Below are 288358 nucleotides of genomic sequence, written 5' to 3'. Positions count from 1 at the left end.
TAGGAAGTCAGTGTTCTTGAGGAAATTCAAGTGGCCAGTGTAGACAGCTGGCAAGTTTTTCCGGAAAAGAGGCTGATTTTCTGGAAAAACTGGCCAGTCTAGACACAGTTCTGGACTTTAGTAAAGCATCTGATACACCTACCCAGCCCTGGTTACTGTGAGCCAGCCAAGAGAGCCACAGAATTACAGACTAGGGACACAGTGACTCTTGCACTGAAGTCTGCCCCTGCCCTGAGTTGAAGACAGGGGCATTTTGTTTAAGCTGATTCCACTGTACTGCAACAGAAGGTTGCAGGACTCACTCTGCAAATCATCTGCCTGAGAAGGTGCCAGGGATGGAGCTGGGAGTATGTATGAATTGGGAGTGTTGAGAGGTGGATGATTGCATGTTATTAGCTAATTCTTTCCTTCCCTAGCTCCTATGTTCCCATTCTCACTAAAGTCATCTTTTGTTCTGCAGTTACTTTGGGTGTGTCATCCCTTTGTTGATGTTTGTATTATTGTATTTTGTTGTCCCTTGAGCACTAGCCTTTATGCTTCTCACGGGTTAGTTGCATCCTCAAGGCTCAGTGAGGAATAACCTTGGATGGAGGCTGCAGCTTCCAGAGCAGAACCCAAGGCCCAATCTAGGTGAAGAGAGGGGAGAAACTGCTTCTAATATTGGTGATAATAAGCACTAGGAGAGAGAAGGAGGCAGTGTAAGCCACACCAGATCGAGTGGCAATGTATATACTTATTTTCCTCCCTCTTAATTGATATACAATCTTAATTACAGAGGTTATTAATGGTGACCGCTACAACATAAGCAGACCCAGGTGCATATAAGAATGATATTGCTGAGGAACACATCCTTCTGTTTCATGGCTCACGGGTCAATAGTTGCCGTGCTTTAGGCCACAGAGAAAGAAATGATTGCTTTTCCCCTTTGCTCCATCACAATTCATTTTCTGATTCTTCCAGATTATAATTAGAGCCAACGATTATATCTGCCGTTCTCATTCTGTCTTGTGCTGGAACAGAATTAAAAGGAATCTGTACTAAGCGAATGCTGTTGGCTCACAAAGCTATTTGTAATTCTTTCTGCATCCATCCAGAATGTCTTAATGAGAGAGGGAATTCAAATTGACATGCAAAAAGCTAATTTCCAAAGACTTTAAGAAAGATGGTTGTTTAGTACTAGCACCCAACTAATTCCTGGGAACTCTAGATTCTCTTCTCAGATTTTCTGCAAAGGCCTGTGTGACTTTGGGAAGACAACTTACTCTTTTTTTGAGACTCACTGATAGTAATCTCCTTTGACGGGGGACTGAGGCTTGACTGATGTCTCTAAAGTTCTTTCAGATTCTGAAGTGTTAGATAAATATAAGTATTGGTTTACAGATGCTGACTTTTCTTTAGTGTGATGACACCAACAAAATAAACTTCTCTGAAGTGCCACTGAACAATGTATAAACCTGCTGATCTGAGGAAGTAGGGTTTGCCCATGAAAGCTCATGATGCATATTTATATTTTTGTTAATCTCTGAAGTGGTACAGGACTGCTTGTTGCTTGGAAATCAGAACAGACTACAATCTCCTAATACTAAATGTCCACCTGGAGGCTGCCTGAAAGCTTCCTATCTTGTCTGTCCAAGTGCTGGCTCATTCCAAAGGCTGTGCATATGAGAATTCAGTCTCCACAAATATTTGAAAATGATTATGTGTCTGAACTGATTTATTATTGCACACACATTTCTGTTACTTCTTACAGTCTAAGTAGGTGTGAACTGGTAACTAGCAGTTGTATATTACAGTTCTAAAACGGTTAGGCAGTTAGGATCTTAAGAAAAAGAAAAGGGAGAGGAAAGAGAAGAAATAGTGGGGATGGAAAAATACACATGAGCAGGCCCACCAATGTAGGGAGAGGGGAGAAAGGGGGCAGTTGCCCCAGGGCCTGGTGATTCAAAGGGGACCAAACTCCTGGCCGTCGCCGCTGCTACTGCAGCAGCAGCAGTGACCGGAGCCCTGTGCCCTTTAAATTGTCACTGGCTAAGGGGGGGAAAAAGGCCACATTTTATATGCCAAATGGGAATGAGCAGTTGGTGAAAGTAGGGCTGGGGGAGGCAAGCCCCCAACCCCACCTCAGCCCTGTCGCTTCTGCTGAGGCCCCACCCCACACAAGAGCCAAGCCACCTTCCTGTCCCCTCACCACCACTGAGAGGCTAGGCTGCACGCTGTGTGCCCCCCTGAGATGGAGAGTGTGGGTAGGCATGCATGTCCTAGCCTGCCCATCCCAGAGCACAGGGAGGCGGGAGGACGCATGGCCCGAGTATTTTACGTGGCTGGAGTTGTATACCTTAACCCAACCTTTCAGGTCTAGTGTAGACCTGTCCTAGTTTTGCCCCCCGTCAGTCTTGTGCTGAGCATAGTTTGGCCAGACCAGATAGTCTGAATTATGCATACATCATTGCTGTAGCTTTTAATACAGTAAGTTGATTTTTAAAAAATCTAGTAATAATCTAGTGGCCACAGCTAACATGTGATGCTTATCCTTTGAAAGGCATTAGCCAAGCATATGAGTCACCATTAGAGTGAAATTAAATGTCCTATTCCTGTGTTGACCACTTAAATCACTCTTGTTCTATTATATTTAATAGAAACTAACCCCTCACTATTGTTGTCTGGATTTCTCACTGATATGTCCCCTGCATGCTTGTAAAGACTCTCCTGAAATCACAGTGTGACTTGCTGAATGTATTGACTCTGAAGAATGGTCATATTCCTTTCCTGGACTGGGCAGGAGATTAATCTCCATCTAGTGTTATCACAATGGAGTTGTGAAAGAGCCACAGATTACATGGAAAAGAAAAATGTCCCTTTTCATTCCTTGACAGCCACAGCAGTTCTGGTTGTTTGGAATGGCTAACATGGGAGATTTCCTCTTTTGTGTAATTTTTCTACCTTTTTATAGTCAACTCCCATGTTGCATACTTACTGGACAAATAAACATTGTCAACAATGTTTGAAAATGTAAACACTAGCCAAACTAGTTACTATACTGTCTCAACTACTTGAGCAACAGTAACATTTATAAATGTTGATAATGAGCTGGTATGTAATGGAGGACATATGTGGTTATCTATTTTATTCTGGAGGTAAGAGAATGTCTATTTTTACCTTCAATTTTCCTAATCAAAGTAGTGCTTCACTTATGTAGATTCTGATCTCTTTGTCACAGCTAAGTTCATGTCTATTATGTTGCTACAAAGCTTTCCTTGAGCCCTAATAAAACCTAACTTATTAAAAGACCTCAGTTAGTGATTTATGTGATCAGTGAAAACAAAGGATAGTTAAAGGTCTAATCACATGGCTTGAGCCAGTCACTCTGTTCATGTTTTCTGCCACTACACCTTCAGCCTAACATGTCTGTTAGGCTTGTTTTGGTCCTCTGCTGGACAGAGTTCAACATTCATGCCAACCCATGGCCTTGTCACATATATATCTTTTTTACTGGTGGTTATGTTTGCACTACAAAGCCATTTCTCGAGCCTTGTTATGTTCCATAACCCAAAATTTAAAAGATATGCTTTCCTGAATAATTCATGCATGGAATCTAGACTCCTTTGAAAATCTCCTATAAGGCTGTATTCTTGATTTATGTATTTGTGTGTGTTTACCTATTTAATAACTATAAAACTTTAAAGTGTTATGGACCAGCAGGTTTTAAATTCTATTTCTTTTGTAGGAGATTTCCTATCTGGCAGGATAAATAGCACATTCTAAACTTGTTTTACAAAGTTTAAATTAGAGGTCTTCCTACCTGAAATATAACAATCTATAAAATTTCAAATGCACCCACTCTATTTCTATTTCCAAACTAGCCAATTAGTCCGTCATAAGACGGGATTTTCAGGTTTCTCCTCCACATTGGTCTTCTCTCCTGTGTCTCTGGTCTCTTGCTCTCTCTCTCTCTCTCCCCTCCTCCTACTGCCTCCCCCCCTTTCTCTCTCAGCTCTCCTCCACCTCCTGCCTCTCTCTCTCTCTCTGTCTCTTTCTCTTCTCCTCCCCACCCTGCCTCTCCCTCGGGGGACCACGGAGCCCAAATGACCTTTTGGTTCCGCTCTCCCCGTGCAGCATGAGGAGCGTGGAGCCCAAATGGTCACTTGCACCACTTGCTCCCACGCAGTGGCCTGGCTGAGCGGCGCAGAAGTCAGCCCAGCGGCACAGCAGGAAGCGAAGGGGGTGGGGCGGCGACATTCACGGCCAGGGGACAGGGCCTGGAGCCACTGTCACACCGCACATCAACTCCCTGCCCCCCTTTGCCTCCCGCCGTGGCACTCGGCTGACTTTTGCGCTGCTCAGCCGGGCCGCCATGGGGGAGCAAGCGGAGCAAGCAGCCATTTGGGCTCCCCCATGGCGACCCGGCTGAGTGGTGCAGAAGTCAGCTGAGTGCCATGGTGGGAGGCGAAAGGGGGCAGGGCGGTGACGTACACGGCCAGGCCCTGCCCCCTGGCCATGTACATCACCGCCCCGCCCCTCTTCTCCTCCTGCCGTGGAGCTCGGCTGACTTCTGCGCCACTCAGCCAGGCTTTTGCAGGGGAGCAAGCAGAGCAAGCGGCCGTTTGGGCTCCCCCACGGTGGCCTGGCTGGGCAGTGCAGAAGTCAGCCAAGTGCCATGGCAGGAGGCGAAGGAAGATGTGAAGGGAGAGGGGTGGTGACATACACGGCCAGGCCCTGTCTCCTGGCCGTGTACGTCACAGCCCCGCCCCCTTCCGCTCCCGCCATGGCGTTCGGCTGACTTCTGCACCACTCAGACGGGGGAGCAAGCAGCACAAATGGGAGTGCTGCATAGGGACTGTGGCACCCAAACGGCCACTTGCACTGCTTGCTCCCCTGCGGTGGCCCGGCTGAGCGCTGCAGAAGTCAGCCAAGCGCCATGGCAGGAGGCGAAGAACGTGACTCGGGCAACAGCGCTGCCCAGAGGGAACAGCCAGGGAGGTAACAGCACTGCCCAGAGGGAACAGCCAGCATTTCAGGCAACAGCGCCACCTAGAGAGAACAGCCATCATTTCAGGCAACAGCGCCACCTAGAGTGAACAGCCAGCATTTCAGGCAACAGCGCCACCTAGAGAGAACAGCCAGCATTTCAGGCAACAGTGCCCCCCAGAGGGAACAGCCAGCATTTCGGTGTTACAGACTCTCAGACACTGGGCTACTATATATATGATATCCAAACCAAAAGCTTTTAGGGGTGCTTGTCAAATGTGATTACCAATGGTTAATTTAAGGTTCTTGTTCAAAGGGAGATGTCCTTAACTTCAGTGTATTTTGGTAATGAATACTTGCTCATCTATAATAATTTCACCTTTACTTCTCTGTGAATCTTTTGAAATTTTGAGTAGCCTTCCATTGATTTGTTTATCTATCCCTTGAAATGCATGGATAGATTCATAACAGGACTTTGGCATCTACCTGTCATTTTAGGCACCTAAATCCCAGAATCAAGCCAAACTCTGATTCACAAAATTTGCACTCAGCTGCCCCTAAATCCTGTAGGTGCTTAAACTCATTCAGTACCTAATATTTTGTAGCAGAAATTCCCCGTGTGCCTATGTTTCTGTTTTTGAATGGGTTTACTGCCATCCAATGCCAGGATGCCTCAGCCCAAAAGAGGGGCAAAGAAGGGTATGGGCAAAGATTGGTGTTTCTCTGCATAAAATGCCTGCAGGGCCCAGTCTAATAAACAAGCTCCAATCCCGCTTATGGGGTTGCATTCCTATAGATGGGACCCAACCCATATGTACGCAAAACAGCTGGCTGGGTGAGGAAGGACCCAGCCACTCTGGGAATTACCTCAGTCCTGCCTTTAAGCACCATTTCCTGGTGGTGTCTCATCTGTTATTAGCTGCCCTTTCAATCTCCACTATACCAGGATTCATGTCCCTCCCAGATTATGGTGCCCCTTTCTGGGTATTGCCCTCCAGGGCATGCCCACATCCAGGGTCCTCACCTCCCAGGGAATCCAGTTCACCTCTAAGCCCATCACTCACCTCAGTGATCTACTGCCGTTCTTCATCTAGCTCCTTCCCACAGGGACAAACAGTCTGAACTGACCACTCATCAGTAAGGGAGGTGGACTTGCTACCTATTGCTGCCCCTCTGCAGCCCTAATACTGCCTCTAGGTCCTATTTCAGGCCCTCAACGTTGGAGTTGGTCAGGCCAGACCCCTTCTGGCTCCCCTGACCTTCCCCAGAACTGCTCTTTCTCAGATGCCTTGCCCTAGCAGGCAGCTTGGTCCTTCTCTCTCCAAAGCTGTAGAAAGATGGGGCTCCCTCAGGCAAGCAACCCTTTTATACAGCTCCATTGTGCCCTGATTGGCTGCCTCACACCCTCTCCCAACTGACTCCTGGGACAGCCCTGTTCAGGGCTGTTTTTAACCCATCACGCTCCAGTGCATCCCATCACAACCTCCCAGCCCAGCCACTAGGGTAATAACCTGAGGTAGAAGCGTCCTCCCACTTCAAGAAGTCCCTTTGTATCAGAGAGAGAGAGAGAGAGAGAGAGAGAGGATTTGAACAAGGATCAGATGTGAAAGTGGGCAATGTACTGGTGAGACGTGGCTGCCAGTACTGGTCCGTACATGGCTGATGTTAAAGCACTGCCACAACTGCACTTTAATGTCACTGCCCTGGGGCCTGGTGATTTGAAGGTGTCAGGGCTCCCAGCTGCCACTACTGCTCCACTGGCTTTTTAAAAAATTATTTAACCACAGCAGAACAGCTTCAACAGGAGAGAGTGAGGAGGGCATATATCAGGCAATCCTACCACTCTTTGGGTAGGTCATTCATCTGAGAGGGAGCAGCGTCTTGTTCAATTTCTTTCTCCCCCTTGAGTGGGGAGAGGGGACTGAAACTGAGGGGCTTCCACATCATTGTTGGAATAGGAGGCCAGGGGGCCATATGTTTCCCGGGGCCCCCCTTTCATGGCAAGGCCGGAAGCTGGAGTACAGCTGGGGAGCCCAGGCACTATGGGGCACTGCACTGCCGAACCCTCCGCTTGACATGGGTTGGGTGGACTGAGAGTCATCCTGACCTGTGAACCCGCCCAGCTCAGGGCAGGTAGAGGGTCTGTAGCTCCTCACAGCTGCCCACATGGCTCTTACCATGGCCAGGCTGTAGCTTCAAGGCCCTGTCCCCTAGCTGGAGCTGAGCTGGGGTAAGAGCCATGCAGGTAGCTGTGGGGAACTATGAACTCTGTGCAGGGGGCCAAAGGAATGGGGACACAGTCAGGGGGCTGCCCTCCATCCCCACTGCCACTGCTGGCCTTCTCTAGTTTCTGACTTGATCAGGCAAGGCCTCAGGTAGAAGGGGCAAAGGTGGGGCCACAGAAGGGGCAGATGCTACTTCTGGGAAGGCTTTGTCATGGCTGAGTACCCTCATCACTGAACTATAGATTGTGAGGGTACACAGCCATGACAATGCCTTCCCAGAAGTAGCACCTGCCCCTTATGTGGCCTCCTCAGCCTTCTCATAAAAATGGTGTCCGTTCCTCCCTCCAAAAGAGAGTTTACAACTGAGAATCCCAAGCAGAGGGAGGCACCTCCCTGTATCTTGGAATTAGGCACCTAACTCCCTGAGGGGGTGAAATTAGGACCCCTCCCTCACCTTGGTACTTCTTATTGGCTAGCTTAGGTAGAGGACTATACAGGATCCTGGCTTTTGTGAGTCCAATTCTTAGATACATATCTTCCTTTCATTATTACATAGGTACCCTGAGCACCTAAGTCAGGTTTTGTAAATTCTGGTGATTTTCTAGGTGCCTAAGTTTCTTTGTGAACCTAGCCCTCAATTTCAGGCCCTAACAAGTGTATGTCTCAACCCTATCATCTAATATATGACTTTACAAAGTGTCTGGCCCTACAAATAAAACATGTGTTCACCTTTTCCCAAGGCACTACACCAGTGTATAAAGTTCAGGACAGTAATGTTTGCAGTACCAGGGTCATAGTTTGGTACAAAGAGCTACCTGTTTATATGTGTATGTCAAAGTAATTGGTTTGGCAAGATACCGTACACAGTGAAGCACAGCCCCATATTGGATGGTGTGATATGAGCCCTTATGGCTAAAATCTCTACTTGGGGTACAGAAGACCAGTTTGGAATCTATTTAATGTCCATAGGGTATCGCTATTAAATAACCTCCGAATGTTGTGGGAAAAGCCTCCATAGACTCTAACTATATTAATTCATAAGATGAATTCATTACATTGATTTTTCCTGTTTATGCATGAATGCTATTCTTGGCAGAGTTTGCTAACAAAATATTTTAGTAATGCAGATGCATTTTTTAACAGCCATAATGTTCAAAGCAACCATCTGGTGGTAGTGGCTATGCCTCCATGAACAAAATCGATCATTATGTAATTATTCTCATATAAGAACATAAGAACGTCCATACTGAATCATAACAAAGGTCCATCTAGCATAGTATCCTGTCTGCTGACAGTGGCCAATACCAGACACCCCAGAGGGAGGGAACACAACAAGTAATCCTCACGTGATCCCTCTACTGTCACCCAGTTAACTATCCAACCAGAGCCTTTGAGAATACACTTACACCTTTGAAATTAAAATCAATCCCACATCTTAAGCAGAGAATAAGGTGTACAAGACCAAACGTGCAGAATATGAAAATCAATCATTATTCAAAATGCCATTTACAAACAAAAGCAGCAGAAATCACTCATAATCACTATACTCCAAACACAGCATCTTATTGACTAAGTATTTGCAAAGTCAATTGGATTTCTGCCAGTATTTAATTTTCTTTTGCAAGGTGAAGGCAATTTGCTTTTTGGTTTTTTTTTAAGTAAACATATGTTGGTGAGGAAAAAATCCAGTACAGTTAGGCTTAAACAGACTATTTTTTGCCTTCATTATGTACATTTCAAGATAGTGCTATTATCTGTGAATTACATATAATGCAAAAATAGACGAAGTAAGAAGGAAAAAAAGGCCAAAATGTACCTTTCCTGGGGACAGGGTGACTCCTTTTAAATTTCTTGGTTTCTGTTTTGTTTGGCTGTTCCTCTCTCCCCCCATTTCTTCTCCCCTTTCTTATAATCATTTATCTTTTATTCCCTTTTCTGTAACTTTGTGCAGACTCAATTTACCAATTGCCTCATCTGTGTACTTATCTATAGATAGTTATTCCACTCTAAACCCCTAATTAAAACACTCTCATGAATAAATCACAATAACTAACCTAAATCAACACACTCCAGTTCCCAGCATATCTTTTTCTTGCTCTCGCTTCTTCATACAGCTTTTCTTATAACAGTTGTTGTTCTTCTTACTCCTCTGTTCATGGGGCCTTGATTTTAATTTGTTAGCTAGTTATTGGCTGATCTTCTTTATTTAGATTAATAATACCTCACCATTACTTACTGAAGAAATAACTCCCTCTTGACTCTGTATTTCCTGTTATCTGCATGGATGGAGAATTTTACAGCTGAGACAGAGAAATCAGTTTTCTAATTTACACAACTATCTCAGCGAAAGACTGGTGTGCTGTCAGCATAAACACATACAACAAGCTGAAGTTCCCATATGTTTTCTCTAACAGTATTTACTATGTATTTGACTAATACAATTCTTTACACTTTCTTTAATTCATATATCTGTACTCATGAATTATGCATCCAACTAGTGTTTGATAAACATATTCATATTACTGCCACCCCATTCCTATTTTCCTTCCTTCTGCACATCTCTCTCTTTCATCACCTTCTTGTTGCAATCTAAGGCTATATCTACACAGCAACATTATTTCAAAATAACTAGCATGATTTCAAAATAATATAGTCCGCGTTTACACAGTCGCCAGTTATTTAGACATAATGTCAAAATCCTGTCAAGCTGGAGGACTTCTTACTCTGACTCATATAACTCTCATTTTATGAAGGGTAAGGGAAGCCAGAGGAAGAGTGCTCTATTCCAAATAAGTGCTGCGTAGACAGCACCAAAACTTGAAATAATCTATGCAATTGATGTAGCTCAATTTGCGTAGCTTATTTCAAGGCAAGCCGTGCTATGTAGATGTGCCCTAAGATTGCAAGCTCTCTGGGGGCAGAGGTCTGGCATTTACTATGTCTATACAGCACCTAGTACAATGGGGTCCTGAATAGTTTTGGCCTGTAGATAGGGATATCATTGGTTAGCGAATTAACTGGTTAACCGGTGGCCTGGTTGGACTGGAGCAACCTTGCATCTGATGCAGGTGCTTTAGCACAGCTGGGCCCACCATGCTACAGCGTGGGCTGGGAATGTTTCAGCCCAGCTGAGCCTGCCGCGCTGCACAGTGGGCAAGGTGCTCCAGCCCATTTAAGCGGTTAATCCAATAAATATAACATTTAACTGGTTAACTTATTAAACAGGATTTTACATTCCTACCTCTCAGTGCTATTAGACACTACAACCTCCATACTCCACTTGTCCCTCATTTGGGAACACCCCTGGTACGGACCCTGGCAGGCAGAGACAGAAGTAACTCTGCACCCTGCCGCTCCCCCTCCCTCCCAGCTGGGGGAATGGCAGTGCGTGACACGCTGTACCGGAGACTTTAAACTGCCACTCCAACAGTGGCATGGGGTGGTGCCTGGAAGTGGCGGGAGGACACGGAGTGCCAGGTAACCACCATCCCCCATCTCCCGTGCTCCCTCCCTGGCCCAGTAAAAACTTTAATCCAGCAAATTCTGTTTCCCAGTGTTGTCAGATTAAAGAGATTCAAGTGTATTAAGAATTAAACATTAAATATTAGAAAAAGATTGACTGTGGCTGCAAGTGAAGTCTTCTTTTCCTGTAAAACAACAACAGCAGCAGCAACAGCAAATGTAAGCTGCACCCAAATAGATCTTCCTTGACTTTGATCTAGGAGGAAAGCCTTTAGGGATGAGAAGCTAGCTAAATCCATCCTTCTAGTTAATCTTCAGCTTCTCTGCTCATGGAGCCAATTTTGAAGGTTTTAAGTTTGATGGTAAAGAGCAAATTTGAGACAGCCAGCTCAGATCAGCAGGTGACAAATGCATGGAAATGCAAAAGGTTATTTACTGGGGTATGGTTCTATTGACCATGTCTGTATTTCTGAAGGAAAATGGCGTCTGTGAGAAACAATAGAATGAAACACAGGATTACTAGGATCCAGAGCATGAATAAATATTTTAGCTATGGGCCAAAACGTCCACGCCTTAAAGTCAGGCTCCTAAATCCATATTTGAAAACACCAATTAAATCACTTGATGATTGCCTGTTCTGTTCACTCCCTCTGGAGCATCTGGCATTGGCCACTGTCAGCAGACAGGGTACAGGGCTAGATGGATCTTCGGTCTGACCCAGTATGGCCATTCTTATGTTCTTTGTTCTTCTGTATAATATTATCAGAATAAAAATATACTGTATAAGGTAATATGCACCCTCTTCTCTAGAAGTAATTTTTTTTACTTATTATATTTGATTTTTCCCTATTAAGTTATCCATTTCATTCTGTCAATTGAAGCTTCCATTTGCTGCCATTTCATTCATTCCTCCTTCAATCCTTCCCTAATATCTGCTTTTCTTTTTCAATGCTATCTTTACTCCTCCATGTTTTACACTCTCCTTTACTTTCAGAGCCACTTTACTTATTGCCTAAGTTTTTAATTCTTCTTTTTACATTTCATTCCCCCAGATTTCTACCACTTTAACTATGTGGGAGCAGGATTTGGCCTACTGTCACTTCATTTTAAATAATTCTTAACATAAGTAAATAACAGGCTATTGTTTTACTTGTTCATTTTAATTGCTGATTCAAAGTGTTTTTTCTCTGGGGATAGAACTACTGGTACAACATAGCACCAAATCTTGCCATCTGTGTAGGGCTCTGATGCCCTTGAGAAACAAAGCTGTAAGGAGGTACTGTATACTCACTAGAGCATGAATACCTTAGGCTGTGACAGTAAGTGGGACATGAAGAAATGCAGTTACAAATGGAGACATGTTTTCTTTTCATTGACCATAATAGAGACATTTGTGATAAAAACCATGAACATGTATGTCCAATAAAATAAAAAAGCCTGTTGATGCCTAACACATGGCAGACAATGGGACAAATTCACCCCAGCAGTGAACATCCTTCAGTCAAAGGAGTTATTTTAACAAAGGCTTTGAGCTATTAAAGTACGGGCATCTTTACATTAAGTAAGGATTACTCTTGCAATGCTTCTCAATGTCCATGCACTTTTGCCTTATCAGTCATGTTCATATCAGTCTTGTAAGCTGCTGCTGCTCAGGGTGCATTTTGACTACCTTTACTGCTTTGCTATTTTTAGGACTTGAACCATGGGTTTTATCACAAATTATTGCTTCTTCTGCAACACATGCAAATAGACATGGTGATGAAAGAGCAGCCTCATAGAGTTAGAACTCAAAGGGTCAAATTCCTACGTCAGTTACAGAGGCACAGCCCCCATGACTTCAGAGGGATTGCATGTGTTGATCTGAAGTCCATTCTTTCCCCACTAGGAAACACAGGTTACATCTACACTGCAATTGAATCACTGAATCACTGCCATCTGATTCTGGCTCACAGGGCTATGGATTTATTTAATGGTGGTATAGATACTGGGGTTCACACTTCAGCCTGAACTCTGGGGCCCTCCCTCCTCTCAGGGACATAAAGCCTGAGCCTGAACATCAACCCTGTAATTAAACCACTTTATAATCCTGAGTCATCTGGCGTGGGCCAACTGCTGGTTTTTAATTGCAATATTGACATATCCACAGCCTCTCTCCCACTTCCCTACACCACACTCTGGCATTTGCAGGGTTGAATCAGCTACAATTGAATTGTTCTTATTCCCTGAATGGAACAGAAATATCATATTCTGGCCTTACTGACCATGGTATTAAGGTGCCTGAAGAGCTAGTTTGGTAGTCGCACAGGCTTCTGCAAATCCTGAAAGGGAGTAATTAGCCCTCAAAGCAGCCATGTGGTCAGAGCCATTCCACACTTGCTTAATGCTGGCTTGTTCCAATAAGGCTGTGGTCCTTATTCAGTCTAGCTCCTTCATCACTGGGGCAGGCCTTTTTGGGTTGCTAGATCTATTGATCTCCCCGTACCTTGCAACAGGAATACCCTGTTCTCCTCCAAAGCCATAAGCAGATTTCCATATCGCTGCATAAATGACTTAAATTCTATAATACAACAGCCTCCTGCCATCTGGCAGACAGTTCCCCAGACTAGTTACTCTTCCTGTCTCATGTATAGATGGCAATCAAATCTTCTCACATGCCTTTTTCTGGATTATCTTTTAATACTTATTGTTTGAATCCCTTTAGATACAGGAAATATCACTCTCAGAGGGGCAGTCATGTTAGTTTGTAATTGAAAAAACTTAAAATACAATTAATAGTCCTGCAGCACCTTAGAGATCAACAAAAAATGTAAGATGGTATCATGAGCTTTTGTGCCTACAAAAGCTCATGATACCATCTTAAATTTTTTTGTTGGTCTCTAAGGTGCTGCAGAACTATTTGTTATTTTTAAGGAAATATAACTGTACATTGTGGGCCTCTGCCTGTGCCACTCCCATTGATTTCAGTGTGCCACGCATTCATACAGCCAAAAGCAGAATTTTGCAGTATATTTCTGACCACTGAAAACTACAGGGTTGTACTGTATAAAGCATGCAGTGTGCTATCCTCCTAAACAACTGTGGGCCTGACCTTTTACAGGGGACTCTAAGCCAAACTTTTTTTTTCAGCTGTAATTAATTGTGGACCTTCTATGTAGCCATTCAGCTACCCAATTTAACAACATTATCTTGGACATCTATAGGATAAGATTTGTGGTCACAGTTAATCAGAAGCCCCAAAATATGCAAGTATGCACGGAAAAAGGTTAGCCCTACAAACATGGCCTTGATATGGAATTATGCTAATATGAAAACTGAGTTATGATGTATTTTGTTCATCACAAAGGCTGCTGTGTTACGATAGTGCCAGGCTATAGTAGGATGGGCTGTCACCAATCAAAGAGGAAAAGAGCAGCGGGCCTGATCAAAAACAAAACAAAACACTTTGTAGTATGTCAGGATTTAATAAAAGAACAGAGGAAAATGGTTCCTTACACCCACATGAGTCACATTCCCCATGTTAGAACACAAATACTCAGCCAGATTCCCTCTCTGTGGGTAAATCCTGGTCTGATTGACATTAATGGCAAAACCTCCATTGCCTTCAGTAGGACCAGCATTTCTCCCTAGCTGTTTCATTTAACACCCTGATTTTCTAGTTTCAGACATTTTAAATTAGTATTTGCCATCACTGCCACTAACATTCATTCTCTTCATTGTATTTCATGCCGTTGCCATACAGACTATAATCGTGATATACAAAAGCAATACCTTACTTGAGAACAAAAAGTGGGAGCATGCTAATAAAATCTGTGGCTGACACAATGTTGGGAGGCATTGCCAATCCGGAAGAGGACTGGAATATCATAGAAGAAGATTTGGAGGAGCTTGAAAACTGTAGTAATAGAAATGCGATGAAATGTAATAGTGTAAACTCACACTTAAGGCAGGTCTATACTACAAGGACATAAAAGGAGATTATATATTTTCCATGTTAAACATCAGCCTCTAGAATAGATTTCTAGTGTTCCATTTCTTTTCTCTGCCACAGAAAGCAATGAATAACAAATGATGTTATAGTCACTTTCATAGCCATGGAATTATAAAAAGACATATTCCTCGGTTTTATGGTTCATGGACAGTGCTTTTGATATTTTATAGATGGCAGTATATTCAGAGACAGGAAAATGGCAGATGGTTACCTTACTGCTCATTGCAGATGCAGATTTCTCTTTAGACTGTACAAATAGGCTCCTTCAGTTCAGAAATCCATGTCACCAGCGAAAGGATTGGAGACAGTGACTCGATAGGTGTGCAACTGTTACACAACATGTGTATGCTGTCTAATATATGTGTTCACATTGTATATTTATTTGAAATTTAATCAAATAGTTTGAAAAATTGCTTCTGAAATGTAAACAAATCCCATATGATTGTCCCATAGCAAAGAGTTGTGAAATTACCTTTATTGCTCAGGCATGACACTTAGTGGGGTTATTACTGAGTTCACACCACAGATGGTAAGTCTTGTTATATAGAACAAATGGGGATTGTCTTCATTACAGTCAATTAATTGGCCATCCTCAGGTAATACCAGTTAGGGAAAGACATATTCCACATAACAAATATTGACTCAGGAAAATGACTGACAGACTTTCTAGGTGTTTTCCTTTCCTCTAAAAACTGACTGGTCTCATTGGAATAGGTTCTTTTTCCTCCTTCTCTCTTTGTAACAGGTTATGACTCACCAGCGTGTTGCCTCCTGCTGGTCTGTCTGTGAATTAGCTCTTCCAGCTCTGTTGGCCAGTATCTCACCATTCGTTACCTGTCTTCATCTGCCTTTTGTCAGGCCCCATGTGCCTCCCAGCCCATGGTGTGCCTTTTTTCATGGCACTGTGCCACAGCAGTGCCACTGCACTCTGGGCCCTCCCCACCCAGGAAACCCCAACCTCCTATGTCCACCTTGCCTCAGTGTCCCACTGCCAGGCACCCCTGCCTCAGGGGCAAACTACAATCTGAATTAGCCAGTCATCATTGGCAAGGGGGTGTGGACCTGCTTCCTTCTCCTGCCCTGGTTCCCTCCCTGCTGACCTAGTACCCCTCAAACCTCTGTATTAGGCTTCAGTCTGGGAGTTGGGTCAGGCTAGAGCTCCCCAGCTCTGCCTGCCTTTCCCCAGCACTGCTCTGTCTCAGGTACTGTGGCTTCCCTGGCAGCCAGGTCCCTCCTGCTCCATAGCTGGAGCAAGAGTGTGTGTCTGATCTTAGCAGCCTCTATTTATACTCCCACAGCTGGGCCCTAATTGACTGCTACCTGCCTTAGCTGATTGCTTCACGGTGCTAGCCAGGAGGGCCGACAGAATTGCTGGGTGCCTGGACATTGGGAGGAGGGAGGGCTGCCTCAGGGAGAAGAAGCGGGGCTGGGGCAGGCAGCCCCCAGCACCACACAGACCACATGGCACCCCCTGTCCCCAGCCAGCCCTCAGAGCTGACGGGTGGCTTGGGGCTTTGAAGTGTGCTGCATGGCGTTTTGATGGTGATTCTAAGGGCAGGGGGATTGGGAGGCCCTGCCCTCTCCCAGGACTGGGTTTTACCCTTATCTCACTTGGAGCAGGGTAGCTGCCACTCTTCAAAGAGAAAATGTCTTCCGTTTTTCCACTCTTTGAGTGACTAGTAATGCCCCTTGATCAGTGCTTGGACAATAACCACGTAGGGTAAACATCTCTTGATGCTGTTGACTGTGGATTCTACAGAATGTCTGAGTGCAGAATAAGCCAAAGAGATCAGAATTAGAGGTCTGCAGTCAGCTCAAAGATGTGATTTCTTCCTCATCCCCCCGTTTGTAATAGGAATGCCCATTCCCTTTTGTCTTCTCTTATTTATTAAAATAGTCTCCTTAAATATGAGCCTGGCCCTTGACTATAGCTGAAAAGATGTTTGGACATATGTAATGATTGGGAGAGTATATAAGCCTAAGTGACAGCATTGCTGTGGTTAGTGTGTGGAAATGCAGAAGGCCATATTCTGCTCTGTTACATGGTTGCAAGTTTCATTGTTTACAGTGGAAGCAGATGCTTCTCATTGACTTTGGTCTTGGATGGTCCCAGTATCTGAAAAGGAACAAACAACAGGAGATAGGAAGACAGCAACACACATTGTAGGCCTAGTTCTTCTCTCTGTTACATGAGTTCCAGACCTACTGACCTCCACAGGAATTAGATCTGTGTGACTGAGCAGAAATGAGCCCTCGGTCATTAATTGCTTTTAGAGAAAGCAGGGGGAATAACAGCTAATGGGCTGTCAACCTCCGCACACACTGCATGATAAAACTTGTTCTCGTACCCCTCTGATCTCTGCTGTCCCTTTCATCACTGGAAAAGTCTACCATAATCAGACCTTGCCCTTTCAAGCACAGCCTCATTTTCATGTTCATTTCTTTTGGAATGAATGTGTAGCTAATGACGTGTGCGCCTGGCCAGGTGCATGCTACCATCTCCATTCCTTGTTACTGTTGAATGCTGGAGTGCAGCCCAGGCAGAATTAACCTACAACATTACAAATTATGCATATTGCAGCTAAGAGTATAATTACACTACTGTTATGCACCCCATTTCTGTAAAATGTCATTATTTTACTGTTAAAGACATCCCCTTTGCAGCAGCTATAAATGTACTTACAATCGGTGGCAGGCTAATTATATATCAATTATGATATTTATTAAATAACTTATTAATTGGTTATAAATACTATGTCAAATGAAACAAATGGCTTAAATATATTTGAAATTATATTTTAGATTCTGGTGTAATTACAGCTAATGCAACTGTAATCTATATGGAAAGCTTAATGAGAAATTTATCATATAATTATGCTTTTACAAAAGGTGTATGTTTGGTAAAAATCATTTCAGTCTCCCTTTTCCCTTAACTTTTAAACTTGACTTCTTGATATAATAATAATTTTAAATATAGAGGACAAGTCAGTGCTGCTTAAAGCTTTTTTTAAATATACTGTCAGAAGCAGCATAGGCAAAATACTGTGTTGATTTCTTTAGAATCAATGCACTTTACCTACTTTTGTGATCTAGGGGATTTGGTATGGTCCACACACTAAGGAGGAAGGAATAAGTTTTTTCATAAACTAGTCCTAAATATAGTCCCCAGTTACATCCTTGCAAACGACCTGGACCTGGTTAACTACACAGGTAAGAAGAGCCCCAATTGCTAAAGTATTTGGCAAATGTGCTGCATTAGAGTTCCGAGGTTACTTCGGCCAGCTCATTTTATCAAAGTAATTGTGGCAATTACCTTCTTTACTACTAGCTAGTCTAAACAATGGAGTTTCCATTGTGGTGGAATGAGGATATATTTCTCCTCCGCTTTGTTGATTTCAGTATTGTTATTCCTCCATAGATTTAGATTTCCTAAATATGGATACACACTTAAGGGAACAGTATTTTCAGAAAATAGCACTATTAAGGATAACACCTGCTGATAATGCTATTGTTATTCCCTGACTGCACAATATTACATGGATGAGCAGAGATAATCCCCAGACAAACCCTAATCCCTAAAGCCATGTATACACTACAGATAAGATTGAAGCAGCAGCGGTCGATCTTCCGGGGTTCGAATTATGGGTTTAGTGAAGACACACTAATTCAAACTGAGAGGACTCTCCCATCAATGCCAGTAGTCCTGCTTCTATGAGGAGTAAGGGTAGTTAAAGGGAGAGTGTTCTCCCGTTGACTTCCTGCAGTGTGGACAGCACTGAAATTTGAGTTAAGATACTTTGACTTAAGCTACGCAATTAATGGAGCTGAAGTTACATATCTTAATTCGAACTTATCCCCTAATGTAGACCAGGGATAAAAGACATATGCTTATTCCTGTTTACAGAATTCAAATGGTGAAAGGCACATTTTGCCAATCCCTAGAATTTCAAAGTGCCAGTCCTTGGATCAACCTAGTAACCTTTCTCTGCACCTGTTCCAGTTTGAATTCATTTTTCTTAAACATGGGAGACCAGCATACTATTCCATATCAAGACACACCAGACCTATACTTCCTTATCTCTATTGGGGAATACCTCACTTGATGCATTTTAGGATTGAATTAATCATTTTCATGGCCATATCACATTAGTAGCTCATACTCATCCTAGGATCAACCAACACACCCAAGTCTCGATCCTCCTTTGTTGTTTCCAAATGATTCATCCCCAATTTATAGTAAAATTTCTTATCCTTATTCACTAAGGCTGTGTCTAGACTGCACCCCTTTTGCGGAAAAGGGTTGCAGATTAGACACAGCGCAATTGCAAATAAAGCGGGGATTTAAATCTTTCCCGCTTCATTTGCATGAACATAGCTGCCGCTTTTTTCCGGCTCGGGGCTTTGCCGGCAAAAAGCGCCAGTCTAGACGGGGATCTTTCAGAAAATAAAGCCTTTTCCGAAAGGTCCCTTATTCCTGATTTTAAGAGGAATAAGGGATTTTTCGGAAAAGGCTTTATTTTCCGAAAGATCCCCGTCTAGACTGGCGCTTTTTGCTGGCAAAGCCCCGAGCTGGAAAAAAGCGGCAGCCGTGTTCATGCAAATGAAGCGGGGGAGATTTAAATCCCCGCTTCATTTGCAATTGCGCTGTGTCTAATCTGCATCCCTTTTCCGCAAAAGGGGTGCAGTCTAGACACAGCCTAAGGGTACATCTACACAACAACATTATTTCAAAATAACTTAGTTCACACCTACACATCAGGCAGTTATGTCGAAATACTGTCAAGCTGGAGGACGACTTACCCCAACTCCTGTAACCTTCATTGTACAAGGAATAAGGGAAGTTGAAGGAAGAGAGTTCTATTTTGAAATAAGTGCTGTGTAGATGCTCCCAATTTTGAAATAAGCTACGCAATTGATGTAGTTCAATTTGAGTAGCTTTTTTCGAGTTAAGTCCTGCTGTGTAGATGAACCCAATGTGTTTGACTTTGAATGATTAAATTCCAACTCATTTTTATTACTACAATTTTCAAGGACCTCCAGATTTTGTTGTGTGATATTCCAGTTGTCCTCCGAATTGGCAATACCACCCAACTTCATGTCATTTTAGTGGTACTATAGACCACTCCAGCAGGGATATGATTAAAAGAAGGCCAGAACAAACTAGGCCAATCAGGGAGAGGAGCTGTCAGCCAATCAGGGCCAGGCTATGCCCTATAAAAGGCTGCAGAGCTGAAGAGTGATCACTCTCACCCTGACCAGCAAGGGAGAAGGAGCTGAGGCCTAGAGGGGAGGGAATCAGAGGCACCTTAGACAGAGCAACTCTGGGCAGGCTCAGGGGAGCTGGAGAGAATCTCCAGCCTGATACCTGCCAGGCTGTAGGTTTTGGTACAAGGGCTGAGAATGTGCAAGACTCTTGAGGAAATGGCCCAGGGAAACAAGGAGGGCAAGAGATGGCTCCACTAGAGGGTCCCTGGGTTGGGAAGCAAAGTAGTGGGCAGGCCTGGATCACTCTCTATCCCCCTTGCAATTCACCTAGCCACCATGGAATGTGTCTTTACAGACTGCAGCATGCCCCTGGGGCCAAAGGGTAGACTTTTGGGGCTGCAGTTCACTGCTTAGGAGGGTGTATGGACTGAGGACTGCTGATTCCCCTGTAAGGTGGAGTGAATGGATAGGTGGGCACTGCTGGAAGGCAGTGTCTTGCATCAGACTCTGTGGACAAAGGGAATTAATAGGTCTAGAGTCAGAGGATGGAGACAAGGAAAGCAGAGCGATGATGGGCAAGACACCAACCAGGAGGCAGTGCACTCCATGGACTGAGCTAATTCCCAATGTGACCAGCAGGAGGCGCCACAGCAATGAGTTGACCTCGCCAGTCATCCACATTCCTAGAGCTGTGTGCCTGGCTCGTTCCTGCTCTGGAACATCAGGACACCCACCTGCGGCCTGCCACCCCCCTGCACACAACTGAGGTCAAACTAATAGGCCTGTAGTTTCCTGGATCACATTTTCCCCTCTTTCTAAAAATAGGTACTATATTAGCAATTCTCCAGTTATAGGGTACAACTCCTGAGTTTACAGATTCATTACAAGTGATTCATCACTTCTCTGATGTCCCCCTTTAATAGGGGAGGAAGGTTCTAGCTAAAGCTGGGCAGATTTTTTCAGGCAAATAATTTATTTGCCCAAAATTACAGTGTCTGTGAACTCAAAACTGATAGCAAAATTGACCTAATTAATTTCAGCTGGAAAACTAGTTTTTCCTCTAGTAACTTCAGAAAACACAGATGGTCTGTCCCTTGTAAAACTTTAGCCCACTGGTTGGGTATTGTCCTGGGATATAAGAGACTCAGATGTGAAGCCCTATTCTGGAGTAGACGCCTGGGCTCCAGTCTTTCCCCTCATAGTTAATTACTTTGAACAACCAGCTAAAGGCTCTTCTGGGGTAGGTTGCTCTCACTCTTTTCTGTTGAAGATGTCCCATTTTGTACACATACTTACATTTTCATTGGGGCAGAGAAAGAGAATGATCCTCTACCTGCTGACAGAGGCAATACCCTGGGAATGGGAGATATTGTTTGAGATGATGAGCAGACTAGCATGGGGTATGTCTACACTACCCCGCTAGTTCGAACTAGCGGGGTAATGTATGCATACCGCACTTGCTAATGAAGCCCGGGATTTGAATTTCCCGGGCTTCATTAGCATAAGCGGGGAGCCGCCATTTTTAAATGCCCGCTGCTTCGAACCCCGTGCAGCGCGGCTACACGGGGCTCGAACTAGGTAGTTCGGACTAGATTCCTATTCCGAACTACCGTTACTCCTCGTGAAATGAGGTGTACCGGTAGTTCGGAATAGGCACCCTAGTCCGAACTACCTAGTTCGAGCCCCGTGTAGCCGCGCTGCACGGGGTTCGAAGCAGCGGGGATTTAAAAATGGCGGCTCCCCGCTTATGCTAATGAAGCCCGGGAAATTCAAATCCCGGGCTTCATTAGCAAGTGCGGTATGCATACATTACCCCGCTAGTTCGAACTAGCGGGGTAGTGTAGACATACCCTTATAGACCAGTGGTTATGGGACTGCCCTGGTGAGGGGAGAGCCTCATTTGATTCTCTGGCACACTGAACAGGTAGCTATTTACACACGATGGAACAGCTTCAACAGGCAAGCCCAAGAGCAATTCACCTCAGAATAGCCTGCTGCTTAATGATTAGGATGCTTCCTTTGGGGAGAGGGGCAAGAGCTGAGTTCAAGTCTCTTCTACAAAGCAGAGACTGAGACATTAGTCTCCCACATGCCAAGTAACCAGGCTGATGGTAAAATATGGACACCTGGCCTGGAATATAATATTTCATAGGACCCTGTGGGGAACCATGCCCAGCGGGCCCTCAAGTTCGCCCCCTCTTTGCCGGCCGCGTCCCCTTCCTACGAAGTCTTAGCCGCCACGCGCTGGTGCCACACACTATTGCCTTCTGTCTGCTGGGGAAGGGGGTCCGTGCCCACCCTCACTCCGAACCCCGGCCCAGGGCCCTAAGGTCAGGACGCAAATCCTCACCTAACGGGGTGGGTGGAAGACCCTAAACTCCCCTGCTCTCGGGCTGGGTCCGGTGGGGCTTCCCGAACTCGGGTAGCTCCCGCCCTCCCGCTGCTGTGGAGCCGCGGCGCTTTCGCAGAGGGGCGGGGCTGCCCCGCCACACACCTTCCCCCTTAAGTCTCGCGTCATACTCGCCGTAACCGTCCCTGGGGTTTCCGCTACGCGTGAGAGCCAGTCCGCATTGTCATTGTTGACTCCCGGGCGGTGTACGACTTGGAACTGGTATGGTTGCAAGCTGAGGTACCATCGTAAAATCCACGGGTTCATGTCCTTCATGTGCTGTATCCATTGTAACGGGGCGTGGTCCGTCACCACAGTAAATTTATCACCTAAAAGAAAGTATCGTAACGAATCAATCGCCCATTTCAGGGCCAAAGCCTCCTTTTCGATCGTCGCGTACCCTCTTTCCCAGGGAAAGAGCTTGCGACTCAAGTACAGAATAGGGTGTTCCTCGCCTCCCTCCTCTTGCATCAGTACGGCCCCCAGTCCCGCTTCGGAGGCGTCGGTCTGTAGAGTAAAAGGTTTATTAAAGTCTGGCTGCGCCAGCACCGGGGCGTGTACCAACCGGTCTTTCAATTCGCAGAAGGCGGCATCACATGCTGGTGTCCGTCTTACCTTCTCGGGTTGCCCTTTCCGCGTGAGATCTGTGAGGGGGGCAGCTAACGATGAGAAGTTAGCGATAAACCGCCTGTAATAGCCCGCTAAACCGAGGAACCTTTCTTTTTGTGGTCGGGATAGGGTGCTCTCGTACGACCTGTACTTTATCTACCAAGGGCCTGAGCTTCCCCCTCCCCACTGTATATCCCAGGTATGAAACCTCCGCCCTCCCAAACTGGCACTTTTTTGGGTTAGCTGTTAACCCCGCCTGTCTCAGGGCGTCTAATATGGTGGCTATATGTTCTAAGTGTTTTTCCCAAGACTCGCTAAATATTATGATGTCGTCAATATATGCTGCCGCGTAGTTCTGATGGTCCCTTAGGATTTGGTTCATCAGTCTTTGAAATGTGGCCCGTGGCTCCATGCAGCCCGAACGGCATATTCCTAAACTGATACAACCCAAAGGGGGTGGCGAAGGCTGTTTTTGCCTGAGCTTCTGGCGATAATGGGATTTGCCAATATTCCTTGGTTAAGTCAAGAGTCGACAGATACGTGGCCCTTCCGAGGTGGCCCAATAGCTCGTCTATGCGCGGCATGGGGTAAGCGTCAAAGCGGGAGATCTCATTCACTTTGCGGAAGTCTATACAGAACCTCGTAGACCCATCCGACTTGGGTACCAAGACGATAGGGCTCCGCCATTCGCTGTAAGACTCTTGTATTACACCCCACTCCAGCATAGATTGGAGCTCCTCCTTTACCGTACCCCATAATTTCCGGGGGAGGGGGCACATGTTATCTCTTACCACTCTGCCCGGCTCCGTCATTATCTCATGTTGTATTAGCATAGTCTGACCGGGCCAACTTGTCAACACCGACCTGAATCGCTCAAGAAGGTGGCACAACTGTTCTTGTTTCTGGTGCGGGAGCTCACCTCCGATCCGTATCCCTTCCACTCTCACCTCGGGCTCCCCCCATGGCCCTAATTCAATGTCTACCGTCCGGGGGTCGATCAAGAGGGCCTCCCGCGTGTTCCACTTCTTTAACAGGTTCACGTGGTAGATTTGGGTCTCGCGTCGGTTCCCGCTTACCCGCACCTCGTAGTCAACGGGGCCCACCTTCCTTACTACCCGAAAGGGTCCTTGCCAGTGGGCCAACAGTTTAGAGTCCCCGCTGGGGAGTAATAGGAGGACCGGATCTCCCAGTTCGAACTCCCTCACCTGCGCCTTTTTATCATAATAAGTCTTCTGCCCTTCCTGTGCCTTTGCTAGGTTCCCCTAAGTCCATCCTGCCAATTCATGCAGGATTTTCTTTAGTTTATGTATGTATTGAGCGGCTCCCAGGGCAGGAGAGACTGTTGCTTCCCACGCCTCTCTTACGAGGTCCAAAATCCCTCGTGGTCGTCTCCCATACAATAACTCAAAGGGAGAATATCCCAATGACGCCTGTGGTACCTCTCGTACGGCAAACATCAGGGAGCAGCTTATCCCATTCCCGAGGGTCGTCCTGGGTGAACTTCCGCAACATCCCCTTCAGAGTGCGGTTGAAACGCTCCACTAGTCCGTCCGTTTGAGGGTGGTAGACTGACGTCCAAAGCTTTTTAATCTGCAAAACCCTACACAAATCTGTCATGACCTTGGAGGTTAGATTCGTCCCTTGGTCCGTTAATAATTCTTTGGGCAGCCCGACCCACGAGAACAGTTTTACCAGTGCCTCGGCTATCATGGGGGCCGTGGCCTTTTTCAAGGGAACAGTCTCCGGGCAACATGTGGCGTAGTCCACGATGACCAAAATATAGCTATGGCCGCGCCCCGATTTCTCGAGAGGTCCCACTAGGTCTAGTGCTACCCGTTCAAATGGGGTCCCAATTACGGGGAGAGGGATCAATGGGGCTGGTGGGACCCGGTTCGTGGACGTCTTCTGGCACCTTGGGCAGGACGTGCAGAAGTTTTTAATTTCCTGATACACCCCGGGCCAATAGAATCTTTGTAGCACCTTCTGTTGGGTCTTCCCGGTTCCCAAGTGCCCAGCCCATGGGTGCTCATGGGCTAACTCGAGGACCTTCCACTGGTAAGGCCGAGGGACTAGCAGCTGCCATCTTTCCTCCCCGGGGAGGTCCCCCTGTGCCACCCGGTATAAGCGGTCGTCCCTTACCTCGAACCGGGGTCCTTCAGGTCGGTTCGGCTGATTCTCTCCTCGAGGTTCGCTGGTTGTTTGGACCTGGTCCCAGGCTGCCCGTAGGGTGGGGTCCTCCCGTTGCTGCATGAGGAAATCTCCTTCCTCCACCTCCAGGCAGGCAAACATCGGTGATTCTGCCACCGTGGTTTCGGTGGCTGGAATTCCCCCCCGCCCTCTTCTCCTTGTGCTACCAATGTCTCTTGTTCGAATTCCTCCCCCTTCCTAGTGGTGCCTGCCCCCCCCCCCCCCACTGACCTAGGAGCCTCTTTAGCCCGGGCCGGTCTCATCCCAACAGGAGGGGGTACACTAGCTTGGGGCCTACCGCCACCGTGCATTCACCTTCCAGTTCCCCGTTCCCTATCTGCACCCGCGTTATGGGGTAATAATGCACGTCCCCATGGACACATCGCAGTGCTACTGGGGTGCCCCTTGCCCGTGCCGGATATATCACGTCGTTCCGGACGATAGTCTGCCCACATCCCGAGTCTAATATGGCCTCCACCAGTTTCCCATTAACCCGTAGCTCCGTCATTACCTGCGCCGGGCTCGCCGCCCTTCTGTCCGTACCGCCCCCTCGCCTCTGTCCAAAGGTGCAGTCCATCAGGGTACAGTCTCTCTTGTAGTGCCCCTCTTGGCCGCACTGATAACACACTACCTTTGGGGCTCCTTCTGCCGGGGTGTTACCTGCCCCAGTTTCGGTCGCCCGGTCCACCCGGGCTTTGCTGAGCGGTCGGCTCCACCGGGGTGCCAGCCTCCTCTCTGGGAGAGGTCCTAAAGGGGCTCTCCGCCCCTCTCCACCACGTGGGGGTCCCGTGGGTTTTGGCGCGGTCGTCTCACCCCTCCTGGGGTCCCTCTGTGAACCAGTTGTCCCCTTCCCTTCGGCCCCTTCTGCGGCTAAATAGTGCTCCATGAGAGTTACGGCTTCGTTGAGGGTCTCCGGTAGATGCCGTCGTACCCATAACTGCCCTTCCGTGGGGAGGATCCGGACGTACTGCTCCAAGACGACCAAGTCGGCCACCTGGACCCCCGTCTTCATCTCTGGTTCCAGCCATCTCATTCCCACCTCCTTTACCCGTTGGGCCACGGCTCGCGGTCGTTCTTGCGGGTCGTACCGGGCCTCGCAGAATCGTCGGCAATGGGTCTCCGGGATGACCCACAACTGGTCGAGAACCGCCTCTTTGACCTTAAAATAGCATAGTGCGTCGCGGGCCAACATCCCCCGGTATGCTAGCTGGGCAGGCCCCGACAAATAGGGTGCGAGAAGGGTCGCCCAATGCTCCTGGGGCCATCTTGCCGCAGTGGCCACCCTCTCAAAGGTCACGAGGAATGTCTCCGGGTCATCCTTCGGCCCCAGCTTAGTGAGCCGTATGGGTAACTGTGTCCCGGTCCCTTCGCCCCCTCCGGGGATCCCGGCCCCCCCAGTTATCCCTGCTGGGGTGCCTCTTGCCATCTGGTCCTGTTGCTCCTGGAATTGGGTGAGGAGCTGTTGCAACGCCTGCATCTGCTGTTGCTGTTGCACCTTTTGAGTCTCCGTCCACCACTCCAAAATCTTATTTGCCTCCATCGTCCCCTGGCAAGCAACAACCCGTTAACTTCTCTTATCTCTGCTCCGACCCCTATCTCGGGGTCTACCCTGCCCACATTCTCCACCACGTGTGGGGAACCATGCCCGGTGGACCCTCAAGTTCGCCCCCTCTTTGCCGGCCGCGTCCCCTTCCTATAAAGTCTTAGCCGCCACATGCTGGCGCCACACACTATTGCTTTCCGTCTGCTGGGGAAGGGGGTCCGGGCCCGCCCTCACTCCGAACCCCAGCCCGGCCTAAGGTCAGGACGCAAGTCTTCACCTAACGGGGTGGGTGGAAGACCCTAAACTCCCCCGCTCTCGAGGTGGGTCCGGTGGGGCTTCCTGAACTCGGGTAGCTCCCGCCCTCCCGCTGCTGTGGAGCAGCGGCACTTTCGCGGAGGGGCGGGGCTGCCCCACCACAGACCCACAACAAACATTTTTGATTTGCTAACAAATGCCAAACATTTGTTACTTAGGCTGCTGGGTGGGAAGGATTCTTACCTGGGTTCATCAAAGCAGCTGTATAAACAGGAAAGAGGAGCTAAGATTTTGTCTAATTTTTGGGTTTGCTGGCTAAATCAAAAACACAATTATTGACCCTGTTCAAGTCCCAGCTAGTTCCTGGCTAGATGGGAAAAACATAAGACCATAAGAACAGACCAACGATCCATCTAGCCCAGTATCAGACAGAGGGAACACAACAAGTAATCCTCACGCGCTCCCTCCTTTGTCACCCATTTCCAGACAAAAATAAGCATCTTATGGTGAAACAGGAAGCTGTGGTAAGGAGAAGACTGTGAACCATTGCTGTAGCATTTGAGATACCCTTATCAACCCCAATGAATTCGTGCTCACAGTACTGGTTTTCCTTTGGGATGAGGCAGGGGAACATGTGGGCCTCAGTAACTGCCATCAATGTAAACAGTAATTACATGCTATTTGTGCCCGGTGAAAAGAGTCTGATTTTTGCATACATCTAGAACTGTCTTTGAGGATCCCTGCATTACAGTGATTTTTGCTGACATAATGTCCATTGTCAGTATGCAAGATTTGTGTATTCAATTCCTATGCACAAATGTTCTCTTGAGAGTGCTCAGTAAAAATAAAACTTGTTGAGCTGCTTTATCCTGACCTAGTTTTCAGCTTTATGATCAGTACAGATGATGAATGACTTTCTAAATGTCAGCAGCTGAGATGCTGCAGCTGCAATAAGCTGTTAAAAAGCTACAACTTTTCTTCTCTAAAGATTTCATATTCATTACACTCCTTACACTTGGGTCTCAGTCCTTCGTGATGAGGCAGGACAGAACTTCCTTAGCTCTCAAAGTTTGGGGCCGTTTGAGGAACTGACAATTCAGCTTAGTCACCAGGTATACATACCTCCAGCTATGTCAGATAAGGAAAAGATTAATCCCTTTGAAAGGTAACCAGGCAGAGGGCCTTTCCCACCATCGAGAAACTACTTAGGCTTCTGGCTGGAAAGGATTCCCACCTGGGTTCATCAAAGCAGCTGTATAAACAGGAAAGAGGAGCGAATTGATCCTCTCTCCCCCATGTCCAAGTAGAGAAGCCAAGAGTCATGAAGATCCTTCAGAACTGAGGGTATGTCTAAACTACATCCCTCTGTTGAAAGAGGGATGTAAATTAGGCAAATTGAAAGTGCAAATGAAGTGGGGATTTAAATATCCCGTGTTTCATTTGCATAATTGCATCACAGTGGTCTTTCGAAAAAGGGTATTTCGAAAGTGAAAGCACCGTCTAGACGCGGTTCTTTCGAAAAAAAAAAAAATAACCAGTGTTTCTCAAAGTGGTCTGCAGATGCACTCTGAGAAAACTGTGGCCAGGCCGCGCAGTATGTTTATTTACCAGCTCCGCAGCCACAGAGCTTCTCGCTCCCATTAGCTGCAGTTCACCATTTGCAGCCAACGGGAGCCTCAGGAAGCAGCAGCCTGGGTCACACAGTTTCCCACAATTCCCCTTGGCTTTAAATGCTGAACTGCAGCCAATCAGAGTTGTAAGACTCTGTGACTGCAGAGTCAGTAAGTAAACAAACTGGAGCAGCCTGGTAGCAGCTTTCTCAGAGTGCATCCATGGACCACTCTGAGAACCACTGGTGTAATTATTCATTGGGTTGGCTGAGCGCTTTGTTTGTTTGTTTTCCCTGTTTAAAAAATCCATATACTCATTTCTGGCTCTCCATTGTCTCATAACTCAAGTATTTATGGCAAACAAAGGCTGCCAGAGGATATGGATCTATTGCAAGAAGTGTGGGTGAGGTTCTGTAGCCTGTAGTGTGCAGGAGGTCATATTAGATTATCATGATGGTCCTTTCTGGCCTTCAAGTCTGTGAGGGTATGTTCACACTAGCCCCCTAGATCGATCTAGGGAGGCTAATGAGGGCGACCGGAATTGCAAATCAAGCCCAGGATTTAAATATCCCGCGCTTGATTTGCATGTTCCCGGCCGGTTGTCATTTTAGAAATTGACTAGCCCGAAGTAACTGCTTGCATCTACACATGGCAGTGAAACGGGATTCCAATTTAAAGCCCCTAATTCGAATTAGGTGGTAAACCTCATTGCAGGAGAAGTCTGAGTAAGGAAAGTGAAGGAAAATATCTTCATTTGACTGTGTTTTCACAAGAGAATGTTTTTATTACTCAAGGCCTCTGTTTTTTCAGTGCCAGTTCTACACTGATTAGATGAACCTTTGTGTTTTCAAGGAGCTACTTAAAGGAAAACAAAGGCAACCTGTCATTTTCCATCTGTTCAGATCATCTTAGCTAACCTCTGATGGCCCTTTAAACTTAAAAAAAAAAAGAGCAATCTGGGCTCTACTCAAGCTTGAAACGTGTAAATATGTTTTCATTTGAAACCCATTTGTGGCTTAATTCAGAATTCATGGCAGACAAACTCCAGATAAATGAAAGTGAGAAAATGCCACACCTTGTTTTGCTCATTTTCACCTGCTCAGCAAGAAGTGAACTGAACAGTGTTTGTTACTTGACCGTGCTTTAGGCAGGCCAGAGCTATTTCTGTTGTATATCTTTAAACTACTTTGGAACAGTCAACAGAATAATCATCTTGTTTGACACATGTAATCTATGATTTTTTTATTACCCATTAGAGTAGTCCATAGTGATAATATCTTATTTGCATTATAATAGTGCCTTGAAGTTCCAAGTGAGGGTACGTCTACACTACAGCGCTAGTTCGAACTAACTTAGTTCGAATTAGTTAATTCGAACTAAGCTAGTTCGAACTAACGCATCTAGAACTAAAAACTAGTTCGAACTAGCGTTTTGCTAATTCGAACTAGTAAGTCCACATTGAGTGGACTCTGAACAGGGCTTAAGGATGGCCGGAAGCAGTGCCGGCAGGGCATAAAAGGAGGACTTAGAGCGTGGAGATGCTGTCTCAGGCTAGCCGAGGGCTGCGCTTAAAGGGTCCCGACCCCCACCCCGGACACACAGTTCTAAGGGGTGCCCCTCTTGCAAAGAAGTTCTGGCTTGGAGTGCCCTGAGTGCCCACACTGGGCACATCACACCACTCGGCCATCAGCCCGGCTGCACTTGCCGCAGGCTGCCATCTGGGGAGAGGGGGCAATTGGGGGGCTGCAGGAAAGCTTCCACCCCCAGAAGCCCGCAGAGCCAGCCCAGTCCTCCCCATCAGGGGCACGTACCCCATTCCTCCCTCACCTCCTTCCACTTACCCTTCCCTAGCCCCCCTTCTTATTGATGTACAAAATAAAGATAACGTTTCTTCCAACATTGACTCTGTCTTTATTGAACAAAACTGGGGGAGACTGGGAAAAGGAGGTGGGAGAGGGGAAGAGAAAGGCTGGGAGAGGGGAGGGCAACTAACATGATCAGGGGTTGGGAACAGGTCCCAGATGAAGAAAGGCTACAGAGACTGGGACTGTTCAGCTTAGAAAAGAGGAGACGGAGGGGGGACAGGATAGAGGTCTCTAAAAGCAGGGGTTGGGTGGAGAGGGTGCATTCCGAAAAGTTCTTCCTGAGTTCCCATAAAGAAGGACTAGAGGACACCAAAGGAAAGGAATGGGTATCAGGCTTGAAACTAGTAAGAGAAAGTTGTTGTTGTTGTTGACAAAGCAAATAGTTAACCTGTGGAACTCCTTGCTGCAGGAGGCTGTGAAGGCTAAAACTAGAACAGAGTTTAAAGGGAAGTGAGATAAAGTGATGGAGGTTGGGTCTATGGAGTCCTATTAGCCAGAGGGTAGGAGTGGAGTCCCTGCCCAAAGTTTGTGGAAGACTGGAGAGGGATGGCACGAGACAAATGGCTTGGTCACTGTCTTCGGTCCATCCCCTCCAGGGTCCCTAGGGTTGGCCGCTGTTGGCAGACAGGCTACTGGGCTAGATGGACCTTTGGTCTGACCCAGGACGGCCATTGTAAGCTCAGGGCTCAGTGTCGGGGGTCTCAGTGGACCCCCTTGATTTTCATGCACACCTGGTCCTGGGTGGCCAGGCTGGCAGCTCTCCTGCCCTAGACGGCCACTTTCCTGTGCCTAGTGCGGAGATCGTGGACAAGGTCCACGATGTCCGCACTAGCCCAGGAAGGTGCCCGCCTCTTGCAGTCCAGGGGAAGCTCCCGGGAGCCGCCAGCCTGGTCCCGGCAAGAGGGGGTGGGCTGGGGGGCATCGGGTGGGTGGCTCTGTGCCGTGCCAGGTGCAGGGTCTGCTGGCTGGGTGCTGGCAGGCTTGCACCTGGCACGGGCACCGTAGCCAGCCCGTGCCCCTTTAAGGGGTCCGGGGCCGGGAGGGGGGCATAGAGTTTCCCTGGTGTTGGCCAGAGTGGCCACCAGGGAAACCTGGGGAGGGCTAGCCTCCCACTAGTTCGAACTAAAGGGCTACACAGCCCTTAGTTCGAACTAGCTAGTTCGAACTAGGCTTTAGTCCTCGTAAAATGAGGTTTACCTAGTTCGAACTAAGCGCTCCGCTAGTTCGATTCAAATTCGAACTAGCGGAGCGCTAGTGTAGCGCCTATTAAAGTTAGTTCGAACTAACGTCCGTTAGTTCGAACTAACTTTGTAGTGTAGACATACCCTGATATAGGAGACCTATGGTGCTAGATATTGTAAACGTAGCCAAGATACAGTTCCTGCTCCAAAGAGCTTACTATAGATATAAACAAGAGAAACATGGAGTTGCAGTAGCCACTTTTCGCAGATGGGGAAGTGAGACAGAAATAAAATATCTTGCCCAAGGTCAAATAGGAGATCTGGGTTCTGACCACAAACTAAGTCCCAGTCTGATGTCTGACTGAATGCAAAATTTTCCTTTGTCTCTAAATCACTGCTGGAATATAGCTCTCTCACACAAGAAAAGAAATGCAACATATAAAACTACATAGACACTCCATATTAAAATGAACATGATCTTAACCAATTTTTTTAAAATTATGTCATGGTTTCCTTTTCCTACCCCAAGCCTTTTTACAGTTGTGCATTAGCATTTTTTATATTCATGTGCCAATGGGAAAGTATTTCTCAGGCACCTATTCGATGATTTTAAAGATCATTGTTACTTTAAACTGTAAGAAGACGACAAGACAGAGTTGCTAAAGCAAAATTCAAAAAGATCTAGAAGTTGGGAAAGTATGAACGTGTTGGGTTGTTTAAGGACAAGGATTGCAAAGACCTTATTGACTGTGCAAAATGGATTCCATCCACTTTTTATGGGCAATTCTTTCCCAGAATGACTTCATGAAGGTTACATTCAGCCACGGGCTTTGTTCCCAGAATGTAGCAGGAAAGATAAGAAAATCTCAAAGATCTTTTAAGATGCAGGAATAGTGTTTGTATATAGATATTTTTAGCAGAATGTCTCTGAAGTCCTAAGAAATACCCTTATTTGATTACAGTGCTCAACTGCTAATGCTGTTTAAATATGCTGCAGGTGTCTAAGGCCCTGTTGTAGACATAAAAGGAGCATACCACAAAATATGTCCGCCAATGGATGAGGAATAATTGGATAGATTAAACTTGCAGCTATCTCCCTACTGATTTTTTTAAGGCTCCTACAGGCTAAAAAAGTCATACTTGGAATGCAGTTCTCTGTTTCTCACTTCAAGTACAGGCAGTCCCCGAGTTACGCGGATCCGACTTATGTCGGATCCGCAGTTATGAACAGGGCCCTCCCTCTCCCTGGTCTCCAGCAGACCAGGGAGAGGAAGCAAAGCGGCGAAACACGCAGGCAGCGGACAGCCCAGATGCGTCTGGTCTGTCAGCTGACCGCGTGCTCCCCGGCTTTGCTCTGCTTTGCTCCCCGTCCCCCTGGTCTGCAGACCAGGGGGACGGGGAGCAAAGCAGAGCAAAGCCACGGAGCCTGAGGGCAGCAGGACAGCCACGGCGCGTCTGGGCTGTCCCGCTGCCCCCGTGCTCCGCGGCTTTGCTCCGGACGCCTGTGGTACAGCAGCTGGGGCGCTGCCGGTTGGTCCCGTAGCGCCACTCTGGGCGCTACTGGACCAACCCGGCAGCACCCCAGCTGCTCTGCCCCAGGCATCCTGATTCAGCCACTGCCGGTCAGTTTCAGCAGCGGCTGAATCAGAACGCCTGGGGCAGAGCAGCTTGGGTGCTGCTGGGTTGGTCCAGTAGCGCCGAGGAGCGGCGGCGCTACTGGACCAACCCAGAAGCACCCCAGCTGCTCTGCCCCAGGCGTCCCCAAGTCAGCCACTGCTGAAACTGACCAGTGGCTGACTACAGGAAGCCCCTGCCCCGGGTTTCCTGGAATCAGCCGCTGATCAGTTTCAGCAGCAGCTGACTTGGGGGTGCCTGGGGTTCTTAAGTTGAATCTGTATGTAAGTCAGAACTGGCGTCCAGATTCAGCCGCTGTTGAAACTGATCAGTTTCAGCAGCGGCTGAATCTGGACGCCAGTTCCGACTTACATACAGATTCAACTTAAGAACAAACCTACAGTCCCTATCTTGTACTTAACCCGGGGACTGCCTGTAATTCATTTATATCTTCCCCTCACAACCCACTCTTCTATGTCCTAAGTACAATCCAGTCAGCATGTGGCTGTCCGAGACAGAACATCCGAGACAGGAAAATTCCATATAAGGGAATGTAAATTAATAATCTTCCCCTGCTCGCTCCACCCATTGCAGTAACAGATCAGCTAATGGGCTGACTGGTGCTCAGGCCTGCTACTCCACCCACTGCAGCAAAAACCAACCTATGGGGTGATAAGTTCACAGGCAATAAAACAGGCAGGCAGCCCCTCTCTCACTGGGGATTCGCATTGAGTGAACGCCTGGCCTGATCACCCAGACGCCTTGCACCCCCCGCTCTTGAGTCTTACTGAGCGTACTCCGAGTTGGTCGACCCGAGTGGAGACAGTTTATGAGCGTGTGACCGGTACTTGTGTTCCTGCTGTCTCCAGAACTGGTATAACACCCCCCACCACCACCATCATCCCTATCCTAATTGATTTTTTAGTTGTCCTTATTGCTTGCCAAGTGACAGTGGCTAAAAAGTTACTAAGTTAGTTTATAAATAGTTGTGGTTTAGGTTTTTTACTGTTTCCTTGTATAAAGTTGTGTAAATACTCAGCCCTATGGATAATACCAGTGTTAATTCAACTGTTCCCAACCCCTGGGCAGTTATTGGAAATTATTGTGATTTAGAAAAGCCTCAGGGAATTGTTTTGTGTTGTCTGGCAATCTGTTTAATTTTTGTTCTGATGATTGTCTGGCGCCATCAAAATAAAATCAGTTTGTACTTTTTGAAACCCCCAGTTGTGGTCTCATCCTTTCTGGCATCCCTTCGAACCTCGTGTATTACGGGGACTGACAGTGGCTACATTTTCTAAGTCAGCCAATCAATTCTGACAATATGAGTTGTACCCTCAAACACTCTTAATTTATCTCATGTGAGGACCTCTAGGTCAAGATAAGGGAATGTACAAAATCCTAGTTTGGGCCAATGTAGAACCCAGTAGATGTGTCATCTTTTATATGGGCCACTTGTCATGATGGTAAATTTACTATTAGCTGATATTTGTTAAAGTCTCTCATATTGTCAGTTAATGACTGTACAAACAATGTCTCACCTTAAAAGATTTGTGAACCAGCTGTGAAGTTGGTAGGCCAGGTACTTGCTCATACCAAGGACTCCATGTCTCCACTGAATAATAACAAATATGTAGTGGGAATCCGTCTCACTCACCCCTTTGTTAGTATTGTTAAAACAGACATCTGGATTTTAAGAATGTGTTTATTGTTTAGACTTTATTGAATGCTTTTGGATTGCCACATGCGTCGCTCACTTCCAGCATCTGTATCCCATATTGTAAGGTAATATTTAAGTATTTGCATTGTGACAGAGAATATTTTCTTGCCTCTATATAAATCCATGCTACACTCACATCTTGAATACTGCATACAGATGTGGTTTCATCTCAAAAAAGATATATTGGCATTGGAAAAGGTTCAGGAAAGGAATACAAAAATGATTAGGGGTTTTGAATGGGTTCCATATGAAGAGAGATTAAAAAGACTGGGACTTTTCAGCTTAGAAAAGAGGACACTAAAGGGGAATATAATAAAGGTCTATAAAATGATGACTAGTGTGGAAAAAGGATTTTCAAATCCTAGTAAGGAAAATAGAAAGGACCATAAATTTTGTCAAATTCTGTGTAAAAATATAATAAGAAAAGCCAAAAAGGATTTTGAAGAACAGCTAGCCAAAAACTCAAAAAATTATAGCAAAACGTTTTTTAAGTACAGCAGGAGCAGGAAACTAGCTTAACAACCAGTGGGGTCCTTGGATGACTGAGATACTAAAGGAGCACTCAAAGATGATGAAGTCATAGCGGAGAAGCTAAATCAATTTTTTGCTTCAGTCTTCACGGCTGAGGATATTGGGGAGATTGCTAAACCTGAGCCATTCTTTTTAGGTGATAAATCTGAGGAATTGAGGTGTCATTATAGGAGGATTTGGAAGAAATTGATTAACTCAACAGTAAGAAGTCACGGAGACCAGATGGCAATCACCCAAGAGTTCTTAAAGAACTCAAAAGAACTAGCGGAGCGCTTAGTTTGAACTAAGTAAACTTCATTGTACGAGGACTAAGCCTAGTTCAAACTTACTAGTTCGAATTAAGTGGTGGGTAGCCCCTTAATTCGAACTAGTGGGAGGCTAGCCGTCCCCAGCTTTCCCTGGTGGCCACTCTGGCCAACACCAGGGAAACTCTATTGCCCCCCTCCCGGCCCCGGAGCCCTTAAAGGGGCACGGGCTGGCTACGATGCCCGTGCCAGGTGCAAGCCTGCCAGCACCCAGCCAGCAGACCCTGCACCTGGCACGGCTCGAGCCAACCACCCGATGTCCCCCAGCCTTCCCCCTCTTCCCGGGACCAGGCTGATGGCTCCCGGGAGCTTGCCCAGGATCGCAAGAGGCGGGCACCCGCCTGGTCCAGTGCAGACATCGTGGACCTCGTCCACGACCTCCGCACTAGGCACAGGAAAGCGGCCGTCTAGGGCAGGAGAGCTGCCAGCCTGGCCACCCAGGAGCAGGTTTGCATGAAAATCAAGGTGGTCCACTGAGACCCCCGACCCTGGCCCTGAGCTTACAATGGCCGTACTGGGTCAGACCAAAGGTCCATCTAGCCCAGTAGCCTGTCTGCCGACAGGAAATGGATTATAGGGAAATAAATACACGGGTCAGGAAAGGGTTAGGAAAGCATGATTGTCCAGGAGAAAAGATGTCAGAGACAAATGAATGACGGCATCATGTACAACAAGCGCTATAGTCCAGTTTGATCTCTGACTACTTCATTCAACTGTACAAAATGTGTTGATCAAGGTTTGCTCTGCAGATTTCCTTTTAGTCTGCTGCAATTATACACGTCTCTTATCTTATTACTATTTGCTTCCATGGTAGTCCTGACACACACAGTAGCTATTGGTCAAGGATAATATTACCTTGATGACAAAGAATATATAATTGCTCAATACTACAGCATGGCTGTGTCAAATTATGTTTAAATCTAGATTTTAATCAATCATTGCAGTTGATTATGACTGTGCTGCTTGTAGTTACACGAACAAGCATAATTTTCTAATCTTATGGGGACCATATTTCCCTATGCTGAATATGGGACACTTGGTAAAATTACTTGTATTCAAGTGAGTTCAACGGCAATCAGTCAGAACTATGCAATACAAATGTTCAAACTAACTTCCAGTTGACTGAATCCCTGCTAAAAAGAAACACTGCATAGCTGGAGTCTATTTATTTGTCTCCTTATCTTTAAGGTTTGCACAGGGCGAAGTGACACACACACACGCATTCCCATACATCTCTCTCATACAGGGATGGGGGTGACTGACCAAAATGACGCAACCCTCCATACCCAGTACGCTCTATTTTCCATGCCTGGCCTGGTCCCCAGGGGCAGACCCATCTCTCCTGGTACCTGGTGTCACATTTTCTCAAGGCTACATGTGGGGGTATGCAGGGTCACAGGCCCCCACCCCCACATTTCCACCAGAGTTCACGCCAGAACATGGCTGGCAGCAGCCTTTCAGCACTGTGTGGTAGGGAAGGGATGGAAGTTGCTTCCAGCAGAATGGGAGCAGAGGTGGAGATAGAGATGACCTGGCCAATGTTTTCCTAGATGTCATCTCTTTTTTCCCATCCCTTGCTCCTCTATGGCTAGAAGCAGCTTATCCATTCCTGCCCACACAGCGTGGAAAGACACCAACATCTCCAAGCTGCTGGTGGTCACAGATATAATTCAGCAACCTCCTGTTCCTTGGCTAATGTATGAGCAGGAAGGGGTCAAGCCCCAAGGGTACACTGTGCACCTGATTGCAGGGCATTCAGCCAATCTGTCCAGAGAGGTGGCTCAGCAAGAGAGGGTGCCTAGGGCAGTGGTTCCCAATTCTCAGGCTATAGCACACTGCCAGGCCACGCCCACGCCTTGATGGACTCAGCAGGACTCTGGAGTAAGGCCTGGTCTGCCCAGAAACCCCACCTTCTCTTCTCCCAGGATTGTCTCTTCTCCCTGCACCCAGTGCTGTGTTGGTTTCTCTGCATGATGGTGCCTTGATGCAGGGGACGCTGCCTGAGTCCAGGTGCAGGAGGGCCCCCATGGGCAGAGGTGGCAGCACGGCGGGTTGCTCACTAGGACCCAGCAGCACCAGGCAGGGTCTCTGGGACCCAAGGCTGGGCTCGGCCCCCACAGCAGGAAATGACTCGCAGCCGTTGCTTGACTCTGGGGCCAGGTTCCAAGCCAGATCCCTGAGTCCCGGCAGGGGCTGCTGCTGGGCTCCCAGAGCCTGGCTGCAGCCAGAAAAGGGAATCTCCAGCAGGGCCAGTCCCGCAGCTCCCCAGGAGTCTCTCCCAAGGCACTCCCCCCAGCCTGGCTAGCGCCTGCCCCACCCAACCACTGCCCCACGGCAGCCAGCGCTTGGGGGGCAGCTAAGAGAGAACCCCCCTCAGGGTCAGGTTGCAGACAGGCTGGAAATAGCTTTTTCCCTGCCACTTCAAAGCTTAGCTGAGGGCAGAGGGACTCCGCCCTTGCCTCCACTCTATGTAGGGGTCTCTGGGTGGGAGGTGCTGGAGATAGGAGTCTGCGAGAATTGGAGGGGTGCTGTGGTTCTCATCCTGCAGTCCAGGTAATGTTAAATAAGTTCAAAACCACTGGGCTTGAAAGATAAGGAAACAAAAAATGCCATACTCTGTCAGACCCAAGGTTCATGTAGCCCAGTATCCTGTGTTGTGACAGCAGCCAATGCCAGGTACCCCAGAGGGAATGAACAGAACAGGTAATCATCAAGTGATCCATCCCCTGTCACCCATTCCCAGCTTCTGGCAAATGGCTCAGTGTCCTTTTTAAACAACCTTAAGAACTGAGAGCCATTTCTGAAAGTCAATTTAAATTCCTGTAAGCATCTGAGCAACCAAGGGAAACACACATTGATGGATGGATAATAAAAATGAGTACAGGCTTAAAACAAAGGACAATGGCAAAAGGGGAAGAAAGGAGGAAAAATGGATGCTACAGTAGTTGTTGTAGCCCTGGTAATATTTTGTCATTTTCATCTGGTTCAATTAGCTCTTTTTTCCCAAGTAATGAAAATACTACTTAAGGGGATATTTACATCTTTTCCAACAATGAGACAGCAGTGATGAGTGGTAGATAAATAGTTAGAATCAGCATTAAACTGCTTTATATACTTACATGCTCGGGGGTGATTAGGGTGACCAGATGTCCTGATATCACGGGCTTTGTTTTATATAGGGCGGGCCCTCACCACCACCACCAAAATAAGTGTCCTGATTTTTCACACGTGCCACCTGGTCACCCTAATGCTGATAAACAATATCTAATAGACATCTGAACAAGGGACCTGGCTATGCATAACCACTGTGTTGGGACGTGCAGGATAGTAGTTGTGCTCTCCTATAAAGTTGTGAAGTGGCAAGCATATTAACATTTGAGAAACTGACTGTGGCCCATAGCAGATTACTCACTGCCAATAATAATAAATTGTATATCTAGCACATATGTTGCACCTTTTCATCCATGGATCTAAAAATACTTTACAAAGGAGGTTCAGTATCATTGCAATAATTATCCAAGCAAATTCCACACAATCATCGTGTAAATTAAATATTATTGTCATGCAGGAATGGGCTCCCCCCTAAATGTCAGTAGCCAATAACTGCATTCAAAGGCATGACTGCAAAAAGGATTAGAGTGGGAACTAGGGATGAATAAAATAGGCCTGGTCAAAAGAAGGGGAAGGCCTGTGTGTTTATTAGCTCAATTCTATGGAGAATATGAAGCACAAAAAGCGGTGGTTAACAGAGAATGCTAAAAGTTAGAGATGGCATAGACTTATGAGACTATCTAGAGTAGACCATTCAGTCTGATTTTGGAATAGTCAAGTGTTTTGTTACTAGGTAACTATTCTACAAGGTCAGATCTTTGTTAGCAGCACATTTTCCCTGTTATTCAATCTACATCTTCCTTAGTATAACTTCACCCCATTGCTTCTAGCTGTATCTTCTTGGCCCATTTTAGGCAGCAGCTATCCTTCCTTTTCGTGCCTAAACCTTCAGAAATGTAAGGGCACAGTCTAGCAAAGTGCTGAGTGCCTTTTATTTCACTTTGCACAATGGAATCTAAAGTGATCTGGGGAATAAAGAACATTTCACTTTCTTCTTACTAAAGAGGGCAGATATTCCAAGGGCAAAATCCTACTTGTTTGCAGTCCAGTGGGCTTCAGGCCAATTCCTGTCCTATTGATTTCCCCTCCCCTATTCCCCTGTTGCAATATTGCATGTGCCTGACCCGCGTGGGTGCAAACCCTGAGGATTTGTTTATGTGACATTCCCTAGGGCGAAACCTGAACTGCTGTGTGCCCTTAGCTCTCCAGTCTGGGATCACTTTTACACTGCTTTGCTAATGAATAGCAAATCCCACCAGGCCCTGTTCATTCCCAGCCACCAGGGTGCAAAGTCAATCCAGGCTGAGTACATGAATGCTATGCCCAGCCATTCATGAATAGATAAACAATGACACCTATATATCCCACAGTCTCTCAGCCTTGCCCCCCTCCCTAGAAATGTACATCTTGTTCCATTTCGCAGCCCTCAGACCATACGAGCTCATAAATGAGCCCATCATTCCAACAAAGGGTAATGAATATGCACCAACCTTGTGCATATTCATTACCCTTATAATTTTTGGTGCCCTATGCAGCACAAGTACCTGCACCCTCCATTCCTTGCAAGCTGCTCTGCCAGGGAAACTGCATTCAGAGATGGTGGGGCAGAAGTTGTGGGGACATGGAGGCTGGTGCGTGAGCAGGCAGATTGAGCAGTACAGCTGGCCGGAACTGCGGGGCTGGGACATGGAGCAGGCAGAATGGGAAGTGGTACAGCTGGCCAGAGCTGCGGGCTATGAGGCAGAGCAGTGGGTAGGGCCTGAGGGATTGGGCTGGTACTAGGCCAGCAGTAGCCCTGGGCATATGCAACATAGGGCACTAATAAATTTGGGGAACTGGTGCCCCAATTTTAGTGGTGCCCTACACAGCTGCATAGGCCTAAGGATAGCCTGGGCTTTGGCCTCTGATGCCTTCTGAACTGTTTATTAGAGTATCATATGTATTTGTAGATATAATGGGCTAGATCCTTGGGTTCAGCCAAACTGCACTTGGTGCAATACCCAAGGAAGGGACAAAGTTTGTGTAATGCCATTTTGACACTCCCGCAACCCTGGGTACATCTGGGGCCTGGTTTAACCTCAGAGGGTATGTCTACACTGCCACTCTAGTTCAAACTAGGGTGGCTAATGTAGGCATTCGAGTTGCAAATGAAGCCCGGGATTTAAATATCCCAGGCTTCATTTGCATCTTGCCGGGTGCCACCATTTTTAAATCCCCCTTAGTGCAGATTCCGTGCCTGCAGCTACACGCAGCATGGAGTAGGTAGTTCAAATTAGGCTCTCTAATTCGAACTACCGTTACTCCTCGTGGAACTGTCTCCTTCTGGGTTGTCTCCTCTCAGATTGTGCTATTCATTCCCTTCATCTAGGTCATTTAATCTCTGTGACAATACTTTGGACTCTTTCTACTCTATCAATACCCATTTAAGATCAGCACTCTAGCATTGTCCTTGCTAGTCCTTACCATGACTAACTGCCTGCCTTGTTTCACATATAACACCTGGGCTTTTTGTGCTGACATCTGTGAGCAGGAAAGTGTACAGATGGTAGAAAAACCACAGATGCAGAGACAAAGTAGTAAGGAAGAGCAAATATAGGCAAGTTACACAGAAAATAAACATCAATAATATCACTCTAATACAAATGAGTAATATTATAGTTTCTCACCAGATCCCTTAGCTACAGGGGGAGTCCAGCATCCAAAGATAGCTCCTGCCTAGAGACAGTCCCTTGGTTTCTGGACAGATTTCCCTCCAAATCCCTTCCATTTTAAAGGGTATTGGATTTTTTTTGGGGGGGGGGGGAGAGGGGTTTCTCCCCTTCAGTCACTAAAGATATTCAAAGTGGGTAAATTCCAAATTGTCGCTGTGTCTTTCCATTAATTCTAGTGGTTCATCATTGTCTTTTCCTGGGTCGGAAAAGGAAGCATTATTTTAGTCTGGTTTTGTGGAAACACCTGGCTTAAGAGGTGCCTCTTGCTCACCATCCTGCCATGAGGTAGAGCTGAAGTTTATGAGCACAGTTTTATATGCACATAAGTTCATAACCATAGTCTGTATGCATGCCCCATACTGATTAATAAGTTTAAACATTACAGGCTTTAATAAAAAAATCCATTACAGGCTTTAATAAAAAAATCTCACTTGGTTCAATTGCCCCCCCCCCAGAAGGGACGGAGCCTTGGGCAGAAGGGGTAGGGCTGTGGCAAGAAGGAAAGGAAAGGAAAGGAAAGGAAAGGAAAGGAAAGGAAAGGAAAGGAAAGGAAAGGAAAGAAAGAAAGAAAGAAAGAAAGAAAGAAAGAAAGAAAGAAAGAAAGAAAGAAAGAAAGAAAGAAAGAAAGAAAGAAAGAAAGAAAGAAAGAAAGAAAGAAAGAAAGAAAGAAAGAAAGAAAGAAAGAAAGAAAGAAAGAACAGTGTGTGGTTATGGGACTATGAGACCGGGAAAGTTTGTGTGGCAGTGTGTGTGTGACAGTGACTATGTGTGGCACAGACTGGGTGTGTGTGACAGTGACATAGAGCATGTGTGTGTTGGCTGCTGCTGGGTAAGTTTCTGAGAAAAGCCATGCACTGTCTCTTTAAGACAGGGAAAGCAGCCCTGCTCTGTCTCCTTGTTTCCCACTTTGCAGAGATGGGGTATTGGGGTGGGAGAGAGGAAGTGTATGTGTGTGTCAGAGAGAAAAAGAGAGAGAGCACTGACATTTTAGACAAAGTGCTCCTCTTAGTCACCATTCATGCTTCAGATTTGGAGCAGCTCTGCTGTGTGTCTCCCTCTCCCCAACCCCTGCTCTGTAGAGGTGGGGTACGGGGGCAGAGGGACATCTGAACTTTAGCACTTCCCTTCTCTATGCACAGCTATCAGGAGAATCCTGGGAGCAGATCAGCTGCAGGATGGAGCAAGGTTGATGGAGCAAGGTTGATGGGAGGGGCAGCAGAACACATGCTGCCTGCTGTAAGTGCAGGTTGCACCTCTATAAACCAGAACTCTCTGGTCTGGCAACATTCATGGTTTGGCATGACCAAGGGTGTTCCAGGATCAGATAGTTCCAGTGTGCTTCAAAGGATGGGGGAGCCGGGAGCCCGGTGTGATGAGGGACTAAGGGGGCTCAATATAGACTTGTACTTGCCTTCCATATGAGTGGAGTATGTGCATCTTCCTAGTATTTTGACTTTTCTGGAGCTCAATGTCCTAGGAATAGCTAGGGAATGGGATCAAACAAGCCAAAGAAAGTCAAATCAGGGAATTCAGTGTTGAGAAACTCAAGCAGAGAGGACATGAGCAGGCACCAATTTGTTTGTTTTTTTTCAGATTCATTCCAAATTTGCTTAATTTTGTACTCATGAAGTTGACAATGTATTGACTAATTTGACTTTAAGATCAAGACATAATCAACAAGTGTTTTCATTCTTGTTTCCAGTAGACATTTCCTCTGACTTATGAATGTTTTGCCTGAGCCATAATAAATAGCTGATGGAGACCTGGGGACATCATAATGACTCAAGATGCCCCTCCCCCCCTTAGTGGAACTCATTAGATTAGGCTCAGAGACAAGCCCCATTTTCTACTTTTTTGTAAAAAAATTCCCACGAAGAGAATTCAATTAAAGATCTGGCCCAACTAATGAAGGAAAAAAAGATGTTCTGTAATATCTACCCTATGACTGTCAATTGATAAGGACAGGTAAAACTCAGTAATCGGTCTGTGTTCATTCTGGTCTAGCTGGTTGAAGGAGAAGGGGGATGATTTACTGGCAGGCTATATTTTTAGAGTGTATGACTCAAGACAAAGGCAGTCTTATTATTTTCCTTTGATGGTTTGCATTCCAAAGGTAGCAAATATGAAAACATTATTCATTGTGACTGAAAGATCAGTCAGAGTGACTTTAATAAGAGTGATAATATTCATGTGGTTTCCTGTTCCAAGAGTCTATGGCTAACTTTTTTAGAGTCAAAGAGAAAGCTGTCTTGGAGAAATGACAGGTACACATGGATGTGCATGGCTGCAGATCAATGCATATATTTAAACAGAAAAAATGGAAGGATTGTCGGCATTTGTTTCATCACAAGTAATTTAAGTATGCCAAATAGCTGAGGGAGGGCAGCAAAGTTACAAATTAACATTGCTTCTGGCATCTTCTTTCTGAAGCAGCTTGTACCTGTCCGTGAGGGAGGATACTGGTCCAGATAGAGGATTGGTGTGGGCCATTCTGCTAATTTCTGTGTTCCTGTAAGGAAACTTGCAACTTTGACATTTTAGCTTCACTAAAGTCAGAAATCCCCAGGAGAATTATTGAATTCCTAAAATATTGATAAAGTCAAGGTGGTAAATCTGATAAACTATGGCCGTTTGCTGACCTAGCACCATATCATTCAACTAGTGCTGCAGCCACAGTTCGCTTTACTAACCTAGGGGAAAATCCTGAAATCCTTATTCATTTCCTACTTGGTACTACACTCAGCCAATGTGCTAACCCTGTAATCCCAATTTTCCCTCCTACGCTAGAAGGGTAACTATTTCCAACTCAGCTTCCAAAACTTTCTGTTTCCATACCTGTTAGCCCCCTCATTCCACTGACACCACCCACACATACACAAACTGATGAGGTTGTGTGTCGGTACAAAATTCTGCAGAACTTCAAATGTTAACAAAATTAAAACTGAATTAGTAGAAATATTTAATTACTTAAAACCCACCATTTGAAAATGTATTTGATACTCCCTACTGCAGAATCACAGGATTTGGCAACAGAATTTAGGTCAAGCTTGACACAAAATACATATGAGATCCTTCATTTTAAAATGTGAAATTAGCACAAGGCAGGCTCTTCATGAAAACCCAGTATGGGCTAACACCAGTATCATTCAAGTAATTGGTATCTAAGTACCTTCTTGGCTTGCTGTGCATGTGTAGATAGCCAGCTTCCTCTTTTTAGACTACTTTTGTCTGCTGCTTCAAATCCTGACTGCAACTGTTTAAAATGTTGCCTCCAATTCTTGAAATATCTTCTTTCTTTACTTCAAAAGGCCCACTTTTAAAAATCTGACATGCATAGCTCTGACTTACAAATATTCCTTTTTGCATAGCCAAGTTCTCCATACCCATCGTCTGATGTCAAAAGTGAGATACAGGAACTACTTACGTGTAAATAAAAACCAGAGCAAGCTAGCTACTGGTGGGAGATAATCTGTGAAATATTCACCCTTAACATTGTTACATCATACACTTCTTGTCTTCTCGGGTCTAAAATATTTCTACAAACCTCTCCGGTGACTATAATCCTCCTCCTCCTCCAATCACACTGTGCTGTCCACCAGCAAAGCTGCCTGTGCATCTTCAGGACAGGAATTCTAGCCGATGGGTTAACCAAGCCTGTGACATAACTCTGTATTGCACTATTTCCTGAGGGACACCTGGGAGTCTGCGTTGCCTGTTCAACATTCAAGACAAGAAGGAGAAAAAAGCTGCTTCCACCTTAGTCAATTAATCAATGTCAGCCCTGGAAACCCATTTTCCTTTTCTTCTTTCCTAAATGTTAAAATATCACCCAGTCTCACACCCTGAAATACATTAAATTGACGACTTGCCCAGTCCTGCAAGATGCTGAGGACTCTCAACATCTGTTCAAGCAATTGGAACTGTGGGTGTACAGCACCTCTCAGTGTATATTTGAGGGCCTGGATTTGAATAGATTACACTGACTAGATTACACTGTTTTTCCTCTTTGGGTCACTGATTTGAATACTACCCAGGTAGAACATCTGATGTCGGTGCTGATTCCTAACATTCACACATCAGAAAATGCAATGCCAGTGGTGGCACTCTGAGCAAACAAACAGAAAGAGGAACAGTGATAGGGAGTAAATTACCTCCTGTTTCTGAGAGTGGGGGGACAAAGTGGGTAATTGCCCCAGGGCCTGGTGATTCAAATGAGTGGCAGCAGCAGCAGCAGCAGCAGCAGCCAGAGCCCCAGACTCCTTAAATCTATGCTGGAGTCCCATGTAGCATGCTCTGGGCTAGGGATGTTAAATTACATTTAATCAACTAATCAACTAGTCGATGGAATTTCCATTGACTAGTCGATTCGTTGATAAGGGGGAAAACTACAGAGCTGCAGTGGGACTGCCAGGCCCTTAATACATTTAAAAGGCTGAAGCGCAGTGGGCAGAGGGGGACCAGGAGCAAGCCGGGACAGCTGATTCCCAACTTGCGCCTGGTCCCCCCTGCTGCGCTTCTGCTTTTTGATTGTATTAAGAGCCACCAGGCAGGGGAGGCAGAAGCACACTGGTGGGGGGTCGGGTGCGAGCCAGGAATCAGCTGTTCCTCCTGCAGCGCTTCAGCCTTTTAAATGTATTAAGAGTCTGACTGCTCTTAATACATTTAAAAAGCAGAAGTATGGCGACTGGAACTGGGTGCAAGCCGGCCCATCAGCTGATTCACGGCCCATGCCCAGCCCCCAACTGATTGATTGATTGATTTTAATATGGCTCAGCAGATCCAAAAAATGGTCCCCACCCCTGATTTACATGGTGCCTGTCAATTAGTACTTTATATGTATCAGTGTGATAATTCCCTACTATGTATAATTATGTCTTAGTGACTGAGGGATGGATGGCAAGAAAAAGCAGTAATTTCAGTAAATGGGTGTCTCTATTCTGGTGGAATGACCTTTGGAGGGAAAACAATTCTTAAACAGCTGAGTTGTGTTTTGCTAGTGGGCATTTAAGAGCAGTGGATACATGATTTTTTTTCTGCTAGGTGTTTCAAAGTAGTCAGATGATTTACTGTCTAAGAGCCATCTGAATTGTCCCCTTCTGTGCACTATACCGTTATGGGCACTCCTCATATAGCATTAATGTATAGACTTTTTTGACATTGACACAATCCATTTTGTGAAGAGCATAGTCTGCAGGCTGACACCTTTTTGGTGGGCAAGGAGGGGACAGGAACAACTTGTCTGTGCATGTCCACTAGCTTGTGCGTTATTGTGATGTCCTGTCATGTGTTGGCCTTGAAACAGAATGCCTGCAGTCAGAGTACTCTCATATTAAATAGATACCTCAAGGATTCTTCATGATCTTTCTGGACCCCAGCTGCAATTCATCCTCTCTACTGGCAGCCAGCCATTCCTATAAACTGCATGTCTTCCTTTCCTCTGCTGTGTGTTTTGTCCTATACTCTGTATCCACAGATGTCAAGTGTAAATGGCACGCGGTGTTAATGCTTTAATGCTGGCACAGACTTTACTTCCGGAAGGAGATATGCCCCTAGCTGTGTCTTGCAGGCTATGCATCTAAATTTATCATTACATGATTATTCAAATAGGACTAAAGCCTGTGATCTGGCATGATGCCATCGAAACAGATCAGTCAACAGACCATCTAGGAGTATCAAGTGTGACAGTTAAAGGACTGGAATCCCAGCCCGGAATGTTTGCACTCTTGTGACTGTGAACGTTATGTGCTCTTGGCTAGAGGATTATTCATAACTCTCCTTATAGTGTCACTATGTACGTGCTATTTTTTATAAATATAGAAATGAATTCTAGTATCATCAGATCACTAGTAAGGCTGTTACTATACCTTTCCCCATGAAATGTTATTTGTCATATATATGGGGTTAATTTGATACCCTAATGACCACTAAAAGAACAAAAATGATCTGTAAAATGCTAGAATTATTTTGGTCCATATCTGAAAGAAAAAAGGGAAAATAATTTCCATTTACTTTGTTGGTGCTGTACCTTGGTAATGGCAGAACTGATTCTTTTATATTTTGGGCCAAAAATGTAATTTTTGGGAATGTTTTAATTGAAAATGTTATCTGTTTTTATTTTGAAATTTTTCATTTATAATGCTCTTCAAAATAAGATATTTTCCTATGACTTTCTTAAAAAAGTGTATTTAAAAAAATCTTACCCTGTGGTCATCTTAATTATAGCAGTGATTTTTTAAAAATGCAGACATAATGTTTGCAGGTGAAAATGCAATATTTGACCTATAAGCTACAATATTTTAAAATAAGAATCTATTATCAGCTCTAATACTGGGATCTCAAACTGTATTTTTATGAATAAAACTGTTTCAGTGTAAATCTGTACTAATTATAATTTGTAATGATTGATTGCACATTATCTGAATTAGTAAATAGCTCTGATCAAACATGTTTGTTTGCTAAAGTATTAAATCATACAAAAATAAGTACTTGATCACAATTTAAATTGTGTAGCTAATCATATGTCATATAGTGTAGGCACATCCTTTGGAACTTTGCAGACATTTTAATAGTGTTTAAGTCTCAATTGGCTAATTAATTGTCTTCTAATACATACTTTTTTTGGCTGTATGATTAGTGTATTATTCCCTCCAGAGGAATTTTTGCTACAAGAAAATCCAATAAGATAAATACATTTTGCTCCATTCACATCGGGCAACTTTCCATTCTCTTTTTACAGGTGTCTGGATCTCTACTGTCAGTCGCTTATGTCTGAAGAGTTCAAGAATATAATGCTATTGTTTTATCAGATGTTCACAGGTAGGGGAACCATATTTCCCTATAGAATCATAGAATTAAAAAATACTAGAACTGGAAGGGACCTTGAGAAGTCCTCAAATCCAGTCCCCTGCCCTCACGGCTAGCCCAAGCACCGTCTGTAGACCATCCCTGATAGACGTCTATCTAACCTGCTCTTAAATATCTCCAGAGATGGGGATTCCACAACCTCCCTAGGCAATTTATTCCAGTGTTTAACTGCAGCAGCAGTCAAAAAAGTAAACGATGTTAGGAATCATTAAAAAAGGGATAGAGGATAAGAAAGAGAAGATCTTATTGCCTCTATATAAAACCATGGTACGCCCACATCTTGAATACTGCGTATGGATGTGATCGCCTCATCTCAAAAAAGATATATTGGCATTGGAAAAGGTTCAGAAAAAGGCAACAAAAATGATTAGGAGTTTGGAACAGATCCCATAAGAAGCGATTAAAATGACTGGGACTTTTCATCTTAGAAAAGAGGAGGCACATCTACACTGCAGGGCAGAAGTCAAATTAAGATATGTAACTTCAGCTATGCCAATTGTGTAATTGAAATAGCTTAATTCGGCTTTTGGCACTGTCTATACAGCTGGAAGTCAAAGGAAGAACATTCTTCCTTCGACTTCCCTTACTCTTCATGAAATGAAGGTTACAGGAGTAGGAGTAAGAAGTCCTCCATCTCGACATTATTCTGAAATAACGCTACTATGTAGACATAGCCTAAGGGGGGATATGATAGAGGTCTATAAAATCATGATTAGTGTGGAAAAAGTGAACAAGGAAAAGTTATTTCCTTGCTCCCATAACATAAGAATAGGGGTCACCAAATGAAATTAATAGGTAGCAGGTTTAAAAAAACAAAAGCAAGTTTTTCTTCACACAGCACATGGTTGCCCTGTGGAACTCCTTGCCAGAGGAGGTTGTGAAGACCAGGACTTTAACAGGGTTCAAGAAAGAACTAGATAAATTCATGGAGGTTAGGTCCATCAATGGTTATTAGCTAGGTTGGATAGGAATGGTATCCCTAGCCTCAGTCAGAGGCTGGGAATGGGTGATAGGAGAGGGATTGCCTGATGATACCCTGTTCTGTTCACTCCCTCTGGGACATCTGGCATTGGCAACTGTTGGGAGACAGCATACTGGGCTAGATGGACCTTTGGTCTGACCCCGTATTGCCGTTCTTATGTTCTTATGCTGGTAATGGTGCAGACCAAATGTCGACTCTTAAATGCCTCTCTTTTTAAAAACAGCCGATAAACAGACAACAATAAAAACAGTGCTACTGACAAAAGGTCAGACGTGCTCATTCCCTTTTATAGCACGGAGGCCTCCAAAGCAGGAGAAAATACCCTTATATAAAAGGAGGAAGGGGAATGAAGCCTAAATACTCAGGTTCTCCATCTTCCCACAAACACAATATGATGAGTGTTCCATGAGTATTCAATGGAGAGAGGGTGTCCCAGAAAGGAAGTGCAAATGGGAAGCAGCTCTTCTTGGAACATGCTTCCCTGACATAGAGGCTTAAAATCTATGGCAATTTGCCATAGAGGAGACGGTTTATTTATATAGTAGCCAAAAATATATGGGGTGTTTCCTAATCTGACCAGCATTGCTGCCCACAGAGGCAGTTGGAATGTGCAGCTGCGGTGAAAGAGCTGGTCCCTTAGGAACTGCCCTGACAAAGGGGAGGGAAATCTGAAAGAGTGTCCCTCCGTATCGATGTCTACAGGACTAGAATTAGACTTCTGTGTAGATTCTTGGGCTCTGTGGAGCTAGGGAGCTATATGCCTTCAATTGCTGCCAGGGTGAGGAGAGGCTGCAAACTTCTTGCCATTGGGGGGAGTGTGAATCAACAGTTCTGAAAGAGTCAACCCCTATGTCCTGAGTACCTATTTGCTTCCTGAGGATTTTTTCTGTACCAGGGAAGCATTTAGATAATTGTCCTTTACGGGTTGTTTATAGCGGCACTTATTTTATAAAATAGTATCCTGTCATTTATAGCATGAACTCTGTGGCCTGAGTGCTATGTAATCACTGTCACTGGGTTTTCATTGCTTCCTTTTCAGTCCCAAGATGTTTGCTTTGTCAGGAGATACTCACTGGGGGGTCATAAATGTTTCTGAGGTTGTAAAAGCTAGTGTGTGGCATGGGGTCAGAGATAGGTGAACAAAACCATTTTCCTTTCAGGTCTAGCTCGTTCACAAATGTATCTGTGAACAATGTTGCAGTCTAAGGCAGGCGTGAGGAAACTTTTTTGGGTTGGGAGTCACTGACCCACAGAAAAAGCAGTCAGAGAAGTACAAAGTAAAAAAAGCTACCCTCACTGACGTGGCTCCCCAACTGAGAAGCAGAAAGAGAGACACCCACTCACTCATATGACTCATGGTGCCCATGTTCCTCTCATGCTCCAGGCCTCTGGGGGGAAGAGGCAGGGCTGAGGCTCAGGACTTCCCCCTTAAGGTCGGATTAACTCTTCTGGGGACCCAGGGCTAGTATATTTTGTAGGGATCACCTAGGCTCTGGAGTGGGGCAAAAATGAGGGTTTAAGTGTGTGGGAGGGAGCTGCTGGGGAGTAAGGTAGTGGTGTGAGGTCTGGGCCAGAAGTAGGGTGCAGAAGCAGGCTGAGAGTGAGGCTGTAGAGTCCTGGCGGGAGGTAGGGTGTAGGAGCAGGCTGGATGGGGTGAGAGGTACGGGAACAACTGAGGATTCAGGAGAGGGCAGGGAATTGGAGCACTTCTCTGGGAGGCACAGGTGTCTTCACACAGCCCTGCACTGGCAGACACTGCCCCCACCACTCCCATTGACTGAGATTTCTGGTGAATGGGAGAGATAAGGGTGGATCCTGAAGGCCCCTTCAGTGGCTTCTCTGCCCTGCCATTCCCACAGCCAGGGGAGCAGGAACTTCATGTTGAGACACTTCCTCCCCACTGCTAGGCAGAGTCGGCCACACAGGGGCTTTAGCTCCAGCTCCCCACTGCTTCCCCCTGCTGTGTGTGGGTGGGGAAGGGCAAGCCTTGTAGGCCTGACCAGCCTTGTGGGAGCTAGAGCTGGCTTGCGGTTCATAGGTTCCCAGTCCCTAGTCTATAGAGTGGAAGTGCCATGGATATCAACTATGCTTCTTTGCCAGCAAAATGGCCATAGTGTCATGCTATTTGGTTTGCAATGGTTCACAGCTATGAGTGCCTGCCTCAGGGCAAGCTTTCAGAACACAAGGGTAGACACCTCTGTAAATTTGCCTCATTGAGTTACATCTGAGGATACCAGATTCAGGACAAACTGCTGAGAAATAGGGTAGCCTCTCACCAACTGATCATTATTTTACCATTAGATTATACCAAGCGAGTAATAAAAGTGAATTGCTGTATCACAAGAAATCAGAGAATGCAATCTCCTTATGCATTCCAGTCCTTGTTTCACCACCCAGACACTGGAATCTATGATGAGTAGTTACTGAAAACCAGTTCTGTGTCTCATAGGATCCTCTAATATCAACAGATCAGCCACATAACCAAGTCACTGTATAACTCGCACCTTACTCAATTAATTCTGCGAGTCCTCATTTTTCCCCACTCATGCTTATTTAAAGAAATAGGTTTTGCCCACGATTGTTAGTCTCTAAGGATGTTTCTAGACTACAGGGTGTTTTTTTTTAAGTGGCCTTTTTTCGAAAAAAACTGTACCTGCGTCTAGACGACTGCCACGTTCTGTCGACAGTAAATCGAAATAACACAGTGGTTTTGTCGATGGCGGTAAACCTCATTCTACGAGGAATAAGAAAGTCATCTTTCGAAAAAAGGTGCTATTGCATGAAAACAGGGCTTCTTTGAAAGAGAACGTCTAGACTCTCTTTCGAAAAAGCGAGCAGCTTTTTTGAAAAATCTTCTTGTTGTCTAGATGCTATTTTTCAAAAGAGGCTTCTTCGAAAGATACTTTTGAAAAAGCCTCTTTCAAAAGAGGCTTGCAGTCTAGACATAGCCTAAGGTGCCACAGGACTGGATGTTGTTTTTAATCTTACTCAATAATCATGCTGCTGCTGAACCTTTAGTAACTAAAATCTAAAAGTTTATTAATAAAAGAAAAGAGTTAATAATGATTAATAGATCATGTACAAACAATTGCAAAATCCTTACCCCGTGGTCATAGCAATGATGGAATCAACTGCAGGCTTTTAAAATGTATCTGATAACTTCCAAAAGAAAGGAAGATCCTCAGTCCATAGACCAATATGCTCCTTTTTGTTGTAAGTCCACAGTCCAGAGAATCATGGCAGGAAGGAGGTAAAATGGAGATTTCTCAGGGTTTTTTATATCCTTTGCCAAGTGCCTGGAAATTTCCTGGCTCAAACAAAGCTCACAGCCCAGGGTCTGGAAAGCTACTGGCTCAAAAGGGAATGCAGGATCACATGAGCATGACACATGTTCTTAGATGTTTTGAAGATTCACAGAGCAGCCATTACCCATATTCTTGTTGAGGCATCTACAGAAAGTGTTACTTGGAGAGTTGATTCTTCTTAGTGTCGCATCAAGCTTTAACAGTCCATTAACAATGGGCTGGCAAGATAGGCATGTGGGTGTTACCCAAGGAACAACCACATTTTTGATACAGATACATAGCCAATATTAATAACTTCAGATACAGTGACGGTATATGGATTTAATCAGGACAATCATATTTAACAGGCTGTAACTTTCTCATAGACACCTTACATGACACACTCCATATAAGATTTATTGCAAATGTAGAAAAGTGGTATACAGGCAGTCCCCGGGTTACGTACAAGATAGGGACTGTAGGTTTGTTCTTACGTTGAATCTGTATGTAAGTCGGAACTGGCGTCCAGATTCAGCCGCTGCTGAAACTGATCAGTTTCAACAGCGGCTGAATCTGGACGCCAGTTCTGACTTACATACAGATTCAACTTAAGAACCCCAGGCATCCCCAAGTCAGCTGCTGCTGAAACTGATCAGCGGCTGATACCAGGAAGCCCGGGGCAGGGGCTTCCTGTAGTCAGCCGCTGGTCAGTTTCAGCAGTGGCTGACTTGGGAACGCCTAGGGCAGAGCAGCTGGGGTGCTTCTGGGTTGGTCCAGTAGCACCGCCGCTCCTCGGCGCTACTGGACCAACCCAGCAGCACCCAAGTTGCTCTGCCCCAGGCGTCCTGATTCAGCCGCTGCTGAAACTGACCAGCAGTGACTGAATCAGGACGCCTGGGGCAGAGCAGCTGGGGTGCTGCCGGGTTGGTCCAGTAGTGCCCAGAGCGGCGCTACGGGACCAACCGGCAGTGCCCCAGCTGCTGTACCACAGGCGTCCGGAGCAAAGCGGCGGAGCACGGGGGCAGCGGGACAGCCCAGATGCGCCGTGGCTGTCCTGCTGCCCTCGGGCTCCGCGGATTTGCTCCCCGTCCCCCTGGTCTGCAGACCAGGGAGATGGGGAGCAAAGCAGAGCAAAGCCAAGGAGCACGCGGGCAGCGGACAGCCCAGACGCGTCTGGGCTGTCCGCTGCCCGCGTGCTCCGCCGCTTTGCTTCCTCTCCCTGGTCTGCTGGAGACCAGGGAGATGGCCCCATTCGTAACTGCGGATCCGACATAAGTCGGATCCACGTAACTTGGGGACTGCCTGTATTCTATAATTAGTTTTCACCAAGCCACTAACAAATGTGAACTCCTGGATCACTATACTAATGTTATCTAGGGATGTTAACGGCTAGCTGACTAACGTTTAACCGATAAGCGATTGCGTATCAGTTAACAGTTCCGGTTAACTGCAACACCTCTCTCCCCCAACGTGCTTGGCATTTAAAACTCAGACAAGCAGGCTGACTCAATACCAACCTGCAGATCTGAGATTTCAATGAAGAGCACGCAGGGGAATCACCTGTTGCTCTGCACTGCTACCTCTATTACAGAGACAGCAGCGTGGGGCATCTGGTGGAAGCCAGTCCATATGGGAAGCCTGCCTGCTGCCCTGCAGTGCTGACCCTGTCTGCAGGGAGCCCGAGCTGTAACCTGTAGCATTTCCAGCACTTCCAAGCCTTGCAGAGTGATAATGACTGGCTGAAATTCAAGCAATCTGTATATCAAGTGGACAAAACACTCTGTTACAGAGAGACATATTTGTCCAGATCCAAGCAATGCTTTCTTTTTCCATCAAAACTCTTACTGGTGATAGAGACGCAACCCTTTAATTGAGTGAACACAGCCGGCATTAGCTTGTTTGACTGACACATGGAATAGAACTGCTTGCAGATTCCAAAGTTGCAGCAAAGGAACATTTCCTTCCCCCTGCACTTCAACAGTATAACGACTTCAAAACATTCTTGTGTCACTGTTAGTCTGTGACTTCTGCCACCTGTGCTTTTGCCAGCTCCCCACCTGCTCTATCTTTTAACTATGGTGACTGATAAGAGCAAAGCCAGGAACAGGCTATTTAGGGACCACTATAGTGAGGCCATGGGGAATTAATTACCAGGCCATGGGGAATTAATTTTCCCTCTAATTTCTGGAAATTGTGAAGGCTCCATTTGTCCTATATTTGGGGTTAATCCTTTGGGGATGAATTGCCCTGATAGGAAAGCTGCCCCTCCTACCCAAACTGAAGTAGGTAATGACCAGCCCATGAAAAAGGAGTGATTTTCTTCCTTAGTTCCATCTCAAGCACTAGATCCAGAATGTGACCTATTTGCTATGAAGTGAGCCAAAACTGAAATGACTGAGATATAAATGTTCTTTGCATGGTCCTGAAAAAGAGATTGAATGAGCAAAGCTATATGCTTTTAATCTAAATTGTGTCCTTCATTTCAGGAATTTGCTGTGCAGAAAAATATTGGTGCTCTACTTCACTGAGAAGAAGTGAGGGGAAATCTGAAGAGAAAAAATTGCTGGTTCCTCTCCCCATGCTATATGAATAAATGATACTTGATTCTGCTCAAAGGACCCTCATTCCAAGCAGAGATGGCATGGAGAAACAGGGCACAGCAGGACAACAAAGGGCAATGCAAAGGGACAGAGTGAGCTGCTGAGCTGCTCTAGCTCCTGCCATTCACATGGTGAGGGGTGTGTGACCCCTCTTGCCGTTGAGCTAACCCCCTGTAATACGCTGGGCTACATTGCTCATGGGAGGGGACAAGGGGATGGAGTGGGGGCAGAGCAGGGGCAGGGCTTGGAGAAGGGTGGAGTAGGGGCGGGACCTGCAATGAGGGGGGTGCCTGGGCCCCATGCCTGGGTCCCTGAGGTGTGTTGCCCTAGGCCCTGCACTCCCCTTGGGATTTCCCTGCTGACACTAAAGTAGCCTGGGGACTAAGAGCAGACGTATAAGAAGAGGGCCATTTAGGACAAGAGTTACCTTTGTGACTGATAGTGTTGTGCTGTCAGCTTATACGCAGCTAAATTTGTTCTGATGACTAATGTGCCCAGACTATTCCTAACTCTTAACATTGCTCATTCCTCTCTCTTTCATTAAATATACTCATGAATGCAGAATAAGAGGTGCTAAAACACAGTGATTAAGGCATATATTTTCAATCCTACTTGGTGTTCTCATAGCACTATTTTCACTTATGTAAAAACCTGTGTGGAGAAAGGTCTATAAATAATATTGATATCCTTCTACTTTAAGACCAGAAAGAACCATTAGATCATCTAGTTCTGCATCACTGTGCACCCCGGTTTTGAGCCCAATAACTTGTGTTTGGCTAAAGCTTATCTCCCAGAATGGCATTCACACATGAGCTGATGAAATCAAGAGAGACTCCACCATTTTCCTTGCTATATTGTTCACTGGTTTATCACCCTTACTATTAATAATGTGTGCCTTATTTCTAATTTGAATTCATCTGGCTTCACCTTCCAGCCATTGGTTCTTATGCCTTTCTCTGCTACATTAAAGATCCCTTAAATGCCTGGGATTTTCTCCCCATTAAGGTCCTTAGACACTGTAACAAGTGATGTCTCAAACTTCTTTTTGATAAATTGAACAGTTTTAAGTCTCCCACTGTGAGGCATTTACTCTCATCTTCGGATTATTTTTGTGGGTTTTATGCATCCTCTCTAAAATGTAAATGTCATTCACACAGTATACCAGCTTAAGTTGCACCATTGCCATTCACAAAGGTATAATTACTTCCTATTTCCATTCACTTGCTCACCCATGCCCCTGGATAACTGCCCCCTTGCAGCCATGCCCCATCAGCAGGCCTGCTCATTACCCATTCCTGTATTTAAAAATTAATATCAGTGATAAAATGCCTTAATTACTATCTGATGGAGACAAACAGTTTTGCACCACTGGGCTTTCCTGCTCAAAGGCATATGATTGTGAAAACTCCTCATTGTCCTTTTAGGCTCTTACTGAAAGCAGTCGGAGGAGGGGGATAGGGAGGAAGAGGCTTTTACTGTCAATGGGATTCCAGCTGGTTTGTGTACAAAGACTTTCCAGGACACCAGAAAAGCCTCATTCACAGGTTGAATATAATATTCTAACTTAAACCAATTGTTTGGTTGTCATTCCACCCTGCTGAGGTATAAGATAATGGTGTGCTTGTCTGTGAGGAAAGATGCCTACATCCTGTCAGCAATAAGCAGGCCAACGATACCCCAACCCAAGCTCAGCAATGTACTTTACCTTTTTCTTGAGTAGTCTTGCTCTTTATTGAGCCAACCAATGGGAATACTTTGGCATAATTTCCTGGCAATAATCATAGTGATGTTGTTTTGCAAAAACTTGAATGAATTTAGGTTCACCTCTGGTTTGGCTATTTTCTCCAACTGTTCTAATTTGTTAGGCACTGTGTATTTTGAATAAGCATGCGGAATTCTCAGACAGCAGATTTATTTTTTCCTTATTCAAAATTATATAAAACTTTTTTTAAAATAGTTTTTTCACTAGCTCCTTTGTCACCCATCAGGTCAATTGTATTGCATTCTGCTTTACATGAGGTGATTTTTTTTTAATGAAAAACCAGCATTTCATAATTATTATTTATTTGTAATACTGTAGCACCTACAGAATCCAACCAAGATCAGAGCACTATTGGGCTAAGTGATGTAACAACATATAGTAAGAGAGAGTCCCTGGTCCAAAGAATTTACAATATAAGTAGACAGAAAAGTGGGGTGAGAAACAAAATAAAGTGACTTTCCCAAGGCCATGAGGCTAGTAGCTGGGAATACAACTTAAATCACCTAGCTCCCAGATCACTGCCCTATCCATTAGACCAGTTATATTTAGTTAGATCTGCCCATGGGCCAGTTGAGAAATGTATGACAAGCAGCAGATCATTTGTGCAGAAGACAAATTTTTTAAAAATCTTCAGCTGCCAACAAATAAAGATCTTGATTGCAACATAAAGATTAGTTTTTCCATCTTTTAACAAAGTTTATACATCATCATTAATATCCATGATGCTTAATTTGTAAGGAAAGAGGTGCTGGGACTCAGCTTCAGCAAGCTCAAGTGCAAATTAAGCACTGTCTGTGTGGCCAGAGAATGGTAGCTACTGGCCAGGTGTCTGGCTCTGAAGGTTGCACTGCTGCTCACAACAGTACTGGTGTAAACGTGCCAATACCTCATACCATGCCACTCTTATTTCTGTTCTGCTGCTCACAGTGGTGCTGCCTTGAGAGCTGGACATCCAGTCAGTAGCAGCCATGCTTTGGCCACCCCGCCAGTGCTTAATTTGTGCTTGAGTTTCCTAGAGCTTTCCAGGGCTGACCACCAGTACCTCTTTCATTACAAATGAAACATGGGCTAGAAAGCCACACAAGTCTTCGTGGGCCACCATTGGCCCATGGAATGCCCATTGAGTATCTCTGCAGGAGACCCTCTGCCTTTAATGCTTCATTTCACTTGCAAAGTGAGCAAATGATATCACTGGAGTCAAACCCTCAGTTCTTATTCAGATGCCTCATGGAAGGTAGCTAACCATTTGTTTTCCCCATTTTCTATTTCATAGGCAACTCTGCTTTTATTTAAGGCCAAGAAAAGGAGAGTAAATGCAGTGTTCTTTGCTGTTGTAATTGACTGAGGCCAAGCACAATGGTTTTCCAGTTGGTAGATTCCTGTAAAACTGGGTTTGATTACAAATTAGTTGCAAACAAACAACTAAGTAAAAATTACAGAACTACGCAGAATACCAAGAATAAAAGCTAAAACCAAAGTGGGTTGTATGCATTACAATCGTACCGAAATGCAGATCCTGGGCTGCATGGGGGCCATATTGACACAACCTTAATGTTGTGTGAGTGAAGGAAGCTCTTCTGGTTCAGAGACTCCTCTATCAATGCTCCTCCCTGTAGATGGTGGAAGGGAAGAATAACTTGGGCATTCCTTTGTCTTCCTGGCCCACAATAGCACCTTGGCCCTTGGAGGCTGTTGACCTTTGGCACAATTTATGCTGGGGCAACTGAATCAGCTCACAGCTGTTCCAGGGTCATGTAAGTGCAAAGATGTGTTTTAAGTCACCTTTGCACCATTCACATCTTGAATTGCCATCTTGCCATCTTGAAGATCTGGACTAGGATGTACCAAAATAGTGAAATAAAGCTGTACAAAATACGCAGATGATTATAAGAAAAACAGTTAAGCCAAAAAGCAAAGCAAATCAGACTCTATATAATCTGTGAAGTAAAGAGTGTTAATTTTTACATTTTACAATTTTACATTTTACATTTTACAATTACATTTTTAAGCAAAAAATGAATGACCATATGGAAGGTAAATTATCAACCAAATTATGAGTAGTTGCCTTGTGTTTGTGAGGAACCAGCTGTTATTTTGCCAAGTCAGCAAGGAATTTTTCACTGATTAGACACCCTGTTATTTTTCTTCAAGACAAAAGTGGAGAACAGGCAGCATCATATGATATTATATGGCCCAGATTCACCAGTCTGCCAAGTTCACTTTGTGCCACATAAATTTAAACTGACCACTCCCTGTGTTAGGTGAATCTCTATATGCATAAAGCTGGTGGAGATAACACAACTGCCTCTTACTCCAGCTGTACCTCCCTTGACATAAGGCAGGGGTGGGCAATAATTTGTTGGGGGGAGACCACACCAAGAATTTGGTAAGTGGTCAAGGGCCATACTCTTCTATGACATTAATGAAGAAGGTGCAGGGGTCTGAAATGGAGGTTGGGTGCAGAAGGGAGCTTGGGGTAAGGAACTGGAAATACAGAAGGGGGTGTAGATCTGGGAGGGAGTTTGAGTGAAGGAGGCAATTGAGACCTGGAGTAGGGACTGGGGTATAGGAGGGAGTGCAGGGGTTAGGGTTGTGACCTAGAACAGGAGAGGATTGTGACCTGGGGCAGGGGATTGAGATGCAGTGTCTCGGAAGGGGCATGGGTACAGGAGGGGGGCAGAGGGTTTGGGCTATGTAGGATAGGTGGGCAGAAGGGAGGGAGCAGAGGGTTGGGGATGGAGTGGATGGGGGGTCTGGGGCAGCCAGGGCTTCCATGCCCTGGCAGGCTGCTCATAGCAGCCTTCTGTGGAGCAATGTGCATTGGTGAACTGTTGTGAGTCCAAGGGGAATGAAGGGAAGGGTACTTCACATGCTGCCTGCTCTTCAGACAAGCAACTCCCATTGGCTGGACACTGGAACTGGCTTATCACTTCATCTTATTAACTACATGCACTCCCCCCTTGCTGCCTCTGTATTTGCTTCCCTTCCCCATCCCCATGCTGCTGCCTCTGATAAAGAGGCAGCAATGTGGAGGGTGAGGAGGGCAGGCTGAAGCCGATATGCATGGGGAGCCAGCTGTGCCCTGCACTGATGAAACACTTGATACGAGTGCTACTATTGAGAACTTGCACTGCTGAATCAAAGTCAAAGGCATGTGCAATGTAATAACGACAGTGGCTGTATGCCGATGTAAGTTAGGATGACATAATTTTGTAGTGCAGACATAGCCAAAGTTAGGTACGGCTCAGTGTGAGTAGGAATGGCAGGATTTGGTCTTACGTATTTCAAAATAAATTTGTGAGTGATTCCATTGGCACTCTCTGGCTGCATTGCTGTCCTGGTAAAATAAAGGGCATGTTAAAAACCATTTTTCCTCTCTCTCTCTCCCACAGATAACAGACAAAAGACCTATTGCTAATGATCATGTCTTATCTGCTGAAAAGCTTGAGCAATCCAGTGGAGCAACTGAATTATATTTGATGATGCAGCCAACTCAAATTATGGAGAAATGACTTTTTCATTATAAAATTCTGGAATAATGTTTCAAATCAAACTTGGTTCCCTAAAATCTTTCAAAGAAAAGACTCCTTAGTTCATCACAGAACATAATACGGTTACTCCTGAAATATCTTCTGTTAAATGAGCAGCTGTTTTTGGCTAGCCTCATTTAAATGAGAGAATTCCTGTCAGCTGCAAAACTCATTCACTGGATAGTGAAACTTGCAGTTCTTATTATGCCAGCTATAAATATTTTTAATTAAAAACTGTTTTCTGTCTCTTGAATTGGTATAATAGCAATGATGCTTCATGAGAGTTATCAAAGTTCTATTGGGATTGTCCCTCAAACAGAGCTGGAATTATTTATTCTGTCATAATTTTGCTATCGTAGAAATCTACACAATATGCTTGCATCGTTGTGAAAAAGATATGGATTATAAGCACATATTGCAGATGTGTTTTGGGCAAATGTTCACAGGCAATATCCTGAATGTTTAAAAATTATAGGGCAAAGTCAGATTATTTTGGTCTGATTTTGAAATCCAGAAAAACAGATTATAATATTTAAATGTCTCTGGTGCATTACATTCCACCACTGTCAATATTATTTTTTTTAAGAAACAAGGTTGTTTGGGATCTACAATATATTGTGCTTTGCTACTGTAGAAAGAAGAGAAAGAATATGGGAAATAACATACTCTGCTTGTTAAACTGTACCACATTGTGCTATTCTTCCCCATGCTGAGTAGTAACTTATTCCATTTTAAGATACTCCCTAATAGGGGCTGCTCATTAAGTTAATGTATCACTTGACATGAATAAGGGTGACTGAATCTGGCCTAGAAGAGTGCTGACCTGCAAGAAATTAAATGAAACAGGACCGTGCAGACCTGACACCAAAGGAAAGATATTGGAGGTCAGTGAAAAAAAGACTGTGGTATAAAAGAGTAGCCAAAATGAAGTACAACTGAGCAACTGAGAACAGCACTTCAGCTACTTATCATAGTAACTAAGTAAATGCATTGATTTTTCCAAATCAGCAGGCCCAATTTTCCAATGGAGTTATGCAGTACAAAATTGGAGAAACATAATGGTGAATTAAGTCCAATGTTTAAAAACAACATAATGATATCCAGAGCATTTTTTATTTTTAAATTCCTCTGTGGCTTGTCCACTATCCACCAGTATAAAAGTGTGAAGTTGCTAATATGAAAAGCCCCTATAAAACCTACCATAAAACATATTATATTACCTTCCAAAATACGATGCAGTAGCAGACAGCTGGAGCAAATATTGTATAGCTGTCTCTGTTGGGCCTTTGAGACTGGATTATTATTCACTGTTTATGTGGGATTTCTAAAAGACAGGTGTGATCATGTGTTCTAATCCCAGCTTTGACATTCATTCTGTAAAGGGCCTTAAATCATAATATCAATCTGGGAAACTTCACAAACTCAGGGTATGTCTAGACGGCAGAGTTTTTATGGGATACTGGAGGTATCGCTGAAAAGCTCTGCCGCATCCAAAGAATGCTTCTGCTTTTCCGAAAAAAAAGATTGGAAAAGCAGAGCATTTTTCGGCATCCCTGTAAACCTTGTTCTACAAGGAAGAAGGGATGTTCTGAAAGAGGCTTTTTTTCCTGACATTTGGTCCAGTGTAGATGGGCCAATTGTCGGAAAAGCCTCTTTCAGAAGAAAAGCGGGAAAAGATATGCAAATTGCAGTTTGCAATTTGAGTATCTTTTTCTATAGAACTTTGTAGTCTAGATACAGCCTTTGTGCAAGCATCCTGAACCCTCCATTCTCTGCTTTCCCACCTGCTCAGCATTCTGCTTCCTTCTTAGTCTCTGACTCATTTCTTCTACACTCAGCTCCTAATTTCACCATTCTATATCTCTCCTCTCTAACTTTAGGGTATGTCTACACTTGGACCTGGACATGTGATTGTGTGACATACCAACACATAGGGGGGAAAAATGGTGGGTGGTCAGCACCCACTGACAGACCCACAAATCTGCTCCTCTCCCACATTCCCAGCCCTCCTGCCCGCTGGCAGGCCCCACGAGTTCGTTCCTCCCCTTCCTACCCAGTGCTTCTCAGGTGTCACAATCAGATGTTCAGCAGAGTAAAGGAGGCACCGGAGGGCACAAGGGCGGGGAAAGGGAGGGGGGTCAGAAAGAGGTGGGGGAAGTGGCCAGAACAGGGTGGAAAGGGATGGGGTGGAGGCAGGGCTTCAGGCAAAGTGGGAATTGAGCACCAACATGCTGCCGGTCCTGGATCTTCCCACCGAAATGTCCTGTACTGTCCAACCCCCTCTGGATAGTACAATTATAGGATGTTCATTATATCTTTAAGGGAATAATATGACATCGTATTACCTTACATGGTTACTTGGATACTTCATACAAAATACACTGGTTTAGATAAAACAGTAAAACAAGTTTATTAGCTACACAGAGATTTTAAGTGAGTATAAGTAACGAGGCATATAAGTCAGAAATGGCTGCTGATATCTCCTTAAGAAATTAACTTAGTTGCAAAGCAAACTCTCTCAGCACGTGTCCCGCCTGGTTACTGATCAAACTCTTCAGGTCAGGAGCTCTTCCCAAGTCCAACAGCTATTTCCAGAGCCTGCACTGGGCATGCGTGAGCTTGCCTGGGGTATTTGCCCCTCCTTTCTCTAGTTTCACTCACCCCTTTAAGAAGCATTTAGAGCTGGCAGCAAAGCAACAAGCAGTTTAGCAAAGAAAGGAAACTCCATGCTGTCTCTTTGCTAAGATTTAGACTTTTGTCCCAGCTCCCTTCCTTGCCAAAGAAAGGCCACACAGCAAACAATGGTTCATCAGCCTTGTTAATACCTGGCCGAGGTGACGGTTTGCGCTGTGTTTGAGGCACTGGTTTAGATACTCCCCAAACTTACCTGGAAAACACATTTCAGTCATGATTTCAGTTTATGTTCACAACTTTACACTTAATGCTGCTGTGCCTTTTGCCATGATATTACTGATCAACAATCTATGAGTTTTTAAATGATATTTCACAAGGCATATCTTGTACAAACATTATTGCAGTGTGTAGGGCATGAGTGTATTCTGCCACAGATGCCCAGCCCAAGGAGACATTGCTAGCTCTCATCAAGCTAGCACACTAAAAATAAGAGTACAACTGTGGCAGCATAAGCAGCGGGATGGAATAGCCACCTTGAATACATACCCATCCTAGAACTTTTAGGTCTGAGCCCTAAAGAGATTGTGATCTAAACCGGCTCTTTTGAAATCTTCCTTGTCTGTTAACAATGACACAATAGCAAATATAATTGGGAATAATGTGTGATTCTATAATAGAACAAATCTTCCCATGTGAAAGCCTAACAGTATTCCCCTCTCATGTATCTATCCTGTGCAGTACTGTGTGTTCTTAGCATTGCCGTATTCCATAAGAAGTGCCATTGAAATGCAGAGCTGTTGAAATGCCTGACAGCATCTTGCTGGAGCAATATGGTGTGCTCCTTGCTTGACTGAGTTTGCAGTGAGTATTATTATCTTCACCTACTGACATCTTGACAGATCACTGGATTCTAGCAACAAAAGTAGAAATTTGGAGAAGTCAGTCGTCCGTATTGCAGCAAAATAAGAGAGAAACGGGAAAGGAAATAGATTACTTTAATATCTGCGTATGACCATTGAGGATATGTTTCTAGAATGGTAGAGAGATAGAAAGGAGGTTTCTTTGTAAGTGGATGACTGCTGGCAGGCAGAGTTCCTGTCTAATTGTTTTAATACATTTTGGGGTACTCAGGCTCAGGTTCTCAAAGGTATTTGTCGAGTGGCAACCCACTCTTGGCGGTCCCTCAACCCTACTTTGTTTTGATTGAGTGACTCACCCATCACAGGTCACTATATAGGATGGCTCCACAGCCGCAGTTCATACCTGCAACCCCTTACTCAGGGTATTATGGCCCAGTGGCCCAAGTCTATCTGTAAGTCCCTGCTCTTCAGGGTAATATGGCACAGCAACCTAGTCCTTATGCAAGTCCCCGCTCTTCAGAGTATTACAGACCAGTGGCCCAAGTCTATATGCTAGTCCCTGTTTTCAGGGTAATACAGCCCTACGGCCCAAGTTTATATACATGTGGAAAAACTCCTCCACACAGGATATGTATGGAGTGGGTAGGGGGACCCAGGCCCTCCTACTCCACCAGGTCCCAGCCCAGGGCCCTGCTGGCAGTGGCATGGTCCACTGTCTTCTCAGTGGGGAATCCTGCAGCAACACGCTGAGCGCTCCAGGGAGCGATTCCCTGCCCTGGCTACTTCCTACTGTCACCCGGCAGATGTTTTCCCCGTAGTCTCAATCTAGGTCTGTGGCTCCTCAGGTAGCACCTCTCGGCCTGGCTACTGCTTTGTAATCTGGCTGCGCTGTTTCCTCCTCTGTCTTTAGAGCATTCTCAGCACCTCCTTCCCCTTCAGCAGTCAGCCCAGACTGAGCGGCTCAAGAGGCTTTTATGGTCAATTTCCAATTGGAGCACACCTAGCAGGGTTGTGGGGGTGAGGATTTCTTAGCCAGCTGGGCCAAGGCAACTCCATTAGCTTCAGTGTGGGGTTGATATACCCCATCACAGTATTTAAGATCCAAATCCCATTGAAATTAATGGGAGTTAAGCATCTAAATATATTTGAGAACCTGGGCCTTAGAAACCTTGTATAGGTGTTTTACTGGTTGAATTAAAACAAATAAACTGTCAAGTATTATATGAATTTTCAGACTGAGAGATTGTTTCCAGTTTGCATGTATTCCATGTACCACTTCTTTATAATCAGAAGAATATTAATGGTTCTAAATGGAATGTGGACAACCTTTACTTTTATAAGTGATCATTTAGGAGCCAACATATTTAAAGTGGCTATTATTTGCTAATGCTGTTGATTTCTCCTCCATTATAAATTAGATGAACTAAGCAAGCTGTAGCCAAGATAAAATTGCAGTTTTTTTCTTCAGGTATATGAATCAAAAGGTATTATTTTTTACTTAATTATGTCGTAATGATCCAGGTGCAGAACTCTTACTGGGGATTAATGACCATAAAGGTGCAGTCAATGGCTTATCCTTGAGCCTTCAATACAAGTAATGTAGTAATCCCCAGATAGTGTCTTGTACCACAATTATAATCTGCTGTTAAAAGCTAAAAATTGATTAAAACACAGGCATATGGATTCTTTTTACAGTGATAAGATTGAATGGGAATTATGTGGCATTGCTAAAGGATGAATGCCAGGAACATTAGTTCATCTGATTGCTTGAATTATCTCAAAAATCCCAAATTGTTCTTTTAGATCTGAAAATGTTATATGGGGAAGTTTCAAGTAGTTGTAGAGTTCTCTCTTCAGATTAGGAAATAATTACTGAACCGCAGAGTAAATGAGAAGAATAGCAATGGTCTTCTCTCTCTCATCATATACCCTGAATTATACCTAAAGAAGGCTGCACTATATAAAAAAAGAAAATATATATACAGGGCAGGTTAGGTCCTAGTCCATCATGTAGTTTTGAGAAAATATATGCATTCATATATGTGGATCCTTTTGCAGATTTCAGCTCTATATTACAAGTTGAACCTCTCTAGTCCAGCACCCTCAAGACCTGACTGGTGCCGAACCAGAGAATTTGCCAAAGCACAAGAAGTAAATATTGTCTAGCAGCATTTCCAACACTTCCACTGTTTACTGGCTTTTAGAAGCCATTTAGGGGTAAATTAGAGCTAAATAACAGGTCAGAATACTGATAGCCACGACTGGTGCCTGTAAACATACTTTATGGGGCCATAGGAAACTTGATCACACCCATGGCTAACTAAAATCATGCTGGACCACAGATGTTGCTGGACTAGAGAGGTTCAACCCGTACTAAAATAAATAACATACAAAGGGACTATTATATTAAGGATATAATATACTCGATGGGTGCGTCTAGACTGGCAAGATTTTGCACAAAAGCAGCCACTTTTGCGCAAAAATTTGCCAGCAGTCTACACTGGCCGCTTGAATTTGTGCAAGAGCACTGACTTTGTAATGTACAAAATCAGTGCTTCTTGTGAAAATACTTTCACGCTCCTGCTCAGGGATAAGCCCTCTTGCGCAAGAATACTTGCACAAGAGGGCCAGTGTAGACTGGTACCTTAATTTTTTGCGCAAGAAAGCCCGATGGCTAAATGGCCATTGGAGCTTTCTTGCTCAAAAGCACGTCTATACTGGGCACGGATGCTTTTGCGCAAAAGCACTTTTTGCGCAAAGCATCCGTGCCAATCTAGACGCTCTTTTGCGGAAATACTTTTAACGGAAAAACTTTTCCGTTAAAAGTATTTCTGCAAAATCATGCCAGTCTAGATGCAGCTGATAATTCTGACAATAACAATAGTATAAATATTCAAAAATGTATTGCATGATATTAAATGTAGCTACATCTGTAAGAAAAAATATGCATAATAGAATATCTCTCCTTGCTTTCAAATGCTTAGGTTGTAATAAATTGTAACAGACAAATATATTGTTGTCACTTAAGCTTCCCTGGCTTTTGAAATGAAAGTATTTTTTCTATTGTTTTTGGAATTTCCAAGGATTGTTTCATGCTTGTGTCTTCCTTTGCATAGTTTAATTATGATATAATTTTAAAAAATAATGGAATGGAGGATTACCAGATGATCCCATTAACATGGCCAGCTTCATAGCTTTGTTTGACAGAATTTGTAGCCTGGTTTTTATTTTGTTTGTTTATAATTTCAGTTGATGATAAACATTTTTCTGATTTTATGGATTTTAAATTTTCACAGTAGTAGGAAATTTTAGGGGAGCAGAGAATGTCCAGACAATAATTTCTCATTGCCAGCAGAAGTTGAGATTCAAAAAATTAAAGATTTATAACCATTACAACACAAATTGTCAGAGAAGCGTCACAATAGCAGGTCAAAATATACAAAGTAAAGACTCTAATACATTCTCAAGTAGCATTTTTTTTAAATTTTCTGTTCTGTAAATTTTAATTATTATTGATATAAATGTATTTCCACTGGTTTATGTGTGTATGGTAAAATCCATACATTTACCCATTACAAGCTAATCCATTTAAGCCTATTCATAACTAGAACAAGAATACGAAAAGCCCTGTAACATCCAACAAACTTGAAACACTCACCACATAGCCAAGTTAACCAGGCATGCATACATAACACAGCTTATTTTCACTGCCAATTCTGGCAGTGTTTAAAAAACCATAGGACAGTGTCAACACACAATGAGACCTCAGACGCTAAATCCTCAACTGTGCTGAGCTCATCCTCAGTGCAGCTGGTGATAAAGATGACTCGAAGAACCCTTTCCTGCTCCCCTGATGCTGAAGGGCACTCCTTAGCATGTTAAATTGTGCCAGTTGAGGCTTGACCACAGTGCTTTGTACTCAACTCCTTGGGGCATTTTGAGCAGGTGGTGCGGAGTTGCTTCCCTCATATTACTCCATCCAAGGAATCCCCATAATTGGATAATTTTTGTCTGCCCCTGTAGGGCAACATTCCAGTTGCCATACAAAGCAGCCAGAACAAGAGCCAGGCATGCATATCCCGGTTCCCTGGTTTCACAGGCAATGCCCAACCCATTTAATAATAGTTCCTTCCCCACCCCACACTGGGCCAAGTCATTCAATCTCTCTGGGCCTTAGTCACATTTCAGATGAAGTAACTAACTGTAACTTTTTCATTTGTAGATCCTGGAATGTTACAAAGGTGAATTAATTAATTAATAGCAGGGTGAGCGTCCCTGCAGATATCCTCTGGTATATGACAAAAAAGGGAAGTGGTTTCCTGCTAACTGGAAGATCTTCAGATACTGTGTTGGGAGGCTGGTGTAGGGAAATCCCTGCTTCCCTCAAGCAATCTAGCTGGAGATGAAGTAAGAGCAGGGGCGCTGGAACAATTTGTACAGTGGGGATGCTCACAGCCATTGAACCAAACTGTAAACCCTGTATATAATAGAAACCACTTCAAGCCAGGGAATGCTGTAGCACCTCCCACACTCTTAGTTCCAGGACTTATGGGTAAGAGCAGAGGTAGGCAAGAGGTGGCTAGTGGGCCAGTTCCGGTCCATCAAGCTGCTGGATCTGGTCTGCAGAGCAGGGGCAGCCGCTTTAAAAAGCAGGCTGCTAATTGCTCTGCAAGCTGGACACAGAGGAGAAAGCTTTGTGCACTGTCCCCACCCCCTAGCAAAATCCCCAAGCTCCCTTTGGCCAGTTTCTGGCCTATGGAGGCTAGAAAATTTTGCTGAAGGCAGGAGCAGCAAATGAAGCCCCCCCCCCCCCACCTATGCCAGAGCAGAGCCACATGGAGCAGCCCACAGGCAGGGAGTCTGCAGAGCAGTTGGCTGGGAGTCACCTAGGTAAGCACCTCCCAGCCAGATCCTGCCTCTGGCACCCCACGCCCTTTCTCTCCCCAACTACCTACCCCAGACCACCACCCAAACCCTCTGTATCCCCTCTCCCCACCTCAGCCAGGTCACAGCGCCCTCTCAGACCTTGCACTCCCTCCATACCCCTCCCTCAGGCCAGAATCCTTTCCCGCACACATACCCCTCCCTGACACTGTACCCCATTCCCCTGTCCCACATCACCACCCAAACCCTCTGCACCTCCTTTCTCCCTGGTCACAACTCCCACCCAGATCCTTCACTCCCCTCCTGAATCCCTCCCCCAGGCCAGAATCCTCTCCTGTATCCATAACCCCTCCTGGACCCTGCACCCCAAGTCCCAGTTTGTAACTTGCTCCTTCACCCAAACTCCCTCTCAGACCCTATATTCCCTCCACCCTGGTCCTCTATCCCAAGTTCCCTTCTACACCCCACCCACTGTCCCAGACCCCATGCCCTCCTTCACAGAAGTGTGGTCCTTGACCACTTATCAAAATCTTAGAGTGGACCCCCATTAAAAATTATTGCCCACCCCTGTGTAAGAGGCCTCCCTAAATCCCACCTTCCCAATCTATTAAGAACATAATTATGCTAAATTTCCAATCACTTGTAGCAGACCTGTCAGAACTGGATAAAACTATGTCAAGTAACAGTAATGAAATATTACAATCTAAGCTGTGTTAACATGCAACACGAGGGTATGGCTACACTACAAAGTTAATTCGAACTAACGGACGTTAGTTTGAATGAACTTTGATAGGTGCTACACTAGCGCTCCGCTAGTTTGAACTTAATTCGAACTAGCGGAGCACTCAGTTGGAACTAGGCAAACCTCATTCCACGAGAACTAAGCCAAGTTCGAACTTACTAGTTCGAATTAAGGGGTGTGTAGCCCCTTAATTCGAACTAGTGGGAGGCTAGTCCTCCCCAGATTTCCCTGGTGGCCACTCTGGCCAACACCAGGGAAACTCTATTGCCACCCTCCCGGCCCCGGATCCCTTAAAGGGGCACGGGCTAGCTACGGTGCCTGTGCCAGGTGCAAGCCAGCCCTCCCCCTCTTCCCAGGACCAGGCTGGCGGCTCCCAGGAGCTTGCCCGGGACCGCAAGAGGCGGGCACCCGCCTGGTCTAGTGCGGACATCGTGGACCTCGTCCACGACCTCCGCACTAGGCACAGGAAAGTGGCCGTCTAGGGCAGGACAGCTGCCAGCCTGGCCACCCAGGAGCAGGTGTGCATGAAAATCAAGGTGGTCAACTGAGACCCCCGACCCTGAGCCCTGAGCTTACAATGGCCGTACTGGGTTAGACCAAAGGTCCATCTAGCCCAGTAGCCTGTCTGCCGACAGCAGCCAACCCTAGGGACCCTGGAGGGGATGGACCGAAGACAGTGACCAAGCCCTTTGTCTCGTGCCATCCCTCTCCAGCCTTCCACAAACTTTGGGCAGGGACACCACTCCTACCCCCTGGCTAATACCACACCATGGACACAACCTCCATGACTTGATCTCATTTCTCTTTAAACTCTGTTCTAGTTCTAGCCTTCACAGCCTCCTACAGCAAGGAGTTCCACAGGTTGACTATTTGCTTTGTGAAGAACAACTTTCTGTTACTAGTTTGAAGCCTGCTACCCATTCCTTTCCTTTGGTGTCCTCTAGTCCTTCTATTATGGGAACTAATAAAGAACTTTCCTTTATGCACCCTCTCCACTCCACTCATGCTTTTATAGACCTCTATCCTATCCCCCCTCAGTCTCCTCTTTTCTAAACTGAAAAGTCCCATTCTCTTTATCCTCTCTTCATATGGGACCTGTTCCAAACCTCTGATCATTTTAGTTGCCCTCCCCTCTCCCACCCTCTCTCTTCCCCTCTCCCACCTCCTTTTCCCAGTCTCCCCAAGTTTTGTTGAATAAAGAGAGATTCTATTTTTGACCACACGTTTTCTTTATTTTGTACATCAGGAAGGGGGGCTAAGGAAGGGTAAGTGGAAGGAGGTGAGGGAGGAATGGGGTACAAGCCCCCTATGGGGAGGAAGCTCTCCTGCAGCCCCCCAATGACCCCCTCTCCCCAGATGGCAGCCTGCGGCAAGTGCAGCCGGTCTGATGGCCGAGTGCTGTGATGTGCCCAGTGTGGGCACTCAGGGCACTCCAAGCCAGGACTGCTTTGCAAGAGGGGCACCCCTGAGAACTGTCTGTCCGGGGTGGGGGTCGATTCCCTTTAAGCACAGCCCTTGGCTAGCCTGAGGCAGCAGCTCCACGCTCTAAGTCCTCATCTGATGCCCTGCTGGCACTGCTTCCGGCCATCCTTAACCCCGGTTCAGGGTCCACTTAATGTGGACATGCTAGTTCGAATTAGCAAAACGCTAATTCGAACTAGTTTTTTAGTCTGGATGCGTTAGTTCAAATTAGCACTGTAGTGTAGACATACCCCAAGTTACTACTGAAGTCTGATCGGGCAATGTCTGATCCTCACATGGGAGAGCTAAAAAGCTTTTCCACCTCACTCGAGGCAGTCAAGGAAGAACAGGGAGTGCTCCCCAGAGGTACAAGTACCCCAAAAAGATTGCGGAGGAGGTGAGAACTTGATTGCCATATGCTCAACCTCACCTTATACACACTGCAAAAGATCTGGGCAGGCCTGCTGACAGAGAGAGGGGGAGAGGAAAGGGCAAAACTGCTCCGGGGCTCAGCAATTCAAAGAGGCCTGGGGCTCCTGGCTGTCTCTGCTGGAGCCCCATGCTACATGCTGCTGAGCCCCAAGAGATGCACTCTACATGACACCGAGCGAGAGAAGCGTGCTATGAGCAGCACCCCTTACACCCGAGGCCCCACTCCTTCCGGGAGTGTACAGCCGCCCTCTCCCCTCCCCACACACACTTTGTCCCAGGGCCTGGCAAATCTCTTGGGCTGCGTCTAGATTGGAAGGATTTTCTGGAAATGCTTTTAACAGAAAAGTTTTCCGTTAAAAGCATTTTCGGAACAGAGCATCTAGATTGGCATGGACGCTTTTTCACAAAAGCACTTTTTGTGGAAAAGTGTCCGTGCCAATCTAGACACGCTTTTCCGCAAAAAAGCCCCGATTGCCATTTTCACGATCGGGGCTTTTTTGCGCAAAACAAATCTGAGCTGTCTACACTGGCCCTTTTGCGCAAAAGCTTTGCGCAAAAGGGACTTTTGCCTGAACGGGAGCAGCATAGTATTTTCACAAGAAGCACTGATTTCTTACAGTAGGAAGTCAGTGCTTTTGTGGAAATTCAAGTGGCCAGTGTAGACAGCTGGCAAGTTTTTCCGGAAAAGCGGCTGATTTTCCGGAAAAACGGGCCACTCTAGACACAGCCTTGGTGTGCCTGGATCTGGCCATGGATGCAGTGTTGAGGAAAGTAAGCTGTACCCTATGCAACTCTAGTAGGGGAGCAGACTGTTATATCCAGGAGCTCAGTGAGGAAAAATACATCCTTGTATTCATTCTGGAGCCCTTCAGCTTCCTAGATAGGGTTGCCATGTGTCTGGTATTTTCGGCTTCTGTACCGTAAAAAAAAAGAAAATACCAGACATGTATTTTTCTCAGACGGAAAGCCACTTGGGACATTCTTCTGCTACTATGTCTGGTTGGGGCGGGAGAAGCTAGGGTATTTGAAGGTGTGGTGACATATTTTTGTGAGCATCGTTTTGTTTCATTTTGCTCATCAACTTTGGTTCCCCCCCTTTTTTTTTTTGCTCAACCAATTTTTTTCCTGCTCTATTCGCTATCTGGCAATCCCTATTCCTAGATGCTTTGCAGTTTTCACAATCTAGCCCCAAATGAGTGGGGTACAGTACGTACAACATCTCTATATAAATGCACGTGCCCTGTCACCCAAAAACTCTCAGCCTTATGAAACTGTTCAATATTGGTTGTGTGCAGGAGCAACTGCTGTTTATGTGGGGCATCAACAAAGGGAACTGAGTGATTACTGCCACCTAATGGTAACAAGGAAATATAAATAACCTTTGATAAACCCCATGTATTCAACTACAAGATAAACCCTTTCTGGTGCCCCCTAACTTTCCACTTTCTCCCTCATCAAGCATCAGCCTAACATGATCTGACAGTTGACAGACATATTTAGGTCCCCTTCAATCAGCTCCATGCCACACTTGGGTTCAACAGTAGAGAAAATGTTGCACAGCAAGGTATGATAACGTTCTGTGGGCCCAGGGCACAGCTATGCTGCCTATGCAGCACTTCCATTCTGTAACAATGCAATTGCTAGGCTGAATTTACAGCTGTATAGTGTCTTGGGTTAGATTTACAAAAGGGACTTAGAGTGACCATACTTCCCTATGTTGAATACAGGACAACTGGTAAAATTCCCCGTATTCAAGTGAGTTCAATGACAATCAATCAGATCTATGCAGTACAAATGTTCAAATTAATATCAAGTTGACTGAACCCATTAAAAAGAAGTACTGGGGTCTTTTTATTTACCTTATTTTTAAGGTTTGCATGGGGAATGGGGACTCACACACATTTCAATGCACCTCTTTCATAGGGAGATGGGTGGTGTCTGGTGAACTTGACCCAACCCTCTCTGCCCAGTGCTCTCCACCCTCCCTTCCTTGCTGGGACCTACCCAGGATGGACCTGCCTCTTCTGGTACCTGGTGCCACATCTTCTCAAAGCAATATGTGAGGGCACACAGGGTCACAGGTCCCCCTCCCCAGATTTCTTTGGGGCAAGCAGCAGCCTTTTGACACCGTGAAGGAGGGAAGGGATGGGAGATGCTTCTGGATGAAGAGAGGTGTGGGTTGGGTAGGAATGATTGGGCCTGTGTTTTTCCAGAGGTCTTTTCTTAGTTTCTGCACACACACCCCACAACACACACACTCTCTCTTGTAGCTGGAAGTAGCTTGTCCCTTCCTGCCCACAAGCTGCTGCAAGCTACCAACATAACCCAGCTGCCTCCTGTCTTCTGTTTACAATGCAGGCAGGAAGGGGTTAAGCCCTAAGGATGCATTGTGCACCAGGGCCCAGGAAACCTGACTGCAGGGCCTTCAGCAAAATGAACCAGAGAGGTATCTCATCAGGAGAGGGTGCATAGGGCACAGATCTGTGTGCACTCCTGGGGCGGGGAGGGGAGACAGGATCTAGGGTGGGGGCAGTGTATGAAGAGCATGCTAAGCATCCCTGTCTGGGGACCCGGAGGGTTTGGTGCAAACAGGCTGGAAATAGCTTCCTCCCTGACACTGCAGAGCTTAGATGAGGGAGGAGAAGTTTCCCTATGCCATCACTGTGTGGGGCCTTGGCACATGCAGGACTTAGATCCTCCTGGCCAGTGCCCTGGGCTAGAAGGTCTTGAGCTTTCCCTGGATGCCAGCTCAGCCAGAGGCAGTGGGGGGGACAAAGGAACCTGCCAGCCAGGCTGTTAGTGAGCTGAATGATCTGACCAGGGACTCTTTCTCTGCATAGTGCCCAGAGTTGGAATCACCCGGGGAGAGGATAGAGCAGAGAAGCTGGTGGGAGGGTGAATGGGCACAGCAGGGAGAGGACAGCGAGAGGGGAAGCACGTAAAGAACTGATGGGTGGGCAGCAGAGGTGACAGGTAACCGACCACCACCTGTCCACACTCATGGGCCACTGCAGCAAGCATCCATTGCTGGCTAGAAACTGGGTGCAGGATGAGGCTAGCCAAGAGCTGGCATACAGCAGGGACTGCACTGATGGACCAGCAGGGGAATCAGCTGCCCCCCTCCCACAGCCCACTGCAGCTTTGCCCAACCACCAGCCTTGCACACTCACCCCTATCATCAGTCACTGGACCGCTTCCCTCTTACTGCTGATGGATGTGTGGCTGGTGAGCAAGGATCCAGCCAGAAGTAGGACACACCAATTCTGATGGGGGGACAGAAAATATGAGACAATTTGTTTAAAAAAAGTAGGGACACCTGCAGGAGGGCTTAAACACAGGATTGTCCCTTTATAAATGGGTCATCTGGTCATCCTAGTCTTAGTCATCATACACATTAACTGGAGGTGGGCAAAACAAACAAGGCTAGGTCTGAAGTGGGGTGAGGAACAGCTAGCTACACTCAAGTCAGTCGATGGCTTCTGAGTCAGAAAAGTATAGTTTGAGAAGAACTCGAGACATCATCAAGAAAAGAACCACCATCCAGCATGTGTGCGGCATCCTTCACAGACACACAGTGGGCAGTCCTAGATGCCCTAGGTAAAGCCATCTTCAGGCCAGAAGTCTCAGAAGGGTAGCTGTGTTAGTCTGGGTGGACTCTGACTTCATTAGCTACAGTAACACAAGTAACTTATTCCTTATATATACTCCTGCTTCTGTGACTTCCACTCCAATTCATCTGATGAAGTAGATTTTACCTACGAATGTTTATGACCTAATAAATATATTAATCTCTAGGGGTATGTCTACACTACCCCGCTAGTTCGAACTAGCGGGGTAATGTAGGCATACCGCACTTGCAAATGAAGCCCGGGATTTGAATTTCCCGGGCTTCATTTGCATAAGCCGGGCGCCGCCATTTTTAAATCCCGGCTAGTTCGAACCCCGTGCCGCGCGGCTACACGCGGCACGGAGTAGCTAGTTCGGATTAGGCTTCCTAATCCGAACTAGCTGTATTCCTCATTCCACGAGGAGTACAGCTAGTTCGAATTAGAAGCCTAATCCGAACTAGCTACTCCGTGCCGCGTGTAGCCACGCGGCACGGGGTTCAAACTAGCCGGGATTTAAAAATGGCGGCGCCCGGCTTATGCAAATGAAGCCTGGGAAATTCAAATCCCGGGCTTCATTTGCAAGTGCGGTATGCCTACATTACCCCGCTAGTTTGAACTAGCGGGGTAGTGTAGACATACCCTAAGGTGCCACAGAACTCCTCATTGTTCAGGCCAAAAGGCACTCTTGAGAACGGCACACTAGTACACATGCTGGATCCATGCTGCTTTATCTTCTTGTGCCAACTATTCCTTTTCTACCCTGTGTGGGCCCATATTACACTGGACCACTGGGTACTCCATATGGTAGAAAGGGGATACGCCCTCCAATTCTTGGCCCTCTCACCTTTCCAACCTCCTTCTCCCTCCCTCTTCATGGACTTCTCTCATGAGCAACTTCTTATACAGGAAGTGCACTCCTATCACAGTGGGGCAGTGAAAGAGATTCCTCAGTATGTGGAGGACAAGGGCTTCTATTCCCAGTATTTCCTAATACCGAAAGTCAATGGCAGTCTCAGGCCAACCTTAAACATGTGAGAATTCAAGAAGTTCATGAAGAAACTGAAGTTTCACATGGTCTCTTTGACTTCATCATCCCTTCATTTCAAGAGAAATGCAAAGTGCTCCACTTAGGAAGGAACAATCAGTTTCACACATACAGAATGGGAAGCGACTGTCTGGGAAGGAGTACGGCAGAAAGGGATCTAGGGGTCATAGTGGACCACAAGCTGAATATGAGTCAGCAGTTTGATGCTGTTGCAATGAAAGCAAACATGATTCTGGGATGCATTAACAGGTGTATTGTGAGCAAGACACGAGAAGTCATTCTTCTGCTCTACTCTGTGCTGGTTAGGCCTCAGTTGGAGTATTGTGTCCAGTTCTGGGAACCGCATAAGATGTTGGAGAAATTGGAGAGGGTCCAGAGAAGAGCAACAAGAATGATTAAAGGTCTAGAGAACATGACCTATGAAGGAAGACTGAAGGAATTGGGTTTGTTTAGTTTAGAAAAGAGAAGATTGAGGGGGGACATGATAGCAGTTTTCAGGTATCTAAAAGGGTGTCATAAGGAGGAGGGAGAAAACTTGTTCATCGTGGCCTCTGAGGATAGAACAAGAAGCAATGGGCTTAAACTGCAGCAAGGGAGGTTTAGGTTGGTGTGACGGGGCGCTCCCACCCCGCACTCAGGGCGCTCGGGGGGATGCCGGGCGGACACACCGGGGGGCGGGGAGCCTGGACAGGCCCAGCACGTCGGGTTGCGCGGACGCACCAGGACCCGGCGCGGGGTGCACCGGGAGGCAAAGGGCGCCGACAGACAAGGCCCAGGAGGGAGGGGCCAGAGAGGCGCGGGCTGATGAGGTCATGGGGGAAGGGAGGCTGAGGGGCGTCGCGGAGGAAGTGACGGACAGGGGGAGCGGAGCCGGCGGGGGATTTAAACCTGGGGCCGGCATTGTGAAGGGGGAGGAGGTGAACGGAGCAGCAGGAAGGAAGGAGAAGGGAGAGGTGAGACGGGATAACGCGGGAGAAGCGGGCCAGGAGGCCTGGTGGAGTAGGAAGTGGCCCAGGGCAGGGTCGTGGAGCCCGTGAGCGGGTGTGTTTTGGGGCATTTCCCCCATCCGCTAGGGAGGGACCTTGGGTCCCTGCCTTTAGGGCCCTGGGCCGGGGTTCGGAGAGGAGGCGGGCCCGAACCCCCCTACTCCGCTGACCGACGGATCCAGCTCGGGTGAATGCACAAGCGAGCGCAATAGAGGGCCATCGGCCGTGTTGTTGCCTCACTGTTGTTGACTCTCTGTGACAGACTAGTTTACAGTTGGATATTAGGAAAAAGTTCCTAACTGTCAGGGTAGTCAAACTTTGGAATAAATTGCCCAGGAAGGTTGTGGAATCTCCATCTGTGGAGATATTTAAGAGTAGGTTAGATAAATGTCTATCAGGGATGGTCTAGACAGTATTTGGTCCTGCCATGAGGGCAGGGGATTGGACTCGATGACCTCTCGAGGTCCCTTCCAGTCCTAGTATTCTATGATTCATTGGATCCAGGGGACTGGTATGCAGTCCTCAACTTGAAGGATGCTTACTTTCACATTGCAATCACACCATCCCACAGATGGTATCTCAGATTTGTAGTGAACCACAATCACTGTCAGTTCACAGTCCTCCTGTTCAGCCTCTCAGCAGTGCCTCGAGTATTTAACAAGTCACATCAGCCATGACTGCGTTCCTGCGCAGGCAGGAACAGATGTTCTTGAACCTCGATGACTTGCTCAAGAAGGGCTGCTCCAGAGATGGAGTGGAGGTTCATAACAACAACTTTCAATGAACTGGGCTTTCTCCCATTCAGAGGATAGAGTTTGTAAGTATATCATTGGACACCATGCAGGTCAGGGCATACCTCCTTGTGGACATTATTTAAAGTCTCAGGCAGTTCTCTACCATCATATCAAGGAATTGCCTGATGCTTGTGGGACACGTGGCCACTTGTACATATGTGGTACAACATGCTGCCAGACTCAGACTCCAGGCACTTCAGTCATGGCTGGCCTCGCTATATCCACCGGTTTGGGACAATTTGGACTGGGTTGTCATTCTTCTGTGTCCAGTCCTCAACTCCCTCCTGTGTTCACTCAACCCACAGGTGGTGTATGTAGGAGATTCCTTCAATAGACCGCAGCCGTCCCTCTCATTGGTGACAGATGCTTCAGTGTGGGATGGGGTGCACATGTGGAAGACTTGAGGATGCAAGGTCTCTGGTCTCAGGCAGAGCTCACACTCCAAATCAACATCAGCGAGCTGAGAGCAGTCCACCTGGAATGTCAGAATTTCCAAGCTCATCAATTATGACAGACAAAACCACAGCAACATTTTATTTGAACAAATCTGTATGTTTCATCAGTCTATAAGTGTTTCCTGGCTCTTTGTTGTTTGTTAATTAATGGTTCTTATCTGCCCCCTTTGACTATCTAATCTTGACTATCTATTTGTTTTCCCTATTGCTTTCCAGCTCAGCTTTCCCTTGATATATTTTTTATCCACTGCGGGTATGTCTACACTACCCCGCTAGTTCGAACTAGCGGGGTAATGTATGCATACCGAACTTGCTAATGAAGCCCGGGATTTGAATTTCCCGGGCTTCATTAGCATAAAGCCGGCGCCGCCATTTTTAAAAACCGGCTAGTGCGAACCCCGTGCCGCGCGGCTACACGCGGCACGGGCTAGATAGTTCGAACTACGTAGCCATTCCGAACTATCTGTACTCGGAGGAAAGTACAGATAGTTCGGAATGGCTACGTAGTTCGAACTATCTAGCCCGTTCCGCGTGTAGCCGCGCAGCACGGGGTTCGCACTAGCCGGCTTTTAAAAATGGCGGCGCCGGCTTTATGCTAATGAAGCCCGGGAAATTCAAATCCCGGGCTTCATTAGCAAGTTCGGTATGCATACATTACCCCGCTAGTTCGAACTAGCGGGGTAGTGTAGACATACCCTGCCTTTTCTTGTCCCCCCGCTCCCTCCCAATTTTCCCTTCTTCCACCTCCCCTATTTATTTTGGTTCTAGACAACCAACACTCTGGTCATCTGAAGAAATGGGCTGTACTCACGAAAGCTCAGGATACCATCTACAGTTATAAAGTGCTACCAGACTATTTGTTGTTTTTTCAGTATTCCAGAATAGTTTATTTCGAAATAAGTGTGCAATGTAGACATACCCTGAGAGTGGGAAGGGTCTCAGGACACATCAGAATCTCCAATTGCCTAGCTCAGGCTGCTTTCTGCTTAGCATGTTGGCTTTTGTGGATCACATTTTAAGGTACCTTTCTTTCCCCATTCATTATATGGGAAGCCTAAATGCCTAACTCTGGCTTTGTGGATCATAATATCAATCCTGTGATTTTCTAAACACCTAAACGTTAGGCACTATAACACTCAGCATTGCAACATCTAAGTGTAAGGAGACTGTTAGCCCCTTACTAAAACTCCGTGGGAGTTTTTGGTTCGCTAGCTCCCAGTATCAAAGAAACCACCATGGTCGGGGACCTCCTGGACTACGACAGGGGGGACTGGGTGGATCCCCGAGCGCTCGCTCAGCGCATGGGGCTCTCCACCCTTCGAACCCCCCTGCGCCTACTCCAGGAGGTGAAGGCGGCTTTGTCGCAGCCCGCTCGCGATCTCCTACAGAGAGCCCTGCGAGAGGGAACGCTCCGCCCCTCCCCTCCTGCAAAGCCTCCGTCCCTCTTTATTGGGCCCCTATCCCGCGGGCCCCCCCGGCCTCCCCACCCTTGGACCCCCAGCCGGCTGCAAAATCTGCAGCCGGTCTGTTTCCGGACCGCGCCCAGGGAACAGCTGTACACGCTCGTGCTCCACGCTTTGCATTTCCCCACCCTCGTGTCCCGCCCCGATACAAAGTGGCGGGACTACCTCAGACCTATAGAGGGTGGGGAACCCCGATGGGCCAGCGTTTATTCGACCTTAATTCCGCGGCCCGTCGGGGACATCAGTTGGCGGCTCCTCCACGGAGCCGTGAGCACGGGCGTGTACTTGGCGCGGTTCACCCCTATCCCAGACACCTGCCCCTTTTGCGGCGTGAGGGAGAACCTGGCGCACGCCTACCTTGAATGCGCCAGGTTGCAGCCCCTATTCCGGCTCCTCCAGAACCTCTTATTGAGGTTCTGGCTGCACTTTTCCCCTCACCTTTTTATTTATGCACACCCAATCCGTGGCCCCACAAAGTCGCGAGACCTCCTCGTCAACCTCCTCCTGGCCTTGGCGAAAGTTGCCATCTACAACAGCAGGAGGAGGATGCTAGACGAGGGGGTTCTCTGCGACTGTGGGGCCTATTTCCGCTCCTCCCTCGTGTCACGAATCCGGGCAGAGTTCCTCTGGGCGGCGTCCACTGGCTCCATCGACAGCTTTGAGGAGCAGTGGGCGCTGTCCGGGGTTCTCTGCTCGGTGTCCCCATCCGGCTCCCTTATTTTGAACCTCTAGCCCGCACTTCTTGATCCTTTAGTCATTATTTGTCCCAAGAAATCAATTGAACATGGGTCCAGTGTCCCTCCCATAAGGTTGGGGAGGGGCTTTTAGAAGGTGGGCGGGCTCCGCCCGCCCACCATCCCATGATTTCAAATAGGCCAGTATCAAAAGGGGAAGGGTCCATGAGAAATCAGGGCCTTGAGACTGACAGACCCCAGAGACAATGGAAAGCAGCCAACACTCCAGCTCCGCCTGACTGACAGTTTGGACAGGCCAGTGAGGAAAGTAAGAGGCCAGGCCCCATCCTCCCTGTGAGCTGGGATTTTTCTGGGTCTCTCTGAGCAAGGAGAGAGCTGAGAGACAGCTAAGAGGAGCAAGCTGTGTCCTCAAGGCAGTCCTGCAGCAACAGAACCAGGCACACACAGCCCTTGGGCTGCAAGATGTGCTGAGGGGCAGTTTTGCAGCAACAGAGCCAGGCACACACAGTCCAAGGAGCACAGACCCTGTGTTGAGCAGCAGACTGGCAGTGCTCAGAGAGCCAAAAGGAACAGAGAAGCAATGCAAGGAGCTGGAGACTCGCAAAGCAGTGCAGCCTGCAGCTGGGTGTGGTGAGCAGCTGGGACCAGCAACATGGGGAGAGAGGCTCTGGGCAGGGAGATATCACCAGCCAAGAGGCCCAGCAGGCCAGACTGGGAGAGGGGTCTGGCCACCTAGAGCTTGAGACTGTGTGGCTACTGCCAGAGCAAGCGTGTCCAACCTGCAGCCCCCCTGCAGCTCATCCAGGGCCTTTAAGGGCCTATAAGGAAGAGACTGTGAACTGTCCTTACATTCTGCAGACAGCTGTTTTGATGTCCCCATGCTACAGAGAAGGACTGTGTGTTCTCATTTAACCTTTCTCATTTTTTTCTTATTCTTTTCTCTCTAATCAGTTAGGCTGTGTCTAGACTGCATCCCTTTTCCTTAAAAGGGATGCAAATTAGCCGCATCGCAATTGCAAATGAAGCGGGGATTTAGCCATCAGGCTTCCTTGTGCAAGAAATTCATGTTGCCTGTCTACTCATAGTTCTTGCACAAGAAGCCCTGATTTCATACATTAGAACGTCAGTGTTCTTGCGCAAGAACTCACCGCCAGTGTAGACAGGCAACAAGTTTTTGTGCAAAAGTCGATCCTGCGTTGAGGGCGGGGGGCTGGACTCGATGACCTCTCGAGGTCCCTTCCAGTCCTATTATTCTATGATTCTACACTGGCCGCCTGTCTACACGGCCTGGAGCGTGATTGAAGGGGGCTCCGCTAATGCAGGAGCGGGATGTAGCCGCCACTGACGCTACACCGGGCCCCCCTTTCACTTCCCTTCCCGGGGCGGGCCTCGGGAGGGAGCACGCGGCACCCCAGTTAGCGATTAAAGGTCTGGCGGGGGGCGGGGCATCTCTGCAGCCCTCCGCGCGCCGGGGCAGGGGAGGAGGCGGCGGTTTCTGTCAGGGCCGCGGGCGGAGCAGAGGGGACTACAGGGCCCGGCAGCCAACGCGCGGGGCCCGGCGCCGTCCCGACGCTTCCGGGGGCCGGGCCCGGCCTGTGCGCCGGGTGAGAGGGCAGCGCGGCGGCGGCGACATGGCGGCGCCCAGGCAGGCCGCGAGCGCGCAGGCGGTGCCGGCGGCCAAGGAGCGGAGCAAAAAGAAAGCGGGTAAAGGGGGCGGGGGAGAGGCCTGGGCTCCGCGGCGGCCGCTGGCTGGGGACGGGAACACGCGGCATCGCAGGGCCCCGGCTGTGACGGGTCGGTGCGGTTGGGGAGAGCTGCACGTGGCGATCTAACCCCCCTCCCCCCCCCATGTGCAGGCAGGAGCCGTGACCGGGCGTCTGGGTTTCGCACCCCTCCTGCACACCGGCCCTTTGCTGCAACCCGCAGCCCCTCCTGTATTTTGACTCCCCCCCCCCCCCCCCCCCCGCGCATTCGTCAGTCCTCGCCAAAGCCTCCAGATGGAGCCTTCCCGCCCCGACTGCCTGCCCGACCCCAAAGCCCTTTGACCTGCACAGGGATGTAACCTTCTGTGTTGCGTCAGTTAACCAGTTCAATGTTATGTTTAACTGATTAAACAGAAGTGGGTGGAGACTGTTTGGGCCAGGCCCACCGCAGATGGGGGTTACTCCAGCTGGGGTATCCCCTGCCTGCGGCAGTACCACCAGGCCGGAGCAGCCCTCTGCCTGCAGTGGGTCAGGGGGCTGCTCTAGCTCTTGCTGGTTAATTGTAACCAGTAAACGTTACCCAATAAGAGGGATGTTTATCTGCTAGCCATTCATATCCCTCACCTGGAGCCCTTACCTTAGCCCAGTGAAAATGAGCGTTAAGGAGAGTGGTGGAGGTGGAATGAAATTAGTTCTGGGTGGAACCTCAAGGAAGGGCTAAAGTGTTTGGTTTTGTGCTAGTAGAAATTTGGCAATCCCATGTCTGAGCTGGCCCTGTTCCCCATCCCCTGCTGGGGCTCCCTGCAGCAGCATGTAGAGTACAAAAGGCACACCTGGGCTGTGCTGCTCTGGAACTTCTCCTGAGCCACAGTGGTAAGAAGCCTCTTGTTGTCCCCCGCTTACCTGATGTAGGTAAGTACCGAATAGATAGAAGCTGTATAGCAGTTACTTATTAGCAACATTTTGGTACACATTGCTATGTTGCTCCTAAGCAGTATCTGTTGTTGCCAGGCAGTTTGTTCAACTGAAGCTGATTCAGATGGGGGTGGGACAGCCACGTTGGGATATATGGGGTGGGGGAATCTCAAGTTTGGGGGGAATGGATGAAGAGGACCCTGGGTTTGGCAGGGATGCCTCCAGTCAGCAAAACAGCTGAGTGAGCCTTGCTGTTGGGTACAATCTGAGAATGCTCCTGGCAGCAGAATGCTCTAGTTCCATGGTCACCAACCCGTTGATCGCGATCGACTGGTCGATCGCGAGGCGTTCGGGCAACCCCGCCTCCCATTTCCCCCCCACCCCCGAGAAGCCCCACTACCTACCTCTAGTGTAGTGCCGGCTTCCCGCGGGGTGGACGGAAGTCTTCTCTGAAGCCCACGTCACTTCCGGGGGTTCCGGAAATGCGCGGGCTGCTCCTCCTCCCACAGCTCTGTTGCGTGCTGGGGGAGGGGGCGTTGGCCCTAGAGGAGGAGTGCAGAGGCTTCCCTGCGCCACCGGCGCCGGAGGGGAGAGTTGGGTGCAGGGCTTTCCCTGCGCTGTGGAAGTCGGCCCCGGGGTTTGGCCGCGCTGCGGGAGGGGAGGGAGTTGGCCGGGCCGTGGGAGGGGGTGTTGACTCCGGGGCAGGTGCCCGTGGGGGTTGTCCGCGCTGCACCACGGGAGGGGGGGTTTGGCCCCGGAGTAGGTGCCTGCGGGGATTGGCCGCACTGCGCCGCGGGAGGGGGGTTTGGCCTCGGGGCAGGTGCCCGCAGGGTTTGGCCGCGCTGCGGGAGGGGTGGGGGTTGCCCCTGGTGCAGGCTCCCATGGGGGTTTGGCCCCGCCACGGAATGGGGAGGGGTTGCCCCCGAGGCAGGCTCCCGTGAGGGTTTGGCTTTCCCTGCCTTGCAGGGGGCCCGGAGGAGGCATGTGCTGGCTTCCCGTGGGGAGGAGGGGGAAAGGAAGGGAGAGAGAATCCTGGGAGGAGGCAGATGCAGGTGACTGCTGCCACTGGCACCCTGTCCCCGCTCCCCAGACTCCACTCCCCTGTCCCCAGCTACAGAACTCTGTCCCCACTCCCCAAACTCTGTCCCTACTGGCACCCTGTCCCCTGCTGCAAAAGAACCCTGTCCTCTGCCCTCCCAGCACCCTGTTCCCTCCCCTCTGCCCCCAGCCGCAGAACTCTGTCCCCACAAAATGTATAATTATAAATGCTTCATTTTAGATTTAAATATTTAAATAGCATGAATAAAAAAAGACCATTTATTTTATAACTATAAACACGTGATTTTAATTTTATATATCGCATAATTTAAAAATAAAGTGTTTATCAGAGTGTGTAAATAAGGGATGGGGATAGCAAGTGATGGACAGGAGGAGAATAGAAAGGGACGGGGCTTCAAGGAAGGGGCGGGGCGGTAGATCTTCACTTGTTCTGAGATTTAAAAAGTGATCTTTGGTGTAAAAAGGTTGGAGACCACTGCTCTAGTTTGAGGATGGAGAGAGCACTGTGCATAGCCTGCAATGGAGTGGCAGAGAGTAGTCAGCTCCTAGTACCAACAGTGGAGGTGGGAGGGGAAAGGGGATGGGGGTCTCCTGTTCCACTATTATGAAAAGTATGCTCACATGCTTGTAACTGGGATGGTGGGTATAGCTTAATGTATTGGGGTGTGGGGAGGAGATCCGTGCTACTTCCAACTGCAGTATAGAAACTACTGCCACCTGCAAGCTAGATATTGATAAAGGGGGGAAGAAACATTCTTTGTTATTCCTGGACTCCAGTTTCACACACACTCACCCCTGTAAAATTACTCTTTTCCACACCCTCCCCCCAACACATGCTGTCCATGCAGGCTCTCTAAGGGAGAGCAGGTGAACAGGGCTGTGTACCCTAGAGTTGTGCTAAGGGGCCATGGTGAGGAGGGAAGCCAAAAGATTAAGTGGGAGGGGGAGGAGAGCAGCACCCCCACATGCCTCCCAATCTCTGTCCTCGATGTGACATCACAAATGTGTTGGTCATCTGCTGTGGCTACATTGCTGTTGCTGAGTGGACAACTCTCAGTAGGAAAGTGTTCCTAAGGGAAATGTTGCTTGGGTTGTGACCCTATGCCAGCTTCTACTTAGGCAGGGCTGCCTCTGATGTGCAGGCAGGCAGGCAACAGGCTCCACATCAAGATGCAGCTCCCACCCAGTGAGCAGAGGGAGCCCAGCTGGGAAGGGGAGACGAGAGGAGTGAGTGGGAGAGGCAGGGCAAGGGTGGGCATTTGGGGATCTGGCATTAAAAAAGGTTCAGAAAAGGGCAACTAAAATGAGTAAGGATTTGGAACAGGTCCCATATGAGGAGAGGCTAAAGAGACTGGAATTTTTCAGTTTAGAAGGGAAGAGACTGAGGGTATGTGTGATAGAAGTATATAAAAAGTATATTGGAGAAATTGGAGAGGGTCCAGAGAAGAGCAACAAGAATGATTAAAGGTCTAGAGAACATGACCTATGAAGGAAGGCTGAAAAAATTGGGTTTGTTTACTTTAGAAAAGAGAAGACTGAGGGGAGACATGATAGCTGTTTTCAGGTATCTAAAAGAGTGTCATAAGGAGGAGGGAGAAAACTTTGTTAAACTTGGCCTCTGAGGATAGAACAAGAAGCAATGGGCTTAAACTGCAGCAAGGGAGGTTTAGGTTGGACATTAGGAAAAAGTTCCTAACTGTCAGGGTGATTAAACATAGGAATAAATTGCCTAGGGAGGTTGTGGAATCTCCATCTGTGGAGATATTTAAGAGTAGGTTAGATAAATGTCTATCAGGGATGGTCTAGACAGTATTTGGTCCTGCCATGGAGACAGGGGACTGGACTCGACCTCTCGAAGTCCCTTCCAGTCCTAGTGTTATATGATTCTATGAAAATCATGTGTGATGTGAAAAGGGTGCATAAAGAAAAGTTATTTACTTGTTCACATAATATAAGAACTAGAGGACACCAAATTAAATTAATGGGTAGCAGGTTTAAAACGAATAAAAGAAAATTCTTCACACAGACACAGTCAACCTGTAGAATTCCTTGTCAGAGGAGGCTGTGAAGGGTAGGACTATAATAGAGTTTAAAAAAGAGCTAGATAAATTCATGTAAGCTAGGTTCATAAAAGGCTATTAGCCAGGGGGTAAGAAATGGTGTCCCTGGCCTCTTTTTGTCAAAGGCAGGAGATGGATGGCAGGAGACAAATCGATTGATCATTGTCTTCGGTCCAACCTTCTCTGGGGCACCTGACACTGACCACTGTCGGCAGACAGGATACTGGGCTAGACAGACCTTTGGTCTGACCCAGTATGGCCATTCTTATGTTCTTATGTTACAGAAAGCACGATTGAGGGGGATTTTCTGTCTTTCAAATACTACTTTGTCATTTGGAAGCACATAATACCAAGAATTTTAGACGTAACTAGGCCAAGAATAATCCAGTCCCCCTGTAAATTTTCTGTTAGTTTTAAAACAAATCTTTTTCCCCTCATTTATAACAGTTAGTTCCCACTCCCTCTAGTGGTGGTGATAGATTTCATCTTTGCCAAGCATTTGAGAATGTAGTTTGTTTTAAAACTACACAAAATAAGGGTCTAGTTTTTCAAACTTAGTTACGTACCTGATCTTTAAATATGCAGGCACTCTCATTGCCATCAAGGATAAGAGGTTTGACTGCTGGAGTTCTATCACACCAATTGCTCTAATTATGAAGAAATTCTGACAATGTTGGTTTGAATTATTTTGTAACAAAGTGAGGTACTTGAAGACACGTTGTGCTTCTCACCTGCCTGACTAAACCACTCCTCATAATAAAGAAATGTTGTTACTCAATTTGAATAATGCACAAAATAATTTTGTAATTGTATTTAATTTAGGGTGAGCACTCTTCAGAGCTCACCCTAATCACTAAATAAAAATTATTCCGCAAATGTCAGTCACAAAATCTTATTTTCTTGTTTCCTGCTCAGAAACATGTCTAACTACATAATGTTACATTTTCTGCCAGGTAATTGTTTTTTATAATGTCTGCTAAGCAGAAAAAAATATCTGAGCAGACAAATGAAACAATTTAAATCTTTCCAACTTCATATTTTTATTAGAATTCATCATTATGAGGTTGGATGGCTAAAGTAATTAGTAATGGTATATGACATTTCTCAGTTTGAGCTCCAGTTCATCAAGCAGTATCATTGGAAAGCTGAAAACTGGTTTTTTATATTAAATGATTTATTAGGCTCAATCTATTTTCAAAAGAGCAAATGTTCAGTCAATAGAATCACTGTCAGAGTTAATTAATGCCTATGTCAACCTCCCCCCAGCAGACAAGGGAGACGCGGAGCGGCTTTTCTCGCCGTGGAGGACGCGGGCGGCGGGACCGCTGCCCGCATTCTCCGCGGCGAGTCCCCAGCAGCTTGTCAGGTGGACTGCTTAAAGGTTCGGGGGCAGCCCACCATGCCGAATGTCCCAGAGGCATGGTTCAATGCTTTTTATGGAGAGTTTTGAAACTGTGGAGTTTTGTTCTGAATAGGAACAAAATGTTTGAGAGCCCCTGTTGTTTAACCTTACTAAATAAATAAACACAATTAAAATCAAATAATCAAAAGGTTGGCTAACAAATCTGAAACCTCCTCCAGTAAACTTGCTTTTTAGCAGAAAGCTGGTTCATCCATTTTTTCAAGTAATTCTTGTACGAGAGAGCACATACTTAGAAAAAATATAAATGAATAAAATAACCGCGTTTTCCTTGTGCTTTTACCTCAGTACCTAATATGCTGTCAAAATCACAGAATCCATCCATAAGTATCTCAGTATGAAAACACGCAAGAGAAATGGGCTTTCATTTTTGCATTAAAGTCATGTACATAGTTAATATGATCCTATATAAATTACTTTGCATCATGTCTTTACATTTGATGAATCCCTTTAAAAAAAACAGGAAAGAAAGGAAAAAGAAAACTACTGGCAATTTGACACCTCTTTATACTTGGAGTTTGAAGGCGACAGTGGGGGAGGCACCCCGCACTAGCTGCTTCCCCCCAGCAGAGCAGGGAGACGCAAAGCTAGCACCGCCCCGCCTCTCTCCCCCCGCCCAGCAGACCAGGGAGACGCAGAGCGGCTTTTCTCAGCAGACACCTCAGCTTGAGAATAAAGGACTGAGGGAAGTGAGGTGTGGGAGAATAAAACTGAGCTCTGGAGAAATGTTTGGCTAGAGTTTCTCTACAATATGTACCAGTTCCGACTTACATACAAATTCAACTTAAGAACAAACCTACTGTCCCTATCTTGTACGTAACCCGGGGACTGCCTGTACTCCATACTCCTCTAAAATTAGACCTTCCCTCCCCCAAGGTTTAGAATTGTTAAGCTAGTGCCTGTTGTGATCATTAAACGAAAAAGAATTATTTGTTGCAGAGAAAAGCGCTCTAATGCAAGTGAATTTTTATTTGTAACAGTAGATGAGTCAGAACTTCTCACTGTTCCGGATGGATGGAAAGAACCAGCCTTTACAAGAGAAGATAATCCTAGAGGGCTTTTGGAAGAAAGCAGCTTTGCAACTCTGTTCCCAAAATACAGAGAAGCTTACCTGAAAGAGTGTTGGCCATTGGTGCAGAAAGCCTTGAATGAATATGTATGAATAATTCCTAGATATACATTAAATAAATGTATATTATACAATTTCAAAGATTTATTACACAAAATGTTTATGATTTAAAGCAAAATCATGCAGGAAAGTGTTTTACAATATTTTAAATATATATTTCTTAATATGATAACTCATATTAGAATGGAGTTCTGCACTCTGATTTCTAAACTAAATTCCAGCTTAATAATTTAAAATAAAACTGCACATTAAAGATGTTAAGAGGCAGGTTACCCCCCTCTTCACTGCAACGGCTCCTGTCCTCAGGGGGTCCCAACTGTCTACTTGGTCCCCTTGTGGACAGGAGCTGCTGCTGGGGTAACTTCCCCTGCCACCTGCCCTTCTCCCTCTGCACTGCTGCCTCTAACAGAGGCACCAGTGCGGGAGTACCGCAAAGACGGTGCTAGGGGGAGCCAGCTTTTAAGACAGCTCCCCCCAGCACCGGGTCCTGCTTCTTCTCCTTCCTTTTCCCCCCGGCTGCCTCTAATTAAAGAGGCAGGTAGGGCAGCTATGTGGGGGGAATGCAAGCAGTTGACTCAACTATCCTGTAAGCTTAGGCTTATTGAGTAGTCAACTAATTTTATATCCCTACTGCACACACCATAAAAATGGAAATATTTTATTTTGATGGTAGACTACATGTGATTAAACGTTACTTTTAATTTTTTTTAATAAATATTGCAGCATGTGAATGCAACGTTGGACTTAATTGAAGGTAGTATGACTGTCACCACAACTAAGAAGACTTTTGATCCATATATGATCATCAGGGCAAGAGACTTAATAAAGCTTTTATCAAGAAGTGTTCCATTTGAACAGGTTTGTAGCTAAAACCACATGTATGTCAAGTATTCATTAGGCAGTTTTAAAATTGAAATTTATTTACGGTATATTAAAGTATGTTCATTTTATATTCACGTGGGGTTTTTTTAAGTTTGATTTTTTTCAAGTAAAGTCAGTAGGCGAGAATAAAGTATAATTATTCAAAAGAAAAAAAATATCTAGGAATAATGAAACTGTTTTTAAATCAGTGTGACAGACTACATTGTTCCATTGACTTTTATTTAGTAATAAGTGATGATTTGTGCTTTGATAGTTCTGACACAGTGCTGATTGCCTGTATGTTTGCCCTTCTCTTTTATTTGTAACATAGCTTTGATTTTCCTTTTTAGGCAGTACGCATCCTTCAGGATGAAACTGCATGTGACATCATTAAAATAGGGTCTCTAGTGAGAAACAGAGAGAGATTTATAAAAAGAAGACAAAGGCTCATTGGGCCGAAAGGGTCCACTCTGAAGGTACATCTTACAAGTGTATTAATTAGGATCTTAACTCTGTGAAGTTAATTATCTAAGTGTCACTTATTCCTTCTGGTTTTTTTTGGTTTTTGTGTGTAGGCACTGGAACTGTTAACAAACTGTTATATCATGGTTCAGGGGAACACTGTTTCAGCTCTGGGACCTTTTAATGGGCTAAAAGAGGTAAGAGAGGGCATTACCTACCTTTTAAATAGACCTCTGTCCCACTCCATCCTTAACATGCCTCCACTACTGTTCCAGGTAGGACCAGCCTACTCCCATTCCCTAACAACAGATCATATAGCTAGCACCTAGCTACTTCTGAGACAGTTCCCCATCCCAGCAAGCTCAGAATTCTTCAAACCCTCCAAACACCCCCATCAACCAACACAAGTATCCCTTGAAATCCTTCATCTCTGGACTCACTCACTTTCCATGTGTTATCCCAGCCATTGCTTGGGGCACCCTGTATGTAACCATAAGGAGAAGCTGATAGTTACGTTCAAATTATTGTTGGGATGCAAATTAACGCGTTGGATAATTTGTATGAATGTCACACATGGATCTGCACTAAACTTGACATCTCTCCTGATTGCAAGAAAAGTAAGTGGGTCAACCTACATCGTGAGCAGCAGGAGAAAACCAATGCAGACATTGGAGTTACTTGAGGATGCAAATATTGCTAAGACCTTTGCTTATTAAGCTGACCAATATTGTCTCATTGTTTCCTAGTATTCCCCTGCCTGCCTATACCCTTCTGTTGTCTCTTACTTGGATTGTGAGCTCCTTGGAGCCATCCTTTTGTTCTGTGTTTGTTCCACACCTAAATTAATGGGCAGGTGCTATAGTAATACAAATGTTAGTGAAGGTATATGGAAAACACTATTTTTCAGTGTCAGTGAAATTAGTTTGTCAGATTGAATGCTATTTTCAGTTGCGAACTCTGCAGGAGAATTTTAAAAGTACTGGAATTATAACACATATATGTAAACGTTTCTGTGGGTTGTGAGTATTGTAAACTTCATTTTAAAAAAATCTAAATTTGATGGTAAATTTGACTTGATTGTGTCTTTTTACATAGAAGATGCCATTAATACAAAAATCATATTTCTGCCTGAACACTTTTTGCTTTTGTTGTTGGGAACTAAAAATAGTTAGTTTTAAGATAACGAATATAAAAAGATTTAGAAAAAAAGTATTTCTCTGAAGGTCCATTTGTGCAAAGGATGTCAAAGAAATCATTGTGTATTTAGGACTTTCATTTATGATGATTTAGAATGTTGATCATGTTTTCTGTTTCTTTTGCATTCTTTTAAACCTAGGTTAGAAAAGTGGTTCTGGACACTATGAAGAATATTCATCCTATATATAACATTAAGGTGGGTGTAGTCTGGTGTATTATAGTAACTCTGCATTGTGTCAGGGGTTGCATCTTTGCTGATCTTTCTGTATTAAGACCTTGTCACAAGGTCTCTTAATTTATAAAAAGCTGTATCAATTAAGTATTTCTGTGATACTTTATTTTGTGGTTTTCTCTTATAATGCAGTTTTGAAAATAATCTTTTACAGTATATTGATTTGAATATATTTCTGGTTGTTATGGTACAGTGTAATCAATAATAATATCTGACAAAGGACCAAAGGAAAAAATGTGTGTTGATCTGTGTGTATCCATGTTAGCAGCTTGATATTCATTAATATAATAACATCAGGGAAGCTTCCCTGGTACCAGTAATGTGTCTGAGTCTCTTTAAAAAGAACTTTTTGCTCCTGCTTGAATCACCCAATTTCCCTGTGAATATAGATGATTGGCTGTATTTTTAAATAACTGGGCTTAGCAGCTGTCAGTTATATGTTTTAAGTTATATTTCTTTTCTATGTTTTGAAATTATTGAAGACTCTCATGATTAAAAGAGAGCTGTCAAAGGACCCTGAACTAAGAACACAAAGCTGGGAACGATTTTTGCCTCAGTTCAAACGCAAGAACTTGAACAAACGCAAGGAGCCAAAGAAGAAAAATGTTAAGAAGGAGTACACGCCTTTCCCACCTCCACAACCAGAAAGCCAGGTCAGTCCAAGCCTTGGATAGTTCCATAGAAAAGATAAGGAGACCTAAAATCTTGCTCATGTGTAACTAGGAGCATTAGTCAGTTGATACCAGATGCTTTCCTCAGTATCTTTACTTTTACATAGGTAAAGTATCTCAGGAATCATACATGTTTTTTTTTGTTTTGTTTTTGTTTTTTACAGGTTGATAAAGAATTAGCAAGTGGTGAATACTTCTTGAAAGAAAGCCAGAAGAAACGAAAGAGGGTGGAAGAGATAAAGGTAAAGTTGTTCTAATTTGTTTCAGCCTTCAGCAAAAAGAAAATGGGTTTGTTTTTTTGGTCTGTTGGATTCTGCTCTGGCAATGTGTTTGACTTTTTTTATTTTTAATTTTAGGCAAAACAGGCAGCAGCCATAAGTAGGAGACAAGAGGAAAGAAAAAAAGCTTTTATCCCCCCCAAGGAAAAGCCAGCTATAAAACCTAAGAAAGGTAATAGTTGTTTCCTGTTTTTAGAATCCTTGGTACTGCTTTTTTAGCTGCTATTCCTTTGGTAGGTGGCTATTTACCAACCAAAGTATATGGAGCATGAAGTGTGAAATTCATCTTGCGAGTAAGGAGGTTCAGCACAAAGCCGCCTTGCTATTTAAGCCCAATGGAGATACGTGCGGAAATGGAAGAGATGAAGCAGTCCACAGCAGTACCTTTGCATTTTTTGTGTAATATAGTGATATTGGGGCAAACCAGAGGGGGCCTATTAGATTATCAGTTATGCAGGAGGCAAGTTTGCTACATCATTCTGTGAGCTGGAATAGAAGCTATGAAGGTCTGCTGATTTTTACACTTTTTAGCAGCTTATTTAATTAAAAGAACTTACTGATGAACATGGTTGATACTTCAAACATAAAGACATTACTTAGAGGGGAAAAATTGAGATTTTGAAGATGTGTCCCATCATGAATTGGAACAAAATTGAACACTCTAATGTTTGTGAACTGAGAGTCTGGGGAAAAAGGTATCATTGGATCAACCAGAATGTTTGTTTCAGCATTTTTGAAGCTTAATACATTTCAACGGGTTTTTTTGGATATCTGAAAAATACTTTTTATTTTTAATATTTTGCTGTGATGACTTAAATTAGTAAACAAAAAGTTGTTGTGACTCAAAAGGAGAATTTTCCACTCCAAAATGTTCAAGTGGGACATTTTGGCAACTTTAATCTTTCTTTTTTTCTTAAAAAAAAAAAAAAAAAAGAAAGAAAAAAGAAATAAATTAATCAAAACCAACCCTTTTGTGCAGTTTGGTTTTGATAAAGAGCATTTTTCTCATGGAACAATGGTTTTGGCAAAAAATTCTCAACCGGTTATACTTTTTCTACTGTAAATCTCTCAGCCTTCCAACCACAGAGTTAGAGAACTGAAATCCACGCATGTCAGCTCAATTCTGTACTCCAATAAGAATTAGCGTAAGTGAGATAAGAATACTTTATTCTGTCTCATGATTTCTGCCCAAGAGGGAAGTGGTGGCAAGACATCTCAATGTCCTGGTTTATATGTGGTATTAAAACTGTTTTATTAAAATCACTGTTTTCAAAGACTGCTGGCTGGGGAAGGGGGAAAAAACCCCATGCCAACCTGCTTCCCCCCCCCCCAAGTGTATCTTCCTTTCTTATTTCCCTCCTCCTTGTTAGACACAGTTCATTGTGTATATTCATGGGATCCTTGTCTAGATCATTTCCAGTAGATATTAGGGGGGGGAAATGAGGAGGGATGTTTCTCATATGTGTGGTGTTTTTTTTATATATAATCCTGTAGCTTCTACTGAAACAAAAATTGATATTGAAGCCATCAAGGAAAAGGTGAAAAAAGCAAAGAAGAAGAAACTGGGAGCACTTCCAGTGGAAGAAGTTAAATTAAAAATTGCAGCAGATGAAAAGAAAAAGAAGAAAAAGAAATGATTTGTGAACTGGTACACCAACATTTCTCTGACACTTGCAAAGGAACTGTTTTTGTGCTTTGAAGATTTAAGACTCGGGGTTATACTGCAGCTAATACTGCTGAAAAGATTTTAAAAACATGTTTATGATAAAGAATATTTTGGGGATTTATGGACCTAATTAAGCAGTGTAAAATCTTTGGAGTTTGAAAAGAAAATAGTTTGGTATCTTCTTTGTCACATCCTAAATAATTGTGAGAAGGTACAGTAATATCTTTTCACTATTCACATCATACTTCTGGGAGCAATTAGGGATTTTTAAACCCTACATGAAGGTTTTTGGTATTGCATAATACAAAAAGCAAGTTTTGGAAGCTGGTACAGAATACCAAACCTCAGGCATTTGACAGAGAAAGCAGGTTTGTTTGTTTTTAAAGAAACGTTTCTATAACAGGCTGGTGCTGTATAACAAGCTTCAGATATGGAGGTGTTAAATCTGATGACTTGTAAAAGCAACTGGTTGTATTTTTATATATTATATGTCTTTCTGTTTATCAGAGCTGATATTTATTTTTTCATATGTGTGTGGTGTATTTTTTAACTGTTTTTCCTCTCTACGTTATAACATGACTGAAACACATGTGGTATTACTTCCAGGTATAGTATGCACGTACCTATTGTAAGACAATTGTTTAATTTCAGTTGGTTTGTCAGGCTAGCTGTCCTGGCAAATTATTTCTAAATTGGCCTGTAATAAAGGTCCTATAATGAGCTTTATGCACGTGGGTTGCTTACCTTTGATTTCAACTGGCAAGGTCCCATGGAACTCACTGAAGAATAAAAGCACTTATTTCTCCATAAAAATGCAGAATTTTGGAGCTATTATTGAGGCCATCTAAGGATATGGCAATATCAAACCAGTGCACAACTAAAATTTAGTTCTTACCCTTACTAATTAACTTGTGAAAATTATTGGTTACCATTTAATTTAAGTGTAGCATAACTATATCATCAGAATGGCATTGCTGGGTCAGACTAAACCAATATCCTGTCTTCCAATGGTGGCTAATGCCAGGTGCTTCAGAGGGAATGAATAGAATAAATAATCAAGTGATCCATCCTCTGTGTCTCATTCTCAGCTTCTGTCAAACAGGTTAGGTTAACCCTCCCTGCCTGTTCTGCAACATATAGTACCACCATCAGAACTGCTGTTTATTAAGTCTGAATCCTTAATTTGGATTCACAATTGAGTAGCTGTGATTTGTTTTTAAAAGGTGCTTATGACCCACAGGGAGTGTCTAAAAACCTTACAAAATCTTAATGTGGGGATTAAACTGATCCGATGACTTGGTTAGAACGAACGTGAAGGTTGTAAAAGGGAATGAGGTAATAATGGGTAAAGAATTTTACTCCAGTTTTTGCAAAGGACATCATAATATTTTGTACATTTTCTTTGAGTCTTGTATGTAAAGTCTGATTTACAATCATCACAATGAAGCTTATCATATGGGAATTTCTGTAGGAATGTTTCAGTGTGTTTGAAAAGTCATGTGAATGATCTGAACGTTTAAATACTCTTCCCTAGACAAGAAGTGAAGTAAACAGCACATAGTAAGCTACAGAGGGAAGGAAAAATCTTACTGTATTTAACTTCCCTCTGCACACAGCACCAGCGGAACCTGTGTGTTCCTCTTTTATAGTAGGAAGTGGGCTACATATCCTTTATGAACAGATGTAATCATATATTTGCATGAGACATCTTGAACAGACAACTGCCTGAATCTGGATAGTTGAGTTCTGGATTCTAAGTCCAAAGATGCATTGACTGGTATTAACAATCCCTACTGAAAGCTCCTTGGTTATGTCTACACTGGCAGCTCGGAGAGAGTCCCAAGATTTGCCACTGGAGATGTTGCAAATCCTTATTTAATCGAAATGTTTTGGAAGAGGTGAGAGGAGCAGTGGGGGCTTTGGCTTTTTGTATTTTGGATCTGGGGAGTGGCTGGAGTCCACGCCTACAAACATCATTCTCATACGTAGTCTGGTAAACTAATGGGATAGGTAAAGCTACTCATGTGCCTAAGTGCTTGCAGGATCAGAGGCCCCTTTGTATGTAAACTTTGTTTAGGCTATTTAATTTTTGAGTTATGCACATTGTATAAAATGAAATGGGTAGTGTTTAATGCAAGGTAGAAGTATTTTCTTTTATTTTGACTTTTTAGATTTCATTAAGATCCAAAAAGCACACGCCTACTGTTCTTTATATTCTGGTAGCACCCACAGCATGCTGCAGGCTTCCCATCCAACCCTAAAAGCACAAACCCTGTCAAGAGCTCACAATCTACTCAAAAGCGTTAAGTGAAGAAAATCAAATCAGTAGCTTTACAGTTACGGATATTTAAACTTCGCATGCTCTGGGGGTGGGGAACACACATTTCAATGAATGCACACGCATGCCCATGTGCTCAGTCCGCAGTACTAGCAAAACAACCATGACTCTTCCTGTCACTAACTGGTACCTGCCCACAAATGCACATACAATGGAGAATTTGGGGGGATGAGGCTGGGCAATGGCTGGCCTGTGTTGAGGATGCCTGCTAGCTAAAGAACTTGGGACTCTTCTTCTTCCCCTCAATCCCTCATGTAAACAAAGAACAAACATGGGGGCTACATCTACATGGCCCCCATTTTACACAAAAAATATGCAAATGAGGTGAAGCATGGAATATCACCACACTTCATTTGTATAATGAGGCTCCATTTTTGCACAAGAGGCTTTTGCGCAAGAGCTGTTCCGCATTTTTTCAGGAAAAACGGCTCTTGCGCAAGAGGGGGTTTTTGTGTGTAGATGTCTCCTTTTTAAGCAAAAGCCTCTTGCGCAAAAACAAAGCCTAATTAATTATGCAAATGCGGTGCAGCGATATTCCATGCTTTGCCTCATTTGCATCTGTTTTTGCACAAGACACTATAGTGTCACAGTATCAAATGCAAAAGTGTACAGGCCAAGTCGTGCTTCATTTACTCACATAAGTTGGGCAGTTGACTTCTATTGGACTATTCCTGTGGGTAAGGACAGCAGCAATTAGCTGTATGTCAATATGTCACCAAGCTCATGTGTTAGGTTTTTTGAAATATCGGGCATGTAAAAGAAAAGGTGAATGCATGCCCTTAACCAAATGAATTATAGCAGGGTGGAATACAGTTCATGAGGGTTAGTGTCTGGGCCGTCCTTAGGATTTATGGTGCCCTTCACGCGATTATTAAACTGATGCCCCTATGCCTGACTTGCGCTTCCACCCCTACTCCCTCCCCTTCCCAGAAACCCCAGCAGCCAATCCCTTCCCTCAGACTGTGCTACAGGCAGTGCATTCAGCTCTCTAGGACCCAGCCTTGCTGTTACACGCTCTACTGCTTCCTGTCATAGGCATGCTCAGCATATTTCATTAGGGTGTGCACCCAAATAATTGTTTTTAAATGTACTCTTTGATACACACACACACCCCCATTAGCCATACCCTGACCCCCGTTAGCCATGCCTCTGGAGGCAACACTCTCAGGGCAAGATGGACACATGACCAAAAGTAAAAGGTGTCATGTGACAACCTCCGCCCCCCCCCCCCCCCCCCGGGACTTTTCCCACCATCCGCCTACCAATAGGGATTAGTTTGGCCCCCACCAAACCCCCCTCATGCAACTATCCTGCAATTGCATTAACCCAATGTGTGTGACATTAACTCGAGGGCAGAGAGGCTGGGGGAAGTGTGTCTACATTGGCGCGATCTTGTGCAAGAACACTGACGTTCTAATGTATGAAATCAGTGCTTCTTGCGCAAGAACTATAATGCTCCCGCTCAGGAACAGGCCCTCTTGCGCAACTGTTCTGGCGCAAGAGGCCAGTGTAGACAGGCAACATGAATTTCTTGCGCAAGAAAGCCCGATGGTTAAAATGGCCATCGGAGCTTTCTTGCGCAAGAGAGCGTCTACACTGGCATGGATGCTCTTGCGCAAAGGCACATGCTAGTGTAGATGCTCTCTTCTGGAAGAGTTTTTGCACAAGAACTCTTCCGCAAAAGAGTTCTTGTGCAAAATCATGCCCGTGTAGACATAGCCTAAGAGTTTCCTCCCATGAGCTGAATGAATTTTATGTTGTGCACCAGTACTGAGTTCATGTGACTTAACTTGGGTGCCACAGTGGCACATCCAAACATTAATAAATACCTTATAAACCTACCTTTTCCCTCTGCTGCCATGTCTCCTCCCCTTGCTCCATCAGCTCCCCAGGTGCCCCCAACCCGCCACCCTCCTCTGCAGTCCTGACTCCTGCCCTTCTCACTGCCCTCAGCCTTTCTTAGACCTGCCACCCTCCACCAGCCCTTCTCTCCCCCCGGTGACCACTCCTCCAGTAGCCCCACTCTGATCATGTGAGCTACCTCTCCTCATCCCCTCTTCTAATACCTCCCTCTACACACCTGTCCTGCCTCTCTGGTGCTGGTCTCTCCCCTGCAGGTGTCTGCCCTTCTGCTTCACCTCCAGAATCCCATGGCATCTGCATCTTCCCTTACCCCTGGACCTTCCTGGCGCCTCCTCCTTCCCTTACTGCCCCTACCCCCTTTGCCCTCTTTTTCCCTGAAGCCCACCCCCTCACCACTCTCTGCCCCATTCCCCTCCTGCCCTCACACATTACTTGCTCCATCCCCACCTTTTTCATGCCCACCCCTCCTTTCAAGCCTTCTCCCAGCACCTCCCCCTCCAGCCCCCAATGCCCTTCCCCTCTCCTCTCCCAGCATCACCCTGTCCCCCTCCCACTGACACCTCCCCTCCTGCCCTTTCCCTCATTGTCTCCACTTGCCCCCCCCCCCACATTAGTCTCTCCTGCACTCCTGCCTCTTGGTGCCTTGCCCTTTCTTCTCCTGACCTGCCCCCTCCTCTCAGCATAAGCCCCTTCCTCTCCCACACCTCCCCCTCACCTACCTTCTGCCTTCCTGTTTGCAGGGCTGGAGTCTGCTGCAATCGGGCCCCAAAAGTCCCCACAGCCCAGGATCCAGAACATGTGCCGGAGCCAGAGCTGGGCCACTCGGCGCTCACAGCCCCGGCCCATCACAACATGGCCAGTCCCACCTCTAGCAAGGCTCTACTCCCCCGTGTCCCGCTCAGCACCACGCCGCGCGTGACCCCGCCCCCTCCGGCTCGCTGCGCATGACCCTGCTCCCGGTGCAGCCCCGTTTCCCCTGATGCTGCCGCCTGGTTTGACAGCTTCCCTTCCCCAGCTGGGGTCACCTTGCCAGAGTCCCTCAGCCCAGTAGGGTCTTCTGGTGGGGACGTAAGTGCTGGCAGCGCCCCTACTGGCTCCAGTGCAGAGCGCACGCATATGCTTCCCACCGTCCCGGGCCGGCAGAGTGGTGCCCCAGAAAGCGTGGTGCCTTATGCGATTGCCTACTCCGCGTATGCCTAAGGACGGCCCTGGTTAGTGAGATAGGGCATCTGCCCCAGACTGGCCCTTTAAGAGTAAAACCCAGCCCTGGGAGAGGGCTGAGAGCAAAGCCCTACAGCTGTGGCAGGAATTAGCCAGTAAGGCCCCTGCTGGGGCTATATAAATAAGGGCTCCAGGAGGAGGAGAAGTTTTGTTCTAATTAGGGAGCAGGATTGATCTAGCTGCTAAGGAAGCTGGGTGATGTGCTGAGACAAGGCAGCATGGGGGAGCCCTGGCCTGACCCTACTCCCTGGCTGCAGAGCCTCAGACAAGGCCTGAGAATTCTAGGGCTGAAGTTAGAGCAGGGCTGCGAGGAGGCAGGCAGAGCTGGGGAAGCTCTGGCTAGGCAAGTTCCCAGGCTGCAGGACCTGAAGCAAGGCCTGAGAGTACCAAGGCTACAGAGGCAGCCAGGGGAGGCAAAGGCAGCAGGTCCACATCCCCTTGCCAGTGATGAGTGGCCACTTCAGACTGCAGTTTTGCCCTGAGACAGGGGCTAGATGAAGACAGGCAGTGGGTCACTGAGGCAAGATGGGTATAGGGAAGTTGGGGGTTCCCAGATGGGGAGGACTCCAAAGTAAGGGCACTGTGGTAGAGCAGTACCTAGAGGTGGAGAATGTAGGTAACCATGGGTGACACACCAGCTGAAATAGGGTGCTCCAGGGCTGAAGGAGTTAATTCCTGGGTGGCCAGCTGGTGGTACCCAGCTGACGAGTGTGCATTTGGTGACAGTTAGCCACCATGGGGCCACCTCATGCTTTACCTGAGCATCTACGGGCATGGTGACTCAATGCTGTCAGTGCTATGGTTCACTGTTCTTGGCCAATAGAAGCAGCAGGAAGCAGTGTGGGATGGGTCATCACTTACTATACTTCCCATTGGACAGGAACAGTGAGCTGTGGCCACTGGGAGCTGCAGGGCTCGGGGCCAGCAGAAGTAAAGGCAAATAAACCATGTGGTGACCTGCTAGTGGCTAATCCTGATAAACCACATAGGACCCATGGGCCAGAGGTTCCCCAACCCTGAATTTTTGACCATCATCTATATTCAGATTCTTACCTTGGATTAAGTGTTGTGGATGGCCTTTTTGTTTGGGTTGTTCTGTTTTGTTTTTGCATTTATCTATTTTCAAGTCACATACTACTTATTAACACAACAGGGCTTATTCTACAAATCCTTGGATAAGATTTTCCTCCACTAATAATAGGAATTGAACAGTCCAAAGCATTCCTGGAATCTTTCAAATGATTATTAGTTACTTATAGATAATTGGAGATAATGCTTCTGTAGAAACCAGATTGCTCCAAAAGTCAATACAATTAATAATGGCCTTAAAACTAGAACAGCAATACAGTACTGGTCACACATGGCTTCATCCCAGGCTGAAGATGTATCCCAGTCTGGGTACCATCCAGAATTATCTATAAATAAAATGAAGAATTATTTTCACGTATAACTGTATTTAAGGTAACAAATTCAAGAAACAGTATCTGACTGTGATACGTACATATGACTTTCTCACGGTCTGGATTTTCTGGCAAGAGGAGAAAAGAACATAACTATAGTTATCAGAAATCATTTTTAATGAAAAATAATTGAAAACTTGCTACAAAATGAGAAGCTCAGGATGGGTGTAATAAAAATATGCCTGCTTCACTTAAAAAAACAAAAAAACCCAACAAGGAGTCCTGTGGCACCTTACAGACTAAGGCCTGGTCTATACTAGATTAGGCAGGGCAGCTTAAGGTACACCATCCAACTATGCAAAATGCATAGCCAGATTTGGCTTACTTTGAGCTGAACCACTGCAGCATCCCCACTATGGGAGGCTGACGGGAACACATGCTTACTCCTCACAGGAGTACCACCAGGCGCTGGCAGGGGCTGCCCTCTGTGTTTGATTTAGGGGTCTACATTAGATTGGAGAAGAGGGACTGGACCCTGAGTCTTCAACCGCCCAGTTGGGTGCCCTAACCCGTGGATTGTAGAGTTGTGTGTTCTCTCTCTGGCCCAAGGCCTATTAAGTATTTATCCACAGCACTACAGTCATAGGGCTAAACATTCTGGCTGTGTCTAGACTGGCAAGTTTTTCCGGAAAATCAGCAGCTTTTCCAGAAAAACTTGCCAGCTGTCTACACTGGCCGCTTTAAGATCGTCAGTGCTTTTCCGGAAATACTATGCTACTCCCATTCGGGCAAAAGTCTTTTTCCGAAAGACTTTTGTGCAAAAGGGCCAGTGTAGACAGCACGGTACTGATTTCCGCAAAAAAGCCCCGATCGCGAAAATGGCGATCGAGGCTTTTTTGCGGAAAAGCGCATCTAGATTGGCCACGGACGCTTTTCCGCAAAAAGTGCTTTTGCGGAAAAGCATCCTGCCAATCTAGACGCGCTTTTCCGAAAATGCTTTTAACGGAAAAGTTTTCCGTTAAAAGCATTTCCGGAAATTCATGCCAGTGTAGACGTAGCCTTTCTGAAAACTGTTAGCTGGGCTGCTTCATGTTCCTTCTGAAATATCAGCATGTTGTTTGGGGTGGGGAGACAGAGAAGCATGTGCTATTGAGTGAATTATAGATTTACAGAAGGTTGAGCCTATCTGTGAGCACAGGCTAGCCAATCACTTCTTTACAGCTTTATTGCACTGGTGGGGCTATTAACCTGGCTCCCTCCTAATGCTCAGAGGCTTGCTAAGTGTCTCTTAGTACATGGGGTGGGAAAAGCTTACTTCTGACTGCCTTTCCTCCTCCACGTGAATCTCTACCATATTTCAATTTTGGGTATAGATTCTCAAAATTAATTGAACAACCATTGTCTTGTGGCAATGGGCCATTGGTATTGTGTCATTTTGATAGGTCTTTCCATAGGACATCATTCAGGTAGGGAGTTTCCTTTTTACTTACCACATAGCTTGTTTTCACACTTCTCACCATTGCATTTGCTGCATGCTACTCCTGTTGTATAAGGTTGTGTTGGAAAATTCCCACTGAAAAGAGGAACAACTTTTGTTCTGATATTGACCTCCATGGGAAGAATTTGAGTATCCTGTGTTCACATTTTGTTGGAATTATTTTATAAGGAGGGAATACTACTGCACACAGATCATGGAAATGGAAGAGAGCAGGAATGACTGAACCCCATGTTTAGGAACTCAATTTAATACTGCCAAATTTCAACTTTCAGGGGCTGAGAACTTTGAATGTATGGTGTACTTAGTTACGCTACAGGGTGGTTGCTCTCTCTTGTGCACACTACACCTTTCAGTATATAACGCTGCCAGCCAGGCAGGCTGGGAATCTGTAAGGGAGCTATTTTATTTCAGTGCATACGCAAATTGTTATAGGTATCTGTTCTCTCTCCCTTTTCCTCTTTATCTATCTTGCTTCTTTTCTAGAGACTGTCTAGGTGAAATTCTAGCCTCTCTGAACTCTGAGGCCAGGATTTCACCCATATTTGTGTGTTATATGTAATCTCAAGTAAACCCTCTTGAGAATATAACACTCAAATTAAGGATTAAGTGAAAATTAAGTAGTCTGTAGCTTTTGTGCTCTCGTGATCACCACTAAATCAAATGGTACATTCATGAAACTAATGCCCAAATGCAGTATAGTTGGGTTCAGTTAGCTCACATGCTAAAGGATAGACTTTTGGTATACCAGAAACACAGCATATTGGAGTTTCAATCTACTATTCAGCAGTGGTAACAGATGCCAATAGGTTTCTGGCTCACATCTGTCTTGATACTGTATTAGAAGGCCAAGCTCCCTGCATTACACTTTATATAAAGTACTAGTTTGACATATTTGCAAGTACAATTGTGTATTGCAGTCAATCTTGGCTACCCGAGTATGTCTGCACTGCAGCTGGGGGCAGAGGAGGGATGATTGCCATCTGTAAACTAACAAGCCTGAAAATTGAGAACAGTGAGGCTACAGCACAGGTTTCAATGTGGGGCTGGACAAGCCTGCCCAAGACCCTGGGTAATTACTCGGGCTGTGAACCTGGAACACTTAGTGCTTACTTGGGTGGCAAGCCCAGGGTGGACTCCTCGTCGCTGCAGCTTTACAGAGGTTAGCACTTGCTCTGGTTAGCTTCAAGCTAACTCAGATATGCCCCATAAGCTGCCACCACACCTCCAACTGCAGTGAATACTTACTCTATGGCTGTGTCTAGACTGGCCAGTTTTTCCAGAAAATCAGCCGCTTTTCTGGAAAAACTTGCCAGCTGTCTACACTGGCCGCTTGAATTTCTGCAAAAGCACTGACTTCCTACTGTAAGAAATCAGTGCTTTTTGCGGAAATACTATGCTGCTCCCATTCAGGCAAAAGTCCCTTTTGCGCAAAAGGGCCAGTGTAGCCAGATGAGATTTGTTTTCCGCAAAAAAGCCCCGATTGCGAAAATGGTGATCGGGTTTTTTTTGCGGAAAAGCGCGTCTAGATTGGCCACGGACACTTTTCCGCAAAAAGTGCTTTTGTGGAAAAGCGTCCGTGCCAATCTAGATGCTCTTTTCCGAAAATGCTTTTAACGGAAAACTTTTCCGTTAAAAGCATTTGCGGAAAATCATGCCAGTCTAGACATAGCCCTTGTGTAGAATGACAGACTTACTTTGGAGAACTCTCCCCTCTCACAAAGAGCCACTGAATAGCTAAAAGGAGTAGAGAAGTTTATGCAGATAAGGGCTCAGTTGAGGGCTAAATCCCGGGGTTTAAATTTAAAAATTAGGGTTGAACTCCTCTCCCCTCAAAAAAACAAACAAACAAAAAAAAAAACCCCTCACATTTCAGTGCATGCTCAGCAGTAATATTGGCTGTGTGGTTTGTCAGTGATATACCAGTCAGCAGGTCAGTTGCTCAAATATTCAGTGCAGTTCTCCTTCCAGCACCTTCCATATTTTGCCTCTTTCTTTGGCCCCATTATTGATTTCACGGTGTAGCCATGTTCCTGGTCAAAAAGAATTGGGCCTAGCTTCCTCTGGAGTATACCAGACAGTAACATAAATCACTCCTCCCCCCACACTACTGCCTTTTAAGATAATTGTAAGGAGGACTTACGCGGGCCCATAGTTGCAAATGAAATGTGCTGCATTAGATCCCTCAAATCCTGTTACTCTGGGGCAGAAGTGAACAGCGCAGCCAACTTTGTAACTTGCCGCCCAAACAATCTGAAAAGAAGTAGACATAAGCTACAGTAAAATACCTGATTTCTCATTCACCAAACCACAGAGAGACAACTGCTACTGTAGTTGTGACACAGAATTGTTGAATTAAGAAGAATGTATCCTAGGGACTCTTTACGTGTACAGAGTGTAGGTCCAGCTAGACATGAGTAATTGGACATAAGTAATGAGGCTGAGGCCTCATTTCTTGGGAGACAGAACTAGGGAGGTAAGTGGATCAGCAGGTTGGAAATAGAATGTCTATACCAGCTAAGAAAATGTGGAACATCCAGAATACCATTTACAGTAGAACCCACAGATGAGGTAAAGGGTATATCCATGTCTACACTATAGACCTCAATTCCCAATGTACTGAAGTCAGTAGTTTTAGGTACATTCATCTAAGAGCACAGTTTGGCTTATAGCGCCTAAAGTTACCCTTATGCAGTGAGAATGAAAGGCTCTCAGCTGGATTCCTGCATCCAAATATCCCAGGATGTGTCTTTCTGTTCAGTAACACTTTCCCACCCTATTTTTAACTTGTTATAACAAGTTTTAGTGAATTTACTGCTCACAAAAAATGCTGGCACAGTACTCCCAGAATCTGAAGTCCTCTTTCTATCTAAAGGCAAAGCTCAACAGCTCAGCCTTCGTGCTCACATGATCTTTGGCCTTTTTTTGATGAGACTGCCAATGGGCAACACCAGCCGTTATCTGCTATGAACTAGACTGATGCCACAAATTCATCTCTCTCTGTATTGTAGAGGGTTGTGTGTCTGAGTCAATTTGTTCAAGATCTTCTCCTAAGTGGTAAGAGCTAAGACCATCCAATTTGATATGCAGCTTCCTCTTATCAAAACTTAAAGCACGGTCAGGGTTTGGTTGTGCCAAGAAAACAGGAAGTGCTGAGAATGGGACTGTTTTCCATAGCATAAAAAGGGAGAGGCACCGAGAGGATGGACACGCTATTGAAAGTGACTACTGAGGCGAGCTATACTGCAGAGTAGCCGTTGGGGGCAACTGTATCACCAAGAGAGTGGCCAGTAGGGCTGGGACTCTGCCATCTTGCCTGCCACCAGACCAGGTAAGTAGCCTCCCTGCCCCATACCCTTTCCTTTCCCCCCACCCCCCACCGCCACCCCCGGCCTTTGGCTACAGCGCTGGAGGTGGGAGGAAACTGAAGGCTCCTGGTGGCCAGAGGGATTTGAAGGGTGACGGAGGGGAGGGGGGAACAGAAGGCCCCTGGCAGTCAAAAGGGCTGGGGGTGGGGAAGACCTTGCCAGCTGGGGGAGGGGGAAAGAAAGCCCCATTCGATGAGACTCCCCCACCCTGAGTGCCTCTTCACCCCACAACCATCACTCTCACACCCCTCCATGGCCCCAACCTCCTTCCCTCCCCCTCACATCCCCAAAGCTGTGTCCCGATTCTTTTGCACACCCCACACCACCAGCCCCCTGCCCTGAAGGATCTGGGCAATGCCGGATAAGTCTTCTAGCTTAACATATAGGACACTGATCAGAAGGCAGTTGTTTTTTTATAAAAGCAAGAGCTGTACATATGTGAGCATATGTACATAGAATAAAGAAACCCTGCAACTGGCACATAATAATGATGCATATTTGCCATTAATATCAGACCAATAAAGTTGCATTGAAAATAAGTTCTGCCTTATACAGCTAATAGCAGTAATAATGATTTTTAGTCATTACCAATCTAAGCTTGATGTTTTTGAATTGCTGACCTAAAACTGAAAGCCCCTGTAGCCAATTTCCAGTCTCATCCTATTTTTAATTTTGAGCAAACTCTTACATAACCCATACTGGAATGACTAGCACTGAAGGTCTGTATCTCATTCCCTGCTAGAAGAGCATCTTTTCGAGGAAACAAAAATTAACTTTAAATTGAAAGGATTAAAACAATCCTATTTATTTCCAGGGTCCTTTCAAAATCAGTGACATCAAAAAAGCATTTATTGGCATAGGAATCTCCCATTATTTCACATGTGCAGAAATAATTCTGTAACAAATGACTCACCTGAGTATAATGGCCACATATTTTGGTGCAAGCACGTGTGCTATAGGTGTAGTCTTTGAACTCATTGAACCAAAGAGCGAGGGCTGCAGTCACAGAAAAAAGTTGAAGAGAGCCAGTCCAGATGTTTTCTCCAACAGAAGTAAAGCGAGGGTGGGTCTTCCCTGGTATCTTGAGATAGATATTATGTTTAAACTGACATGTCTTTGCCCATGCTCTGGCTGTCTTTGCCAAATCTGGGTCCCAGCTCTGCCAAGCATAAAGACAGACACAAACCATTTTCAGTTACATTGTCATAACAGTAACGAAAAGGAATTTCCAGAAGAGGCCCCTCATAGATGTGAAAATTTCATATGTTCTTTGCGTCTATTCATTCCTACCCTCCCAGAGAGTTCCAAGAAGGGGCTCTAGGATTTTCATAGAACTAACTGATAAACCACCCAGAATATCAGTATTTTACAAGTTTAACCAATCATTCAGATAGGTGCATCAACATTCTGTTTTTGCTGGACTCATGGGTTTATAAGTCAAACATTAAATTTGTTTGGAAAACAAATATAAGCATTTAAACTCTTTTCAGTCATCAATGGGATTCATTATAAATTAATTTTCAGGTGCACCATAAGTATTCAGTTTTATGGGCTTAGGATACTCCAATATGTTATGATTTTTTGTACCTTAGAGGTGGCAACTCTAGAGCAAATCCTAACTCTGAATTCTTTACCATGAAAGCAGGGCTGGGCAAAATACGGCTTGAGGACTAGATCCAGCCCACCAATCCACTAGATCGGACCCATGTCTCATAGACTCATAGACTTTAAGGTCAGAAGGGACCATTATGATCATCTAGTCTGACCCCCTGCACAGTGCAGGCCACAAAATCTCACCCAGCCCTCCTAGAATAATCCTCTCACCTATATCTCAGATATTGAAGCCTTCAAAGACTTTGAAGACCCCAAGATGCAGAGAATCCTCTACTCAGAGCAGCTGGCTGCAGGGGGCCTGTGCATATCTGAGTGCTGCTGCAAGCAGGGGGAAGACTTTGTGTGCCATCTCACACGGACACAATCTCACAGCTTCCATTGGCCAGAAACAGGCCAATGGGAGCTAGGGTTGCCAGGTGTCCGGTATCTTCCCGGACAGTCCAGTATTTTCACCTCCTGTCCCGTAAAAAACTTCAGAGAATACCGGACACCTGAAATGTCTGGTATTTTCCCCCGTCCAGGAGGTGAAAATGCTGGGCACCTGGCAAGCCTACAAACACTCAGCGCCCAGCCTTCCCCCTGCCCCCTCCCCGCAGCTTCCTGACCCCATGCTTACCTGGTTCTGCAAGACTACTGGCACAAAATGGCTGCGGACCAAGGGGAAGCAATGCTTCCCCTGGGTCTTCCTGATCAACCTCTCCCCTGTTCCTATCCCTGTACTCACTCTTAAAGGGGACATGCTGTTTTAATGCTGTTTTATTTTAATTTTTTTTTTTTGCTCAACAACTTTGGTCTCCCCCCCTCCCTTTTCGCCCCCTTCAACAGAATTTTTTTTTGGAGGGGGGGGAAGGTTTGGTATTTTTGTTTCAACATCTGGCAACCCTAAAGGGAGCTGCTTTTTTGCAGGGCAGGCAGTGTGTGAGGTACCTCTGCCCCAGGCTTGCTGTGCTCAGAGCAGCACATGGACCTCTCAGACACCTACTCTGAGGGTCTTGTGGGGAATGTGGAAGGCAGAAAGCCTACCTGAGGCTGCTGGGCTGTTGTCTGGGAGCTGCCTAGGTAAGCCCATCCCAGACCCTACATCCCAAACCACTGCTCTGTGTCATAACCCCCTCCTACCCTAGGTCACAGCCCAGAGCCCTGCATCCCCTCCTAAACCCCTGTCCCAGGTCACAACCCCCTCCCAGATCTTTCACCCTCTCCTGCACTCCTCCTCCAGACCAGAATCCTTTCCTGTACCCATACCCCCTCCTGCACCCCAACCCATAACCTCCTTCTTCACCAAATTCTCTCCCAGACCCCACACCCATAAAATGTATAAGATATAATTCTCTCCCAGACCCCCTCAAAATGATTGCCCACCCCTGCATTAAAGTCACCAAGTGCTTAATGCACATGCCCACTGGCAGTGCCCCTTGACTTTCAGGTCAAGTCACATGCATACTAAGAGCCAGATGCTGAGTGGCTTAAACTCTGCTTATAAATTTGTATTCTCACATTTTGTGAGTGAAAATATTTGCTCCAGATCCATATTTCCATAAGCAAACAAGAATTTGTTTATGCAAATCAAACAGTCAAATTGCTATTTATGTAACTTGTACACTCAAATGCCTGTTTACACAAGTGTTGGTTTGATTTTGCTTTTTCTTTGTGCACACAAAGGCTCCTGGGACAAACGTAAAGTTGTATCTCTGAAAATTCAGCTTGGGGACCTTGCACTTGTACCTTATAAAAAAGGGGCCTTCTTATAGTGAAAATTCAGTGATCCAATCAATTTCATCTTTGAACAAGGTGTTTTGTTTTTAGAATATTTTAACCTTATGGAATTTCTCTGTTGCATCACCTCAGTTTCTGTAAATATTACTTCTTTCAGATTAATCATCCAGTACTGACTGATCTGTCAAGGGCTAAATAACCCCTAGAAATGTAAACAAACACAAGGATACTTTATATCTTATAACATTTATTTATCTAAGTACAATACTGGAAATGTGTCAAATGCATTATGTTACAGCAGTATTAAACTGTGATGTCATTTCTAAACATTTGTATAGACAACTGTTTTGTAACCTACTACAAATATATAGTTTTCTTTTTGTAGCTAAGACTGTAAGTGAATTGGGCATAAAATCTACAAAAGCAAGATAGTTTTTCTGCCATTTAGTCACTAACTCAAGCTGAGGTACTTTCCTTTCAGAACGGTGAGCTATAAGGTCCGCTTTTATGAATAAAATCTTTGACTTTAGCTTGGATTTGTCTCACAAAATTTACACAAAAACAATTTGCCTGACAAAATGTTACAGTAAAGTTTGTTTTTTCCTATTCATTAGTTCATCAAGGCCTTTGGTCAATACTTTAGACAAACTGTTTCTTGATATTTCCATAACTTTTAAGGAGTAAATATAACAGATCTTCTCAGGCAAATACTTACAAAAAACTGCTTTCCAGTTGTAGGCTTAATATTATTACAAGTTCAGAATAATGTTCCTGTTTATATTTGTGCAACTCCTATGTGTTATAAAAAAGAGACCCAGTCAGTTGTTGAGAGTAATGAATTTGTTTGAGAGAGTTCTGGGGACCTGTTTCGCAGATTTTTATTCTTTTCTATTCTATTTTTCACTCATACTCCCAACACAATCTGTGTAGTTTTCCTCTGTGTGTGGTTACTCCTAGCTAGAGATGGTTGAGTACTGCAAAAAGAATGTTTGCGAACACTTACTCAAATTTCCAAATGACGGATCTGCTTGACTATATTAAGAACTGGTAGTTGCTATCTGTGTGAATGTATCTTTGTTCACTTAAACAGAGATTCATTCACATGAAAAGATAGCGAGAATGCATAAGGAATGTCTCTTTGTACACATACCACATAGAAAACATTCATTATTTTTCATCAGTTCCACCTCATCACATTTAAAAATTATTCACAAAAAAGCTAGGGGGTAGAAACAAAGTCATTTGAGTCGAATGGTCCACCACAGTAACAGTCAAAGAATAGTCTTACACTGCATCTGGAAGCAAGCTTCCCAGTATTGTTAGATGGATGTGCTGGCTTTGCTCACACTAGCATGACAAAAAATAGCCATGTAGCCAGGGCAGCATGGCCAGTGACTCAGGCTAGCTGCCAGACTCTGTAACTTGGGGTTATGGACAAATGTTCCCTCTAATCTTTTCCATCCATGTGCAGAATAAACTTATGTGCAACATCAATAGAAACAAAAAAAACCTAGCTGGGGGCACTCGGCTAATCAGCTGGGCAGCATTTGAATCTCTCCTGGGTGGGTGCATAGGAGCTCAGGTTACAGGAAACACTGGTTATGGGTAACTAGCCCATGGTGCCACCTAAATTACACCACTATATTTAGCGAACCAGCTGGAGCAGAGCTAGTGCATTTCCACTTACCTGTTCTGGGAAGCATGCTCCCTGGAGACATACCCAAGTGAACAATGAGTAGTCCTGTGGCACCTTAGAAATTAATTTATATATATAGTATATAAAGGAGAATGTTTGTAAGTTTGTTCGCTAATAACTTGGACACTATAAGAGCTACCGCAACCAAACTTTGCATGGGGGTAGCCTTTCATCCAGGAGACGGTTTTAAGGTACTTTTGGACCCAATTGGGCCTAATCTCACATTGTAAAAATAACCCACCATGCTGCAGGGGCCGCCCTGCCCACCCTAGGTCCCATGCCCGCCGCCTGTGGCCCCCAGCACTGTCCGGGACTCACCCCCTCCCACCCATGAGGTTACATAAGCAACCCTCTTCCCACCCCACCCCACCCCACCCCCACGCGCACAACTGTTCAGGCACCCACCCTGCCCGTCATGGCACCTGTAGCCCTGGGCGTAAGCTGGGGTTGCATGTGTAACCTTCCCTCCTGTGTGTAACCTCCCCTCCACTCGGGGTTGCTCCCCACCTGCAACCCCCTTCCCCCCCCGGAGAGGACGCGGACCTATATTTTAATCCCTATAGAAATCAGTGTAACTTTTCTACCATTCAAAAGAGATAATGCACTACTGTTTTTCTAAATTTTGTTCCTCCGGTTTCCCAGGGAACACCAGGTAACTCCCGCTATATATATATACACACACACACACACACACACACACACACATACACACAGGGCTAGATGATTTCAGCAAAAGCTGCTCGCCAGCCCCACACTGCGTATGTGCATGGCCCGCATTGCGCATGAGCGCGCGGCTGGCGAACGGGGCGCCAGGCTGAAATCTACTCGCCACGGGCAAGTAGATACAATACTTTGTTGACCCTGTATATATATATTAATATCATGAGCTTTCATAGGCAAACCCCACTTCTTCAGCTGTAGAGTTAATGAACAGTTGAAAACTGCTAAGTACTTGCAATAAAGGGCCTGATCCAAACCCCACTGCAGTAATTGGCAGTACAGCCTCTTCCCGACTTACGAACTGGTTACAGACCAAGCAATTGGTTGTAACTCAGTTCGTTCATAAGTCGGCCCCCATAGAGTTACACGTGACCACGCTGTTCATAAGCACAGATCACGTTCGTAACTCAGGGTCCACCATTTATGACATCTTCAGTCGTAACTGCAAAACATCGTAAGTTGACTGTTCGCAACTCAGGGACTGGCTGTATTTCCCCTGACTAGAATGACCTTTGGATCAGGCCCAAAGAGTGCCTTTCATAAAAAGTGATAGAGATGCAGCTCTGTTAGTCTGGTCTAGCTAAAACAAAAGACAGAACTATGTAGCACTTTAAAGACTAACAAGATGGTTTAGTAGGTGATGAGCTTTCATGGGCCAGACCCACGAAAGCTCATCACCTACTAAGCCATCTTGTTAGTCTTTAAAGTGCTACATAGTTCTGTCTTTTGTTTTATACAAAGTGATTTTTGAACAGGAGCAAAGGGTTACATTTGTCAGTTAACTTATTTGCAATGAAGAATTTGACACTTCCGCTTCCTGGATAATGCCACTGTAATCTCCCAGTAAGATGAGTCTAGTTAGTTTGAAATTGCCATTTTCTTTAGATGTTGAAGACACCATAAGCACAACCATTAGCCTCTTATATTTTGTTGCTTGCACACAAAGAAAGAGGAAAGCTTCTCATATACTGTACATATATTTGCATTTTTAAAGGCTCTTCTCAAAAAGTTGGAATGTCCCAAGTTCATTCTTTTATGTCTCTTGATAGAGGCTTGAGAGTGATCTGAGGCCTGGTCTATACTATGGAGTTAGAACCACATAAAGCATTGTGATGGACAGGAGGAGTACTATTCAGCACCCAGTGACTAACAGCCTCCAATCAGGGCAAGATGTCCACCTCTGGGGAAAACTCATACCACGAGGCAGAAGAACAAGAGGATGTCACTGTGAGGCCAGGGGGAAGTAACCTTGTGGGGGCAGGAGCAAACGGTGATGGCCAGGCCCCTCCCCCACCACTGTCTTAAGGGTGGGAGAGTACCCTTCAGACAAGCAGACCTCTAACTCTGGGCGAGATGTAGTTCTTCCTAAAGACAGAGGGCAGAGAAGTGGAATTGAAAATGAAGCAGTTAGAAGCACAGGAAAAGCAAAAGCAAGCAGAAATGGAGACTAAGTGGTTAGAAATTAAGCCAGAGAAAGCTAAGAAGCTGGGCACTACAGTTACACCAAGTAACTACCCTGCCCCAATTAATACTCCCCAGTCCAGGAAATACTCAATGTACCGGGTAGGAGATGATGTAAAGGCCTTCTAAGAAAGTTTTGAAAGAGCCTTTGAAAGATGCTATATTGGGTACAGCATCCCCAAAGACCAGTACACGGTGGAGCTGAAATCACAACTGAGTGGACCCCTAACAGAAGTGACAGTTGAAATGCCCAGGGAAAACATCAATGACTATAAACTTTTTAAACAAAAGGTCAGACTTAAGATGGGGCTCACCACTGAATATGCCCATTGCCGCTTCAGAGTCATAAGGTGGAAACTGGGTATCACAGTGCTCCAAATTACCTACAAGATTAAAAGGAACTGGGATGCATGGGTATCAGGAGAAAATGTTAAGCCTATGGAAGAGCTAGCTCTCCTGATGCAAACGGAACAGTTCCTAAGAGGCCCTTCCTATAGTGCTCCAGAGTTACATCTGAGATGGGAAGCCTAGAGACATAACAGATGGGAGAAATAGGAGCCAGGTGGATGGGGGTGACAACAGAAAAACAAAACTGACAGTCAGTTGAGGTAGTATCTTAAGGGGCACCCAGAGATGGCATCCCACTGTTGCCACCCTGTCAGGGTTGTTCCTCACTCTGGCACTTTGAGTGCAGAAGGTGGGGGCCTGCGAGAGACTTTAAAAATACCTTGCCTCTATTAGACTGTTCGGCAGAGATGTTGCTGAGCATGGACACAGTGCATCTTATGTGGTGGCAGATTTTTTCCTGGGTGACTGGAATACATTTGGCCACAGCTCAGATATATCTTGATCTCCCTGACTTGAAGTACAGTAATGAAGATTTCTCCAACAAGAAGATGCAGAAAGCATCATAGTCCAAATAGTACACATCCTAACAAGAACGATAACTAGTCAGGTAGGATGTTTCTCAGCATTTTGAAATAAACGGAAAAAAAAACCCTCAAAGATTTGGCCCTCTGAACAGAACAGCAGGGTCTCTGTTATGTATTTACAACACATTTATCATTGTAGTTTGAGAGTCCCTTGAACTAGGTAAAAGGGAATTATTGCTGCAGTTGACAAATGGCAGTTATCCCCTTAAGGGGATTTTTACTGGAAGGCTGGATCTGTCTGTACCCCAGCATGGGATGGGTAGATACTGTACTTACAACAGTAATAATTAGGTGAATGCAAAGCCTGAATTATCCTGTAACTGACAGCCAGGGACTTCATTCCTGATTAAATTTGTCTTTAGTTTCTTTTGGGACTCTTCTGCCAACCCAGCACCTCCAGCTTTTAGGACCACCAGCAGCTGTGAATAATTTCTTGTTGGATGAAGTCCTGAGAGACAGCATTACAGGCAATTAGTCTTGGCTGTAAGTGCTACAAAATGACTTGACATTGTCCTCTTCCTGTTCAGATTTATAGCACATAACACTGAAGAGAGAGCCAGGTGGGAGGGGAGAAAACCAACTCAAGGGCATATTTAGGGGGTCCATATAAATCACAGACAACTGCTGAGCTGTGACCATTTAAAACAATGATTTTTTTCATTGCATATACCTCAAATGTAAGAATGAGGGTTAAAAAAAGCAATCAGAATCCAGGGGAGATATTGAGCAAGTATGTGTCCAGCTGTGATCACTGGAGTCTTACTGAAGTGGTTCTAAGCTTTGATTTGTTGGGCTTTTGTTGTTGTTTGTTGGTTTAAAACTATGATTCAAGGAGGGCTGGCATAGCTGAGAAGCTTTTGTAACAAGTTACACAAGTAAATCTTTATGAGAACAGTTAACACTGTTGCAATATTCACCTCACTGTATGCAATAATGAGGAGTAATATTGCTGAAGGTCCCCTTACCATGTGAAGCATGTTGCTGGCTGCTGGATTCACCTGGGACCGAAAATGGTTATGAGTCGTCACACACTCCTCAATAAACTGCTTGTCTTTTATATCCGGTAAAGAGCTTGGTTCAAAAGAGTAACAGCAAATGAAGAGATCCAGTATTAGCATCACAGGAAGGGACAGTGTGATTTTCATGATCCTCAAGTCTCTCAGATCATCCAACATTGAAAACAGAATATTTTAGCCATAAAAGGTGCTGCTCTTCGCTCCCCGGATGGTGTTTTGGCCGGAAGGCTTTCAGGCTGAGTTTTATCTTTAAATTACAATTGCTTAATAGGGTTCTGGTAACAGGAAATGAATCAGCCTCAGAAGCCTTCGAACAAAAATAAGGAAATTGTGGTAAATAAATTTTGCACTGAAGCTGTGAAGTTTCTGTTTAGGAGCTAGAGTGTGTGTTTTTAAAATGTGCCTCAAGAAGAATGCTCTGCCTCCTACTCTCTATTCACTTCCTATTTTTGCTCTATTTTACTTCCCTTCACTTAAGACCCTGGTTGGGTCTTGCCTGGAACAGAATTTGGCCATTACTATAGTTTGCAAATCACTTAAAAATTACAACCTCTGAATGAAATGTAACTATTAATGGAAGACTGACTCTGTGAAAGAGGCACAGTGAGAAATTAATTTATCTAAAACATGACACAAGCCAGATGGCTGTCCACATTATTAAAGCATGTTGAGTTACACCATGGACAACTCTGGCAAAAAGCAAACACTAATTATTCTGGCAGTTTGAAGAATATTTTTATTGATCATCTGTTCTCTGCAAAGTACTTGTTTTTGACACTAATGTTAGTTTCTTTCTGTTCTATTGCTAATGGGGTGACCAGAGCACAACAGTAAATATCAGGAGACATTAGAGTGCCATCAGCACTGCCCACAGTCCATCCTCTGCTCTGCCCCAGGTCCTGCCCCCTCCATGCATGTCTCCCCTGCCACTGCATCCCTCCTGACCCACTCCCCACCCTCAGATTCGCTGCTGGCTTGCTGCATCCCTCCTCCAGCTGCAGCTCCACCTCTGCTCTCCCCCGCCAGAGCCCTCTGCCACTTCCCACAGCCCCCTTTGGCTACAGCTGTTTTTCCTGCAAAAAAAAAAAATGCAGAACCCAATTCCCTGCCCCAGCCCTCACTTCCCTGCTCCCTTCTTGTGGCAAGGGTCAGACTTATGAACCCGCAGTTTGCAGCAGGAGCTAGAGCTGGGACTATGAGCTCTCCTAACAGATCCCTAGGTCTGTGTCTCCCTTCCTATGACTTCAGTGAAGGCTGTGAGCCTGTAACTGCTTCTCCTGACCCCCACGAGTCCCCATATTTTACTCTTGTGATCTGGTAACACTAAGTGAGAGTAACTAAGCACTGAAATAATTTACTGAAGGCTGTAGTAGATTCTCCATCACTGCCAATTTTTAAATCAAGATTGGATGTTTTTCTAAAAAAAAAAAAAAAAAAAAAAATCTTCCCTTGGAATTGTTGTGGAGGAGTTCTATGGCCTGTTTTTAAAAGAAGATCAGTGTAGATGGTCACAGTGGATCCTTCTGGCTTTGGAATCTATTTATCTATACACTGTGGCTGCATCTAGACTGGCATGATTTTGCAGAAATACTTTTAACTGAAAAGTTTTTCCATTAAAAGTATTTCCACAAAAGAGCATCTAGATTGGCATGGATGCTTTTGTGCAAAAAGTGCTTTTGCGCAATAGCATCCATGGCCAGTCTAGACAGGATTTTTCTCAAGAAAGCCACGATCACCATTTTAGCCATCGGGCTTTTTTGCGCAAAACTGTTCTTCCCTGTCTACACTGGCCCTCTTGTGCAAGAATACTTGCACAAGAGGGCTTTTTCCCGAGCGGGAGCATGAAAGTATTTGCACAAGAAGCACTGATTTTGTACATTACAAAGTCAGTGTTCTTGCACAAATTCAAGTGGCCAGTATAGACAGCTGACAAGTTTTTGCGCAAAAGCAATTGCTTTTGCAGAAAAACTTGCCAGTCTAGACGCAACCTGTGTATGCCAGAGAAATGAACCTTATAAGCTGCAGTATTCCTTGGGCCAGATCTGGGCTCTTCATCCCTTCAAAATTAAAAGGAGGTGAAATGACCCTCAGTTCCTTTGTCAGTACCAGGTCAGTATGTTAATAGACACAATAGCGGAGGAGAAAAAAGGATGGATTGTGGAAGACTCAGGCTACGGCTACACTACTATTCTTTTGCGGAAGAAGATATGCAAATTGCGCTCGCATTTGCATATCTTCTGATTCCTTTTGCAGAAGAGGTTTTTCCCATTAAAAGGACCTATGTAGACGGGGCCAAATGTCAGGAAAAAACACTTTTTCTCAAGACCCTTTACTCCTCGTAAATCAAGGTTTACAGGGTCTTGTGAAAAAGTTTTTTTTCCTGACATTTGGCCCTGTCTACATGGGGCCTCTTCTGCAAAAAGAATCAGAAGATATGCAAATTGTGCTCATATTTGCATATCTTCTTCTGGAAAAAAAAAAAAGGCATGGAGCCATAGCCTCACAGACAACATGCCCACAACTGCCATTACTGTACAGCTGTGCCCCTCCCACTCGCATGGTAGGAGCACCAATGCCAGCTTTCCACTGAGAGGGGGTTGGAGCCTGGAGAGCCAGATGTGACTCTTGGGGCAGGGAGCAGCTCTGCACACTGCCACTCCCTCTCCCCTCCCTGGCTTGGGGAATGGCAGTGCAGGAAACTGCTCCCATTGGTTGGAATCATGGCTAATGGAAGCAACAAGGGGCAGTGTCTGGCTGGAGGCACAGAGCCAGATAAGGGCCTCCCATTCCCCTCATGCCCAGAACCCGTTCCCCTATTTCCTCCTTCCCTCCACCCGCCTACTCTCAGCTCTCTCCTGCATCCTCCCTCCCACCCAGAACTCACACTCCCACCTCAACCTCTTTTGTCAACTTTCTCTTTCCCGAAAAAAATTCAATGCAGACACAGAAATCACTTCAGCTTTGAGGAGAATGCAGCTCCAGGCACAAAATTCAGGAAACCAATCCCTAGGTGGGATCAAAACCCCAAATGAATCCAAGTTTCACACATTGAAAGCCAATCTAGGCAAGCCCCCTTTAACAATGAAAAGAAGATATACACATTGATTGCTCTCCCAGGTAACAATTACTTACACTAGGCTTGATTGTACTTAATAAAATTACTCATATTTACTAACAGTAGGATTTAAGTGCTTGCAAGTGAAAACAGACAAAACAAAGAAAATTACAAGTTTACATAGCTATTTCTAACACACTAAAGCTTATTGCAAACTTACCCTAAAATTGTTCTTATTTCAACTAAAGCTCCAAGCCAGGGAAGATCTTTTTCTCCCTGGGGGTCTCTGGATATTCCTTGTGTGTGTCATGCCAGGCAAAGACCAAGAGATTGCTAGCTTTCGAGTTTAGATAGACTTCCTTTTTGGGTGGGAATCCTTTGTTTCTCCATTCAGATTCCCCGCCTTCCATGGTTGATTTGGTTACCTGTCTTTCTAGGACCAATTACACCTCAAACTTGAGAGAGAAAACCAGGCTGTTTACAGGTCATTAAGTTGATCACCCAGACATTGAGGTGTGGGAGGATTGCAAATACCCTTGATGGCTTACATTTGCACGTTTAAAACCATACACCATTCCCTACACCATATTTCTAACTTTACATATAATAGTGATACATATACCAAAATAAGAGGCACAGATTCAGCAGACTGAGACATAAAATTGTCCAAAAAGTCTTCAAGTTATGCATATTTGTATCCATAAGATACAAAAGAATGGCTACACTGGGTCAGACCAAAGGTCTATACAGCCCAGTATCTGCTGACAGTGATCAATGCCAGGTGTCCCGGAGGGAGTGAACCAAACAGGTAATGATCAAGAGATCTCTTTTCTGCCATCTATCTCCATCCTCTGACAAACAGAAGCTAGGGACACCATTCCTTACCCATATTGGCTAATAGCTATTAATGGATTTAACCTTCATGAATTTATCTAGTTCTCTTTTAAACCCTGTTATAGTCCTAGCCTTCACAACCTCCTTAGGCAAGGAGTTCCACAGATTGACTACATGCTGTGTGAAGAAGAACTTCCTTTTATTTCTTTTAAACCTACTGCCCATTAATCTTATTTGCTTGCCCCTAGTTCTCATATTATGGGAACAAGTAAATAACTTTTCCCTATTCACTTTCTCCACATCACTCATGATTTTATATACTTCTATCATATCCCCTCTTAGGGTACGTCTAGACTACAGGCTTTTGTCGACAGAAGTTTTGTCGACTATCTGTCGACACTTCTGTCGACAAAGCATCTAGACACATTCAGTTCTGTCGACAAAGCAAGCTGCTTTGTCAACAAAACCCTGTAGTCTAGACACAACCCTATATGCAATAACACCTTCTGTCGACAGAACTCTGTCCACAAAAGGTGTTATGCCTCGTAAAATGAGGTTTACCAGCGTCGACAAAACTGCTGAGTTCTGTCGACGTTATGTCGACAGAACTCAGCGGTAGTGTAGACGCAGGTATAGTTTTGTCAACAAAACTCTGTAGTCTAGACACACCCTCTGTCTCCTCTTTTCATAATTTCATAAAGCAGAGGCAGGAACCTTTTTGGGTCAAGGGCCACTGACTCACAGAAAAATAAGTCAGGAAGCCACACACAAGTAAGAAGCAAAAAAAAGAAAAAAAACCCACTCTGACTGAGAAGAAAGACACTCCCCACATTCCCCTCCCACACCAGAGCCTAAGGAGGCCCAGCCTGATAGATTGTATGTGCTCCAGCACCACAGTGAGGCAGCAGGAGATTGTGGGGCTGGAGCACCAGTGCAGGCTACCCAGTGCTTGGGGGCTGGATCCAGGCAAGCAAAGGGCATCTGGCCCCTGGGACTAAAGTCCCCCATCCCTGTCATAAAGCATGACAGGGAGGGGGGTTGTCTATCACACTTCTGTATTCAGACATTCCGAGCAAAATTAACAGGTGACTTGACTGGGCCTCCAGCTATACATTTTGTTAGTTCTTAGCTAATGACCAGTGTTCTGTCTCAGCTGCAGGGCCGCAGAGCTTCACAGGTGATTAATCAGCCCTGCTCAGTCAGTCAACTCCATGCTCTGAGCCTCTGACTAGGCGGGGCTGATTAATCAGTTGTGAAGATGTGCTGCCCAGCAGCTGAGAGGGAACACTGCTGGCTGTAGACTAGACAAGAGCTGTTATTTGGCCTCTCTGTATCAGACCCATGTTATAAGATAATTTTCATGGGGTGGCTGCTGCAGCTCTGTTGGTTCCAAGCATGTGCTCTATGTCCAGTACCGGTTAAGGAGGGTTCTTTTATAAAAAAAGGTTAAACAAACAAACAAACCTCAGTCTTAAACCAAGACTTTATCCCCAGGCTTTAACGTTACCCTGCCCATGGGTCTCTGGCACTTAACTCCTGGGTGCTTCCTAACTTCACCTAACTGCTCCCTTTGCTCTAGAGACCCACCATAGGAGCTAGCTCCAATCCAGGGTGGTCTTTCCTGCCCAAGGCTCAGCCTGCCTCACTCTTTCTCTGCCAGCTGCCTACTAGCAGCCATCCATAGGTCCAAGTGTAATCCAGTCCTCTTTAAGTAGGTGAGTTGGGCTTAAATCTCCAGTCCAGGGGAAGCAGAGTGCAGACTATCCATGGAGACCGGCCACCCTGTCATATTTTATGTGTTTTGCTTTGTAACTATAAAAGGGTTTGCTATGAAACTGGAAACTCCACCAATTAGGAGAGGGGCATTAACAGGTGTGAAATGCTGGTTTACCACAACAGATGTCATTTCCTGCCCCAAAAAAGAAGCCCTGTGGGTACCAGATCAAGAGCCATTTTTTGTTGTTAGCACATTGATTATCTAGTAGCCCCACTGATTCTTGGGTGGGCTTCCTGCTTCTGATCCACTTTCCTGTTAGTTGTCATCTATTGCTAACTGCTTTTCAAATTATTTCTAGCAGAGGCTGAGGAGGAAAATCATTCTGCCTCCTGCTGTGGTGGAGCAGTCGTTATTGGAGTTTGGAGGAAGTGTACTAGAGAAGGCTTCCAGATCAGTGCTGAGGCTGCCTTTGGTACAAACATTTGTGACTGATGAAACCATCAGAAAAGATTCAGGAAAAGTAGAGATGGTCAAATCCTCTCGTGCCATTAAGCTTGTCAGCAGTTATGGTGTTAAGACAAACCCATTGGCATTGGAGTTGGTGGCATATAGGTGAGATGTGCCAAAAGCATTGGTAATGGGATAGATGCACTACCTAACAATTCTGGGAATCCTCGGAGCAATCCCAAAGTGGCTGGATGTCACCAAGACCAACATTCTAGCTGCGAAGTCCTCACAAGCACCAGACGGGTGCAATATTGGCTTTGCGTTACCTTTTTAACAGAAGTTGAGATTTATCCCTTTTTCTTTTAGGAGCATCACGAAGGCTGTGTCTACACTGGTGCAATCTCACGCAAAAGCGGCCGCTCTTGCGCAAAAACTTGCTGCCTGTTTACACTGGCAAGTAAACTGATGTTCTAATGTATGAAATCAGGGCTTCTTGCACCAGAACTCTGACGCTCCCACTCAGGAATAAACCCTTTTGCGCAACTGTTCTTGCGCAAGAGGCCAGTGTAGACAGGCAACATGAATTTCTTGCGCAAGAAAGCCCGATGGTTAAAATGGCCATCAGAGCTTTCTTGCGCAAGAGAGCGTCTACACTGGCATGAGTGGCGAGGAGTCCTGTGGCACCTTAGGGTATGTCTACACTACCCCCCTAGTTCGAACTAGGGGGGTAATGTATGCATACCGAACTTGCTAATGAAGCCCGGGATTTGAATTTCCCGGGCTTCATTAGCATAAAGCCGGCGCCGCCATTTTTAAAAGCCGGCTAGTGCGAACCCCGTGCCGCGTGTAGCCGCGCGGCACGGGGTTCGCACTAGCCGGCTTTTAAAAATGGCGGTGCCGGCTTTATGCTAATGAAGCCCGGGAAATTCAAATCCCGGGCTTCATTAGCAAGTTCGGTATGCATACATTACCCCGCTAGTTCGAACTAGCAGGGTAGTGTAGACATACCCTTATAGACTAACTGAAGTATAGGAGCATAAGCTTTCGTGGACAAAGACCCACTTCGTCAGATGCATGCCGCTTTTGCAGATTCAGACTAACACGGCTACCCCTCTGATACTTGACACCCTACACTGGCATGGATGCTCTTGCCCAAAATCACATCTCTTGCGCAAAAGTACATGCCAGTGTAGACGCTCTCTTGCACAACTACTTTAACGCAAGAACTCTTGTGCTAAAGTGTTTTGCGCAAGATCACGCCAGTGTAGACATAGCCATAGAGTTCCAGCCTGAAACACCAATGCAGGGATTCCCCTCCCCCCCCCCACACACACACCCCACCCCTCCAGAACAAGATGAAGGAACACCCATCAAGGTAGCAGGAGCATCATTTTTAGACACAGCAACAACCCTGGAGACTGTATAAGCAGCTGCTGGGGAGCACTTATTTGAAAAGTGCTGAGAACTAGCTGGATCCTGCCTCCTTCCAGGTTCTGAGGCAGGCCTCATTTATTTGTTCAGGAGATAATATTTTAATTTGTTATATCCATGGATGCTAGTTCTTTCAGTAAATTCTCTACAAGAATTTCATTTGTCCTTATCATGCCCCTATCCCAGGAATATAGACAAGTTGAACGTTCCTTGTTGAGGAGTAACCACCTCAGACAATGAACAATACTTATGCCTGGGAGACTTCCGGCCCCATGTGGAGCTAACTCCTGGTACTGGGTGAAGGAATGAAGGAAAAACGTTCACCTTAATTCAAACTGAATTTACACAAGACTATCAACTAATTTTAAAAAACCCTACATGGTAAGAACTGCAAGTGCTAGAACATGGGTATTGCTAACTGGCTCCATTTCACAGCCAGGTGTAAGATGGAACTGAGGGTTGGCTAGTTGCTTTGCCCCCTTTATGCCCTTGGATGGGAGATGCAAGAGTAGGAAGGGCATAGTCATGGTCTGGTGGACATGGTTGGCTAAAATGTTCCAATCTCCAGCCTACTGGGAGCATGTGCACTAGAAGTAGAACACACGAGAACACTTGAAGAATTTCAGCTGCTAAAACAAAGTATTGTAAAAATGAATGGGTTTATTTTTCGGTTTCTAAGGTAAAGAGTCCCTTTTTGTATATACTTTTCTTAAACTGGCAAATTAACCATTGAAAAGGGGCTTATGTATACAAACATAATTTTCAAATCTCTTCGCTGTTTTGTATCCAGGTGTGTGAACAGGCTAATTAGTGGACAGGGTACATTAAGTGTAAATGGTGGGAGAAGAGGTGTGAATTCATTCCAACTTTAAGTCTTCCCCAAAAATGTTAAGGTCTGCTCTCCAGGATAGACTCTTCCTCTTAGCTCACTTTCTCCACCTCACTCTATTCCTCTTTCCTCAAGGTTGAAAGTAGGCTATGTCTACACTATGGAGTTTTTCCGGGATACCAGAGGTATCCCAGAAAAACTCTGCCACGTCCAGGGAACACGTCTGCTCTTCAGCTTTTTTTTGTGGAAGAGCAGATGCACTCTTTTGGAAGCCCTGTCTTCCTCCTCTCACAAAGAAGACGGGCTCTTCCAAAAGAGGAGGTTTTTCCAAAATTTGGCACCGTGTAGATGGGCCAAATTTCGGAAAAGCCTCTTCTGAAAAATCTATTGGAAAAAGGTACGCAATTTGCGTACCTTTTCCAATAGATCGTTGTAATGTAGACATAGTCATCTTTCTATTTTGAATTGCCAGGCTTTCAGTGATCTATCTCACACCCTAAAGTTAAACTTCCTGTTTTGCTATTTACTAACAGCAGTGCAACAGTTTTCAAATCTGTACATATCAGGGGTGAAAGTAACTTAAAATTTCTTACAGGTACTGTCCTACTGGAAGTTGGGTCATTGCCAGCTCTTTAAATAGCTCCCTTCAGACTTTTGCCAGAGCTCAGCCAGCTCTTGCCAGAGCTGTGCACCAGGATGCACCTTCTTACTTTCACCTCTGTTATATATATCCAACATGCAGGCCAATGAAGGCTGCTTCCCCATTGTTATATACTCTCACATACTCCTCAGTAAAATAATTATCTCTTTCTCTGAAGCTCTTCTGAGGATAATGATACTACCTGTCAAGGAAGACGGTGCTATAAGAGGCAAAATATCTGGCAGGGAAAAGAAGAAAATACTATATATTAGGGCTGTCAATTGACCTGTGTTAACACCTGTGATTAGCACAGGACAGGATTAACGCATTAATTTTTTTAATGCGTTAATCACAGGCAATAATGCTGCGCTGCCCCTTTGAAGTGCCACGCCGACGCTTTAAAGGGGCTTTACAACATGGAGCTAGGGATCAGCTAGGCACTCCAGCTGATCCCCAGCTCCACTTACACTGCCCCTGTGAAGTGCCATTTTGGTGCTGTGAAAGTAGAAAGAATCATATTGTAAGAGAAAGATTAATTATACTGTAATAATAGAATAAATTCAAGGAATACTGTTTGTCCCTGAACAGGAAAGAGAAATTATGTTAATGTTGTTTGTAGGTATGCAGGATGGATCAGAGTGGAGCCAGGTGTGTCTGGGATAACAGGAAAAGGAACATTAGGTGTTAAACAGAAAGTAATTGAGATAACCAGCGAGATATGGACAGGAATTTGCTGAGGCTTGATATGGAAATGAAGATATGTGACTAATCTCATGGGAATCGTGAGTTTTGCCCCCTTTTGTAATCTTGTTAATTTTGCTTTCTTTTGTCTGTATAAATCAAGGGGTCTGAGTCTTGTATGGTGCTCACATTTTCTGGGTGTATTAGCAGAGCGGCTTTGCTAATAAACAGAGTAGTCTGACAAATTTGTGAGTCCTGAGTCTGACTTTGACAGCGCTTTAAAGGGGCAGCGCATGAGGAGCTGGGGATCAGCTAGAGACTCCAGCTGATCCCTGGCTCCACTGTTGCAAAGCCCCTTTGAAGCACCGGAGCGGCACTTAGAAGAGGATTTGCAACATGGACCCTGGGATCAGCTGGGCACCTCTCCATAACAGCTACCATTTCACCGGGCACAGCTGGGGGAGGGGTGCATGACCCCTGGCTGGGGCAGGTCCAGGTTAATCTGTCACCTGTGCTCCTCAGCCAGAGTGAGGAGTGCAGTAAGCTGTTCACTTTTTCCTCGCTCCCTGATGAAGCGGAACAGCCAGCAATTCTCCCGTAAAAATCAAGGGGAGGAAGGAAGAGAGGGAGCTTCAGTCTCCCACCTTACCTAAAGGTGCACTATGGGGATGGGAGCCTTGGAGTTGGGGCAGTCCTGGATGGGAAGACACCTCTAGCCAGCCCCCTTCACCTCTCTGGTCATTCTGAGATTTATGAGAAGCAATACCATTTCTGACACAACCAACCTATACCTTGCTTTCAGTTATGATAAGAGGTATCTGCACACCAAATTTGGTGGTCCTAGCTCTTACCATTTAGGAGGGGTTCTTGAACAAACAAATGGATACACAGACAAACTTTCTCAAATATATAGTATATATACTAATGTAACTAAACTGTGTTATAGCTGTCTGATTCCTGAGTAGTTTAAATGCATTCATAGAGTCCAATGTCTGAAGAGATCATCGTGACTATCCACCCGGACCTTTCATATATCACAGGCAATAGAACGCCCCAAAATAATTCCCAGAACATATCCTTTACTAAAACAACCATTCTTGATTTAAAAAATATCACCATGACCTTGGTTTACTCTCTGACTGTGGAAATATCAATTTACAGACACAAAAAAGAAATATTCTTTTATTCAGGGTAATATCCAACTCTGCATTTTCCTGCTGCAGACAGTTAACTGAACAATGCTTTAAGTGTATCTGTATTTTCAAAGGAGGGCAATATTGACTATCATTAATTTTATGATCCCCGAGAATACTTTCTCTACAACTCAGCATGAGAAGTATAGCCAAACCTCTGATTGTCTGTGGGGGAGGGCAGGGGGAAGAATTTTTCTCCTGGGATAAAGCATTGCATGATGAGCCAGGTGCATTATGGGCTATTTTTCTATAAAAATTTTGGGTATGGGCTGCTGCCAGAGTGATAAGACAATTAAGTTTAGTCTGGTATCACATCAGAGTACTGGGCTTACAGTGTGGTCGTTTTAGGTAAGTCAAATCACATATAGCACATTCGGTATGTAAGTGTCTATGTCTACACTGGCAGCTTCTTGCGCAAGAACTGTTTTGCGGAAGAGTTCTTGTGCAAAATGTCTTCCACAAGAGCGCGTCTACACTAGCATGTGCTTTTGCGCAAGAGCATCTATGGCAGGGTGAACGCTCTCTTGCTCAAGAAAGCGCTGATGGCCATTTTAGCCATAGGGGTTTCTTGCACAAAAAAATCATGTTGCCTGTCTACACTGCCTTCTTTTGCAAGAGCTCTTGTGCAAGAGGGCTTATTCCTCGTGGGGAGAGGAATAACTCTTCTAGAAGAAGCCCTGTTTTCCGACATTGTACTGTAAATTTATTTGTGCAAGAACGCGCTTGCAGTGTAGATACCTGGCAAGTTTTTGCGCAAGAAGAGCTGTTCTTGTACAAGAAGCTGCCAGTGCAGACATAGCCATAGTGTTTATGTGTTAAATAGATACTTTTGCTTTTTCCGTGCCACCCTCCCCCCTCAACTAGAAGCACGAAGGGCAGGGGGGTATTTTAATTCAAGCTAGTTGCCACTTTAATGTCAAATCCAACCCATTGGTATTAAGGCCCATCTTTTAAGGCCTCTCTCTGATCTACCTCTGCTGCAATGTCACTTATGCCCTTGTGCTGAAGCAGCATTAGGTCCAGAGTGACCGAGTAGACTAGAGGCTGCCAAGTGAGCAAGACAAGAGCCTTATGGCAGTGCTGACATAGAGGTAGGACAGACACTTATTAAAATCTTATGTAGAGAAAAACAGGTTGATGACAGAGGAAAAGGAAATAGAAAGTAAGAAAGGAGTTCTCATGATTCTATAACCCATCTCAGGATGAAGCCAAGAAAACTTTGAACTGCATCTTTGGAGTTATAGTTAAGGGAGTATGGCACACACTTAGTATGTTATAATTATACATGTAGATCCTCAATCTACTTTTCCTCCTGGAATTGGACTGAGACCTAACAAATTCATTCTACCTTGGCCACCAAACAGTCATTTAATTGATACAAACTTTCAGTTCTCACTCACTTGCTCTGGATGTGAAGCAGAAAGGCTCAGTATTCTATTTCCCCAGAGTCACTCGGTCATCAAAAAATGTGTGTGTGTGTGTTTATAATGTCTAGATATAAGACAAAATAGGAGACTAGATGATTATATAAGCTATAGGACATTACACACAGTCTGCTGTTGCTGGAATGGGGCTCCTTGCTGACTTCTTTAGGGAAGCTGTTTAGTGCGAGTCTCATGAAGTGTATGGAAGATCATTACTTGACAATAGTCTTAGAAATGTAGCCATGTTAGTCTTGTGTAGCTGAAGCAAAATACAGGACTATGCAGCACTTTAAAGACTAACAAGATGGTTTATTAGATGATGAGCTTTTGTGGGCCAGACCCACTTCCTCAGATCAAATAGGGGAAGAAAATAGTCACAACCATATATACCAAAGGATACAATTAAAAAAAAAGAACACGTATGAAAAGGACAAATCAAATTTCAGAACAGAAGGGAAATGCGGGGTGCGGGGGGAAGTAAATGTCTGTGAGCTAATGGTATTAGAGGTGATAATTGGGGAAGCTATCTTTGTAATGGGTAAGATAGCTAGAATCTTTGTTGAGCCCCCTGCGTAGAGTGTCGAATTTTAGCATGAATGACAGTTCAGAGGATTCCCTTTCAAGTGCAGATTTAAAAGGCTTCTGAAGCAGGATGCAGGTAATTAAGTCGTTGAGACAGTGTCCTTTCTGGTTGAAATGGCAAGAAACTGTTTTTTCTTTGTGATCCTGTCTAATATCTGTTTTGTGGGTCTGGGAGACAGACCCATAGTCTCCTATAGATAACCACCTAACCTCAAGATGATTCTTACCAACAACCACAGGACATACCACACTAATACCAACCCTTGTACCTTCCCTGGCAACAAACCCCGTTGCCATCTTTGTCCACATATTCACTCTGCTGATACCATTATTGGACCTAACCAAGTGACTTATAAGATCAAGAACACATATTCCTGCGCATCCAGAAATATAATTATGCTATCATGTGCCAAAAGTGTCCGTCTGCTTTGTACATTGGACAAACGTCTCAGACACTTCGCCAAAGGATCAATGCCCACAAAACAGATATTAGACAGGATCACAAAGAAAAAACAGCTTCTTGCCATTTTAACCAGAAAGGACACTGTCTCAACGACTTAATTACCTACATCCTGCTTCAGAAGCCTTTTAAATCTGCACTTGAAAGGGAATACTCTGAACTGTCATTCATGCTAAAATTCGACACTCTACGCGGGGGACTCAACAAAGACCCTAGCTATCTCACCCATTACAAAGATAGCTTCTCCAATTATCACTTCTAATACCATTAGCTCACAGACATTTACCTTCCCCATCCCCACATCCCCCTTCTGTTCTGAAATTTGATTTGTCCTTTTCATATGTGTTCATTTTTTTAAATTGTATCCTTTGGTATATATGGTTGTGACAATTTTCTTCCCCTATTTGATCTGAGGAAGTGGGTCTGGCCCACAAAAGCTCATCATCTAATAAACCATCTTGTCAGTCTTTAAAGTGCTACATAGTCCTGTATTTTGTTTCTACTTGACAATAGTGAGTCTTAGGCAAAGGCAGCTACAGTGAAATGTCACCTTCAGACCTTCTCTTCTAAGGTGCTTCTTAGGGAAAAGAATGGAATACTATAAGTTATGCCAGTGGTGCACAGTGCAGGTACGCCAGTGGTGCAATGTATGGTTTCGATTGAATAGTTAACACTCTCTCCTGCTCCTTGTCCCAAACAACCATGAGCATCCTGGGAAAATTGGCTGGTACTAATGCCTATGTACACTGACAATAGGAGGCAAATAGATTACTCATATATAAATATTTGGGGATACTGCCATTGAACTAGTAGGACAGCACCAAAAATCAGTAACACAAACAGTAACCTTACTATTAAAACAATAATACAGTATTGGTCACACGAGGAGCGTGGAGAGCTAAGTTGTGGGGCACCGGGGCGGCCTGGCTGTGGGGCACTGGGGCGGCCTGGCTGTGGGGCACTGGGGCGGCCTGGCTGTGGGGCACTGGGGCGGCCTGGCTGTGGGGCACCGGGGCGGCCTGGCTGTGGGGCACCGGGGCGGCCTGGCTGTGGGGGTGTGTCCCAGTCTGGATGCCAACTGGAGTAACCTAGAAAACAAAAATGTATTTATCAAGTCATGTGACATAGAAAACTACATAATTCAGTTAACAATGTGTGACTGGGATACATACTTGTTAATTTCTCACGTTCTGGATTTTCTGGTGGGAGATGAGAAAAATGTTAATATGGCTGTCATTGAATCATAGAATCATAGAATACTAGAACTGGAAGGGACCTTGAGAGGTCATTGAGTCCAGTCCCCTGCCCTCATGGCAGGACCAAGTACAGTCTACCATCCCTGATAGATATCTATCTAACCTGCTCTTAAATATCTCCAGAGATGGAGATTCCACAACCTCCCTGAGCAATTTATTCCAGTGTTCAGCTTTATTTTATTAATGAAAAATGGATAGCCCATTGGTGCTGCTGCTATTATGAATGACAGTCTAGGGTTTGTGTTTTCTTCCTTCCTGGGCAGGATTTGCTTCTATTTTATAAGGGTGTTTAAAGTATTAAGATAAAAAATTGCAGATTTCTACAGAGACTAGTTGAGTTAGAATTTAGTCATAATTACTTGAAGCCAAAGTACTTGAGCCAGTTCATTCAGCAAATCATATAAAGTGACCCATAATGTGAAAGGCACAAGAGAAAAGCAAGAAGTGGCAAATACCATTTAGATGTATAACTTGTTGACTGAACTCACACTTCAGGTAGATTTCCAAATGACCAAAAAAATGACCTGTGTCAACAAAACCTGCATCCCCAGCTGACAGTGCAAAAATTTGGCACTGATTTTTTTTTTTTTGTCAATTGATTTTTTAAAAAAGGTAGATACAGTAAATAAAGTTGGTATAACAGAGATGAGGGAAACTGTAAATATAAAAAGTGGGATTTATTGTTTTCAAAGAGTTTTTAAAAGTGCAATTAGCACAAACATTTGTGTGAACTTCCTCACTGGGCTGGATGGGGAAAGCATATAATACAGAAAGAAAATTCATTAATGGCTAAGTCCCATGGAAATCAGTCACATGCCAGATCAGAACAGCACAGATGGATATATTTGCAGGAGCTAGCCTTAAACATTTGAAAATTCTTTTTACCCCCCTGTAGCCAGACACAAACCCCATCTTGTTTTTCCATGAACCCCATCTTGTTCCCCCCCCCAGAGAGCAAGAGAAAGGCAGTCAGCCTTTGATGCCCTGGGAACGCAGGTGTGCTGCCTGTCCCTGACTCTACCATAAACAGAAACCAGACAGTAAATGGGCTAGCTGACGACCCGGGGCCTCCCGTCGCCCTGATGGCTAGTACCAGTAATTGACACGCCTGCACTGTCCCAGGAGAGGAATCTTCGCCCATCACATACCAGAGGTGCCCATTGTCTGCATTTTCCCAGGTGTAAATTATGCTTTGCACCCTTCGTGGGAAACTTGGCATTCAAAGCCATTTTTCCTAATTGGCCATTTGAGCCCAGGAAGAAGCCTACATGACCCAGGGAGTATAAAAGAGGTTCAGCAGCCCACCCCATTTGAGCTCCAATCATCTATACCTGCTGGCAGGTATTGATTGTCTCCCGAGGTCTGTGGGACGCCCAACTTCTTCCCGAGGGATTGAGAGAAAGACGCTGGCCACGCCAAGTCTGGAACGCAGGGGTGAGAATATACCTGCTATGTGTCTATTTTGCATGCATTTAATAAGAGCTCAGAGAACCAAAAGGGTTTCATGGTACCTGTAAGTAACTTATTAGTGTAATTTCTGTCCTGTCCTTTGTAGTGGCTGTGTTATCTGTAACACAGCAGTAGCATTTAACAACTAAGTTTACTCTGTAACAATAAAATAGTAACTGTTTAAGCTTTAACCTGACTCCTTCAGTTGCTGTAACAGAACCAAGCACAATTTAAAAGAACTTCAGCCGGTCATAAGGGACTCACTGCCCTGACCCCCCCTCTCAGTGACACCCCCTCTCAGTGACAATGTTTCTGGTAATCCTTTGGTGCATGAGTCTGTGACATCAGATGCCATGGGCTGCAAAACTTGCCAGCAGAACTTCACAGTCAGGAAACAAAAAATGTAAAGTTTTAGGTATTTGTTTGGTTGGAGCACCTGTGAGCCTAGTTAGTTGGGATATTCATTCTGAAGATATCTATTTTTATTTTCTGTATTGGAGTTTGTCCTTTAAGTGTCTCTGCACTTAGTGAAAATACTACAGATGTTAACGATGGTTCCTGACTTCAGTGGGATGCTACATAGCAGTAAGGGTCTCTCTAGCAGACCACTTTTTTCTATTTTTTGGAAATTATAGATGTTCTTCATTGTTGGCTTTTCTGCTCCATGTCAGTTCTGAATTCAGATGTAAAAATTCTAGGAAAAGTACTCCAGCTGACTTAATAATGTTAATAGCTTATTTAGCCTTGTGCAGCCTGAATATCTGCCACATTTCCCCTGCCAATTACTCATCTTTGCTTTCCATAGAACACCCTTAGCAGATTCCCTTGCACTTACCACAGAGCGTGGTCACACACTTTTCGCCATTGCAGTCACTACACGCTGCTCCTGTTTTATAAGGCTGCATTGGATAATTCCCACTGCAAAGCAGAAAAAATCATTTAATCCTTTGAGAGGAAAATTTAAATATGCACATCCTGGGTGAATTCTGCATCATTGCTGCATGTGCACAGAATTCATGGCCCCCACAAGATTTCTTTGCTTCCCTGCAGAAAAGTGACTTCTGATGGGGAAGCAAAGTGAAACTGCAAAAGCAGTCATTCATCCCTTCCCAGCAGTGGAAGCAGGTCAGTTTGGGCACCCAGAACAGCTGGTAGAGATGAAAATCACCACAGAGGTGGGGAGGCTAGGAAGTCATCCATATGTGAGTGTGTGAAAGAGAGAGACACACACACACACACACACACACATTGTCCTTCTCACTCATTATTGGAGCATGCTTAATGTGGTAGGGCTGGGCTATAGGATATTTCTGAGGAGGTAGATGTGTTGCAGGCTCTGTCCCCTCATGCAGAACAGAATGTAATAGCCTCCTTAGTGAATTTTTCCCATTGTTTTTGTCCTTGTTTTCTCAAGAGTATAAAACAGGTGTAAAAATTTTAAGGCTTCTTTATATTTCCAGTGTGGTGCAAAGGAGTCTTTTTGTATAGGACAATATGACCTTATGAACCAGGGCTACTTGACATGCAGCCCACGGGCCACACATGGCCCGTGGCCTGTTTGTTTGAAGTATGTAGTGTGATTTGGGTTTACGCAGGGCTCAATACGTGGCCCGCGGGTGGGATCCTTTGAAAATGGCCTCCACTAGGAACATGTTCCACAACAGCGAGGTGTCTCCCAGGTGGAATGAGCACTGAAAGATGTAAGTGGATGGGCTGGCTGGAACAGATGGGCATAGGGTGTCAGCGTTTCTAACCCCCCGAGGAGGTGCCGGGAGCACCAGGGCATTTTGTGAAAGAAGTTATTTGCATATATATTTGCAAATATATGCAACCACACTTAAGTCGTGGCCCTTGCCATGTGCCGTGAGTATCATTGTGGCCCCCGGGGCTTCCAAAGTTGAGTAGCCCCGTTATAAATGCTTATGTTGCTCTAGTGATTAGACCTGGTCTAAATTTTTGCACTGAAAATATTTCCTATCATAATGTGCTTCAGCAACAGTTTGCTACTGACCTTTCTGGAGATGGTCAGTAGCCAGCATAAATTGTGAGTTTGAGTCCCCAGCCCTCACTTATTCTTCAATTACTTGTGATGTAACACTGAGAATATGATTGCATATATTTGCGGACTAATAGCTAGAAGTAACCGATCAATAGTAGCTACATTAGACATGGGGGTTAGAGATTTCCTTCAATGCTCTCCCTTCCGATTATGCATCCATTGTATATTGTAGTTTAAATAAATTACCAAAATAATTGAAACCAGCATGATTATACTCTGTTATTTTAACAAATAAAATATGCAGAATTTAAGAATTTTTAATTTTTGTTACAGAATTCTCCCAGAAGAAGAAGTGTTATAGTCACATAAGAGTACTTTGGGGTAAAAAAGCCCTTAACCCAGAAATATGTTTTTTTTTTTAAATAAAATCATTTGTTTTAGATGTTTCTCTGGTGCAGACTATGAACCTCTCACATTAGGGAGTGGCTACTCATGTGACTCATCCTATTTAAATGAATGTGTTCTTCAGGGTATGGGAATCTGGTTCTGCATTACTATAACCTGTTTTATTTAAAGAATTTATACCACAGTTCTGTAAGACTAACTTGAGGATATTTCTTTAATGGAAAGGATCTTATTTCTGGAGTTGGACTTTTCAATAGCTGCCAAGTCTGAGTGGGGGCAGTACAGGCAAGTTGACAGACTTGCCAGGCTCCTGAACTGTGGTGGTGGCATGGGGTGCTGTTTCCAGGGTCTTGGAAGGAGTAGGCCTCAGGCAGAAGGGGCGGGGCTGGGCAGGGGCCCCTCAGCACTGCCCAGACTGCACATCACCCCAGCACTGTCCAGAGCACACTGTGTTGGTCTCTGGAGCACCACACAATTCTTCAGCAGAGATTTAAAAGTCCCAGAGTTCCACTTGGGAGCCCTAGGCCCCTTTGAATCGCTGGGCCCTGGTGCAGTCCCCCGCTTCCCCGCCACCTATCTCTGTCAATGGGTTTGAAACTGTAGCAGAATTGCAGTGTTACTATGAGGGAAAGCTGCTCTCTTTCCCCCAGTTTTGACTGATTTTGAGTTACAATTCAAACTGGAAATGCAGAATAGGAACAGGAAGTTATGTGGCTACTTTTTGGCTGGAGGATCTGATTATATAAAAGATTCATTTCATGCCTTGCATATGTGTGATCAGGTAGTATGTTTTTATTAGAAAATAGTCAAGCTTACCCATGTCAGAAAAACAGCAACACTGGCTAGTTTGCAATTTGTCAACTTGTACTAAAATGAGTACACTGTTTGCCTCTCAACTTCTTCATGGAGAGTGACAAAATGAAACTCTAATTGGCAATTTGCATTTCAAACTGCTTTATTCCTCCTCCTCTGAAGGGCAGTTTTTAATTGTTTATCTGCATAACTTCGTCAGATTTTTTGAAAGGGCGATTGTGCAGACTGTGGGGGGAGGGGAGACAATGGGCAAGGTATCCTTTCCCCATGCCTTCTTAGCAAAGGTTCATTGCAACTGTTTCGCTTGGGCACAGCTCTCTGGGTGGATCAGTCAGAGTGGAACTGCTTTGGGATCTTTAAAATGATATCAACTAACTTACGCTGGTCCGTAGTTGCAAACAAAATGTGCTCCATTGGTGAGTCCTTTGAAACCTGTAACACTAGGACAGAGGTGAACTGCACAGCCAACTTTGTAACTGGTAGCCCAAACAACCTGAAAAGAAAACCAAAGTACATCACACATTTCCAGGACTACACAAAGCCTGCTGCACTTACGATGTTCAACAAGAAAAATCCAATTGAGGGGTGTGTATCTTGAGTGTGTTTTGCAACAGTCCAGGGAGCCATTTAGATGAACAATTGTTGTATTTATTATTTGACTTGTGATTGTGTAATGTTGGAATCAGACATTCTCTTTCTTAGGCTCAGATCCTCCCCCTTCTGCAGAAAAATTCTCAGGGCTTGCGAGGACAGGGGAGAAAAATCTAAATATCCTCTCACTAAGTTCTCCCCAGATCAGACTGTCAGGGCATGCCTCCTTCTCCCTTTGTGGCAGGTTCAATGCCAGAAGCAGACATCTCATGGTTCTCTCCCAAAGGCCCAGGAATATCTGCATGTGGGTGCTATGTCTCCAAACCAAGGCCAATAAGTCTCTTGCTGCACAGCACCCTCCTTTGTCCCTTTTTCTTTTAGCACAAAGTTCTCCTAACCCACACTTGTAAATTTTGTAAGTGACTTAGATTACAACTTAGAACATGTGGAAGGGCAAAATGCATGTCTGCCTTGTTCTTTACAAAGACCACTAATGGTTTGAAATCAAGATAGAAAACCAAGAATCACCTGAGTGTAATGGCCACATTTTCCAATACAATTGCGAGTCTCAAAATTGTAGTTTGTGACTTCATCATACCAACTCTTGAGAGCTGCATTCACAGAAAAGAGAGAGAGAGAGCCAGTCCAAATGTTTTCTCCAACTGGAGTAAAATCAGGGTGTACTTTTCCAGGTATTTTAAGATAGACATTATGATCAAAGATGCACCGCTTTGCCCAGGCTTTGGCAGTCTTAGCTAAAGCAGAGTCCCAGGTCTGTAGGATGAAAAAGACATGAAAATTACTTAAAATGCAATTACTTATACAAACTCAAACTTGTTTAACAGAAACTTTTCTCTTAATCCTTCCTGCCTCCAAGACATGTAATCTTGGACTCTTCTCTGCTTGTCTTCCTGCCCTACATCCAGTCTTTCCTAAAATCCTATCATTTGTTCACTTTATCTACAAAATCCACTCTTTTCCTCCTTCCCTTTATGTATTGTAAGCTATTTAATATTTGTGCACTCATCTCTGAGATGCAGTCCATTAAATATGTAAGACTGGATCATGGCATTGAGCCACTAAGACCTAGGATGATGCCAGTTAGTCCAAGATGAGCTCTGCAAACATTCTACTTTCTCTGCACAGGCATGCATGTTTTTCATCAGTCATTCGACTGACATAGACTCTGCTCTGCTGATCAGTGCTGGTAGTAGTGGTGCTGTAGCCATACCTACCTGTCTCTGCCCTCCTTAATTCCCCAGAGTGCAGGGATTGCTATTATTAATGGGCCATGCACACTCACACAGGTGGGTGAAACCTTTCTTGCTCAACCTTGCATGGCTGCAGAGACAGCACTTGCATTCTGGGCCATAAACATTATTTAAACAAAGAAAAGGGCAAGAAATGCACATTTTACATTGGTGTGCACTCAGTCCTTAGGCAGCACGTCTGAAGGCCACCGTCACACTCATGTTTTGCCTGCAGTTTGTGCATGGAAATTCCTTTGATGTTAGGTCATGGCTTGTGTGGCTTCCAAGTAAGAATGTGCCCGCTAATATTGTCCCTTTTGGCTGGCCTGAGTTTGTACCCTAAACTAATATATTAAAGTTTCTCTGGGGTGAAAAACTACACACAAATGGTTTTTTTTTCCTGATAGACAAAGGTCTATTAACAATGGTCAAACTAATCTTGGCCATTTCTCTGATTTGATTAGTAACCTACTGAGCAATCTAGTATTGAACCAGTAGCTAGTTTAATAGTAGCTGTATTTATAGATCTCAGCTTTTCAGCTCAAATGTTGCTACTAACAGCCTTCTCCCAACCACACCATCTATAGTGGCAATATATCCACTCTATCTCAGGAACATCTGCACAGAAGAAGCGATTATCCGAGGTGGGCTCAGCTCCTTTGGTTTTAGGTCGTCTTTGTACCACAAAGCAGAGAAGCTGGACTAATGAATGAAATACTGCAGTCACATCATCTTAGATGTGCATGGGATATATGGTAAATCCAGAGCTGAGCAACACATGCTTCTGGTTACTTGGTTCACACCAGACTTGGCATAGGTTCTATTACTTACTCCACAGTAGACAGTTTAGGCTGTGAACATACAATGCATTACCTAATCTCTGATGGGGCTCCAGTAGTTGTTAACTAGTACCAGTTCTAGTGCTGTGCAGACGAGACTTAATATTCTAATGTTCACCACACCTTGGCAAGATAAGGCTGATGTGAGCCTGGTGAAGCTGAGAAACTATACCATAGTGCTGTCTGACTGCATCCTTGACACACCTGGATCCATTTCCTGACAGAAGGTGCTAGACTATTACAGAGCCCCTGTGCCAGCTTTTCAATGGTTAAAAAGGCCCTCTGTGGAGGGGCTGGTTGTAAGAGGCCATTTCTGCCTGCTTTAAGGTGCTGGCAATCTCTGCTGTTTTTGAGTAGTTACAAACTTCATGCAGAGCTGTCAAACTATGACCTTTTGAATGAGAGGAATTGAAAATGCAACACATTGCAAACTCTGCCCTCCATAACTGAACTTGTTTAAGGAACCTTTAAACATTGAGGGCTCAGTCCTGAGTTCAGCTGTCCACCTGCACAGAGAGTAGAGGTCATACCCTTTACTTTCCTGCACAAGCTGTCCTCTCTTCAGACTGTGGGCATTGCTATGATGGGACAATTGCTTCTGTCATGAGGAAGAGGACTGGTTGGGCAGAAGCAAAAAATGGGAAAAATCTTCATTTTGATCCTTTACTATGCTGTCCAGCATACCAGAGGAAGGACAGGAGGGAAAGTAAATTGTGCCTGTATTATAATGGCACTCAGAATCTATTTGGTGCCTACCTTTCTCCTGAAGCAGCACAGCAGTGCGTTGCTCCGACTCAGGCAGCACTACAAATTGTCAATCCACCCTTCCAAATGGAAAGATGGAATAAGTCTTTACCCAGTTGTAATCATTAATTGCTTTGTTCTTTTGTATTTACTATGATGTACTAACAACTGGAGTAGTTAAAATATTCACAGAACTAGAGAGAAAAGTACAAGGCTAATGTGTTAATTCAAAAGTACAATCCAATCAGGCCTGGATTAGCTCTGGATCAGGTCTAGGGCAATTCACTTTAGTGGGGCCCCAATATACAAGTTTTTTTTCCCAATTTTAAAACAAAATGGTTATGTGTGTGTGGGGAGAAGGCTCAGGGCTTCACATAGGATATGGGATGTGGGGAGGGGCTCAGAGTGTGGAAGAAGTCTCCAGGCTGGGCCAGAGGGTTGGTGTGTAGTGGGGGTGGGAGGGGCACAGCTGTTGGATTGGGCTGGGGATGAAGGGTTTGGGGTGAAAGGGGGGGGGATCCAGGCTGGGGCCAAGGGGCTTGGAGTGTAAACAGGCTCAGGACAGCAGGGGGGGGAGTGTCTGGGAGGAAGTTAGGGTGCAGAATGGGGCTCAAGGCAGGAGTTTGGGTAGGATTACCAGATGGTTTCAACAAAAATATGGGACACCCTTGACATTACATCACAATCTATATTACACCTTATTTAGAAAATACCTGACATTTATATTTTCCCAATTTGTTTCCTGAACAGAAAGTTCAAATACTGGACTGTCTGTTTCAAAACCAGACACCTGGCAACCCTAAGTTTGGGTGATGGAGGGGGCTGAGTTGGAATGTGGGGTGCTTACCTCTGGCATCTCCAATTTGGTGGCTCCGGGAGCTGCCCTAACCTGCAGGAACCACTCCTGCAGCTCTAGTTTCCATGATTCACAGCCAGTGGGAGCTGTGGGAGTGGCATCTGCAGGTGAGGGCAGAGCAGTGCATGGACTGAGCTTTCCCTTCAACCCCCCCTCCCTATTGCTGCATGCTGCTGCCTCCCATGCCCTTGTCAGCCCAGTGGATTAATGCAGCATCATATGGACATTAGGAGAAGCAGCCCAGGCCCCCGAGCTAAGGGGAACCCTCAAAAGCATCTGGACTTTTGGTGGCCTAGAGATCTTTTTGCAGTCTCCATTAGCCTGGAGCACTGGCCTGCAGTCCCTACAGCCCCTGCATTAATCAGGCCCTGAATCCAATTAAAATAGTGAAGATTTCCTTACCATGTGAAGCATGTTGCTGGCTGGTGGATTCACCTGGGACCGAAAGTTGTTATGAGCATTCACACAGTCCTGGATAAACTGTGTATCTTCTATACCAGGCAAAGTGTAAGAATAACAGGAACTGAAAAGATCTAGAAATAACTGAACAGCAAGGCACAGTCTGACTTTCATGATTCTCAACTGTTTTTGATCTCTCTCAAAATTTTGGAAGAATCTCTTAGTCGCGTATGGTGCTGTTTATCTGGGGATGCAGTTTCACTCTGAGGTCTCTCTTGTCAGTTTCATAAGATGAAATCCTGTTGCTATTTGAAGGTATGATAGGGACAGGAAGTGAATTGCTTCAGCAGTTTCAGCATATAGGTGTTGCTTAACTTTTTAAAAAATGAAGTAACGTACTTTAGAGGATGCCTTACATTTATGAGACCATAGTTAAATTCCCTCCTACAAGAGCTCACATCACATCTTTAACACATGAGGAAACATGGATAGGATTCCTACATCTGCTAACCTCTGAAAATCAATGAGGTCTACCTCTCCTCCAGGGCTATGTCTACACTCATGGCTTCTTCCGCGAGAAATAGGCACATGAGGCTAAGTGTGGAATATTGCCACGCCTCATTTGCATACCTAATGAGCTGCCACTTTTGCAGAAGAGGCTCTTGAGCCAGAAGGAACTGTCTACACTGCCCTTTCTTACGCAATGCCATTATTCCTGAAAATAATCAGCGTAGCAGCATTGCGCAAGAGGGTTTTTCTTGTGCAAGAAGGGGCAGTGTAGACAGCTCCTTCTGGCACAAGAGCCTCTTCTGCAAAAATGGCAGCTCACTAGGTATGCAAATGAGGCTCGGCGATATTCCACACATGTAGAAAAGATGGCCTATCCAATGAGAAAGGCATCTGTGAGTGACTCCGGCTGTGATTCAGAAAGAAGCAGAACTGGAAACAGTTTTTGTTGCTCTTTGTCCTGAATAGATGTCTCTGGTGAGTCCTCCCCAACTTCTGGAAAATGCCTTTCACATCATCTGGATGGATGGACAACATGTGATGGTTGGAAGGATCTGTTAGTTCATTCTGCAGCCCCAGGAAAGAGGAGCCTTACAAACTATGGAGAATTCCTATAAGTGAAGTGTTTTCTGGCACAGGTGAGAGAAACTTGCTCAACTCTGCCTGTTGATATAGAACATCTGTGTTCTGTTGTCTGTGAGAACTGACATGCACTTGCCCACCACATGGAGCTGGAACACCTGGCAGGCCAAGCAAACCACCTTGAGTTCCTTGAGGCTGATGTGTAGCAAGAGCTTTTCTGGAGACCAGAGACCCTGAGTTCTGAGAAACCCCAAGTGAACTACCCAGACTACTGCAGAATTGTCTGATGAGACACACTGATGGTTGCAACCTTGAAAATGGGTCTCCTGCACACACTGCCAGAGGTCCTAAACTCCAAAGAAAGGAGGTGGTCACTGAGGGCACATCTACGCAGCAGGGCTAAATCCAAAATAAGCTACACAACTTGAGCTACATCACTTGCATAGCTTAAGTCGAAATAGCTTATTTCAGCTGTTGGTGCTGTCTACGCAGCAGGAAGTCCAAGAAAGAGCACTCTTCTTCTGGCTTCCCTTAATTCTGGCAACATGAGAGTTACAGGAATTGGAGTAAGAAGTCCGCTAGCTGGAAATTATTTTGACATTATGTTGAAATAACTGCTTGTGTGTAGACACAGACTATGCTATTTTGGAATAACGTTAGTTACGCTGCTGTGTAGACATAGCCTGATGGGGGAAGTGTGATGACTGTGTACAGAGGTAGCAGAATCGAGAGGCAGTTGGCTCAGTGGGCGGCATCATGTCTCTGTGGAAGGCAGCATGGGGGTGCAAGTGCAATGAGCCCAGGTTTATCAGTTAATCACTCAAATGGTTACATGCTAGCATCCCTAATTTGAACTGACCATGAATGATTGTCACAATCTTATGTCTCCATTTGTTAGCTGATACTCCTCCATTATGTAAAGCATATCATATCCCAATCCTCATTATGATAAGCCTATGGGCATCTTCTAATCTCATTCTTTATCTACACTAACAAAGAAACAATTTAGTTGAAAATAACTAAACACTTACAGGCTCAGCATCTGAGGTGTGAAAAATGAGCTTCTTATATACAGAAAATTTACCCATTGTGTAGGAATTGATGATAAAGTAGTTTCCTAATCATTATTGGTTAAGCAATTCTGATTCACATGTTTTCATTTAAGACTTAGTAACTAGAGCTCTACAAGAAATGTGTAGCAAATCTCAAACTCTCTTAAGCTGTGCTTTGAGTCCTTAAGGTTTATGGATCTCAAACCACACTGGTAGAAGTATAGCCAATATATGCTGAGGATGTCTGTACACATTAGAAGACCACAGATATTCTCCCTCACTCCTTTGCTCTCAGACTAGTTTATTTTGTTTTAAAAAAACCATATGAGATAAGTAGATTCTCAGATTTTGTTCCAGGGAGCAAGTAAGTGAAGATGGAGTTCCCCCTGGAGGTTTGAGAAGGTATAATTGTATTAACTTCCACAACCAGGAAATCCTATGTTGAGTAATGTTTGAATATTAATGGTTATTTGTTGATTTGCTTTTTTGCTTGTAAAAAAGGGCGATGCCTTAGAATTATGCAATAACATTAAACAGGAAGTTTAAAACTTTAAAACAGTTTTATTACAAATATAAACTGTTGCATGCTAGGGATTAAGGATTTACAAAATTAGCCTTTTAAGGTTATATTTAAAGCACCTAAATAAGTAACCTCATTTTCAAATGTGTGAGTATGTGAAGCTTACTGAAGTCACTGGGAACAACAGATGTTGAGCAACTTTGAATATTGAGTAATTTTTATTTAGGTACACAATTATGGTTTTACATGCACAACTTTAGGCACCCATTTGTGAACATTTTGGCTCAAGATTAAAATTAACAACCCTTTTGGTAGTTTTAATTTTGAAATATGTAAATTGTAATTATTTATAATTTATGTCCAATAAATGTTTTAAAATAAGGTTTTATAATAGATTCATTTTTACTATGGAATATTCTATACAACGAATTAATACAATTCTGAATATACTTTTATAGGCCAAGTATAATGTTTCTGAACTACAAGGGAATATATAAAGGTATTGTGGGCCAACTGTTCCATAAAATGAACATCTGTGAAGGTCCCACTAACTTCATCTTGAGCTCTAGGTATGAAAACATGACAGGATTTGACCTTGTGCTTAAACCTCCTCACCCCATCAAACAATATCAATAACCCTTTTGCATTAATGAAGATTCGTGAGATAATACATATTTTGTAAAAAGTTACGTATTTTACCATACAGACTAGAATGGCTTTAAATAAGTAGAATCTTTGTTTACACAAAGACTTTAATTTACCATGAACAGCTGGTGTGTAAATTTTCCCCATGCTAACCTGCTGCACATTATTTGTGTGGACTTTGCTGCTGTGCACAAAAAAATGTGTAGTGACTTTAATCTACTGCTATTTAAAAGCAGAGCAGATTAAATTGCACTGCAGAACTGCTAATGCGTACCAGCATGGTCCTCATGAACATTTAGGGTACATTTTTCAGAATCCTGAAAAAAAATTCAAAGGAAAGGATGTGATCTTTGGCCATCCACGTAAACCTCGTTCTATGAGGAATAAGGGATGGCTTGAAAGAGCACTTTTTTTCTGGAAATTTTGCATATCTTTTTCTGATTTAACAGTGCAGTCTAGACATAGCCTGAGTGTGCAGTAGTCTTGCTACAAACTAAGTGTTTATTTATTGTTTAAACAAGCTTGTTGTTTAAACAAGCTTTCAGTAAATATTAAACATATTGGGCCAATCTTGACTATAAAATTTACATAGCAAAAGAAAAAAATATTTAAAATGCTTGCATCAATACATATGCTCATTTGTAGCAATTCAAGTTAATATATAGGAATCTTTAATGCCTTGTCTCTTGGATAAAATACAGTGACAGAGTCAATCCAACTCCTAGATCCCTGAGACGCCTGTTCAGCCCACAACCTGGTCCTGACCCTGGGTTTTCTAGCTCAGATCCAGCAGCTGATGTTGTGGTTCTTTTGGCCAGGACTCCATTGGGTCTCCACAGGGGTCCTCCATCTTCCCCTGGAGGAGGGAGGGCAGGGCCTGACATGTTTGCACACATGGGTCCATTTTCTCTTGCCTCCAGGCCCTGCAGAGGCTCCTATATGATGCAGGTAGTCCGGCGTGCAGCACACTGGCACACGCTTTGCTTTGCAGCCTCTGAGGGCTCTGATATGACCAGCAGCTCCTTAATTTGAGAGATCTTCCATGTGATCTCTCCAAGCTGCCAGCCTTCTATCAGGACCTCCTCTGGACCTGGAAGCTGTTTTCGGCGACCAGGTCCTTGGGAGCCACCGAGGGGGCAGACCTTCTCATGGAGCCCCTGCTACATTACTCCCATCTTTGTGTGCAGGCAGTGGAATCCTCCTCAGTGTGCCAGAGGTTGATCCTGGCAGAAGTCACCAGGATCAGAGACCTCCTGGGCTATGCCCGGGGAGACTGAGTGGATCCTCTGGCTCTCACCTAGTGCATGGGGCTCTCCACCCTACGTACCTATTCCTCAGCGCATGCTTCAGGAGGTGAAGTACGCTTTGCCGCTCACTCCTTGGGTTCATCTTGACAAGGTCCTGTGAGAGGGTGTATCCCATCCACTCCTCACCCCTGGCCCTCCTGATCTCTCCATTGGCCCTCAGGCCCATGTACCTTCCCAACCGACTCCCCCTTGTCACCCGAGCTGACTGTACATGTTGCAGCCAGTTCCCTTCTGAACCATGCCAAAGAGCCATCTGTACCCACTCATGCTTCACATACTCCACTTCCCCAAACTTGTATCCTGCCCAGATACCAAGTGGCAGGACCTCCTACCACCAATAGAGGATGGAGAGACCCAGTGGGCCAGTCCCTATTCCACCTTAGTTCCACTGCCTGCCGGGGACATGAGCTGGAGAACCCTCCATGGCGCTGTGAGTACGGGTGTATACTTGGCATGGTTCACCCCCATTCCCAACACCTGCCCCTTCTGTGGTAAGAGGGAGACCTTGGCACACCTCTACCTCAAGTGCACCAGGTTACAGCCCCTCTTTTGGCTCCTACAGAATCTCTTGGGCTGTGTCTAGACTACATGCCTCTGTCGTCAGAGGCATGTAGATTAGACACATAGGCAAAGGCAAATGAAGCCGCGATTTAAATGATCGCAGCTTCATTTAAATTTACATGGCTGCCGCGCTGAGCCGACAAACAGCTGATCAGCTGTTTGTCCGCTCAGCGCGCTAGTCTGGACACTCCCCTGCCGACATCAAAGCCCTTTGTCGGCAGCCCCGGTAAACCTCATCCCACAAGGAATAACGGGGCTGCCGACAAAGGGCTTTGATGTTGGCAGGGGAGCGTCCAGACTAGCGCGCTGAGCGGACAAACAGCTGATCAGCTGTTTGTCGGCTCAGCGCGGCAGCCATGTAAATTTAAATGAAGCCATGATCATTTAAATCGCGGCTTCATTTGCCTTTGTCTATGTGTCTAATCTACATGCCTCTGACGACAGAGGCATGTAGTCTAGACACAGCCTTGTTGAGGTTCTGGCTGCACTTCTCCTCTCGCCTACTAATCTATGCACACCCCATCTGCGACCCCACAAAGTCGCGGGACCTCCTCGTCAACCTCCTCCTGACATTACCAAGACAGTAATTTATAAAATCAGGGAGCAGAGGTTGATCGAGGGAGAGGCCTGCAATTGTGGGGCCTATTTCCGTTCTTGCATCCGCTCATGCATCCGGGCAGAATTCCACTGGGCAGCGTCCGCTGGCTCTCTTGAGACCTTCGAGGGGCATTGGATGCTGTCCGGGATTCTCTGCTTGGTTTCCCCATCTGGTTCCCTTGTTTCAGCCCTTTGACCCTCACACCCATCACTATTTTGTCTTTATTTGTCCTAAGTAATCAGTTGGCTTTCTGGGCTTTGTGGACCCTCCTCGTAGGCTGGGGGGAGGTCCTTTAGATGTGGGTGGGCTAATGCCAGGAGTCTACCTCCTGGACTCCAATAGGCACAACTGGTAACCATATATTTATCAGAGGTATTGTAATAGCTTTCAAATAAAATTGTTTATTTGTTTTATAATAAAAAACAGACACAAGATCCATATTTAAATAAAAATGGTTTGTTGTGATGCAAACTAGGAACTACAAGAAAAATCTGAACTGGAGCATTGTATATTTTTCTCAAGTTCAAAATAAGTTGTGAACAAATTGATTGAAGGATAATTATTTTTAATAGTTGAAACCTTAATGAATAGCTGGCATTCACAAATTTATAGGTCTAGGAAAAAAAGTATATATTAATACTTTTGAATATCATATATATAGTAGCCCAATGTCTGTGACTCTGTAATGCGCTAGCGTTACATCTTGCCTCTAGGGGGTGCTGTTGCTTCCCAATGCAGCACTCCCATGATGCATGGGGAGTTCGAGGCCCAAACGGCCACTTGTGCTGCTTGCTCCCCTGCGGCGGCCTGGCTGAGCGGCGCAGAAGTCAGCCAAGCGCCATGGCGGAAGGGGAAGCGGGGGTGGGGCGGTAATGTACACAGCTGGGCCCTGCCCCTCTTCACGCCCCTCTTCGTACCCCCCATTTGCCTCCCGCTGTGGCACTCAGATCAGTTCTGCGCCACTCAGCCGGGCCGTCATGGGGAAGCCCAAATGGTCACTCGCTCCTCTTGCTCCCCCACAGTGGCCCGGCTGAGCAGCACAGAACTCAGCTGAGAGCCATGGCGGGAGGTGAAGAGAGGTAGGGCAGTGATGTACACATCGAGGGGGCAGGGCCTGGACAAGCATGCATCTCTGATGGAGACAGAGGAGAGTGGAGAGAGAGTGAGAGGCAGGAGGGGAAGAAGAGAAAGAAAGAGACGGAGAGAGAGGCAGAAGGTGGAGGAGAGCTGAGAGAGAGGGGGGGAGGCAGTAGGAGGAGGAAAGAGAGAGAGAGAGACGGAGCAAGAGACTGGAGGATCAGGAGAGAAGACCGATGTGTAGGAGAGACCTGAAAATCCCGTCTTATGACGGGCTAATTGGCTAGTTCATAGAATGTTTTTCTTTTTATAGAAGTGATATTTACCCGTTTCCATTTAACTTGGAGTTTTGACCTGCTTCCAGAAAAATAGGATTGGGTCTTGTAAGATTTTTAGAGAAACATCTAAATTAGGTAGTTAACACTTTAAATATTTAATATTTGCCTCACTATAAAGTGGACACACTGTTTTCATTTATTTATTGAACTCTAGAAGCCAGGTGTTCCTCTTTATTTGATGATATAAATGGTTTTTCAATGATGAAATAAGTTTTCTCTCAGACTTTTGCCAGACCTTTAACTTAAATGTTTGCCTTTTTATTATTTTTCATATCTTTAATGCAATATAATTATCTTCATTTATAAATACAATATGTAAGGGCTTAGAGCAAAAATAATTTATTTTTATAACCCATTAAACATATGATAACACTTTATAATATATTAAATAATCAAATTCATTGTAAAAACATCAATCAAAATAATTCGCTCAATCAAGAGGTAGTGGTGATATGTTAATCATTATGGGACTTGTCATAACTTTTCCTGAAATATATATTTCAAATAGATTATTTAGATATACTCATACTTGAATAATGCTTCTGCATAAGAAAAACAGTAATAAAAGCCAGTAACATCAGCAGTGGTCTTAAAACCACAACTGCAATACAGGACTCATCACATACAATCCTGTTCTCCCAGGGTGGATACCATCTTGTGTAACCTATAAACAAGCATACAAACATAAATTCTTATTGGGCACAACATGCTTTTAAAAAATTAAACTTCAAGTAATAAGTGCAGAATTGTAATACATACGAATTATTTTATCACGTTCTGGATTTCCTGGAGGGGAAAAAAAGAAATAGTTTAATCAGCTAGGAACGAATGGTTTACTCACCTTATAGTAACTGTGATTCTTTGGGATGTTATATACACATGGATCATTCTTTCTGCACATGCCCTGCATGAATAAGAGTTCAGAATTTTTTGACCAGCAGTGTCCATTGGGGTTGTCTATTCTTCTGCGCTCCTCCACCCAAGAGCCGAAAGAATGGAGGGACCCCAATCACTATTCAGGTGTTTCATCGCCAAGCATCCAAATGAGACTCCAGACTGCAGGGAAGGGGAACAAGTCATGGGATCCACAGGTACAGAACATCTCAAAGAATCAGTTACTGTAAAATAAACCTTCTTTCTTCTTTGAGTGTCTGTATGTGCATATCCCAATCATGGTCATGAGCTAGCAGTTTAATTCCTAACTTGTCTAGGAGGCAGGATATAAATAATGATTGCAGTATAATCCAAACAAATTTGGCATCGGCTCTGACACCAGACATCAATTTATAGTGGCTGGTGAACATATCAACTGAATTCGAAGTAGTTGCTCCACATGTCATCTCTCGGAGCACTAAATTAAGCTGTTAAGGTCGTCTGTATTTTGGAAGAATGAAATCTAACACGAGACGGTGAAGTCATCTTGCTAATGTAAAAAATCTCAGAGGGGTTGCTGTGTTAGTCTGTAACTTTACAAATAGGCTGTGTCCAGACTCAGGGGTTTTTTCGAAAAAAGTAGCCTTTATTCGAAAAAACTTCACCTGCGTCTAGACTGCAGCCGTGTTCTTTCGAAATTAAATCGAAAGAATGCGGCTTTTCTTTCGACGGTGGTAAACCTAATTCCACGAGGAAGAATGCCTTCTTTCGAAAGTGCTCTTTTGAAAGAAGGCGTTCTTGAAAGCAAACAGGCTTTTTAGAAAGAGAGCATCCAGACTCACTGGGTGCTTTCTTTCGAAAAAGCGGCTTGCTTTTTCGAAATTCCGCGTGCAGTCTAGACGCTCTCTTTCGAAAGAGGCTCTTTCGAAAGAGGCTTGCAGTCTAGACATAGCCATAATGAGTGGTTCTAAGGTACTTTGGAGATTAACCAAAATATATAAGAATCATGAGCTTTTGTGGGCAAAACCCACTTCATCAGAGGAATTGGAGTGGTAATAACAGAAACCAAGATATATATATATATATAACAGCATTAGAAGTACCTATCAGTTGTCAGACCTATGTTAATGAGACTAAGTGTGAGGTCCAGTGTGAGGTGTTTGAGATGAAGTCTTTGAGTTCTTCGCTGAGTTCTTGTCTGATTCCTGGAAACCCTGAAGTAACATTTATCAAGGATAGAGAACTGAGTGAGAATTTAAAGAAATATAAGGAACTTCTTCCCTCAGGGAAACTTCAGAACCAACAGCTCATGTTTTCCAGCTTGCAGCCTTTGATCCAGCCATGAGGCTCAGAGTCCCAGCACTAGTATGAAACAAGCTTGTTTGTGTTGTTTGCCAACAGGCTAAGGCCTGGTATGCACTATAAAGTTAGGTCAACTTAAGTTGTCTTGTATTGACCTAACTATGCATGTGTCTACACTCATATTTATCTTCCACTAACTTAAGTGCCTGCTTATGATGATATAGCAACACTATACTATGTGATACATATGCAAATATTTTAAAAGCATGAATATTATGGGATATGGATGGCATTATGGGATAGAAAAATTGTATAATGGGAAACTGACCCCTTGCTTCCAGTTACTCCTGCATGGATTGTTTCTGTCCCATCGTTCCTTGTCAACATTTCCCAAAAGACAGTGTGCCAGACAATGGTGAGTTGTACACTCAGATAAACTACTCATAGTGCACTACTCATCAACACAAGCTCTCCGAGGCTATGTTTACACTACAGTGTTTTTTTGGAAAAACAGCCATTTTTCCGAAAAAAACTTCATTTACATCCACACTGCAATCGCATTCTTTCGAAAAAAAATCAAAAGAACACAGGTAAACCGCCTTCTACAAGGAAGAACCCTTCCAAAAGAACTCTTTTGGAAAAAGGCATATGTGGACAGGGAAGAGGGAGTTCTTTCGAAAGGAGAGGAAAAAGGAAAAAGCACAGGTGCCCTGGTGGCCACTCCGCCCATAGTAATCACAGCTTAAATGCGAGATAACGTCCATTTAGTGTGGATGTTATCTTTTGAAAAAGCAGATCGCTTTTTTGATGCGTTTTCACAGTGTGGACACGCTCTTTTGGAAGAAGTTTTTTCGGAAGATCTCTTCCAGAAAAGCTTCTTTCGAAAGAAGCCTGTGGTGTAAACGTAGCCCTAGTGAGGATAAACAGTGCTAGTGCAAGGAGCCAAGTATGCACACAAATGATACATTAACTGTGGCAGCTTTATGTAAGTGTAATGAGGTATAGATATGACCCAAGATCACTAAAAATAGCAAGGGAAATTAAAATACAATTGCTACTGTAATTACTGTGTAAAAAGTGTAACTACAAGGACACTGATGGTAATCTGACTTGCTTTAATAGGCAATAAGAAAGAACTGAGTGGCTATCAGGGTCACTGAGTCCTTTTTACCCTTGGGAGGGGGAACACAAAGACATGTGGGTGCACACAAAACCCCAACAGACACCAAGCTGACCATAAGATGCCAAATACATGTTCATGCACACCAAGTATGTACAGATACTAAAAGAAGGTTTTTTTTCCTTTTTAAATCTTCATTAGATAATAAATGGAAATAGTACATGGCAATCAGTTTACAAGGTAACAATTTTTAATGTCAAAATTTAAAAATAATTGAAATCTAAAGTGCTGAATGTTATTAATTTTTTAAAGAGCATTTTACGTGGTGCACTCCAGAATCCAAATGAAGCAAGTGTATGCATCTTCACTAGCACATAGCTATTGATAGTTTGAAAAATGTTGTTGATATGTGAGGGAATACAGTACCTTTTTATTTTCCAGTTAGTGCTCTGGCCTTGTTCATTTTAAAAACAAACAGTAAACACTACATAATCTTTAATGTACTCAACAGATTTGGTAAAACATCACCTCTATTATACAGATGAATAAAGAAAGACAATGATTTAGGCCAAAATTTTCAGAAGTATGTTACTGTTTTGTGTCCCTCAATATTTGAGTGCCTAGTTGCTGCCTTACGTCTGATTTTCAGAGGCCTCAGGAACTGTAGCTTATCTGTCTCAAGCAGGCCACTTAAAAATTCAGGTACAAAGAATTAGTGACTGATTCTAAAAATGAAGCTAATCTGAGATCTTTCTGTCTCATGAGCAAAGACAGAAGGCATAAAATTACTGCCTACATAAGTAATTTCAGGGGGTAGATAAGTTAGTCTGTTACAGAAAAAAAACAACAAATGGTCTGGTAGCACTTTATAGACTAACAAAACATGTAGATGGTATCGTGAGCTTTTGTGGGCATAGCCCACTTCTTCAGATGACCCGAGTTATGAGTTTGGGATATGTATACCCGAAATAAATAGGAGAGGGGAAGCGGAGGGGGGAGGGAAAAAAAGAAGGGAAGTGGGAGAAAGAGCATCAGTAAGTATATGAAGTTTGGATAGTTAAACCGAAGCAGATAAAAATCAAAGTCAATTGATAGACTCCCATGTCAGGAAGGATACAACACAGAGAGCTGTTTGCATCTTCAATGGTTGTTCAATTGGTAGTGTCCCAACCAACTTTCATCACAACTGAGTCCATTAGCATATGAATTGAATTTGCGGATGAACTCTAATTTCAATGCTTCCCTGTGGATCTGGCTTGCAGAACTGGTTTGTGACAAGACAGCTACTTGGAGATCTTTCGAAGTGTCATCAATGTAGCATAAGTAAAGTAGCGGTGTTAGGGGGTGGGAGCTGAGAAAATGTTGTTAAAGGTCAGCCATAAAGATGTTGGCATATTGTGGTACCATGCAAGTGCCCATGGCTGTGCCGTTGACTTGGAGATAGAAATTGTCTCTGAATTGGAAGTAGTTGTGGATGAGGACAAAGACACAGAGCTCTATAATCAGGTGTGCAGTTTTGTTATCAAGGATGGTGTTCTTGATGGCCCATAATCCGTCTTCATGTGGAATATTGGTGTAAAGGGCTTCTACATCCATGGTGGCCAGGATGGTATTTTCAGGAAGATTACTGATGTTTTGAAGCTTCCTCAGCAAGTCAGTGGTCTCGCAGAGGTAGCTAGGAGTGCTGGTAGCATAGGGTCTGAGGAGGGAGTTGACAGAGACAGATAATCCTGTGGTGAGTGTGCCAATGCTTGAGATGATGGGCTATCCGGGATTACCAGGTTTATGTATTTTGGGTAGCAGATAGAAAGTTCCTGGTCGGGGATTGGGGGCAGGGGGATGGGGTGTTAATGTAAATTTGTTCCTGAGCTGCATCAGGGAGTTTCATGAGCAGTTTTTTCGGTATTCCTTAGTGAGGTCAAGGAGAGAGGCCTGTAGAATCTGGTATTGGTGAGATGTCTGTTATGAACAGGAGGCGGGAAAAAAAATTAGAAAAAGGTACACAAATTGTGGAGTACATTTTGCATACCTTTTTCCAAAAAAAAGTAGCCTAGACATAGCCTAGAAGAGAGACCAATCTCCTGGGGGATATAGGCTAACTAGAGTAGTAAGGAAGAGGCTAAACTAATAGCAATGAGAAGAGTAAAGAGAAAAGAAAAAAATAATATCTTAGCGCAAAACTGAGATGTTGAGAACAAAATTAATCAAGGAACAAAAGGACAAGAAGAAATTCTTTAAATGATACACTAATGCTAGGAGCTTTGGTAACAAACAAGAGGAATTGAAATTGCTCATTTTTAGAATACATTTGCTCTAGCTGGTATTACTGAAACCTGGTAGGATGAGTCACATAATTAGAATATTAAAATTATTTTTAATATATTCATGAAGGATGAAATGGGCAAAAGTGGAAGGAGAATGAGTTTGTCAAAATGATATTGCCTGTTTGAGTTACTGATAGCATGGAAAAAATGATTGAGTGTCATGGATCAATATTTTAACAGACAAGGCACAAGATGAGATACTAGTTGGTGTGTGCTACAGATCATCAAATTATACTAGGGAACAAGATGACTGCATCCTTATGCACCATCTATAATGTGCAGGGGGGCAAAAAACAACAATGTATGATCACGGGGGAATTTCAATTTGAGTGACATATGCTGGAGGTTTCATGCTGCCAGCATTAAAATATCCTTATAATTTCTAAACATTATAGATGACATTTTTCTAACTCAGAAATGTTGCAACAAACATGAGGGAATTCTATATGAGATCTTGTAAAGATAAAGAGGAACTGATTATGCAGGTTGAACCTCTCTAGTCCAGAGCTCGCTGTTCCGGAAACATCTGTTGTTCAGAATGATTTTAGTTAGCCTGATGTCCACTTATCATGGGTGTGGCCTATTTCCCATGGTCCTATAAAGTTTGTTTACAGCCACCAATCCTAGCTCTCAGTGTTCTGTGTTGTTACTTAGGTCTAATTTACCCCTAACTGTCCTCGAACAGCCCACTAAGCAGTGGAAGTGTTGGTAATGCTGCTAGACAATATTGACTTTATGTGGTCTGGAAAATTCTCTGGTTTGGAATCAGTCAGGTCCCCAAGGGTGGCTAGAAAGGTTCAACCTGTAGAACTAAAAGTTAGTGCCAGGTTAGGTACAAGTGACCATCACTTGTTCACATTTACAATGTGCATTCAAAATAAAGTTCAGGCGAGACATATCTATACACACGTGGTGCTTTAATAGATCTACCTTCTCAAAACTGAAAATTATGAGCCACGTCAACAGAGAGAGAATTTAATCAGAAAAATCATTGATATTTAGGAACCAATTAAGAACACCTTAATACAGTGGTCTCCAATCCTTTTAAGCATGAGATCAATTTTTAAATTTAAGTGCAATTCAGGATCTACCTCAAAATCAAACACTCTTGCCCGCCCCTTCTCCGAGGCCTTGCCCCTGCTCACTCCAACCTCCCTCTCTCATCCTCACTAAATTTTATCAGGGTTGGCGCTGAGGTGTGGGGGAGGGGATGTGGACTCTGATCTTGGGCTAAAGGATCTGGAGTGTGGGAGGGGTTCTGAGCTGAGGTAGTTGAGCAGCAGGGGACGTTTAAGGAGTAGGCTCCGGATGAATGTTTGGGTACAGGGGGTCTCAGAGCTAGGGCAGGGGGTTAGGGTACAGGAGGGGTTCAGGACTAGGGCTGGGGTTTGGAATGCAGGCTCCATCTGGGCACTGATTGCCATAGGAGGCTTCTGGGTGGTGGTGCAGGGGACTAAGGCAGGCTTACCCCTACTCCCAAAAGCAGTCAGCAAACTCTCTCCATTGCAGCCCGCCTCCCCCGTTCTATGGAGATGGAGTACAGGGCGGATGGAGGGGCACCCTGACATCAGCACACCCTCCTCTTTTTCCTGTGCCCTGCGCAGCAAGCAAGAGGCTTCTAGGGGTGGGGGACAGTGCCAAGGCAGAGGCTCCCCCATGGGTGTTCCATTTAGGTGACTACATAGCAGTATTCCTGCTTGGCGGTGGGTGCTCTGTGTTGCAGGGCTAGATGTTGGACAGTATGGCTATGTCTAGACTGCAAGCCTCTTTCAAAAGAGGCTTTTTCAAAAGATACTTTCGAAAAAGCCTCTTTCAAAAAAGAGCATCTAGACTACAACCAGTACTTTCGAAAAAGCGAGCTGCTTTTTCTAAAGAGATCATCCAGGTAGCCTCTTTCAAAAAAGCACAGTTTGCATTACATAATGCCTTTTTTTAAAAAGAGCAATTCCTCATAAAACAAGGTTTTCCGCAGTCGAAAAAAAATGCCACAGGAATGCGGCAACAGTCTGGACGCAGGGGGAAGTTTTCTTGAAAAAAGGCCACTTAAAAAAAAAAACACTGTAGTCTAGATACGCCCTATGGTACTTCCAAATCTGGTGTCTGAGTCCTCAAAGGTCTGAATAGTGTAATGTTGTACAAAGGTATTGGCCGAAGCCCATGTTGCAGTTCTGCACATGATATTTATTGGAAGGCCCTTGAGAAAGGCAGTTGTGGTAGAAACAGCTGTCGTGGAGTGTGCCTGTATAACTGTTGGTGGCTGTCTGTGTTTCTGGGAGTAAGCCAGTTGTATGCATGTAGAAATCCATTTAGATATTCGTTGCTTAGAAACAGGTTGACCCCAGACCTGACTGCGCAAGAGTGCATCAGAAGTTTCTTGTGTGTTCAAAGTAAAAGGCTAATGCCCTGCGTACATCCAGCGTGTACAGCACTGCCTGATTGCTGTTCTTGTGTGGTTTTGGGAAGAACACAGGTAAGTATATTGGTTTGTTACAGTGGAATGAGGTAGATATCTTGGGAAGGAATTTCAGGTGGGTTCTAAGAGCAACCTTGTCTGTGTGGAACACCATGTATGGCGGGTCTGCCATGAGTATCTCTCCCACTTTCCTAACTGATGTTATCACTACGAGAAAAGCTACTTTCATCGAAAGGTGGAGTAGTGAGCAAGTTGTGAGTGGCTCGAAAGGCCGTCTCATGAGTGAGTCCAGCACGAGATTCATGTCCCATGATGGTACTGGATCTCTATGTAGTGGACAGAAGTTCTGTATACCTTTCTGGAATCTCTTCACACATGAGTGGGAAAAAATGGAATACCCCTGTATGGGTGGGTGTATCGTAGATACAGCTGCCAAGTGTACATTGACAGAACTAATTGATAATCCTGTGTCCTGTAGGTGGAGGATATTCTCTAATATGTCTGGTATCCCCACCTTGTGTGGATCCCGCTTGTGAGCAGAATTCCAGGCAGCAAATTGGGCCCATTTCTGCAGGTAAGTCCATCTCATAGTGGGTCTCCTAGAGGTGATCAGAATATCTCTGACCTTTCAAGACAGCGTTATCTCATTATTCAAGAGCCAACAAGCATCCATGCTTGCAGGTTTAGTGTGTGGAATCCAGATGTGGTATGTGCTCTTTGTCTTGGGTCAGCAGAGCTCGTACTGGTGGAAACTTGTACGAGTGACCTGTGCTGAATTGCAGTATGGTAGGGTAGCAAATTTGTCTCGGCCAGTTCGGGGCTATCAGTATGACCCTTGTTGCATCCTGTCTGATCTTTAGTACCATTTGTTATATGAAAGCTAAAGGTAGAAACGTGTACACCAATGGGATGGCCCAGTGGACCACAAACATGTCTCCAAGAGATTGTGGTCCAATGACCACACTGGAACAGAACAGGGGGCACTTAGAGTTGATGTGCATTGCAAACAGGTCCACTGCCGGATAACCCCCTTTCTGGAAAAGGTTGTTTATGATGGACTTATTGATTTGCCATTTGTGGTTCTGTGGGAATTATCTGCTGAGGGCATCCACTAGTACATTGTCCTTGCCCAGTAAATGCATTGCAGTAGGTGTGACTTTGTGTAATACACCATTGCCACAGTTTCGTTACTTCTGCACATAGGCTGTGAGATCTTGTGACCCCCCTTGTCTGTTTATATAATATGTTTTTGTGGAATTGTCCAACACTGTTCTTACTGTCTTGTTCCGTATGTACTTGAGCAGTTGGGAGCATGCCCTCCTGACTGCCTTGAGCTCCAACACATTGATATGGAGTTGGGACTCTTCTCATGTCCACTGTCCCTGTAATATCACACTCCTCATGTAGTCTCCCCATCCCAGCAGGGATGCGTCTGTTGTGATAGTGACGGATGACATTGGCGCCTTGGTGGAACTGCTGTGAATGGTATACTGTATCCGGTTCACATTATTTCTAGGACCCATTGGTCAGAGATGATGATCTTCCATGCTGCATAGAATTTGGCAAGTTTGTTTCCGAATGTCTGTTTCCCTATATCTGCCTGCCCTGGAGGATGAAGGCTATTGTACCCTCGACCAGCACCTCAAATTTGCTGATGGGAACTGGACCCCCGGGTTGAGGATGTTAGCTCATTTGATTGTCTTCATCTAGATTGTTTTACATGTCTCTTGTTCTCATAGGCAGGGGCGGCCCATGAGTATAGGCAGACTCAGCAGTCGCCTAGGGTGCCACCTTCAACGGGGCGCCCGATGATTACGTCACGCCATTGATGGCCGTGCAGGTGGGGGCGCCAATTGTGCATTCCATCTGGGGCACCAGCTGCCGCAGCCGGCCTCAGGCCACTCCTGCTCATAGGGCTGTTGTTGTTGGTTATACCCTATTGTTCTAAACCTTTGATTATATTATTTGTATTGTTTCTTCCTGGATCCAGAAAGCTGTATCCTTAACATGCAAAATGTCGCCCTAGAGTCTTTAAGGGTGTGGAGAGACGAATTTGTTGCCTCGGCAAAGAGTTTCTCTCCCTCAAATGGAAGGTCTTCGATGTTTGATTGTACTTCTTTGGGAAACCGGACAGTTGCAACCAGGACATTCTCCTCAGCACTACTGTGTTTGATGAGTATACATTCTTCCCAATAGCATCCATCCTCTTTATTTCCTTGTCATGATTCTGTGCTCTAGGGTATTGCTGTTACTTCCCCCTCTGATTGGCTGCCTTGACAACCAATGAATTCGGTGAATGGTGTGAGAATAGGAATTCTACCCCCATAGGTGTTACATAATATTTCTTATCTATTTTCTTTGAAGTTGTCAGTACCGATGCCAAGTCTTCTATATGGCCTTAGCTGGGTCCAGTAAATCCTCATTCATCGGCAGAGCCAATTTGGTGTGCTGAGGTAAGTGAAGTATGCTGGTAAGCTTTTGTTTGTTCTGCATTATGTGTGGGAGTTGTATATCTAGAGTGTCCACTACCCTGTGGAATAGATCTTGAAACTTTCTATAGTCGTCACCTCTGGTTCCATATGGTCATCCATCGTGGAGCATAATGTATTAGGAGGGATAAGCAAATCTTGTGTTGCTTTCTCCATCAATGACTCGCTGTCATGGTTGCCTGGGCTGTAGTCAACTCGAGCCATTGGTATCTGGACGGTTTGTTGTGATTGCAGTTGTCGATTTCTGTAGGGTGCCCATGTGTCCCAGTAGGAACACTGTGGTGAGGGTCATGGGGGTACCCATTGTGCCATCTGCCAATTCTGGGGTTGCTGGTGCTGTGTTGCAGCATATTGAGGGACTCTGCGCTGGCCCCTTATTTCATCCTTGTCATCGTTGTAAATCTCACTGATATAAGCGATGTTGGTGTGGATGATAATACAGAACCTCTAGACCAGGGGTTCCCAGCCTGGGGTACGCGTACCCCCAGGGGGTACGAGAAGCTTGTCAAGGGGGCATGGGGAATATTTGGTAAATAACTAAATGATCCTAACTGAAATATTCCAAAAGTAGTAGTGTTAGTGAAAAAAGTTGTGGATTCTAGAATCTAGAATTTATTTCCTTTCATATTGAATAGGGGGTAAGGGAAGGTTTACTAAAAGCCAAGGGGATACGGGGACCAAAAAAGGTTGGGAACCCCTGCTCTTGACCATGGTGTGATGTCGGTACCAAATAATGGTGAGCATGGTATTGATGGTACCGCGAGATCAGCCTCTGTCATGTATCTCGGTACCGGGGATGGTGGTGGCATCACTGTATAGCCTGCCATTGCTGGATGCATTTGTGCATTCGGCACACTGGGGTACACTGGTACTGATGGTACTGTGAGTTTTTGTCTGTACGTGGTATTCTGCTGCTTTGCAGCCTGCCTGCTTTTTTATCTGCTCCTGGTTCCGGCTTCTGCGGTACTGCAGGCTTGTTCTGAGGAGAGCTTGAAGCTTGGCCAGTTGCTCTGTGCTTCACTTTGGGATCACTAGCTTTTTTTGAGCAGGATCCCTTAACCCACTTTATGATGCCCTATTCGCTGTCTACCACCTTGCCTGGAAGTTTTTTATCACTTGGTTGCACCGTGTCAGTGGGGGACTGGGTGCATTTTGTGCTGTGCTCCTGGTCCAGCTCTCTAGCCCATCCCTCCGAGAGTGCTGCTTTTGTCATCCACGCCAGGTATAGGCTCTCGGGGGCGGGGAGGACATTGAATCAGGCTGCTGGTCATCCAAAGTCCTTTCCATAAAAAAAATTCTCCACTGTAAGACTCTCACTCTTTTAGATCTAGGAGTGAGCTTTTGACAGTGAGGGCAGTGGCTTATCGGGTGGTCCTGCCCTAGGGAGCAGAGACACTGGGCTGCTGGTTAATCATAACCAATAGCATCACTCAGTTAACCATTCACATCCCTAGTATGAAGAATATAAGGAACAGTAGGTAGGGAAGATATTGTTTCCCTCTTTTAGTGCATAATACATTCACTTACTACACAAATTGTCCACACAGGTGTCCTCTTTTGAGCACTCACTGCATGATGCTCCTGCTTTATAAGGTTTTCTTGGGTAATTGCCACTACAAAGGCATAAGAAAATTCTGTCAGACAAATTTCACTGTGTACAATTTTAATAAGACAATATGTTTAAAGCATTAAACACTTTAAGAGATAAACTCAGCATATTTTTACAGAACTGGTAAAACCTCATGAAAAGTAAACATTTTTAAACCATTTGTTCACTGTTCTCTTTCCTGTATTAAAGATAACCACATTAAAATGCTACCTTTTTTCCAACTAGAAAAATCAAATGATTTAAATCAAACACAACATAAGTATACACATTTATTTAAAATGAATATCTCAAGGTAGAGCTTGCGTACGATTAAGAAAGATATGAAATGAAAATTTTCCTACAGATAGGAAACTCAATACAGTTTCAAAATAACTTTCAGCAAATACTCTTTACAATTGATATACATTCCTGAGAGAAAGCTTTGATTCACCAAAAAATTTAAGAACTTACTTAACTTGAAGTATGTGAGTAATTCCACGAGGCGTACAGATAGTTCGGAATAGCTAGCTAGTTCGAACTATCTAGCCCGTGCCGCGTGTAGCTGCGCGGCACGGGGTTCGCACTAGCCGGCTTTTAAAAATGGCGGCGCCAGCTTTATGCTAATGAAGCCTGGGAAATTCAAATCCCGGGCTTCATTAGCAAGTTCGGTATGCATACATTACCCCGCTAGTTCGAACTAGCAGGGTAGTGTAGACATACCCTAAAATCCTTAGTGGGAATCATACTGAAACACACTAACTGGTTTCAACAACACAATGAGAATAATGTCTGATTTCTTCTTACCATGTTTGTAGGGTTCTCTTGTTCATGCATTCTCAGTCTCCTAAGGATGCTCAGTGGCCAGCAGTTCCAGCAGCTCCTTAGGATACTTGACAGCTGGCAGTTCCCCTTCTTTTGGGCTCTTCTCCGGGGGCAAAAGTTGGCACAGCTTGGGCTCTGGTGCAGGGGTCATCAGCAAGGCAGATGTATCCAAATTCTGCTTTGGCTCAACTGAGCTAGAGGCTCTGCCTCTTATACTTCCTGTTCCTCCCCTCTACTTTTGGCATGAGAGGCAGGCCATGCCTGGTTTTGCTCACCAGAGGATGGGAGTGGTTCTTCCCTGTCATTTTCAAAGAGAGCCCACTCTGCCTTGCAACAGGCACTGAAACACCCCTCTACCTTTGAGTCAATTTTCTGATTCATGCATTTAGAAATTACTCCACAAATACTGCCTACAATGCAAGGCCTCGCCTAGTGCAGAAGTTCCTTCCTTTGTTAAAGGGCATAAGATTTACCAATGAAGCTCACAAAAAACTACTCTGACAGGGATCACTATGTGGAGCCTTTATCCATTAGCACCTCTTTGTGACGAGATAGGAAGCTACACCAGCTGTTACCATCTCCCTTATACTATCACACTCATTTTTGTGTTTGTTGTCCAGCCCTGTGGACAAGTTCTTAATAGTCTCTGTCACCTTCAAGATAGTGGGGAGTTGGAAGTTCCCATGGCCTTACTGGCAGCTAAACTGCCGTCGGTCTGCAGGATTTAGAGCAGGGGTGGAATAAAGGGCCTCTGCAGACCGGATGCGGTCCGCCAAGTGGGTGGGTCCAGCTCACGGTGGCCCTGCTGCTTCCCTGTCCCCAGGCCAATTAAGGCATGGTGGCAGGGGCAGGGTAGATAAGGCTTTGCGTGCTCCCCCACCCCTAGGCCAATCAGGGCCTGGTGGCAGGGGAGCTGCGTGAAGCTTCCTTTGCCCTGCCCCGGCCCTGTGAGGAGCCCGCAGCATTTCAAAGTGCCATGTGCTCTTCGCAGGGCAGGAAGAAGCTTCCCATGCTCCCCTGCCCCCAGGCCCTGATTGGCTTGGGGATGGGGGTGGGGGAGCGTGCCAAGCCTCTTCCAGGGCATTGGTGCCTCATGGAAAGGGGGGGGGGAATTATTGCCCAACCCTGATTTAAAGTGGTGTTCTTCAAAATCCTATATAAGGGAAGCCAAAGCCTTCTACTCCATTGGGTTTCAGCTCAGGCTGTCTGTTTGGAACAGCCATAACCAATCCTTCACAGCCCCTGACAATGCCTTGAGCCACATCTTTTCCTCTGTAGGCTTCCCCAGTGTCTTGCCCTGCTTCTTCCTATTTGGAGTGTTGCTTCTCAGGCAGTTTCTCACCTGTCTTCTGAAAGGATCTTCTCTCTGGAAACTGCAGTTCTCCTCAAGAGTTCCTTTCTTGAGGTCCTTTACCTTTTATCATGCCTAGGTGCCACCCTGTCTAATTAACTGCCTCTTGTTACCCGGTGAGTTAACTAATCCCAGGTGAAAGTGAGCTACTTATTTCTTCTTTGCTGAGCCGGTCGAAGGTAGGCTGGTCCTTTCACTTGTTTAGAGGGCCAGCTACCTCTGACAGGCTCAATTAATTAGAGTTCATAGATCTTTAGATGCCTGAATTAATTGGCTGATAAACCATTTCCCTGATTACACATACTAAACTCCTGATGTGTGTGGGTTCCAATTTATTTTTGGAGGAATAAATATTAATAATACCATCTTCATCTTAAAATATTTTAAAAATAACTTACCTTGGCACATAGTTGCATATGAAATGTGCTGCATTTTCGATTCCTGCAGCCATACGACAAAAAACAACAGCACAGCCCACCTTGTGAGAAGTATCCCAAACAATCTAGAAGAAATATTTTTTAAACAAAATAAAGATTAAACTGTGGGCTTGTCTATACTACTACATAAGCCTGAATCTACTAAGGTTATATTCTGAGCCACCAATATGGGGGGCCACATCCACATTACAGGCTCAATTTGAATGTTCTCTGATGTAGTGCATCCACATTAACAGAGCCTATCTTGAACTCAGAGAGCAAGGAAGCACCCTGGGAATCTTGGCAGGCTGGCCTATACTTCTGGTGTCCGGTGGGTCCAAAAAGCAGCAGTGGATGCTTTCAGGGGTTCCTTTTGGCCACATCCCACAAGGCATTCCTCTATTCCCTCTATTCCCTCTCCCTCACATGACATAAATGGGTCACAGAGGGCACGTGACTTTTTGTGTGCTAGTTGCCTGTACGGATGCCACAGCACAATGAACATGGAGCCAGAGGTGTTCCAAAGCATGACTTTCAGCTGTGCCACTCAATCCTCTGGACATAATAGAATACTGTGTCTAGTGACAGGAGATGAGCTTGGACTGGTGGGACCACATTGTCATGCAAGAATGGGACAATTAGCAGTGGCTGCAAAACTTCCATATATGCAACACTATCGTTCTGGAGCTCTGTGAATGATTTGTGAGGTTGCAGGATACCTGCATGAGATCCACTCTCCCTGTGCAAAAACACATGGCCATTGCCCCCTGGAAACTTGCCACACCAGACAGTTACTGCTCAGCTGGGAATCAGTTTGGGGTGAAGAAATCCACAGTTGGGGCTGTGCTCATACAAGTAGCCAAGGCCATCAACAACATCCTGCTACAGAGGATTGTGACTTTTGGGATCATCGACAATATCATGGACCGCTTTGCTGCCATGGTGCTGCAGGTGCTAATAGTTCACAAAGGATGCTTCACTAACATCAATGTTGGATAGTCAGGAAAGGTGCATGACAAGACATCTTGTGGACCTCATGTCTCTTCCAAAAGATGTACATTGGAACTTTTTCGACAGAGGCTTTTTCAAAAGATACTGTCGAAAAAGGCGTGCAGTCTAGATGTAGCCATGGTGTCTAGTGAGACCATACTGAATTTCTGTATCTACAAAATTGTTGAGTCCTCTGAGATCAAATATAGGTTTCCATTCTCCTGACTTTTTCTTCATGGGAAAATAGTGGGAATAAAACACCTTCCTCTGAGGTTTGTTGGAAGGAGTTCTATTGTTCCTAGGTGTACAAGGTGGATTACCTCCTGGTGCAGTAGATGTTCATGAGAAGGGTCCCTGAAGAGGGGTAGAGGAAGGGTGAGTATTTATTTGAAAAATAAATGAGATGGAGTAATCAGTTTGTATAATTTTTAATACCCATCAGTTGGATGTAATGGTTTTCCAGACTTGGTAATTTGTAACTAGATAATCTCCGAATGGTCAGAAGAGGGTAGATGTCTCCAGCATAGAAAAAGATGGGGTTTTCAGGCCCTTGACCGAGGCTTTGAATTTGTTGCCTGGATGAGGAGGCTTGTGCTTTAGCTGTTGGAGAAGCACGTTGTCATCTCCTTGATGGCTTCTGTTTGTATCTCTGTGATTCATAATTATGTTGTTGTGCATAAAAGAGTGTAGCAATAACGTTGATAGGTAAATAAATCCCAAGAGACCAAAGTATTGCTTGTGTTTCCTTGAGCATATGGAGAGAATTATCTGTCTTTGCAGAAAAGAGTTTAAGCCCCACAAATGGTAGGTTATCAGCCAGAGAGTGAGCGTCTTCTCTCTTCTTTGAAGTCCGAGAGATCGAGCTATGAGATTCTTCTCATTACTACTGAGTTGCTACTGATCTTGCAGCTGTGTTCACAGAGTTCAGTGAAACCTGCAGGGCTGTTCCAGATTTGAGTTGTCCCTCTGACACAAGTGCTGTAATATTTTGTCACCAGAAATAAAGTTGGTAAATTCTGAGAACACTGTGTAGTTATTATGATCATATTTAGCTAGTAAGGCTTCGTAGCTGGATATGCACTATTGTAATGTAGCCACAGAATAAGCTATGCAGTCAAGAAGGTTGAGACTTTTCCAGTCTTTATCATAAGGCGTATTCTTGGGCAGTTTTTGTCTACCCCACTCATGAACTGCATTGACCACCAGAGAACTGGGTGCTGAATGAGAGAAAAAGAATTCCATGCCTTTTGATGACGCATACTTTTTGTCACACCTGTTGCATATTGAAGGAACAGATGCAGTCTGCCAAATGGTCTTGACAGGTCCTATTACTGCTTTGTTCATGGGTAGGGTCTGAGTCCATACTGTGTACCAATGAATGAGGCACTATAGGAGCTGGGGCTGAGCTGCTATGTACTGATTGTGGCTTTGATTGCATCAGTGCCAATGCATAGGGTTTTGATTTCCCCTTGGAGTCTGTGTGTGAGCTGGATCTTTTAGAGCCCTTAGCTCCTATGGCACAGCTGGTACTGGATGGTACCAGTACCTCTAATCTGGTCATTGCTGGTGTGGCTGGTGCCAATGCTGTTTTCCCATTCACAGAACAGCTCTTTTTGGAAGAGTCCTGTGGTGGGGAAACAATTACCCACTTCTTGGATATTTTCTTAGCAGGTTGAACCAGAGCCTTCCTGTTAGATGATGAACCCTTGTCAGAAGCTGTGGTTGGGAAGGTATATCTAGATGAGGTCCAGGCTTCTGGCTCAGACACCTGTCTGAGAGACCTCGGCATGAGGAGGAGCTTTAACTATAAGTTTTTTGCTTTTCTTGTCCAGCCTGTTAGCTTGTGGCAGTGAGGACACTTTAGCATAACGTTGCTTCTTCTAGGCAGTGCACACACTGTGTCCATTTGAAAGAAGTACAGAAAGCCTGCAGGTAGCCTACAGAAAGCCTACGATGTGACCTGACCAAGCACTGCTACCAAAAGTTCTGATTGTACATGCAGAGGGACCAAAATACCAGAAATGGTGTACCCAAACGGATACCACTCAAAGAAGAATGTACAATTTCCTAAGAACCCCATGGACCAGGGTTTGAGAGTGTGGTCTCTGATGATATCACAGGGGTGGGCAATAATTTTTGATGGGGGGGGCATTGCAAGATTTTGGTAAGTGGTCAATGGCTGAACTTTTCTATGGAGGGGGTGCAGGGTCTGGGACGGAGGTTGGATGCAGAAGGGAGCTTGGGATATGGGACTGGGATGCAGGAGAGAGTAAGGGATCTGAGAGGGAGTTTGGGTGAAGGAGGAGGTTGTGATTGGGGCAGAGGATTGGAGTGCAGGGTCTGGGAAGGGGAATGGATGCAGGAGAGGATTCTTGCCTGGGGGAGAGGTGTAGAAGGAGGTGTAGGTTCTGGGAGAGAGTTGGGGTTTGTATAGGGGGGTACCAGAAGCAGGCTGTAGCTAGGAGGTGCTTATCTAAGCAGTGCCTAAGCAGCAGCGCACTCAGGCAGGTTTCCAGGCTTGCTAGCAGCTGTAGACCATTCCATGAGTCTCTCTGTGCTGTGGAGACTTTGAGAGCTGCTCTGTCACCTGCAAAATTTCTCAGTTCCTATTGGCCAGAAACTGGCCAATGGGAGCTGAGAAATTGTGCTGCACTTTCCTCACTCCCAGCAAAATCTCTCAGCTCCTGTTGGCTGGAAACTGTCCAATGAGAATTGAGAGATTTTGCTGGGAGCAGAGGCAGCACATGAAAACTCTCCCTTTCTTCTTTACAGCGCAGGGAGCCACAGGGAGCCGCTAGCTACTATGTGCAGTGCTGCTCCGTGCACAGGGGTGGGCCAGTTTAAAAGGCTTGGTCGGCCAGATCTGGCCCACGAGCCGTATCTTGTCTGCCCCTGTGATATCACCACCTCCGCAAGCAGCACTCTCAGATTGATGTAAAACCAGGATTTTCAGGGTGATTCCCGTGGAACATCTGCACAAGTGTGATTGAATAATGTTTACTTTTAGAGTCCAGGATCTCATTAAATAAATAATCCTTGGGGCCCTGTACATGTACTTATGGAGAAGGTGGTTGGGCCCTGTGAGGGAAAAGATTTCAAAAGTTATGTAGGAGTCAGCAGATGCATGTTCAGAGACTAGAGTAGTTGGAGTTAAAAAGTGACTGGATCAACCTGTAGCAGAATCTTAAAAGGACCATGGAGCCAAAGTAAACACTGAGGAAATAGATTGTGATAATCAATTAGATTATTTGGCATCTTTGGCAATTAAAATAAATGAATTGTTGGGACTAATTCCCCCTTACATTGTCTCAGAACTCTACATGAGGGAAAGGGTAGGAGTTTGTAGCTCCCATCGTCATTGTTCTGTAAAAGACTCTGGAAGTTCACAATGCAGCTGCCTCGGTCAGCTAACAATTTGTGTCTGACAAAATTAACTACTGTGTCAGAGCTGTAATATGTGGCTATATCTGCAGCACTGGAAAATAGTTCGTGTGGATTCACAATCTTTTAAGAATTTAATAAAAAACTGATTCACCATATTGAGAATCAGCCCCCAACCAGCTGCAAGGGAGCCTGGCAGAAAGGTGTGCTGCATGAATGCCCACCAAAAGCTGCTGCTGTGCTGACGCTAGCGATGCAGCCCCCGCCAGCCATCTGCAAGTTGGAAGAAGCACCCACCAGAAGAATGCCCTTCTCCACCCCACTCTGGGAATTGTAGACTCCCTGGACCTATCCCATGGCATAGAGGTCACCCCAGGACCCATGGGAAGGGACTCCTCAGCTCCACTTCAAAGATCAGTGTATTTTTTATTTATATTTAAATGCATTATGGATTTTACAGATAGGTCCAATTTTAGTTCATTTTTATGGAATGTCCATGAATGTATTGATGGTTGGCAACACTGCCAGGAGCAGAAATGATGGTGGACAAAGCACCACTGAGAGTGGACATAACAATCTGCAGAGCTAACCCCCAAGATGGCCAGCAGAAGTCATCAGTGTGGGGAGTGGAGCCCTGTCACACTCCCTGTCTTCTGAAGAATTTTCTCTGTTTCTTGTAAGATTAAAAAACGAAGAAGACAAGAGCAGGGTGTTTTGGCTATACTGAATACCAAGTTAGAGAACATTTCTATTTACAAAATTAACATAATCACAGTATTAGGATGTCTTGTGTAACCCAAGTTGTTGTGTAACCCAAGATGACACTTTTCAAACTATCTTAAGAATCAGCTAACAGTTTGAGGGTGGGAGCTATTTAAGCACCTGAAAGCAACACTGAAAGAATGGAAGTATGAGTCATTAATTATAATCGCTATTTTCCAGTAACGGGTAATTATTTATTGTCTCCCCAATTCTAATTCTTGGAATTGTTGTGAGCTGTGAAAAATGTTTTGGTAATAAAAATTAATTTACCTGAGTATAATGACCACATGTTTTAGTACATTTCCGAGTCTCAAGAGTGTAGTGCTGGACTTCATCTTTCCAGAGTTTGATGGCTGTAACAACAGTAAACATGCTGCGACTTCCCGTCCATATATTTTCTCCAACGTGCACATAATGAGGATGTGACATAAATTTTTCTGTTAAATATGGACTATGTTTAAAAAGGCATTTTTTTGCCCATGCTCTGGCAGTCCGTGCTAAAGCTGCATCCCAAGTCTGCAAAATAGGAAAGTAGAAGAAAGCTGTGCAGAGAGTTAAATTACAATGCATTTTTATCCATCAGACAAATTAAGACAGAAAATGAATATCTATAAACTGTATTAAATTAAAAATGTTTGTAAATTCTGTACAACTATACAATAGAAATATTTTGTTCCTCTTCTGTCATTCAGTCAAGCACTCCAAAATCCTGGTTTTAACTTATTAGTGAACTGATTTGGTCACAGAAGAAAAGGTGACCAATTATTAAATCAACTTCTGTTAGTGAAAGAGACAAGCTTTGGAATCTACACAGAGCTATTTGTCAGATCTTGGAAAGATACTCTGAGGCTGTGTCTACATTGGCCCCTATTCCGTAATAGGGATGCAAATGTAGCACTTTGGAATAGGCAAATCCGCGGGGGATTTAAATATCCCCCACGGCATTTGCATTAACATGGCTGCCGCTTTTTTCCGGCTGGTAGATAAGCTGGAGAAAAGCGCCAGTCTGGACGCGATCCTCCGGAAAATAAGCTCTTTTTCCGGAGGATCTCTTATTCCTACTTTGAAGTAGGAATAAGAGCTCTTCCGGAAAAGGGCTTTTTTCCGGAGGATCGGGGCCAGTGTAGACGCTCTTTTCCGGCTTTTCTAAAAGCCGGAAAAAAGCGGCGGACATTTTTATTTAAATGCCGCAGGGGATATTTAAATCCCCCGTGGATTTCCCTATTACGACCTGTCAAATTAGCATGCCCCTTTCGGAAAAGGGGCTAGTGTAGACGTAGCCTCACAGTGTAGGCTATAGAGCTATTTCATAGCTGTGTAGACTTCCGGATTCAGCACAAGTCCCGGATTCCTTCACAGGGTCGTAGTGCCCTGGTGCCTGCGGTTACCTACCAGCTCTGTGTTCTTGGAGAACCAGAGCATGGCCACCTGTCAGCCCTGTGTTCTTGGGGAGCCGGGGAGTAACACTCATGGAAAACCATCCCCCTCCCCCAGGCCTCTGCTAGAATCAAAGACAAAGCAATGAAAAGGCCAGGGAAGACACACCTAAACTCCTCCAGACAGAAGTGATAGAATTAAGGAAACACTCCAGCCTCATCTGTATGGAAGATAGAACAGAGAGACCTCTCCATTAGCATACAAAATGGAGAACAGCTCTTCCAAAACAGGAACCGCACTGAACTATGGGATACTGAACGCAAAGAAGCACTGCCTAATGGGAAAACTCTGCTCCAGATGCTAATGAACCCAGTCCTGCTCACACCCAAATTAGTCATTATCAGACCAATTCTAGTAATGGATCCTATTGACATCCAAAATACTGACACTGCCTAGTTGCATTGTGAGCTTCTTCATGGAACATCATCAAAACTAGGCGTGATCAGTCTCTATTGTCTTACCTGTTTAACCATAAACAAATCCAGTGTCTCTTCAAACTATTGTCCTATCCCTATAAAAATGCCTACCTTTGCCCAAGAAAAACTGTTCTGATACCTGGATTTAAACTGCATCAGTTCCATTGAGACTTCTTCATCTCTTGTCTGATCGTGCTAGGGGCTCTGCTCTGCTTGTCTCCTGCCCTCTGAACTCCCAGCTCCCATCACCATCTGGGAATCCTGATCAATGCAAGCTTCAGGAGCAGTGAGGTCTCTCTCTCTCTCTTCCCCTCCTCCTCAACTACCTCTCTCTAAACACAGCTTCCTAATCCTGCCCTATGTAAACTGTTACAGGAGGCCCTCACTTTGCGATGGCCCAATTTACGACACCCTCCCAAACTTATGACCTTTAAGTGCGGAAGGGGCCGAAATCCTCCAACTTATGTCCTCAGCCCCAAATTTATGATGGTGTACGACACCTGTCGTAAATGCAAACTCAAGTTACAATGCCCCCGACTTGCGACGGTCTCCCAGGAACCGATCGCGTTGCAAGTCGGGGGCAGTCTGTATATGGTTTGCTAGCCCTAACATCTGTAATTAGTTTCAGTTTAGATTTAATACTGTAACTGTTAAATTTGATATTTTAACTGTTTTGTGTGTTTAGCTCCCCATATATATATTCACCAACCAGAAATAAATGACTTTCATTGTTAAGCTGGTTGCTTCTCTCTTTTCCTTTCCCTCTTGTTCATTCTTCCTCATGGGGTGTTGTTTTGGCTTCCCCATTCACTCTGCAACAATGCTTCTTGTACCCAAGAAGATCACTGTAGTGCCCAAAATCCTGTGGGGTTTGATCATCGTGTGATTTACCAGTGAATGATTGTGGTGTGAAAGTGGGGATAGAGAGGTGCTGAACCTGCAGGCATATGAGGATGGCAGTTTAAAGTACTGTTAAATCCAGCCCACTGAGTCCAAAGACACATGAGGGTGCAGTGTGGCATTGCTGTTAAAGCCAGCCTGCTGAGTCCAGGGACATATGAGGGGTCAGCTTGTGAGTGCTGATTACCCCTTCTCTCAAACGTGCTCTGTTAGTGGGTGAGTGTCCATGTGTTCCTAAGGTGAGAAGAACCCTGTCCTGAGGAACATATTTCCTGCAGGAGAATTCCAGTGGGAAGGGGAATTGGCAGCAGGGAGAACTCAGCTCCAAATGAGAGCACAAGTAAGCACAAGCAGTACACTGATAGAATTGTTAACCTCCCCCAGCCCCATAAGAGTAATCCTAGGGCAAAACTGGTAACACTTCCAGAGCCCAGAACTTTATGTAGCAATGAAGCATCCCCACAGCCTGAGCCCTGTGAGTCTGAGTTCACTGGCATAGCCCAACCACAGGTGTAGCTGGTAAACAGACATATACAAAGTGTAACAGCTAAATACAAAGAGGAACAGATTGTTGTAAGGATGTGTCTAATCTACCGGGTTTTGTCGACAAAAGTGGACTTTTGTCGACAAAAGTATACTTGCGTCTATACTACCGCTACGTTCTGTCGACAGTAAGTCAACAGAACGCGTCAGTTTTGTTGACAGCGGTGAACCTCATTTTATGAGGAAAAACTTTTTTTCAACAGTGTTCTGTTGGAAAAAAAAAAAAAGACCTCCAAGGAAACCCCCTGCTGGACAGTCCATCTTCAGGGAAAACCTCTATTGTTCCTGTCTGTAGCCATATTTTACAGGCACAGACACCCTGGGCAGGCATTCGGACAGGAAGCTGGCCAAAGACCAAGACTGTCAGCTCGCAGCTCTCCCTGCCTTCCTGCCACGTGGCCATGTGTGAAGCCCAAGATCCCAGAGGCCCCCAAGGACCTTTGAAGGAGCCATCATAGGTGCCCTCTAAGGGAAAGAAGAGAGCTCCAGCCTGGTCAAGGACAGAGGTCCTGACCCTGCTCGAACTTTGGGGTGAGGAGGAAGCACTCCAGGCCCTGCACACCCGGCACAGAAATGCGAACATATATGGACACATGGCTCAGAGGCTGGCACAAAAAGGGCACCACCCGAGGACATTGGACCAAGTCCGGGCCAAAGTAAAGGAGGTCAGGCAGGGATATGTCAAGGCCCATGAGCACAGCTCCACCTCAGGTGCAGCACCAGTGCACTGCGCCTACTACCAGGAGCTGGATCACATCCTGCGTGGTCGGGACCCACTGTCTGCCCCAGTGCTAGTGCAGATGGGCTTGCATACACCGGTGCAGCACTGTCAGGAGGGGACACTTCCAGGAGAAGTTGAGAGGAGGAGGACACCAATGAAACCACTGTGACCCTGACCCTGTAGCCTGTCCCTGAGACCCAGGAAGCCTCGCAGGCATCCTCCGAAGCTGGCGAGGGAGCCTCAGGTAAGTGCAGTCAGGGTCACAGACACAGAAGGGGGAGGTGGGAGCAGAGAGGATGCAGAGCAATCTGCACATGTCTTGATCTTCCTGGACAGCTTGCATCTATCTCTCTGTGCATGTGCAAGCAGGCGGGCAGGTGGTGGGTATGTGGGTGGGGGCCCTGGGAGACCCAAGGTGCTCCAGGTCCTGTCCTAGGTCTTGTGACCCACTGTCGCTGCACGCTTCCCTGGCCTGTACGGCCATGATGGGGAGAGGGGATGTGGGGGGTGGGGGCGGACGTTGCCTTAGCCACAATGGGGCCCCTGTGAGGCTGGGGTGGCCGGCAGGGCCAGACGTGGCCTTGCAGTGACAACATTCCCATCCCTTGTTGTAAGGACCTATTCACTGAGCCCAAGCAGGGACAGTGTGTGAATTCCTGACACTGATCAGTTCTCCCTCTTCTCCTCCACAGCTGGGCCTGCTGCTGCTGACCACAGGGAAACACCCGTGCCATACCCACCCGGTCCCATGGCACCCGCAGGCATTGGCGGGTCTACAACAACCTCCTAAGGAGGCATGTTGAGGCAATGGAGAGAATGGAGGACACCATCGCAGAAAGGGCAAGGGAGGAGGCTCGCTGGCACAATCGTCTCCTGGAGGATTTCCTCCCCCAGTGGAGCACTATGTGTGCCAGTGTCCAAGAGGCCCTGGCTGTGCCAGGTCCTCTCCCCATGGGGATTCCTCCCACTCATCTGGCTCCAGCCCCCTTTGTCCCCCCTTCCTCTCCCTCAGCCCCTGTCCCCCCTTCAGCCCTGCCCCCTCTACCCTCCTTGCTTGGGCAGAGCCATCTGCATCCCCCTTCTCCTTCCCACACCTGCACGGCCCCAACTCAACTCCGAGGATGGCAAGGTCCACGGACCCAAGGTGGCAAAGGTTTGCAGACCAGGCAATACGGTCATCATCCGTAAGCTGCTTGCCAACCCTCCCTCTCTCCCCACTCCAGGTTGACATCCCCCTTCTTCCCCCAGTTTTAAAAACAGTAGTAGAGTTTACGAAAAAGTTTATTTTTGATTACATTTTGCACAGTTCTATTTTTTATAAACAGTTATTTATTTGAATGTTAATTGTTAATAAACATTATATTTTTGAGATTTAACATGGTGTGTGTCTCTTAACTGTCCGGAGGCTGGTGCAGGGATGACTTGTGGGAGGAAAGATTTTGGGACGGGGGGCCCAGGCCCACAGTCCCCATTGGGGAGTCCTTGGGGAAACTCATTGGGTTCCAGCTAAGAAGTGCTCACACAGAGCCTCCCGGATGCGGACCCCCACCTGATGAACTTGGCGAACGGCAGCAGTCCGAAGCTGCGCAGACTACCTCCCCTCCACCTCAGCCATTGCCCCCCAGCCTGGGAGGAAGGCCTCCCCTTTGCTCTCCACTGGTTGTGGAGGATGCAACATGCAGCCACCATCTCTGGGATATTGCAATCCCCCATGTTGAGGCAAGTTAGCAGGCACCTAAACCTTCCCTTCAGCTGGCCAAAGGCGCATTCCACCTGTAATCGCACCTGTGTCAGGTTCGCATTAAAGAGTTCCCTGCTCGGGTTCAGATGCCCAGTGTATGGCTTCATGAGCCAAGGCATGAGGGGGGTACGCCTCATCGGCCACAATGTAGACAAGCATCTCCACGTCTCCAACAGCAAAGTTTCGCTGAGGGAAGAAGGTTCCAGCCTGCAGCCTTTGGTAAAGGTGCGAATTGTGGAAGATCCGAGCATCATGTGCCCGGCCCAACCACCCCACACAAATGTCTGTGAATAGTCCACGGTGCTCAGTCAGGGCCTGCAGCACAACGGAGAAGTACCCTTTTCTGTTAATATAACAGGCTGCTTGATGGGGTGGTGCATGGATGAGAATGTGAGTTCCATCGAGCGCTCCTCTGCAGTTTGGGAATCCCAGCCCAGCAAAACTGGCCATGATGGCGTCTAGATTTCTGAGGCAGACAATCCTGTTCAGCAGCTCTGAGTTGATGTCCCTCACCACCTGCAGAAATAGACACATACAAACACACAGAATAGGAAGTTAGAAGGGTTGCCCAAGTCCTTGGGAGCTTCCACTCCCTCCTCCACCTCCCCCCCCAAGACCCCAGGACTTCCTCCCTCCCTCCCCCCGCAGTGATTGCTCCAAGCAGTAGGCTGGACTGTGGCCAGGAATCCTCACCACCTCCCCTCCATGGCCCCCCCGCCTTTTCCTGTTACAGTCCCCCTACTCATCATGGACTCCCCCCCCGAGGGACTTACCTCCATCAACACAGCACCAACTGTAGATCTCTCCACACCAAACTGGTGTCCCACTGACCGGTAGCTGTCAGGGGTGGCCAGCTTCCAGAGGGCAATAGCTACTCTTTTCTCCAGTGGGATGGCAGGGCGCAGGTGGGTGTCCTGTCATTGCAGAGCTCCTGGAAGGTGGACTTCTGCATCCTGAAGTTTCGGAGCCAAGCCTGGTCATCCCACTGCTCCATTACGAGCCAATCCCACCAGTCTGTACTTGTCTCCTGCCTCCAAAATTGCCTCTCATGGAAAAAGTTCGGTGGCAAGAACAGTGCTGCTGCATCCCGAACGAGGGGCTCCAGGCTGGGTTCAGAATCTGGACCGGGCATTAACAGCATGAAGGTCTCATGGAGTTGCAGCAGCACTTGAAGCACTATGGTGTGGGGCCATTGCCTGCCCAGGAGCAGCTTTGGCTCCATTGCAAAAGGATAAAAATCAGAAAAACCTCCAAAAAAACCAAACTGCTGTGGTGTCCCAGAAAGCAGGGCACTCACAGCAAGCACTGCAAAACCTTTGTTTCCCTCTAGGCCAGTGTTTCCCAATTTTATTTGGCTGAGGAACCCTTTTCAGCTTTTCAAAATTTCAAGGAACCCCTAGGTTTGTCAAGCAAAAAAAAAGAAGGGGGCTGGGGGAGGAGAAAGGGACCCACCAGTTCATGAAATTCACATTCCTTCCCCAAGGCCCCCCCCCCCCCATCTCCCTTCTATGAGGCCTCATCCGCTCTGTTCCCCTCCTCTCCATCACTTGCTATCCCCAGCCCTTATACCTGTCTCAACCTAGTGAGAGTGAGGTGTGGGGTGGGAATGAGGGATTTGGGTGTGGGAAGGGGTGAGAAGTACAAGCTCTGGGAGGGAATTTAGATGCAGGAGAAGGGGCTGTTGACTCGGGGAGGGGGCTATAGGCTGGGGAGTGTTGGGTTCAAGTGGAAGGTTGGGGTGCTGAGCAAGCCAGGGCTTGTGGATGTGAGGGTGCAGGAGTTTGGGCTGGATATGTGAGGGACTCAGGGCAAGACGTTTGTGAGTATGGTGGGCTCAGGACACAGATTTGTGATGTGTGGATGGTGTAGGAACGTTGTGGCAGAAGACTGAGGATGTGGGGATGCAGGAGTGTGGGGATGTAAGAGGCTCAGGACAGGGGGTTCCAGTGTATGATAGACTCATATTTGGGGTCAGGTGGTGCAGGAGTGTTATGATGCTGCAGTGAAATGGGGGTTTGGTCCCAATTGGGGGCTTGTTGGCCTGGCTTCATTTTTAAATAAAATATTATGTCAAATTCAAAAGGTTTTAGCATTGTCTTTATATACGAGAGGGGTGAGAAACCTGTTTTGAGTCAAAGGTCACTGACCCACAGAAAAGTCAGTTGCCACACAAGTGAGATGCAAAAAAAACAAAAAAAAAGCTCCTCAAAAAACCCCAAGCCTCACTAATGTAGTCCCAAATGTGCGGGTGGGGGTAGGGGACAGAGTGCTAGTGGGTGCTGGGGCTGGGGAGAGGGTGCTGCTGGGTGGAAGGATGCTGGCTCAGGTGGCAGAGTGCTGGGGCAAGATGCTGGGACAGGCAGGTGACAGGGTGCTGGGGTCAGGGACATGGTCCTGCTGGGCACTAGGGTGACTGGCAGGGTGCTGGGACAAGGAACAGGGTGCTGCTGGGTGCTAGCGTGGATGGCAGGGTGCTGGGGCTGGGGCCAGAGCCAGGGCCAGGGTGGTGCTGAGTCCTGGGGTGTGAGGCAAGGTGCTGGGGCCAGGGCAGTGCTAGGGTGGATGGCAGGGCTGCCAAGGAGCGGGATAGGGATGGGGTGCAGCATATGGGAGGGAGCTGGGGGGCGGAAGGGGACAAGGTCTGGGTAGTGTGCAGACCAGATAGGTAGGGTGCAGAAGCAGGCTGGATGTAGGGTGTCTGGCTAGGAGGGAGGGTGCGAGGAGGGGACTTGGGTAGGAGTTGGACCTCCCTGATCTGGCACCCTCTAGACCTGATTGGTCCCAGATGAGGAATTTTTGGACCAGGGGAGGTCATTTCAGGGCTCCTGGTCCCCCCTTCCCCACTAGGCTTCTTTGCACCTCTATCCCCTGCAACCAAACTAAGCTGCCCACCCCTGCTGGTTCCCTGCACTTCCCCCAAAACCATCCCTCACAATCCAAGGGAGTGCAGCACCAGTTCCCTGCTGCCCCTCACAGCCCAACTGAGCTGCCCGTCTGTTCTGTATGCCCTCCCCCATCCACCTCAGCCCAGCTGAGCCCTGCATTGGTTCCCTGCATGCCTCCCCCTCAGCACAGCTGATCCCCATTTCCCTCCAACCCCCACAAAACTGCTGAGCCAAGAGCCGATTCCCTGTCCCTCCCTCCCCTTGAGTCTAGCGCCGGTTCCCGGCACCTCCCTCCTCCTGCAGTCAAACTGAGCTCTGAGCTCCACACACACACACACACACACACCCCACCCCACCCCACAGCCCAGCTCCCCAGACCTCCCCATTCTGCAACGCAGCTGAGCTCAATTTCCCTGCACCTTCCCCCAAACCATGTAGACATGTGGAGCCAGTGCTGATTCCCTGCCCCTGTCTTCCTCCCTCCCCTTGGCTGTGTCTACACTGGCACGATCTTGCGCCAAAGCAGCCGCTCTTGCGCAAAAATGTGCTGCCTGTCTACACTGGCCATGTGTTCTTGCACAAGTACACTAACGTTCTCATGTATGAAATCAGGGCTTCTTGCGCAAGAACTACGATGCTCCCATCCTGCAATAAGCCCTTTTGAGCAACTATTCTTGCGCAAGAGGCCAATGTAGATAGGCAACATGAATTTCTTGAGCAAGAAAGCTCTATGGCTAAAATGGCCATCCGCACTTTCTTGGGCAAGAGAGTGTCCACACTGCCATAGATGCTCTTGTGCAAAAGCACAGCTCGCACATGGAAGAGTGGATGTGTTCTTGCGCAAGAAACAACCAGTGTAGACATAGCCTAAGAGTTTCCTCACATGAGCAAAATGAATTTTGTGTTGTGCACCAGTATTGAGTTCATGTGGATTGTTTGGATGTGCCACCCAAGTTATTAATAAATATTTTTAAACCTCTACCTTTTCCCTCTGCTGCCATGTCAGCTCCCCTGGTGCCTGCTGCCCCCCGACTCCTCACCCTCCTCTGCTGTCCTGACTCCTGCTCTTCTCACTGTCCTCAGCCCTCCTGCAACCTGCCCCCCTCCACCAGCCCTTCTGTCGTCCCTGTGCCCACTTCTCCAGTAGCCCCACTCTGATCATGTGAGCTACCCCTCCTCATCCCCTCTTCTAACACCTCCCTCTACAAAACTGCCCTGCCTCTCTCCTCTGATGGTGGTCCCTCCACTGGGCAGGTGTCTGCCCAGAATCCCCTGGCACCTACACCTTCTCTTACCCCTGCACCCTCCTGGTGCCTCCGCCTTCCCTCACTTCCCCTGCCCTCTTTGCTCCATGTTTCCCTGATGCCCACCCCTCACCACCTTCTGCCCCCATTCCCCTCATGCCCCTGTGCCCTCTCACATGACTTGCTCCATCCCAGCCTTCCTCATGCCCACCCTTTCTTTCAAGCCTTCTCCCAGCACCTCCCCTCGCCCCTCTAGCCCCCAATGCCCTTACCCTCTCCCCTGCCAGCATCACCCTGTCCCCCTCCCACTGACACCTCCCCTCCTGCCCTTTTCCTCATTGTCTCCAATTGGCCCCCTGCCATTTGTCTCTTCTCTACCCTGTCCCTTCGGTGCCTTCCCCTTCCTCTCCACCTCCACACAAGCACCTTCCTCTCCCAGCCCTTCCCTTTTCCCACTGCACAAGCCCCAGCCCCTCCCCTTCCCGTACCTTCTGCCTTCAACTTCGTGGGGCCGGAGTCTGTGCTCTGTCCCCGGACTCCGAAGCCGCAACTCAGCCATGCGGCGCAACACAGCACCCAGCAAGTTTAAAATCCCGGGCTGTGACGTTATGTCACGTCCGGGTGTCTCCCCATCCACTGGTTTGAGCGTGCTGCGCAGGGCAGCAGCAGCCAGCCAGGGGAAGCTCAGGGACGGTTGCCCACGGCGGGGACGGGTCCGGGGGAGAGACGCTCTGGGGCCGGGATGGGAGGACGCGTGCGCGCGCGCGGGGGGGGGGGGGGGGGGGGGGTCGGGACCCTCTCCAGCTCCAAATATTGTGGGAGCATGGGCACCACAAGCCCACACAACTCGCCGCCCACGCCTCTGCTGGCTAGCCGGCTCTCTCTCTCTCTTTTTCAGAGGGGGAGGGGGAGCGCCGGCTCTTCGCGGAACCCCTCGTTTTGCTCCGCAGAACCCCAGGGTTCCGCGGAGCACCAATTGGGAAACACTGCTCTAGGCGGTAAGGGAGGCAGCGGCAGAAGCAGAGTAACGGCTATTCAGGGGGGTCCCTTTAAGCACACATCTCATGCTGCCCCCATGCCCTGGCAGAATCGGTTCCGGGTGCCTTCTTTTGTCAACAGAGCATCCGGCAGTCTGGATGCTCTTTTTCGAAAAAGCAGATCGATTTTTTGATCCATATAATGCAGTCTTGATGCTCTTTTTCGACAGGCATTTTTGAAAGATACTTTCGAAAAAGCTTCTGTTGAAAAAAGCCTGTAGTCTAGACGTACCCTAAGAGACCATTCAGATAGAAGTGGACAACTAACACTTCTGCAGCTGTAGAACAAAAGATAGTAAGTGTGTTATAAATGGAATCATCTTCTATAACTCATTGCAACATTTTATTTTTTCTTATGCTGCTGTTGAAAACTTAAATCTGGTCTACACTACAAGTTAGGTGTAGCTTATCTAGGTGTGCATATCTTACACTTCTGCCAGTATAAGAACCCTCTTCTGCTGATCTAATAATAACATGTTCCTGAGTGATATAGAGCCAAGGTTGACATACTTAAGATGATGCAGCGTGAGTGCAGATACTGCATTTCTTAAGTAAACTATTATTGATCTCCAGCACTGATCACTCTGGTCACTACTGTGAACTCTCCTGCCAAAGATCACAGAGACTGGAAGCCCCGTCCCCCTTTAAATCCCTGTTAATTTTTAAAATTCCTTTCCTGGCTTGGCAAGCACACATAACGGCTCTCCACTGTTATAGTGGCAACTGCTGACTAGAGACATGGGAGGAGGCACCAGTCACATTATTGATCGCTTCCACACAAGACTCCTTCCCATGACACATCAAAGCCTCTCTGACCCAGCTCCAATCAGGGAGGCCCAATCTTGTGTGGATAACAATGGAGCAGCCCTTCAAATTGACTAAAGACATGTTCAACTGTCTTTCTGCATCTGCCGAGCCAATAGCTGAAGTATTCCTTGCTGTTGTCAAGGTGGCCATGTATGGTTTGTGCAGTAGGAGGGTACGGGATAGGCTGGGTAATCCAGGATCACTATTGGCATTTCAAAGTTGACAATGGCACTCCATCGGTTGGGAAAGCAAGTTCTTGCATGCAGCTTTCAGAAGAGTCTTATACTCTTAAGGATACATGCATAACACACTTTCACTGAGGTTGATAGTGGTAGAGATGTAGCCGTGTTAGTCTGGGGTAGCTGAAGCAAAATGCAGGACAATGTAGCACTTTAAAGACTAACAAGATGGTTTATTAGATGATGAGCTTTCGTGGGCCAGACTGAGGAAGTGGGTCTGGCCCACGAAAGCTCATCATCTAATAAACCATCTTGTTAGTCTTTAAAGTGCTACATTGTCCTGCATTTTACTGCGGTTGATGTTAGTGAAGCATTATCAGTGTGGTGAACGACCAGCCAGAACCCCATAGACCTTCTTTTCACCATAGGCCTTGCTCCTGGGAAGGGGGATCAGCCCCAGCCTTCTCCTGGCTGGCTGGAGCATGTTAACTTGGGGGACCATGTAGGTACTGAGTACATACACTTCACACATTCCCTGATTACAGGCCTGAGATATGTATTTAATGGTAGTGTAAATGGCTCCCCACCTGTTGGATTTACAATGCAGGCAATGCCTAATCTGTAAAATAGGAACAATGATACAGGTTGAGCCTCTCTAGCCCAGTACCCTGGGGACCTGAGTGATGCCAAACCAGAGAAATGGCCAGATCACAGGAGGTCAATGTTGTCTAGCAGCATTACCAACACTTAGAAAATGCTTTGGCAGCACCAGCCAGTCAAGATTCAAGTATTTATTAATATTTGTATTGTTCATTTCTGGCTCTTAGGTCGGTTATAGCCTTGAACTTGCACAGGCGCTATGGGCCAGCGCCCCTGCCACCAGCCTCTCCTATATCCCCAATGGGATAGTGTCCCCTGCAACCAACCCTCCCAGTGTCCCCAGTGGCACAGCCCCCTCCAGACAGCGCCCCTTCTGTTCTCCACAGGGCGGCAGCCGCCCAGCTGCTCCCTCCCCTCACGGCCCCTCAAGCGGCGGCTCCCTACCATGTAGCGCATGTTGGTGGCCGTGGGCTGGACAGCGGAGCGATACTTGTTGTGCTCCCGCACGCAAGCCTCTATGAACGTCTTGTTGGTGATGGTCGGCAGGGCCGGCCGGACCTTCTTGCGCTGTGGGCGGCACATGCCGGTCAGCACGCCCAGCCCCAGCAGGGCCAGCAGCCAGAGCCGCATGGCGCCGCCCCAGGTCGCAGGGTGCTTTTGTCCCGTGCGCGGAGCGGCGCCTGGCGCGAGCTCAAACGGCTTCCAACGGTCACAGGGAGAATCTCCTGAGGCGAGCCCGATCCCCGTCGGCCTGTGCCTGTTCCCCGTAGCTGTGCACACGCACACACACCGCTGACTGTGCCCCTCCCCGTACCTGTGCCCACACACACACAGCGCTGACTGTGCCCGCTCCCCGTACCTGTGCCCCCACACACACAGCGCTGACTGTGCCCGCTCCCCGTACCTGTGCCCACACACACAGTGCTGACTGTGCCCGCTCCCCGACCTGTGCCCACACACACAGCGCTGACTGTGCCCGCTCCCCGTACCTGTGCCCACACACACACAGCGCTGACTGTGCCCGCTCCCCGTACCTGTGCCCACACACACAGTGCTGACTGTGCCCCTCCCCGTACCTGTGCCCACACACACACAGCGCTGACTGTGCCCCTCCCCGTACCTGTGCCCACACACACAGCGCTGACTGTGCCCCTCCCCGTACCTGTGCCCACACACACAGTGCTGACTGTGCCCGCTCCCCGTACCTGTGCCCACACACACACAGCGCTGACTGTGCCCGCTCCCCGTACCTGTGCCCACACACACAGCGCTGACTGTGCCCCTCCCCGTACCTGTGCCCACACACACAGCGCTGACTGTGCCCCTCCCCGTACCTGTGCCCACACACACAGCGCTGACTGCGCCCGCTGCCGGTACCTGTGCGCGCACACACGCACACACACACACACCGCTCGCTCCCCGCACCTGTGCACACCCACACAGCGCTGACTGCGGCCCTTCACAATATTCATTTCCAGAAAGTAGATCCCCCGCTGCACTGGCAGTCTCCCAAACCGTTACCGCTTCTTCTCCACTGTAGAGGCTCTACTCCTCCCCAGCAACATTTTCTATATCCTCTTCAACAAAAGTCATCTAGGAGCATTAATGTAACCCCCCTTCTGTCCCATCGGCATCTAGCTATAGCTCTCCGGCACCTAATTTCCTGGGACTCCTCTACTCCTCTCCCTGAGCAACCTTCTTCCCCCAAAAAAACCTTCTGTAAATGCGGGTTTTCATCTTCCCCTATCTCAATCTAAAAGTCTCATGGGGAAAAGGCATTTGACACTACTAAATCGTGGGAATATTGTGAATGTGGCATATTTATAATGTTTTACTTTATATTTGTCGTTACATAGCGTGTTTATTATCATTGTACTAAAAGGATTGCGGTATTTCTGTGTGACCTGCATTGTAACCTGTCTGTGGCATTAAGCGGTCCCGTAAGGGTGTAGCAGCGATGGATTGGACTGTGCTTGCACTACGTCATGTTCCTGTGTTGTAGTTGTGTCGTGACTGTAGGGCACTAACTGGCTCTCACGGATGGTTTGGGGCTGTCTGGTTTGCAGTGGGAGCTGGGACCCCACGTCTCCATTATCCCATGACAGGGCGTGCGGAGTGTGAGGGTTAGTCTACGACTGCGCCGCTGTCTGCAGCTGGACGGATCCCGCCGCTAGCCGAGGAGAGGCTGGAGCCCGCACGGGGGCGATACCGAGAAGGGAGGAGGAGCCGCAGCACGACTGGGGCCGCCTCTCATCCCGGGCTGCTCCTCGGCAGGTCAGACCTTCCTCTCGCTGGGGCAGGACAGGGCGCGAGCTGCTGGGAGCGGGGCGCGAGGAAAGCCGGGCCGGGCCCCAGCCATGGCGGTCTCTGCTTTCCAGCAGGGCATGGTCTCAGTCGTGCTGCTGCTCTGCCTCCTCGTGGCGGTGCCCAGGCTGTTCGGGGGAGGAGGAGCAGGGAGGACCTTGCAGGGGGGCAAGGCTGCCCCCGGTCACTACGATCCCTCTCCGCATCCCACAGGTACAGACCGTCCCTGCACCCCTTCCCGCCGAGCGCTGCGACTTGCCCCCGGAGGAGCCGCCGTGCTATCCTCTCTTCTGTCCCGGCAGCAGGAGAGACGGGCGATGCAACCTGTTACGCGTCTGCTCCTCGCACTTGTCCACGCACCAGCACCCTGTTTCCCCACCACCAGCCCTCTGCACTGACCCCCTAGTTGCAGGAGGGGTGATGTGAGGAAGAGTAATAGGCTGTGAGTTCGCTTTTATGCTGCTACTCCTCCCTTGCGTGGGGATAAGCATGTGGGCAGGGATGTGAAAGGTTAATTAACTCCTAACGGGTGTTGTTTACTGGTTCTGGTTAACCCGTGGGTGCTGGCGCAGCTCCCAGCCTGTTGTGGGTAGGTGTCTGCGCCAGCCCTGCCCTGGAGAGGGGCTGGGGAGTCTAGAGCGGTGTTTCTCAACGGTTTTTTTTTGTTTTTTTGTTTTTTATAAAGTGACCTTTAAAAAATTATAAGTACCCCCTAGTACCTACAGTTTTCAGACACAATTTTTTTTTCTATCATTGTAACACATTTGTTTAAACAACTTAATCGTAGCTGGGCGGGTGATGGAATTTTGGGTGTAAAAAGTACAAAAATAATAAAGCGCTGTAAAACTTAAAACAAAAATTGTTTTCTCCAATTTTCTGTTGTGTTGACGTACCCCTCAGACTTCTCTCGAGTACCCCTAAGGGTGACTCATACCTCTGGTTGAGAAACACTGATCTAGAGTAAGCCCTGTCTGAGGCAACCCAGGCGTGTTGCAGGCAGGGGTGTGGTGGCCCGGGTGCTTTGCAAGCGGGGGCTGGGCTGGGTTTCTGGAGTTGCCCCTGTCTGTGACAGGGTGCTCCAGTTGGGCTGTGGCAGGGGAGGGCACTCCAGCCTAACTGGGCTGGAGTGCCCCCCCCTTAATTGGTTAATCAGTTAAATTTCACATTTAATGGTTAACCAATTTAAACAGGATTTTACATCCCTATTTGTAGATGCAGTCTGTGACTCTGGTCCGTCACACACGCATGCATGCAAGTACATATGTAAGTACATGTCAGGAGAGTATGTGGAAGGGAGGTGAAGCCTGTTGGGCCATGTCTACAAATAAAATTCTGTCTACCTAACTCATGGTGGCCTGCAGCCACCACAGTTATTAGATCATTCCAGAGTGTGTAGGTTTGGCTGATTGTGTTGGTGTTGTGTGTTCTTTTGTATCAACTTTATTGGCATTTTGTGGTACCTCCTGAAAGCACCCAGTACTTGATGTAAACAACTGATGCTGTGTTGACTTAATTACATTTACCTTGGTTGCTTGGGGAGGGGTGTTATTAAATTGATGTAAAGAGGCACTTACATCAGCCTCAGTCAAATTTAAATGAAGACACTTCCACAGCTAGGTGGACTGAAGGCAGCATTTATCAACCCAGCTGTATAATATAGACTAGGTCTTAGCTCTTCCCTCCTACCTTACCTGTGAACACTTACCTGTGGCCAATACTGTACTTAAAATTGCTTTGTGAGCTTATGATATTTACTGTGCTACACATCAGAGGGTAGATTGAAGAGTCTTGTGACAATCAGCTGGGAGTGCATCAAACTCTCTAACTTTCTACACTCACCCAGTGTTCTGGTGCACAAAATAAACATAACTGTTATTGCCCTGCATGAATACAAATTTTTACTCACATATGCGGATTAGGGATGTGAATGACTAATTGACTAGTTGCTTTCTCCCTCTTGCTGCCTCTATCAAAAAGAGGCTGCAGGGGCACTTCAAAGGGGCAACACTGCGTGGAGCCTGGGACCAGATCCTGGGCTCCACGTGGTGCTGCCTCTTTGAAACTCGCATGCAGCCTGGGGCCAGCTATGGAGTCCCAAACTGTCCCGGGCTGCAGGCAGCATTTCAAAGTGGCAGTGCCACATGGAGCCTGGGGTCTGTGGCTTTGAAATGTAGTGTACAGCCCAGGGCCAACTGGGGAGTCCCAACCTGGGTGGGGCTGCATGCGGTATTTCAAAGCAGCATCACCACATGGAGCGAGGGGTCAGCTGGGCTCCCTGCAGTGTTTCAAAGCGGCAGTGCTGCATAAAGCCCGGGGTCAGCTGGGGACTCCCCTGCTGACCCCAGGCTCCATGTGGTGCTGCCGTTTTGAAATGCTATAGGAAGCACAGGGCCAGTGCAGGACTGTCCAGGGGCTGTTTCTACACTTCAAAGAGATAAGGAGACACCTCTAGGTGGATGGCATTTGAATCTCTCCTGAGTGGCCACACAAGTGTACAGCTTAAGCAGCTCTCTCTATTTGGCTGTACTGTTTCCTCTCCCTCCTCCCCACACACACACTTTGTCTTATAGCGTGGGTTTTACAGGCCTCAGTCAGGACAGACAGTTTTGTGGAAGGTCTGGGGATGGGTTTGGAGGCAGCACAGTTGCACAGGAGGAGCTGCTGGAAAAGGGTGCTTATGTTTGTTTAAAACTAATAATCTTCATCAGTGCTGAGTTTCTGGCTGTTCACTAAAGGCAAATCCTTATCTGATCTAAATTTTATGGAACTGTGCTAATTTATACCGTCCAAGAATTTAGCACTCCGTTTCTAAAGGCAAGTGGTCCATTTTAATATTTGCAATTAATTAGATGAATTCAACTTGAGACAACCTTGTGATTTGAAAAGTTGAAGGCAGTTGTAAACCAGAGAGTGTTACGATTTCTGATGATTCACTGATTAATGCTTGGGCATAAAATGGGCAATTTACGAGGCTCTGTGCAATGTGTACATCTTTATGTGCAATTCAGAATGCCTTTACATTTAGGTTTAACCTATAGAATGATGCATGGAGGATAACCTTTTTAATCCTGGAGACTTGGTGTCTGCCTACTCTGTGCAGAGGTAGGGAATGGTGTTTAGCCTAAAGGAAACTTATGTGGGAACAATGTTCCCGCTAATCTTTTCCATCCACGTGTGTGTGTTTTTCATCCACATATGGAATAAATTTGTGTATGTGCACTGAGGCATGTGCAAATCTGCAGCACCAGTAGAAAAAAACGTCTTAACCGTGGGCACTCGGCTAATCAGCAGAGTGGCATTTGAATCTCTCCTGAGTGGCCACACAAATGTACAGCTTACAAGAAACACTGCTGGGAGAGGCTTTTTTTTAAAGCTGGAGCAATTAAATAAATCTAACAACTAATTATTTAATAAAAATACAAAAGAATACTACTTCATCTCTCATGGGTTCTCAGAGCCCAGTCTCTTAGCCTGAGTCTGAACATCTGCACTGCAGTTTTGTAGCCGCATGATGTGAAATCTGTGAGCTGGAGTCAGCTGACAGAGGCCAGCCAGTGATATTTTATTTCAGTGTAAACATACCCTGTATGCCCTTTCTGGGATGTGAGGAACTCTGGGATGGCAAATGATGGTGGTGACCATAAGAATCTGATCTTGCATATATGAGGCATATGCATACCAGGAGTGGATTCCATGTGGGCAATCACTTGAAGAACTTTCTCTTTTACTAGGTACCTATGAAAGCTTGAGAATCACCCTTTATTTTGGTTATCATCCATCAGGCCATTAAGAACTAAGGAAGAGAACTTTAGCTCATCAGCCCTAATAAGTAATATTGGGGTTTCTACTGAGTTACAAGAGATCCCTCCTGCATCTGAATATGTTGCATGCCCATTACTGGAGGAGACTTGGATGCAGGATAGATAAAAATTAATACTTTTTTGATGGATTTTTAACATTTACATTTCATTTTAAGAAACCTATTTAAAATCAAATTTGAGATTGACAATCTGTGTTAAGACCTAAACTACTTATAATCTATTAAAATCATTTAAATTAAAATAATATTCAGATAGTATTTGCTAACAAAGTTTAAAGAAGCTTCAGGGGGTAGCTGAGTTAGTCTGTACAGGATAAACTTAAAAAACAACAGATGGTCTGGTAGCACTTTATAGACTAACAAAACATGTAGATGGTATCATGAGCTTTAGTGGGCACAGCCCACTTCTTCAGATGACCGGAGTTTTGAGTTTAGGGTGCGCAGACCCAAAATAAATAGGGGAGATGCGGGGGGGGGGGGAAGGAAAAAAAAAAGGAAGGGGGTGGGAAACAAGGAGCAGAGCGTATGGGAAAACCAAATAGGCAGAACTGGTAGTCTGTAAGCACCTAAAGAGTCAAACTGCCGAACTGTTGGAACTAGAGTTTGCTGAAATGCTAAAATACCTAGACTTCGGTACTCTCTTTTTCAGGTTTAGAGAGCAGAGCCTCCCAGCGGAGGGCTGGAATTTGGGAGCCATGCTGGGCAGCAGGGTCAGGAGCCCAGTGCATGGCAGCAGGGCTGGGAAGGCCCATAGGGCCATCAGCAGAGGGGGGAGGTCGGCCAGGAGGCCTGTGACCAGGCAGCAGAGGGGGAAAGTCGGCCAGGAGGGGCCTGTGGCAGGGGGGTCAGAAATTACCTACCCTAGTTTGGCAAAATCCCTGATCTGGGACCAGTCAGATCCTGAGGGTGCTGGCCCAGGGAGGTCCAACATGTAGGTGAATTATGTTCTTCATTATTCTCACTAGAGATCCTTGGCAATGTTGGCTTTCTGAAGGATATTAGAAGTTAGGAGGTGGCACTTTAGCTAAGAATGCATTTGTTACTTATTTCCGGGGCAGGAAATAGAATTGTAGTCAGAAATTTCATGTTGCTTTCATTTTAAGGGTATATATTTGTTAGCAACATCAAGGTTGCTAACGTTTCATTTGCCATTTTCTAGACCATATTAATATATGAGAGGCAGATTTTCATGCTTCAGTACTTTTCTTGCTTTCCTCCAGACTTCTTGTTGATTCGGTTGTCAATAGGACATCTTAATGAGACATATGGTAAGCCTTTTTAGAATTCAAGTTAAGTGTTTGGAAAATGTTTTCTGCATATGTATTATAATGTACTTTATTTTTTTCAGTAAATATTTAACTTTACTGAGGTATGGCACATACTCCTGCGCATATGTAAGAGCGGTTATAGTAACACTGAATTTACAGCTAAAACCCATATTTTACATATGCTAATCTGCTTATTACAGTCCAATGTTTTTTATTCAGAAAGCGAAATATTAAATTTTTGTTTTTGAAGTTAGATAATACTGAAAGTAAAGCTTTTTGTATGGGAAAATAAGTGAAAGTTTGATGCTAATACTAAAAGGCAGTTCCAGACTTCAGTAGGTTTGAGTTCAATGCCAGATTGCTCTTTGCATTTTGATTTTAATGTCAGTGTATTATTGATTATACTTAACTGCAGTTTGCAATTACTTTGCCAAGTTATTTCTGTTAGTAAAAATGAGATTGCCTGGTAATTTTTACGGTGTTTTTAGTAGCTTTGTAGACAAAGAGAAACTTACTTTGAGAATTTTTTAAAATATTATTTGCAATGCATATGGTAGATCTATTGTGATCTTGTATGTGGCTGTTCTGTAACTGGTTTAATTGACCCAATATTAAAGACATGATGAATCTAGGAGGACGAAAATCTCAGAACAGTCTTACTTGGAAATTAACTACAAGGCTAAACTTTTTTCTTTTGAAATCTTTCATTTTGCAGATGGCTCTGAGGGAGTTCAGCAGTCACATCAGAACTTCCTGAATTCAGAAAGTAAAGCATACCAAAGTTTTCAGCAGATGAGGAATGCAATTGAAAAGGACAGGAGGAGTGAGAGAACTAGAGGAAATGGCAAAGAATTAGCTTTTACTCTCATGCCTTTGTATGCTATTGGCGTGGGGGTGTTTGCAGCATACAAATTCCTAAAGGTAAATATTAAATATAACAACATTAACCATAGTAGTGTCAGAGGGTAAAGCCCAAATAGGTCATTTGTTCCTCCCCTGAGTCCATGCAGATTATTCTTTAAAATCCACTTAGTTTGGCTTTTGCTCAGTATGGTTTCAAAGATGAGCTGCAAAATAAAAGCTGTGCTGTTTACTGCTCTCTCTCTCTTCCCTCCTCTTCAGACTGATTTGGAGTGGAGTAGAAGGTGATTCTCACAGTCTGAGAGAATGGTTAAGTGGCACTGCAAAACATGCCAGAGGGGTGTGATTTTTAAAGTGCACTAACACGCTAGGTTTTCTACTGGAGGAATTCTGCACTACTGTTTGCACACAGAAACATGATTCCTGGCAGATTCTGGTTGCTTCCCCACAGAAAAAATGGTTTATTTGGAGAAGCAAAGAGAAATTGTACCAGTTTCACTCACATCTCCCCCTATTACTCCAGGTGCCAAAACAGATGTGCCCATGCTGCTAGGGAGGGGGAAGTGATTGTAGGGGAGAAAGGGGAGACCTGGGATGCCCTGGCTATTCAGGGATGTTAGTCCTGACTGGGCAAGGGAGGAGGAGGATGGAGATGGAGTTCTCCGCCCCTGCCTGGAGAAGCTAGGCCTAACTCAGATCAAACTCCAGAAATTTCCCTGACTTCAAGAGACTCTGCATGGGGGTTGGGTGATTGGGTGTTTGAGTGCAGTGGGTGATGTAAAGGGTTTTGCATGGTATTGGGAGGGAGTAAGATTTGATGGTGGCATTGGATGTGTGTTGGGAAAGAAAGATTCAGATGTATGGAGGTTGGTCAGTCAGTGGGAACAGCAGCACATATAGTGACCATTGCGTCCCCACTTCCTGTCTGCATCATTCTCCTCCATGAAGGGAAGGGTTAGTGTAGGGGGAGCTGTTCTCCCTCACTGAGCCCTCCGAACCCTCACCCTGCTAAGACTCACCCCCTATATCAGGAGCCCCCCTTCACCGCATCCAAGTTTCTCTGCTCCCAGAAACCCCCCATCCCATCAGGCCTCACCCATTGTATTGGAAACCCCCTACTCCTGGACCCCACATTGAGTCCCACTCACCTCACTGAGCCCCAGTATCTAGACACCTTCCCCTCTGCCCAGTTGACCTCTAACCATCTTCATCTGGACTCTTCTGCACCCAGATATCCCCAATAAGTCCCTATGCATCCAGATCTCCCTCTCTTCTGCCACCCCCTGTACCTCCCACAGAGTTGCCTGCACCTAAAAAATTCTGCGTTTCATTTGTCAAAATAACACAATATAATCATTTAAACGTTAAGTATGTCTGAAATAATTCAAATAAGAAAAGAGCAAAAGAGATACAGATTTTTTATGACAAATAATAAAATAATGTAAGAACAGCAATACTGGGTCAGACCAAAGGTCCATCTAGCCCAGCATCCTGTCTTCTGACAGTGGCCAATGCCGGCTGCCCAAGAGGGAGTGATCAGAACAGGGAATCTTCAGTAATCCCTCTCCTGTCTCCCATTCCCAGCCTCTGACAGGGAATTGTATGCCAAAAAATTTAAAATTTCACATATTTTATTTGTCGAATTAACGCAGTAGCAACAACATAATCATATAATTTTTAATTATTTGCTGACAAGTATTTTGATATAAATTACCAAAATAATTAAAAATAGAGTGTTTATATTGCTTTTGTGTTACTGTGTTTTTTGACAAATAGGCAAAATTTTGCAGAATTCAAAAATTTTTAAGCACAGAATTTTTAATTTTCAGTGCAGAATTCCTTCATCGGTACTAGGATTCTTAGGAGTGTTATTTTGACAGATGAACCTGCAGAATTTTTTTGTTGCAGAATTTTGCCAGGGGTACTGTGGAGAGCCTTAAAAGCAAAGAAGAGTAGCTTGTTTGTTATGGGGAGAGGGATGCATGCAAAGGAGGATGATGTAGTCGAAGTAGTGAGCCATGAAAATTATTTTTGCAGCAAGATAAGTGGAGCAGACTGCATTTGTCAAAGCTGGAGAGGAGGAGATAGTGATCATCGAGACTCATGATGAGGGTCTGTGTTACAAAAGACTAACTGGGTGTCTGGAGAGAAAAGGTCTTACTGACGGTTGCTTATCCAATATTAAAAGCAATTTGCCTTTTAGCTGTCCTAAGTAATAGAACTTCCACTATTTTTTCTTGCAAGGGCAATCCCAGGGCCTTATCAAGAAAATTTTGCTAACATTCAGCATACATTTAAAAAAAAAAAAGTCTTAATGTATGTTATAATTCCCAGTGATGATGTTCCCTACCACCCCTTATGCTGGCATTCTTCAGCATCCTCAGTGTTTATATTCTTGACATACTTGGAAATTGTTATCACTTAGCTAAATATAAGGCTTTATTAACATACTGTAGTTGAGGCAGCTCACATACATTGATATGTTCACGAATGGAGCCTTAATTGTCTTGTATACTTAAGTGGTTTATAGCAGAGGAACCCAAATGCAGGTGACGCTCCAGCTGTGATTTAAAGGGCTCAGGGTTCCAGGCGCTGCTGCAGCACCAGCAATGGCGGCCAGACCCCCGGGCCCTTTTGAATCATTGGGCCCCAGGGCAACTGCTTCCCCCATCCTTCTGTCGGTGGGCCTGACCCATACCTCCCGCCAGTGGTCGGGGTCAGGACAGCTTTGCCACAAGTTGAATATGAGTCAACAGTGTGATGCTGTTGCAAAAAAAGCAAATATGATTCTAGGTTGTATCAACAGGTGTGTTGTAAGCAAAACTCGTGAAGTCATTCTGCCGCTCTACTCTGCACTAGTTAGGCCTCAGCTGGAGTACTGTGTCCAGTTCTGGGCGCCACATTTCAAGAAAGATGTGGAGAAATTGGAAAGGGTACAGAGAAGAGCGACAAGAATGATTAAAGGTCAAGAGAACATGACCTATGAAGCCAGGCTTCATGAACTGGGCTTGTTTAGTTTGGAAAAAAGAAGATTAAGGGGGGACATGATAGTGGTTTTCAAATATCTAAAAGGGTGTCACAAGGAGAAAGGAGAAAATTTGTTCCTCTTGGTTTCTGAGGACAGGACAAGGAGTAATGGGCTTAAAGTGCAGCAGGGGAGGTTTAGATTGGACATTAGGAAAAAATTCCTAATTGTCAGGGTGGTCAAATATTGGAATAAATTGCCAAGGGAGGTGGTGGAATCTCCCTCTCTGGAGATATTTAAGAACAGGTTGGATAGACATCTGTCAGGGATGGTGTAGACGGAGCTTGGTCCTGCCTTGAGGGCGGGGGGCTGGACTCGATGACATCTTGAGGTCCCTTCCAGTCCTATTATTCTATGATTCTATGAAGGAGCCAGCCCAACTCCCAGACAGTGGTGAGCAGGGGTAGTGCGGTCCTTCTTTTTCTGCTTCCCTTCCCTCCCTCTCCCTCCTCCCTCCTCCCTCCTCCCCCCCCAGCATTAACTCTTGCACCATCTGGGCAGTGCGGTCACCTCACTGCCAGCCTTGGTGCTCTGGACAGTGCGGTCATGGGGCGTGGAGCAGGGTGGTTGGATATGGAGCAGGATATTGTGGGGGAGAGGGTGCAGGGGCAAGGCTACAACTGGCTATTTGTGGAGTTACAGCCTCTCCTAGCCTTCACTACTTAGCCATCCATGTAATTTCCCTACCTGATGTGGCCCTCAGACTGAAAAATTTGCCCACCCCAGTCTAGAGGTTACATTTCTAAAGGATTTTGCAGTGAAATGTAAATTGAAGGTGTTTATGTGTCTACTAAAACAAATTTCTCATAATAAATTTGAGAGACCAATTTGTGCACTTGCTTTATACCAGAATTTTCATGCATTGTTCATATGGTGACTTGAAAAATTCTGTAAACTGTTTTGACTAAAATGTGGCACCTAGTTTAAGATGGCACTGTAAATCAGTATTTTTTCTGTGTGCTTACATGAGGCAGAAGTCAAAATATTGTGCAGTGACGAACATATGTAGGATCTTGAATGTAGTTTTTATACAGTCTTTGTTATGCTTAGCTCGTTGTCTGGCAGCCTATACAAGACATTGTCTGATTCTGAAGTGGGTATTTCAAGTGCAATTATATGAAATAAAATTTTGTTTTATATAATGCGTCTGCTGAATGCAATAGGACGCTTGGTGTACTAAAAGAATCGGTGATTTGGATAAACGTTTCATGGACATTACACAAATTTTGTCACTTTTGGCACAGACCTCTGGACAGTTTCAGTGAGAGCTTTGCTGCATTTGACTTCACTTTGTTTAAGGAGTGGACGGGATCGAGTGTGAGTGAATGAATATCACAAATAACTGAAACTTAATACATTTAAAATTCTTATTTAAACACATATCTAAAACACATACTAAGCTATTTTGTAGGCTTATGTGTAACTTGACTTTTTTTTTTTTTTTTAGATGAAATCCCAAGAAGGAAGTCCTTCTAAGAAAGAGAAAAATACTGATGACAAGGCAAAAGAAACAGGCAAGGCATCAGTTCAGAATATGCAAAGTCATAAAGTATATAGTTTTCCTTCTGAAATTAAACTATGCATTTATTGATATGTTGCAGAACAAAACCCAGTCCTTTGGTTTGTTAAAATGCTTTGAAGAACATTAGCAAGACTGTTAAACTTAACGCATGCCCAAGCACCTAATTTTAGGAATAGAACAATGCTCAGTAGTGGCATACTTAGAAATGTGGGCGTAGAAGGGACTCAGCAGTTGTCTAGATCATCCACTGTGCTGAGGGAGAACCGACTATACTTACATCATTCCTGACAGGAGTTTGTCCGACCTGATCCTAAAAGCCTCCAGTGGGATTCCATGGCCTCCATTGGAAGCCTATTCCAGAGCTTACCTGTCTTTTCACTGAGAATGTTTTGCTTAATATTCAACCTAAAAAGTATGTTGCTTCAGATTAAACCAGGTTCTTGTACTGCTTTGAGTAGACATGGAGAACAATTCAGCACTATCTTCTTTATAAAAGCCCTTAGTATATTTGAAGACTAATGTCCCCCTCAGCTTTCTTTTCTCAAGACACATTGTGTTGATTACAGACTAATTCCTCAATGTCATTTTGAATTCTAATCCCAACCTTCAAAGTGTTTAGCTTTATATCATCTTCAGACTTTACAAGCATATTCTCCTTTTCATTCCAAGCCATTAATGGAAACATTGAATAGTAATAGACCCCAGACTGACCCTTTTGCGACCCAAACTAGATTTGCCCTCCCAATTTGACAGTTAATTATTGATAATTGCTATTTGAGAACTGTCTTTCAACCCACTGTGCATCCACTCTACAATAATTTCCTCTAGACTACATTTCCCTAGTTTGCTTATGAGACTGTTATGTGGCTCCGTGTCAAAAGCTTTACTAACATCAAGATCTGTCACATGTAATGCTTTTTCCAAGAACTGGGCCAGTAAGCGTTTCAAAAAAGGGGCCTGTCATGATTTATTTTTGATGAATCCATCTGTGCTATTACATGAAACCCTGTTATCCTGTAGGTACCTACAACTTGATTTTTTTGTTTCCTGGAAAAATACTGGAATGAGTTATCACAGGCTGACTGGTCTCTAATCTTCTGAATCCTCTTTGTTCCCCTTTTTAAAGATATGTACTATATTTGCTGTTTCTGGCAGCTTACCCATCCTCCATGAATTTTTGAAGATAATTCCTAATGGTTCTGAGATTGCTATGTTTAGTTCCTTAAGTTTCCAGGGTAAACTTTGTCACCCCGCTATCTTGAGTGCATCTCATGTATCTAAATATTCCCTAACCCAGTGGTGGGCAACTTGTGACCTAAGGGCCACATGCAGCCCTTCAGGTTTCTATGTGCGGTCAATGAGATATTTTGTTTACCACCCATGCTCAGGGTTGCCAGATTCCACTATTTTTTTCCTACCAGTATTACTAAATTGACATGCGTAAATCAAGGGCGCATGAAGTGAGTGCATGCTGTTTGCACACAATATTGTCTGTGAGAGCTGCACGCTTCCTCTGCATCAAAAGCACTGCTATGGTTCAGTTAGCACAGCTTGCAAATTTTAGGTGTGCAAGCACAGTGAGCAAAACTAACCTCTCAGGAGAACATCTTGTTTACAACAATCTTGTGGTTCACTGAGATGGAAGGCCAGTCACTCACTAGCCTTGGTTGCCCATTGCTGCTCTAATCTGTTCTTCCCTTACTCTGTCTTTTGTGTTCCTTCCCTCTTTTTCTTAATGTTGTGTTAAGTATTTGGTCACAGTTAACCTTTTTATGGAAGACTGAAGCAAAACAGGCTTTCAGTGCCATAGCTTTCTTGATGTCAATTGTTGCTAGGGCTCTTCCTGCTAAACAGCGGTCCAATACTTTCCTTTCTCTTTCTCTTAATGTAATTCTAGAACCTCTGCATATTGCCTTTCATGTTTCTTACTAGGAGAAATACATTTTGTGCCTTAGGTGTTCTGATGTTTGTCTCTACATGCTTGTGCCATTGTTTTGTGTTCATCTTCAGCAGTTTGTCCATGTTTCCACATTTTTAGCATTCCTTCTGGATTTTTAGGTCATCAAGGAGCTATTTGTGATTCTTTGCTTTCAGTATGCTAAGGGCATGACTTTTGTTGATTGGTTAGCTTATTCTGTTTGGCAATAAGGATACAATATACATTTAGAATAACCTACAGTAACAGGACTTTTCTGGTAGATAAATGCAAAGTAATGCACACTGGAATACATAATTCCAGTTGTAAATTAAAAAGTGGGATCTAAATTAGCTTTTACCACTTAAAAAGAGATCTTCGCATCTTTGTAGATAGTTATCTGAAAACTTCTGCTCAATGTGCAGCAGCAGTCAAAAAAAAGCTAACAATGTTAGGAACCCTTAGGAAAAGGATAGAAGAAAAGATAGTAAATGTCATAATGCCAATATATAAAGTAGTGGTATGTACATACCTTGCTGGGGTATGTAAGTTCTGGTCACTCCCTCTCCATGTCCAACTTCAGTGTATTTAAAAATCTTAACTGCTTTATAGAAAGGATATATTAGAATTGGAAAAAGTACAGAGAATGTCAGCAAAGATCAGGGGCATGATACAGAAGTAATGAGACTGGGACATCTCAATTTGGAAAAGAGACAATGAAGGAGGAATATAATAGAGGCCTTTAAAATCATGACTGGTGTGACAGTGAATAAGGAAGTGGTATTTATTCCTTCACATAACACTACAATCAGTAGTCATACAATGAAATTAATAGGCAGTAGGTTTAGAAGAAAAGGAAGCTCTTCTTCTAACGATGCACAGCCAACCTGTTCAACTCATTGCTAGGGAATGATGTGAAGGATAAAAGTATAGCTGGGTTCAAAACTAAAGTAGATAAGTTCAAGGAGGATAGGTACCTCAATGGTATAAACCAAGATGGTGAGGGGTGCAATCCTGTGATCTGGATGTCCCTGACTGTGAGAAGCTGGGAGTGGATAACAGGCTTAAATTACTCAATAATTGCTTTCTTCTATTTATTAACTCTGGCATTGACCACTGTCGAAAGACAAGATGCCAATGTAGATGGACCATGGGTCTGACCCCATATGGCCATTCTTATGGTCAGTTGAATACTCTCCAATAAAGTACTTTGGGGAGATGAGTGGAGTTGGTATTTCAGGTAGATTGCCACCTGCTTTTTTGAGTCACACTCTTGAGCAGAAGATCAGTATGAATTCTTGTCATTTTTAAAGTAGGTCAGACTGGGCATGTCCAACTTCAATGAATTTAAAAATCATAACGGCTTTACAGAAGAGATGTAGTAAAGTGTAATGGAGTAATTCACTGCCATTGCATATGAATAAAGGATCATTTTCCACGACACACTTTCTTGTGTCTTATTGAGCCTAGACTAAAAACTGAGTCATGTGGTTTCAGCAACAAGGGAGCCTGTAGTAGAGCTTATTAGTTACTATCAGGATGTCTTGTCTTTTTAGTCATGATTTTCCCTTTATAGCTTCTAGTTATATTGATTTTTATTTACTACCCTAAACAACTCTTGTGCCTTTGATAGTGTTTACATCCTTCAAATACTGGTAGCCTATTAGTTGTGTCTTCCCCATCGTGCCTAGGACAATATTTGTGTGCATAGAGCTTTTTTCAATTACTTCTGAACTCCAGTTGTTCCTTTTTTTCATAAGGTAGTGTCAAGCGCTGAGCAATTTCTTATACAGTCACTCTAAAGTTTTACAGAGAAAGGGTTATTTTATATAATGATGTGTACCGAACAAAAACAATAATTGGCTTTTATTTGCTGCCATTTTGCAGTGTAGTATGTCTAATACACTGTTTCTCTTTTAGAGCATCAGCTTTTGGAACTGGAGCAGCATCTAGCACAAACAGAGAAAATTTTAAATTCTTTATTGACTCAGTTAGATCCACTGTCAAACTGGTGAGTAAGTCCAGGATAAGGAACACCGTTTATGCATTAAATAAAGTTACAGTAATGACTTCTAACTTGTAGGGAATTACAAACATCTCAGTAGATCATATTATTTTTGGAGGTAAGAGGTACAGAGAAACCTTTTTTGTAACGTAGCATTTGTATATTGCTGTACAGAGAGTAGGCGGCTCTGTAGATTTAAACTAGCATTCCTACAGACAGCTCCCTTATTGACATACACATGTAAGCAGCATAGTAACATGGGATGATAATACAGGCAGTCCCCGGGTTATGTGGATCCGACTTACGTCGGATTCCTACTTACAAACGGGGTGAGGGAACCCCGCAGTAGCTGCACCCCCCTCCCCCCAGCAGACCGCCGAGACGCGCCGCGGCGATTCCGCCACCCGCGTCCTCCGCGGCGAGAAAAGCCGCTCCGCGTCTCCCTGGTCTGCTGGGGGGGGCCCCCCAGCAGACCAGGGAAACGCGGAGCCAAGCCGCGGAGGACACGGGCGGTGGGACTGCGGCGTGTCTGGGCGGTCCCACCGCCCGCGTCCTCTGTGGCGAAAAAAGCTGCTCTGCGTCTCCCTGGTCTGCTGGGGGGGCTCCCCCAGCAGACCATGGAGACGCGGAGCAAAGCCGCGGAGGACGCAGGCGGCGGGACTGTGGCGCGTCTCGGCAGTCCCGCCGCCCGCGTCTCCCTGGTCTGCTGGGGGGGGCGCAGGTAGTGTCCCCCCCCCCCCCAGCAAACCAGGCTTTTCTCGCCGCGGAGGACGCGGGCGGCGGGACCGCCGAGACGCACCGCGGTCCCGCCGCCCGCGTCTTCCGCGGCGAGAAAAGCCACTCTGCGTCTCCCTGGTCTGCTGGACCAGGGAGACGCGGAGCAAAGGGCGCTGCCAGACCAACCCAGCAGCACTCCAGCTGCTCTGCGCCAGGCATGTCCGATTCAGCCGCTGCTGGTCAGTTTCAACAGCGGCTGAATCTGGACACCTGGGACAGAGTAGCTGGGGCGCTGCCGGGTTGGTCTCCGCAGCGCCGCACCTCGGCGCTGCGGGGACCAACCTGGCAGCACCCCAGCTGCTCTACCCCAGGTGTCCCCAAGTCAGCTGCTGCTGAAACTGATCAGCGGCTGATTCCAGGAAGCCCGGGGCAAAGCAGCTCTGCCTCGGGCTTCCTGTAGTCAGCCGCTGGTCAGTTTCAGCAGCGGCTGAATCGGGGACACCTGGGGTACAATATGCCCCAGTTCCGACTTACATACAAATTCAACTTAAGAACAAACCTACAGTCCCTATCTTGTACGTAACCCGGGGACTGCCTGTACTACAAAGTGGTATATTTCTGTCTTGTCACATTCAAAATAACTGTTTATAACAAGTTCACCAATTTGCTTTAATTCTTTAGAAACAGTACTATTATCTTAAATGTTCTAAGTAAAATCCCTAGTTTCTCAAATGATTTTTAATAAAGTTTGTCTTCAAAACTATAGGAAGCCCAATTGTAGAGAAACTGATCTTCATTGAAACTTAATACAGATTCTGAGGAAGGAGAAAGAAGTAGTTTTTAGCAAAATCTCTTCTAAATATAAAGTAAACTTAAATTACATTTGAAATTATTTGCAAGGGATTGGATAGTTTATGACTGATACATAATATGGAGTTTCTTACTTGCCCTCCTCCAGATCATGGGTAGTAACCAATAGTAATTACTATTTGATAGCTATCATATATGACCTTTTATGAAATTATCTTATTTGATTTAGATGGCTATGAATGTATATAAGGGATCATCATAATTTCTGATAGGTTGGTAGCCTCGGTAGAAAACTTCTTAGGGAATAACTAACATGAGCTACTTATACTTCTGTAAAAGTGCCTTCCCTGAAGTAGGGTTGAGGCACACTAATTGGGGGTCTTGTATAGTGGCAATGAAGAATATCTATCTTTATGTGAACTGAGTACTGTATGTTTGATACCTTTCTTGAGACCAGTTAAAACAAATGTATTATCTCAGTGCTGTTCTTGAACTTAATCACTTTCAACATATTACTAAATTTATCAGGTTCTGCATGTGTTTAAACTCCTTAGTAAATCAGAAAATTAAATGACAAACTTACAACTGGTTAATACTATAAAGGCAATCTCTTCAAAACAAAACCTCTTGGTAAGACACTCTTTTATCCAAGCTGTAATGTTCCCCCTCTGAGATCTTATTTAGACAAGGTTGTCTAGAATAGCTTTCATTTCAATTTCTTCTTTCAGTGGGTACCACTTCAACTGTAACACTCATGATAAAAAATCAGTAATCAGCCAGTAGCTATTTTTCAGTTTTACTTTCTTCTCAATATTCAGAGAAATACAATGACTTGTTGTCAGACAGATTTTGTCACTCATCCAACCATAATAGTAGTAATTTACCTGAGAAAAGCAGTTCAGTGTGTTTTGGAGTCAAAATAATATTTTGGTGCAGTTTTGACAAGTATTCACTTCTAGCTATAGCTCAGATGAACCTTCAGCTGCTTATGTCTGCTTTTCTTCATTTCAGTGTTAATGCTTTGGCTTGTGAACAGAAAGATGAAATATTGACACAGCTCCAGTCCATTAGACAGCTGATGAAGGAAAGTGGATTGGATAAATCAGAAACAAAACTAAAAGGTACTTTTCTCAATGTTGTAGACCCTTATTACAGTAAAATCAGTGTTCTGCTTACTTAAGTTGTAAAATAATTTAATGATCAGTTCATACATGTTGGATGCAATACAGTTCTTATTTCAGACTACTGGATATTATCAGACAGTATTTTAAAATCTTATTTTTGTCATTAGTTGTATTCGATGTAAAAGTAGCAGCTCACATCTTATTTGAGATGTAGCTAGTTACAAACTGAGACATTGGATCTTTAGAGAGAACACATCTTAATTTTACCAGAATACAATTAGAACCAGAAGTCATCTGCTGCTTTGTTAGTGAGACTGAAATTATCTGAATGCATCATGAGCTTTCAGTCGGTCCTAATGCATTAGTCAGACTTTTTTGAGGAATTAGAACTGAAACATCTAAGAATACCTTTCGAAACTGAAAACCCTATCACTAATCTTAAATCTCCATTTTCTTTTTTTGTAAACTAAGATGTTAATCACACATGTAATGACAAACTTGAAGATCTCATTCAGTCACTTGACAAACACACTCAGGAAAAAACAGATGACAATGAAGATCACAGTATTAAAGATCTGCTGGAAGATACTGATGATGGTTGTTACAGAAAGGAAGAGCATGAACTGTGTGATGATGAATTCACTTGTAGTCAGCTGGTTGAGCCAAAGGTGATGAAAGTGCAAGAAATAACAAATAAACAGACACTGGAATCAGAAGAGACTGAATTAAGGAGACGCAATAAATATGAATTGAATATTCATATATAAAATGTTCAAAATTAAATAATTGTTGCACATAGAATTGTATGCATTTTTTTAAAATGTTCTATCACTTGTATATTCTTTAAAAGTAGAGGTGAAATCCTGCCCCGTTCAAGTCAGTGGCAGTTCTGCAGTTGACTTCAGTGGGTGGCAGGCTTCATCTAGAATGTTTACACATATTTTCTATTTATTTTTCCTATAGAAAATATTTCTGTACTGCTTGTATATCATACACTGAAATTACACACGGTGCTTCATTAAAGCATCAAGATTTCTTAATGCAATATTTGATTTCATACCTAATTAAAACTAAGAGGAATTGATATAATTTGTAGTGATTATTTTAAATATAGAAATCCTAGAGTAATTGTCTTTCTGGAATTGTACATGCAAACTGAGGAAAGTAACTTCTGCATGTCGTTTTTTTAGATACTTAGAGGAACTCAAAATAATTCTGATTATATTTCTGTACCTTTACAAACCCTGTAGGCATACTGTCATACTCTCTTGAAAGAAAATCAAAATGAGTATTGTAGGGCTGTCCTTTAAATAATATCATTTTAATAACTCTTTATCTGTAGAACGTTATATTAAATGTAATTCTCTTGCATAATCAATTTAAAAATGTAAGTTCATTTATTTAGTCTTTATAAGGTACTACATTTGCAATAGTGTGGAAATTGTGGATTGCACAATATTAAGCTTCCTCCGCAGTTTTGTTTTAAATTATCTTTCTTTGCACAGTCCAGTTTTGCCTACATTTTGAGGTTTTCAGCATGCTTCCCCTCTCCCTCCACTGGTGCATTCAATAATCTTGGAGAGTTTTGGACAGGGCTGTAACCAGAATGGGACGAGTAGGGCAGCCTCCCTGGACACAAATCCAGGAGTGTGGGGAAGATCAGAGTGGAAAAATGGGAGGAAAATGGGGAGATTGCTCCTTGAATGGGCATGGTATTGTCACCCTTACTTCTGTACTGTTGTTGGTGGCAGTGTTTGCCTTCAGAACTGGGTGTTTGGAGAGTGGCAGCTGCGGGCCAGGGACCCAGTTCTGATGGCAGCGCCACCACCATCAGCATTGCAGAAGTTAAAGGTGGCAATATAATCTACCCCCTACTGCTTTTACTTTTTTCCCTTTTTTGCTTCTGCCTCATCCTTCATGCTTTTGTGCCCTTCAGAGGCTACTCTGCTTGCCCCGCCTTGGTTACAGCACTATAGCTGCATCAAACTGTCCTATTTTTTTTAAAAGGCATAACATAATAATTGAATTTTATTCTGGCCGTTTTTTCTTAAGTCAACTACGGCTTTTTCCAAATTACAGATACTACTTTTCTATGACTTTTTCCATGTCTTGTCCATAGTTCAGCTGAAGGAAGATCATACTGCAATTCAGGTAGAGTTTTAATTATTTAATATGAATTGCCAGAACAAGTTCAGTTATTAATAGAAGCTCTAGAACTTAAATCTACACAATATAACCTTCAATATGTATACAAAGTAGATATAGGATAACTCTTTATCTACTAGTGAAGTGTAGCCATCTTAACAGTGCTAAGAAGAACAGACAGGACTGTCATCCAAGCTTATCCAGAGAACAGAAGGATGGGCTATCTGTCAAGAGCTAATTTATGGGATGTGGATCTGAACTTGAAGAAGATTTTAAGGAGTATTTCATGAGGGAACAAATGATATTGCTAGATTCTCAGTGGAATGCATAAAGAGAGACTATACCAGGCTGGGCAAAACACTTAAAGAAGTGGAGGCTCAGGTGAACTTCAGTGGGATTCAGCTTTCTCCTAGAGGAGGAAAGCCAAGGTGAGACAAAATTATGATGTTCAACGTGTGATTCAGGCAGTGGTGCATAAAGAGGGTTTTGGGATGTTTGACCACTGAGATATTCATGGATAGAGAACTGTTCTCATGGGATGGTCTCCATCTGAGTCGAGATGGAAATAGACTTCTGGGTTGGAAGTTGGCAAAACTGATTAAAAGTTTTAAAATAGGAACTCGGGGAAATTGTAGGAAGTTGTTCATGTAATGTTCATGCCTGATTCAAATGTTGACTGGGATAAAATCAAGAAAGAGAATACAGCAATGGGTAGGAGAATGAACAGTAAGAGGAAAGATAATGTTGATATAACCTACCTGTTAGCTTCATCGGTATTGTCAGTAGAATGGCTGTACCCAATCCGGTGAGGAAGCCAAGCGAAGCCAAGCAAAAACAACTGAGGTGTTTATATACCAGTATAAGGAACCTGGGTAATAAAATGAAGGAACTAGAATTACTGGTTCAGGGAGTGAATGGGTATAACAGAAATATGATGTAATAGTAGTTGTGATTGGAGTACGAGTATTGAAGGGTAGGTGCTGTTCAAGAAAGACAGAAATAAACACAAAGGTGGTAGAGCAAAATATTTACAATGAGGTAGATAAAAATTAGACATGATTAAATGGACCAGATAGCTTTCTTCCCAAAAGTGATTTTGGCCCGTAACAGGCTAACATAGGTTTCCAAGGGCTAGTGGTTGGGGCATAATTCATAAAGCCAGGATCCAATTTGAATATGGATAGAAACCTCTTTAATGTTGGTAATAAATGCTACGGGGATTTATGTGATTATGGGAGACTAATTTCCCTGATATAGATTGGACGACAACTACAACTAGTAATAGGAGGACCCAGATTTTCCTGAGCATAATAGCTGGCAGATTTCTTCACCAAACAGTCACTGCACCAACAAAAGTTGATGCCATATTAAATTTGGTGTTGGTGAGCAGCGTGGACCTCCATAGCTGATTGTAGGGGACAACCTTAGGTCGAGGAATCATGAGCTAGTTCAGTTGAAACAAAAGGAAGAATAAACAGAGACATGCGTCTAGTTCCTTGATTTCAAAATGGCAAACTTAAAAAAATTAAGAGAACTGACTAGGGAAGATGACTAGACTGGAGAGCTTAAGGCTGTGAATATGTGATGAAGGGTTGGAATTACTTGTCACAATTGCAGAACCTAACTGAAGCCAACATCAAGCAAGGGGATAACATTCGTAGGGAAGGGTTACAGACCAAGCTGAATGAGTAAGCATTTCAAAGAGGTTATTAAGAAAAAGGAGAACGCCTACAAGGAATAGAAGATTTGGTTAGATCAGTAAGGAAAGATGCTGCTTGGAGGTCAGATGGTGTAGGGGAAAAGTGAGAGTTGCCAAAAGCCAAGTAGAGTTGGACCTTGTGAAAAGGATTAAAAGTAAAAGGTTCTATAGCCTTATAAGTAAAAAGAAACCAAGGAAAGAAGTTGGACTGCTGAGCACTGAGGTTAAGGTGGAAATTAAAGATAACCTAGGTATGGCACAACACTTAAACTGAGGCAAAGTGTTTTTAGTAAGGGATAATGAGATGCTTAGTGATGGATCTTGTCTTCACTCTGCGGCAGATCGACACTGCTGAAATCAGTCTTCTGGAGTTTGATTTAGTGAGTCTGGTTAAGGCTCAAACTCAGAGAGCACCCTTCCCCCCGCCCCCCAAAGATCTGATACTCCTGCTCTTGCAAGGAGTAAGGGAAGCTGATGGGAGTATTTGCTTCTGTTGGCCTCCCACTGTGGGGATGCCACCAAGCTTGGCTTAAGGTAAGTCAAGTTTAGCTATGTATTATATGCAGCTGGAGTTACATACCTTAAGCCAAGCTGCTGGGTGTACTGTAGACTTGGCCAGGGTGCCTAGTGGTAATGAGGTTATGGAAGTAGAAATTACCATATCTGAGGTGGAAGTGAAGCTCAAACATCTTAATGGGATTTAATCAGGGAGCCTGGATAATCTCCATCCAAGAATATATTTAAAGGATCTGACAAATGAAATTACAAGCCCAATAGGAAGGATTTGTAATGAATATGTGAATTCTGGAGTTGTGCCCTGTCATAAATAATTGCTGCTAAGGAAAGTCTGACTTAACTGAAAAGAGTGAGGAAAGGGTTAAGCAACTGGAGAGTCACCTGAGGGAGCGGGCTTGGACATTCAGCCAACGAAATGCAGATAGAAAATACAGGACTATGTAGCACTTTAAAGACTAACAAAATGCAGATAGGAATTTCAAACCAAGAGAAGGTTTTTTCTTTGAGATCAGAGCAGTTTTTTCCAGGTATGGAGAGAGATGGGCTTTTCCAGCAATGGACTTCTTGAAATGTGTAAGTAGGGAAAAGTTTAAATACTTTGTTTTCCTTGTTTGGAGGTTTGGAAATCATGTCTGAACTGGTTAATTGTTTTTCTCTTTGGCTATGTCTACACTACATGCGTCTTGTGCAAGAAGCCTTTTGCGCAAGAGTTTTTGCTCAAAAACTTCTTGCGCAAGAGCACGTCCACACCTCAAAGCACATCGCAAAGCAACATGCTTTTGCGCAAGAGAGCGTCCGCACTGCATGGATGCTCTTGCGCAAGAAAGCTCTGATGGCCATTTTTTGGATTGGGGTTTCTTGCACAAGAACTCTTTTGGAGAGTCCACACTTGCCTTCTTGCGCAATAGCTATAGTGCTAAAAGCAGTTATGCCTCAGAAAAGGAGGTTTACCTACGACGGGAAAAGCCCTCTGTTTTGCCGCTTAACTGCCCATTTAATTGCGCAAGAGCTCATTTGAGGTGTGGACGCTGTATAGGTTTTTGCGCAAAAACAGCTGTTTTTGCGCAAAAACAGCTGTTTTTGTGCAAAAACCTTGTAGTGTAGACGGAGCCTTTGTAACTAAGGATTATAACTCTGGGATTTCCCTTGAGTCTATTTCATTCCATGGCTTTTTAACACCCAGTCATACACTATGCTTGCAACAGTAGTTTTGTTTTAATAATAAAAGTGTTTTCCTTTTTGTTTTGATTAACCGGTATTGGTTGATTGCTATCTTTAAGCCTGCATGCCTAAATCGTCCAGGAGGAGCAGAACCCATTGAGTGATCTGGGAAACTACAGGCACACTAGTTTGACCTCAACTATATGCAAGGTCTTAGAACAAATTTTGAAAGAGAAAGTAATTAAGGACCCAGAGGTAAAGGATAATTGGGATTGAATACAAGATGGTTATTAAAAGGTAGATTGTGCCAGACCAACATGATGTCATTCTTTACGATAATGTTGTTGTGTTTTTTGTTTTTTGTTTGTTTTTTTTATGACAAAGAAAATGCAGTAAGTCACATCTACTTGGATTTTGGTAAGGCATTTCATACAGTTCGACGTGGGAAAATATTAAATTACAAAAGATGGAGATTACTATGAGAATTGAAAGTTGGGTGAGGAAGAGACTAAAGGGGTGAGGGCTACAAAAACAATCCAAAATAAAAGAAAAATGCAAAATCATCCTCCTGATGGCAATTGCTAGTTGTTGGTTTTCTAATTTACATAAATCCTCAGGACATAAAAAGTAGAATAAAGAACTTAATTTGATGTCATGCAGTTTGAGGAAAGTAAACAAGGCAAGAAGCAAATGAACTTGACTAAATAATTATGAATTCCATATGGCAAACTCATTTGATAAGTATAAAGGAAATATATACAGATAAAATATTCAGCCTAGTAAATAACAGCTTTTAAAGCAACAAATATTCAGTTAACAAATGCAGCTTCAAAAGTTAATGTCTGACCATTAATGTGAAGGCTAAAGTGCTCTAATTCTGTTCTAATTTACCTTTCTGAAAATGTTATGAGTAGGTTTGGTGACAGTGCCAGGAAAAAATAGGATTAACAATTATTTCAGTGATATTTTGGGGATGATGTAATCCATATGTTAAGATTATTAGAAGTAACCTTTCTGAAAGTGTTTAACTCAGATATCACTTGCTTTGGACTGAGTTTTGGAATATGAAATTTTTGTTCAGGTCTGACTTTTTATCACATTTTTTTTTAAATTGCAAGATACTCTCTGAAAGCCAGTGTGGCTTCCGTTCTGGGTATGGTTCCTCAGACATGATTTGCATTCATGAATTCAGGAGAACACTGACAAAGACTATGTATAGTTTTTGTCTATCTTACTAATGCCTCTGATTTTGAAATCAATATGGCCCATGGAGAGTCCTCTGTAAATTTGGTTGCTCTGATAAGTTTGGGAATATTCTTTAATCTTTTCAAGCAGAATAGAGGTTCATTTCCTTGATCATGTCTGCTTCTGAAGTCCCTTTATTGTCACTAGTGGAGTAAAACAAGGCTGAATAGTTTTCATTATTTCGCATCAAATTTGCAATAGTTCTAAAAGATGCATTCAGAGATATGCTTTGGCATTTATATTCAGTATTATATGTCGGATGGTGGTGTAGTAAATCTACGCTTTAGGAGAAGACAAAAGTTATAAAAACAATGATTCATTAATTATTTTCAATTCATGATTGTATTTTATTGACTTACACAGTCAGGGATATTCACCTTGACATTGCTCACAGACTGCTTTTCACATGCACCAAAATGTTTTGGCTTAATGATCAATCTAAAGAAGACAGAGGACCTGGTACATCCTCAGTCAGGTAGTACTGCTACTCTTGTTTTGTCCATCAACAGTGCACCACTCAGAGTCATGACAGATTGTGCTAGGCATTGTCATTTCATGAAATGCATGGTTTAGTGACAACATTACACAGCACATTGGTGTAGCCAGTCATGCCTTAGGACAACTTCACTATCAGCTCTGGGACAAATGTGCTGTCACACTACAAATAAACATGTTTACTGCAGTGTCATCAGCATCATGCTTCTGGACAGCTGCTCTACAGGGGCTACTTATCAATGCTTAGACTGGTTCCAGTACAATTTCTGTGATAAATAATGAGAATTAAATGATACTTGATTCCAAACACCAAGGTCCTCAAGTGCTGCAACATTCCAGACACTGAAGCTGCCATAATGAAAGTACAGCTCAGATGGTGTGATCATTCAGTCTGTATATCTGACAATAGAATACCCAAGACTGTCTTCTATGAGAATTGCAGAGTGGAACTAGTTGTAGGTGTAGACCAAGGAAACATTGCAGAGTCTCACAACTGACCTCCAGTCTTGCAAAGCTGATGTCAACGCTTAGGTGTCCGAGACCATGACAAGATCCAATAGTGGCAGCAATGCCATCTCTCAGTGAAAGACTTTGACAGTTTGTGGATTTCTGCAATCAATGAGATCTGTGCACATCATAAAATTAAAAGCAGTGCATACTTATCTGCAATTAAATTTGTTTTTATGTGTGGTCACTTGTGGAGGGGCTAAAGGTCTGAAAAACAAACAAGAAAACCATGCATTTTATAGACACTGTTCTCGGATGCATTAATACCTTGCAGCACAATTTTTCCTTGTGTTCTCATAGTCCGTGGTGGGAGTTGTCAAAAGCAGCCACGAGTATCTACAATTATGCAATATAATTTTACAAAGTGGATAGATTGACCTTTTATCCTTCCAGTATAATATGAAAAGAGGCACATTGGTTTGAATATTTCTGTGTATCAGAACTAAAAGTAAGCAGTAATTGAACATAAACCATTCCAAATCAGTAGTACTGTTTTTACTTTTCCCTGAAGTAATTGACTTAAAAGATTCCCATAATCCATAATAAGATAAAGTTATACAGGTTGGACCTCCCTAGTCTGGTACCCTGAGGAACTGACTGGTTCTGGATAAGGGATTTTGCTGGACCAGGGAAGGTAATGTCTGGTCCTCCTCTGCCAACCTCACCACCTGCCTTGCTGCCCCACTGGGCTTCCCGGCTTCCCTTCACACATGCCCTGCCCCAGAGTACAGCTGAGCTGCACTCTAGGCTTCATGGCTTCCTTCCCCCCTCCCCCCCCCCCCCCCCCAGCAGCATGGCGGATATAAATTAGAAAAGCTCTGAAACAGCCTTCCATTTTCAGGTAAGAGTTGAACCTCCTAGTCTGGCACCCTCAGGACCTGATCGATGCCGAACCAGAGAATTTGCCTAGCAACATTACCAACACTTCCACTTCTTACTGGGCTCTTAGACATTTAGAGGTATTAGAACTTAATAACAGCACAGAACACTGAGACGCAGGACTGATGGCTGTAAACAAACTATATGGAACTGTGTAAAACTTGGCCACAGCCATAAGTGGACATCCAGCTAACTAAAATTGTGCCTGACCACGGGATGTTGCCAGACTAGAAAGGAATAACATGTAACGGGTATGTCTACATTGCACAGCTATTTCAGGATACCTCTGCTATCCCGAAATAGCAACCCTGCAGCTACACAAGCCGCCTGTTATTTCAAAATATTTTTCAAAATAACAGGCGCACTATTTCAGCATCCCGGTAACCCTCGTTCCATGTAAAACCAAAGTAATTTTAAAGCAGCAATTTGTGTACCAATGTTTTATTAAACTGGGGTCTCTGTTTTCCACTTGTAATGTCTTTGATCTGTTTAGTACTAATTTTCTATAACACCCTTCTGGCCTGTCATGTGTTTTTAATAAATCCATATACCAATTCTTTTTCTGATGGAATAAGTATCCAGTAGATAAGTGGCCTAAACAGATGTTTCATCAGTCATTGAAAAATGAAAGAGGGTAAATAGGGTGATCAATCACAAAATAACTTTTGTGATTTAAGCAGAAATACATTGTATCTTTAGCACAATTTTGGTATCAACAGATCACAAAGATTTCAAAGTTAATGTTTTAAAATATATTAATCTTAAACAAAATGTGGTTGCATCTAACTTGGTATCACCATATTAGCAGCTTCACAACATTTCACATTCGCATTTGACTGTCACTAAGGAAGTAAGACTTTGAAATTTGGTCAAAAATTACCTATTTACACTAAATGAATACCATTTAATTTAATATTTCTAAATGTATATCCTTAGTTCCTTTAAATAATTGGCAAATCTCCCATTGATTTTAAGCAGCAGGATTTGGCTCTAAATAAATTTAGTGTATGCGACAGATGCCAAGTTGACTGCAGCAGAGACTGAAGTGGCAAGTTTTTTGTTTACACACAGCAATAGTAATGATATAAACTTCCCACAATATTCTGCATATAACTATAACAAAACGTAATTAGCAGGGAGAGCATGGCTAAACCAGCAAACAGGATGGCTTTATTCAGTTCTTTGCAATAATGAGAATAAATTTAAGCAATTTAAAAAGAAAAGAACACTTTTCTGTAGATTTGAATAACACTCATGGATCCAGTTTTGAAAAGAAAAAAAGAAGGCTGAAGAGAGCAGGCAGATCCTAGACCTCAACAGCAACTACAGGGAGGAAATCCAGCAACAGAATCCAGTACCATAAGCCTGCAGAGCATATTAAAAATGACTTCAGGTTTAGAGATGAACCAGCGCCACATTGAGGTGTGTGGGGTGAGAACAGATGTGCACTATGGAAAATGGGGCAGAAAAATGACAGAAAAAATAGTTGGAGGTGCAAATATACTTGCTCAGATTGGAAGCCAAAATGCCTATTAATGGCTCTGTATAGAACTGTACCTAGTTATCTGATAGACAGTGGGTGAATGTAATGCTATTTAAATAAAATAATCATAACTAATAATAAATTGTACTACTGTGGCTGGGTAGAAAGTATGGCCCAGGTTCCCAGGTGTCTGTTATTGACCCCGACAGTCCGGTATTTTCGCCGCCTGTCTAGGATTGTCAGATGGTTGAAACAAAAATATCGAACCCCCCCCCCCCCAAAAAACGAGAAAAAATTCCATTGGGGGTGGGAAGGAGGGAGAGACCAAAGTTGTTGAGGAGGAAAAAAAGGACTCCAAGTAAGCCAAAAAAAAAACCAAAACAGCATGTCCACTATAAGAGTTAGTGCAGGGAAAGGAACAGGGGAGTGGTTGAGCACTAAGACCCAGGGGAGTCATTGCTTCCCCTAGGTCTTTTGGCTGGCAGCCATTTTGTGCCATCAGCCTTGGGAAACCAGGTAAGCAGAGGGGCTGGGGGTGTTGGGAGCCAGGGGGTGCTTGGGGAGGCCGGGCGCTGAGTGTTTGCAGGGTTGCCAGGTGCCTGGCCTTTTTGCCTCCTGGCTGGGGAAAAATTCAGAAAATACCAGACATTTTAGGTGTCCAGTATTCTCTGAATTATTTTACCAGACAGGAGGAGAAAATACTGGGCTGTCCGGGTGAATACTGGACACCTGGCAACCCGTCCTGTCTGGTAAAAAAAATTTTTTTTCAGAAAATACCGGACACCTAAAATGTCTGGTATTTTCTGATTTTTTTCCCCCTGCCAGAAGGTGAAAATACTGGACACCCTGGCACCCCTAAACACACTCAGCAACTGGGCACAGGCCCCGGCCTCTCCTTCCCTCTGGGCCTCCTGCTGACCTGGTACCACTGGGAAGCTGTCTTCTGGCTCAGTCAGGAAAACAAGATGGCTGCTGGCAAAAAGCTTCAAAGGCTTTTCTTAAAAGGGCCATGCTGTTTTATTTATTTATTTATTTATTTATTGCTCAACAACTTTGGTCTCCCCTTTTTTTTCCCCCCTCAACAGAATTTTTTCCCTGGTGTGTGTGTGATGGTTTTTTTTTTTTTTTTTTTTTTTGAGCAAGGGAGGGGTGTTCGGTATTTTCAGTTAAACCATCTTGCAATCCTAGTGGCCGTAGCTATTTTGGAAGGTCAGGCAAACAAAGGGGAAGTATGAGAGCAGCCATCTTGGGAGAAGTGCCAAAAGCAAGTTTGAGGGAAAGCAAAAAGATGTAGATGCCTAGGAAGGTAAGAAATTCTCCAATACAAAGATCTATCCCTTCAAAACAAAAGTACAACCACAAAACAGAGTAATGCTTCCTCCTGCAAACAAACTATGGAAGCAGGAAGAGAAGCACCAGTTTCTACAGCTGACATGAAGGTCTTGTTAATAGAAATATAGAAAGATGTATAACGATGTGAGGGAAGAATTTTACACTTACATTAAAGACAAAAAATAAAAATAATTAGATTAAAGGAAAGATATCAGATATGGATAAAGGAAAAAGCAAGTAATCAGACAGGATTACTAATCCATATGAAAAAATCCAAATAACTGGAAAAGAAATAAAAAGAAACAGAATAAAAGCAAAAGGATGATAAGATAACACAGGGAAAACATAAGAATTAAAAACGATGAGTCCTTTAATAAGAATTAAAGGTATTCCAGGGACGAAACTTCTGGACACAGCCATTATTTTCCTTGTCATATTAGCACTGGGTAATTAAAATCATGTTCATATTGAAAGAGCTCCACATACTTTTCCTCCAGGTCCCCAGTGTGCTCTAGACCAAGAAATGTGATTGTCTATCTAGATTGCTGTCCAGACACAGGTAAAATATGGAGGGCAATGAGAGAGAGCTGAACCACTCATTATTCTTAAACACTCCTTACATATTTTCCCTGATCTGGCAATCTCAATGCTCAGAAAGTGAAGAGAACTATATGAGGAGACCTCAGTTCTTAGCAATAAAAATATACAAATGTGAGTTCTCATTTAGACTGTCCTTTAAAGCAGTGATTTTCAACCTGTGGTCCACGGTTACCTTGTTACCAGACTACATTTAAGGAGTCCACAAAAGAATGTCATTACCACTGGTAATGACTGGTTTTCAAGCTGTTATCCATGGAGTCCAGGGGGTCCCAGAGACTATGCCTAAGATTTCCAAAGGGAATCACACCTCCATTTCAAATATTTTAGGGGCCCACATATGAAAAAAGGCTGAAAACCACTTCTTTAAATGGAAGGACAGATAGATATCTGTCTTAGATCCAAAAGAAGGGAAACAGGTGTTTTTGAACATGGAAACAGGAAAGAGAGTGAAGGAATGGGATCAAAAGCATTGGCTCTATAGATCATCAACAAATCAGTGGGAATCAGTAAGATCAAAGAGAACTAGAACAGCACAAAAAAGATGCAACATCAAGATAAAAGGACAGATATGAGAGCAGAAGAAACAGTCTTGGTCTAGAAGAATAAGATATTACAATAAATAAGGAATAATAAATCCATATGATTATAATGATAAAAGGCTATAATTAAATGAAAGTTGGGCTGTATACCATTCTGGATATTTTACTTTATATGGATACATTATATTTATGTTTGGAAGAATTGTCTGCAAAATGCTGACATACGGTGGCTACGCTGTCTGACTTTTAGCAAAATGGCTGTGTCAACATGGCCATGTTGCTAAAAGCTGTGTAGTGTAGACAAAGCCTAATAGACAGGGATGGCAGTATATTTCCCTTTTCTTGTTTCAGCGTAAATTACGGTTTCAGAAGGCTGATATATTTTAATTAAGGGATCCTTGAAATGTCAATTTCACATTGTAGCTAATGTATATACTCCCAATCAAGGGCAAACTTCCTTTTTTAAAAATCAGTTTCTAATTTAGGCAATTTTAGGGAAGGTGATATTGCTCCAGGGGAGAGATTAATGCGGTGCTTAATCCCCTTTAGAATTGATTGAATACACCCAGAAGGCATTCAGCGGTAGCAAGTGCAAATTTGTTGTACCACTTAGAAAATGATCTTCAGGGATTATACCTGTTATTCTGCTTCTAATGACTCTCATTCCAGGCTTGGTATGATACTTTTCTAGGACAGTAGGCCAACTCGGTCACAACAGCTGATCTAAGAATTATAACTTGGTTTTATCATGCCTTGCATATATTATACTAAAAAAAATTGGGATTGAGTGGAAAAACAATGTCTGGTGGTTGAGTAGAGATTTGCTGTTTTATACCTAATTAGAATTCAAGAGCTGGAAGAAAATTTTCAAAAACAGAAAAAATGTTAAGGAAGGAATTGATAACAGTGTTCCCCGGGACATTGGAAAGGCAGTAATGAGGGAGCGCTTTATAAACAAAGCATCATAACTCAAAAAGATGAGAGCTCCTGAAGAAGAGTGTCTGGTTAAAGAACCTTCTGATCTGGAAGTATAATGGGGACTCTCCGGCGCCCCACTACCAAGCCGCGCCGTCCCCGGCCCTCTGGGGAGAGGCAGCCCTCCGGCCGCATCCCCGGCTCTGCTGCGCCTGCGTCCAGGCCGTGCTGAGCAGAAAGCCGGAGACGCCGACCCCTCTGCACTGGACGCGGTGTCAGCTGGCTGCACCAAGAGGGGGGAAGAGCGGCCGCGTCTGCCCGTCTGGGACACACCCACCCTGCAGGGGCCGACGATTGGGCATCTAATTCCGTGGCCCATCAGGGACATCAGTTGGCGGCTCCTTCACGGAGCTGTGAGCACGGGCGTGTACTTGGAGCGGTTTACCCCCATCCCAGACACCTGCCCCTTCTGCGGTGTGAGGGAGAACCTGGCGCACGCCTACCTTAAATGCGCCAGGTTGCAGCCCCTATTCCGGCTCCTCCAGAACCTCTTATTGAGGTTCTGGCTGCACTTTTCCCCTCACCTCTTCATTTATGCACACCCTATCCATGGCCCCACAAAGTCGCGAGACCTCCTCGTCAACCTCCTCCTGGCCCTAGCAAAAGTGACCATCTATAATACCAGGAGAAGGATGTTAGACGAGGGGGTTCTCTGCGACTGTGGGGCCTATTTCCGCTCCTCCCTTGTTTCACGAATCCGGGCAGAGTTCCTCTGGGCGGCGTCCACCGGCTCCCTCGATAGCTTTGAGGAGCAGTGGGCGCTGTCCAGGGTTCTCTGCTCGGTGTCCCCATCCGGTTCCCTAGTTATAAACCATTAGCCTGCACTCCCTGATCCTTTTTTCATTATTTGTCCACCAAAATTAATTGGACATGGGTCCAGTGTCCCTCCCGTAAGGCTGGGGAGGGGCTTTTAGAAGGTGGGTGGGCTTTGCCCACCCACCCTCCCATGGTTTTCCAAATAGACCCGGCGTCAGCTCCAGAGCCGGTGGGACTGCTCAAAAGGCCAGCGATGGCTGGAGGAGGCTGAGCAAACAGTTCAATATATTAAACAAAAATACAAAAAGGGCAATTAAATTGATAGGTTTTTAGACAGAAAGTGGAAAAAAACCCACTTCATCCCTCAGGTCAGAAATAAGGGAGATTTATTCATTGGCATCAAACAAATCTCTGAAGCATTTGCTAACTTTTAAAAATATATTTAATATGCTACAGAGCACCCCAAACTTGAATTTACGATTAGATATTTGAGAAATGTGAGACTACCTAAGTTCTCAGAGGATGATGTGGCAGCTCTAGATAGGCAAATTGCTGCAGAGGAAATTAAGGAGTAAATTAAGAATTTAAAATACAATAAAGCTCCAGGTCCTGAAGGGTTTTCTGGAAGTATTACAGAACTCTAAAGCAGGAGCTGGTCCCTTTTTAAACTGGATTATTTAATGTTATGTTGCAGAGGAATGAGATTCCAGATTCAAAGAATGAGGCAAACATTGTGGGCAGTCTTAATAAGGAAAAGATTTTACCAACTGTATATATGTATGTATTTCTTTAATTAACCCGGATGCTAAAATTTATGCCCGTATTCTGCCAAATTATGGTCAGCCTCACCAATCTGGATTTTTTTGGGGGCAGTCATGAATCTGATAATATCAAAAAAATTCTGAATTTTAATTTTAGTCATTCTTCCTTTATACTACTTTATTTGGATATTGAGAAAAGTTTAATTGGTTGGAATGGGAGAGCTTCAGACTGATTTTTGGTAAGATCTGCTTTTGGAAATCTGTTTTATAGGGTGGTATCCACCCCCTCTGCTCATTGTTGGGCATGTATATTTGTTAAAGGTCATCAAATTCCCTCCTTTTACTTTGACTACATAGCCCCTTTGGACACCCAGGGAAACTGAGGAAGCATCTTGTATCCAAGGTCATACAGTGTCAGGATTAGAACCCAGGGCTATGTTTACACCAGTGTTTCCCAATTTTATTTGGCCATGGAACCCTTTTAAATTCGGAAAAATTTCGAGGAACCCCTAGGGAAATCTTGTTGAGCACCACGACACCCCACACCCTGCCAGACCCCCAGGAAGACAGTCTGGTATGTAGAGCTGAAAAAGCAGATCACAAATAAGAAACGATAATAATAATAATGAACAGGGCTCAACAAACAATGTAATCTACTTGCCCGTGGTGAGTAGATTACACCCCAGAAGAACCGGTGCAGAGTGATCTGTGCATGCGCAGAACGATTTGCGCATGCGCAGAGCGCAGAACTGCGTGGCTGGCGAGCAGGGCTCGCCGCCGCTCGGCAAGCCCTGATAATGAACAAATGCTAAATGCATGAGATCAACATTTAGTTTAATTGCACATATTTACAAACAAATCACATTTAGTGTGTACAAAAAAATAAAGCTCAAAAACTAATATGAATTATATTGGCAGTTTTCAATGTGAAAAGTGGTTTTTCTTCTTTTCTTGGCAAATTCTTTTTTTATTTTGTTTAATACTCAAAAGTTGGATTTGCATATCTGGCACTTCATTCAGTCGATTTCTGTATTTTGTTTTTGTTGCTGCACAACTTGAGAATCCAGTTTCACACAAGTATGTGCTGGTGAACGTTAACAACTGACAAATTGCACGTCTTGATAAAGCTGAATATTCTTGACATAAGCCGCCCCAAAACGTAATTAGAGAAACTTCTTTACATTTTTGTATTAAGTGGCCATATGAAGTGATTTCGATTAGGTTTTCATAATCTTGCATAGGAAAGCCAGTCAGTTTTTCTGTTATACTTAATGGATTTGAAATCCAGTTGTTGTCCTTTATGATTGGAAAATACTTCATGATGTTTGTGTATAAATCACAGAGATGATCTGCAATGTCCTGGGCAGGAAGAAGAGTACAAGAAAAAGCTTGGGGCGGAGTTGTCTGGCCAGGAGGGAGGGTACAAGAGGGGTCTTAGGACAGAGTGTCTGGCCAGGAGGGAGGGTACAAGAAGGGATGTGGGGCAGGGTGTCAGAGTAAGCTGGGAATGCAGGCTCTTGAAGGGAGGGGGATATGAATGCTGGGTCTGGGCATGAGAGGGAACGCTTACCTGGCTTGGCACCCTGCTGCAGCAGGGAAAGCCTCCAGGCAGCATGCTCTTGTTCCTGGGAAAGTGGGGAGGGAGAGAGATCATCCCCCCCTCCCATGCAACGGGAAACCCAGCGCAGCTGCAGCACCAGATCATGCTTCTCACTGGCAGGGCGGAGGGGAGGGGGAGAGTAGAAAAAACTTCTTTCGAAAGAGAGCATGCAGACTGCAAACGCGGATCGAAAAATCAATCCTTTTTTTCAAAAGAGAACATCTTGACTGCCTGGACGCGCTGTTGACAGAAAGGGCACCCGGAACCACTTCTGTCAGGGCATGGGAGCAACATTTACTTCCTAGTGCTGCAGCATGCCCCTTGCTGCAGAGACTCGTGCTGAAAGGTACCCCCCTGGACAGCCCTTCCTGTGCTTGTGTAGTAGGCTGGTTTGCAATCCCCTTTGAGGGCAGCAAAGGTCTAGCAGTGCCTGCTGTGCCCAACTTTTTATATTGGATGTCATAGGTTTTATTTGTGTTTTGTATTTGGTTTTGTTTGTTTGGTTGGTTGGTTTTTTTGGCCATTGAGCCACAGCTGCCTCTGGCCATCCGATGGTCCCACACTGCCATGCTGCAGCTTCTGCAGCAGTTGCAATGCATCGCCTGAACGGTCCTGGCCCAGCACCAGTCAGACTTTGGTCTTGAGACCCTCATTTCAGATTTGGGAGTACTGGCATTGCCCCCGAACCTCATGTTGAAGAGGTGTTTTTGGAGTCTGGACACCAGCTCTGACTGGTGGGACTGCCTCATGTTGCAGCTGTGGGACGACCAGCAGTGGCTCAGTAACTTCTGCATGCGTAAGGCCACCTTCCTTGAGCTGTGTACCTGGCTCGCCCTTGCCCTCCAGCGACAGAAGACTCACTTGCAGCTCGCCATCCCCCTGGAAAAGAGGGTCGTTATTGCCTTGTGGAAGCTCGCAACGCCCGACAGCTACCGCTTAGTGGGACACCAGTTTGGTGTGGGCAGGTCTACCATTGGGGCCATCTTGATGGAGGTAAGGCACTGTCGGGAGACAGTCCCTGAGGAGATGGGCAGTTTGGAAAAGGTGGCCCATTGGAAAAGGGTGAGGATGAGTGGGGGCAAGGCCTGGACTTGGAGGCACGGGGGTCAGCGTCCTGGCCTCACCCATCCCTGCTGCTTGTTGGGGGTTGGCCTCCTGGGGAGTGGCTCCTGGATCTGAGGGTGGAAAGAGAGGGTGAGTGGGGCAGGCACCTTCAAAGGGCTTAGGACCCCTCTCATTCTGTGTGTGTGTGCGTGTGCGTGCGTGCGTGCGTACGTACGTACATATGTACGTACCACCGGGGACAATTTACTGACATTTGTGTTGGTTGGTCGAGGCGCGCACATGATGCCTGCATATTTTGTAACTCTTGCCTGTACTGTAGGCTGGAACATTCTTCTCACAGCGGGACTTTGCTCCTGGGGACCTCCAGATGCTGACTTGCATTGTGGGTAATGCGGCCTACCCACTGATACCATGGCTGATGAAGCCCTATACTGGCCACCTTGATCCGAGCAAAGAACAATTTAATGCACATCTAAACTGGGCTCGGATGCAGGTAGAATGCACATTTGGGTGTCTGAAGGGGAGGTTTAGGTGCCTCGACATGGGGGAGTGCAACATCCCTGACGTGGTGGCCGCGTGTTGTGTGCTCTACAACCTGGTGGAGAGCAAAGGGGAGGCCTTCCTTCCAGGGTGGGGCCTAGAGGCTGGTGGCGATGGGAGGCCTTTTGAGCTGCCCCGGACAGCTGCCATCCACCAAGCACATCAGTTGGGGGTGCGTATCCAGGAGGCCTTGAGGAAGAGGTTTTCTGAAGGAGCCCACTAACTCTCTCCAGGGCATACCCAATGGGGGTGTGTGTCTTGCCCACCCCGCAATACATTTCCCAACATAACACTAACCCTTTCTCAATGCCCCAGAAAATCAAGACAGACACTGTGTTTTACTTGACGAAAAACTTTGTAGGATCTTTAAAATAAACTCTGTTGGAACTTTAAAATAAACGCTGTTATCAATGATAATTTTTTTAAAACTTTCTTATAAACATGTTTTAACTATTTACAATAAATCTTAGAAAACTCGGGGAGGGGGCGGGGGTAAACCTGGAGAAGGGAAGTGGGAGGGGAGAGGGAAGGTGAGAAGCTGTAGGGAGGCAGGGAACTAGGAAGGGAGCTCAGGACTGGGAGTGCCTGCACCTGCCGCCTTGGGTCCGGGGTCTTCTGCATGATCGAGGTTGGGTGGGGCCTGGGACAACAGGGGGCAGTACAGGAGGGTGGGCTGCAGCTGAATCAGGGAGGACAGGGGAGGAAGGGGGACCAGGGTGAGCATCAAAGGGGCCGCAGCAGGGGGAGTCATGGGGGCAGGAGCAGGGGGAGTGGCAAAGGGGGCAGAAGCAGGGGGAGCGGTAAAGGGGGCCATGACCTCCCTAATTGTAGCGCAAATGTTGTTGCCCTGCCGCACCAGTTCTGCGAGCATGCGCTCACGCCAATCAGCCTCCTCCTGAAACTTCTGTATGAAGGTCTTGTGCATGTCCCACAGCACTGATATGTGCTGGCGCATCAGTTCTTGGTGGGTCTGCCAGTGCCTGCGGCTCCCTCCGCTGCAGCTGGCTGGCTGGGATGGTGTGGCTCTCCCATCAGTCACGGCCGTTGAGGCTGTGGAGGACAAGAGAGAGAGGTAGTCAATCATCCCTGAACACACCACCTTATTAGAGGGGACGCTCTGAGACACAGGCCCCGTGTCAAGGCTGATTCCCCACTCTGTCATGATGAATGCAGAAGTGGGGGTCCACAAAAGCAGCCCAAACCCTGATCTCCACAGGCTTGAGTACGAAACTTCCCCCCCAAAATCCTAACACCTGTACTTTGGGGATTCTGATGCCACCATCAAGTGCCTTTGAACCCACAAAAGGGTGGACACTTGAAAACAACCCCTGGGACACCCCAAGCACTTTTCTACCAAGTGCTTGAAAAAGACAGAGAAAATGCAAACTGCAGTCTGCGGTTGCTATCCCCTAGTCAGAGGCATGCAGATCCCACAGACAGATTTCCTAGGACACAGAAATGAAACAATGGCAGTTTATTTAAAAAAACCAACACTTTTATTATCACACAATATTCCTGTTGCAAGCATAATGATTTGATGGAAAAAGTTACCACTTAGGCTGTGTCCAGACTCAGGGGTTTTTTTCGGGAAAAGTAGCCTTTTTCCGAAAAAACTTCACCTGCGTCTAGACTGCAGCCGCGTTCTTTCGAAATTAAATCGAAAGAACGCGGCTTTTCTTTCGACGGCTGTAAACCTCATTTCACGAGGAAGAACGCCTTCTTTCGAAAGTGCTTCTTTTGAAAGAAGGCGTTCTTGAATGTAAATAGGGCTTCTTCGAAAGAGAGCATCCAGACTCACTGGGTGCTTTCTTTCGAAAAAGCGGCTTGCTCTTTCGAAAGTTCCGCGTGCAGTCTAGACGCTCTCTTTCGAAAGAGGCTTGCAGTCTAGACATAGCCTTACTGTGCTCATGGTGGACTCCCATGGGCTAAGGACTTAGTTACAAAAGAAAGGAAATCCCATTTTGAGCTGCACAGACATCAGATCCACATTCCCAAGCCATAAAACAATAAAACCTGGTGGATTTATCTAGACTTTACCCTATTTACACATTATGAAGAGTCTTTTTGGAGAAAAACATGTCTTCTTTCTCCCTCAGTATCTAACCAAACTGGCCAGAGACACAGAAGGATGGTATGGATAAGCAGCCCAGGGAAGTATGCATTAAAGTAGGTTCACAGGTTCACGAGAGGGGTCTGGAGAGGCCTACCCATCCCTGTCCTCCCCCTCACCCTGCAACCACACAGACGCACCTGGGCCATGCATGCTCTGGGACTGGCTCCTGTGACCACGTGTCACACTGCCGCTGCACATGCTTGACTGGACAGCTGCACACTGTCCAGGCCAAGCACTACATGTGATTATCATGCCCCATCCCCTGTGAACCAGCCTCCCCCACCGTGTCCATGCACCAACCTCACATCACTCACCTGATGTACCCTCCCTGGCATCAGATGATGTGCTGGAGGAGTCCTGGGCCTGTGGAACCAGATTTAGGGTGATGGTGACACTGTCCTCCTCCTCCTCCTCCTCCTTCTCCTGGACCAGCTGGTCATCATTGTCCTCCTGCTGCTCATGTTGGGTGACTGGAGGCATCTCTAGTCCTGACTCCATCAGGTGCCTTGGAGACTGTGCATCCCCACCACCCATTATCTGGTGGAGCTCCCTATAGTAGGGGCAGGATGCAGGTGCTGCCCCAGAGCGAGAGCTGGCGTCACGGGCCCGTGCATAGCCCTGACGTAGCTCCTTTACTTTAGCCCTCACCTGATCAAGGGTGCGAGGGTGGTGGCCTGCCTTTTTCGACAATGCAGTGGCCATCCTGCCATAGATGTCTGCATTACGCCAACGTGAGTGCAGGGCCTGGAGAGACTCCTCCTTTGCCCACAACTCAAGCAAGGACTGGATCTCACCCCCTGACCATGCTGGTGCACGCCGTTTGCTCCCCTTGCGTGGATCCTGGGAAGGAAGAGAGGTGCTTCCAGAGCCTTGTGGCTGTGCCATCTTGGGTACCAGTTCTGGCAGGGTGAGAAATGTGGCCACTTGTGCTACTCTCCAGCCGGCTTCCTGGCACAGTGGCTTAAATGGATGCCTGTGCCTTTAATTCCTGGCTGGAGACAGGAACTAAACTAGAGAGTTCTGCTTACTGGGGAAAGATTGTCCACCAGGGTTTTTCCTGGGCTGTGTCCAGACTCAGGGTTTTTTTTTAAAAAAGTAGCCTTTTTTCGAAAAAACTTCACCTGCGTCTAGACTGCAGCTGCGTTCTTTCGAAATTAAATCGAAAGAATGTGGCTTTTCTTTCGACGGTGGTAAACCTAATTCCACGAGGAAGAACACCTTCTTTCGAAAGTGCTCTTTTGAAAGAAGGCGTTCTTGAAAGCAAACAGGCTTTTTAGAAAGAGAGCATCCAGACTCACTGGGTACTTTCTTTCGAAAAAGCGGCTTGCTTTTTCGAAATTCCGCGTGCAGTTTAGACGCTCTCTTTCGAAAGAGGCTTGCAGTCTAGACATAGCCCTGGAGGCCTCTTTTTTCGACAGAACTGGCTCCCCTGCATCTAGGATTGCCAGATGGTTTAACCAAAAATACCCCCTTCCCCCCCACCCCCCCCAAAAAAACACCGGGGAAAAAATTCTGTTAAAAAAAGGAGGGGGAGAGACCAAAGTTGTATAGGGGAAAAAAAGGGACCCTGAAAGTCATTAAGGAAAAAAATAAAGAAAAAAACCAAAAAACAAACACACAACCCTCCCCCCCCCCCCCAGCATGGCCCCTTTAAGAGCAAGGGCTGAGCTCTGCCACTCTTAACAGGCTGCTGGTGTAGCGGCAGAGTGAGGGCAACAGCAACTCTTACTGAGCAAAATGCAGGACAATGTATCACTTTAAAGACTAACAAGATGGTTTATTAGATGATGAGCTTTCGTGGGCCAGACCCGCATACTTCCACCTTGACTTGTTTAGCATTATTAACACCCCCCCCTTTGTTCATCTGATGAAGTGCCCTAGTAAATGTGTAAGGAGCCACAGGACTTGTTTTTGCAGATGAAGATTAACACAGCGACCTCTCTGAGACGTCACTGGATATGAAGTTATGAGATTTTGCTACGTGGTTTGTGAAACTAGGGATGGGCCACAAACTAGCTCCTGAGGATAACAAGAGTGACCAACCCCGCTCCAGTCAGCTGTTCAGTGCCCTGGGGGCACGGCGGGCACTCCCAGCCGGGAGCCTGAGACTTTCCACTCGCGGCCCCGCTCTAGCATCCCATGCAGGGCGGGGGCTGAGGGGCGGGGGCGTGGCTATTGGGAGGAACCAGAGTGGGCCGCGCCCGGGAGCGCAGGACCGCCGCTCTTGCGCGCGTCCCCGCCTCTCGAGTGCACGCGCGGGAGATCCTGCAGGTGCGCGCCTGGGGAAGCTGGTGCGAGGCTTGGGGAAAGGGGCGGGGGCCGCAAAGGTGAGCGGGCGGCGCGTGCGCGCTTGGGGGCGGGGGCCGACCGCCGGGGGCCTTCCCTGCGCCCGTGGGCTGCGGCCCGCCCCCCTAGCTGGGGAGAGGCGGGTGTCATGTTCCCGCCGCGTCCGTCTTTGTTTACTGGAATCCTAGGCAACGGGCAGGGCGCGGCCCAGCTGCGGGGTGGCCCTTCCCCCGCCCGGGCTGCGCAGACACCCCATTGCCGCGCCAGGACAGTCCTCCCCTCCCCCCTCCCCCCGCGGGGTCCCGGGGCTCTGAGGTGCCGCTTCGAGCAAGGGGCTGGTGGCGCCCCGCCCCCGGGACACGGCGCCCGGCCTCGGCCCCAGGGTTTACTTCTGCCCGCCCCCACCCCAGGGCCGTGTCCCCAAGCCCGCACCTCACACGCAACGAGACCTCGAGCCCCGAAAACTTGCGAGTGGAACAATAAAGCGGGTGCCTGTTGTTTCCCATCCGGTGTCTGAGCTAGTGGGGGGCACTTGCTGCCAAGCTTCTGTCTGCAGCTCCAGGGGTGAGACACTTAAAAAGCAAAACAGCCGAAAAAATGGAGCTGCTCATGTCATTCCTTGGCTGTGGGAGGAGGTTTAAGGAGAACACGGAGCACTAGCTGGCAGTACTGTGAGCAGTATCACTCACCAGATAGGGCTGTGCTACAGCCAGAGCCTTAATATCACTTGCACACTTCTACCAACCTGTTGCAGAGAACTAAGGATGAGCCGATCAAACTAAGGATGAGCCGATTTCAGTCCCTTACCTTATTCGTCCTGTTGCCTTTCCTTTCAGACCACTAACAAGATTGGTACAGTGGGCTGGGCAAGGTAACATTGTATTTTGCCTGTTTCTGTTGGTGAGAGAGGCAAGTTTTGGAGCCTCACCAGACCTCTTCATTGGATCTGGGAATCTCCCCTGAGCAATAGGGCTAAATGCAAGGTGAAACAGATTTAGTGTAAGGAGCACATATTCTAGTGGGTCATCCTACCTTGAATGGTTCCTTAGGATAAGAGTACAGTGGAGTCTGGATTATCCGACACTCCGCTTTATCTGGATTATCCAACACTCCCTTTATCTGGATTATCCGACACTCCGCTTTATCCGACCCTGCAGCTCCCGGGGACTTTGTCCCCGGGAGCTGCAGGGTCGGATGCAGCGCAGGCGGGGACAACAACCCCGCTTGCTGCCCCTCCGCTCTCTTGGAGCAGCTGCTGCTGCTCCTGCCCAGGACAACGGGGCAGCGAGTGGGACTGTTCTCCTACCCCATGCCCTGGAGCTGCTGCTGAGGCTCCTGCCAGGGCCGCTTCTTCCCCGGCGGCAGCAGCTGCCCCCATGCTCTCTAGAAGTAGCTGATGTGCTGCTGCCAGGGAAGATGCAGCCCAGGCAGGAGCCCCATCAGCTGCTCCTAGAGAGCACAGGGACGGCTGCTGCTGCCAGGGCCGCTTCTTCCCTGGCAGCAGTCCCTATCATCCGACATATTCGGTAATCCAACCATGTGTCGGTCCCGTTTACATTGGATGATAGGGACTCTACTGTATGTGCTCAATACTTTTGCACTTCCTTGGACCTTCTGAGGAGCAAACCCAGGCAAAAGGTGGGCTGGAGCAGTATTGCTTTTGGGGTTGTTTATTGGCACAGATTCTTAAGAGCAAAGTGATGCACACATCACATTCGCGCTGGCAGTTCGGAGGTAGGCTGCAAGTGCGGTGTACATTACTTTTGATTTTGCTGGTGGCTGAAGTACTGGCCAGGCATCAGCTTCCTGAAGACTTGACCATGATGTTCCTTGGAAGATCCCTTCGAATCTATAGGAGACTTTACTTCCTCCTGGCCCATTCCAGGTTTCTGATATGATGTTACATCTCGTCTGGGGGGGAGGGGAGGGGAAGAGGGATTTTCTGGCCATTTCTCAGTTAATTTATCTGCTTGCAGGGTCTTTGCCTTAAAAGGTCAGAGATCCTAAACTGCCTTTTTGGTTGGATAGTTCTCATTCACACCTCACACACATTCCACAGGTTACATACATATTCATAAGCAATATGATTTCTAAGCAAAATGGGGCCTCGTGGCCTTGAGTACAAGAAACTACAGATAACAAACCAAAGGCATGATAAAAAGTTTAATAAATTGTAACTAAGAAAGCCAAGGTCAGGGAAGAAGGAAAAAGCAGAGGAGTATGTCTGGTTAGCTAGACATTGGTGAAGGGAGGAAGGGGGGGGGGGGGAAGGATCATATCAGTCTGGTTACAAATACTTATACTAAACAGTCTGTTCCACCTGGTGGCAGTGTTTCTGTGAAATGGGCACTTGTCCACTGGGAAGTGAAGATAGTTAACTTGTGAGCTTTCTTCTTACCAAGGTTTTTCTTACTATAAAGGTAAAACTTTTATATGTTTTGTGTGTGGTGGTTAAATCATTGCAAACACATACTATTAAATATTTTGACTCAATATAAAAATACTTTTTAAAAATCCGATTAAATTAATTTGCAAATACTAATAACCAGGGCTCGACAAATTATGGAAAACCCTACTCGCCAGACAAAAAAGGGACTCGCCACCGCCCCCCCAAAGTGTTTTTTTATGGCATAAATTCCTAATAAGAACAGTAATTACTAATAAGTTATTAATAAATACCTTATAAATCTCTACCTTTTCCCTCTGCTGCCATGTCTCCTCCCCTTGCTCCATCAGCTCCCCTAGTGCCTGCTGCTCCCCAACTCCTCACCCTCCTCTGCTGTCCCGACTCCTGCCTTCTCACTGTCCTCAGCCTTCCTGAGACCTGCCCCCCTCCACCAGCCGTTCTCTCCCCCCTGTGCCCACTCCTCCAGTAGCCCCACTCTGATCATGTGAGCTACCCCTCCTCATCCCTCTCCTAACACCTCCCTCTACACACCTGCCCTGCTTCTCTCCTCTGGTGCTGGTCCCTCCCCTTCAGGTGTCTGCCCTTCTTCTTCATTCAGAATTCTCTGGCACCTGCACCCTCCTGGTGCCTCCCCCTTCCCTCACTGCCCCTGCCCCCTTTGCCCTCTTTTTCCCTGATACCCACCCCCTCACAATCCTCTGCCCCCGTTCCCTCACACATGCCTTGCTCCATCCCCACCTTCCTCATACCCACCCCTTCTTTCAAGCCTTTTCCCAGCACCGCCCCTCCCTCTCTAGCCCCCAATGCCCTTACCCTCTTCTCTTCCAGCATCACCCCTGTCCCCCCTCCCATTGACACCTCCCCTCCTGCCCTTTTCCTCATTGTCTGCACTTGGCCCCCTGGCATTTGTCTCTCCTGCACCTCTGTCCCTTGGTGCCTTCCTCTTTCTTCTTCTCCTGACCTCCTTCCCTCCCCTCAGCACAAGCCCCTTCCCCATATTTTTCCCCTTCCCTTCCCTTCCCTTCCCTTCCCTTCCCTTCCCTTCTCTCTGCACAGCCCCGGCCCTGGCCCCACCTGGCTTCTGCTTTCCACTTTGCGGGGTTGCTGGAGCCTTTTTGAATCCGTCAGGACACCACGTCATGCCAGCGTCCTGCCATCTGGCTCGTGCCCTGCCTCGCGCTGGAGCTGCACGCAGGCATCCTGGCACTGAGAGTCGCTGCACTTCCCCCTTCCTGGTGGCGCTCTGCTCCTACACCGGCCAGCGGATCAGATGGGGCCGCGCTGCCCGTAGTGCAGGCTTTGGCCAGCCCGTCACAATGGCCCACCAGGCCAGTCCGCCCCTGCACTCGCCAGCTGGTAAAATTTACTCGCCACGGGCAAGCGGGCGAGTGTATGTGTCAAGCCCTGCTAATAATGAATATACACTAATTTGACAATTTTCTATGTTAAAATTATGAAAATCTTCTTACATTTGTGGTTATGAAAAGATAGATGCATTCTCACTTTAACTTCATCTTCAGGAGGAGTAGAAAACGCTTGAAACTAACACCTGTTGAGTAACTGAAAATAGGGCCAACTTCTACTCCCTTATGGTTTAGAAAGTACATGATGGGGTGTTTGCTGTCTGGGAATCTTGAGGTTGGAAGGGAAACTAACTGTTCATGCAGAACCATCCAAGATAGGTGAGGACACTCTGCAGAGAGAACGCTGTGTGCCATGAAGGGAGGGCTTGGAGCTGTTCAGGTTCCCAGCTAGGGTATTCTTAACAATTCTCAGGACATTGTAAGTATTCTGGTCTAGATAAACTATGTAGGCTGTAAGTCAGGGATGGGGAAGGCTTATATATTGGATACAAATTGCAAATACTAGTTTTAAGAGGGGACTAATGAGAGAATAAAGTGAAGAGAAAATTAGAGTTTCTGGGACTGAAGGTTGGAGCTAACACAGAAGCTAGGAACTGTTACCAGTAAAAGATAACACTGGCAAGGAGGAGTGAAGTTTAGAGTTGCTATGGAGATGGTCATCCAATGCAACATTACCGTAGATCGTTGATAGAACCTGACCAAATTCATGGGCCATTTGACCAATTTCATGGCCAGAGGGTTTTAAAATTGTCAGTTTCATCTCCGGATGTAAACTTCTCAGATTTCACTGTTTTCACTGTTTGGTCCCAAGCCAAGAGGTAACTGTAGTAGGGATGTGAAAGTGTAACTGCGCACATGGTTAACCAGTGAGCCTGGGCTCATCAGTTAATGTTCATAGTAGGGATGTAAGCGACTAGTCAACTATCCAATAAGTGACTAGTAGATTATCAGAGAGAGGCAGCAAGAAGGGGGAGCAGGAGCTGGTGCTGGGGAAACCAGTAAAGTCATTTCCCCCCTAGCATCATCTCTGCGGGGGGGCAGGGGAGGCAGAGGCACAGCAGGAAATGGCACGCGTGGGTACTGCTTCAGTCCTCCCTCGCTCTGGTTCCCATTGTAGACACTTCTAATTGTGAAATTTACAAGAGCTCTCCAGGACTCTTGTATACTTCAAAAGAAGAAGAGCCACAGGGAGCATGGGTGAACAGGGATTCAAACAGTCCCCACTTGCCCCGTGCTCTCTGTGGCGCCCTTCCTCCTTGCTGGGATGTGTGTGGGGGGGGGGGGGGGGAGGGAGGGGATAGGGAATGATGCTGTGAAGCAGCCCCTGTCTCCAGGGGTCCCAGTGAGGAGCTGGGCCCTCCGCAAACAGGGGCCTTTGCAGTGGCCAGGGCTGTCAATTGCAAACAGAAGTGGCTGGACTCAGCATGAACCAGAGCTGAGCAGTCCTGGCTCATGCTGATTGCTGTGCCCAGCAGCTCTTACTATATTTAAAATGCAGAGCCACAGCTCGGGTGGCTCTGGAGCTGGTACGAGCCAGGACTGCTCGGTCCCGGCTTGAGTCAGTTCCTCTGGAGCTACCCCCATTGCAGCTCTGCAGAAGCGCTTATTGACTAATTGTATAAATGATACAAATTGTATAGACTATATGATTAGCCAGATAATCTCATTTTAACATGCTTAGCTCACAGTTACACGCAGGCTCCCAGTATGTGTGGGGAGCTGGCTTAAAAGCCAGCTTCTGGCACACACCGACTCCCGGGGAAGCTACCTGTCCTCCCGCACTGCAGCAGGTGGGAGCCGGAGCCAGTGCCAGTTCCCTGTGAACATTGGCTTCCCCATGTGTAGCCATATAAATTTTCAGCAGTTACACTTATACATTATTAAATGTGTTTTAACATCCCTAACTTGTAGGTAAGTCTGTTCCCCTATCTCCTCTGAGCAGCTGTGCTGGTGAAGAGGGAGTCCTGAGTCTGGTCCCTCTCCAGCCATACAGGACTGGTAGCTAGGAGCCCCCTAGCTGGTGTACTCCCAGCAGCAAGGTTCAGATCGGACCTCCACAAACCACCTTCAGTTGCAGGAACCTACAGGACGATTCCCCAATTCCAGAGCTTCTTTCAACCACGAGAATGGCCATACAGGGGAAGGCCAAGTCCTGTTCCTTCCCAGCCTGGTGGGGAAATACAGCTAGGGACCCCTGGATGAGCCATTCCCAGCAGCATGAAGCAGATCAGATTTTATCGGAAAAAGGCTTATTTCACAGTCTGACACTTTTTTCACAGCCTAATCATGCAATAAAATGACCAAGTTGTGAGTTTTAGGAGCATATTGTGTAATTTAATTATTTTACAATAATATTTACATAGAAAAATTATGATTTTCATATCTTTTTATTTACAGTTTATTGGAAGGCCATAGTCAAATTTGCATGGATTTGGAGGTTAAAGGAGTTGCTGCATCTCCTAGAAGGCAAGCTGAGCTGGCATCAAGGGGGAAGAAACTTAGTCAAGTATGTTTACAGAAAGCTTAATGTTTCTATTTTTACTTAAAAACACACCCATAGATAGTTCCGTTGTAGTTTACAGACCTGTTAGCTCCATATTATGTTTTAAAATAGCATAGTTTAAGCAACCCTATTAAAGTTACTGCAATATAAAAGAAAACAAGTTGAACTTGCAGGGTAAGTATTAAAAGTAAATAAATTACAGTCTTGGTGGGTATAAATACAGGGTTAGATAATGGTAGCCATTAGTTTAATTGTAACTATACTGAAAATTAATACTTTAATTATGTACTGGAGATATTTCTCTTCCCCGGCCCCCAGGTGTTGTGCCCTTCACATTTATAGGTTAAAAATAGTTAAACAAATGCTAATCAATAACTGTTTTTTGTCCTCGCACTACATACTTCCATTTAACTTCCTCCTTGTTGCTAAGTGTCCACATTAGGGTGCCCAGGACTTAGACCTGTCAACAGTGGCAGATTGCCTTTTTCCTGCTTGACATAGAAGATGCCTTTCTGTATTCCACTCTGAGATCTGTTCTAATAATAGCATCTTCCCAACCAGTATTCTTGTGAGAATACTGTTTTGTAACCCTGTCATTCAATAGGCACCTCTGTGGTTATGTTGCAAAAGGGAACATGCCTATTCTTCGCTGTTCTTCCTCAGGGTTCTGAATGTAACCATTGTGACACTTCTGCCTTCTGTTAGCTAAAAAAAGTAAGTAACAGGAAACAAGATTCAGATTCTGTTCTGTAAGGTCTCAGATGAGAAGCTGTTAGTCTATATATGCAAAAATGAGGAGGAGTCCTGTGGCATCTTAAAGACTAACAGATTTAATAGGATATATACTTTCGTGAGTAAAACCCACTTCATTGGATGAATTGGAGTGGAAGTTACAGAGGCAGGGGTGTGTGTATATATAGTGTTAATGAGGCTAATCAAGTTGGGGTGGAACTGGCTCATTCACAGCATTTGGTGTGGAGATGTGACTATCAAGAGAGGGGAATTGCCTTTGTAGTACATTAACCATTTAAGATCCTTATTCAATCCTAAATTGATCATATTGAATTTGAAAATGAACTACAGTTCAGCTGTCTCCCTTTGTAATGGGGTTTTGAAATTCTTTTGTAGAAGGATGGCTGCTTTTAAATCCATTACTGAATGCCCAAGGAGGTTAAAGTGTTCCTCGCCTGGTTTATGTGTGTTACCTTTCCTGATTTCTGATTTGTGTCCATTTATCCTTTGGCACAGAGACTGTACAGTTTGGCCAATATACATGGCAGAGGGGCATTGCTGGTACATGATGGCATATATCACATAGGTACATGATGTTGTGGTTAGGTTTTGTGATGGTGTCGCTTGTATAGATACATGGACAGAGTTGGCAACAGGGTTTGTTACCAGGATAGGTTTCTGGGTAAGTGTTTCTGTGGTGTGTTGTGTAAGTATTTGCTTCAGGTTGGGAGGCTCTCCTGTCTTCTAATGTCTGTGAGAATGAGGGATCGTTTTCCAGGATGGGTTGTAGATTGTCAGTGATGTACTGGAAAGGTTTTAGCTGGGGCTATGTCTAGACTGCAAGCCTCTTTCAAAAAAGAGTGTTTATACTACAACCGGTACTTTCAAAAAAGCAATGTGCAGTCTGGCAGTCTGGATGCTCCTTTTCAAAAAAGATCAGTTTGCATTACATACCGCCTTTTTTCGAAAGAGCCATTTCGAAAAAAGGCGTTTTTCCTCATAAAACGAGGTTTTCTGTGGTCGAAAAAACTGCTGCATTCTTTCGATTTACTTTCAAAAGAATGCAGCAGCAGTCTAGACGCAGGGGAAGTTTTTTCGAAAAAAGGGCACTTTAAAAAAAAACAAACCCTGTAGTCTAGGCACACCCTGGGGGCTGTAGGTGATAACCTGTGGTGGTCTGTTGTTTTCCTTGTTGGGCCTGTCCTGAATTAAGTGACTTCTGGATCATTATCTGGCTCTGTTAACCTTTTTCTTCACTTCCCCAAGGGGGTATTTAAGTTTTAAGAATACTCGATCAAGCGGTTGTAGTGTTTGTCTCTGTCTGACAGATGTTTATCGGTGTCTGTATCACAGTTTTACACTCCTCAAAAGACAGAACTCTGTGTTTAAATCATTATTTATGTATTTATATATTCTGATGCTTTTGTAGGGATGGAGACCAAAAACAACTCACGGCGTTCGTCCAGCTGAGTAAGTCTATTCTTCCTGCTTATGAGCTGTCTGTTTTATTCTGCAATAAGTAACTTTGTTAAGCTTTCTTATTTCATTCAGGCTACGTCTACACCGGCATGCTCTTGCGCAAAAACTCTTTAGCACAAGAGTTCTTGCGTTAAAGTAGTTGTGCAAGAGAGCGTCTACACTGGCATGTGCTTTTGCATAAGAGCATCTATGCCAGTGTAGACGCTCTCTTGCGCAAGAAAGCTCTGATGGCCATTTTAACCATAGGGCTTTCTTGCGCAAAAAATTCATGTTGCCTGTCTACACTGGCCTCTTGTGCAAGAACGTTGCGCAAAAGGGCTTATTCCTGAGCAGGAGCATCATAGTTTACTTGCGCAAGAACACACGGCCAGTGTAGACAGGCAGCAAGTTTTTGCGCAAGAGCGGCTGCTTTGGCACAAGATCGTGCCAGTGTAGACACAGCCTAAGTCTTTATGCTGATATATAAATCAAGGAGTTAGATGAAATTTATCAGCATAAACCAGTTGGCTATACTTTATATTTAACGGGAAATTTTAATTGTTTTCTTTAAAATGATACTTTTAAAAGTTACATGTATTTGTATAAATTTCAATTCAGCAAAGTAGGGTTTTTTTTGGAAAGGTTCATTGAGATGAATGGCAATTAGGCAGCATTATTAGTGATTGTTCATTAACGTTTTGCTTTCTTTCAAATATTTAAAAGTTGGATGATAGTGCTTTACTTTTTTGGTTACTATCTAAGGTCATGGGTGTTATTTCTAATTGTAAGCCAGCTAGCCTTTATACTTTTTACCATTATGCTCCTTATGGATAGTTTCTTATAAATACAGAGAAACAATCATGAAAAAGAGTTTTAACAAATGATTTGAAAGATGTTTTTTTAAAGTACTTCCAAAGTTGGGGATTCTGAGGCCAGAAAATAGATATATTATTATTAATGCCATATTTGAGACTGAACTGGCCTATTTAAAAAAATCTTTATAACCATTTTGGCTCTTCATACCATTCTGCCAATATGTATTAAATATAACCTTGGAATGGCTGGATAAAGGAAGGGATAGTTCTGTCTCTGTGTATATTCTGAACTATCATTCTTCACTGGCTGGATGGACCTGGAGAGTCAGCATGTCTTTCAGTTGCAGAAGTGACTCTTTAATAATAGAATTTTGAAAAACTTTGGTAACAAAGTGAGAGAAAAAATATACTACTGTTGCTCATACTATACTTGGATTGCTGTTAGAAGGCTTGCTTGACAGTGAAATCTGATATATTTCACAAGTACTGTTTCTTCTTTGAGTGATTGCTCATGTGCATTCCAAGAGATGTATTCACGCACACATCACTGGAGAATATTCCCTTTAGCATTACCATTGGGTCGGCTCTGAAGCTCCCTGGTGTGGCACCTTTGGGGCTTGGTATATAAAATACTGCTGACCTCCCACCCTCTTACAGTCTTCTTCTCGCCATTGAAGGTTGTTGGAGCTTCTTAGCCTCTTGCATTTCAAGTACTTCAAAATCTGTTGTTAGTTTAGTTGTTAGAGTAGTTCAGTTCTAGTTAGCATAGCTAGCCTGATGGGGGAGTTGCATAGCAGGCTTGAGCTGTGACTGAGCAGTCCTGGCTCGTGCTGGCTCAGGGAGCCACCCGTGCTGCAACTCTTCATTTTAAATGTACAGGCAGTCCCCGGGTTACGTACAAGATAGGGACTGTAGGTTTGTTCTTAAGTTGAATCTGTATGTAAGTCGGAACTGGCGTCCAGATTCAGCCGCTGCTGAAACATCAGTTTCAATAGCGGCTGAATCTGGACGCCAGTTCTGACTTACATACAGATTCAACTTAAGAACCCCAGGCATCCCCAAGTCAGCTGCTGCTGAAACTGATCAGCGGCTGATTCCAGGAAGCCCGGGGCAGGGGCTTCCTGTAGTCAGCCACTGGTCAGTTTCAGCAGCGGCTGACTTGGGGATGCCTGGGGCAGAGCAGCTGGGGTGCTGCTGGGTTGGTCCAGTAGCGCTGCTGCTCCTCGGCGCTACTGCACCAACCCAGCAGCACCCAAGCTGCTCTGCCCCAGGCGTCCTGATTCAGCCGCTGCTGAAACTGACCAGCAGTGGCTGAATCAGGACGCCTGGGGCAGAGCAGCTGGGGTGCTGCCGGGTTGGTCCAGTAGCGCCCAGAGCGGCGCTACGGGACCAACCGGCAGTGCCCCAGCTGCTGTACCACAGGCGTCCGGAGCAAAGCGGCGGAGCACGGGGGCAGCGGGACAGCCCAGATGCGCTGTGGCTGCCCTGCTGCCCTCGGGCTCTGTGGCTTTGCTCTGCTTTGCTCCCCGTCCCCCTCGTCTGCAGACCAGGGGGACGGGGAGCAAGCAGAGCAAAGCCGCGGAGCATGCGGGCAGCGGACAGTCCAGACGCGTCTGGGCTGTCCGCTGCCCGCGTGTTCCTCCGCTTTGCTTCCTCTCCCTGGTCTGCTGGAGACCAGGGAGAGGGAGGGCCCCGTTCGTAACTGCGGATCCGACATAAGTCGGATCCGCGTAACTCGGGGACTGCCTGTAGTAAGAGCTGCTGGGCTTTCACTACATTTAAAATGCAGAGGTGCAGTGTCCTGGACCAGCACGAGTCAGGCCTGCTCGGGCTGCTGGACTCAACGCGAGACTCAGTTTGTGGCGCCCAGTCCTGTCTGCTGTGAACAGACACTATTCCGGCAGCAGCCTCTGTTTGCTGTAGCCAGGGGCTGCTGCCGGAGCAGCCTCTGCAGGCAGCCAATCCGGGCCACTGTGAATAGGGATTGCTTGGCAGTAGCAGCCCCTGTCCGCAGTGTGTGTGTGTGTGTGTGTGTGTGTGTGTGTGTGTGTGTGTGTGTGTGTGTGTGTGTAAGCTCCCACTGGGACCCCAGTGAACAGGGGCTTCTGCTGGAGCAGCCTCTGCCCTTGGCAAGCCTTGACTTGCTGTGGGTAGAGGCTGCTTTTCAACGGCCTCCCCTATCTCCCCCCTGTTGCCTTTGATAGAGACAGCAGGCGGGGCAGGCGGCACCGTGGAGATGGTGTTGGAGGAACCAGCTTTTAAGCCAACTCCCCCCAGCACCGACTCCTGTTCCCTCCCCCTGCCTCTCATAGACGCAGCAAGGGGAGGAGGGAAGTGAGAAGTTAATACTCCAGTCTGCTACCTAATAACCTTTTGCTTATTGAGTAGCCAACTAGTTGACTCCTTGCTTATACCCCTAGTGCAAATACCAGTGCATGTGGTGAGGGACTGCTTAGTTTAGTAAAAATACCTGTGAACCCTTATAAGATGTACTTTACGCAACTCAGAACATGGCACCACTCCCTGCTTGTTTTTGACAATGTCTTGCTGCCTCTACACTACCAGTCTTTCCTTTCCTCAGAGAGCTGTGGGGAAAGGCTCTGGCTGGGGGAAGCAGAGGGAGCCTTTCCTCTCTGCATCCCCAGTGCCAAAGACTTTCACTGATGCATGTGGCTATGGACTGTAGTATGAACACGTTTTACTTTTTTCTGTGGCATGTAGCTATCCATACTCTGTATGCAACCACTAGTGTTGTGCAATATAGACAAAGCCTTATGGTTTGATCTGCCTCCCCTAGAAAGTTAGTGGGCATTGGATTGAACCCAAAGGGCATAATCTAGTAAGACCCTGAATGCACTTTCATTAATGCTGAGAATCTTCATCTCCAGAAGGAAATACAGGCCACTGTAAAGAGTGTGCAGCATAGACATACTTTAGAGCAGGGGTTCCCAAACTTTTTGACACGGGGACCAGTAAATCCATTTGCGAGCTTTCGGAGGACCAGTAACATTCATTTGCATATTTGCATATTCATTAAGCAAATGACAAATATGCAAATATATTGGTTTTGGTCCTCCCAAAGCCCCCAGAGCCAGCTTTAGCAAAGCTTTTGATATGGCCACCCACAACATTATTACCAGCAAGTTAAGGGAATATGGATTGGAAAAATGGACTGTAATCCAATAAAACCCTGCACCACCACATCGTGTATTGAAAAGGGGCTCATTTATTTTCAGAAAGCTGACACCATCTTTGGAATTTTTTATCCATATTCTCGTTCCTGATGGTGAATGCACCAGGGTCTCTCCATTCTGACACACTGTAGTGCCTTTAAACCTCACTGTCAGCAGTGGGGATATTTAAAAGACACTGCTTTTAAATTTTTATTCAGGATTTGGGTGCGCCCTGAACTGTCCCCCTCCCCGCTGGCCGATTCTCTCACCCCTCATCCCCCACCTTCCCCTCCCCCCCCCCGCCCTGTGCCAGCCTCACTGTCCCCACCAGCCGATTCTCTCTCAATCTCTCCTGGCAAGCCTTGCTGTCCCTGCCAGCCCTGCTTCCGCGGGCCGGTTCCCCAGCCATCCCCGTGATCTCCCCCAGCCAGCCTCACTGCCCCCGCCAGGCATTCCCCCCCCCCCCCCAGCGATCTCCCCAGGCCAGCCCCACTGCTCCCACCCCCTTGGCCAGCCCTGCTTCTGCCAGCCAGTTCCCTCCCTCCCCCCCCAGCCAGCCCTGCTTCCACCGGCCAGTTCCCCAGCCAGCCCTGCTTCTGCCAGCCAGTTCCCCAGCCCACCCTCCCTCCCTCCCCAGCCAGCCCTGCTTCCACCGGCCAGTTCCCCAGCCAGCCCTGCGATCTCCCTCAGCCAGCCTCACTGCCCCCACCAGCCAGTTCCTCCCCCGCGATATCCCCTGGCCAGCCCCACTGCTCCTGCTCCCCCCAGCCAGCCCTGTTTCTGCCAGCCAGTTCCAACCCCCCGGCCAGCCCTGCTTCCGCCGGCCAGTTCCCCTCCCTATCGCCCCCGGGCAGCTCCACTGCCCTGACCCTGCTTCCCTGCAGCCCATATCCAACTCCTCCTCCCCCCTCCACAGCCAGCAATAAGAGCTCACCTGGTAACCCTCACTATGCCTCTGCCCGGAGCCTGAAACATGTGGCTGCATCTGCCCAGCCTGGCTGAGGGCTTGGGGAACCTGGCACTGCACGGGCAGTCCGGAAGCCTGGAACACCCTGACAGCCACGCTGAGGCCCGGTATTTTTTTCCCGTGGCCTGGTAACAGCCCATAGTTTGGGAAATGCTGCTTTAGAGGGTGGTAAAGATACTCACCACCTAAGAGGATTGTGTCTAAAATGAAGTAAAAGTATAGGATTGCTTTAATGTATTTTAATGGACTTTCTGATTTTTTTAAACTGAATGAGGAGTCACTATTGTTATTTAGTTGGAGTATAGTAACGTTCCACTAAATCCCTTGTGCTAAATCCCTTCAGTTAGTTTTGAAGAACTATATTAAAAAAGGATCACTTTTTACTTCCCCATTGCTTCTCCTCTGGCTAATTATGGAGGGGAGAGAATTTGCCACAGTAGTAATGATGGGAAATGATAAATCCCTGGCTTCTGATCTTGCTGCAGCTGCTCCTACTGGGGAGTGAAAAGAAAAGGAGCCAGAATGGTCTAGCTAGAACTAGCTGAGGCTGGAAGTGAAGATAGAGCCATCCAGGGGCCCTTCACAGCTGCCAGTGTTCTCTGCAACTGAGGATGAGGAGACTCAGTTGCCACTTCCCAAGGTGAAGTGAAGGGATTGGTAGAGACTTTTGTCAGGTAGGCCCTCTCCAATTATAGTGCAATTGTTTATAGTGAAGGTATTTTTGTGAAAGGGAAAACACTTTAATAGCTGAAGGTTCCCTTTTGTACTTCAGCTGAAAACAAGAGCATGTGTTGAAGCATTACTAAACCCATATTTTAATTTTCTGCAGGGTGCCATGCCTTGATTTAGGCAAGCTGGGATCTTCAGATGAGGAGGTAATCGTGAGTTAGTTTTATCTGAAAAGTTTGCAGAAATTTGCCAAAACATTCTAATAACCCTCTTCTCTTTTGTGTTTTAGGATGGAAATTCTTACATACCATTCAGTAAGAGGTATCCTCGCATTGGCCCTCCAGATTCCTCTTCAACTGTTAGTTGGGGTACACCATTACAGACGCCTTATGCACAGCATTATCAGACACAACAGGTCAATTTGTCATTGCTAATATCTTAATACTGTGTTTTATGAGAGTTGAAGCAAATAAAGTACATCTAATTTTATGACACACTTTAGATCTTTCCATTTGTGTAATTAAATTAAAAAATAGGAGAGTATTATTAGTCAAAGTGCTTTCTGATCAAGGGTTTTTTGCTACGAAGCTCTTCAGAAATTTCAAACTTTCTTCATCACAGTAACCATTTATTGTAGACTGTTGATTTATACTCTTTAGTTCTTTTAATTTTTCTTACTAACAATTTGTACATTAGTGGTTAGATTGTTTCTAACAATTTTGAAAGCATCTGAAAATTGTGATTTCTACTTCTAAACAAATCTTACAAAAATTGTGTAAATCAGAAAACATTAAAATAATTAACCATAATAAGAAATAGTTTTTAAACATAAGTTATGAAAAATAACTTCTGTTTACAAATAAAAAATATTTATTGTGTGGACGATTGAGTTGATCTTGACCACTCATAAATTATTGAATTAGAGTGAAGAAACTTTATTCTTCACATTTTTCTTTCTTTGTCTTTCAAATATAATTGAGTTAATTTCAGAATAATATCTTGTTTGACTGACAACATACATTAATATATATATTTAAATAAATCCAGATAGAACATCAGTATTCTTCTCTTTAGGTACTGAGTAAGAATCTAAAGTTTTTAAAGAAATTAATGGCTACAAGTAGTTATCATAAAAGGAAAATCTGTTACTCAGTTTTTCATGCTGCTTTCTGGAAAATTATAGAGATGTTCAAAAATCCAAATTGCTGAAATTAACACATTTTGATAATTGCTGTGCTGAGCATTTTTCAGTCATTGTTACTTGATAGTGAGAAGAGGTATCCTTTGCATTTTTCTGTTTTGTTTAACTTTGGGAAAATATATTTGACAGATTTTCATTTGATTCATGCAGCAAGGTGGTGGTAATTGCTATTCAAAATAACATTTCTTTTTCCTTTCTATTAAACAGATGACTAGAAAATCTTGTCAGAAGAAAATGGAGGTAAATAGCTGGAAAATGCACCCTAACAATTGAATAGCAGAGGATTGTTCAATTTTCAGATCATGTATCACAGGTTTTAACCTTTTTGTATGATGATGAAATCATGCCATGCTTTTAATCTTATGTCATTATATAAAGCTATCATTTGAATTTTGAAACTATCAGATTTTTTTTTATTAGAAGTAGGGTGTGGGGAAAGTTCTGGGGTTGTAAAGGCCAACCTTCTGAGGTCAATATATGTTTAAGAAGTGGATTTCTAAGCTTCAGACAAATTCAAGACCTGTAAAAAATCTACAGGATTATTTTCTGAGGTAAGGGTGAGAGGTATATGCCAAATTTTAGTAAATTACGTTATATTTCTGTTGTTTTGGTGTGGAAGTCATCCTCTTTGTATGTCCTGGTGGAAAATTAGACATCCTTTGGTATTTCTTTAAAAATGTTTATTTTTCTTTAAACCCAAGAACAATTAATACAAAAAATGTGTCCATAAGAGCAGTCTGACTATCTGAAGGTCTGGTCATGAGAACATCTATGCAGTCCTTAAGCAAATAATCCACTGAAGTCAGATGGGACACTTGCATGAGTAGTAAGTGGCTTATAGGACTGGATACTTAGAAAGCATTATTTTGCTGCGAGTGTAGACTGGAACCTTGTTTGGAACAATGTAAAGCCTTTTATAATTTCTCAGCAATTGTTAATAATGCAGCAACTCACATTGATTAACTTATACTATATGAAATGACCACCAGTTAGGACAGTTTTAGGACACTGCAAATCACATTCTCTCTCTGTCTCTCAGCTTGTCTATACTAAACATTTTTTGCATGCATAGTTATGTTAGCAGAGCCTCCTGGTGGGCATACAGGATTAGCTGACAGAACGAGTTCTACTGGCATAACTAAATCAGTTCCCTGTTTGACAATAGCTAAGTTGACAGAAGCACTAATTCTTTGACATTTTGACATTTACAACAGATTTTGATGTCATAGTTATGTCAGTTAGTAGATGTGATTTGCCCCCTCTACTTCAAATCCTGGCCAACTTAGCTATATCAGTAAAAGTTTGTAGTGTGAACTAAATCTGTATATGTGTGTGTGTGTTATCTCACATTCTTTGTATCTTTATCATTCTCTCACGTAACGTGCATGTGGTCAGGTTAGAATCTATATAAATTGCTGTGTTCTTAGAAGAATGTTGCTATATACATTTATCTTTTTGCTAGATGGCATTTTTCAAATTGATTCTCAGATAACACAAATCTATTTTACTACTGTAATGTTACCAAAAACTTGAAATAGCTTTGTCTACATTCCAGTCTCTTTTCCTCTTCTTTTTTACTTTCTTTTACCTTCCCTCTTGCTCTTTATCCTCTTCATTCTTTCCTGGAGACTACAGTGACGGATGTGTTTATAAAAACCTAAGTAGAATAGATCTCATTTTCTTCTTTGTTTCTATTCCATCTGAATGTGCCTTGAAGAGAAAAGGTAGTTAAGTGCCACTAATATATTTTAATATATTTTTGAGTGTGCCCATGATTTCTGCATTGCTTGCTTTAAATGGCTGATTGTAGGAATATTTTCCCAGAAAAATTTAAAAAACACATTTTCCTCCTGTAGGAAACTCAATTAAAAGACAAGGTGATAAACTAATTTAAATATAGATTTTTCTTTATTTCTTGGTCATTTCCTACTCAATTTTACTGTTACTCCTGGTCTACAGTGAAATTGATCTGGCTATGTCACTGTGTGCTGTGAAAAATTCATGCTCTTGAATGTGCTAGTTAGTTTGACCTACTTCCCAATTTAGATGTGGCTGGGTCACTGGTAGAATTTGTTTTCCGACATAGCTATCGCCTCCTGGAGTTATAGATTTAACTGCAGCGACAGAAAAACCAATTCCATTGATGTAGGGCGTAGTTCTATGGTGGCATGTCCCATGTCCTATCAATAGAATACTCAGAAAAACATTGAGGGGGAAATAATTCCTTACTCTTGCATTTTTATAGGCTTGTCTATGCTTTTCTTGAAAGAGATTCACATCTTCCAGTAGAGCCTAGTTTCACAATGTGAGATACACTGTTCTAGAACAGGGCTTTGGTCTGCACTAGACAGACATAGTGGCATAGCTGCATTGGGAGAGGAAAAAAAACCACCACACCCCAACTGATGTAACTATACAGACACTGTATAGGGGAAGGTGAGGGAGTAGCCTCCAGTGACTGTTCAGTACCACTTCAAACTCTGATCTGGATAACATTTGGTCCCTTCATTCAGTATTTCAAACCAAATATGGGTTCATGCTGTTGCTCCAATCCTACAGTCCTCTGCATCTGTAAAGGCTGGCAAGAGATGACTAGTGGACTTTGGTTTCTGGATATGGTTCAGTGTCACTTTATTCACAGAAAAGTAATTAGCTCTAAGCAACACAAGAAGATTTTCATGAGAACAATCTAAAATTGTTATACAACAGTATTTACGTTCTTCTAAATTTTAAGTATGGTGTCAATAAAGATCAGTGCTTTAATGATAAAAATAGATGAGTACAAGAATCTTTGTGTTGACGTATATCAGCAGGAGGTTGTTATTTCTGATTATTCTTTGCTTTTTAGCTTTCTTTGTTGGAGCAAAAGACAATACCAGAAAATCTGCCACCCCCCACAGACAAATACAAATTAAAATATCAACAATATGAAGCAGAAATGAAAGAGGGATATAAGCAGTATTCTCAGAGAACTGTAGAAAATAAAATAAACAGTGCCCAGTTTCAGGAATCGTCAAGAAAAACAGCAGAAAAAGAGGTAACATTAAAATTTGTGGATGTACTTTGATGCTCATCCTCATGGTATCCAAGCATCTCTTATGTTGAATAGGCATCAAATCAGAGAAAGTCTATTTGAGGCCTTTCCTCTTATGAACATTAGAAGCCTAAGTCTCCTTTTGGAGAACAAGTATAAACAAGAAAGCACTTTGCCTAGCCAGATGAGCTTTAGATAAGATTTATTGTTTGCCCTTTTATTAGAAGGAAAATGCATAATTGGTGACTCCAAAAGAGGAAGAGTGATGGTAAAAATGCTGTTTTAGAATGCTGAAGTGATTTAAGTCCTTTTAATTTAAATGCCATAACTACACAGTTTACAAAGAACAGAAAAAGTATTGCCACTGCCCTATAGAACTTACAGACAAACAGAAAATGCAGCTAACAGAAAAAGAGATGGGGGGGGGGGCAGAGGGAAAGGAGTTAAAATAAATAAAGATAATGTGAGCTATTTAGCTGTAAGTACTTTGGGAGCATGAATAGCTTACAGTGAGCCCTCGCTACTTCGCGGTTCGACCATCGCGGATTCACGACTTCGCGGACTTTTTTCTGTACATTAAAGGGTGGTTTGTTAACAGTACTACCGTATATTCCGGCTTTCAAAGCCTCGGGGGAAGCCGGCGGGGGGGGCATCCCAGGCGCGCCTGGGCTGCTCCCCCGCCGGAGCCCCTCCGCGGCTTTCAAAGCCTACTTCGCGGATTTTCAGCTATCGCGGTCGGGTTTGGAACCTATCTACCGCGATAAACGAGGGTTCACTGTATTCCATGTATGTATGGTGTTTAGTACTAGAGCAGGGGTCTCCAACCTTTTTACACCCAAGATTACTTCTTAAATGTCAGGGCAAGCCAGGATCTATCCCTTTCCTGCCCCAAGACCGCATCCTTTTCTCGAGGCTCTGCCCTTTCCAAACCTTTCTGTGGACTACCCATTGCGAATGGAAACTCACTGTTAATTATGTAATTACACCCAAGCCATTTTGCTACTGCTGCATCTGGGGAGAATGGTTTAATTTAAATAATTAAACAGATTAAGCGATTTAACTGTCATGTTAGTTGATCAAACTTCATTTTAAATAAAGTAAAACATTATGTCCAACACTAAAGGTTGGAATGTTTTCTTTATTTATGGCAGGAGTGGGGAACCTTTCTTGGGTTGGGAGCCACTGACCAACAAAAAAATCAGTTGGGGACCACACAAGTGAGAAGCAAAAAAACTCCCCAAACCCCCAACCCTCTCTGATATGGCCCCCAACTGAGGCACCTCACTCTTCTGGTGCTCCAGCTCCTACAGTGTGAAGGGAAGGGGCAGGGAGGACTGAACTTCAGGGCTTCCCATAGGCCAGATTTACTCTTCTGGAATTCCAGAATTAGTGGATTTTATGGACCTCCTTAGGCTCTGGGGTGGGAACAAAAATGGGGACTCAATGTGCAGAACAGGGCTGCCAGTGAATGAGATATGGATGCAGGATCTGAGTGGGAGATGGGGCGCAGGGTCTGGAAAGGGAGTTTAGCAGCAGGAGAGGGTGTGTGGTGGGGCTGGAGGGGGTTGGGGCAATAATGCAGAAAAGGCGAAAGGCTGAAAATGCAGCCAAATAGCTAGTTGTGGAAGGAGGCAAAGAAGTAGAGAGTAAAGGAAAGTGCACCTTCTGCAAAGTAAAATTGTATACCCCTCAAATCTTCCCTCTGCTCCAGTCTCACTCGCCTCAACCCCATGATTCCCCCCAGCCTGATCCCCTGCATTGCCCCTTGCCCCTCAATGCAATCCCTGTGTCCCCAGCGCACTCATTGGCAGGACAATAGCACTGGGACTCGCAGCCTCTGGGGAGCAGCACTAGGGCGAAAGGTTGGAGGGGTTAGAGTCTCTTCCTTGCCTGGCTCAGCCCTTTGAATGCAGGCAGCGCCCAGGGCCGCCCAAGGCTGGTGCTGGAGAAGGTGGTTCTCTGACCCTGTACACAGCCCGTGAGGAACAGCGCGGTGTAGCCCTGTTCCCAGCACGCCACGTGTGCCCACCACTCAGCCCCCTCCTGAAGCAGGAGGCAAGAGCAGGGATGCGCATGTGCAAAATCATGCGTGCCTTTTCCCCCATCCCAGCCATCAAGTTAACAAAGAGGGGCAACTGCAGGGGCAGCTTGCCTCTTTGATCCAGCCCAGCTGGAGCGCGGCACAGCTTTGTGGGCCACAGCTTTCAGCCTGCCGAGGCTGCACAGCGCTCCTGCTGGGCTGGCCGCGGCAATCAGCCCGTAGAAGCACCGATCACGATCAACCAATTGGTGACCACGGTACTAGAGGGTTCCAAACTCTGATTGGGATTTCTTGCTGCTACCACAATACAAACAATAAATAATAATTGCTTTATATCATTATTGAATCTTATACATTATGCTATTTTAAAAAAATCAGATTGAGATGGTGTAAAAGATGAGAGAAGACAATTGGACGTCAGCAATGGAAAATAATATTAACAAGTTACTTTTTGTAAAAAGAAGCGAGGATGATGATGCTCAGTATACCTGAAGAGTTATCATTCCAGCTGTGAGGAGAAGCATGAAAAAATACTTGAATATGGGAGTAGGTGAGCAAGGGATGTGAGGAAGGGGATGGCCATTGAAGACAGAGAAACTGGATGAAGCCTTGATCAAATGTTGAATACTATGGAAAGAGAGAGGAAGCCAATGAATGAACTAATAAGCAGCGACATGCTTGAAATGACAGAGATGAATAGTTTTAACTGCTGAATATTAATAGACTGGAAAGAAAAAAAGTTATGGAGGGAGGATAGTTAGAAATAGCTACTCTGTCTATTGCTTGTCATAAAAGTACACTGTCCACTTCAAATAAAATTTGCAAATGTACTTACCAGAGTTTAAGTACACCCCCCTCCTATTTCCCCCCCCCCACTCCATCCCAGACCCCTCATAGCCCCCCCTTCTGATAGTCCGTCATATCTGATAATCCGGTACCCCCTGGGTCCTAAAAGTGTTGGTTTATCGAAAGTTTACTGTAGTTGAATATGTCTGGTGGAGTTGCTTTTGAGTCCACTCAAAAGATATTTCTAAACATAAGATGAGTTAAACTTAAAAAAAGAAAACATTAGGGTATGCTATTTTTAATATCCTCATTTTATTCTCAAGAGTTTACTTTTTTTTCTTTGGTCTTCACTAAAAAGAATAATTGTAACCAGATGTTTAACATAGTTAATATTAACAATGGAGCAGTACTTCTGGTCAGAATAGGAGAAGAATTGGTTGAAAAAATACTTAAATAAGCTAGATGTATTCAAGCTGGCAGAGCTTGATGAAATTCACTGTGGAATTCTTGAGCTAGTAAAACAATCTCTGAACTGTTAGTGGTTGTCAGCAACAGCCATGGAGAACGATTGAGGTCCCAGAGAACTGGTGATGGGCAACACCTATCTTCAAAAAATGGGGAGGAAAAAAAGAAGTCCTGGTGACTTATGATCTGTCAACCGGGAAAGGTAATGGAACAAATGATTAAACGATCAAGTTGTTGAAACCTGAGGGATTGTAAGGTGATAAGTAATAGCCAACGAACAAATCATGTCAAACCACTCTAATTTCCTTATTTGACAAGGTTACTGGCCTAATGGAGGGAGAAAGCAGTACATGTGGTATCTCTGGACTTTTGACACTGTCTCACTTATGAGAAGGTCATAAATAAATAGGGAAATCTGGTCTAGCTGAAATTACTGTAAGGTGGTTGCATAACTGGTAAACTGTACTAGAAGATGAGTTATCAGTGGTTCACTGTGAAATTGAGATGGCATATCAAATCCTCCAGGAGTTAATCCAGTACTAGGTACTATTCAAAATTGTACATCATGACTTAGATCAGAAGGTGTACTTATAAAATTTGTGGATGCCTCCAACATGGGAAGGATTGCATGCACTTTGGAAGACAGGGTTAGAATTCAGAATGATCTCGATATATTGGAGGATTGATCTGAAATCAAGATGATAAATTCAATAAAGACAAGTGCAGAGTACTACCCTTAAGAAGGAAAAATCAAATGCAAAATGTATAATAATTGGCAAGGCATTGTAGAGAAGGGTCTGGTAGTTGTAGTAGATTACTAATTGAATATGAGCCAACACCATGGTGCAGTTGCTAAAAGGCTAATATCCTACAGTAATAGTCTACAACATTGTTTCTCAAACTGTGGGTCCCAACCCCCCCCGGGGGGTCGCGAGCAACTTAGAGGGGGGTCGCGGGATCACAAAGTTTGAGAACCCCTGGTCTACAGGATTGTTGTTTGTAAGATATGGGAGGTAATTGTTCTGTTCTACTCATCTCTGGTGAGGCCTCAGCTGAAGTATTGTGTCCAGTTCTGGATGCCACACATTAAGAAAGATGTGGACAAATTGGAGAGGGTCTTAAAGAAGGCAAGAAACATGATAAAAGGGTTAGAAAACTTGACTAATAAAAAAGGGTTAAAGCAAGTGGATATACTTAGTCTTGAGAAAAGAAGACTGACAAGGGCTCTGGTAACAACCTTAAAATATGTTAAGGGATGCTATAAAGAGTACAGAGATCAATTGTTCTTATGTCCACAGAAGGTAGAACAAGCAGTAATAATCTCTTAAACTACAGCAAAGGAGGTTTAGGTTGAATATAAGGGATAATTAAGCTTTGGAATAGTTTTCCAAGGAAACTTGTAAAATCTCATCTTTAGAGGTTTTTAAGAACAGGATGGACAAAATCATCTCAGGAATATGGATATAGTTGTTCCTGCCTCAGCACAATGGGATGGACTGTTCATTCTCTCTGAATCCCTTCTAGCCCTACGTTTCTGTGTTTCTGTGAAATACAATATGTGAAATAGCTGGTCAGGCACAAGTAATAGATAAAAGGATTTGAGGGTTATAGTGGATCACAAACTGAATGAGTCAGTTTAATACTATGACAAAACAGACAAATGTGGCATATATTAAACAAGAGGGTCTTATATAAGATATGGAAGATAATTGTTCCTCTCTACTCTGTACTAATAAAGCCTCAGCTGGAGTACTGTGTTCAGATTTGGGCACACAGGTTAAGAGAGACGTGAACAAACTGGAGAGAGTTTAGAGGAGAGCAACAAAATTGATAAGAGGTTTGAAAAACATAATGTATGAGGAACGATTGAAAAAAAGTACACTTTTAGTTTAAAGAAGAGAAGGCTGAGGGGGGAACATACATTGTCAAATATGTAAAGAAGATGGTGATCAGTTCTTCACATCCAACATCAGTGGGAGAAGTAACTTAGCTTAGTTTATAGCAAGCAAGAATGAGATTAGATGTTAGAATTTTTTTTCTAAGTGTAAGGATAAGTATCAGAGGGGTAGCCGTGTTAGTCTGAATCTGCAAAAGCGACGAGGAGTCCTGTGGCACCTTATAGACTAACTGAAGTGTAGGAGCATAAGCTTTCGTGGGCAAAGACCCACTTTGTCAGATGCATGTAAGGATGATTGAACACTGGATTAGGTTACCTAAAGGAGTTGTACAACCCAATTGTTGGCGGGTTTAAAAAATACTCAGCTTCTGCTAAATTTTTCTGTTTAAAAAAAGTCTATATTTATTCCCTTTCATTTCTAAATGAAATAGATTTACCCTCTACATCCATCTTCTTTTTAAAGCACTGTTAACTTCTGTAAAACTGCAGAAAATGTTTGTTACAAGAGAAGTGTAAAAATGTTTCAAATATTTGTTAAAAATATTTGTGCTTGCTACAACTGATTGTCCATGATGCTGTAAGTATAATACAGTGTGTTTCTTTGTAGGACCCGCAACCTGAAGATAGGAGCGATCATGATCTATCGGCTCTTGATGAGAAAGCCCTCTTGCAGCAATGCTACACAAACAATCCCTACACAATACAGCATAGCATAAGGAAGTTAGAAGCTGTAAGTTTCCCGGATGGTATTAAATTATGTAAATATACCTATATATCAAGCCTTGTAGGAATACATTTTGAATGCGGTTTTCAAAGGCAATCAGTCCCCAACTTCTTCCATTGAAATAAAAAGAAATGTAATCATTGTTTTCAGTGGAATCAGAGTTAGGCCAAGTGTTGAGTACTTTTGAAAATCTCATTGATAGAAGTTTGTATAAATGTGCATTTTTGCATAAAATATATACTATTATAAAAGGAGAGGAATCTGTGATGCTGTCTGTCACAGAGAACATTTGAGAATACACTGGAAGACTTAAGAAGTCTGAGTCTGGTGTTGGTCCTCCAGTGGCCGAGTGGCTAAGGTGTCAGCCTCCAGAACCTGGCATTGTAGGTTTGAGTCCTGCTACAGGGGCAGCTGCCCCCAGCTTCCTCAGGACTAGAGCTGGCATTAGCTGAAGGTAGGGAGGTGGGTTACCAGCTTCCCTCGGATGCAGTGTGTGGAACAGCAGCTGGTCAGGGTGAGGTGCTGCATGTGCGGGAGGAGCTGGCCCTGCTCTGGCATGTGCAGAGCGGCCCTGGGCCCACTCCATTAGAAGGGGATTGAAGCCGGGATGGGGTGGGGGGACACAATGCTGACACATGGTGGCTTCCAATCCTGGAGAGGTAGTTGGTGGAGTGTAGGTGTGCTCCATGCCCCTCCCCTAGCCAAGGCAGTTCCTCCTACCTCCTGTGTTAGCCCTGCTGTGTTAGATATGCTCGAAGAGGATTAGTATCGAAATTGAACTTCAGTGAAATCTGGTTTTTGTATGTTTTACTACTGAACGTGAATGGTGATTGTATTAATAATTTGTGTGCACACAACTGCGTTTTTGAAATGCGCTAGCATAGTGACATTCTTACGGAATATGTTAAGCCATTCAAATTTTTGCAAGACTGTAAATGAATGTAGACTAAATGGAAAGTATTATTTGCCCATCTGCTTGAATTGAAATTTGCATAGTAAATACTTAAATGATTGTAATTCCCATTAAAGTGAATGTAGATGGGGCACTACTGATATGAAAACTCTCAGATGCATCATTATAATCAGATACTATGTTCGCATCTTTACTTTTTAAAAAACCCTAATATTAAGGGCTGAATACTACAGGGATGTGTATTGTATGAGGGCAATGCTGAGTGACCATTAAAATTACTGAGTGCCACACTTGGTCGCTCTCCGTCATTTAAGGTGCATAAAATGTAGGTGCTGGGCATTGCTGTTTGATTGGGCTTACAAGAATGGTGTAACCAACACATAGTGAGTCATTGAGTAGCTATCTTAAAGATGCCAAGGGAACCTTAAAAACATTTTTCAGTGTTTGACACTCATACCTTTAGGCATCTCTTAAGCACAACTCCTGATTGACAGTAGGAGTAATTAAATTATCCTTTATATGCTCCATTTGCATTCACTGGATTGCATTTAATCACTTATGCATTGGCCATGCTCAGTATCCACCCATTCCTTACGAAAACCACATACTTTCTACACACTGTAAAAGATATGCACAGTTGCTGAGCAAATGTTGAGAGGTAGTGATTTGGCTTTTATCAGTGCTCAGATTACTTCTAGGACTTTACTTTTTTTGCTAGATTACACCAATAAAACAAACCAAATACATTATTTATGGATGATCTTATTTATTGAACTCACTATAGTGTGATTTAAGTAGCATGCAGAATATTCTGTTAGGTCTTGAAATAGACGTTTAGCTTGGATATTTCATATATAAGAATACATAGGCCCAATGAGTGAAAAGCTGCCAAGACATCCTTAACTTAGAATTTTAGTTGAGTTGTTTGTCATATCCTTAGTACTTTTAGAAAGATTTAGTATGTAAGAGATATATAGATACAGTATAATTTGAGTTCTCAGCAATATGTTTTTCTTTTCTGAAAATCAATTGTTTGTTATGCATATTTATTTTTAAAAAGCCTACACAAGATTGTCTTATACATACATTATATGTTAACATTTCCTTTGAGTGCAATTATTATTAATACTTTTGAAGTGGAATTTTTCTTTAATTTCCTTCTGTTTGTTGTTTTGCAGAATTAAAATAGTTTAGAGGTAAACTGTTATATTTTAGGAGTATTTTGTATTTGAATTGAGGAGTATTTTGAGGAGATAGCTCACGTGTTGGAGACAGGACCTTCTCTGGGAGTTGTCACAGACTCTGGAATTAACACCCAAAGTAACTAAGGACTATCACAAACCTCACCACTTTTCATTCCAAATGCAATGTGCAAGTCTTTGACCTTGTCTTCTCTAAAATAAATGCATAGCTACAGGTATGTATAAGAAAACAACAGCAACCTACAAAACCAAAACACATGCTTCTTCCTCTTGGAAGTGAACAATACATAGCAGATGTGTGGTCACCTGGCTTAATACACTACTGCAGGGGTGGCCAAACCATTTAACAAAGAGAATCAAAACAGCGGGGGGGGGGAAAATGCGAAGAGCCTCACCAGAATTGTCAAGTCCCTCCCCTCCAAAAAAAAGCCCCCCCAGAACAGAATTGTCGAGCAAAAATTTAGAAAAAAAATTTAAAAACCCAAAGCTGCCCCTTTAAGACGGCCGCCATTGCGGGTGCCATTTTTAAAACCTCGCAGCTCCGATCCGATAAGCACAGGGAAGCCGGAAGGGGGAGGAGTGCAGGAGCAGCTTCACAAGCCGCACTTTTAGGGGGCAAGAGCTGCATGCGGCTCGCGAGCCGTGGGTTGGCCATGGCTGCACTACTGGATTGTACTGAGATACTATGGCAAATATTTTCAAACTGTGGGTTGGGATGCTAGAGTGATTTTTGACCCTATTTTCATGTAGTTGGCAAGCGTGGTGTTGGCCCTGGGTCCCAGCAGGTCTGAAGCCCAAGCCCCTCTGCCCATCCAGAACTAAGGTTATATACCCCTCACCCAGAACAGAAGCCTTTGGGTTCATCTTTGGCACCCATGCTCAGGACAGTGGGACTAAGGCAGGCTCAGTCTTTGGTGCCACCCTTTTAGGAGTCAGATAGCAACTTTTGTTGTCAGAAGGGAGGGTCATGGTGCAATGAAGTTTGAGAACCACTGTATTGTGATGATGAGTTCAGTTTAAAATCTTGTATAGAATATTTATATATATTTAGTATGCAGCATATCTAAATGATCTAGAAGTATGTGTGAAATGAGAATTCCTCTGTTTAAGGAATACCATCCTGCAATTTGTGTGGTTTGCTTTAGGATGTCACTAAGTATTGTTAGAATATTACAGGAGAAGATGTATTCCCTTTAAATAAAAAGGCTATTTTGTTCACAGTAGAGTTCTTTCCTTTTGTCCTGTGACTCTATTGAAATGAAATATTAGTCTCAATAGGTTTGTAAAAGCCTCACCATGAATTTCTCTAACAGCTAGATGAAGGAGGCATTAAACAAGAGAAGACATCTTCTGGCACTGAATTGAAATTTAGATGTTGAAATTTCATTCTTCAAAATAGGATTTTCCCTTTGCATCATGCCCCCTGCCTGATTCTTTGAGCTATAGTCCCACAGAGTGTTTACTAAATGCCTATAAATTTCCACACTGTTACTATCACTTTGTGTTTTAGTATATAATTACTTTTAACCTATCTCCTGGAGCACATGATGGGAAAGGATGTATATGTTCAATAACAAAATATTATTGTGATATCTGATTGCATCACAGGTTCTGAAATTTGATTTGTCCTTTTGATATGTGTTCATTTTTTTTGATTGTATCCTTTGGTATATATGGTCGTGCCAATTTTCTTCCACTATTTGATCCGAGGAAGTGGGTCTGGCCCACGAAAGCTCATCACCTAATAAACCATCTTGTTAGTCTTGAAAGTGCTACATAGTCCTGTTTTTTGTTTCAGGTAAAAACCAATACTTGTTATTGAGAAATCCAGAAAGGAAAAAAACCTGTTGAGAATAAACAGTTTGTGGTGCATGTGAGTTAGCTATTTTGGCAAGTGGTAATTAATACTTCTTCGAAGACAGTGTTCCCTCTAACATTTTCCATCCTTGGGCGAGTTGAATTTTCTTTTGGGTCGGTTGAAATTTCTTATGTGCACCAATAATACTGTATTGAGGTTGCATGTGAACGTGCAGTGTGTCTCAGTACAAACAAAAAACCTAGGTATAAATATGTATTTTAAACTGTCTATAGGTATGAAAGACAATATATTCAAACAAGGAATAATTAACAAGGAGCAGTGTTTTAAGGTGTTCATTTTCTTTATTTGATTTCATATTCAATAAATAAACACAACTCTTGGAGTACATGTACTATTGTGCTTTCTAGCAACTCAGCTAGTAAATATTAGGGATGTTAGATATCAGTTATTTTAGTAATCGTATAGCCACAACAATTTTTAGCAGTTAAATGGTTAATAAAATTCTTTCCGGGGGCATAGCTAGCTCTCAGGGAGCCCCCTGCCATTCTGTGCTGCTGCCTTTGTATCAGAGGCAGCAACGCGGGGTGGTAGGTGGAGCCAGTCCAAAAATGGGCTACCCATGCAGACCAGCTCCTGTTATTCGGTGTTTGATTGGCAACCAGTTTTTCATTCTCTGAAACTATAGTAGAGCTTGGTCTACAAAGAATTTGGGGTGCACATGTAAAAATGTGTACCAAGGAAAGCTTCAGGCTATCACAGATTGTATCTGTTTTTAGCAAGAGTGAAATAGTTGCACTAACAAAGAATTACACTAACAGGAAACTACATCTGATCAAAGATAGAGATAGATAACTTAGTCACAGGTAAACAGATTGGATTAGGAGCTTACATAAAAACACTGAACATCATCTTTATCACACCATGAAAACAAACTGTATAAATGTCGTGGAAATAAAGGTAAACCTAAATGCAGTAGAGCTCTTTTAGAAAATTGATGTACAGATTGTACCTCCCTAAACTGGGACTCTCTGGTTCAAGACCAGAGATACCTAGGGCTGGAAGCCTGGAGGCAAGTGAACTGGGGATGATGCAGAGAGACTGGGGGGCAAAAGACCCTGGGGTCAGAGCCAGCAACAGGGGTGCCAAGGGCCAGCAGCTCAGGGGGGGCTGGTTGGGCCAGAAGCAAAACCAATGGCAGGGAGAGGGAGCGAGCTGCGGGGGGGGGGAGGGGGGGGTGTTGAGGGCAGGTGACCTCCTCTTGTCCAGCAAATTCCATCATTCAGGATGGGTCAGGTCCCAAGGGTGCTGGACAAGAAATATATTAAATTATATATATATTAAATGATCTATTAAATTATACTGTTTTGCCAGATAATAGAATACATGGGCAGAAAGGAAGAATAGTTGGGATAATCTCTCTAATATTGGGAAAATTTGGAGGAGTCCTATAAGGCCATGCCAATTGTCATATATCTGAGGAGAAGAATATTCTGGTGCTGCCTGCTTTCAAATAAGTAATTAAGAGTAGACAGTAAATAATGAATCTTTCACAAGATAAAATCAAATTGATAGAGGTAAATCTTCATTGCTTCAGATTGTAATTTGTATCAGCCCTGAATTCTGTGGATGAAGTTGAAAGTGTCTCTTGTGTTCTGTCTCTGTCTTATATAATACACTTTATTGAAAGTAATCTAGAAGTAGATATAAAGAAATCTGACCCTTAGCATAAATGTTAGATTTATTTTTTTACGTCTAGACATAGAGCATAGGGCTAGTGCATATATAAACAGTGTAATTATATCAGAATGTATTATGTGGCTGTAACTGAACTGAACCTAATTCACCATGTAATTCTTGTGATTAAAAAAATTCAGGTAGGGGAGTTAAATAACACATTTGAAAATCCCAAATTAGCTATGTTACACTTTGGTTCGGTGACGTGATAGGAGCCTCAAGGTTTAAAGCTGACTACCCAGTGAAAACTACTGGATGATGGTGAAACAAATTATTTTTATTAAGTGGAATGATTTTTTCATCAAAACTAACAATTAGCAAATGGTTTTTTTAAACTAGCAATTGCTCAATACTTTTACAGGGTAGAAAACCCTAAACTTAGCTGTACTTAACTAATTACAAACTTCTTTGATTACAATTCAACCATACCAAAACACTGTCTCTAATTTGCTTAACAAAAATACAAAAACAAAGACAATATAATGATAATAAAAACTTTGTCCAAAGCCAGCTCCTCTATGGTTATTTTAGGGCAGCTGGTGGAGTTAGTCATAAATCTACTTTTACAACTTAACAACTCCGGGGCTTCTATTTCTAACACTTATACTTAACTTAAATACAACACTACTATACAACACAAAATTATACAATTTACACAGTGTGGTTAACAGAACTTAGATACGCTTTACAGAATTACACAGTGAAATTAACACAATTTAACTATTAATTAAACCAATAACTAATACATTTAAGCAATACTTACAAATCCAGCAACGATAACAACACAAAGACACACTAGAACTCGGAGCATGCTCAGGACTCGTGCACCCCTATATTTGACTCGAAGGGTATGCATGATCCCCTCGTGGACAAGACCAGATGGGGCATAGTTAGTGTGAAACAGTTATGTTTTATTACCTTATGTTTTCTTTTTCTCTTGCCTCTAAGACCGGTCAAGCTACGGTCAAATGAGGCTTATCTGTAAATGCAGCTGGGCACTATCTAGTCATGCTCACCTCCCTATTTTCTGGTGCCTCTGAGTTCCAGGATGCCTGTAAGGTCAAATTCCATTCACAAAAACTGCATTGTGCTTCCCATGCTCCTCTGAGTATCTGGGTTTTGTGTGAGGGGCCTTGTGTGGCAGGATGGCCTATACGCGAAGGCCGTGGACAGAAAAAGCCTGCTTTACAACAAGCTATTGCATTGCTCACCTGCATCTTCTCAAAATCACCTTTTTCTGAAGTGTTTGTCATATCTCACAGGCTCTTAATTCTTTTTCATTTCAGGAGGAAGTAGCTGCAGAGAGGAGAAAGCAAACTGTAGTAGAGCAAGTGATGGTGGATCAGCTATCTAGGTGAGAGAATATACAAAATATAATTACAAGTTAACTCTGTAGAAGAGTCAACTATATGAAAGTGTGCCTTGTTTTGTGAAGGAAGGTTTTTTTAAATTTGTGAACATTCTTTAAATTCTTTATTTTTTTGTAAAACTTGTGTGATAAAAATGGTCGACCTTCTAATTTTAAATGCTGTAATTATGATGTAGCTCTCCAGAGAATTAAAAATTTATGCTAAAACTTACACCCTAATGTTAAGTATTTCACAGTAGTAAATTCTTCAGAGCCAATCTAAATACTTTTCTGCAAAATACATTGGTTTAGAGCCTTTCTTCTGAATATCAACATTTTGTACATTATGTACATTATGTACAAAAAGAACTGCTTTAAAAACAAGGCAATGTAAAACTTAGAGCCTAAAAGTCCGCTAAGTCCTATTTCTTGTTCAGCCAATTGCTTAGAAAAACAACTTTGTTGATGCCAACAGCAGATAATGCTATCCACTTCTTGTTCATGTCACCAGAAAGTGAGTGTGGGTATTTTCATGGCACAGTTGTAGCCTGTGTTACAAGGTGCTTACATGCCAGATGCACTAAAGATTCATATCTCAGTTCTTGCTTCAACCACCATCCCAGAGGATGTACATCCATGCTGATGAGGAGTTCTGCTTGATAACAATCCAAAGCAGTATGGATCAATGCATGTTCTTTTTCATCTTCTGACTCAGATGCCATCAACAGAAGGCTATTTTTTTTTCTTTTTTGGTGATTTGAATTCTGTAGTTTCTGCATTGGAATGTTGCTCTTTGAAGACTTTGGAAAGCAAGTTCCATACCTCATCCCTCTCAAATTCTGGAATGCACTTCAGATTCTTAAATCTTGGGTTGAGTACTGTAGCTATCTTTAGAAATCTCACATTGGTACCTCCCTCGTGTTTCATCAAATCTTCAGCAAAAGTATTCTTAAAATAAAACATGTATTAAGTCGTCATCCTACATTACTAGAACATGAAATATACGGCAAAATGCAGGTAAAATAGAGCCAGACACATACAATTCTCCCCTCCGAGGAATTCAACATGAATTTAATTACATTATTTTTTAATGAGTGCCCTCAGCATGGAAGCATGTCCTCTGGAATGATGGCCAAAGCATGAAGAAACATGCAAATATTTAGCATATCTGGCCCACAAATATTTTGTAATGCTGCCTACAAAAGTGCCATCTGAATGCCTGTTCTCACTTTAAGGTGACATTGTAAACAAGAAGTGGGCAGCTTTATCTCCTGCAAATTGTAACCAAACTTGTTTGTCTTAGCGACTAGCTGAGTAAGAGGTAGGGTTGATTGGGATTATAGGCTCTAGAGTTTTACATTATTTTGGTTTTGAGTGTAATTTTGTAACCAAAAAAAAATCTACATTGTTAGTTTGCACTGCAGTACTTGAATGAGGTGAATTGAAAAATACTGTTTCTTTTGGTTATCATTTTTAAAGTTCAAATATTTGTGGTCAGTTGGTATTCTGATGTTTAACAGTGTGATTAAGAGTGCAATTGTGATTACAGGTAATTTTTGTTAGTTAATCATGTGAATTAACCGTGATTAATCAACAGCCCAATTTATCATAGAGCAATGATTCTTAAACTTATTTGATAGCACCCCCATTCTTTGATAGAACCCCCATACTATACTACGTGTAGTAGTTTGTCCCCACTGCCGTGCAAGCACATATACCAATTTAAAAAAATGCAACACTCACTAAATATTCAAAACAGAGAGGCATTTATTCACAGAGAGGCAAACTGCAATGGTTGCAATCAAATATGCACACCTCATTGTAACTAATAGATTAACATACAGATGGCCATTACTTTGTATAATGCTATTTATACGTAACTGAAATCTGTCAAAATGCACAGCCCTGACTAGAGCCAAAAGCACCAAGCCAGCTGATGACCTGATGTATCTGGAGGAATCAACTTTGCTAGGTATTCATTGCTGTGGGTAAACATGCTCAATAACGTTTATTTCCTTAAGCTTCCCATGCCCCCAGAATACATTCTTCATACACACACCCAGGGGTGCCACTCTCCCCCCAGTTTCAGAGCCTCTGTCATAAAGTCATGTTTTGTTAATTTGTTTCTTTTTTCCTGCTCAGGGCTGTAATAAGTGATCCAGAGCAAAGTACAAATACTGGTACTTACCAGAGAGATCATACCTTTGCAGGTCTTGGGACAGCACCATTGCGCTTTAGAAAAAGAACATTACATGAAACAAAGTAAGTTTTTTGTTTTCTTTTGCAGTGCTGGTTGTGGTTTTGAGGTACAAACTTATTCAACCACTCCTAACTTTAGCAAAATTTGTTCTTTTCAGGCTGAAACTTTTCATGCCTGGTCTTTCTCACTTTTTTTCTTTTTTCTTTTGCCTTTTGCCTTTTGCCAACTGCAATAAAGTTTATTTCATCCAGTTTTAGAGGTGCAAAACCAAGACCAGTGAGGGTATGTCTACACTACAGCACTAATTCGAACTAACTAATTAGTTCGAATTAGTTAATTCGAACTAAGGTAATTTGAATTAGCGCATCTAGATTTAAAAACTAGTTCTAATTAGCGTTTTGCTAATTCGAACTAGCATGTCCACACTGAGTGGACTCTGAACCGAGGTTAAGGATGGCCGGAAGCAGTGCCGGCAGGGCATCAGATTAGGACTTGGAGCGTGGAGCTGCTGTCTCAGGCTAGCCGAGGGCTGTGCTTAAAGGGTCCCGACCCCCACCCCGGACAGACAGTTCTCAGGGGTTCCCCACTTGCAAAGCAGTCCTGCCTTGGAGTGCCCTGAGTGCCCACACTGGGCACATCACAGCACTCGACCATCAGACCGGCTGCACTTGCCGCAGGCTGCCATCTGGGGAGAGGGGGCAATTGGGGCTGCAGGAGAGCTTTCACCCCCAGAAACCCGCAGAGCCAGCCCAGTCCTCCCCATCGGGGGCTCGTACCCCATTCCTCCCTCACCTCCTTCTACTTGCCCCTCCCTAGTCCCCCTTCCTGATATACAAAATAAAGGACACGTGTGTTCAAAAATAGAAACTCTCTATATTTAACAAAACTGGGGGAGACTGGGAAAAGGAGGTGGGAGAGGGGAAGAGAGAGGGTGGGAGAGGGGAGGGCAACTAAAATGATCAGGGGTTTGGAACAGGTCCCATATGAAGAGAGGCTAAAGAGACTGGGACTTTTCAGCTTAGAAAAGAGGAGACAGAGGGGGGATATGATAGAGGTCTATAAAAACATGAGTGGTGTGGAGAGGGTGCATAAAGAAAAGTTCTTCATTAGTTCCCATAATAGAAGGACTAGAGGACACCAAATGAAATGAATGGGTAGCAGGCTTCAAACTAACAACAGAAAGTTCTTCTTCACAAAGCAAAGAGTCAACCTGTGGAACTCCTTGCTGCAGGAGGCTGTGAAGGCTAGAACTTTAACAGAGTTTAAAGAGAAGTTAGATAAATTCATGGAGGTTGGGTCCATGGAGTGCTATTAGCCAGGGGGTAGAAATGGTGTCCCTGCCCTCTGTTTGTGGAAGGCTGGAGATGGATGGCACGAGACAAATGGCTTGGTCATTGTCTTTGGTCCATCCCCTCCAGGGTACCTAGTGTTGGCTGCTGTTGACAGACAGGCTACTGGGCTAGATGGACCTTTGGTCTGACCCAGGACGGCCATTCTAAGCTCAGGGTCGGGGGTCTCAGTGGACCACCTTGATTTTCATGCACACCTGCTCCTGGGTGGCCAGGCTGGCAGCTCTCCTGCCCTAGACGGCCACTTTCCTGTGCCTAGTGCGGAGGTCGTGGATGAGGTCCACGATGTCTGCACTAGACCAGGCGGGCACCCGCCTCTTGTGGACCCGGGCAGGCTCCCGGGAGCCGCCAGCCTGGTCCCGGGAAGAGGCGGAGGGCTGGGTGGCAGCGGGTGGCTGGCTCGAGCCATGCCATGTGCAGGGTCTGCTGGCAGGCTTGCACCTGGCACTGGCACCGTAGCCAGCCCGTGCCCATTTAAGGGCTCCGGGGCAGGGAAGGGGGCAGAAGAGTTTCCCTGGTGGTGCCCAGAGTGGCCACCAGGGAAAGCTGGGGAGGGCTAGCCTCCCACTAGTTCGAATTAAGGGGCTACACAGCCCTTAATTCGAACTAGTGAATTCAAACTAGGTGTTAGTCTTCGTAGAATGAGGTTTACCTAGTTCGAATTAAGCGCTCCGCTAGTTTGAATTAAGTTCGAATTAAGTTCGAACTAGCGGCTCGCTAGTGTAGCGCCTATCAAAGTTAATTCGAACTAACGTCTGGTAGTTCGAATTAACTTTTTAGTGTAGACATACCCTGAGTTCTTTGATACTGCCTGGATGATCTTCATTGAGTGGTTTGTATGCCTGGAATAAACCAGGTTAGAACTTTCCAGATGGAAGATATGCGTGAAACACAAGACACTGCTATGTGTCCTTGTGCTGCAAAATGTGCACAGCTACAACTGTTCATTTCCTCATTGTGGAAGTGAGAGGGTGCTCAATAGTGGTCTATGTAAGCTCCAGCAGCCTCACTCCATGGAAAGGTTGAGATTTTTGCTTATATATGTTGTCTTGGAGGCATGATATTTAATATTAGTTATTGCTACACCTTTATAGTATTTTTTTTTCTTTTTGGTTGTTGTATGACTCCATTAAATCTTCCTCATGCCATGCCATGCATTTATCCATTACTATGACTAATTCAGTAGCTTCAAACCATGCCTTCCTGCAGTAGCAATGTGGCTGTAATAGGTAAATATGCTTTTTCTACCTCAAGGAATGGTGATTTCCAGATAATTCTTTGAGTGTAAAATGTTAACCAAAAGAGTAAGTAGAACATTTTAAACTTATGTGGGTATTGTCCCACAGCACTGATCTTATAGAGCAGAGTGTCCAAAGCTTTTAAAAGCTGGAGAGCCTTCCTTCTCCTCATAGGCTACTATGCCATGAATTATAAAACTCTTGGGCATCTTAAATTACAGATCTTTGTGCCTCCCTTCTCCTTCATCCCCAATACACTTGAGCACTTCAGGACATGCTGATATCTCTTACTGTAATTCTTCTCCATTCTTTCATGTTTCAATGACTAGTGAAATAGTTAGCATTTTAAACTTCTGTTTGAGTTAACGTCAATTCAAATGGATGGGTCAGTCAATAGCTCTGCAAATGGAGGCAGATAGCTCTGCATCAGGTTCATTCAGGTGCTCAAATATAATTATGAGACTTTATTTAAAAAAAAGAAAGCTGTGACTTTGGGAAGCAATTTTAAAGTTTTGCTTCTGCTTCCCTTGGCAAGTCTCTGGGCTACCTGTAGGTTATGCCTCTGCTTTAGTAAAATTGATCTAGAGAAATTGAAATTGATGTTGACTGGACATTTTGACACTATGGTGATGAGAACCACACAATTATTTAGGGAGAGAGAGAGATTCTGGAGTTGTTCTGAGTCAGGAACAAGCAGTCAAATGGTTTTTATGCTGAAGAGCAGCTCAATAGTAAGGACTGATTAATTCATCCTATATAGGTCAGAAGCTAACAATTAAATCATTCCCTAGTGGTTCCCCAGTCTTGCATACCCAGAAATCCATTGCTGTAAATGCACATTAGGCTCTAGTATTGAATGCCACTTCAATGTTAAGATAAGGTAGAAGGCTTGTTAAGTTTTTAAGAGGCTATTCTTCTGAGTACTGTGTTTTCCAGCATTGCTTTTCGTTAAGAGTCATGGAAAATGGTGCCTGGGGGGAGGGGGGGGCGGGGGAACCAACAGTTTTGTAACTCTTCTCAGCATATCTAAGCAACAGTGATGGAGTGTCTACCCCACACATGTCTGATCAGGGCTAAGGTGGCCAATTAACGGCCCACTCTGCACCTGGAGGAGGAGCCAGTGAACAGAGATCTAAGTTGATTGCAAGCAGGCCCACCTTTGTAGGAACAGGCAAGGCCCATAAAGCCAGATTGGGAGAGGAATGGGAGGTGCTACAGATGGTGACTGTTGAGAAAGGGCAGTCATGCTCTGGAAGAAGGAGGGCTAGAGGGATGCTAGGAGAGACTTCAGGAAGGCAGGCAGCAGTCATGCTCTGGGAAGAAGGAGAAAGCTTTTGAGCCGATACACCTGGAGAGAGAAGTGGAATCAGGGTTTAGGAAGCAATTCAAGGAAGGAGCAGGCAGGGCAGTGAGAGGATGCCCAGGACTGCTGAGCTGAAGGTCCTCGGACTAGAACCCAGGGAAAAGGGTAGACCTAGAGTTTTCCTATGAGCTGCCAAGGACATGGCATAAAACTGAGGCAGTGAATGAGAAGCCTGCCTAGGACTGCTGATGGACAGTATCCTGGAAGGGTTGCAACTCTGCATAACCTAGCTGGAAGGCTAAGTCACAAAGGAGAGTCTGAGAGTCCTGGAGCAAGAGGAGCTGCAGACAACAGTCAGAGGGACAGCATGCAAACCATGGATGGGGGCATTGTCCTCCAGAGCTAATCACCAGAGTGACCAGGAGAAGATGCTACAGTAGAGCACTCCATGACATTCACATTGACCCCAAAGATATCTAGACTCGCTCTCCCTGTATTCCAGCTCTTTCATCTGCTTTGTGACTCAACTGGGAAGGGTAATCTGGATCAACTCATAATTAAGGTCTCCACAATCCAAGTATGTTGTTAGTTCTAGAAATGGTTGAAATTGCATGCAAATTGTTACATTTGTAGAATATATTGTTTGATAAATGTGTCATGCATTCTTTTAACAGAATAAGGACCAGATCCTCATTAACTGAAAATATGCTTTCTAATAAGTTACGCTTTGATGGCAGAATTCTGTCAAGGTAATCATAAATTTCATAGAACCCCTTTTTAAAATCAGTGAGTAATAAATTATATTCTTTTGAATATTAGCATAACTGAAGCTTATTACATATCTCTTTAGAAGTGTGTTCATAATATATACATTGGAGCCTTGCAGTGGGACTTGTGCTCCGGTGGGCCCCGCAGGACCCGCTGCCATAATAGCGAGAGTGGGTAGGAGTGAGATTAAAAATAGTCCTGGGAGGGAATCTAATGTACATTACACATATATGTGAAATTTTAATTTTCATAGGGAGCTGTTATATACTGACATAGTTTAGAACAGCCTTGAGGCTCATTTGACCCAATGGCTCCTTTCTGATGTCTTTTGCTGTAGCCAGTTCTTTCTGGACACAGCTGAGCATTCAGCCCATTAGCTTCAAAGATCGTGATGAACATAGCTGGTCCTAATACATGTAGTTTATTCGTTGACTTGTGAAACTTCTGCAAAAACACCTGTTTTTGGATGGAATTTTAGATACAGAACATAAAATTGAATGTAGATACATGTCTGGGTCCACAAGACAGATTGGACAATATTTAAAACTAAGCTAAAGCAATCAAAAACATTAATATTCTTAAAATAATGATTACATAATATTGTAGGGCATCTGCCAACGAACTGCTTTTAAAGATGTTAACTTCAAAATAGTGATCTATTCATCCCATTTCAGTTTGAAATAGACTACTGTAAACACAAAACTCAAATGGTGTTTTTCAATTACCATTCTAGGAATGGACGTGATGCTTGCAGAGAGCTGATTGGATTCTTTTTTATGTATGACAGATCTCTTACTGTATATGAATATCGACAATTTGGAAAAAATAGGTAAGATGAATAGCTAATAAAATTTTTCAAGAAGAAAATTCTCCAGAATATATCCAGACAAATTACTTTCAAGTTTATTTATTTCAGTTTATTTTAAATGATCTTACAGAACAAATGCCCTACCTTTCATTCAGAAAGGAGTTTATAGTCACCAGCATGGACAAAGAAAAGGACAACAATATGATCTTAATGACTTACATGTTGTAAGTACTTTTTTATTGAAATTATATAAACTCTGCTGATGATTGGAAATGCCACTTGGGTTGCTTGAATTTAAGGCTGAAGCAAGGCCTCTAACCTAGCATTTGAGGGACTAATTCAATTTCTGCTGCAATCAATAGATGCCTTTGCATTAACTTCAGCTTGCTTTGAGGCCCTAAGAATTAAAGAGTTTGGATTAGAACTGGCTGGGAATTTTTGACTAACCTATTTTATTGGAAAACTAGCCAATTAGCCTGTCATAAGACGGGATTTTCAGGTCTCTCCTCCACCTTGATCTTCTCTCCTGAGCCTCCGGTCTCTTGCGCCGTCTCTCTCTCTCGCTCCTACTGTCTCCCCATCTCTGTCTCAGCTCTCCTCCACCTCCTGCCTCTCCCTCTTTCTGCCTCTCTCTTGGTCTCTTTCTTTCTCTTCTCCCCCTCCTGCCTTGCATTCTCCCTTTCTCTTCTCCTCCTCCTCCTGACTCTCCCCACACCCCTTCCCCTTTCTCTTCCCCTCCTGTCGTGGCGCTCGGCTGAGTGCTGCCTGCTCAGCCGAGCCGCTGCGAGGGAGGGGGCTGGGGCGGTGACATACACGGCCAGGGGGTGGAGCCGTGTACGTCACCGCCCCACCCCCCGCTTCCCCTCCCGCCATGGGGGAGCCCAAATGGTCCCTTGCGCTGCTGGCTCCCCCGCGGCAGCCCGGCTGACGTGTGCAGCACTCAGCTGAGCGCCACAGCAGGAGAAGCAGGGCCATGTACATCACCGCCCCCTGGCTATGTACATCACCGCTCTGCCCCCTTCCCCTCCCTCCATGGTGGCTCGGCTGAGTGTTGCGCGCTCAGCCGGGCCGCCGCGGGCAGGAGGGGCAGGTAGAGTTGCCAGGTTTCCGGCATTGTACTGGAAAGTCTGATATTGGCGTGCTCTATCCGGTTTAAAAAAAAAAAAAAAAAAAAAAAAAAACAGAAAATACTGGACATGTGCAATGTCCTGTATTTTCTGATTTTTCCGGCTGTGCACTGGAAGGAAGCCTGGAGTGGGCGGGGGGGAGCGGCTGGGAGTCCCAGCTGAGAAGAGGGGCCGCGATTGCCGCTGGGAGCCCTGTCGGTTGAGTGTGAGGAGAAGAAGCCTCCTCCTCGCTTGTACGTCGCTGGGACCCTGCGTGGGACAGGCAGCAAGTGCACAGGTCGGTCCCGCTCCCTGCCGGCCAATTTGCTCACCCCCTCCCCTCCCGGCCGGCCAGTTCTCCCCCACTTCCCCTCCTGATCTTCCCCAGCCAGCCCCTCTGTTTTGGAGCAGGGGACCCCCCCCTCCCCCCCCAGCTCTGCTTCCCGCCGTCCCAATCCTCTTCCTGATCTCCCCGGCCAGCCGCCGCTGCACCTCTCCCTGCCCCCGCCAGCTCTGCTTCCTGCCCCCCCTTCCTCCCGGCCAGAGCTGCTGCTGCACCCCCTGGCAGCTGTGCTTCCTGCTCCCCCTTCCTCCCGGCCACCCTCACGGCCCCCGGCCCCCTCCCCACCTCTGCTTCCCACTGGCCCATTCCTCTTCCTGATCTCCCTGGCCAGTGCCGCTGCACTCCCCACCCCCCGTCAGCTGTACTTCCTCCCGGCCACCCTCGTGGTCCCCGATCCCCCCAGTTGTGCTTCCCACCCCCCTTACTCCCGGTCAGCCCTGCCCCCTCCCAGCCGGTCCCCCCTCCATGTCCCCCGGCCAGCCCCATTGCCCCCGCATTAGCTGTTTCCAGGCCCCCCCTTCCCGGCCAGTACTGCTCCCTTTTTGGCCGGTTCCCCACCCTTCCCCAATGAAGTGGGCCGCTGTGGGGGAGGAGAACGGGGCGGGGCACTTCCACCTTCCCCTCCCACTGGCACTCAGCTGAGTTCTGCGCGCTCAGCCGGGCTGCAGCGGGGGAACCCAAACACTCCCCCTTGGCTGCCCGCGCTGAGCGCGCAACACTCAGCTGAGCGCCATGTACGTCAGGGCCCCACCCCCCTTCCCCTCCCTCCGTGGTGGCTCGGCCGAGCACTGCGCCACTTAGCTGGGCCGTGGTGCGGGAGCAAGCGGCAGGGAAGCGCGGACTCCAAACGGTGGCTTACCGCTGCTTGCTCCCCCGCCGTGGCCCAGCTGAGCGGCACAGCTCTTAGCTGAGCCGCCACGGACGGAAAGGGGGGCGGGGTGCTGACGTACACGGCCGGGGGCATGGCCGTGTACGTCAGCATTACAGACTCTCAGACATTGGGCTACTATATATATAATGTCAATTTGTCAAAACTAAAACTTTTTATGGAAACTTATTTTGATGAAAATGTATTTGAAACTGATTTCTCAGGTTAGGATGGAATGTTGAGGGAGATTGACCCCCAAGATAGCCACTAGTCCAGTGGTTAGGGCACTTGCCTGTAAAGTGGGAGTCTCTGTTTTATGTCCCTGCTCCAAAACAGGCAGAGAAGGGACTTGAACTGATGTTTCATATATCTTAGGGAAGTGCCATAGTTATTGAACTACTATTCTGGAGTGGGTGTTCTCATTTTTTTGCAAACATTTTGAAAAGTTTTGTTTTTCCTATTCTGAAACAGTAAATGTACTTAAATCTCAGATTTTCCCAGGAAAGTAAAACTTTCTCATCCAGTTCTAGTTTGGATTACTGTGCTATATTAGCAATTCTTAGATTGTGAGTCGGGACCCCAAAGTGGGTTGCAGTTCCCTTCGAATGTAGTTATCAGGGCTGGCTTAGACTGCATACAGGGCTAAAGCTTGAGCCACACTTCCTAGGACAGAAGTCAAAGCCCCAGGGCTTCTGCCCTGAGAGGCACGGCTTAGATTGTAGACCACCTGCCTGGGGCTAAAGTCCTTGAGCTTCACATTTGGCTCCCCTGCCCAGAGTGGCGAGGCTTGGGCTTCGGACCTTCAACTAAGGCTAGAGCAGGTTCAGGTTTCCCCATCCTGGGGTCATGAAGTAACTTTTGTTGTCAGAAGGGGGTCACAATGCAATGAAATTTGAGAACCCCTGTGCTATATAAAAGCACTAACTGACAGCCAAATAAATACCACAGGTTGAAACTCTGGGCACCCTTGGGACCTGACTGGTCCCGGATGAGGGATTTTGCTGGACCAGGAGATCATTTCTGGCCCTCCTGCTGCCGGCCCCAACTTCTGCCCTGCCACCCCATCTGGCTTCCCAGCTCCCCTGCGTAGCTCAACTGGGTCATATGCCAGGCTTCTGGGTTCTCCCCCTCTGCCCCACTCCCTGGCTCAGCTGAGCTGCATTCTGGCTCCTGTCCCCTCCCTTGCCCAGCTAGGCCATGCACCAGGCTCCCTCGCATCCCATGCGTTGTGCTAGGCTCCTAGAGCCACCCACCGTTTTTCCCTATGCAGCACACTGGGACTCTCTGATCCTGGAACATTCATGGATGTTGCCAGACCAGAGAGTCCTAGTTTATAGAGGTACAACTGTGCAGATGTCAGTGGTCTCAAAACAGGCTGCATGTTTTACTTTTTCCACCAGAGGGCACATAGCTGCAGCTGGAAAAGGATTTGGAAACCTATATTTTTGTTACCAAAGTGAGTAACTGTGAAAGAGGAGAGAGCTCTGATGACTAAGTAGAACAAAGTTGTGAGTTAGTTCTTGGTAGGTATGTGGCACACTTGCAGATTCTGGTGGGAATTCATGGTGATTCCATGTAAGTACAGCTGCTAGCATATTATTTGTTTTTCTAATTCTCTAATTTTTAGAATAACTAAAATCTCATTTTTTATGTTTTCAAATTATAATTAGAAATGTGTGCCATATTCCAGTTGCATTCTAAAATAACATTTTTTCCTGTTAACATTTTTAAAATTATAGTTTTCAATGAATGTCTTATAGCACATTATGTAGAATATACAACTTACTTTTAAATCATTTATCATCACTTACAGGGTGCTAATCTGACTTTTCTGAGTTGCAATCTTAGCCTTCCAGAAAGTATTAAACAGAATGCAATATTTACCCTTCGTGTCACAAATATTGATGAAGCTGCAATGGACATTCTAAAGTAAGTGCAATAGATTAGTTTTTTTGGATTAGTTCTCTTTTTTTGCAAATATCTTCCCAACTGAAGAATTTATATATAAGCCTTAAGTACATACATATTATTTATTAATTATTGCTAAAAGTTTCTGCATTTAGTCTCTTGTTGGAAAGAACTAGACAGCTGATGAAATAGTATTGAGGTAATGTACAAAGGATCCTTTAACTATTTGTTGGAGTGGCAAAGATTATATTCCTTAAAGGTCTTTTTCACTGTATTTTGGTGCTGAATTTGAATTTAAAGACTAATGATCTAGATGCAAATTGCATATTAAAACCTTTCTGAAGGTACTTATGGTACCAGATTGATTACTTCATTTGAAAATACAGCAGCAAACCCTATTGCCAGCTCTGTCCACATATCTATATAAGCGACACCATCACAGGACCTAACCACATAAGCCACCACATCAGGGATTTGTACAACTGCACATCCTCTAATGCAGGGGTGGCCAATAATTTTTTACCCGGGGCCACCTCAGAAATTTTTTAAGTGGGTCTGGGCCGCTGTGGAAGGGGGATGGGGCCTCGAGTGGAAGTGGTGGGGCTGCGACACTTCCACGCTTCCCCACCCACAGACCTTGATTGGTCTGGGGGTGGGGAAGTATGCAAAATCTTTGCTGTACCCCCCCAGAGAGACTTGCCAGCTGTTTTGAATAGCTGGTGGTTCCCTCTAGGTACCCGTGCCCCTGGCAGTGGGAGGACACTTTACGTGCTCTCCCCTGCTCTCCCCAGGTCAATCGGTCTGGAGAGGGGGAGCATATGAATTCTCTTGCTCCCTGCCCCCACCCTGCAAGGAAGCGCTGTGCTTAGAGTCAACTGCTAGCTGAGCAGAAGCTGTCAGTTGACTAAGTGCTGAACCTCTTGCAGGGTGGGAGGAGATTTCACGCGCTTCCCCCACCCCCATGCCCTGATTGACTTGGGGGCAAGGGGAGTACGTGAAGTCTCCAGCCACCCTGTCCGGTGCTTAGAAGCACCATGCCCCTCTCAGGGTGGGAAGAGACTTCATACACTTCCTCCTGGCCCCAGGCCAATCAGGGCTTGCCCCTCTCAGGGTGGGAGGAGACTTCGCGTGCTCCCCCCCAGGCCCTGATTGGCCTGGGGGCAGGGAGAGTGGCAGGGACTCCGTGGGCTGGATCAACTTGCTTGGTGGGCTGGATCTGGCCCACAGAGGCCCTTTTGCCCACCCTTGCTCTGATGTGATGTTATCAAATACCAGCAATGCTCCTCTGCCATGTATGTTGGTCAAACTGGACAGTATCTGTGATTAAAGGATTAATGGACATAAATCAGATGTCAGGAATGGTAACACACATAAACCTGTAGGGGAATATTTTAACCTCCTTGGACATTCAATAATGGATTTAAAAGTAGTCATTCTTCTACAAAGGAATTTTATCTCCCAGTTACAGAGGGGAAACTGCTGAACTGGAATTCATTTACAAGTTTGACACCATCAACTTGGGCTTGAATAAAAATATTAACTGGTTAACACACTCCAAAGTCAATTTCCTATGCCTTTAATATTTGCATTTACACATTAAAAGCTATGAATGGGACACATCCAGCCTGACTCAATTAGCTTAGCATCATTAACACTGGTCCTGCTATTGACAGGAAACTGCTTTTGCTGTTATATATACTATGCATTCTGTAATTTCCACTCCAACTCATCTGATGAAGTGGGTTTTACCTATGAAAGCTCATGATATAATATATTTGTTAATCTCTAAGGTGCTACAGGACTGCTCATTGCTTTTAAAGTTGCATACTAACACTACCCCTCTGAGACTTTTCATTTTAAAGAGTACACCTTCTGATTGTTACTATATAGATATTTAAGCATTCCTGCAAAGGCCTACACTTTAAGAATTTAGGAGGAGTCATATAATTAAGCTAGTTACAGGAGTATAAAAACCAAAGAATCAAAATCACAAACTGCTTATGTATGTCTTCTCTACGAGTGTCTTCTCTCACTGTGACAGTCTCTGGCCTTGTTCTGAACCTGAGCCTTTGGCTAAGCAGCATGGGCAGCCATAAGTGGGGAAACATGTGGTCGCGTCCTCACACATCCCAAGCCTGTCATATTGAAGTAAGGCAATTTTGGGCCTTTTAGAAAGGCGATCCAATCTACTGTCTCTAGTTAAAGGGAAGAGCCTAAATGATTTAAAAATATTTAGGTTGATAGCTTTTTTTTCTGTCAAGGATACACTTGTTAATAGTTGTGAATCCTTGTTTCTTTATTGTTTTGTTGTTATGCTACCCACTTCTCTATTACTTATGTGTAAGGTCTTTGGTATTTTGATTGTTTCTGTCTGTTGGGGTATGTCTACACTGCCACCCTAGTTCAAACTAGGCTGGCTAATATAGGCAATATAAATCATGGGCTTCATTTGCATCTTGCCGGGTGCCGCCATTTTTTAATCCCCGTTAGTGCAGACTCCGTGCCCGCGGCTACATGCGGCACGGAGTGGGTAGTTCGAATTAGGCTCTCTAATTCGAACTACCGTTACTCGTGGAATGAGGTGTAACGGTAGTTCGAATTAGAGAGCCTAATTCGAACTACCTACTCCGTGCCGCGTGTAGCCGCGGACACGGAGTCTGCGCTAACGGGGATTTAAAAATGGCGGCGTCCGGCAAGATGCAAATGAAGCCCGTGATATTTAAATCCCGGGCTTCATTTGCAACTTTGATTGCCTACATTAGCCACCCTAGTTCGAACTAGGGTGGCAGTGTAGACATACCCTTGTATAGTTACTTTTGCTGGGTATAAACCAAATAAGGTGGAGGGATATAAATGATTAGATAATCATGTTACAGCATGCTAGGATTGGTTAGTTAAATTTCAGTACAATGATTATGATTAAGATATAGCTGAGAATATTACTATATAAATTAGGGGCAAATGGAAACTAAGTTGAAAAAATGTGAACTGGAAACTGGATTCATGCTTGCTGGAAGCTAACCCCAATAAACATTGACTTGTTTATTGGACTTGTAGTATTGCTGTTCTCAATTCATATTAGAAGGACCAGGGAAGTGAGAGGGTGAAGGGATAAGACTTCTAACACTGCTCAGTACCTTAAGGGAAAGAAGGTCAAAGAATTGGAAGAAAAGAAAGGAGTAAGAGGTAGCTGATGCACTTCCAAATAAGACATCACTTAGGCTACGTTTGCATTGCATCCCTCTTGGGGAAAAGCCTATGCAAATGAAATGCGGATTAGCATATTGCCACGCTTCATTTACATAATTAATTAGGGCCTGTTTGTGCGCATGAGGCTTTTGCGCAAAAAGGAACCATCTACACAGCTCCTTTTTGTGCAAAAGCATCCTCTTGCGCAAGAGCTGTTCTTCCTCATTTCCTTTGTTCCCTATGCCCTGTAAAGGCCAGGGCTAAAATGTAATAAATACAGTTTGGAGATGCAGTGCATTTCTACCATGGAAAATCTCTCTTGAAGGGAAATTCCTACCTTTTATTATTTCAAAATAGGCTTTGATAAATTCTAGGCTGTCACATAATTAAAACAGGTAATTGTGATTAATTGCACAGATTAAAAATGATGAATCATGTTACTAATCACATGGTATTCTAGCACTGTTTAAAAGTGTATTTAAATATTTTCAGATGCTTTCTGTATTTTCAAATATATTGATTTCTATTGCAACACAGAATACAAAATGTATAGTGCTCACCTTATATTTTTGATTACATATATTTGCTCTATAAAACCGCAAACAAAATAGAATTTTTCAATTCTCCCATTACAAGTACCATAGTGCAATCTTAACATGAAAGTTGAAGTTACAAACATAGAATTAGGTGCACAAAGAACTGCATTCAAAAATAAAACAATGTAGAACTTTAGAGCCTAAAAGTCCACTCAGTCCTTCTTGTTCAGCCATCACCCAGTCAAGTTTGTTTACATTTTCAGGATATAATGCTGTCCACTTCTTGTTTACATGTTACTAGACAGTGAGAATAAGCATTTGGATGACACTGTTATAGCTGGTGTTGTAAAATATTTATATGCCAAATGCACTAAAGATTAATGTGCCCCTTTATGCTTAAACCACCATTCCAGAGGACATGCTGATGACCGATTCTGCTTGACACTTATCCAAAACAGTGTGGACCAATTCATGTTCATTTTTATTATCTGAGTCAGATGCCACCAGCAGAAGATTTTTTTTTCCTTGTTTGGATTCTGTAGTTTCTGAATCGGAGTTTTGCTCTTTTAAGATCTCAAAGCATTATTCCCACCTTGTCCCTCTCAGATTTTGAAAGCTATCTTTAAAAATCTCACATTGGTACCATCTTTGATTCTTTTCGAATCTAAAGAGAAAGTGTTTTTAAGATGAACACTTGCTGGATCATTATCTGAGACTGCTATTATGGTATATGAAATATACGACGGAATGTGGGTAAAACAGCAGGAGGCATGCATTTCTCCTCCCAAGGAGTAAAGTCACAAATTTTAATAATAATTTTTTTAATGAGTGTTATCAGCATGAAAGTGTCTCCTTACGACTGGTGGCTGAAGCATGAAGAGGCACATGAGTGTTTAGCATATCTGGCATGCAAATACTTTGCATTGCTGGCAGCAAAAATACATGCCGACATTTGTTCTTGATTTAAGATGACATTTTAAATAAGCAGGCAGCATTATCTCTTATAAATGTACATACACTTGTTTATCTTAACAGCTGGCTGAAGAAGTAGTAGTACTGAGTGGACTTGTGGGCTCTAAAGCTTTGTACTCTTTTGTTTGAGTGCAACAACAACAACAACAAAACCCTGCGGTTATATATTGTTGCACTTTCATGATAAAGAGATTGCATTACAGTACTTGCATGTAGAGCCCCAAATGGATACATTTTTTACCAACAGATGTGGATATCCATGGACAGAAATCAGTATCTGCTGATCCTCAGAGCACTACCCCCAGAAGACTCTGCAGCCAAAGGAGAGGAACATGGTCCCATTGTTCCTAAGATTCAGCATCCTACACTGGCAGCACTTCTCAGCTGTATGGCAGTACCTTCCCCAGGCCTGAGCCTGTATAGCTAGAGGCAGTCCAACCACACAGCTGGAAGGCACTGCCAGCGTGGGATGCTATCTCTCTTAGGAGTGACGGCACCACATTCCTATCCTTTGGACTGCAGCATCTTGTGGGAGTAGAGCCCTGTGGATCAGCAGATACCAATTTCTATTTGTAAATATCCACATCCATGGGTAGACAGTCCATACAGGCCTCTGTATATATGAGATGGACTGAAAAATGCTATTACTTTTGTATATCTTTTTAGAATGCAAATATTATTATTTTTAATTACAAATATAAAGTGAGCACTGAACACTTTTATATTCTGTGTTTCAACTGAAGTCAATCTATATGAAAATGTAGAAAAATGCCCAAAATATTTAATGGATTCCATTTTTTAGCAGCACAATTAAAACTTTAGTTAATTGCAATTATTTTTTTTAGTTCACCATGTTAGTTAACTGCAATTAGTTAACAGCCCCAATAAATTTACTTGTTATACAGTAAAATAAGTAACTTTTAAAAACCTATTTCATCTTTGTAATAGCTAGTTGAATGGCAAATCATTGAATGTATATTATTTTGTAAATCGGACTCTCAGCAGAATATTTCTGAAAAGGAAAATGTCATTTACATTTATTATCTTCCTTTTGGGTTTGTGGATTTCATTGGTAGAACAATAGTTCTTGTTACAGATAATTTTGTTTGAAGATTATGGTTCCATTACTGTGTTGCCTGAGCAATTCTAATTCTATTAAGTTATTTAAAGATGTACTTTCATGGTATTTGCTGACTCAAATTATAATGAAGATTCAAAGTTACCCTGTAATAGATATTTCAAGATAGAAACCATCCCTTTTTTAGCAGTAACAATGCCACAATTAAGACATTCATTCAGTATTTCAAGACTTTATTAGAACAATTTAATTGACTATTGCTACAAATTTCATACCATCTTTCAAAATGCCTAGCTTTATAAAACCTGTGCTCATTTACACTTATGCCCACATTAGGGCCTCATTATGCTGCCAGTGGTTTAAATGGTCCATACTGTACTGAGAAGCAGGCCCATAGAATTCACAGCTTATCTGCATATTGTAGTGTCCAGAAATTATATATCTATATCAGTGTTTCCCAAATAGTGTTCCGCGGAACACCAGGGTTCAGTGAAGTGAAAATAAGGGTTCTGCGAGAAAATTCTATTACAATAACATTTTATGATTTTTTAAAAAATAATAATTAATATTATGTGATTTTTGTTTCTAAATATGTGCAGTTCAACTAAATGTTGATCTCATGACCTTGTTTAGCATTTGTTTATTATAATCCTTACTTATTTGTGGTCTACTTCTTCAGCTCCATATATTAGACTGTTATTAAGGGTTCCGTGGCCAAATAAAATTGGGAAACACTGATCTATATGATATTTACATCTAGTTTTTCCTTCTAATTATATCAAGGTTTTCCTAAAATGGAGGACAAGAGTTTACTATTGATAATTCAGGCAAGACATTTTGTATTTCATGAATACATTCTTTTTGCTGCACAGCTTCTTTCTTTATCCATCACAAGATTATGCAAATGCCACCGCTTCTGCTCCCAAGAGGGTCGAGACAAAAGATCAGAGGGAAATGCCTTCATCATACCCTGGACCTCTCCCCTTCTATATGCCTTCCCACTGACTCCATTACTCTCCAGGATGATCAACAAGATTTGCATGGATCAAGCCACAGTGATTCTAATAGTGCCCTATTGGCCAAGACAACTGCGGTTTTCCTACCTGCACCATTTATCGATTGCTCACCTGATCCCCCCCCCCCCCCCATCAGTCCCAAGTTACTGACCCAGCATCAAGGCAAAACTCTCCACCTCAATCTCAGGGCCCTCAAACTCACAGCATGGCTTCTTCATAGTTCCAAAATGAAGAACTTACCTGTTCAAACAGTTTGAAGCAGATCCTCCTAAATAGTCAGCACTTCTCCATGAGGTATACCTACCAAAACAAATGGAAACGATTTCAAGAGTGGTGCCGCAGTCGTCAATTGCATCCAAACACTGTTCTGATACCTGTCGTGCCGGAATACCTGATGGACCTCAGTGATGCTGGCCTTTCTATTAGCTCCGTTTGTGTCCATCTGTCCACTATCACAGCCTTCCACAAACCAGTGGATGACCTCTCGCTCGTCGCACATCCTATCACAAAGTGCTCCTTAGCCGGTTTGCAAAAGACTTGTCCAAATTTACACCTGCCAGTGCCACCTTGTGACTTAAACCCTGTGCTTGGCACACTCACAAGACTAGCTACTTTGAGCCAGTAGCTACTGCCTCCCCACAACATCAAGCTATGAAATTGGCCTTCATAGTGTCAGTTACTTCTGCAAGAAGTGTAAGAGAAATTGCAGCCCTGATGGCTCATCCTCCATATACTATTTTTACCAATCATCCTCAGACCTCATCTCAACTTCCTTCATAAAGTTATATTGGACTTTCACCTCAATGAGCCCATCTACCTTCCCACCTATTTTCCAAAACCTCCCCGAGGGAGCTGATGCTACATACTCTGAATGCTAGGCAAGGCCTTTCATTCTACATAGATAGGACCAAGGAAATCAGACTTTTCATTTTATGTCTGGTCCCCACAAGGGAACAGCAGTTTCTGTGCAGTTTTGCACAGTTTTGCAATTAGCAAATTGATTGCTAATTGCATATACCTTTCCTACTATCTTAGTAGGAGGGAACCACTGCAGACTATCACAGCATACTCCACCTGTGCTGTGGCCATGTCAGCTGCTTTCCTGAATTATATATCCCTTGGATATATGCAGAGCAGTGATATGGTCTTCCCATCACACCTTTGCACAACACTATGCTTTACAGCAGGGACCCATACCTACCACCACTTTAGCCAAAGCAGTCCTTGCCTCTTCTCACAACTGAGTCCAACACCCGCAAGAGGTGGTTACTGCCAGCTATCACCTGAGTGGAGCACCTAGAGGGACACCACTTGAAGGAGAAGAAGTTACTTACCCTGTGTAATAACAATGGTCCTTCAAGATATGTCTCTCTGTGGGTGCTCCACTACCCTCCCTCCCTCCCCTCTACTTTGGAGTCCACTGAACAGTTTCTGGTAAAAAAGGAATGGAGGGACACTCGCACCGCACACACAGCCAATGAATTAAAACAGCGCAAGATGGCTACTGTGCATGCATGGCGTGGGTAGGCACTGCTAAGCAAAAATCTCCAATCACCAGTGTGAGCACCCAGAGGGGGGCACATCTTAAAGAAATATTACTGCACAGAGTGACTAAATCCTTCATATTTTTTCCCAACCAACAAAATTGTCAATATGATTAAAAACCAAATGTTCATTTTTGTATGAGAGCTTATAATTCCTGTACAAGTCTCTTCCTTTAGATTCAGCCTCTGCACCCTGAGTCCTAATAAATAGCTGTTAGCAGTAACAGTAAAGACTTGTGTGGCAAGTTATACATCTATACAGGGGTGGGCAATAATTTATAATGGGGGTCACTGATTTTGGTAAGTGGTCAAGAGCTGCACTTCTGTGGAGGGAGTATGGGGTCTGCGACAGCAGGTTGGGTGTAGAAGATAACTTGGGATAGAGGACTGAGGTGCAGGAGAGAGTGAGGGGTTTGAGAGGGAATTTGGGTGATGGAGGGGGTTATGATCTGGGTGCAGGGGCTTAGAGTGAAGGGTCCAGGAGGGGTGATGGGTGCAGGATAGGATTCTGGCCAGGAGGAGGGATGCAAGAGGGGGTTCAGGTTCTGGGAGCGAGTTGTGACCTGGTGGGGAGGGGTGCAGAGCATTTGGGTGGTGACATGAGGCAGGGGAATGAGGTGCAGGGTCGGGGGAAGGGGGGTATGTTTGCCAGAAAGGATTCTGGCCTGGGGGAGAAGTGTAGGAGGTGGTACAGAGTCTGGGAGTTGAGACCTGGAGGATTTGGGGAGAAGGGGATACAGAGGGTTTGGGTGGTGGCCTGGAGCAGGTAGTTGAGGGGAGGGGTGTGTGCCAGAGCATCTCTGGCTGGGAGATGCTTACCAAGGCAGCTCCCAATCACCAGTTCTGCAGGAACCTGAGCCGCCCAGCCTGTGTGCTGGGCAGCTGCTCCACTTGGCTCTTCTCCAGCACAGTGAGGGATGGAGGGTGAGGAAGTGAGGAGGCTTCATTCGTTGCCTCGGCCTTCAGCAAAATTTCTCAGCTCCTATTGCCTGGAAACTTGCCAATGGGAGCTGGGGGATTTGGCTAGAGGGTGGGGACAGCATGCGAAGCTTTCTCCTTCCTGCCCAGCCTGCATAGCAATTAACAGCCAGCTGTTTAAAGCAGCTGCAGCTACTGAGTCCTAAGGGTGTTGGCGAGGCGGCCGTGGGCCAGATCCGGCAGCTTGGCGAGCCGGATCTGGCCTGCTAATTGCCTCTTACCCACCCCTGTCCTATAAATATTCACAGACAATATGCCAACCCAGAGAAATACATTCATTATTAACCAAATAGCCATTGAAGAAGATTCACATCTACCAATGGTTCAGAATCAAGAGCCTTTTGAGCCCAATGAAGAGAACAGCTCATGTGGCTCTGGCCATAATTTTGCATGAATTTTTGCAAAAGTTGCAACCATAGAAAAGTGAGTAATAGTTCTAGCATCATTTTTTCTAAGTGAGCATATCAGACTCCCCATTTGAGTGTCATCAAGTGTCAAAATTAGTCAGAATGACAGATTAGACAAGTCTTTGGCACAGCTTTCTAGTTTCCATTAGCTCTAAAAGACGGGGAGTTCTGAAGGCCTCTATCCATTCAAGAAAAACAATACTATTGTTGTAGGAAAAGGTTGTTCTTTTAGCTCCAGAAACTTTTCTGTTCAGAGTAAACTCTTCTTTCCACAATTACAGTGAAATGATTCTTCCATCATTTTGTTGCAGAGCTTAGCACCACTGTTAATGTTGAAGCATAAATCAGCATTAGAGTTACAGGTCTAACTGCACTTCTTTTTTCCTTGGTTGCCTCTGTGAACTTATTCTATAGCACCTTTATCCTCCAGGGTGGAATTTTGCAATTCTTCTGCTTTTAGTTTGGTTTGGGTGACAGTACTCTGTATACCGAGTATGAGCACCTGGGGTTCTTCCTTTCAGAAATCTGCAGCCAAATGTATATAGTGACCACAAAGATGTCTTAAATTAAAATATAATTTATTTAGCAGTAGAAATAAAGCACAGAAGGGGAAAAAAGTTTTTAATCACCCTATCTTACTAACTGCTGATAACCAAGGGAGATGTAACTTTTTCAGATACAGGGCAGCTCTAATTAGCCCAGTTGTTACTTCATTCATCTCATTTTGCCCATGATGGGTGATTAGGCCTCAAAGTTGCAACAAGTAAGATGGTAAAATCCTACACCAGAGGACATCTCAGAAAATTACAAAGGAGTCAGAACTCTCTCCACAATGTCCATTGTGGCATCACAAGGAAAAATATATGAGACTTCTCAGAAGAAGATTAGCAAAGTAGATTTTGCAGAGGCTTCAGTTGGTAGGAAGATGTTGTTTGGCTCATTCTCAAGGGATTCCTTAAATGACAAAACTCTTGCACTGTATGGAGGGTCTTCTATTTCTGCTAATTGTTTGGCTCTTAAAATTCTGCTTATCCTGGGTCTCTCTATTTTTGTGATTCATTACTCACTGCTTCCCATTAGTGGTGATGGAGAGAAAAGCTGTTAGGCAGTTTCTTACCTGATATTTTTCTTTGTTAGCAGTTTCTTTTATCAACCAACTCACCCTGGCAATCTGGTAGATGACTCTAATACTGTGTGTTGTAAGAAATTGAAAATTTCCTCTAAATGGAGACCTAGTTACCTTAAGGTTATTTATATATGATGTCAGGTTGTCATCTTAATTCTAATAATTGGTTGCTAGAGTATTTCTACAGCTTTGGGAAAACTCATCTGGTGGCCTAAGGGAGGGGCTTAGTACTGGAAATTCCAGCAACATTATTGCTTCTGAATTCCATAGGGGAGAAGTGTTATTTATCAGTGATGTATGAGAGAAACTGTTAACAGAACATTATTGGGTAAGAAAGATCTCATTCCTACTACTATTGTACAAGAACATTTTGTGTTATTAAAATTAAGGCACTTAATATGCTGATGAGTGATATAAGAATCGAAGGCTTTTTTCTGTTTGAAATATTTTTGTTAGCAGTCTTTTCATTTTGGCAATGTAGGTAACTTTATAATTATCGACTGGTTAATTTCAGAACTACTTCTGTGGGAATCAAGCAAGATATTACCCAGCAAGAGATTGATGAGAGCAGGGTTTTCAGGATTGTTCAAGGTTTGTACACTTTTTATTAATTTTAATTTACATTTAATGTTACGTTTTAGTGTCTTTTCTATTAATCTAAAAAGCATAGTTTTTAATATTATTTCTTTTAAAAATAAGTAAAAGCAAGGTATTTAAGTGAATACAATAATTATTACTACTACAGGGATCAAACATCAGAGAAAAAGAATGCAAACACATATGTCTCTTGCTTTGTGCTTTAATATATGTATGTTTCTAGAGAATTTTCTTTCTTCTTTTTTTGACAAAAGAAAAAGCCAGTAGACACTGATGTGTAGATTAGTTATAAATGTAATGTGTAAAATGTTGCTTTCGGTAATGACATCACTTATAAAAGAGATGTTAAGAACCCCATTCATGTGACAATGAATTTTAATATATTTTGCCCATTTGTCACTGATACAGTATTTGAGAAAATGGCTTTTGGTCATTTTTAATATATTGGATGCGTTCTAGATTTTCACGGTCTGCATATTAAATATTTTGCTTCCTAATAAAGACGTCAAGGCACATTTATTAATGTTTCCTGGAAGATGTAATTCATCTTTCATTTGTAGTGTACAGGCTTTCAGAGAGAAGATTTTGCTGTTTCACATGAATATGATTATATTCAAACAGGATTACATTAATCCAGAGTAGGAATTTTTAAGTTCACGTGCACAGGGTCCACATGAGTGATTTACTAGGCAGCATGCACTGCTATTCACATCTCTCAGTCAGAACTGAGAGAAAATTCTCAGTCAGAACTGCTGGTCTGTGTTAAAAGCCCGTACACTTCAAAAACAAGAGAAGTTGGATGCATGGATATGATGTTTAGCTAGCAGTGTGCTCAGTGGGAGTTTTTGGGAAAGCATCTTCAAAACATCTTCATGTAAACATTTCATCTGATCCTTAGGTATACTTAAAGAGAAGCTAAGTAAAAGGGGAGTTCGTGTTGTAACAAGATTAGGAAAATATTTCCGAGAACTGGATCATAAGGGAGATGGAGCCTTTTCTAAAGCAGTCTTTAAACAAGCTCTAACATTATTTCATTTAGAAGTACCTGAAAAGGTAAGTCTTGATGCAATTGCAATCAGGAGTGTGATACCGAAGTGATTTGTCTACTAAAACTTTATGGAGTTGCTACTTGTCTTCATTTAATTATGCAGTTTGAATGACTATATTTGCTCCTTTTTCTGTGCTTTTTGGTACTTCTGCTTTTAATCCCACATGAAACCCCCTTTAAAAAGTAACAGTCATGCCTTCTTTAAATATCATAAAGAAGCAGAAAAAGGCACCCCTTTTTTTTTCAGGTTCTCTTTAATTAATATTTTTTTTAAAGTGCTGGGGCCTAATTGAGTGAGAGCTACTATACTTCCAGCTGATAGGTAGAGTAGGAGAAACTTCCTTTGAAAAAGGTTACTGATGGTAGTTTACTATGTTCATATCCTTAATTAATAATGCCTTTATTTCAGGTTAGACTATTCCATGTATTAGACTGGGTAGTAGATTCCCATTGTCAAAATAGATGTTGATAATCTATTAGTAAGGATCCCAGGAATTCAACTCTTTTTTACCATCTAGGAACAGGAGTGGTCAGTCATTGTGGTGCTCCCGTAACTGCTGCTTGTGTTCTTGACCTGAATTCTTGGAAAGAATATTGCTTCGGTTGCTACTCTTGGCTTGTTTTTGGTGACATCAAGGGAAGATGGATTTAAATGAACTCTAAAATAAGATAATTTCTTTCTAAAGGAGGTGCTGGGTTCTGAGACAGAGTAAAGACAGTCTTGGTTTAGCAAATGATTATTTAGTCCCAAAAAAGTCTGGTGGGTCATGATATTGCCTCATCTCTGCTATCGAAGAAGTGGGATTTTTTTGCCTCCTAAATGGCGGCAGCAGAGTTTAAGCCTTTATTGGATGCTCAGTAAATTTTGGGAATTTCAGAGGGCTCAGCCCCAGTATATTCCTACAGGATGAAATCAAACCCTTAGTTTTTGCTTTACCTGCCAACAGACAATCTGTCTTCTGTAATTATGTTTTGGCAAATTTAAGTTGCAGTCGTTCCGTAATAATGTGAATCTCTCAATAATTTATAATACATTCTGTTATAAACGAATCTGACTAGCTTATGCTGAGAGAGATCTTGTAGGAGGTAACATTGGAAAGTCACTCTTTTTTAAATTGCAGGATTTTGAGTCTTTGTGGCTTATTCTTGATGATAACGGAAATGATAAAGTTGATTATGGGGAGTTCACTCGTGCCTTTATTGGAGAAATGAATGAGTATCGAAAAACATTTGTTAGAAAAGTAAGTTTATTTTAGTTATTCCACATAAGGATATAACAACATATATGGGAAACATCTGAAATTGTTGAATGCCTATTTTTGGTCAATAATATATTTTGGTTTTGATTTTTTGTTAAGTTGTGTATCTGAAATTTAGGCATCTAAAATGATATGCCGGTACATTAATCTAGTCTACATGTAGATTAAAAGGCTGCATCTGCTTTGCTTTTGTGGAATTACCCAGTTTTGATTTCTGCAACTGGCACCAAAAATTCATCAGTTTTTAGCATGCTCCCTATACTTACTCATTCTTACAATGAGGTTTAATGGATAGATCGCTGAATTGGGACTCAAGAACTGCCTTCCATTTTTGGTTCTCCCATAATTGTGTTTAGGCAAGCCATGTCAGCTATGTGCCTTCTGTCAAAGCTTCCCCATCTGTCAAAGAGACATAAATCATTTGAAATCTACAGAGGAAAAGCACTATGTGAGTGCAAGATATCACTTACCATTTTGTAAGGTGTTGCATGTGTGAAAACTGGATAGATAAAGGGATTGCTAATGCAATTGAAACCTTTCATTTTCTAGGACCCTTATTAGAATCCATCCAATATTTTACTGACTCTAAGTTGTTAAATACTAAGAATAATGCCCTGCTTTTTGGTAACTTTATTCCTAGAGGACCTGGTTTTCCCAGTCTTACTCTGAATCCCACACTCTGTTTGATGCCATTGAAATAAAGATTGAATTATTACTGCTATCAGTGTCAATGCAATCCAATTATGGGAGATTTAATTGAGTTCTTTTTCTGCCCCATGTAAATGGCTGTCAACTAGGAACTGATTTCAGAATCTTTTCCTGTTGTTGAGCAAAAGGCATAAAGAACACTGCTTGATTTCAGATCCTAGATTGAATTTGCAGTATTAGTGGGGAAAAATGTTTACATTTTATGTAGAAGTAATTGAGGGATAGTAACAATGGAATCTCACAATGTTTTGAGTCAGGTTTTTGACTACATTGCAGACTGAGATTGCTCATATAAAATATGTAAGTATTTCACTTTACATACATTACATTGGACATAAAATATCTGATTTAATTAAATGCATTTATATCATAATTTCTTCCGACTTCTGTAACACATTTCCTTTTTATCTTTGTTTAGGCTTACATGAAACTTGATTTCAACAAAACCGGCAGAGTACCTATGGTAGACATCAGAAAGTGTTATTGTGCCAAGAAACACTCCCAAGTGTTGTCAGGTAATTCAAGTAAGAAGTATTTTAATTAGCTAGCTGATCTTACTTGCTAGCAGAGCTATAGTACTTGCAAATTGTTGCTGTTATTATAAGGTATGTTTCCCAATGGCTTGGACTTGAGGCTGTTAATTAGAATTATTTTGTCCTCTGGCCAAAACACCTAAACACACCTGTTAGGAAAGGTCTAGTTACTATTTAATGATGCCTTGAATGCAGTGGAGTGGACTAGAAAATGTTTTGAAGTCCCTTCCAGTCCTACACTTCTAATATCCCGTGGTCATATATAGTTTCTCTGACTTAACTGACCAGCGAATGATAGACTACCTTCGATACTAGAAAGATACTGGACCAAATTATTAATAATTTTATAAGCACCTAGAGGCAAACAGTTATAAGAAATAGCCAGCATGGATTTGTTAAACAAATGATGCCAAACTAACCTAATTTCCTTCTTTGACAGGATTACTGGCACAGGAGATAGGGAGGAATAAATAGACGTGATGTATCTTGATTTTAGTAAAGGTTTTGATACAGTCCATATGACATTCTCCTAAGCAAAGTAGGGAAATTCGATCTATATGGAATTACTAAAAGGTGCACACTTAGTTGAAAGACTGTACTCAGAGGAGTTATCAATGGTTCACTGCCAAACTGGTAAAGGTATATTTAGTAGGGTCATGATTGGTTCTAATACTACTCAATATTTCCATTAATGACTTGGATAATGGAATAGAACAGGGGTTCCCAAACTTTTTGACATGGGGACCAGTAAATCCATTCATGAGCTTTTGGAGGACCGGTAACATTCATTTGCATATTTGCACATTCATTAAGCAAATGATGAATATTCAAATAAGTTGTTTCTGGTCCTCCCAAAGCCCCCAGTGCCAGCGTTAGCAAAGCTTTTGATACAGTCACCCACAATATTCTTGCCAGCAAGTTAAGGGAATATGGATTGGAAAAATGGACTGTAAGATGGATAGAAAGTTGGCTAGATCAGGGTTTCCCAAACTTTTTACTTTAGTTGGAACCCATTTTTTTTCAGTACTGTTTTTTGCAGCCCAAAAATATAAATGCATATAAAAAAAAGAATGAAAAATGAATACATTTTCAGTGTTTCACTCAGCTGTATCTTCCGCCCAGCCTGGGCCAGGGCTTGGGGGACCCGGCGCCACATGGGCACTCCAGGAGGCGGGAGCAGGAGCAGATTGGGGGTAGGCTTTCTGGCTAGGAGGGAGGGTTCAAGGAAGGGTAGGGTTGCCAGGTGTCCGGTTTTGTATCGAACAGCCCAGTATTGAGGGTTTTGTCCGGGAAACAAATTGAGAAATTACCAGATATATAAAATGTCTGGTATTTTCTAATTAGGTTAGTTTTATTACAATTAGGTGTATCAGTCCTTAGCTGCGAACTGCCTGGCTGGTAGACATGCTCACGCTGCCTGAGTGTGTTTACCTGCCAGGCAGTTTGCAGCTACTCGAGGGAGGGTATGTGGGGGTAGGGGGGGGCAAAATGGAATCCCCGGCCAGACTCACTCATCTGCCAGGGTCTGCAGGATCTGCATGTGCCCGGGACAGTTCCACTCCACCCCCCACCCCGATCTCCCCAGTCCAGCCCTGCTTCCAGTGTCTGGTTCCCCCATTCCCACCAATCTCCCCTGGTCAGCCCCTCCTCCCGATAATCCCCCAGACCAGCCCCGCTGCCCTCATCCAGCCCTGCTTCCGGCAGCTGGTTCTCCCGCCCACCTCCTCCTGATTTCCCCCGTCTAGCCCTGGTTCCACTCCCTGCCCTTCCCGAGCGCTGGACAGCCCCACTGCCCCCAACCCTGCTTCTGCCCGCCCACCCAGATCTCTGCGGCACAGCCCTGCTGCCCCCAACCCTGCTTCCACCACCTGCCCGCCTAGATCTCTGCGGGACTGCCCCGCTGCCTCCAATCCTGCTTACGCTGCCCAGATCTCCGCGGGACAGCCCTGTTGCCCCCAGCCCGGCTTCCACCGCCTGCCCAGATCTCCACGGGACAGCCCCGCTGCATCCAACCCTGCTTCCGCCAGCCACCCGCCCGCCCGCCTACATCTCTGTGGGACAGTCCCACTGCCCCCACCCTGCTTCCGCTGGCCGCCTGTCTCCCCCCATCTCCATGGGACAGCCCTGCTGCCCCCAACCCTGCTTTCCGGCAGCCGGTTTCCTCCCCCACGCGCACACCACCTCCCAGCCCGCCCCACTCTGCTCCCCGCCTGGCAGCCGCACTGGCCCATAGTTTGGGAAATACTGGAATAGAGAGTATGCTCATGAAGTTTGTAGGTGACAGCAAGCTGGAAGATGTTGCAGGCACTTTGGAGAACAGAATTAGAATTCAAAATGACCTTGACAAATTGAAGCATTGGTCTGAAATCAGTAAGATGAAAGTCAGTAAAGATAAGTGCAAAGAACTACATTTTAAGGGGGGGGGGTGATCAAACTATAAAATGGGGAGTAACTAACTAGATGCTAGTATGACTGAAAAGGATCAAGTGCTTATAGTGGATCACAAATTAAAAATGAGTCAACAATGTGATGCAGTGGTGAAAAAGGCTAATTCATTCTGGGGTGTATTAACAGGAATGTCATATTGAGTCATGAGAGGTAATTGGTCCACTTTACTCAAATGGAGTACTGTGTCCAGTTCTGGGAGTCACACTTTAGGAAATGTGGAAAGTGGCAGCAGAGTCCACAGAGACACTAAGGGTGAGTCTAGACTGGCAAGATTTTGCGCAAAAGTGGCTGCTTTTGTGCAAAAACTTGCCAGATGTCTACACTGGCCGCTTGAATTTGCGCAAGAGCACTGACTTTGTAATGTACAAAATCAGTGCTTCTTGCGCAAATACTTTGACGCTCCCGCTCAGGGATATACCCTCTTGCGCAAAAATACTTGCGCAAGAGGGCCAGTGTAGACAGGCACCTTAATTTTTTGCACAAGAAAGCCCAATGGCTAAAATGGCCATCAAAGCTTTCTTGCGCAAAAGCGCATCTATACTGGGCACAGGTGCTTTTGCGCAAAAGCACTTTTTGTGCAAAAGCATCTGTGCCAATCTAGACGCTCTTTTGCGGAAACACTTTTAACGGAAAATACTTTTCCGTTAAAAGTATTTCCGCAAAATCATGCCAGTCTAGACGCAGCCCACATTTATGGCAGGCTTGTGTACAGTAGAGTGATACCACAACTTCTTGTGCACTAATTACCAAAGGGACAAGTTCTAAATGTATCCTGAATATAAGCTACCTTCTGAATAAACAATATTTTTCTGGGGTATGACATTCAGTAATCCCTTATAATTTGAGGTATTTTACCTTTTGAAGCCCATTTTCTGTTGTTAAAGCTCTGAAAAGAACTTACAAGGCTTACATCTAATATTCAAGAAAAAGAAATTTACATCATAGAAGAAATCCAATTTTGAGATCACACTTTCATAGAAATTAATACTGGAATTCTTATTATCAGCAATATTGCCTAATTTCTTGAATATTCTCTGCAGTCTGTATCCATCTCCAGATTAGATATAAAAACTCAGAATAAACTCCAACCCTCGCAAAAATCAGTGGGTTTTTTATTTCCTTGTTTTTGTATATAACTGAGTTGTTTCTGAAATGCTTAAAGCCTGGAGCATTCCCATATATTACAGTTATTCTGTTTCCTCCTGTCATAGCACAGTTGGGTACAATCACTCAGCCCCCTTTATGGAAGAGACAGGATATTTTCCAAAGGATTGCTTTAGGATTTAGGTGTCTCAAGATTAATTGAATAAGTTCAGTCTGCATTAATAAAAATATTTCAACATTTGAGGAACTTAGCGTTTCGATTACTTTAAATTATTTTGTAGTTCTAAAAATGGATGTATTAAAAAGGGGATTATCTAATAGAAGGGGGGAAGTGATCTTGCCTCGGTAAAGGCCTACTGATGAAGTGGGGGGAAGAAAAAGGGGGCAGCTGCCCCAGGCCAGGTAATTCAAATTCTACAGTAATGGTGGTGGCAAACAGAGCACTGGGTCCTTTAAACTGCTGCCAGAGTACCACACCATGTGCTTTAAGCATCTCTCGGGGCCCAGCATAGTGAGCCCTGGGGTGGCACTGAAGGCTGGCTCTGCTGTCCTTAGCCCCACTTCTTCCGCCCAGGCCCCTGCTCTTTCTGGGAGCATGGAGCTGCGCACATCCCACCCCGCCTTGTTCATGGGGCTGACAAGTCTGTTGGCATTAAGAAGGATGTGAAGATTCTGGAGGGAGTTCAAAAGAGGACCGTAAAAATGACCCAGAGACTAAAGAACAAGCCTTATAATGGAAAGCTTAAGGAGTTCAACTTCTTTATCTCACTGAGAAGGTTGAGAGGTGGCTTGATCTGTCAGTGGTGGCTTTTCAACCTTGCTGACAAAAGCATAGCAAGATCCAGTGTTTGGAAGCTGAAGTTAAAAAGTTCAACCTTGAAATATAGGTAGTTTCCTAGCAGTGGAAGTATTTACACATTACAAGGGGTTACTTGGGTGGGATGATAAGAGGTCGAGTTCACCATTGTTTGAGGCATTTAAAAGAAGTTTAGAGATCTTTCTAAAACATGTATCTTACTTCCAGAATAAATTCTGTGGCCTGTGTTTGTGCTGAATGGTCTTATGGTGGTCCTTTCTGTGATTTTTTCCATTCATCCCCTTCATCATGGGCTGGGGGGAGAACAAGTTTGTCTGCATTGCCTTTCTCATGCTCACAACAGTGGCAGCTCTGCACTAAGATAATTACTAATCAAATCTTACACTTCAAATGATTGTCTGCGGGGATTAGGAAGCAGTTCTTTTCCCTGAAGTACAATTAGCTAGATGTATTCTGTGGGGGTGGTTTTCCACCTTTCCTTGAAGCATTATAGATTGGCCACAGTTGGAGATGGGACAGAAAAGGGGGTGGAACAGTGCTCTGAGCTGATGTAGAGAATCCTTTTTCTTAAGTGCCCGGCTGGTGTACCTTGCTCACATGCTCAGTGTGAAACTGATAACCAGATTTGGGGAAAGGAATACATTTCCTCCTAGTCAGATTGACTAGGATCTTAGGGTACGTCTACACTACAACGTTAATTCAAACTAACTTAGTTCGAATTAATTAATTCGAACTAAGCTAATTCGAACTAACAGATCAAGACTAAAAAACTAGTTCAAATTAGTGTTTTGCTAATTCGAACTAGCATGTCCACATTAAGTGGACCCTGAACCAGGCTTAAGGATGGCCGGAAGCAGTGCCGGCAGGGCATCAGAGGAGGACTTAGAGCATGGAGATGCTGTGTCAGGCTAGCCGAGGGCTGTGCTTAAAGGATCCCGACCCCCACCCCGGACAGACAGTTCTCAGGGTGCCCCACTTGCAAAGCAGTCCTGGTTTGGATTACCCGGAGTACCCACACTGGGCACATCACAGCACTCGGCCATCAGACCGGCTGCACTTGCTGCAGGCTGCCATCTCGGGAGAGGGGGTAATTGGGTGGCTGCAGGAGAGCTTCCACCCCAAAAGCCCGCAGAGCCAGCCCATTCCTCCCCATCAGGGGCGCATACCCCATTCCTCCCTCACCTCCTTCCACTTACCCTTCCCTAGCCCCTCTTCTTGATGTACAAAATAAAGATAACATGTCTTCCAAAATGGAATCTGTCTTTATTGAACAAAACTGGTGGAGACTGGGAAAAGGAGGTGGGAGAGGGGAAGAGAGAGGGTGGGAGAGGGGAGGGCAACTAAAATGATCAGGGGTTGGGAACAGGTCCCATATGAAGAGAGGCTAAAGAGACTGGGACTTTTCAGCTTAGAAAAGAGGAGATGGAGGGGGGACAGGATAGAGGTCTCTAAAAGCAGGAGTTGGGTGGAGAGGGTGCATACAGAAAAGTTCTTCATTAGTTCCCATAAAGAAGGACTAGAGGACACCAAAGGAAAGGAATGGGTAGCAGGCTTCAAACTAGTAACAGAAAGTTCTTCTTCACAAAGCAAAGAGTCAACCTGTGGAACTCCTTGCTGCAGGAGGCTGTGAAGGCTAGAACTAGAACAGAGTTTAAAGGGAAGTGAGATCAAGTCATGGAGGTTGGGTCCATGGAGTGGTATTAGCCAAGGGGTAGGAGTGGTGTCCCTGCCCAAGGTTTGTGGAAGGCTGGAGAGGGAAGGCACGAGACAAATGCCTTGGTCACTGTCTTCGGTCCATCCCCTCCAGGGTCTCTAGGGTTGGCCGCTGTCGGCAGACAGGCTACTGGGCTAGACCTTTGGTCTGACCCAGTACGGCCATTGTAAGCTCAGGGCTCAGGGTCGGGGGTCTCAGTGGACCCCCTTGATTTTCATGCACACCTGCTCCTGGGTGGCCAGGCTGGCAGCTCTCCTGCCCTAGATGGCCACTTTCCTGTGCCTAGTGCAGAGATCGTGGACGAGGTCCACGATGTCCGCTCTAGACCAGGCGGGTGCCCGCCTCTTGCGGTCCCGGGCAAGCTCCCGGGAGCCGCCAGGCTGGTCCCGGGAAGAGGGGGAGGGCTGGGGGGCATCGGGTGGGTGGCTCGATGCGTGCCAGGTGCAGGGTCTGCTGGCTGGGTGCTGGCAGGCTTGCACCTGGCACGGGCACCGTAGCCAGCCCGTGCCCCTTTAAGGGGACCGGGGCCGGGAGGGGGGGGGGGCAGACGAGTTTCCCTGGTGTTGGCCAGAGTGGCCACCAGGGAAACCTGGGGAGGGCTAGCCTCCTACTAGTTCGAATTAAAGGTCTACACAGCCCTTAATTCGAACTAGTAAGTTCGAACTAGGCTTAATCCTCATAAAATAAGGTTTTCCTAGTTCGAACTAAGCGCTCCGCTAGTTCGAATTAAGTTCGAACTAACAGAGCGCTAGTGTAGCGCCTATGAAAGTTAGTTCGAACTAATGTCCGTTAGTTCGAACTAACTTTGTAGTGTAGACATACCCTTAGTTTTTCATTTTGGCTTTCTCTACAACAAAGAATGTGATTTACTATTAGGTTCATATAGGCATATCTACTTTCCATTGTAGAAGCCATGGATGACTGCAGATGAAGCAGATGAAATTTTCTTCTGCAGAAGCCTGTTCGTGCTTCCCTATGGGGAGGTTGTCAGGAATGGATCCTCCAAAGGACTCTCTTAAGTTAGAAAGCGGCCTCAGGAAAAGTGAAGTATGCCACAGTTTACAGTAATGGGGACAGATTCTGTGCAATTTAGGGGTCCTGGAGCCTGAAGTGTAGGGAAGGCCTGTGCCTCTCTTCTATCTTGCATCATCACCTGCTATGGCAGACTAATATACCTAAAACTAAGAGGAGAAGGATCACTCCGAAACACCTGCTGGAAGAGAAGGTGAGCCCTGTGAGAAGGTGGAAGGAATAGCTATCCCCTGGCAGGAGGTGGCATCTTTGTAGAGAGGACTATTATTTAAGAATAATTCTTGGGTTTTGAGATGTTCAAGCGCTTGGAGAGAGCTCTCCCAGCATTCTACGTAAATCACCTCCCTGAGGGGAGTAGTGGTTGCCTGGTTCACACTGGAGCTTTACAGCTCTGTAACTTGCTGCATTCAGGGGGATGAGGGTTTTTTTTCACACCCCTGAGTCAGAAAGTTGCAGCACTATAAAGTGCCAGTGAGGATTTAGTCAAAAAAGATTAAGCTTACAGTATGTAGCACACTTCTGAATTACTGGATTATTCTGTTTTGGAGTTCTTTGAAGAAAAATTGGTGGTGATGATAAAGGGAATAGGATGTCCATTGTTATGGAAATGAGACAGTTCTAGTAGCCTAAATCAAATGAAAACAATTCTCCACTATTCCAATTACATTATTCATGTATAGTAAACTCAATTCTGGTTAAAAGTAAAGACAGACATTTCTTTTGACAAATACTTTTTAAAATAAAAAATTTGTAGTTTGCTAAAGGGAAAAATCTTCACAAACACAATTTTTAAAAGTTTATTTTCCTTACATGTATCAAATACTATATATTGAGTGTTTCTGAGAATATTTAATGGCAAATAATATTTTAACAGGCGATGCTACAGAGGAAGAAATTAAATCTTCATTTCTAGAAACTCTAGAGCATGTCTGCAGCAATCCCAGTGAAGTATCATATTGTGAGTTTGAAGATTACTATGAAGGATTAAGTATTGAAATCATGGATGATGAAGATTTTGTTAATATTTTAAAGAATGCTTGGGGAATTTAGAACTGCAGAATATATAGAATGTAAAAAAAAGACTTTAAATGATGATTAAAATATGAACAATAAATCCTCACAAGTTACTTTTTGAATGAATGTTTCAAATTTGTTTTACTAGTCTGAAAATATTTGAGTCAATTTTCAGAAGGGTATATAAGTTATATGTAAAGCTCCCTTTGAATGTTTCTTTTTATGTAAATTTTGTGTTTTATTAAACAAAATTTATAATAACTTTATGCACTTCCCTCTGGAAGTAGGATCACTTGTCTCATTAAAATAGTGTAGCTTATTTTGAAAACAGCAGCCTAGAATACAAATATAGGTGAAAGGATACATACAGGAGAAAACTTACTATGCATTATAATTACCAGTTGTATTTTTCAGAAGCTTTAGATTTGACTGTATATATTATATATGAGCATTATGGGTTTTTTTCTCTAAAATGTGTTACTCACCAAAGAGGACATTTATTTTATGAAATGCATAGGGCCAGATTCTGCTTGGCTCTTATGTTCATCAGAGGACGTAATTTATTCCTCTCATTTTCCCCCCAAGTTTCGGTAGGGGAGAGAGATCTACAATACTAAAAATGTGCATAGAAAATTAAGAACAGTGCATGCCTCCTTAATGTTCTAATTTGCAGAACAAAATACAGTCTGTTCTGAATATATTTACTGATCTTCACTAGACTGAACCACAGGTTCTCCAAAAGATTTTAATTAAATGCTTTTGACTAGAGTTTGGATTTACTTTGCATACTTGCGCTTAGGTTGCATAAATGTGTTCCAGGGCCTGTAATGTACTTTCACTCTTATAATCTTTTGCTGAATTGTTTTTTCAAACAAATAATAGATTTATGATTTGTAGATGAGTGGCTTACATACATCCTGCTGCTTTGATCATTAATTTTGGTTAAACTCCTTAGTCCAAACTGATAGGTGTAAAAGAAAAATCTTTCTAATGCAGCAATCACACTACAAAAAATAAAGTTCTAATCCATACTCTGTTCTAATGTTTCTTACTACAGTAAATATTTATTTAGCTGTACCTTTTAATAAAGTATATTTTGTGAATCCTGGAAAATTAATTGTATAGAAAATGCCTTATTGATGTTTTTCAAATTATCTTTCACCAAGACTATTGCGAAATATATCTTTAACACTAGGATCAATTTAGAATCTGACACATACATCTTCAGTCCTGAGGTGTTAAAATGTGGTTTGTTTGACTACATTTTGGTTTTGGATCTGTCTTCTGGTCTATGGTAACACAAGTTTCCTCTGGAAAAATTTAAATAACGAATAGTCCTGTAGCATTTTAGAGACTAACATAAATGTGGATGGTGGTATGAGCTTTCATGGGCACAACCCACTTCTTCATGATGCCATCTACATTTTGTGTTAGTCTCTAAGGTGCTGCTAGATTATTTGTTGTTTTCTAAGTTTTTCCAGTTACAAACTAACATGGCTACCCCTCTGAAACAAGTTTCCTTTGTCAGACAAAACTTTGCCATTTTAATGATACAATG

The 288358-nt window shown here is 44.7% G+C and overlaps 7 protein-coding genes across 15 annotated transcripts; 3 read left to right on the top strand and 4 right to left on the bottom strand.

Annotated features, from left to right (window-relative positions):
- The first annotated feature begins 82060 nt into the window (after window positions 1-82060).
- On the top strand, window positions 82061-95669 carry KRR1 (KRR1 small subunit processome component). 3 transcript variants are annotated; one of them, XM_075932063.2, is made up of 10 exons: window positions 82061-82258; window positions 88695-88867; window positions 89564-89698; window positions 90052-90177; window positions 90277-90360; window positions 91500-91556; window positions 92075-92245; window positions 92428-92505; window positions 92620-92713; window positions 94036-95669. In XM_075932063.2, exons 1-10 carry the CDS (start codon window positions 82186-82188, stop codon window positions 94176-94178), a joined length of 1134 nt encoding a protein of 377 aa, XP_075788178.1. In that variant the 5' UTR covers window positions 82061-82185; the 3' UTR covers window positions 94179-95669. The 3 variants fall into 3 exon arrangements, with proteins under 3 accessions (XP_075788178.1, XP_075788186.1, XP_075788174.1); XM_075932059.2 differs by having other exon boundaries at window positions 82063-82258; window positions 88692-88867; XM_075932071.2 differs by lacking the exon at window positions 90277-90360 and having other exon boundaries at window positions 88692-88867.
- A 3357-nt stretch (window positions 95670-99026) lies between these two features.
- Window positions 99027-115301, bottom strand: GLIPR1 (GLI pathogenesis related 1). The gene is made up of 6 exons (XM_075932053.2): window positions 114997-115301; window positions 106806-107051; window positions 104668-104777; window positions 102520-102602; window positions 101131-101157; window positions 99027-101044 (listed from the first exon to the last, which is right to left on the bottom strand). Exons 1-6 carry the CDS (start codon window positions 115204-115206, stop codon window positions 100875-100877), a joined length of 846 nt encoding a protein of 281 aa, XP_075788168.2. The 5' UTR covers window positions 115207-115301; the 3' UTR covers window positions 99027-100874.
- Window positions 115302-122496: 7195 nt separating this feature from the next.
- Window positions 122497-139274, bottom strand: LOC102454541 (glioma pathogenesis-related protein 1-like). Its single transcript, XM_025183860.3, has 6 exons — window positions 138945-139274; window positions 135382-135627; window positions 134643-134755; window positions 131881-131963; window positions 129513-129539; window positions 122497-129428 (listed from the first exon to the last, which is right to left on the bottom strand). The coding sequence occupies exons 1-6, from the start codon at window positions 139113-139115 to the stop codon at window positions 129109-129111; spliced, it is 960 nt and encodes a 319-aa protein (XP_025039645.3). The 5' UTR covers window positions 139116-139274; the 3' UTR covers window positions 122497-129108.
- Window positions 139275-146451: 7177 nt separating this feature from the next.
- On the bottom strand, window positions 146452-179283 carry LOC112545529 (glioma pathogenesis-related protein 1-like). The gene is made up of 6 exons (XM_075932037.2): window positions 178914-179283; window positions 166230-166475; window positions 160809-160912; window positions 158177-158262; window positions 146888-146914; window positions 146452-146792 (listed from the first exon to the last, which is right to left on the bottom strand). Exons 1-6 carry the CDS (start codon window positions 179097-179099, stop codon window positions 146638-146640), a joined length of 804 nt encoding a protein of 267 aa, XP_075788152.1. The 5' UTR covers window positions 179100-179283; the 3' UTR covers window positions 146452-146637.
- A 1466-nt stretch (window positions 179284-180749) lies between these two features.
- CCDC107 (coiled-coil domain containing 107) lies at window positions 180750-199226 on the top strand. Of its 2 annotated transcripts, XM_089779990.1 has the most exons (7): window positions 180750-180986; window positions 185814-185861; window positions 186577-186782; window positions 191195-191261; window positions 195105-195195; window positions 197728-197837; window positions 198312-199226. In XM_089779990.1, the coding sequence occupies exons 1-7, from the start codon at window positions 180827-180829 to the stop codon at window positions 198605-198607; spliced, it is 978 nt and encodes a 325-aa protein (XP_089636116.1). In that variant the 5' UTR covers window positions 180750-180826; the 3' UTR covers window positions 198608-199226. The 2 variants fall into 2 exon arrangements, with proteins under 2 accessions (XP_089636116.1, XP_006121595.3); XM_006121533.5 differs by lacking the exon at window positions 185814-185861.
- A 16034-nt stretch (window positions 199227-215260) lies between these two features.
- LOC142829885 (uncharacterized) lies at window positions 215261-219670 on the bottom strand. The gene is made up of 2 exons (XM_075932022.2): window positions 218566-219670; window positions 215261-217188 (listed from the first exon to the last, which is right to left on the bottom strand). Exons 1-2 carry the CDS (start codon window positions 219134-219136, stop codon window positions 216695-216697), a joined length of 1065 nt encoding a protein of 354 aa, XP_075788137.2. The 5' UTR covers window positions 219137-219670; the 3' UTR covers window positions 215261-216694.
- A 668-nt stretch (window positions 219671-220338) lies between these two features.
- CAPS2 (calcyphosine 2) lies at window positions 220339-287905 on the top strand. 6 transcript variants are annotated; one of them, XM_075931990.2, is made up of 19 exons: window positions 220344-220522; window positions 226706-226814; window positions 228973-229013; window positions 234786-234831; window positions 234915-235040; window positions 236034-236066; window positions 238675-238863; window positions 244657-244779; window positions 251728-251795; window positions 253932-254051; window positions 258554-258628; window positions 259381-259476; window positions 259586-259679; window positions 263586-263701; window positions 275041-275117; window positions 276022-276176; window positions 277293-277412; window positions 278557-278653; window positions 286661-287905. In XM_075931990.2, the coding sequence occupies exons 2-19, from the start codon at window positions 226734-226736 to the stop codon at window positions 286834-286836; spliced, it is 1833 nt and encodes a 610-aa protein (XP_075788105.2). In that variant the 5' UTR covers window positions 220344-220522; window positions 226706-226733; the 3' UTR covers window positions 286837-287905. The 6 variants fall into 6 exon arrangements, with proteins under 6 accessions (XP_075788110.2, XP_075788105.2, XP_075788099.2 ...); XM_075931984.2 differs by having other exon boundaries at window positions 220344-220578; XM_075931995.2 differs by lacking the exon at window positions 238675-238863 and having other exon boundaries at window positions 220339-220578.
- The last annotated feature ends 453 nt before the right edge of the window (window positions 287906-288358 follow it).

This window comes from Pelodiscus sinensis, chromosome 1 (assembly GCF_052426305.1).
Source record: "Pelodiscus sinensis isolate ZL-2025 chromosome 1, ASM5242630v1, whole genome shotgun sequence".
NCBI classification, from domain to species: Eukaryota; Metazoa; Chordata; order Testudines; family Trionychidae; genus Pelodiscus; species Pelodiscus sinensis.
Note: the sequence above shows the minus strand (reverse complement) of the source record. Positions and strands in the feature narration are given on the sequence as shown.

Excerpts from the sequence above, each read along its gene's own strand:
- KRR1 (XM_075932059.2), top strand. The coding sequence starts at position 82,186 with ATGGCGGCGCCCAGGCAGGCCGCGAGCGCGCAGGCGGTGCCGGCGGCC. Across the intron at positions 90,361-91,499 it reads CTTTTAATGGGCTAAAAGAG|GTTAGAAAAGTGGTTCTGGA; the intron begins GTAAGAGAGGGC and ends TTTTAAACCTAG. Across the intron at positions 92,506-92,619 it reads AGAGGGTGGAAGAGATAAAG|GCAAAACAGGCAGCAGCCAT; the intron begins GTAAAGTTGTTC and ends TTTTAATTTTAG.
- GLIPR1 (XM_075932053.2), bottom strand. The coding sequence starts at position 115,206 with ATGTTGGATGATCTGAGAGACTTGAGGATCATGAAAATCACACTGTCC. Across the intron at positions 102,603-104,667 it reads ATTTGCAACTATGGGCCCGC|TGGGAATTTTCCAACACAAC; the intron begins GTAAGTCCTCCT and ends TCCTCTTTTCAG. Across the intron at positions 101,158-102,519 it reads GTGTGAAAACAAGCTATGTG|AAAATCCAGACCGTGAGAAA; the intron begins GTAAGTAAAAAG and ends TCCTCTTGCCAG.
- LOC102454541 (XM_025183860.3), bottom strand. The coding sequence starts at position 139,115 with ATGAAAGTCAGACTGTGCCTTGCTGTTCAGTTATTTCTAGATCTTTTC. Across the intron at positions 131,964-134,642 it reads GTTTGCAACTACGGACCAGC|TGGGAATTATCCAATGCAGC; the intron begins GTAAGTTAGTTG and ends TCTGCTTTGCAG. Across the intron at positions 129,429-129,512 it reads AGAACGTGAGAAATTAACAA|GTTACTCCAGTTGGCATCCA; the intron begins GTATGTATCCCA and ends TTTGTTTTCTAG.
- LOC112545529 (XM_075932037.2), bottom strand. The coding sequence starts at position 179,099 with ATGCGGCTCTGGCTGCTGGCCCTGCTGGGGCTGGGCGTGCTGACCGGC. Across the intron at positions 160,913-166,229 it reads CATGTGGTCATTATACTCAG|ATTGTTTGGGATACTTCTCA; the intron begins GTAAATTAATTT and ends TATTTCTTCTAG. Across the intron at positions 146,793-146,887 it reads AGAACGTGATAAAATAATTC|GTTACACAAGATGGTATCCA; the intron begins GTATGTATTACA and ends GCTTGTTTATAG.
- CCDC107 (XM_089779990.1), top strand. The coding sequence starts at position 180,827 with ATGGCGGTCTCTGCTTTCCAGCAGGGCATGGTCTCAGTCGTGCTGCTG. Across the intron at positions 180,987-185,813 it reads TCCCTCTCCGCATCCCACAG|ACTTCTTGTTGATTCGGTTG; the intron begins GTACAGACCGTC and ends GCTTTCCTCCAG. Across the intron at positions 197,838-198,311 it reads ATCAGAAACAAAACTAAAAG|ATGTTAATCACACATGTAAT; the intron begins GTACTTTTCTCA and ends TTGTAAACTAAG.
- LOC142829885 (XM_075932022.2), bottom strand. The coding sequence starts at position 219,136 with ATGGCACAGCCACAAGGCTCTGGAAGCACCTCTCTTCCTTCCCAGGAT. Across the intron at positions 217,189-218,565 it reads TGCCAGGGAGGGTACATCAG|CCTCAACGGCCGTGACTGAT; the intron begins GTGAGTGATGTG and ends TGTCCTCCACAG.
- CAPS2 (XM_075931990.2), top strand. The coding sequence starts at position 226,734 with ATGGATTTGGAGGTTAAAGGAGTTGCTGCATCTCCTAGAAGGCAAGCT. Across the intron at positions 251,796-253,931 it reads ATGGTGGATCAGCTATCTAG|GGCTGTAATAAGTGATCCAG; the intron begins GTGAGAGAATAT and ends TTTCCTGCTCAG. Across the intron at positions 259,680-263,585 it reads ATCTTAATGACTTACATGTT|GGTGCTAATCTGACTTTTCT; the intron begins GTAAGTACTTTT and ends CATCACTTACAG.